Source organism: Pelobates fuscus, chromosome 6 (assembly GCF_036172605.1).
Source record: "Pelobates fuscus isolate aPelFus1 chromosome 6, aPelFus1.pri, whole genome shotgun sequence".
Lineage (NCBI taxonomy): Eukaryota > Metazoa > Chordata > Amphibia > Anura > Pelobatidae > Pelobates > Pelobates fuscus.
In genome coordinates this window covers 35917024-36205381 of record NC_086322.1, presented here as the reverse complement: position 1 = coordinate 36205381, position 288358 = coordinate 35917024, and the positions used below count along the sequence as shown (strand labels likewise).

The 288358-nt window shown below is 41.9% G+C and overlaps 1 protein-coding gene across 2 annotated transcripts; it reads left to right on the top strand.

Annotated features, from left to right (window-relative positions):
• Positions 1–78975: 78975 nt before the first annotated feature.
• Positions 78976–250269, top strand: PTPRA (protein tyrosine phosphatase receptor type A). 2 transcript variants are annotated; one of them, XM_063457602.1, is made up of 25 exons: positions 78976–79032; positions 79225–79289; positions 154786–154868; positions 180851–180891; positions 183892–183976; positions 187600–187980; positions 195358–195375; positions 196578–196662; positions 198856–198929; positions 200947–201083; positions 201930–202020; positions 206991–207067; positions 208149–208185; positions 208350–208447; positions 213069–213188; positions 213365–213531; positions 218156–218291; positions 218739–218888; positions 219375–219468; positions 221907–221983; positions 243739–243873; positions 244618–244743; positions 245379–245530; positions 246245–246380; positions 248838–250269. In XM_063457602.1, the coding sequence occupies exons 4-25, from the start codon at positions 180874–180876 to the stop codon at positions 248910–248912; spliced, it is 2469 nt and encodes an 822-aa protein (XP_063313672.1). In that variant the 5' UTR covers positions 78976–79032; positions 79225–79289; positions 154786–154868; positions 180851–180873; the 3' UTR covers positions 248913–250269. The 2 variants fall into 2 exon arrangements, with proteins under 2 accessions (XP_063313672.1, XP_063313673.1); XM_063457603.1 differs by lacking the exons at positions 78976–79032; positions 180851–180891 and having other exon boundaries at positions 79069–79289.
• The last annotated feature ends 38089 nt before the right edge of the window (positions 250270–288358 follow it).

The following is a 288358-nucleotide window of genomic DNA, read 5'->3' as shown; positions in this document are numbered from 1 at the left end:
TGACTATGGCCCCTGGAAGATTGTGCCCCTGAAAATGTATTAACTTTTATTGGTGTGTATGGCCCTTTAAGAACCGTCTGGGGACATATTGTGACTTTGCTGAACAATGCCCCTTTAAGACTATGTCCCCAGACCTTTAAAATAGCTTGTTCCTGGCTTTCCCCCACTTGGTTCAGTAAATAGGGCTTACTGAACCGAGTACCACACAGGCGGACCACCCAGAAGCTAAAGTGTGCAGGCAATTTACCTCCCAGGCTGTGAGGTTACTGCCGGTTAATTGCACGTGGCGGCGGCCATCTTGGTTTACTCGAATGCGGTCAGCGGTGTATGCTAAAGATTCTGTGGAACTAAAATCGGCTACACATTCTGCCGAACACCGCTGACCCTTACCTTCTCCCATACGGAACTTGCAGCTCCAGAGACTAAGTCCCGTTCGAAATGGGACTTAGTCGTTTTTTCGGCATGAAATTGACCGACCGCACAGCCCAAATCTATGGAACTGTTTTGGGCAGGAAATTGTGCTTGCGGTCGGTCATAAAGGACTTCCAGCTAACTTTTGATCCACTGGAGGGATTTGGCTGATTTTTGGAAGTGTTTATGTTTGATGTATGCTGAGTCTGAATATGCAACTTTTATTGAAATTGAATGTATGGTTTTAAAGTTACAGTGTGTGTGTAAAAACTGTATTTTTGTTGTATGTAATAATTGGTTTAACTGTTTATCTGAGGGGAGGGAATGTGTGGGCTGCACCAGATGTGTGATTGGTGATTTTATGCCTCCCCCTGGGAGTGTCCTATTTGCATGTAACCTCAATAAAAGCCAGGCTGGGTGTTCCAGCACCTCAGACCTCTTCTGACCCTCTAACTTGTAGCCTCGACTCATGTTTGTAGGGGACAGCTATAATCACTACAGGGATTGCTATGCTCTTCATACTCCCTTAGCTGTTGAGCTCTTGTAAGAGCTCTGGTTCCTGATCCTGCTTCGCTCGACAGAAGGAAGAGGTTCGCCTATTGGAACCTGGAGCCTGGTCGTAGGTCCAGGGCGCAGAGCAGACGGCGAGATACCAGCCCAGCAGCGGTGGTTCGTGGAGTCTGCAGTGCTTATGGTGGCTGCGGTGCTGATGGTCCTTTGGTAAGCGCTAGGAGCATCCTTTTCTACGGTCCAACTTCCAGCCAGCCTGGAGGCAACCGTAACAGTTATTTAAAATTTCTGCCTTTTCCTGTTCTTCATTAACTAACACCCCCATTCCAGTTTTTAGTGTACCTACACTTTCATGTTTTGTTTTTTTAGAATTTATGTACTTAAAAACTGCTTTGGGGTTGGTTTTGCTCTCTTTTGGCTATCATTTTTTCATTTTGAAGTCTAGCGAATATAATCGCCTTTATGCACGCATTATTGGCTTCCTTATATCTTTTAAATGCCATTTTCTTATTTTTAATCTCTTGTTTTACTTCTCTACTAAGCCACATTGGTTTAAATTTGTGTCTTTTATCTTTATTACCCAATGGTACCCTAAGCACTTCACCAGACACCATAACCACCGTAAACCCCGCAGCAAGCGTTACAGCTTGGTTGGGGTCTCGCTGTCCTCCACCCACCCTGGACCCAAGACCAGGATCCAGCTTCCAGTGGGTAGACCTCTCCTAGTCCAGAGCAAGTTTTGTAATCCAAGGGATTATAGTGATTATAGCCATCCCCAGAGTGAATATAGCTGTCCCCTCCACACATGAGACGAGGCTCTATGTTGAGGGTGAAGTGGAACTCTTTAATGGCAGCCACAACTCGCCTTATATGCAAGTCCCCATGCAAGAGGTTTTCCATGACATATTACAGGGGCATTCCCCATGGACCTGAGAGGGGACTATGAAAAAGTACACACTGTAATTACATTGGCTCTCAGGTCCAGGACACTCCCACACAAAATAGGGTAATCCCTCCCATGTGCCTGAGAGGTAATTGAGTCAGGCACTGTACTAAACTCAACTATCTCCAGGCACAAAAAACATACATTTTACAATAACCTGAAAGTACCCCCAAAACACATGGAAACCCCACACATTCCCTGACAGCCCTGATCTGGGGGACCAACATATCCAAAAATCACCCACATTGGTTCAGGGGTTCAGGATTTCCATGGAAGTCATAGTTTCGACCGACCGTGTGTAACGAGTATATACCCCTACACGCAGGATCCAGCCAAACAGAAGACAGCACAGAGGAGAGATACGTTTACCGGACCTTAGAGTGGCCGGACTCGACGTAATAGGAGAAGTACAGAGTCAGGAACGATCCGAGGTCAAGGGCATAAAGAGACAGCGTAAACGAGAACTAGCCGGGGTCTGGTACACAGGAATCAGCAAGCCGGCAAACAGTACAGACAAGGATAAAGCGAAAACGAAGTCAGAATACAAAGCCAAGGTCAAATACGGAGAAACACAACTGAACACAACAAGCACTAAAGGGAACTGTAGCAGAAACCACGATAGGGCAAGGAACTAAGGGAAAAAGGTAAGTATAAGTAGCCTTCAAACTAATGTGATTGGCTCCTGTCACTTCCACACCCCCAAAAGGTAAGTGTATGGGTTGATTGGCATGACAGGAGCCAATGGGAGCCTTCTTGCAATTTAGGCTCCCACTGTCTCTTTAAGAGCGCGCCCGAGACTCGCGGCGCGCTCTTAGCTGCAGGCGGGACACGTGACCGCATCTCGCGGTCACTGCCCGTCCTCCTGTTAGGAGAGTCGGATGAGCCGCGCGCGGCTCGTGCAGCCGCAGAACCGCGCGCGGCCTGAAGAGAGGACCGCGGCCGGCCCCCAGATAAGGTAAGTAACGCTACAGTACCCCCCCCCTGAGGACACGCCCTCCGGGCGGGCAGGACCAGGCCTGGCAGGAAAACGCGAATGGAAAGAACGTACAAGGCGGGGAGCATGAACAGCATCCGCAGAAATCCAACTGCGCTCCTCAGGCCCATAACCCTTCCAATGTACCAAGTACTGAAGCCGACCCCTAAGGAAACGAGAGTCAATAACAGCAGACACTTCGAACTCCTCATGACCCTCCACAGAGACAGGAGGGGGAGGGGGAGTATGCCGGGTATAGCGGTTGCGTACGTAAGGCTTCAACAACGAGGTGTGAAATACATTAGGTATACACAGATTCTTAGGCAGACCCAAGGCATAAGAAACGGGATTAACCTTATGTATAATGCGATAAGGACCAATGAAGCGGGGAGCCAATTTCATAGAAGGCACCCGGAGGCGAATATTCCGTGTGGAAAGCAAAACCCTGTCCCCCACAACATAGGAAGGAGCCGCTCTGCGATGCTTGTCAGCCTGAGCCTTCTGGCGGGCAGCAGAGTCCACCAAAGAACGCTGAACCTGCTCCCAAGTATTACGCAAACCAGCCAAATGCTCATCCAGAACTGGCATGCCCTGTGAGGAGAATGCAGCCGGAAGAACCACGGGATGCTGGCCATAGACAACGTAAAAAGGGCTATTGCCGGAAGAATCATGAGTGGCGTTATTCCGAGCAAATTCAGCCCAAGGAAGCAGGTCAGACCAATTGTCCTGATGGTGAGACACAAAACAACGGAGGTACTGCTCCAGAGACTGGTTGGCACGTTCAGCAGCTCCATTAGACTGGGGATGATAAGCGGAAGAAAATGAGAGAGAAATACCCATCTCCGAACAAAAGGCTTTCCAGAACCTGGAAATAAATTGGCTACCCCTATCGGATACAATAGATAAGGGAATACCATGTAATCGAAACACTTCTCTAGCGAAGATAAGAGCCAGTTCCTTGGAAGTGGGCAACTTGCGAAGAGACACAAAGTGAGCCATTTTGGAAAACCGATCTACTATCATTAGGATGACTGTGTTACCATTCGAAGGGGGTAATTCAACAATAAAATCCATTGATAGATTAGACCAAGGTCTCTCGGGAACGGGTAACGGATGCAACAGCCCACAAGGAACTCTACGAGAGGATTTCATACATGCACAAGTAGTACAAGCACTTATATAGTCAGTAACGTCCTTACGTAAGGTATCCCACCAGAAATACCGAGAAACGGCTGACACTGTTTTGGAAATACCAGGATGTCCAGCGGTCTTAGTATCATGATACAGTGACAGAATATCCCGTCTCTCGGGAACATCAACGAACAATTTATCATTAGGCCTCTCGCTAGGTGCCATGCTTTGTTTCGCTTGTATGGCCTGCAAGAGGGACGAGGAAATAGACAATATAGTAGTTGCTATTATCCTGTCTGGGGGAATGACAGGAGTGACATCAATCTCCTGTTTGTCAATAGTCTCGAACTGTCTGGACAGAGCGTCCGCTTTAGTGTTCCGATCACCTGGCCTATAGGTGATTATATAATTAAAATGAGACAAGAACAGTGACCACCTAGCCTGCCTTGAAGACAATCTTTTAGCTTCGCTAAGGTAGGATAGGTTCTTATGATCCGTAAATATGAGGATATGATCCTTAGTGCCCTCTAACAAATGTCTCCATTCTTTGAGTGCTAAAATGATAGCAAGGAGTTCGCGATTACCCACATCATAATTCTTTTCTGCTTTGGACATTTGTTTAGAAAAGAAGCCACAAGGATGCAATGGCTTGTCAGGAGACTCTCTTTGGGATAAGACAGCACCTACCCCTATATCGGAAGCATCAACCTCAAGTATATATGGCAATGAGGGGACAGGATGCTGTAAAATAGGTGCAGAGGCGAACGTAGTCTTAAGAAAGTCAAAAGCCTGAAGTGCCTCGGTAGACCAGGCACGTGTATTGCCATCCTTTTTAGTCATACGAGTAATAGGTGCTATGATAGACGAAAAACCTTTGATAAAACGTCTATAATAATTAGAGAAACCCAGAAAACGTTGGATGGCTTTCAGACCTTGCGGCAGAGGCCATTCTATGACCGCAGCGAGCTTCTGGGGATCCATCCGAAAACCCTTAGCGGAAATCAAATACCCTAAAAACTGGACCTCGGATTGGTCGAATAGCCATTTTTCTAGTTTGCAATAAAGACCATTAGCAAGAAGGGTCTTCAGAACTGTCGTAACATGTCTGTGATGAGTGTGTAAGTCTGTAGAATATATTAAAATGTCATCCAAGTACACAATAACAAAAGAGTGAATAAAGTCCCTTAAGACATCATTAATAAATTCTTGGAATACTGCTGGGGCATTGCAAAGCCCAAATTGCATGACGGTATACTCATAATGACCTGACCTAGTGTTAAAGGCTGTCTTCCATTCGTGGTCCTTTTTTATACGTATCAAATTGTATGCTCCTCTAAGATCTAATTTGGTGAATACCATAGCATGTTTGAGCCTGTCAAACAATTCTGTTATTAATGGTATAGGGTAAGCATTTTTGATGGTGATTTTATTAAGACCTCTATAATCAATGCAAGGTCTTAAATCACCTTCTTTTTTTGATACAAAGAAGAACCCCACTCCAGCCGGAGAAGAGGATCTCCTAATAAATCCCTTGTCTAATGATTCTTTAATGTACTCCTCCATGACACGGTTTTCTTGAACCGATAGAGGGTACACCCTGCCCTTGGGAGGTATAGTGCCAGGTAACAAGTCAATAGCACAATCGTAGGGTCTGTGAGGCGGTAATTTGTCAGCCTCTCTTTTATCAAAGACAGTCTTTAAAGATAAATACTGAGAGGGTATAGCCGTAGACAAAGGAGGAATGGTAGGAACATTAATAGAATTCACAGGCGTGACTTCAATAGTACATGACTCATGGTAGGCTTCACTCCATGATTTTATCTGCCCTGTCTCCCAGTCAAAAATGGGATTGTGGGCACGTAACCATGGATACCCTAACACCAACTGTGAAGAGGGAGAGGTGATAACCTGGAACCGAATAGTTTCATAGTGTAGAACCCCTGTGTACATGTGTAGCGGTGCAGTCTCGTGAGTAACAACTGGAGATATCAATGGTCTACCATCTATGGCCTCAACGGCCAAGGGTATCTCCTTCTCCCTGATGGGAATATTGTTTTTCTTTACAAAACTAGAGTCTATAAAATTCTCAGCTGCCCCAGAGTCAACCAGGGCGTATATATTTTCAACTATACAACTCTCTCCCATATGTAAAGAAACAGGGAGAAGCAGTCTGTTAGGAGGCAATGTAGGAGACTTAGAAATCACACCCAAGGCCAGTCCCCTATAAGGTCTTAGGTGCGAGAGTTTTCCGGGAGCAAAGGACACTCCTTTACCATATGGTCTCTCCTACCACAATATAGGCAGAGTCCCTCCCTTCTCCTATGTAATTTTTCATTATCAGAGAGTTTGGCAACCCCTAATTGCATGGGTTCCTCTTCAGATACTTTTACACTCTCCGGTGTATTAACTCTGGGGTGAATAGGTGTAACAAAACGTCTATTCCTGTTTTTGGTATAGAGCCTGTCACGAATCCTATTATATATATCGATGAGGTTGTCAATAAGGTCCTCTAAGGCAACAGGAAGCTCCTTAGCTGCTACCTCATCCAATATAGAGTCTGATAAGCCTTCCATGAAGGCAGTAGTTAACCCATTGTTGGTCCAATCTACTTGTGAGGCAAGGGTACGAAACTGTATAGCGTAATCAGCCACAGACCTAGAACCCTGTTTAACCCTCATTAATGCTCTCGCGGCATTCTTAGACCTTTTCATAGTGTCAAAAGTTCTGCGAAAAGCTGTAAGGAAACTGTGAAAGTCATGCACCATAGGTCCATTAGCCTCCCAAATAGGGTTTGCCCATTCAAGTGCTTTGTCGGTAAGTTGGTGCATAAAGAACCCAACTTTAGACCTCTCTGTGGGAAATGAACGTGGATACATCTCAAAATGAAACTCTATTTGGTTAATGAACCCTCTGCATGTCTTAGAATCCCCTCCATACCTAGGAGGAGGCGTTAAATGGGCCGTAGCATTAGGCACCGTTGATACTTCAGGAAGCAGGGGTGTAGGAGGGTTAGGTGCGGTTGCTGGAATGGTTCTAGCTAAGAGCGTCTGGAGAGCCTGAGCTATCTGATCCATACGGTGATCCTGCTCTACAAATCTAGCCTCATGGGACGCCATCTGTTGAGCTAAATCTGTGGGGTCCAAGGCCCTATCGTAATGTAACGAGTATATACCCCTACACGCAGGATCCAGCCAAACAGAAGACAGCACAGAGGAGAGATAAGTCTACCGGACCTTAGAGTGGCCGGACTCAACGTAATAGGAGAAGTACAGAGTCAGGAACGATCCGAGGTCAAGGGCATAAAGAGACAGCGTAAACGAGAACTAGCCGGGGTCTGGTACACAGGAATCAGCAAGCCGGCAAACAGTACAGACAAGGATAAAGCGAAAAAAATCTTGCACTAGGGCTCTCTCTACATTAGTTCTGCCACTGGTTCAGGACGTGAATAAATGTAGCCATGGACTCAATCGAGCCATGTTTCACTGCCAAGACATCAATCAAGACATCATGTGATGAAATCCTAATGCAGTCCCTTTGATTTGAGTGTAGGAGATCACAAAGTATTTTGAAACGAAGCATAAAAGATCAATTGCATTAATTCCTTATGAATTGCATTAATACCTTCTGAATTATCAATGTCAAAGTTGAGCATAACATAACATCTGACTCCTCAATATCTGTGTTTTCAACTTTTTGCAGCAGGTCACTAGTGTCTTGCAAAGTTAACATTAGTCATTAGTAATTAAAATTAGTAAAAAAAAAAAAAAAAAAAGAAAGGCGAATTTGTCAAAAAACATGGACAGAAGAGTGAGAACAGAATCAACGCCAGCAATTATTGGTCTGCCTGGGGGTTCTGAGAGACACTTGTATTGCCATGTGTTTTAGGCAATACATATATTGCTAGAATGACTGGATTTTTGTTCAATAGAAAAGAGTCAAGAGTCAAGATTGGAATCAATAATACCATCACTGAGAGCAATAGTAACCAGCTTAGAGATGCAACCCATAAACATTTGTGTGGGGTGAGGAGCAATTGGAGAGTGTGTACAAATATCAGTCAAATGTCTTTCTATTTCAGCTACTTAATCTTTTTTTATTTATTTATAACCGCCCTCAATTTATAATAGCCCTCAATGATTGTGCTCATTGATAAAAATATATATTTTTTTATATCTTTTACAGATTAAAGACTTTTGCAGGAAAAATACAAATTGGCCTAAGCTAAATGGTGATTTGTTATCATAAAATCGTAAAAATGCTTACAGAAATGTGTTATATTATCCTGACCTGCAAAGGTTAGCAACGTCATATTATCTTGTTCTGCAAGGTTTAATTGGGTGTTTTTCTGATAAAGGGTCCTAACCAGCCCCAAATGACAGAGTTCCCAGTTTCCTGTCCTGTGATTCTGTCAATTGCTAATCTCTCTAGTTATACCCTGATCGGTACTCTGCACTGATACAATAAACAGGTACAAAAAACAGATAATTTGTAATTGGCTCAGCTATAATTTTTATTGCCATTTAACTAATGGACAGACTCGCTAATTAAAGGGTTACTTCAAGCGTCATGACCAGGTCAGTGATTTGAAGTGGTCATGGTGACTGGAGTTTGTACTTGCAGCATTCATGGAGGCTTTTTTTTTCGACATTATTCATTTTGTAGTGCTTTCATTACACAACAAACAAGAGAAGACATTATGATAGACATAAGCTGGTCACAGTAAATTATTAGTATATGTAGAGGATTTAGAACCATTTTATAAGTTGTAAAAGAGAACACACATACAAGCTAAAATTCATACAGCCTCAACTAGGATAATACATACCAGAGGGTATAGTAAGCTAATAAAACATGTGATGTTAAATCTGCCTGTTGGAAAAATCTAGAGCAACATGTTTGGTAATGAGGGGGAGATATGCTGAATGATGCACGCTCAGTGTCAGCTTACGCAGCCAGGATGAGAAATAAAACAAAATAAACAAAGAAATCAAACATTAAAACTGTGAAACAATATGCATTGGTGGGGAGTCCACAAGTGATAAACAGGAGTACTGCTCGTGATGGTAGATCGCTTGATGTCGGCAAGGCTGTTGTGGGCACAAATGGTGTAATCCGATCTACAGACCACGAAGGGCAATTCGCCGCTGCTAACCCTAATTTCCAGAGTAGCGAGGGTGTCTCCGAAAGGTTAGTAACAGGGTAGGTCTTGTCACATTTGCCCACTATAAGCCGATGTGAGCCCGACTTATAGGGTATTTTGTATTCCCTAAGGAACTGGGTGACTGTCAGGGTACCTCTAGGCTCTACCCCTGAGACGGGTAGAGACTTAGACGCTTTTCCATCCAGACGGCATGATTCTCCCGTTCCTCGCGGTCCCCTCGCGCATGTAAACGCCGGCCGCGAGAGAACTATGCCTTTTTGTAACGTGACGCTCAATAGTCGACGTCATGACGCTATTCTAGCCCGACCTGTCAGTCAAATCCCGGACACAAATCAGGTCTCGGCGGAGGCGTGATTAGTCTCTAGAACCAGGGTATTTAAGGGAGCTCTCAGCATTTGCTCATTGCCCTGTCGTGGTTCTAGCCAGCCTAGTCACACAGTGCTCTTGTATTCTCTTGTCTTTTGGTTCTGACCCGGCTTTGTTATTACTTACCTGTCTTCTCTGTTATCCTTGACCCGGCTTGTCTCTCGCTTACCTGTCTTCTCGTTCCCTCGACCTCGGCTTGTCCCTGACCATTCTATACATAGTTTTACGTTGAGTCCGGCCATTCTAAGGTCCGGTATACGTATCTGCTACTCTTTGTACTCTGCGTGTTGGATCCCTGTCCCGATCCTGACATTACGACAGGGCCAATGGATCCTGCAGGTACAAACTGTCAGCTTGGTTCTCCTGATCCTAGGTTTGACGCCATGGATCATAGAATGGATCAGATGGCACTGGCACTACAGGCGTTACTATCACGTCCTAATAATCTACCTGAGGAGATGCGTAATACTTCTATTCCTCCTGTGAGTTCAGGGCTAGAGGTAGCCACTGTAGGTGCTTCTTCCCGAGTTACCCCACCTGTACGTTATGCTGGTTCTCCTGAAAGGTGTCGTGGCTTTTTGAACCAGATCAGTATCCATTTCGAGCTACAACCCCGTTCCTACCCTACTGATAGGGCAAAGGTGGGATTTATTATCACCTTACTCATTGAGAAGGCTCTGAGATGGGCTAATCCCTTGTGGGAGAATGATAATCCATTAGTCTATAACTATAATGCCTTTGTAGCTGCTTTTAGAAGAACTTTTGACCCCCCTGGCAGAAAGGTCAATGCAGCTAGATTACTGTTGCGCCTTAGACAAGAGAACCGAACACTTGTGGATTACGCACTAGAGTTCAGGTCTTTGGCGGCAGAGGTTAAGTGGAATGAACAGGCTTATATAGACGTATTTTTAAACGGATTATCCGATGTAATACTTGACGAGGTAGCGACGAGAGAGCTTCCCGAGAATTTGGAGGACTTAATTTCCTTTATCACTCGCATTGACGAACGTCTAAGAGAGAGGCAGAACACTCGAGATAGAACCGGTAGACCTTCCTTTAGACTAGCTCCTTCATTTCAAAGTCCTGAAACCAAAACTCCACAGTTTCCAGAACCTATGCAGATAGGCCTTACTCGCCTCTCAGAAGAGGAGAGACAGTACAGGAGAAGGGAGGGACTGTGTATGTATTGTGGAGTCAGAGGTCACTTACGTTTGAATTGTCCCAATCGCCCGGGAAACGCTCGCACCTAAGTTTCTCTAGAGGACAGGCCTTGGGTGTTTCTATTTTGTCCTCTACTCATAACTACAAAGAACACAGGCTTCTATTACCCGTCTCTTTAACTTGGGAGAAGGGAACTTTAGAGACTGTGGCATTGATAGACTCCGGAGCTGCTGAGAGCTTTATCGACCAAGTTTTTCTTACCAAACACGCTATCCCATCCCAGTTAAGGAAGACACCTTTGGCTGTTGAGGCCATAGATGGTAGACCTTTAGTTGAGCCTGTGATTTTCCGGGAGACCACACCTCTTAACTTAACTACTGGTATTCTACACAAGGAGGAGATATCTCTACTACTCATTTCATCTCCTTCTGTTCCCATAGTCCTGGGATACTCCTGGCTGAAGAGACATAACCCCATTATAGATTGGAAATCAGGGGAAATAGTCTCGTGGGGTCAGGGTTGTCAAGAGAGATGTTTAAAGAGAGTGTCACCCCTTTGTATTGTTAACACACTTAATAACTCTACCGACTCTACTAAAGTACAGATACCGTCCTTGTATCTAGATTTAAAGGCGGTATTTGACAAAGGAAAGGCTGATACCTTACCACCACACAGGCCTTTTGATTGCAAAATTAATTTACTTCCTGGTACTATGCCTCCCAGGGGCCATGTATACCCATTGTCTACGAATGAGAACTTAGTCTTAGAGGAGTATATTCGTGAGAACCTAGACAAAGGGTTCATTAGGAGATCCTCCTCCCCTGCTGGGGCTGGATTTTTTTTGTTAAAAAGAAGGATGGTTCTTTAAGACCTTGCATTGACTACCGAGGTTTGAACAAGATAACCATTAGAAATGCCTATCCGATCCCCTTGATCACCGAGCTTTTTGATCGATTAAAGGGTTCCAAGATTTTCACTAAGTTAGACCTCAGAGGTGCTTATAACTTGGTGAGAATTCAGCAGGGACACGAGTGGAAGACTGCGTTCAATACTCGTTATGGGCACTATGAGTATACTGTAATGCCTTTTGGTCTCTGTAATGCCCCGGCGGTATTTCAGGATCTTATTAATGAAGTTCTTAGGGAGTTTCAGCATGACTGTGTTATTGTATACCTCGATGATATACTTATACATTCCAGGGATATTGAGACTCACCACGGACAGGTCAGAAGGGTTTTGCACAAACTTCTTCAACATGGCTTGTACTGCAAATTAGAGAAATGTAGCTTTGACCAATCCCAGACTACCTTTCTTGGTTACGTGATTTCTGGAGAGGGGTTTGAAATGGATCCGGAGAAACTCCAATCCATTTTAGATTGGCCTTTACCTAAGGGTCTCAAGGCCATTCAGAGATTTATTGGTTTCTCTAATTATTACAGACGTTTCATTAAGGGTTACTCCTCTATTATTGCTCCTATCACCAATATGACCAGACAAGGGGCAAACACTAAGAATTGGTCTACTGAAGCACTTCTGGCTTTTAAGACTCTCAAGGAGCTGTTTGCTTCCGCACCAATTTTAGTTCACCCTGATACTACTCTACCTTTCCTACTCGAGGTTGACGCTTCTGAGACGGGTATAGGTGCCATCCTGTCCCAAAGGTTGGGTGTGGATAAACCATTACATCCATGTGGGTATTTTTCCAAAAAATTATCGGGTACTGAGAGCAGATATGACATTGGTGACAGGGAACTCCTAGCGGTTATCATGGCTTTAACCCCTTAAGGACACATGACATGTCTGACACGTCATGATTCCCTTTTATTCCAGAAGTTTGGTCCTTAAGGGGTTAAAGGAGTGGAGACATCTATTGGAGGGGACTTTGCATCCTGTTACCATTTTGACGGATCATAAAAACTTATCCTATATTGGGGAGGCTAAACGATTATCATCTAGACAGGCCCGTTGGTCTGTATTCCTCACTCACTTCAATTACATACTCACATATAGGCCTGGTTCTAAGAATTCTAAAGCTGATGCCTTGTCTCGCCAACATGAACCTTCTGCCATATCTGAGCCGGTTTTATCCTCTATAGTACCTAAGTGTAATATCATCGCTAACACAACTCTCAAAATCCATTCTCCGCTTCTGGATCAGATCAGGAGCTTGCAGCATCTGGCACCTAGACTGACTCCTGCATCTAGACACTTCGTTCCTCCTGAACTCCAACTGGAGCTCTTACAGTGTCTTCACGAGAGTAAGGTGGCTGGTCATCCGGGCGTTCGCAAAACATATTCCTTGATCTCTAAGGATTTCTGGTGGCCTTCTTTACGGAGGGATATTAAGGATTTTATCGGAGCCTGTGAGGTCTGTACTAAGACTAAACTACCTCATTCGCTTCCTTGTGGTCTCTTACATCCCCTGGAAGTTCCAGAAAAACCTTGGTCCTGTTTGGCGATGGATTTTATTGTGGATTTGCCTGTTTCGAAAAAGCACACTGTTATTCTCACAGTGGTGGATAGGTTTACCAAGATGGCTCATTTCGTGCCTTTACCTAAACTTCCGACTTCACCTGAATTAGCGGAGATTTTTGCTAAAGAGATCTTTCGCTTACATGGGATACCTTCCGAGATTACTTCTGATAGAGGTTCCCAGTTTGTTTCACGTTTCTGGAGATCATTCTGTTCTCAACTAGGCATTAAATTGAATTTTTCTTCTGCTTATCACCCTCAGTCTAACGGAGCCGCTGAACGTACCAATCAAAAGATTGAACAATATCTGCGTTGTTTTGTTTCTGAACACCAGGACGATTGGGTCGGTCTGATTCCTTGGGCAGAGTTCGCACACAATAATCTTGTTTGCGATTCAACTCGCTCTAGCCCCTTTTTCATGAATTATGGTTTTCATCCTTCCATTCTTCCGTCGGTTCCTTCTTCCCAGGGGGTACCGTCGGTTGATACTCATGTTGCCAATCTGAAGAAGTTGTGGGATCAGACTCGACAAATTCTCCTACATAATTCTATACTGTATAAAAAACACGCTGACAAACGCAGAAGGCCGGCTCCTAGTTTTGTCCCTGGTGATAGGGTATGGTTGAGTACTAGAAACATTCGTTTGAAAGTACCGTCTATGAAATTCGCTCCTCGCTACATTGGACCCTATAGGATCCTGAATCGAATTAACCCTTTTGCGTATCGCCTAGCGCTCCCCTCTGCCTTACGTATTCCTAATTCCTTTCATGTTTCCTTGCTAAAACCCCTGGTCTGTAACAGATTCTCCTCCAAGGCCTCCTCTCCTCACTCTGTTCAGGTTGAGGGCCAGGAGGAGTACGAAATCAACTCCATCATCGATTCTCGAATCTCCCGGGGGAAAATTCAATACCTGGTTGACTGGAAGGGATATGGTCCAGAAGAGAGGACCTGGGTACCACAGGAGGATGTCCATGCTCCTCGTCTTCGCAGGGCTTTTCATTCCCGCTTTCCATCTCGTCCCGGTTCCTTCCGCCCGGTGGGCGTTTCTGAGAGGGGGGGTACTGTCAGGGTACCTGTAGGCTCTACCCCTGAGACGGGTAGAGACTTAGACGTTTTTCCATCCAGACGGCATGATTCTCCCGTTCCTCGCGGTCCCCTCGCGCATGTAAACGCCGGCCGCGAGAGAACTATGCCTTTTTGTAATGTGACGCTCAATAGTCGACGTCATGATGCTATTCTAGCCTGACCTGTCAGTCAAATCCCGGACACGAATCAGGTCTCGGCGGAGGCGTGATTAGTCTCTAGAACCAGGGTATTTAAGGGAGCTCTCAGCATTTGCTCATTGCCCTGTCGTGGTTCTAGCCAGCCTAGTAACACAGTGCTCTTGTATTCTCTTGTCTTTTGGTTCTGACCCGGCTTTGTTATTACTTACCTGTCTTCTCTGTTATCCTTGACCCGGCTTGTCTCTCGCTTACCTGTCTTCTCGTTCCCTCGACCTCGGCTTGTCCCTGACCATTCTATACGTAGTTTTACGTTGAGTCCGGCCATTCTAAGATCCGGTATACGTATCTGCTACTCTTTGTACTCTGCGTGTTGGATCCCTGTCCCGATCCTGACAGTGACCTGTTGAAGTGAATGTCTCCATAAAGTGGTATGGCAGGACATGTCCTGGTAGAAGGTGAGTGGAAATCCTTCAAAGGCAGTGGAATTGGTGTCCTAGGTGCCCCCATTATAACCCTCTTATCAGAGTCCCCTACAAACTTAAGTAGGGCATCCCCGAAAGCCTCCGGAGGTGCCCTGGGGGGGCCTTGGCAAGCAAAGACAATAATCCAGGATGACCAATTTTGCATGGTTTTGGTGGCAGCAGGGTATACAGGAGCCGCCTGATAAAGTGGGGTAGTTTGTTGGCAGTAACAGCCTCGGAGACCCCATTTCTTGCCCCTGCCCTATCCTCCAAGGTAGCCATGCGGTTGATCAGGTCAGCATTACTTTTTTGCAAGGAGTTAAGGGCCATGTGTGTGGAATGTGTTAATTAGGCTAATGTTAATTATGTGCAACGAATGTTGTACAGAATGTCAATCATTGGCTGAAAGTGTTCAACTTGTGCTCTCAGTTCATCAATCACCCCTACCACTGGGTAAATACAAAAAAAAAAAAAAACATAACAAGATACCTCTTTAGCGCTGCAAAGGCATTTATACCGATACTATGGATGCAACAGGGGTTTCCCCTCCTTCAGCAGTGGTGAGAAAGGGGAGAGCAGATATATGACAGAGTCACTCACTGTGAGAATTCATGATAGGGCTGGAAAATGAACTGAAATGTGGGAATCAAAGCGGGAATCAAAGTCTCAGGAGAAGAGAGTGTAAGCAAGATACCATCAGCATAAAGTGTAATTTTATATATCTGTCTATTGACTACAAGGCCCTTTATCTCGTCTGCTAACCTTATCATCTCAATCAAAGGTTTAATGGAAAGCACGAAAAGCAGAGGAGCCAAAGGACAACCTTGCCTTGCACCACTATGAATACGGAAAAAATAAGAATTCAAAGTTGGGCCAGTAACTTTGGCACAACGATTACTGTAGAGAGCCAGAGAGCTATCTCTAAATAATCCCTGGATCCCGAATACGTCAAAAGTCTTAAATAAAAAATCCCAGTTAAACCTATTGAATGCCTTCTCGACATCTAATACCAAGAAGACAGTCAATACAGCATTTTGATGTATCTCCAAGATCAGATCTATCAATTTATGTGTGCTGTCTTCCCCTGATATGCCCAGGATAAAACTTGACTGGTCCAGGTGTTTTAGATCTATAAGTGTTGTTTTCTGTCTTTTGGCCAGAATTTTAGAAAATATTTAAAAATGTAAATCTATTTAATCTATCTAACATAAATTGGTCTATAATTTGATAAAAGCCTAGGATCTTTTCCTATTTTAGGAATTAGACATACAGAAGCCTGAAGCATCTTTTCTGGGATAACCCCACTCTCCCTCAAACAATTAAACATTCTAACCAGCAACAGGCATGGGCTCCATGATTTTGTAAAATAATGCTGTAAATCCTTCATTACCCAGCAATTTTTTCATTTTTAAATTTGATATGACATTCCTCACCCAAAGAGAAAGTTTGGTTTAAAAAATCCAACTCCTCTGCTGATATTCTTGGCAAATTCAACCTCCGCAAAAAATCCTTTATTAATGACTTAGTAATCTCTCTCAGTTTAATAATATATAATCAACAGTAATAATCCTAAACGCCTCGGAAATTTGTGAGGGGTCCAAAAGCACGTAATTATTAACTACAAGTCTGTAGATCCCAGATCTTTCATATCTTTTTTGAAATGTATTAGTAAGAATTGTATTCACTCTTATTATTAGATTAATACCATTTCTGTTTAGAGTTAAACATTATTTTATCAAGCTGATCATCCTTGTTAACCTTAATCTCCCTATAGATATTATTTATTTCTTCTACCAAAACCAATTTAGGATCAAGTTTATTTAGTCTTTCTACATTCACTAATTTTAAATGTAAATCTGAAAGGGATTTCCTTTTCATTTTCCAAACATAGACATCAGTTTTAATCAAATAATCTCTTATAGTGCATTTTAATATGCACCAGGGAGTAGAATCAGAATCCTCTTTATTATCATTAAATTGTAAAAATTGTTGTATTTCATTACAAAGATTTTGTCTAGTTGTTTCTGAGATCAAATTATATTCATTCAATCTCCAATCTGATCCCATACTATAATGAGAATTGTTTTTATAGTTGCCTGTGGCACTGGCACCCCCCTAATGAGCGGTGAACCCCCTAATGAGAGGCACACCATAATGTGTGGCATCCAGGGTGGACCACTTCATTAGTACACCACAGATGTAATTCAAAAGCCAAATAATTATTAGACAATAAGAACTGGATACTTGAAATATATCTGAATTTTTAATTAAAACAAGAGCAATGCTGGAGCTTAGCCACTGACCTGAGCGGACGCAAATCGTGTGAGCTCTGGCCAAACCGGAGAATATCAACGGCAAACAGCGCCGTACAGGCTGAACCTGCCCGAGGAACTTTACAGCTGAGCAAGGGGGGCACGGCACTGACCGACTGATGCCCTTTCTATTCCCACAGACGGGCAGGAAAATACACCGCAAAATCAAAGCCTACCCCGCACACGAGGCCCTCGTAGCAGCATTCCCGGTCACCACACCACCCACGGAGCGCAGTCCAACCGACCCGGCAAACATGGGACGGAAATCCCAGCGAGCAGCCACAGGTGGAGGTACAAATATCCAGGACATAAGCACACTGTTGCAGCGCCCTGCGGCCCCTAAGTGTAGCGTTACTATGTCAGCTGTTTCTCTGTATTTTTGGTGGGATTCCTAACGCAAGGATGTCACTGACTATATAGGTGCTTGTACTACTTGTGCATGTATGAAATCTTCTCGTAGAGTTCCTTGTGGGCTTTTGCATCCGTTACCCGTTCCCGAGAGACCTTGGTCTAACCTAGCCATGGATTTTATTGTTGAATTACCCCCTTCGAATACACAGCATTTGGCTGGTTTGCGTAATACTTGGGAGCAGGTTCAGCGTTCTTTGGTGGATTCCGCTGCTCGCCAGAAGGCTCAGGCTGACAAGCATCGCAGAGCGGCTCCTTCTTATGTTGTCGGGGACAGGGTTTTGCTTTCCACGTGGAATATTCGCCTACGGGTGCCTTCTATGAAATTGGCTCCCCGCTTCATTGGTCCTTATCGTATTCTACATAAGGTTAATCCTGTTTCGTATGCCTTGGGTCTGCCTAAGAATCTGCGTATTCCTAATGTCTTTCACACCTCATTGTTGAAGCCTTTCGTACGCAACCGCTATACCCGGCATACTCCTCCTCCCCCTCCTGTCTCTGTGGAGGGTCATGAGGAATTCAAAGTTTCTGCTGTTCTTGACTCTCGTTTCCTTAGGGGTCGACTTCAGTACTTGGTACATTGGAAGGGTTATGGGCCTGAGGAGCGCAGTTGGATTTCAGCTGATGCTGTTCATGCTTCCCGCCTTGTGCGTTCTTTCCATTCTCGTTTTCCTGCCAGACCTGGCCCTACCCGCCCAGAGGGCGTGTCCTCAGGGGGGGTACCGTAGCATTACTTACCTTGTCCGGGGGCCGGCCGAGGTCCTCTGTTCCCGGCGCGCTCAGAGCGCCGATGACGGCGGGCGCTGACCGCGGGATGCGGTCACGTGTCCCGCCTAGCTTTGAGAGCGCGCTGCGCGTCACGCGCACGCTCTTAAAGGGGAAGTGGGAGCCGAAAACCAAAACGGTCTCCCATTGGCCCCTGTCACCCCACACTCCCCATACTCTCACATATTGGGGGCGTGGATATGACAGAAGCCAATCAAGAATAAGTTGAAGGTATTTAAACTTACCTCTCCGTTTACTCCCTGCCCTATCGTGGTTTCTCTTTCAGTTCCCTTTAGCGCTTGTTGTGTTCAGTTGTGTTCCTTCGTATTGACCTTGGCTTTGTTTCTGACTAATTTTATCTATTTATCCTTATCTGTTCTGTTTGCCGCGTTGCTGTTTACTGTGTACCAGCCCCCGGCTAGTCCTAGTTTACGCTGTCTCTTTGTGCCCTTGACCTCGGATCGTTCCTGACTGTCTCCTCGAGTCCGGCCATTCTAATGTCCGGTAGACGTATCTCTCCTCTGTGTTGTCTTTTGTCGAGTTGAATCCTGCGAGTTGGGGTATATTTTCGTTACACTAAGATGGCCGCCATGCCTGAGCGGGACACCAGCTCTGCAGGCTCGGAACAACCATTGGGGGAAATCACTGACCCACAGTCACCCATGGACGTGCAGCCGGATCCTGATGCACTGACCCCAGCCACCAAACTAGACATTAGGAACCTCCTGGCAGAGCTGAAACAGATGTCCACGGCGGACATGGCCATGATGCGTACCGAGGTCCAGGCAGTGACAGACCGCGTGAAAACCTCGGAGGAAGACATTTTAGATGTGCAACAAGAGGTGAGAGGCCTTAAAGAAACAGTGCTGCAACTTCAATCTTCCCACTCTACACTAATCAATAAACTGGAGGCTGCAGAAGACAGAAGCCGCAGAAACAATGTAAAAATTAGAGGCATTCCTGAGGAGTCAATCTGAACTGCCACACTACCTCAGACGCCTCTTTGCAACCTTACTACCACACTCGCAGGAAAAAAAAGCTAACCTTTGCATCAGCAGACCGAGACAGACACTTCCCCTGTCTAGCAGACAGAAACAACATTTTCGCCGCCACAAAAGGCAAAACACCGCTGGACTTTGAAACTGCCTGTCTCACCTTTTACCAGGACCTGACCAGGTCCACCCTTCAGTGGAGGAGGTCCCTGGGCCCAGTGACCCGCCGCCTACGAGACGCCAATGTGACCGTTGGACATTGCCTAAAGCCCTGTCGGTGGACCGCAATGGCACCACTCTCAAACTCACCTCTATACAGGAGGCGGACTCATTCCTGCAAGCATTGGAGCTCCCACCGGAATCAGAGTCACCTGACACGCCCACCACCTCTCATAACTGGTACCCAACAAGGACTGTCCCCTTCGTACCCCGAAGGCGAGGCGCCCTGATAGCTGCCACATGACTCCAACAGCGCACAGGCGCAAATGTTTATCTACTTGTTTAGTTACTACATCAGAGTTAGTGAATGGCTCATGTTTATGTTGCATCTCCCAGTTTTACAATGTCCCCCCCCCCCCCCCAGGGTGCTATAAACCAATTTTTAACATGACCACTAGAGGTTTGCCTACACCCTATACTGGTCATCACCGCAAACAAGGCCCACGCAGCGGCCTCGACCACTTAACTCCCCCCCCCCCCCCGCAACCCCCTTTGGTTAGGGGTCATAGAACTCACTTGTACCACCAACGCAACCATCTGGCACATAGGGCACGAAAATAAATTAATAAATACGAGCACATCTAAATACAATATGCTTAGGCCCTGCACTCAACACTAGTGTCACACCTGAAGGCTAAGGGGTCCGATTCACATCACCCACACACCCACTAGGTCCCACCTACGCACAGAAAGTACTTAAATGTCAGCAACTAATGAGTAAATCCTAGACACATAAGAAACACGAAAGAAAAGAAAAAGTTACCTGCGCTCTCTCCTTAATCCCTATGTATATTTAGACAAATGGAGGTCATTTAGTTGCTCCAATGGCCATTGGAGGGAATGCCCGCCTGCCAATGTCAAGGCAGACCAACATCAAAGAGGCACAGGACACCTCATCCCAACTGTGAAGTATGGTGGTGGGGGCATCATGGTTTGGGGCTGCTTTGCTGCATCAGGGCCTGGATGGATTGCTATCATCGAAGGAAAAATTAATTCCCAAGTTTATCAAGACATTTTGCAGGAGAACTTAAGGCCATCTGTCTACCAGCTGAAGCTCAACAGAAGATGGGTGTTGCAACAGGACAATGACCCAAAGCATAGAAGTAAATCAACAACAGAATGGCTTAAACAGAAGAAAATACGCCTTCTGAAGTGACCCAGTCAGAGTCCTGACCTCAACCCAATTGAGATGCTGTGGCATGACCTCAAGAAAACGATTCACACCAGACATCCCAAGAATATTGCTGAACTGAAACAGTTCTGTAAAGAGGAATGGTCAAGAATTACTCCTGACCGTTGTGCACGTCTGCTCTGCAACTACAGGAAACGTTTGGTTGAAGTTATTGCTGCCAAAGGAGGTTCAACCAGTTATTAAATCCAAAGGTTCACATACTTTTTCCACCTGCACTGTGAATGTTTACATGGTGTGTTCAATAAAAACATGGCAACATTTCATTCTTTGTGTGTTATTAGTTTAAGCAGACTGTGATTGTCTATTGTTGTGACTTAGATGATGATCAGAGCACATTTTATGACCAATTGTGTGCAGAAATCCATATCATTTCAAAGGGTTCACATACTTTTTATTGCAACTGTATATATATATATATTTACATTTTGATTTTAATTGCATGACAGGCGGTGTTGGGCTTTCTGTGCAAAGTTAAAATGTCCCATAAATCTTTTCAAGTGTCCTTGACCCATACATTCATATCCCGATCACTATCAGAATGAAGTGCTTAGGAAAATTACAGTGCAGAGTGTGCTAAGGTAAGTGTTCTTTATACTTACCTTGGCTGCACATCTCTAGCAGATAATTCTAGAGTTAACTTGATGAGCAAAGAAGGAAATGTCACAATGAAAAAGTAACACTTTTTTTTATTGTATTTTTTATTTATTTTAGAAAGCAAGCGCAGTGCCCTAGCACAATACAATATCACAAGCTTTTGAACGTGCTGACGCATGAGAAGTATATTAAATTTAGCATATTCATACACTGGCATAGAATGAATGAGAATTCATAAATTGTGACCTTAGGAAGGGGAAGCAAACAATAGAAGCGCTGTATGGAAAATATAGCATTTTGAGGAAATATTAATGTGACAGATTGTAATGTCATGTTAATGCATTTGTTAATGTTTGCCTTTGTACATCTCTGACACCAATTTGGCCAGTAGATGGCAGTAATTGTGATCTTATAGCTGTACAGTCTATGTGCAAAATAGATTAGTAAAAAGGTATTTGGGTCAAAAGTGCTTCAATATTATATGAATGTTACACATTAAATTAATATGGTAAATACTTATATCCATACTATGATCTTTAATTTATTGCACAATATGCTAGGTATCATAGTGACTGTTGGTTAAAGGATTACCCCAAGGATTATAAGCCGCTGTAGTGGTTCTGAAACTAGGAGTACCCTGGCCCCCTTTCTCAGTAAAGGCAGAAACCATTTGCCATCTTACTTGGTCCTTCTGGATGCTGTGTCTTCTCTATGGCTAGCTGTTCATGCTGGCCATTCATTGGCTGAGTGTCAGCTGACCATTCTCAGCCAATGTTTGCAATTCTGTGCATAGAAATAGAAATATGGACAGAATTGACCCTAGACAGCACAGATGTCTAGTTTCCGGCGTATTGATGATGCCCCAATAACACTGCTGAAGGTGGAGTTACACTTCCGGCGGCAGAGGGGTTAATCTCTGTATGTGCAGAGTCTCAGAGCAAAATGCTGCACAAACAGATTCCAGGCACCATGACCACGTCAAATAGCAAAAAAACTTCAAAAACTAAAATGCAATGAAATTAAAATAAATAAAAGAAACAACTCAAAAACATGATTAAAATGCATTCGTAAAAATAAATAAAACATTTATTCGCCTTTCACATATTGCAGAAGCTGTCTTTATTTTGGTAGAATGCAATTGGGCATCTTTGTTCTGCTTCATGGTCTGAGACCATACTACATTTAATAAACGAGACTAGAACAAATGTTCTGTCAAGACACATTTGGTTGCCAGATTTTACGGGGCCATTCTGTCTGCCTCAACTTGTCTTCTTCATGACCACACTGGGAGGAACTAATGTCGGATCACTTCCTCTTATCACTTAAAGCATGGGAGAGAAGTAGTGGCCCATGGAGCACACCATACAACCACAACACAAGCAATGACCCTAGACTTCAGAGAAGCCTGCCTCCTATAAAAAAATAAATAAATGGAAACAGAAGGGTGGCTAGAAGCAATTAAAATGTCAATATTTTTGTGATACCTATAAGGGTTTTAGCTGGAACCTAGCATAGCTTGATATATTGAGATGGAAGTGTAGTCATTAAACATTTCTTCTCATTCCACTAGGTTCCTGCAGTTTCTGATTCCATCACTTATTGCATTGGGGCTGTCCCCTTAATTTCTTACACCATTCCTTTTTACTAGGATTCCATTTTCTATGGAGTTCAGGGCCGTCTATAATATGAATAGGACCCTGGGCAAAGAATTTTGTTGGGCCCCCTCGGCCCTGCGACCCTCTCAATCCACCAACCCCCAATCACACTGACATATTGACACATATACACACAGACAGACATATTAAAACATTCACAGATACATACTGACACACACATACACTGACACACAAATATATACTGGCAGACATATTTACACACATTCAGACATACTGACACACACACAGACGCACATACATACACACACAGACACATACACTGACAGATATACTGACACACATAGACACATACACTGACAGACGTATTGACACACACACACAGACATGCTGACACACACAGGCATACTGATATACACACAGACACACTGACACACACACAGGCATACTGTCATACACACAGACATACTGACACACAGACATACACACACACATACACACACACAGACACATACACTGACAGATGTACTGACACACACACAGACACATATACTGACACACACACACTGACAGAAGTATTGACACACACACAGACATGCTGACACAAACAGGCATACTGATATAAACACACAGACACACTGAAACACAGACAGACATACTGACACACACACAGACAGACATACTAACACACACACAGACAGAAATACTGACACACACATACTGACACACAGAGACATACTGACACACACAGAGACAGAAATACTGACACACACACACAGACATACACACACACACATACTGACATACATTTAGCCACCCTCCAACCACCCTTACCTTTTCTGGAGGGTGGTTTCCCTGGAGTCCAGTGGCAGGCTGAGGCAGTTGGGAGTTCTCCTCTGAAACTCCCCTCCTCCCTGCCTTTCTCCTCCTGTGCGGCTCTGATCTCCTGAAGTGGTCAGCATGCAGTTACTTTGGTGTTTTTCTATCGCAAAGTAAAAAGTTTTTGTTTTGGAGATCTGGCAGTGTTTTCATTGCAGGGTTAACACAACTCTAGTGTCAGTCTCCTTTACATCCACTAGATGGTGCTTCTGCAGTGAGAACTGAGTCTGACTTGGCGCTTAAGGAATTTGATTGGTGCATTGATGTGATTGCCATGCATGGGCATATAAACCACAATGCTTTTCTATGAGAAGCGTTAGATTGGACAAATGGGTATTAAAAACACAGGGTGCAGGAGAATACTGAGAACGGACAACAGTTCCAACTAACATACTAACGACATAAAGGAATTGGGGGCACAACCGAAACATGCATTTCGCAAAAATGGTGCTGCCATAGTGACCAAAATTCATGCACAATACAGATTAGCAGCACAGACATTAAAATGCATTTTAAAATTTGATAATGCTACTTAAAATCGCCTATCTAAGAAAACAAATATGGGGATTCAGTTCCACCATATGGCCACATCGTGTTAAGCCCACCACTACTTCCCAGTACACCAATATTGGTGGGTCCTACACTAATTCCAACGTGGGAGAGTAATGGATGTAAGTGCATGTCAAGCACTATATATCATTTAATGCACTTCTGCTGGGAAAACCTTTGTAAATAGGCTGTTGCAATTATTTTTAAAAAATATTATATAGTATATTATACCCAAACTCTTAGTCTTCCTTATTCATTATTATCAGTTTCACATTAGTGTTTTAGTCCCAGTTGCAACTAGCAAGTCGATTTGCTAGGTACTGGGAAAAAAATATATATGTGTATTTAAAAAAAAAAAGAGTAAAGTTTAGAAGAAATAAATTAAATATTTACTGTCCGGGCTCTGAGCTGGTTTGAGTAATTCAGCAATGTGGATGTGCTACCACTGCTATATCTTTTTACAAATTGTTGCAATTTTAAGCCAATCTCAAGAATACCTGCTTGATTTATTTGAGTTGCATGTGTAGCAGGAAACGAAGAGCCCCCTTTCATTATTTGCAAATGCTGTTTATTTTGACAACCTTTATTTAAACGTCAGTGATACATTTGAATTAGACAGTTACAATTAAGAAATGGGTGCGACAGTAGTTGGGACTTCCATCATCAGTTTCAAGGTAACAAGGGATTCAAATTCAATTCCAGTCAACAAATATATCACAAGTTGGTAGAGATTCTGTACAAAATTAGTGAAAGTAAAGAGGGGAATGAGGGAAGAAAGAGTAAAAAACAAAAGAGGGTGTTCGACAGATTTATAAATAGGCACTCACTCCACCACAGAAATCCAGTTGGAGGTCTAGTAGACCATTACTATGAGATCGTTGTACAGTTTGCAGTCTGATATGCTTCAGATATGTTCTCTCTGTAATAGCACAAGATGGGCTAAAACCAGCTTGAGTTCTGAGCGGGGACCCACCGAAGGGCAGGCTATTTTAGTTGCTGTCCGTCCTCAGAATACTCTTGCGACCTGTTTTTTGCTGACCATTACTATGAGATCGTTGTACAGTTTGCAGTAAGCTGTCCCTACAGAGCCTCCAGAGTAGTCAATCCACATCCGTACTGACCATATACAGAATTGTAGGATACTAGGTTAGCTAATGTCAAAATACCTAAAACCCCACAAATAAGTTGTAAATCACCTCTATCTTTGCTAGCCACTGTTATCTTCAGAGCATCCGTATCAGAGACTTAGCCGCATTTAAGAGGTGTTCGGTCAGTGATTTTTAAAAATATTTTGGAAAAAGGAGTCTTCTTGTGGTGTAGTAGCATTAGTAGTGGTAGGAATGGAAGATCAGTTTCAATTGTGTCTTCAATCTTGGTATGAATCAGACTCCAGAAAGGGGAAATTACTGGGCAGGAACACCAGATGTGAAGCCTTCATTATTTCCAAATTTGATTCCTTTATGAGATATTTTAAGATTATACCCTTTTTGGGTATGTGCCTAATGTAAATGACTGAAGGAACTATAAGGTAATCAGAGGGGATATCTGGTCTTCAGGTGAGTGAATGGGATACAACAGAAGTCAGATTTAGAACCAAAATATCACATTGTATATTTGTTTATTGAGGATTCCAAGGATATCGCTAATTCATTATTCTTAATGGCCCCAAAATAATTTCATCACAGTGTGGTATTTTTCATGGTTTGGTTAGAATATCCAACGACAGCTTGTGTGCATGTGGCTGAAGTAAGAAGGCAGCTACAGGATGTGGTTAATGTTCTCTGTGTAGCCGAAACACACATTTAACGAGAAACAGAGAATTTGCAATAGTGATGCAGCAATAAACAACTAGTTTGGATTTCTGCCCGGGGCCGAGACGAAAATGATGAATGTGCTCCACAAACTGCTGTCCCACTGAGATGGCATCACCTGATTCTCGATCCCGATCCAATGACAAAAATACATGAAAAATTGAAGGGTATAATAATGAAAAATATATTCAAATGCTATATGGGTAATTTGAGGTTGTAAGCCAATCCGTCTATATAGTAAGACTTTTGGGATATCCTCCTGTACTCAAGTCTAAAGCATTCTAGTTACATAGTTACATAGCTGAAAAGAGACAAGCATCCTTTAAGTTCAGCCTTTCTAAAAACAATACATAAATAATTAACCACAAAGGAAGCATTACAGTTACAAAGAAAGACTGTAATAGGCATCTTAAAATTAAAGGGTTACTCCAACCACCATGACCATGACCACTTCTGCTTTAAGAAGTGATAATGATGGTATGAGTCTGTATGTTCAGCATTTTTGCTTGAAATGCTTCACATTCAGTGATATTTGTGCTGGGGGCTAGTTGCAGCTTCGGCGCACCTGACTTATGCAGCTCGGAACTCTGCTCGCTGACAACAGGCATAATAAGCTTCTTCCTTGTGGGCGGTGAGCTTGCAAGTGTTCCTTCACTCCCTGTGCTCCCCGTTATTCTTTAAAAACATCCTCACTCCTACCCAGCTCAAAATGTACTCATCAAATGGGGCATGGTAACCAGTGGTGGAGCTTCACCCAGCACCGAATTTCAGGTAAGTTCTTTTTCTTTAATTTTAATTTCATAATGGGGGGAGGGAGGGCTAAGTAGCCATTCCCAACTGGTCATTCTAAAAAACAAAAAAAAAAAGTACAGCCTGAAAAGGGTTGGAGTTTCCCTTTAAGCAATGTACTCATCCCACGGAGACCAAACTTTCTCATATGAGGACATGGAATTATGCACAGAGTCCGAAAGCCTATCCTTAAGGCAAATATCATTGATCTTGGCTGTAACCTCATCTATGGTGGGAACATCGGAGTGTAACCACCTAAAGCAGACCTTAAATCTAACAATGAAACTTCAAATATAGATTTCCATTTCAATGAGAAACAAGCTAATGATCAGTACAGACAGCAGACAATAACATCATAGTATAACGCTGGAGATCAGGTGTGGCAGAGCCTTCATATTTTCATGGATTACTGGTGCAGGACTCCATTAGGCTATTTCACAAAAGACTATATCACTTCCATGGCTCTCTCCTATGCCCCTCCCATGTATTTACACAATGAACTCTCCATCCTAATACAGTAACAGTTCCCTTAGGAGCCAGAACAACCATGATGTCCCCATCGGACCTCTGCCCTTATCACCTGAAACCCTAACTTGGCATAAAGTATCGCGACCACCCAATTAACTTGATCATCCATTTTACCTCACTTCACATACATAAGAGAATGCTATTTGGAGGGGAGGCCAACAAACGCTACCTGAGAGCCAGGGGTAGCACCCCTGTTTAAGAACAAAAGACCGTTCAAAGACCGGCACTAGGCGGCAACCAGTCTGGAACCCTATGCTGGAACAAGACGTGACCAATGCCCGGTCGAAATTTTTACCGAGTGGCGTTTTCACTATACACCATGGATCGTTCCTGGAGATCCCTATACCCTTGCTGGGGTTCTCTGTATATAAACCCGCATTGTTTCCAATAAAGGTTGCAGTTCTCTCCTGCACTATGTACCTTCTGGTGTTTGGGAAATTGGGCTACAAATGATAAAAAACGGCTCTACTTAAACCTTGAGTGAAAATTCAGTGGAGATATCCAGTCCGGATAATGGAGCTCCACTTCATCAGGGTTACTGATAGAATGGTAAACTAGAGACAGAGCGATGGAATGAAGAGTTGACAAAAGAATAACAGGAACAAGCCAAATTAGTTATAATGGTCCCAAATGGCTAGTTTAAAATCTATAATTCATAAAAAGACATGATCCGATGAGCAGTGTCATTAGATTATGAAAGATAAATGCTGTATGTTGTCATAGATAAAATATGAAATAGTCACCAGTCTCCGGCACAGAAGATGGTTTGAATGGAGCTAAATGTCTGGTCCAACAATTCAAGGTGGATGTAAGATGGTGACGCACCGCTCTTTGTTTAGAGACACTCCCTGAAAAAGACATCTAGCCGAAACATTGGAGTTACCAGTCTCCAGTCCACTAATATTTTTGCTAAATTGCTAAGTATCTTGTATTACATGTTTGGTACTACAAGTATTGTATCTACCGTATTTATCGGCGTATAACACGCGCCGGCGTATAACACGCACCTCTTTTTCAGAAGGAAATTCCAGGAAATTTCCACCCCTCCCATAGTATTCCCCCCCCTCATCCCATAGTGTTCCCCCCCCCTTTCCATAGTATTCTTCCCCCCCTCCCATAGTATTCTCCCCCCCTCCCATAGTATTCTCCCCCCCCCTCATCCCATAGGGTTCCCCCCCCTTCCATAGTATTCTTCACCCCCTCCCATAGTATTCTCCCCCCCATAGTATTCTCCCCCCCTTCCATAGTGTTCCCCCCTCATCCCATAGTGTTCCCCCCTCATCCCATAGTGTTCCCCCCCTTCCATAGTATTCTTCCCCCCTCCCATAGTATTCTCCACCCCCCATAGTGCCCCTCCCATAGTGTGTCCCCCCTCCCATAGTGTCCCCTAGTGCACTTTCCCTCTGTCCCATATTTACTTACCTGTCTTGAAGCGTGGGCCGGCTTCACAGCGCGCACCGCGGTACTGGAACTTAAATTTCAGGTTCCGGTTTCCGGCGGGACTGAAAGGAAGTGTGCACACTATTGTGTGCACACTTCCTTTCAGTCCCGCCGGTTGTGGAACTTAAATTTCAGGTTCCGGTTTCCGGCGGGACTGAAAGGAAGTGTGCACACAATAGTGTGCACACTTCCTTTCAGTCCCGCCGGAAACCGGAACCTGAAATTTAAGTTCCAGTACCGCGGTGCGCGCTGTGAAGCCGGCCCACACTTCAAGACAGGTAAGTAAATGTGGGATATCGGCGTATAACACGCACCCATGATTTTCTCCCTATTTTCAGGGAGAAAAAGTGCGTGTTATACGCCGATAAATACGGTATTTTACTGGCAATTTGAATACTCTCAATTCTTTTGTGTACTATTTGTCTTTTTGCAGTTTTGTACTGTTGAGATATTGCTTGTAAATAAAGATTGACCTTTTATAAATAAGATGTGTTTGAATGATTGCGTATATGTTTCTGATTTTGTGCATATTTGATTACATATTCCTAGAAGGATTTAACATTTAATGTCCACTTAAAATATTTCATTCTGACACATGTTAAGTAGTGATGTACCGAACTGTTCGCTGGCGAATAGTTCCTGGCGAACATAGCATTTTCGCGTTTGCCACGGCGGGCGAACACATGCGCGGTTCGATCCACCCCCTATTCGTCATCATTGACTAAACTTTGACCCTGTGCCTCACAGTCAGCAGACACATTCCAGCCAATCAGCAGCAGACCCTCCCTTCCAGACCCTCCCACCTCCTGTACAGCATCCATTTTAGATTCATTCTGAAGCTGCATTCTTAGATAGAGGAGGGAAAGTGTAGCTGCTGCTCATTTGATAGGGAAGTGTATAGCTAGGCTAGTGTATTCAGTGTCAACTACAGTCCTGAAGGACTCATCTGATCTCTGCTGTAAGGACAGCACCCCAAAAAGCCCTTTTTAGGGCTAGAACATCAGTCTGCTTTTTTTTGTGTGTGTGTAATCTAATTGCAGTTGCCTGCCTGCTTGCCTGCCAGCTTCTGTGTCAGGCTCACAGTGGATACTGTGCCCACTTGCCCAGTGCCACCACTCATATCTGGTGTCACAATAGCTTGCATTTAAAAACAAAAAAATGTTTTCACTGTAATAGATTAATTAGCAGTTAGTTGTCTGCAAGCGTCTGTGTGTCAGGCCAACAGCGTGTACTCTGCCAGTGTGCACAGTGCCACTCATATCTGGTGGCACAATAGCGTGCATTTAAAAACCCCAAAACCTTTTTTTCACTGTAATAGATTGAATAGCAGTTGGTTGTCTGCAAGCGTCTATGTGTCAGGCTCACAGTGGATACTGTGCCCACTTGCCCAGTGCCACCACTCATATCTGGTGTCACAATAGCTTGCAATTAAAAACAAAAACATTTTTTTCACTGTAATAGATTAATTAGCAGTTAGTTGTCTGCAAGCGTCTGTGTGTCAGGCCAACAGCGTGTACTCTGCCAGTGTGCACAGTGCCACTCATATCTGGTGGCACAATAGCGTGCATTTAAAAACCCCAAAACTTTTTTTTCACTGTAATAGATTGAATAGCAGTTGGTTGTCTGCAAGCGTCTGTGTGTCAGGCTCACAGTGGATACTGTGCCCACTTGCCAGTGCCACCACTCATATCTGGTGTCACAATAGCTTGCATTTAAAAACAAAAAAGTTTTTTTCACTGTAATAGATTAATTAGCAGTTAGTTGTCTGCAAGCGTCTGTGTGTCAGGCCAAAAGCGTTGTACTCTGCCAGTATGCACAGTGCCACTCATATCTTGTGGCACAATAGCGTGCATTTAAAAACCCACAAACTTTTTTTCACTGTAATAGATTGAATAGCAGTTAGTTGTCTGCAAGCGTCTGTGTGTCAGGCTCACAGTGGATACTGTGCCCACTTGCCCAGTGCCACCACTCATATCTGGTGTCACAATAGCTTGCATTTAAAAACAAAAAAAAATGTTTCACTGTAATAGATTAATTAGCAGTTAGTTGTCTGCAAGCGTCTGTGTGTCAGGCCAACAGCGTGTACTCTGCCAGTGTGCACAGTGCCACTCATATCTGGTGGCACCATAGCATGCATTTAAAAACAAAAAACTTTTTTCACTGTTATAGATTGGATAGCAGTTAGTTGTCTGCAAGCGTCTGTGTGTCAGGCCAACAGCGTGTACTCTGCCAACCTCTGCCAGTGCACATTGCCACTCATATCTGGTGTCACAATAGCGTGCATTTAAAAACCAAAAACTTGTTTCACTGTTATAGATTGAATAGCAGTTAGTTGTCTGCAAGCGTCTGTGTGTCAGGCCAACAGCGTGTACTCTGCCAGTGCACAGTTCCACTCATATCTGGTGGCACAATAGCGTGCATTTAAAAACATTTTTTTTTTCTCTGTTATAGATTGAATAGCAGTTAGTTGTCTGCAAGCGTCTGTGTGTCAGGCCAACAGCGTGTACTCTGCCAACCTCTGCCAGTGCACATTGCCACTCATATCTGGTGTCACAATAGCGTGCATTTAAAACCCAAAAACTTTTTTCACTGTTATTGATTGAATAGCAGTTAGTTGTCTTCAAGCGGGTGTGTCAGGCCTACAGCGTGCACTCTGCCAACCTCTGCCACTGCACAGTGCCACTCATATCTGGTCTCACAGTAGCCTGCATGCATAGTACCACTAATCCAAAAAAAAATGACAAGCAGAGGCAGGCCACCCCGCAGGGGCCATCGTGGTCGTGGTGCTGTGATTCCCTTTTGCCCTAGAATAATGCCCAGTTTTCACAGGCCACGTACCCTGAACTTGAAAAGTCCTGAGGACATAGTTGACTGGCTAACACAGGACACCCAATCTTCTACAGCTTCCGCTCGGAACCTTGACACACCATCCTCCTCCAGCTTAGCTTCGGGCACCTCTCAAGATACCACTCACCCGCCTGCCACCACCACCAACACTAGCACCACAGCCGCTTCACTTGGTATGTCAGAGGAGTTATCAGGGCCGGTGCAAGGATTTTTGCCGCCCCAGGCAAAAGTAAAGTTTTCCGCACCCCCCCATATGACATCACAATGCCCCACCCATATGATCTGCCGTTAACTAACGCAAGTGCTGCAGTACTGCCGCGTTTACATTAAAAGGCCTGCAGGGACAGGCTATAGACACCAGAACCACTACATTAAGCTGAAGTTCTGTTCTGTAGTGTTTCTTTAATGTGAGGTAAATTAGAGATTAGTGCCACGAATAATATACTAGATTGCCTACTTACAACCAGATGAGGATGATGATGGGCTCTAGCTGTAGTCTGGCTCCACTGGTCTGGTGTAGAACAGGCTCTTTGGAGGCTGTTTGTAACTGTGGTCACAAAAATCAATGTTCTGGGAGAACGGGAAGCAGCTCCATTTTTGTAACGCCCTTTACACAGCTCAAGGTCTGGGTCCCAGGGTCCAACTGCATGTTCCACCAATGAGTTTGTTCACAGGAGGTGGAGTAGGGGATGTTCTGATATGTGTGTAAGGAATGCATTGTGTGAATCTGTGTTTGTATGTGTAAGGGCTGCAAGGTGTGTTTCTGTGTATGTACGGGATGCAGTGTGTGCGTCTGTAAGGGGTGCATTGAGTGTGTGTAAGGAATGCATTGTGTGTAAGGGTTGCATTGCTTGTGTATGTGTGTATCTGTGTGTGTAATGCATTGTGTGTTTTTCTGTGTGCAAGGGGTGCATTGTCTTTGTGTGTAAGGGGTGCATTGTGTGTGTATCACTCTCTTCTCCCCCCCCCCTTGTTCCTCTCTTCTCCCCCCCCTTGTCACTCTCGTCTCCCCCGTTGTCACTCTCTTCTCCCCTCTCCACTCTCATTCCCCCTCCCAACCCCGTCAATTCCCCTCCCTGTCAATTTCTTCCCCACCACCTGTCAATTTCTTTCCCCTCCCTTTCAATTTATCCCCCCTTTCAATGTATTCCCCCCCTGTCAATTTATTCCCCCCCTTTCCATTTATTCCCCCCCTACCTGTCAATTTATTACCCCCCCTTTCCATTTATTCCCCCCTACCTTTCAATTTATGTCCCCCCCTTTCCATTTATTCCCCCCCACCCCCAAATTTCAATTTATTTCCACCCACCCTCCCCTACCTCTATTGTAGCGTGGCCGAGCCCTGTATTGAATGCGTACAGGGAGATTTTGTTTCCTGTACCCGGCCAGACTAAAAGGAAGTGCACACTGAGTGTGCAATTCCTGTTAGTCCGGCCTGGTACAGGAGACAGATGCTCCCTGTACCCGGCCGGACCATACAGCGCTCGGCCATGCTACAGTGAGGGAGTGACAGGAGGGAGCGCTGAGCGCTTCCCTCCTGTTAGTCCCTCTCCTCATGCTGCGCCCAGGCGGTGCGCCCTCATGGACGCACGAGCCCGGGCAGAGCTGCAGCCGCCTGAGGCTCTCTGCAGAGCGCACCGGCGGCTGCAGCATGAGGGGGGGCGGCGCTCCTGACGGTGCCTAGTCCACCTAACAGGTAGCGCCAGCCCTGGGAGTTATTTACACATCCGTTTGAAGAAATGAGTGATGCGCAACCATTATTGCCAGAGGATGTAAATAACAGGGATATGACTCAGGCAGGCAGCATTACACACATGGACGTACGGTGTGATGATGATGATGTTGTACCCGCTGCTGCTTCCTTTGCTGAGTTGTCAGATACAAGTGAAGCGGTTGATGATGACGATGCGTCCATGGATGTCACGTGGGTGACCGCTCGCAAGAAGAAGAACAGGGTGAAAGTTCAGATGGGGAGACAGAGAACAAGTGACCCTATGTAGGGGGAACAGTCCCTATTCTGCTCTGTGTCAGTGTGTATCAGGGTCTCTGAGGACAGGTGTCAATCCATATCTGCCAAGTGACCCTATGTAGGGGGAACAGTCCCTATTCTGCTCTGTGTCAGTGTGTATCAGGGTCTCTGAGGACAGGTGTCAATCCATATCTGCCAAGTGACCCTATGTAGGGGGAACAGTCCCTATTTTGCTCTGTGTCAGTGTGTATCAGTGTCCCTGAGGACAGGTGTCAATCCATATCTGCCAAGTGACCCTATGTAGGGGGAACAGTCCCTATTCTGCTCTGTGTCAGTGTGTATCAGGGATCATTAGGATAGGTGTCAATCCATATCTGCCAAGTGACCCTATGTAGGGGGAACAGTCCCTATTCTGCTCTGTGTCAGTGTGTATCAGGGCCTCTGAGGACAGGTGTCAATCCATATCTGCCAAGTGACCCTATGTAGGGGGAACAGTCCCTATTCTGCTCTGTATCAGTGTGTATCAGGGTCTCTGAGGACAGGTGTCAATCCATATCTGCCAAGTGACCCTATGTAGGGGGAACAGTCCCTATTCTGCTCTGTGTCAGTGTGTATCAGGGTCCCTGAGGACAGGTGTCAATCCATATCTGCCAAGTGACCCTATGTAGGGGGAACAGTCCCTATTCTGCTCTGTGTCAGTGTGTATCAGGGATCATTAGGATAGGTGTCAATCCATATCTGTCAAGTGACCCTATGTAGGGGGAACAGTCCCTATTCTGCTCTGTGTCAGTGTGTATCAGGGTCTCTGAGGACAGGTGTCAATCCATATCTGCCAAGCGACCCTATGTAGGGGGAACAGTCCCTATTCTGCTCTGTGTCAGTTTGTATCAGGGTCCCTGAGGACATGTGTTAATCCATCTCTGCCAAGTGACCCTATGTAGGGGGAACAGTCCCTATTCTGCTCTGTGTCAGTGTGTATCAGGGATCATTAGGATAGGTGTCAATCCATATCTGCCAAGTGAACCTATGTAGGGGGAACAGTCCCTATTCTGCTCTGTGTCAGTGTGTATCAGGGTCCCTGAGGACAGGTGTCAATCCATATCTGCCAAGTTACCCTATGTAGGGGGAACAGTCCCTATTCTGCTCTGTGTCAGTGTGTATCAGGGTCTCTGAGGACAGGTGTCAATCCATATGTCAAGGTGTCAATATGTCATATGTCAGGTGTCAATCCATATCCATTGTGATTTAGGAATGTTAGGTGATTTATGCCCTTTATGGATTAAAACCAAACTCTGCATCAACTGTGTAATTTTCCATGGGAGTTTTGCCATGGATCCCCCTCCGGCATGCCACAGTCCAGGTGTTAGTCCCCTTGAAACAACTTTTCCATCACTATTGTGACCAGAAAGAGTCCCTGTGGGTTTTAAAATTTGCCTGCCCATTGAAGTCTATGGCGGTTTGCCGGTTCGCGAACGTTTGCGGAAGTTCGCGTTCGCCATTCGCGAACCGAAAATGTTATGCTCACGACATCACTAATGGTAAGTAACCTAAGATGTATTGATGCAACATTACATACATAGATGTTCTGTAGATATTGGGCTTCCTTTTAGTCCGGGCGGGTACAGGAAACAAAATCTCCCTGTACCCGCGGACAATACAGGGCTCGGCCACGCTACAATAGAGGTAGGGGAGGGTGGGGGGAAATAAATTGAAAGTTGGGGGTGGGGGGGAATAAATGGGAAGGGGGGGCATACATTTAAAGGTAGGGGGGAATAAATGGAAAGGGGGGAATAAATTGACAGGGAGGGGGGGATAAATGGAAAGGGAGGGGGGTAATAAATTGAAAGGTAGGGGGATAAATGGAAAGGGGGGGAATAAATTGACGGGGGGAATAAATTGAAAGGGGGGAATAAATGGAAAGGGAGGGAGGGGGATTATATTGACAGGGAGGGGAATAAATTGACAAGGGGGGTAATAAATTGAAAGGGAGGGGGTAATAAATTGAAAGGGGGGAATAAATGGAAAGGGAGGGAGGGGGAATATATTGACATTGACAGGGAGGGGAATAAATTGACAGGGAGGGGAATAAATTGACAGGGGGGGGTAATAAATTGACAGGGAGGGAGGGGGAAAATATTGACAGGGAGGGGAATAAATTGACAGGGAGGGGAGGGGAATAAATTGAAAGATACACAAGGTTTGCTGGAGAATTTGTGTATTTAGTTTAAGATATGGGTTGACCTTCTCTCTAATGGTACCATTCTTTTGTACGGCCTAAACCAGCTTGTTGTACCTGTCACGGCGGTGTGGAGACTGGGACCTCTGATTGCCTGATGATGATGGGAGTCTCAGCGTGGAAATGGACTATCAGGGCCTGGTGCAGGGTAACCACACGCCCCCTGGTGTTGAGCACTAGCGTTTGTGCAGCCACATACAGCCCTGATGCATCTTCTGCGGATCCCAAGAGCTAGGAGATAATATGCAGACCTCCCAGGATCTAGATAGGGAGGCTCTGAAGCAGATATGTATCCAGTACTAGAAACAAGGCAAGACTACAACAGGCACCAAACAAGATAACATACAAGACTAGAAGAACCCAGAACCAGAGCAGGACAGAAAGCAGAACCCAGAACATGTGCACAATACATGAGGGAAACATTAACAGGACATGGACAGGGCAGGACAGGACTATACATAAACTGCGGGTTTGAGGGCATCCAACACCAACCTTGGTCGCAGAAGCTGGGTCTGAGTCCGGGACAGACAGCCGACGCTGCCGATGCCGTTTTTCCACACGCCCGGCTCCAAAACACGACGCCGAGGCGGCAAGGCCTACCACGCGGGCAGACGGCAGAGAGACTCAGGGGAAGGAGTCTGGCCCTGGGGCTCACCAGACCTAGAAGACTGGTACCACAACCTGCCACACACAGGTGAGATGGGGCGCAAGTCTCAGAAACCACCCACACATACCCAAAAGCCACAGCGCGACATAGGCCAAATGTTGCAGGCCCCAGGCACAGCGCGGACCATGTCTCAGCGAGACACCTCCCCACTGCCCTCAGAGGAAGTGGAACCAACAGATAGCCCACCACTCACTCCCTGTCACCCAGCTCACCCACGGGTAACGGAGGAAAATGCCCCAGCATCTAGGAGGGATATCCAGGCTATGCTGACAGGCCTGCAACAGAACCTCAGGCAAATGTGGGAGGCTGACTTGGCAGCGCTGAAAGGTAATGTGCTTGCAGTGACAGCACGTACGCAAGCCACGGAAACTGAAGTGGGGACCCTAAAACAGGGCCTACAAGAGCTGGAGGAGAAAGTACAAAAAATGCACACCACTCAGACTACCCTATCCAGACAAGTCAACCTGCTGGACGACAGGGGGAGACGCAAAAATGTCAAAATCAGGGGGGTGCAGGAATCCGTACTGCTGGAGGAACTACCACATTTCATCAGACGCCTCATAGCCGCACTACTTCCAGTCAGACAAGCCAAAACCTTCTTATTCAATGGAATCTACAGAATTGCAAAATCCCCGCAGGCACCTACTGCAGCCCCGCAAGACATCATACTACGGTGCCAGTCCATGTCAGACAAACTGGGACTCTTAGCAGCGCTACAGGGAAAGACCCCTCTGGAATTTGAGGATTGCCGACTATCATTTTTCCAGGACTTGAGCAGAGCCACACTACTATGGCGTAAGCAAATGCAACCACTTACTAAACCACTCCACGCAGCAGGCATCACCTACAAGTGGTCCACTCCGGGGACCCTATGGGTTACCAAAGACAATAAGCATTATAAGGTCATGGACCCCTCCGAGGGCCCTGCTTTAATGGCGGCACTGGGACTCCCAACTCTGACGACAACTTCAATGCCACAACCAGGCCACCGACCCAGGAGGGTGGAAGTAACAACAGCAGTTACAGCCAGACCCCGTGGAGACACCAAGACCTGAAATAACGCGCCTGGTCTGGGTCTCTTGGACTCTTATTGAGACTCTCTCACTAAAATAGTTGGCAACGTTTGCAGGCTTCTATATTTCTGGTTTACCCCTTTTTGTTACAATGAGATAACGACCTGTTGGAGACTCCACCAACTGGCCCTGGTGACCCTCCCCCCCCCCCCCCTGCACTAGGGTAACAGGACACTTCCAGCACGGGAGCTCTATATCACACATAATCTAACACCTTCTGCCTCCCCTCACACCGAGGGTCCTTTGCCCTCCGGGCCCAGACAGGCTTCCATACACCTCCCACCCACCTAGACACCTACTAGACTCAAACATTCGTTAACTCGCACTTACACACAGCCACCTTCATCACTATAAATAGTCAAGCCACACAGCGCACCTCCAGTCCAGGCGATAGCCATGCAGCTTCTAAAGGAAGGTATAATGGAGATAGACTAAAACCACATAGGGAGCCACTATGGGGAATGTCACAGCGCCCCACACACCAAACACGGCTCTAGTCCTGGACTCCACATGGAGCATCATCCTTAAACGGATATCAGGGATCGGATGGGGATTTTACCTCCACAGACAACGGCTTACCGGACACTACACGCCCCACACGCTAGATGACTCCACAGTACTCGCGCTGGCACACATAGACGGGTGTATATTCACCTAAAACTTCACCAGTTAAGGCCCTCGATACAACATTCCAGCCCACTATAACTTTTAAAAAAATATGCGAATTGTACCTCAACAGTTTATTCAATGTTGAATGTTTATATGAGCCATATTCATACGGATACGGTATTATCAATATGTTTGTTTTTTCATCGCATGAAAAATAAAGAATAAAAAAAAACAAACAAACAGACATAGAATATAAAACCAGAAAAACCAAGAAAAACTAAACAAGAATTGTAAAAAGAGTACTGGATACCAGAAGCCAAGGCCAGACATCTTCGCAGAACAGAACAGGATGTGACAGTATCTCATGCTATTTGTACCATCATTCTACTTCTCTGTCTAGTCTCTACAGTGTGTAAAATTTGTAATGTAATTAATCTGCAACTTGTATTTGTATTTTGAGCTTGCTCTTGTCTTCTCAAGTGTTGGTTCTGCCAACTGTCCCGTCCAATACAGTTGGCCCAATCATGTGTCCCAGACCCCAGCCAAGACAGAAAAAGCCAGCTAAGTGTTTTTCCATAAACTTGCCCCTTGTTTCTGTTCTTAGACATAATCATGGACCACTCTCTCTTCTTGTATCTCCACTTCTTCCCATTAAACTTTGGCCTGTATTATCTTTCATAAGCATAACTGCTCATAATGCAAAATGGATGGCCAATCTTCTTCCTATATGAGTACGAGGAAAAGTAATACATTCAAATCAAGTCATTTGAGAAGTAAAAATGTTATAAAAATATATATATGTTTTATGTATTGTTATGTACAAAGATTTGAGCTCAGTTGACAAGTTTTGTAAGAAATTATCTATTTTCTTCAATTACTACAAAATCTCCACTAGGGGGAGCATTTTTTTTTTTAGATTTACTTTCACTCAAGTCATTTTACGAAAAAGACGTCTTTCTCTTGTTTCATCCCCTCCAGGTATTGCACCAATTTGTGAAAAATTATATCCTTTCAGTAAATCACTTACGCATAATTTTCCTCATAAACTACATTATGCTCACAGGCATTTTAGGACAGTACTTATATGAAAGACTCCAAAAATATGTATTTTGTTTGCAACTGTTAAACATATAAAAAGATGAAAATAATATCATATAACACTCAAAACTGATAAAATGATGAATTGCAATTGAAATCTATTAAAAGGAAACTCTAAGCATCTTTATGTTGATTGTGGCACTGTACATTCCCCCCTTCTACGGTAAAAAAGGATTTAACTTACCTGGAATCCTGAGTAAAACCCCACTATGCTTCGGTGAGATCATCAATATTGATAATCCCCCAGCCAATGATTCTCGTAGAGAAGCATTGAGAAGCATTGTGCATGCGCAGCTCTGCAGCCGCAATGATTCTCTATGAAGAGCTTCTTATAGAGATAGAACTACATACCAGAAACTTTATATAAGTGTTGATTTCTCAAGAAACCAGTTCATTTGTAAAGTGAGAAAGAGGGGACACAGCTATATCTAAAGTGCTTTAGTGTTTGGGGTGCCCCTTTAAAATAACTGATTTTGAGTTTCAGTGGGTCCAAATATTAAATGTACAAATTCCAGTAAAATGTTTGTAATTTACAGTAGTGATAAGAGAAAATTGGTGAGATGTCTCACAGGGTTATTAAAGGACCACTATAGGGCCAGGAAAACAAACTCATTTTCCTGGCACTATAGGGTCTTTAGGTCCCCCCCACCATCAGGGTCCCACTCCCGCTGGGATGAACGGATTTTAACTTATCTTTATCCAGCGCTGGGCTCCCTCGGTACTGGGGAACTCTCCTCCCTCTGCCGACGTCAGCATTGAATGCACAGGCAGGGCAAGAGCACCGCGTGCGCATTCAAACCGCCCATAGAAAAGCATTTCTCAATACTTTCCTATGGACGTCCAGCGTCTTCTTACTGTGATTTTCACAGTGAGAAGCGCGGAAGCGCCTCTAGCGGCTGTCAGTGAGACAGCCACTAGAGGCTGGATTAACCCTAATGTAAACATAGCAGTTCTCTGAAACTGCTATGTTTACAGCCGCAGGGTTAAAACTAGAGGGACCTGGCACCCAGACCACTTCATTGAGCTGAAGTGGTCTGGGTGCCTATAGTGGTCCTTTAACAAAAGTGGAAATTCAAAGTGAATTCAAAATAAATTTCAAATTTAAATGGACACTATAGTCACCAGAACAACTACAGCTTAATGTAGTTGTTCTGATTTTTATCGCGTGTCCCTGCAGGTTTTTCATTGTAAGTAACACCTCTAGATGCAATCAGACGGCTGCACAGCATCTTCACGCTCTGCATGAATGTTTCCTATAGAGATGCATTGATTCAACGAGATGCTGATTGGTGCCGAGTGTTGTTTTGCCGCACATGCACAATTGCCCCCCAATGCTTTTCTACGGGAAAGCATTGGATTGGCTGAGATCTTTACAATTTATGATATCAGGCAAGTAGGTGGAGTCAGGCAGGGTCAGCCGCAACAAGACCAGCAACAGACAGGGGGGTCGGTCACTTAAACAGCCACACAGGCACTACGTATATTGTCAGGAATATATTGGTTGTATTCCTGACACTATAAAGTTCCTTTAAGGCTAGCGTAGCCAAATTGAAAGCATTGCTGATTTAGAGCATTTTTCCCGTTTGGCTATTTGGATATTACATTTGAAATTCACTTTGAATTGTGAACAACCCTTCAAATACCCTTACAAGGCAAAACTAGTTTAGAAAGTGTGGAGATATGACCAGGGAATTGCACATTTCCACATTCTATCAAGGCATAAGGGAACAAAAAACAAAGTATTTTATTTAACATGATCAGTACTGCAATTTGTACACATTTCCTTTGGAATTCTATGGAATTCTAAGTATTAGCAGCACATGGAAACTCTTATTGACCAAAGTATTGTTCCAATAACAGTGTATCGAAAAGCAAATACTGTATGTCTTACATAACCTTTGTGACAAGTCTTATCATGCTCCCATTCTGCTCTGGAACACTAGAATGCGATTTCTAAAAAGAAAAAATAGGTTTTACTTGCCAAGGGAGCGATAGAGAAAGATGCCAGATCTCTCCCTGCTATTTTAAGCCTTCCAGCTGTTCTAGAATCCGTTCTCCTGATCTAGAAGTAGTTTATCAGGATAGCTATAAGAACACACGGCGCCATTTCATAAAAGCACTGTTCAGCAGAGAAGGTTTTATAAAAACAGCTCCGAATTAGATAGCTTGTCATCATGATATGTAATGAAGAACATATCTATGCTGTTTCTTTCTCTTTCTGCTCACGTGACTTTACCATATTTGCAAATATACCATTACATCATTACAGTCATCAGAATCAGTGCACCATCCATCATCTAACAGAAAACCCACTCCACTGTCTGGAATAGTGCTCCTCACAGTCAGCCTCTCCCCTTCTGGTCTCAAATGGCATTTCATTATATGCAGAGCTGAATTACCCATAATGCGTCTCACAGGCCCCAATGGCCTGGAGCTCCAGCTGTGTCAGGGCCTTACTTGAGCTGACAGGGTAATCTGATTGTGCACCCTCACTATCCTCAGGGAGTGTGTGGACTTTAAAAAGCTCCCTCATGGTCCTTGGCACTGCTAGCTAATTTCCACGACTTTGAAGGTGCTATTAATGTGATATGCACCTGATACTGGTGCAGACCATGATTCTCCCTGAGAGGACCACCTTACATCCTGCCCAGAATGACGCCTGCTGGGCTAGAGGGATTACACCCCCTCCTAAACATGAGGGGGACTAAAAGAAACACTCCCACACACACTCAGACCCTACACACATACACACAGAATTTAGTCACACTCAGATTCCACTACACAAACATGCAAACACAAGACACTTATACTCCTCCACACACAAAATTCATCTATCACACACACACAATACTCAGTCTCCTCTACACACACACACACACACACACACACAACACTCTGTCACCACACACACAACAGGCACAGAACAGAGCCCATGGCTCTACAAGGAGGCCCCAATCTGGCATCCTGCCTAAAGCTCTTGGCAACCTTAATCTGACTCTGATTATATGCTTGAGGTTTAAATTTTCCCATGTCCAGTAACCTTTTTTTTTTCCTGCTTATTATCCTGAATCATTGCATCTTTAGCCTGAGATTATAACAATATCTAATTACAATATCCAGCCTAAGTGGATATTAGTCTGCCCCCATTCGTTGGACAAAGGACCTGTGGATTCAAACATTATTTTGTATGAACATGGATGACTCTACAAAAAAAAAGGAGAAAACCCCAGATATCCCCAATATCTTCTTGAGTACTATACTTTATCATTAGGAAAGTTTTGCCTTCTCCAGCTGAGAAATGAAAGGGTTGGGAGCACAGGTGTAGTGATTTTTAGAGATTGCTGCCCTTTTAAGAAACGATACATTGGGACACAGTTGTACCCTAACATACGCAAAGACCATTGCTTCCACCGACCATCACTCACTCCTGCTCCACTTTAATTCATAGACAATAGTTCCCCATTCTTCATGAAATCACCATTAATTATCTAATTCTCACCTGAAATAACCTTTTAATGATTTCTATCATATTCTTAATTATAAACTGCATATTGCCCCTTTATATTGAATATTCATGTGAATTGAATGAAGACCTTTGTAGCAAGGAGCTATAAAAGTTAAATGAAAGCCCACAGGGTGAGAGCTGATGTCTATATATATATCTTGGTCTGTGACACAATTATGAGCTATATTCTGTAACACATTCTGGATAAGAACACTGTATGAGAACTGCATGATTTGTACACTGTATGATTTCCTCCAGTCATTTCATTACACAGACTCCCAGACATGTTTTTCCAATACATCCTCCTCAGCCATACATCTCCCCCAGCTGCTCTAGTCCCATTGAGACGCATAACCATTAAGAGAAGGGGGCACTAGCCGCCCAAAGCCTATTGAGAAGTATCAGATGGGATCTTTGCTGACACCCTACAAGTGTAAACAACCAAAATGAGGGGGACCAGGGCCGGCCTTAAGACATTAGGCACCCTGTGCAAAAAATCTCCCTGCCCCATCCTTCCCGGTCATACACCTTCATCCAAGTGTGTGTGTATAGGTGTAGTGATTGTATAGGGAATTTATTAAATTAATAGTGATTTAAAAATAAATATTAATTCCCTCTTTCTTGTTAATTTGCAGTGAGGGGGGAATGTAGGTGTTCCAATGTGCTGAGAATCTGGTCTGCCCCTTCACCGGGTACAAACTACAGGCAGACTGTGTGTCTGTAACTGTGTGTCTGTGTGACTATCTGCCTATAACAGTGTGTCTGTGTGACTGTCACACACTCTCAGTTACAGGCAGACAGTCACACAGACACACACGCAGTTACTGGCAGACAGTCACACACACACACACACACACACACGCAGTTACAGGCACACAGTCACACACACGCAGCTACAGACACACTGGAGACACCTTCCTACTTCTCACTTCCAGTGCAGCAGTTACCAGGGGCGTCTGATAGGTCTAATAGGTTTTAGCCCCACCCCCGCTGCCATTTTAGCACCGCCTCTGCCACTCACTAAGCTCTGCCCCCAATGTTTGCTATGCTCCAGCACGCTGCCTTCTTTTTTTTCAAAGTCCTGGGTGAAGAATAATTAATCCTCCACCCAGGTACCTGCTTTAGCTCCCCCTGCACAGCAGTCACCCGGCCATGTGTGAGCTGTGTCGGCCGCATGGCGCCCTCTGCTGCCATGGCACCCTGGCACACAGTTCGCCCACCCCTGAGGCCGGCCCTGAGGGGAACTACACTTAAGGTTTGTTTGTTTTTAGCCAAAAAGACTAGAATCTTGTAAGGTCTAGACTTTTATTTGGAACATTATGCAAAAAAGGAGACAACGTTTTGGCCAGTTATGCCCTTTGACAAGATGTATCTTACTGCTTCTTTTGCTCTGACATGGCTCTGACACTGTTTATGATTTTTAGTAGTTTGTAGTAACCCTCTCTTCTAATAAAATATAGTGTCCTTGTTTCCAAGTTAAAGCCCAACAAAATGACAAGAATGATGCTAATTTGATGCTTTCTAGTACTGGGGGATAAGGACTGCAATTCTGCCGTGCAATATCCATGACATCAGGTCTATTGAGTTACAATATAATCTTATGTTTCAATAAAATGAGGTTACAGTAGCCCATGGGAGAGAGAAGCAAGAAGCCATCTTGGAAGTAACACAGAGAAAGCTCAGCAGTAGCAACTTCTGGCCACTATCAGATGGTAAGTTGTCACTAGTAGGTGTAATAACACCTACTGTACATACCAATCATCTTCTTTAACCCCTTAAGGACGGCGGCGTGCTCTGCCGACCTTAGGGAACCGGCTCTAAACGCTGGGGGGCTGCATAGCATGTCCCCGCCGTCCTTTGTACTTACCCGGTCGCCAGCATGGTAAGCTGGTCGCCAGCGTGGTATGGGGACTTACCTGGGAGCCCAGGGAGTCCCCCTCCTTCCTCTTTGGCCCACCTGGGCCATGTGATCGCGAAGTCCTTGCGAGGACCTCACGTTCACATGGACGGCATAGCTGTCCATGGCAATGCCAGCAGGGGGAGTGCCTGTAATGACAGGTACTCCCCTTGCTGCCTGAAAATAAAATAAATAAAGTTTAAAACATTGTAAAATTAAATGATATATACTTAGATCACATATATATTTATTATATATATGATCTAAGTATATATATATATATATATATATATATGTATATATATATATATATATATATATATATATACATACATACATACACATAAATGTACATACATTGTCTAAGTGTATTTTAATATTAATATATATATATATATATATATATATAATTATATATATATATATATTAATATCAAAATACACATAGAATGATATTAATTAAATATATATATAATTATCATTATATATATATATATATATATATATATATTTATAAATAATATAAAGCAAAATAAATATGTAAATACATAAAAATAAATAAATAAACATTTTTTAAAAAAATATATGTGTAATTTCGTTCTAACTTTATTTTAAAATTAATATATATATATTGATATCAAAATACACATAGAACGAAATAATATATATAATTATATACATAAGTAAATACGTATATACCACTATATATATATATACCTATACATATATATATACACATGTATATATATAATAATTCTACGTATATATTTTTTTAATAATTTAACATAATTAGGTCATTTTATTAATTACAATTTGTGGGACCTGCCTGACAACCCAGGCTGAAAGTCCAGGGAATTTAATTTGCTAGCACTATATTTAACCCTGTAACTTTCCAAGACACCATAAAACCTGTACATGGGGGGATACTGTTTTACTCAGAAGACTTTGCTGAAAACAAATATTAGTGTGTACATTTGGCTCAGTCCTTAAGGGGTTAAGATGATTAGTCACTCTACAGCTGTGGCTTGATAAAAGTTGTGAAGCTTCAAACTGAAGGACTAGGGCTGTGACTCTGAGGACTGATCTGATTCAGATTTCAATCTGTTTATCTATAATGATTGTTGTTTCTGCAAACCATGTCAATTACGTATTGGCTCTATATTACCACTGCATATTCATTATATAGCCAGCTTCAAAGATAATAAGGAGTCTATCAGTATAATTCTGTAGCGGTACTTAACCCTTCCAGGGACCGGCCACGGTCCTCTGTTCAAGCAGCGCGCGGCCCTGCTACTACACGAGCCTCGCGCGGCTCATCCGACGGCTACAACAGGAAGGCGGGCAGTGACCGGGAGAAGCGGTCATGTGTCTCGCCTGACTCTAAGAGCGCGCCGCGGGTCTCGGGCGCGCTCTTAAAGGGACAGTGGGAGCCTAACTTGGCAAAGGCCTCCCATTGGTCTCTGTCATGCCACACTCCCCATACACTTACCTTTTGGGGGCGTGGATGTGACAGGGACCAATATAAATAGATGTTAAAATATATATACTCACCTCTTTCCCTTAGTTCCTTGCCGTATCGTGGTTTCTGTTTCAGTTCCCTTTAGCGCTTGTTGTATTCAGTTGTGTTCCTTCGTACTTGACCATGGCTTTGTTTTCTGACTATGTTATCTCTTTATCCTTATCTGTTCTGTTTGCCGGCTTGCTGTTTACTGTGTACCAGACCCCGGCTAGTCCTAGTTTATGCTGTCTCTTTGTGCCCTTGACCTCGGATCGCTCCTGACTCTGTACTTCTCCTATATACGTCGAGTCCGGCCACTCTAAGGTCCGGTAGATGTATCTCCCCTCTGTGTTGTCTTCTGTTTAGTTGAATCCTGCGTGTTGGGGTATGTTTTCGTTACATTACGATAGGGGCATGGACCCCGCAGATCTAGCTCAGCAGATGGCATCTCATGAGGCTAGATTTGTAGAGCAGGATCACCGTATGGATCAGATAGCCCAGGCTCTCCAGACGCTCTTATCTAGAACTATTCCAGCAACCACACCTAACCCTCCTACAACTCTTCTTCCTGAAGTATCTACTTTGCCTAATACTTTGGCCCATTTAACACCTCCTCCTAGGTATTGAGGGGACTCTAAGACATGCAGAGGTTTCATTAATCAAATAGAATTCCACTTTGAGATGTATCCACGTCTCCACTTTGAGATGTATCCCACAGAAAGGTCTAAGGTGGGGTTCCTTATGCACCAACTTATCGATAAAGCACTTGAGTGGGCAAATCCTATTTGGGAGGCTAATGGACCTATGGTGCATGATTTCAATAGTTTTCTTACTGCTTTTCGTAGAACTTTTGACACAACGAAAAGGTCAAAAAATGCCGCAAGAGCATTAATGAGAATTAAACAGGGTTCTAGGTCTGTGGCTGACTATGCTATTCAGTTTCGTACCCTTGCTTCACAGGTAGATTGGACCAACAATGGGTTAACTACTGCATTCCTGGAAGGTTTATCTGACACTATATTGGATGAGGTAGCAGCTAAGGAGCTTCCTATTGCATTAGAGGACCTTATTGACTACCTCATTGATATAGATAATAGGATTCGTGACAGGCTCTATACGAAGAACAGGAATAGACGTTTGGTTACACCTATTAACCCCAGAGTTGATAAACCTGAGAGTGTTAAAGTATCTGAAGAGGAGCCCATGCAATTAGGGGTTGCCAAAATCCCTGATACTGAAAAATGACATAGGAGAAGGGACGGAATCTGCCTATACTTTGGTAGGAGAGACCATTTGGTAAAGGAATGTCCTTTGCTTCCGGAAAACTCTCGCACCTAAGACCTTATAGGGGACTGGCCTTGGGTGTGATAACTAAGTCTACTAAATTGCCTCCTAACCGTTTGCTTCTCCCTGTTTCTTTACATATGGGAGAGAGTTGCATAGCTGAGCACATATACGCTCTGGTTGACTCCGGGGCAGCTGAAAATTTCATAGACTCTGGTTTTGTTAAGAAAAACAACATTCCCATCAGAGAGAAGGAGATACCCTTGGCCGTTGAGGCCATAGATGGTAGACCATTAAGTTCTCCAGTTGTTACTCATGAAACTGTACCGTTACACATGTATACAGGGGTTTTACACTTTGAAACCATTCGGTTCCAGGTCATCACCTCTCCCTCTTCTCACGTCGTGTTAGGGTACCCATGGTTACGTGCTCACAATCCCATTTTCGACTGGGAGTCAGGGCAAATAAAATCATGGAGCGAAGCCTGCCACGAGTCTTGTACTATTGAAATCACCCCTTTGAATTCTATTAATGTTCCAACTACTCCTCCTTTATCTACTGTAATACCCCCTCAGTACTTATTTCTCGAGACTGTCTTCGATAAAAGGGAGGCTGACAAATTACTGCCTCAAAGGGCAGGGTGTACCCTTTATCTGTTCAAGAAAATCGTGTCATGGAGGAATCACTAGAAAAGGGGTTTATTAGGAGATCCTCTTCTCCGGCTGTAGCGGGGTTCTTCTTTGTATCAAAGAAAGAAGGTGATTTAAGACCGTGTATCGATTATAGAGGTCTAAATAAAATCACCATCAAAAATGCATACCCTATACCTTTAATCACGGAATTATTTGACAGGCTAAAACATGCTACTGTATTAACTAAATTGGATCTTAGAGGTGCATACAATTTAATACGTATTAAGAAAGACCACGAATGGAAGACGGCATTCAACACTAGATCTGGCCATTACGAGTATACTGTGATGCCATTTGGTCTATGTAATGCCCCAGCAGTATTTCAAGAATTTATTAATGACGTCCTAAGAGACTTTATTCACACATTTGTAATTGTGTACTTGGACGACATATTAATATACTCTACAGATTTACACACTCATCACAGACATGTTACAACAGTTCTGAAGACCCTTCTTGCTAATGGTCTTTATTGTAAACTGGAAAAATGTCTATTCGACCAATCCGAAGTCCAGTTTTTGGGATATTTGATTTCCGCTAAAGGTTTTCGTATGGATCCCCGGAAGCTTTCTGCTGTCTTAGAATGGCCTCTACCACAAGGTTTGAAAGCCATTCAGCGTTTTCTTGGTTTCTCTAACTATTATAGACGCTTTATTAAAGGTTTTTCCTCTATTGTAGCGCCTATCACCCGTATGACAAAAAAGTATGGCAATACTCGTGTCTGGTCTCCCGAGGCACTTCAGGCTTTTGAATTTCTTAAAACTACGTTCACATCTGCACCTATTTTACAGCATCCTGTCCCCTCACTGCCCTATATTCTTGAAGTTGATGCTTCCGATATCGGGGTAGGTGCTGTCTTATCCCAAAGAGAGTCGCCTGAAAAGCCATTGCATCCTTGTGGCTTCTTTTCCAAACAAATGTCCAAGGCAGAAAATAATTATGATGCGGGTAATCGCGAACTCCTTGCTATTATTTTAGCACTTAAAGAATGGAGACATTTATTAGAAGGAACTAAGGATCCCATCCTCATATTTACGGATCACAAGAACCTATCCTATCTTAGTGAGGCTAAAAGATTGTATTCTAGGCAGGCTAGGTGGTCACTGTTTTGTCCCATTTCAATTATATTATCACCTATAGGCAATTATATTATCACCTATATACAGATGATCACAACACTAAAGCAGACGCTCTGTCCAGACAGTTCGAAACTGCTGACAAACAGGAGATTGATGTTACTCCTGTCATTCCCCCAGACAGGATAATAGCTACTACTATTTTGTCTATTTCCTCGTCCCTCTTGCAGACCATACAAGCGAAACAAAGCATGGCACCTAGCGAGAGGCCTACTGATAAACTATTCGTTGATGTTCCCAAGAGACGGGATATTCTGTTGTTGTATCATGACACTAAGACTGCTGGACATCCTGGTATTTCCAAAACGGTATCAGCTGTTTCTCTGTATTTTTGGTGGGATTCACCGACTATATAGGTGCTTGTACTACTTGTGCCTGTATGAAATCTTCTCGTAGAGTTCCTTGTGGGCTGTTGCATCTGTTCCCCGTTCCTGAGAGACCTTGGTCTAACCTGTCCATTGATTTTATTGTTGAATTACCCCCTTCGAATGGTAACACTGTTATCCTAATGATAGTAGATCGGTTTTCCAAGATGGCTCACTTTGTGTCTCTTCGCAAGCTGCCCACGTCTAAGGAACTGGCACTTATCTTCGCTACAGAGGTGTTTCAGTTGCATGGCATTCCCGTATCTATTGTGTCCGATAGGGGTAGCCAATTTATTTCCAGGTTCTGGAAAGCCTTTTGTTCGGAAATGGGTATTATTCTCTCATTTTCTTCTGCTTTCCACCCCCAGTCTAATGGAGCTGCTGAACGTGCCAATCAATCTCTGGAGCAGTACCTTCGTTGTTTCATATCCCACCATCAGAACAATTAGGCTGACCTGCTTCCTTGGGCTGAGTTTGCTCGGTATAACGCTACTCATGATTCTTCCGGCAAAAGTCCTTTTTATGTTGTCTATGGCCAGCATCCAGTTGTTCTTCCGGCTGCTTTCTCCTCACAGGGCATGACAGTTCTGGATGAGCATTTGGCTGGTTTGCATAACACTTGGGAGCAGGTTCAGCGTTCTTTGGTGGATTCCGCTGCTCGCCAGAAGGTGCAGGCTGACAAGCATCGCAGGGCGGCTCCTTCTTATGTCGTGGGGGACAGGGTTTTGCTTTCCACGCGTAATATTCGCCTCCGGGTGCCTTCTATGAAATTGGCTCACCGCTTTATTGGTCCTTATCGTGTTTTGCATAAGGTTAATCCTGTTTCGTATGCCTTGGGTCTTCCTATGAATCTGCGTATTCCTATGAATCTGCGTATTCCTAATGTGTTTCACACTTCATTGTTGAAGCCTTACATACGCAACCGCTATACCCGGCATACTCCTCCTCCCCCTCCTGTCTCTGTGGAGGGTCATGAGGAGTTTGAAGTTTCTGCGGTTCTTGACTCTCATTTCCTTAGAGGTCGACTTCAATACCTGGTGCATTGGAAGGGCTATGGGCCTGAGGAGCACAGTTGGATTTCCGCTGACGCTGTTCACGCTCCTCGCCTTGTGCGTTCCTTCCATTCTCGTTTTCCTGCCAGGCCTGGCCCTCCCCGCCCGGGGGGTACTGTAGTGGTACTTACCCTTTCCAGGGGCCGGCCGGGGTCCTCTGTTCAAGCCGCGCGCGGCCCTGCTGCTGCACGAGCCGCGCACGGCTCATCCGACGGCTACAACAGGAAGGCGGGCAGTGACCACGAGAAGCGGTAACGTGTCCCGCCTGACTCTAAGGGCGCGCCGCGGGTCTCAGGCACACTCTTAAAGGGACAGTGGAGCCTAAATTGGCAAAGACCTCCCACTGGTCTCTGTCATGCCACACTCCCCATACACTTACCTTTTGGGGGCGTGGATGTGACAGGGACCAATCAAAATAGATGTTAAGATATATATACTCACCTCTTTCCCTTAGTTCCTTGCCCTATCGTGGTTTCTGTTTCAGTTCCCTTTAGCGCTTGTTGTATTCAGTTGTGTTCCTTCGTACTTGACCTTGGTTTTGTTTTCTGAGTACGTTATCTCTATATCCTTATCTGTTCTGTTTGCCGGCTTGCTGTTTACGGTGTACCAGACCCCGGCTAGTCCTAGTTTACGCTGTCTCTTTGTGCCCTTGACCTCGGATCGCTCCTGACTCTGTACTTCTCCTATATACATCGAGTCCAGCCACTCTAAGGTCCAGTAGACGTATCTCCCCTCTGTGTTGTCTTCTGTTTAGTTGAATCCTGCGTGTTGGGGTATATTTTCGTTACAAATTCTGCTTTAACCCTGAGATAATAGTGGGTCAAGAATAGCTGACATGGTTTTAGTATATCAGTATCATGATTAGCCATGTGCACACTGTGTGCTGAGAGCTAATGGAGTAGCTGACATGTTTCATAACAGCAGCAATATTTAATAGAAAATTAAAGACATGATAGCAGGAACACTACTAAAGAAAGTAGTGTAAGAGAGAGCTAAGAGAGGGCTAGGAAGATAGAGAGAGAGAGAGAGTTAAAGCATTTTACAGAGACATGTACTGTGTAGGGATCTCTGTATTACAGCTATATGTAATTTATCACACTTATCCTGGTTGTGTGGGATAGTTATCTCATTATTGTGCCCAGCTCTGTTTGTTATGTAAGTGTATTTTACTTAGTACTACCTTAGTACTACCAGCTCTGTGTATTACATCTCTATTTATTTGTCATCTCTGTTTGTGGTATGGTATCTTTGTAGTGTACTCAGCTCAATGTATTTTATAGATATCTTTATATTGTGCCAATCTTGTTTTATTATATGAGCATCTCTGAATTATGTTCAGCTCTCTGTATTCTATGAGTATCTCTGTACTGTATAGGGAGGAGTAATATTCTGGGGCAGAAGTCTAGTGCCCCACTATCTTAAAACTTCACCAGCTGCTACTGGATTAAATGTATAGATTTCTCTAAAATCAGAGATTAAAAAACAGCCCTTGCAGTTTGGGACAATTGTTTCTGAGATAAGAAGACTGTGCTGTGCATGTCTGTTGTCAGGGAAACCCTTTTTATGTGTGTCTCTCAAGGTTGCCTTGAGCTTATGGGAAAGCAATTTCTCCAAGAGGAAGGAGTGAGGATGGACAGGTTATTTGTGAGAGCAGCAGCAGCACACAGAGAAAAAGCCAGAATTATACATTGCAACAGTTTTGGACAAGCAATCTGTAAATAGAAAAAAAGAGAGAGAGAGAGAACATATAAGTATTATTTAAATACCATAAAGTGCAACATAAAGTGAAGGGGGTTTAAAACCTTTTATAGGAGGAAAGGGGTATGCAGGAGAGGTGTGTTTTACAGCAGGTGTAACACCCAAATGATTAATACTCTCAGCAGGAGACAGGGATAATGTAAATAAATTTAAATATGATCTTTCATTGATATTAAGGGAAGAAATACTTCATTGTGCAACATGAGTCAAAAAGATGTTTAGAAAACTGCAAAACCTATATCTGTCATGACAGGCTCACTATAATGAGGACAGATGAACTGGACTCGGAGTAACTTTAGTGGGCTGAACTATTATAGGTCTACAAAGGAGTTTGTAAATAGGTGGGTTTTCGGGTGTTTGAGGAAAAACAAGTAGACTGAGAGTGTGATTATATAAACAGAACCACAAAGGTAAAGAAGCATTTGAATGAGGGCAAAGACCTGACCATATATATAGAATATTGTTTTTATATTATATTTTATTGAGGATGGTTAATTCTAGCTTTTTGCCACGTAACACAAGAAATCAGTCGTGATAGGTTGAAAAGCTTCTTAGACATTTCTGTTTTTTTTAATCTATAAGAAAGAATAAGGTATACCTCTTAACATGCTATGTGACAGCACAGGACCTTTAATCTATCCAATTTTTATGACAATATGGAGGTTAAAACATTATATAACGCTATGTGCTAACCTGTTTATTAGCAGGAATACACCCAAACAAGAGGTCACCCATTGAGACTGGAAGAAATGAGATTTCACATACAGGAGTGAAAAGGGTTCATTACAGTAAGAACAATAAAGATATTAAATTATCTATCTAAAGAGGTTATCCTCATCAGATTCTATAGATAATATTTTTTTTTAAGGCTTGGATGCACTTTTGTGTAAACAGAATAGTCCAGGATATAATTAATATGTTTGTAAACAGGTTGTTGATCTAAGGAGAAATCTGATCGACATTATGGCGTCCAGAAGGAATTATTTCCCTTTTTGTGGCATAATTGGAAATGGTACAATTGTTTATTTACTTCTTTTTGATCAACAACATAAAAGAAGTGGCTTCAGGTTTGAACTTAATGGACTTCAGCCATTTTTTTTCCAACCTAGACAACTTTGTAATGTGTTGTGTAGAGCATAAGGCTGAATGTCAAGGGGTTACATAATCACATTCCTACAAATTTTATTTTCACACGATGTGCTGACTTTTATTGTGTGTAAACAAGGGGGTTCACAGGTTTTGAAACTATTATCTGACATTGTGATGCCACAACAACACATTAAACAATCCCAATGTCACTATATGTTGCAACAAATTAAGCTGTATTAAAACTTCCAAGAATGAAAAGGACAAGTAAACAGGAACAGATCAGAAACTGTATCAGAAACTGTTTGTCTCAGCGTGTTACTTGCTGTGGCCAGTTTGGTGATCCATAAGGCATGCTGGTTTAGGTGTCGGTAGTTTTCCTACTAACAGCATTTTTTCACATTATTGAAAGGAGAAGGTCTCATTTTTGTACACTGGACAAATCATTTAGGTGACTAGGGCCCTGTTCCGCGGCAAATTAATTGTTAATTAACCATTTATTTGCTTACCTTAATCCAGCGCAAGGCTTCCTCGACACTGGCAACCTCTCCTCCTCCATTGACGTCAGCTTCCAAGTGGAGCCGAATGCGTATGCATGGCCAGAGGCGCTTGCACATTCAAACCCACCTGTAGGAAAGCATTACTCAATGCTTTCCTATGGGGATCTTTTTTGACACTGGACTTAGTGAGGGCGTCCAGCGTCAATAAGTGTGATTTATTCTGTGTAAAGCGGCCTCTAGTGGCTGTCAGGGAGACAGCCACTAGAGGCTGGATTAACCCTGCAGTGTAAACCTTTCTCTGTTCTGCTATGCTTCCAGCTGCAGTGTAAAAACTATGAGCTCATTGAGCTGAAGTGGTCTGGGTGCCTATAATGGGTGCCTATAATGGTCGTTTAATGCACTCTGTGATTGTTCAATGCTGATCTGCAATATAAATTCAGAAGTGCCAGTAAAATGTCATCTTAGAGATAGAGTCACACTAACAAGTTACAGAATTTATTGAAGGATCACTGTAGCATTTGGAATACAAACTGCATTCTGAATGCTATGGCATTCCTCCATTGAAATGAAGGTTAAATCTGGAAACCTAGTTGGGCTCAGTTCTCACAGATGAAGCACCTTTGGTGGCTTTCATGAAGACAGCCACTAGAGGTGTATTGTAATCCTGCAATGTAAGCATTGCCATATCTACCAAACTGCAATGCTTTATATGGCAGGTTTAAACTAAAGTACCACTGCACCCAGACCACTTCAGATTGGAGGGGCTTGTTTGTATGTATTGTTGGCTTTTGATTGCAGCAATGTGTTTGCATGTAGTTTTGGCGTTTGATGGCATGTAGTGTTGGCATTAGTTTGGAGGGGTGTGTTTGTATGTAGTGTTGATGTTTGATTTTGAATGCTGGGATGTGTGCACACATACACATGTGGCAACACCCTAACACACAGATACACATACAAATACTCATACACATTGACACACACATACCCACACAAACACACACACACAGATACAAATATACACTGACACACACACACAGATATACCTACACTGACACACTCACACGCAGGTACACACACAGGTAAACATACACTGACACAAAGAGATAAAAAGATACAGATACACAAGTGACAATTTACATATTTTTAGCCACCCCCTGCTTTTATGTCTTTTGGATGCAGGAGGGAGACTTCCTGGGCGGGCTGAGGATGATGAGAGTCTGGTGCTGCTCTCCTTCCTCCACTTTCTGTGCCTCCTCCATCCTCTCAGCCTCCGCATGGTCTGTAAGCTGGAAGAAAGTGACAGGAAACCACTTCCTCCCAGCACTGCTTGCCAACATTTAAGTGGACCTATTGCTAAAGAGTTGCAGCACCCAGCACTGCTACTGTACCAGGTGTGCCGGCGGTAGTGCCGTCACTGGCCATACCATGTTGTATTAACCCCACACCTGCTGTATTAACTCAATTCCCCTCTCCTTGCAGTTTTAATCCTGCACCTAGATAATTCAATCCAATCCCAAAGCTTTAAACCTGCACCCCCTGCAATACCCCCACTGTTCTGTATTATTAATGTCACATAATGGGCATTAAAGTGGCACTGCCACAAATAATGTAATTACAGGTTTCATTTCTCTCTCATTGTTACAGGCCTGGCATGAACTGAGGATATGTGCAGATATGAAGAATTGGTTGACATAGTGATAAATGACTATACAAATCACCCCACTGGCAGCTATGCAGGAAGCGTCACCTTCGCCAAATGGCTAGTGTTTCATCCCATAATGCTTTGCAAACAGCCAAGTGTAACAAACTGTGTGATGCCTTGTGCTTCATTTTGTAGATGCAGTTTTAATGACCTATACACTTTTATACTTTTTTCCCAATGTCCCTAAATCTCAAAACTGTATCAGTTCCACGGGGATAAAATCCTCATAAAATGACGATTATTATGTAGCTATCTATTAATACCCCATATCTGTTCCCTGGAACTGGATTATCCTCTCTTTCAGAGATTTTTTTTCAAAACGATTAATAATGGCATTGCAAAAAAATAAATAAAAAAACAAGCAGGAACTATAGCCAAGTTTGAGGAATATTCCAGTACAGCTATTTAAACCTAAATTTGCTGCCCCCATGTCAGTTCTGCACCACTCCCATTTTAGCGAATATTCCGGTTATGTTTTAACAAACAGAATCTGCTTTTTATATTAATTATGTCCCTCTAAATTAAGTGGTGGAGGGGGAGGGGGAGGGGGGCTATACTTTCACCCTGGAGGGCAGTTGCCTAGAAACCGTTTTGCTTCCTTTTTTTGTGTCACATGACTAGAGTCTAGAATTATTCAGACCAAGAGAGAATATGAATGAGGCCAAACTTAAATCAGAGATTCATCATATGCATAACTTGGCATATGCATAACTTGGGTTATCAAAAGTGACGTCATGTTCATTTATACAGTGCCATGTTAAAGGGGCCACTCTACGCACTGTAGGGGTTATTATTATTATTATTCTCGCCATTTATATAGCGCCAACAGATTCCGTAGCAAACAGAACAGGGTAGTACTAGCGCTAATTTGCAAAGTGTAGAAAACGAATGAGCAGCTTTAACACCAAGTTCTTATCTTTAAGAGTAGGTCTAGTGGTAGTGTGCTGGTGAAGTGCTATAGAATATTTAATTATAACAGTTGTGGATTTTAATTATAATATTAACAATTAGTGAATAGACTTTAAAGTGTAAGTATATATATAAACAGTACTTTTTAGGTATACACAAAGGTGTCCTAAGTTGGTAATCAATATCTTAAAAAAAACAGAATATACCAAACATAGTGTAAACTGTGACAAAAAAAAAATAAATTTGAATAAAGAGGGAAAATTCCCACTCACACTTTGGAGAGCTAATAGTGTATAGCTCAATTTGATCGCCCGTGGGGTCCGTGAAGGCGACCCTATCCCTTCTTTTTGCTGGATATTGCTTTCTTGAAACTCTGAAATGTTGAAACATATATATGGTGCAGTACCGTATGGTTCCAAATACGTATGAAAAAGAACAGGTTTGTACTCACAGACACAGAGCCATCCACATCGGCTCTGATCAAGGGTATATGTGGTTAAGGACCACACACCTTCTTTAAAAGAGCAGGAACAATGCCAACAGTGTTATAAAAATATAAGTATATTTATTCACATAAAACTATTTGTAACAGTATAAAAAACTATATATAACAATATAAAAACACTGAATAGGCATATAAAAAGTCCAAATAAATAAAGACCGGTATTCTCCAAGCTCCAGGACGCGTTTCGCTATAACAGCTTCTTCAACTGGATAAAAAAGTCTCTATTTCTTCTTTGGGACCAGTTCCTGCTTTTATACCTCTTTAAAAGTCCAATCCTTGATTATGAGTCCGTGATTCCGCGGGCTTTCTCCATGGAAACGGTGACGCCCTGCGATTCACGTCTCGTTTTCATTTATTTCCAGGTTTTCGCATCACTTCCGGTCACGTGTCACTCGGCCGATACGTCATGCGTTCCACCTTGCGGTTCACTCGGCCGATACCCGGAAGTGTGTGATATCATTATACAGCAATGGGAGATAGATGTGGTATATTAATTAAACGCATAAATTCATAACGGTAGAAGTCATGTCTTTTTGTTCCTCTCAATAAGGGGAATAATAATTGCTTATTTAATCTTGTCGTGAAAAAGGAATAGGTATATTTGATTTCTATCTTTCTAATACATAGAGCCATAAATCTATTACAGAAAAATCAATTATAATACAGAAAAATTCAGAAAAATTCACAGGAGATCTAATGTGGCAACTGGGAAAATTAATCATAAAAATATAAATAACCGGCTTCCGGTCGACAACTCGAGGTGATCAGACGCACTACTCAGGGGCTCCGGGACAAAATCTGAGAAATCTCGCCTAAATATCGCCATAACCGCCACCGCTCACCGCTGCCTGCACGCAAGTACCCCACAAGCCAAATGGGACGCAAGCATAAGAAGAAGGCGGCAGATATAACAACCCCGGGGCTCACAATCGGGGAAATGTGGAGGAGAGCATGCGGCCCGAGTGAAGCCAATATGGCGGCGCTCCATGGCGGCTGCACGGACTTCTCGGACGACTATTCCGAGGAAGCAGAGGAGGAATACCTCCCACCTCCGGACCCGAAACCAAAGAAAACCTCCAGCAATACGAGAAAAGACCCTGATGCCGACCTAGTGACCACGGGGGTGCTTAAGGCACTCCTGGCAGACCTGCAAAGCAATATCCTCACGGATGTCACGGCCCTAAGGGGAGAACTGCGAGGTCTGACAGGCCGCATCACTGAGCTAGAGGCCTCCTCTCAGGAACACAAGAGCACCATTGCTACTCTGCAAAGTGAAATGCGGGAACTGCACCGCAAAAATGCGCTGCTGGAGCGGCGCCTGGATGCCCAGGAGGACGCGAAGAGACGATTTAATATCAAGGTCAGGGGGCTGCCTGCGGAGCTACCGGAGACAGAAGTTCCGCACATGGTCAAACGCCTTCTGACCAGCATACTACCTCCAGGTAACACTGCACCTATCGTGCCCGCAACTATTTTCAGGATCCCAAAATCTGCCAAAGCCCCTACCTCAGCCACGAGGGACACTATCCTCACCTTTCATAACGGAGCGGACAAAGCGACGGTCCTTACCGCACTCAGGGGAAAGACCCCCTTACAATTTGAGAGTACTAAGCTGACCTTCTACGGGGACCTGTCAGGGGGCACCTTGGCGTGGCGTAGGTCACTCCGACCCCTCACCACCACACTCCAGCAACACAACATTCCGTATCGCTGGCGGACCCCCAACTCACTCCACGTAATGCACGGGGAGACAACCCACAAGATCCAAGACCCGCAAGACTCAGCAGAACTACTACAGACCTTGGGTCTCACATGGGACTCAATCCTTCAGGCGAGCCCCGCAGCCTCCACCACACCGGCTCACAGCTGGAACCCAGCGGGCAGTGCCCCATTTGTACCTCGAAACCTCACGCCAGTTACATACGCTGCAGTTACCACCTAAACCGAAATGAGGCGCATTCACCTCCACCCCGACAGAGCCCTCACCTGACAATACCGGGCCCCACCACCCACCTCCAACGAGCAACCAAGAACCTCTGGGACTTTATTGATCACCGTCCAGATTGTTATCCCGCCCTTTGCTGGGCCCAAACGCGGCTATCAAGAGACCACAACTCGTTCCAGCCAACCAGCCACAGACTCTCACAAAGGGAATAGATTTCTGTGGGTGGTCGAGACGCCCGACTTACCATCCACGCCGCAGCCAACGGACTACTCTGGAATTGTGTTCGATCTTGAAACGGACTGCAACCATGTCGGCCCCAATACCGGGACATTAGATGATGTACATAGTTCCTACTGTTTGCAAAACTGTTGCCCACCCATATGCCTATATAATGTGATCCCATTTACTGTCCCAACTACAGGTGCACGGTAGCGCATTGACATGCTACTCGCCCAGGCAATGCATACAGCCAACACAGCCTCACGAACCCAACAGACACTCACCGGATTGCCTGACAGGCTAGGCTTCGCCCTTAGCTCGACACATGCCAAACGCTTAAGAGTATGGGATGCCCACATACATAAGGTTTAGCACCCACACCATATGTCCGCCTTAACAGGAGTATCGACCTCCCATCTGTCCCATAGCAATACAGTACACCACCGCACATAGACCACATCTTGGCGCAACACTTGCTTCTGCTATGCATTGTCCACACATTCCTGATTACGACATACTAAACTCAAACCGGACTATTATCGAGAAAAAAGCCCAGACGGCCTAACTCTTGTCCACCTTTACTTATATCCTTACCCCTATTACCGTACAATTATGCAAGCTTAATACGATGCCCCATATGACCACATGACATTCACTTCGACGATTGCTAACAAGACGCTTCGACACTGTATATTTTTGCCTCAAACACGACCTGCTAACACTGTCATTGGATTAACAGCAGACATATATAGGCCGGTCAACATGTAAGCTTTACTTTTATAATTAATGCCTCACTAAACACAAATTGTTTATATAAAATTGTGATTACTAACCCTCTGCTTGAGCTAATCGAGAACACTGTTGCAACCTAACTATGTATATACCAAAAATGTGCCAGCTTACCGCATGCTACAACTTATACGAATTGTTTACTACTCTAATTTGATGTCGCTGTTGTGGCGCACCAAAGTTTATTGTTATTCTTGTGCACAACAAAAATAAAGAATTTAAAAAAAAATATATATATATAAATAACCAGGACCATAAGGTGCATAAATACTTCCATAAGGGGTCCTAGCTATAAGCAGCAAGAGGGGGCATTTATTAATATATCTATTAAGTAAAATTTACAATATCAAAGCTTAAAAAAAGGCATACAAAGACCCAAGTGAAAATACATCATAAGAACGATAACCCCATAAATTTGAAATAAAACATATATCTATCTACCGTGTTAAGACCATATGGGATGAGCGTGTTTAACTTAAAAATCCATTCCATCTCATTCTTACTCATTCTTGTATCGAAATTTCCTCCTCTCCAATCTCTTTCTAGTTTTTTAATCGCAAAAAATTGGGTACCAGCTGTTTCACAATTATGGTGGATTTTGTAGTGGGCCGAGACGCTATGGTTCTCAAACCCTTTAGATATGTTCCTTCCATGTTCTTCAATTCTTATATGTAATGCCCTTGTGGTTTTACCTATATATTGTAAACCACAAGGGCATACCACGCAATAAATGAGGTTGTTAGAATGGCAAGTAAGGAGTTCTTTAATTTTATATTTAGTTCCGTCTTTGCTAAAAAAATTATTTATATGTCTCTTTTTGCTGGTAGTTCTTTTACATGCTAAACAGCTTCCACATCCAAAAAAACCCTTATCTAAATTTAAAAATGTGTCATTAGTTTTTCTTTCTTTTAGGAAGCTGGATGTAAGTGCCGTGCGTAAATTATTCACTCCTCTGTGTATGAATCTGGGTCTTTCAGGAAGGAAGGTTTTTGCTGCAGGGTCTTGAAGGAGAATGGGCCAGAATTTGGAAATAATATTTCTGACTTTATGATTTTGCGTGCTATAGTTGCATATAAAGGAAATTTCTTTGAGTTCATTATCCTTTTTCTCTTTGTATTTTAAAAGCTTCTCCCTCTCCATTGTTTTTACTTCTTTTCTAGCATCCTCCAATTTCGTTTCCTCATAGCCTTTCTCTATAAATTCTTGTTTAATCTTATTTGATTGGGTCTCAAAGGTGGTAAGATCAGTGCAATTCCTGCGGATACGCAGGAATTGTCCTCTAGGGGCATTCTCGAGCCAGGGGGCAAAATGACAACTTTCCCTACCTATGAAACTATTAGCTTCTACAGTTTTAAAGTGATTTCTAGTCTTAATGCTTCTATGTATATCTGTAAATCCAGAAATATAATTTCCGATTTGCTCCAGTTGTTGGTGAGTGCTATCCCCCATGTGTTATTATTAAGAAAGTTTAAAAATGTCATTAAATCTCCTTCCTCTCCTTCCCAAATCAAAAAAAAAAAAAAGAGAGATACAAGAATGAGTAAGAATGAGATGGAATGGATTTTTAAGTTAAACACGCTCATCCCATATGGTCTTAACACGGACTTTGAGATGTGCCCTTTTTTAAGATAGATATGTTTTATTTCAAATTTATGGGGTTATCGTTCTTATGATGTATTTTCACTTGGGTCTTTGTATGCCTTTTTTTAAGCTTTGATATTGTAAATTTTACTTAATAGATATATTAATAAATGCCCCCTCTTGCTGCTTATAGCTAGGACCCCTTATGGAAGTATTTATGCACCTTATGGTCCTGGTTATTTATATTTTTATGATTCATTTTCCCAGTTGCCACATTAGATCTCCTGTGAATTTTTCTGAATTTTTCTGTATTATAATTGATTTTTCTGTAATAGATTTATGGCTCTATGTATTAGAAAGATAGAAATCAAATATACCTATTCCTTTTTCACGACAAGATTAAATAAGCAATTATTATTCCCCTTATTGAGAGGAACAAAAAGACATGACTTCTACCGTTATGAATTTATGCGTTTAATTAATATACCACATCTATCTCCCATTGCTGTATAATGATATCACACACTTCCGGGTATCGGCCGAGTGAACCGCAAGGTGGAACGCATGACGTATCGGCCGAGTGACACGTGACCGGAAGTGATGCGAAAACCCGGAAATAAATGAAAACGAGACGTGAATCGCAGGGCGTCACCGTTTCCATGGAGAAAGCCCGCGGAATCACGGACTCATAATCAAGGACTGGACTTTTAAAGAGATTCCGTAGCACTTTACAATATTATTAGAGGGGGTTTAACTATAAATAGGACAATTACAATAAAACAGGAACGATAGGTTGAGGACCCTGCTCAAACGAGCTTACAGTCTATAGGGTTATGGTGCTAACAAGTCCCTGGCATACATGTAGCATCATTACCAATTTTGGGTTAAACGGCATTCAAGCAGAAACAAACACACCGGGCTTGGCACATCACTAGTCTGTGTATTTGAACAGCATTCATTGACATAGCATGTAAGCTGGTTATCAGCACCAATGAATGCCATCAAACAACACGCAGCCGCCACACACGCACAAACTCACAGCAGCAGAGCACAGGGCTCTAGGAGTGAGCACCAACTTGGCACCCTGCCGTGGGTCCTGGGTGACCTTAAAAGCTCCAGCAGAGCAACAACTACTCAGGAATGACGTAAGGGTTCGCTACACACAGCTGTGATGAATTTGGGGGTGACAGATTACGAGACGTACTATCACATTTCCCAGATTTTATGTGCGTAAAGCAGGCTTCCCCCAAATTCCGGCCCTCCAGATGTTGCTGAACTACAACTCCCATGATTCTATGAATGAAATAGGTAGGCTGAGAATCATGGGAGTTGTAGTTCAGCAACATCTGGTGGGCCGGAGTTTGGGGAGCCTGGCGTAAAGTAATGGTGCTTCTGCATTGACAGCAATAGAAAGGTGCATGAATACTGCATCCAGTGTCACAGAGGCTAGTGGGGAGCAGGAAGCACATCCAATGCTGCATGATGATGTACCATGACAGTATTATCGGAGCTTCCCAGGTCAGGGGTTCGTCAGCTTTACTCAGTTTAATCAGTGAAATGAGGAGAGTAGACAACCGATATAGTCAGTTTGAGGTGAGAAAATTCACTAACTTGTGTTTTACTAATTATTATTAGTTATTTACTAATGTGAGGATAATTTAAGGTAATTCAAAGTGAATTTTACATTTAAGGCCAGTGTAGCTGAACTGAAAGCACAGCTGATTTAGAGAATGCATCCTGTTTGGCTATTATGACCTTAACCCCTTAAGGACCAAACTTCTGGAATAAAAGGGAATCTTGACATGTCAGTCATGTCATGTGTCCTTAAGGGGTTAAAGTAACAAACCAGGCACCATAACAACTTCATTGAAATGACATTGTTATGGTGCCAGGATGTCTCTGGCATTCCCTTACCATTACCATTGCTACCACCCTGGTTGCTAAGATAACAAATTATACTCATTTTCAGACCGCAAATAAAGACCAGGCCCTGCCAAGTCTTCAAAATCCTCATTTAGAGAAATTCCATTTTAGACCTGTGCCTGTTAGTGCCGTTAATAAACATCTTAATAATTAAAAAATGAAAAACCATTGTGGACCAGATCAAATCCCAGCAATGTTGCTGAAGCTCAGTGTGCCAGCAATTGCTAAACCAGTCACTACCCTTATCAATGAATCCCTGGTGTCAGGATACACACCCAAACTTTGGAAGACTGCAAATGTTGTACCTATCCATAAAAGTGGTGACAAATACTTTTGGTATCTAACTATCGCCCGATATCATTGCTCCCAGTATTGTCAAAAATCTTGGAAAAATGCGTACACACCCAACTATGTGAATATTATCAATGATCAATCGACCTGACCCCTGATCAATCAGGCTTTCGTCCAAATTACTCAACTTCGACTGCCCTCTTAAAAGTTTGTAATGACATCAGAATTGGCATGGAACAAGGAGACTGTCACGTCTAAACATTTGTTATGAAGGAACACACTGCAGATTTCTTATAGTTTGAATATTTATTATAAAAAGTAAAAGGTATTGACTTTAATTCCAATTTACAGGTACTGTAGCTTTAAGTAGTAAACGATAACTGAAATCCACAATTATATGCACTGTAGCTTTAAGTAGTAAACGATAACTGAAGTCCACAATTATATACACTGTAGCTTTAAGTAGTAAACGATAACTGAAGTCCACAATTAGATGCACTGTAGCTTTAAGTAATAAACGATAACTGAAGTCCACAATTAGATGCACTGTAGCTTTAAGTAGTAAACTGTGACTGAATCAGAAAGAGTCCTTTAGTAGTATTAGTTAATTAGGTGATAAGAAATTACAATAGCTGTTCCATAGACTTTAACTGAAGTAAGACAGATGCAGCTAACTGAGACAAAGTATGAGTTGAAGTTAGCTGTAACGGGTTGGCTTTAACGAAGGACCTTGGAGACAGGAAATAACAGCTTTGAGATGCAACGCTTATCACAGAGGTTTTACTTAGCTTCCGGCACATAGAACACTGGTTCCCGAGATTTCCTCAGAGGCGGTTTATCCTGCATGGATAGAGTTCAGCTTTAGTCGTGGATGAGGAAAGGTGAAGGGAACTTGAAGTCTTCCAGTCCGGTCCGGTAATAGAGGCTTTCACAACGATGTTGCAGCCGGTTCGTGAGTACGGAACGTAGTTCATTAATCCAGCGTCGATCAGCTGGTGCGGTCAGATTAAATAGGGAGACCGTGTCATAAAGAGGTGTGGCTAAGCTCCGTGGAACCAGGAAGTAAGAGGATATTATAATTAAGGCATGACAGTATCCCCTCCTTAATGAGCAACCTCTGGGTGCTATTGACTTGGCTTGGAAGGGTAACGTTTGTGAAACTTGGAAATTAATTTGTCAGCATGAACGACAGAGGAGTTTTCCCATGTATCTTCATCAACTCCATATCCTTTCCATCTGATGAGGTATTGTAAGGAGCCACGATGGATCCTTGAATCCAGTATACTTTGAATTTCGTATTCTTCTTCACCCTGGACCAATATGGGATCAGGAGAAGTAGTGACATTTCTTTGGAAAGGGTCAGGATGATGAGGCTTCAACAAGGACATATGAAAAACAGGATGTAGCTTTAAAGTTGGTGGAAGTTTTAATTTAACAACATTACGGTTGATAACCGATATTATTGGAAAAGGACCAAGAAAAAGAGAACTTAACTTCTTTGATGGACGATTTGTAGAGATGTTCTTTGAGGAAAGCCAGACAAGGTCACCGATTTGATAAGAAGGTGAAGGTTGTCTTTTTGTATCAAAAAACTTCTCTTGATTGGAGGAGGCCAATTCTAGATTCTCATGCAATTTCTTGAAATAAGAGGACATATGAGAGATTTGATTCGAATCGGAGAGATTAGATGATGAAACTGTCTGAGCAGGAAATGAGGAAGGATGAAATCCATAATTGGATAGAGATTGAGTCATTTTGCTGCTGGTATGATGATGAGAAGGAGGTACGTAAATCCGGTCTTTGAAATAGTAGAGACCGTCTTTCTTGGATAATTTAATTGATTTAGGAAGTTCGAGAGCATCTTCACTGAGATCTTTAATGTCGTCAATAAGAGAAGATAAGATTCCAATGACTTTAGGCGAAGGAGGTTCAATTTTAGTGTCTTTATGGATCCTGGAAAGGGCATCAGCCTTTTTGTTTCCAGACCCAGGTCTAAAGACTATTTGGAAGTTGAACCGGGAGAAAAAGAGATTCCATCTTACTTGTCGCGCAGACAGTGTTTTATTGGAGTGAAGATATTCGAGATTTTTATGGTCAGTATAAATGATTAAAGAGTTCTGAGTACCTTCAAGAAGGTGTCTCCAGGTTTCTAAAGCCACTTTGATACTTAATAATTCTTTTTCTCCTGTAGGATAATTCTTTTCGGCAGGAGATAATGATCGTGAGAAGAAGGCGACAGGATGAAGAGGTTCTTGAGGAGTTTTGTGTTGAGAAAGGACAGCTCCAATTGCAATTTCCGAAGCATCCGTTTCAAGGACATAAAGATATGAAGGATTTGGAAGTTGAAGAATAGGAGCTGTTGTAAACTTTCTCTTTAATTCAGTGAAGGCAGTTTGAGCCTTCTCGTTCCAATTGAAGGGATGTTTTTTACTGTTAAGTTGATTGAGTGGGTGAGCTATCTCAGAGTAGTTTTTAATAAATTTTCTGTAGAAGTTGGCGAACCCTAGAAATCGCTGTAATTCTTTTACTGTAGAGGGAACAGGCCAATTGATGATACAATCGACTTTTGCATTATCCATAGGGGCACCAGGTATGAGGTCTATAGGACAATCGTAGGAACGATGTGGTGGGAGCGTTTCAGCTTCTTTTTTACTGAATACGTTTGAAACGTCTGAATAACAAGAAGGTATAGTTGGTTCTTTGGTGATCTGAAGAATAGGAATTTGCTGTAAACATGTTTCTTTACAATAATGTGAGTTAAAGGTGATAGAGAAAGGAGACCATGAAATTTGAGGGTTGTGGTTCCTTAACCAGTTGATCCCTATTATAACGGGATAGAGAGGTGATGGAATAACATCAAATACTAGAAATTCAGTATGAATATGATTAGTGGTTACCTTTAGAGGGATGGTTTCATGAAGAATCGGTCCCGAGGAGATAAAGGAGCCGTCAATCACTTTAATAGGAACAGAAATGGATTTTCGAACACAAGGAATTTTATTCTTTGTTACAAAAGTTGAATCGATGAAAACCCCATTTGCACCTGAATCGATGAGAGCTTCAGTAACAATTCTCACCTTATCCCACTGTATTACAAGGGATACAGGTGTGAACGGAGTGGTCGGTGTTGAGTGGAGTGCACTGAAGATAGCAGAGGTATAGGCTTGTCTACCGGCCTTTGTCCGTTTTAATAAGGGACAATCAGAAACCAGATGATCTTGAGAGGCACAATACATGCATAGGTTTAATTGACGTCTTCGGTTCTTCTCTGCAGGAGTAAGAGGACTTCTTATTACCCCTATTTCCATAGGTTCACTGGTTAAGGAAGTCTTTTCTGGAGCTTTTGAGGGAATAAAAGGTTTTCGGTCTTTAGAATGAAAAAGGGCTTTTTCTGCCTTTCTTTCTCTTAATCTTCTGTCAATGCTGATTGATAAGTGAATTAGAGCGTTCAAAGTAGTAGGGAGTTCTGTAGCTTGTTTGTTAGGATCTTCATAGAGAAGAGACATGGCTTCAAAAAATTCATCCAGTGAGTCTAAGATGGGGTCATCGTTTTCCAGAAAGGAATGGGCCCATGACATAGGTTCACCTCTTAGAAAGGAAATAACCGAACAAACTTTAGTTCTTTCTGTAGGATAGGATCGAGGTTTCAAAGCAATTAATAATTTGCAGGCGTTGAGGAACTCCCTGTATTTTGAACGATCTCCAGAGAACTTTTCTGGATTACATACAGCAGGATCACTAGCCGAGTGCAGAATGGTATGAGGAGTATGAGTTTGTAGATCTCTGACATAAGTGAGAATTCTTTCGTTAGTAACTTGCAGGTCTTGCACACCTTGGGCTAGTGTATCAACTCTTTGATTCAGCGTAGTTATAGTAGAATCGAAATCTGCTGGATCCATTACAAGGGCTGGATTAATCTGTCACGTCTAAACATTTGTTATGAAGGAACACAACTGCAGATTTCTTATAGTTTGAATATTTATTATAAAAAGTAAAAGGTATTGACTTTAATTCCAATTTACAGGTACTGTAGCTTTAAGTAGTAAACGATAACTGAAGTCCACAATTATATGCACTGTAGCTTTAAGTAGTAAACGATAACTGAAGTCCACAATTATATACACTGTAGCTTTAAGTAGTAAACGATAACTGAAGTCCACAATTAGATGCACTGTAGCTTTAAGTAATAAACGATAACTGAAGTCCACAATTAGATGCACTGTAGCTTTAAGTAGTAAACTGTGACTGAATCAGAAAGAGTCCTTTAGTAGTATTAGTTAATTAGGTGATAAGAAATTACAATAGCTGTTCCATAGACTTTAACTGAAGTAAGACAGATGCAGCTAACTGAGACAAAGTATGAGTTGAAGTTAGCTGTAACGGGTTGGCTTTAACGAAGGACCTTGGAGACAGGAAATAACAGCTTTGAGATGCAACGCTTATCACAGAGGTTTTACTTAGCTTCCGGCACATAGAACACTGGTTCCCGAGATTTCCTCAGAGGCGGTTTATCCTGCATGGATAGAGTTCAGCTTTAGTCGTGGATGAGGAGAGGTGAAGGGAACTTGAAGTCTTCCAGTCCGGTCCGGTAATAGAGGCTTTCACAACGATGTTGCAGCCGGCTCGTGAGTACGGAACGTAGTTCATTAATCCAGCGTCGATCAGCTGGTGCGGTCAGATTAAATAGGGAGACCGTGTCATAAAGAGGTGTGGCTAAGCTCCGTGGAACCAGGAAGTAAGAGGATATTATAATTAAGGCATGACAGAGACTTAACTGGAGCTATTTTCCTTGACTTTGCCAAGGCCTTTAAAGGACCACTATAGTGCCAGGAAAACATACTCGTATTCCTGGCACTATAGTGCCCTGAGGGTGCCCCCACTTTCAGGGACCCCCTCCCGCCGGGCTGGATGGAGAGGAAGGGGTTAAACTTACCTCTTTTTCCAGCACTGGACGGGGAGCTCTCCTCTTCCTCTCCTCCTCTTCGGCTGAATGTGCATGCGCGGCAAGAGCCGCGCGCGCATTCAGCCAGTCTCATAGGAAAGCATTTACAATGCTTTCCTATGGACGCTGGCGTCTTCTCAATGTGATTTTCACAGTGAGAAACACGCAAGCCCTCTAGCGGCTGTCAATGAGACAGCCACTAGAGGCTGGATTAACCCATTTATAAACATAGCAGTTTCTCTGAAACTGCTATGTTTATAGAAAAAAGGGTTAACCCTAGCTGGACCAGGCACCCATACCACTTCATTAAGCTGAAGTGGTCTGGGTGCCTATAGTGGTCCTTTAACACAGTAGACCATGGCCTTATTTTGCAAAAACTTAAAACTCAGGCATTGGTAATCGTCCGCTAACCTGGTTTTGATCGTATGTTTCAGACCGATTGCAATATGTGACCATTTCTGACAGCGACTCCCTCCCTCTCCCAGTCACTTGTGGTGTTCCCCAAGGCTCCATACTCGGCCCCCTGCTATTCACATTAATTATAAATGATCTTCCAAACATCTGCAAATCCTCAAATGTACATATGTACGCAGACGACACTGTAATCTACGCTAGTAAACCCAATCTACCGCAGCTTGAGGCTGTGCTCCAAAACCAATTCATAGAGGTAGAAAAGTGGATAGCGGATAACAAACTCTTCCTAAACACTGACAAAACCGTTACAATGATCTTTGGAACTGTACCTATATTATGTAAACTACAAAATCAACAACTGTGTATCAGAAAAATTTCAAATAGCACACTAACAGCAGTCTGTTTCTTTAAATATCTAGGTATGTTGCTAGACCCCAATCTATCCTTTGACCTTCACATCGAAAAAAAAATCTCATCAAAACTTTACCCAAAACTAGGTGCCCTGTACAGAAACAAATCCTGCCTAAGCCCTACAGAAAAGGAAACGGATAGTGCAACAAATGCCGGTCATTAATTATGGGGATGTAGTCTATGTACCCGCACCGCAAACCCACCTTAATAAACTTAATACGCTATATAATTCGCTCTGCCGCTTTGTACTAGAATGTAATTACTTTACCCACCACTGTGACATGCTAAAAGAACTAAACTGGCTGTCGCTGGAATCCAGACACACCCTTCATCTTTCCAGCCTTGTGTTTAAGAGCATTTCTGGGAAGCTCCCACCCTACCTGAGTAGAATGCTCTCCCCGGCTGTTCCCGCCTCCTATAACCTCTGATCCAGTACTAGCACGATATTTAGCATACCGCAATAGAAAATTAAAGTGGCTCGATCCTCCTTTTCTTACAGAGCACCACAACTATGGAATAACCTCAGGGACCCAGTCAAATCTTTATTCATCCTAAAATATTTTAAGAGATCTACCTCTCAATATACCTCAATACAGAATGCACCTGTCATGGTTGAATATATTACCTGTTATGTATTACATTTATATATATATATGTTTTGTGAACCCAGCACATACTTGAAAACGAGAGAAATCTCAATGTATCCTTCCTGGTAGAATATATTTTATAAATAAATTAAAACATTAAAAAATGAGGTGTTAAAGAGATTCTATAGTGCAAGGAATACAAAGCTGTATTCCTCCGCTCCCCCTGCCTCCCCTCTCCCTCTGGCGCCCCACTCCCCAGTGAATAAAGCATTAAAAACTCTTCATTTACTCACCTTATCCCAGTGCCGATGTCCCTCATTGCTGGGTCGCGGCTCCTCCTCCGTCCCACGCCAAGCGGGACAAGCTAATGCACATGTGTGGCAACTTCCGTGCGCGCATTAGACCTCCCCATAGGAAAGCATTGAATCAATGCTTTCCTATGAGGAAAACTCTACCGCTGGATGTTCTCATGCAGAGGGTGAGGACGTCCATCGTCAGATACTGGACCAAAGATCAGTTTCAATTCAGGAAGCCCTCTAGTGGCTGAGGGCAGACTTAGTGCTGCAATGTAAACATTGCAGTTTCCCTGGAACGGCAATGTTTTACATTACAGCACTAATGGCAATAGGTACACTGCACCCAGACCACCTCAGTGAGCTGAACTGATCTGGGTGCCTAGAATGTCCCTTTAAATTCACAAATGGTTTAACCCCAAAGTCTGTGCTCCAGTGCCAGATTCCTCTGCCCCCCTGTCATTACATTTTCTGATACACTTCCGAATGTAAGGTTGTACAGCATAGGATAAGGGCTCCGCTCATTGACTTAGATCATCAGCTGACCGCACTAAGCCAATCAGTGGCGCCCCTGCCTGGTGGCACTCCCAGGCTTCCGTTCTAAAAAATTCAGAAGACAAAAGTACAGAGAGCAGAGTGATTCAGCTCTGGGGCACAGATTTTATGGTTAAACCGTTACAGTGAACAGTTTAACCCGCCAATGGTAAGGGAGCGCCAGGGACATCATGGTACCAAAACAACTGCATTTAGATAAAGTTGTTGTGGTGACTGGAGTGATTTTTAAAAGGATAACTCCAATAACCATAACCACTTCAGTGAAATCAAGCATTATTCGTGGTAGGAGCCTGTGTGTGCAGCGCACCAGCATAGATGACATAACAGAATTCCGAGTTGCCAAATATCGATTCAGTGTGACAGATGTAATGATCTACTACCTGGCAGGCAGTGCGCTCAATTGATAGTTAGTTTTTTCCATCCCTCTCTTCCTGCCTCTCAAATTCTGTCCCTCGCCGACTTAGAGTGCTTGCATTCGCTCTGAGCCAGTGAAACTGTCCAATCAAATGCTTATCTATGAGAAGCATTTGTTTGGACCACAAGGACAGGGATGATGTGGCGTGGAGAGCAATGCCAAGAGCTTTTGGTAAGTTTAATGTCTATTTTGTTTTAGATTTTAGATTTAAAGCTTGTAATGTCCAATAAAGCATTGTAAGGTAAAGTAACTACTTAAAGGGACACTATAGTCACCTGAACAACTTTAGCTTAATGAAGCAGTTTTGGTGTATAGAACATGCCCCTGCAGCCTCACTGCTCAATCCTCTGCCATTTAGGAGTTAAATCCCTTTGTTTATAAACCCTAGTCACACCTCCCTGCATGTGACTTGCACAGCCTTCCATAAACACTTCCTGTAAAGAGAGCCCTATTTAGGCTTTCTTTATTGCAAGTTCTGTTTAATTAAGATTTTCTTATCCCCTGTTATGTTAATAGCTTGCTAGACCCTGCAAGAGGCTCCTGTATGTGATTAAAGTTCAATTTAGAGATTGATATACAATTATTTAAGGTAAATGACATCTGTTTGAAAGTGAAACCAGTTTTTTTTTCCATGCAGGCTCTGTCAATCATAGCCAGGGGAGGTGTGGCTAGGGCTGCATAAACAGAAACAAAGTAATTTAACTCCTAAATGACAGTGAATTGAGCAGTGAAATTGCAGGGGAATGATCTATACACTAAAACTGCTTTATTTAGCTAAAGTAATTTAGGTGACTATAGTGTTCCTTTAAATTAGAAATTTACTTTGAATTCTCCCTGTAGTAAATAACCTGTAATTTCAACCAAATTCTGGTTCCCAATTCATTGCATTGCACCAATTATTAATGAAACCCCCCATTGTACGTCAGGTCATACTGACCGTAATATGCTTATTTGGAAATAGGAAAGCTCACGTTCCCTTCTACATAACACTGCTAACATTAATAGTGATATAATACTATAACGCTTTATCATGTCTGTCCCTCTCGAGAGAAGTTTCATAAATCATTTACTGTCCTTCATATAATAAGATACATGTATTAACATTACATAAAACTCCATCCTTTTCCTTAAGTTCATTTATTTTTTGGGGGTGGAAGTGGGGGTAATATAGATGAGCGATGGATGTGGGGGGATTAATATAGAGCAGTGATGGCTGGGGAAGGATCAATATAGACCAGTGATGGCTGGGGAAGGATCAATATAGACCAGTGATGACTGTGGGGATGATTAATATAGACTAGTGATGTCTGGGGGACCGAGGGGAATAAAATAGACTAGTGATGTCTGGGGGACTGAGGGGATTAAAATTAATTAATTAATACAGATGAACTAGTTATGTCTGGGGGGGGGGGAATCAATATAGACCAGTGATGGCTGTGGGAATGATTAATATAGACCAGTGATGTCTGGGGGCTAGGGGGATTAAAATAGACTAGTGATGTCTGGGTGGGGGGGGGATGTCTGGCTGTGGGTGGATTAATATAGACTACTGATGTCTGGGTAGGGGGGGGGGGATTATATAGACCAGTGATGGCGGGGGGATTAATATAGACCAGTGATGGCTGTGGGAATATTAATATAGACTAATGATGTCGAGGGGGTGGAGGGGGGGGGGTTAATATACACCAGTGAGGGCTGTGGGGTGATTAATATAGACTAGTGATGTCGGGGGGATGCGGGGGGGGGGGGGGGGTAGGGAATTAATATAGATCAGTGATGGCTGGGGGGATTAATATAGACTAGTGATGTCAGGGGGAGGGGGATTAATATAGACCAATGATAGATGTGTGGGGGAGTAATATAGACTAGTGATAGCTGTGGGGGGAATAATATAGACTAGTGATGGCTGTGGGGGGGGGGGAGGATTAATATAGGCTAGTGATGGTTGGGGGATTAATATACACCAGTGATGGCTGTGGGGCGATTAATATAGACTTGTGAAGTCGGCAGGGGGGGTGGGGGGTGATTAATATAGACCAGTGATGACTGTGACAGGGGATTAATATAGACCAGTGATGGCTGTGGGGGGATTAATATAGACTAGTGATGTTGGTGGGGCGGAGGGAGCAGGGATTAATATAGACCCATGATGGTTGGGGGATTAAAATAAGATGAGTGATGGCTGTGGGGGGATTAATATAGACCAGTGATGACTGTGGGAGGGGATTAATATAGACTAGTGATTGCTGGGGGGGGGGGTTAATATAGACCAGTGATGTCTGTGGGAGGGGATTAATATAGACCAATGATGGCTGTGGGGGGAGGGGGGGTGGGAGGTTTAATATAGACTAGTGATGGCTGGGGGATTAATATAGACTAGTGATGGCTGTGGGAGGGGATTTATATAGACCAACAATGGCTGGGGGGAATTAATATAGACCAATGATTGCTGTGCGGGGGATTCATATAGACCAGTGATGGCTGGGGGGGAGGATTAATATAGACCTGTGATGGCTGGGGGGGAGGATTAATATAGACCTGTGATGGCTGGGGGGGAGGATTAATATAGACTAGTGATGGCTGGGAGAATTAATATAGACCAGTGATGGCTAGGTGGGGGGGAGGGGGTAATACAGACCAGTGATGCAAAAAACAAGTATAAATATACGCGTTGTGCCCTGTATTTTTATACTACTTTTTTATAATACTTTGTTAAATTGTAATTTTATCAAATAAATCCCTTTATTCGTATCCACTTGGCTATTGGAGCTTTTGGTGTGATCGGGGAAAATCCGAAAAGCTGAATCCACTGGACAACATAGTCTGCAAGACTTTTGAGGAGCTGTTACAGTCTAAGCCTGCTATAATAGGCTTTGGAGATCGTGAGTGACCCAATACCAGACCATATCTATTTACCATTTTGCCAAACAGTATTATGCTATGTACATTACAGACCAGTGATGGCTGTGGGGGGGATTAATATAGACCATTGATTGCTGGGGGGGAGGGGGGATTAATACAGACCAGTGATGGCTGTGGGTGGAGATTAATATAGACCTGTAATGGCTGGGGGGTGTTAATAGAGACCAGTAATGGCTGGAGGGGGGCTTCATATAGACCAGTGATGTGGTGGGGGGGAGGGGGTAGATTAATACAGACCAGTGATGGGGGGTAACTACAGTCCAGTAATGGCTCGGGGGAGGGGGGTTAGTTCAGACCAGTGATGTGTGTGTGGGGGGTGGGGGGGGGGGAGATCAATATAGACCAGTGATGGCTGGGGTATTAGTATAGACCAGGGGTGGTTAGGGGGATTAATACAGACCAGTGATGGCTGTGGGTGGAGATTAATATAGACCTGTAATGGCTGGGGGGTGTTAATACAGACCAGTAAATGCTGGAGGGGGGCTTCATACAGACCAGTGATGTGGGGAGGAGCAATATAGACCAGTGATGGCTGGGGCATTAATACAGACCAGTGATGGCTGTGGGGGAATTAATATAGACCATTGATTGCTGGGGGGGAGGGGGGATTAATACAGACCAGTGATGGCTGTGGGTGGAGATTAATATAGACCTGTAATGGCTGGGGGGTGTTAATAGAGACCAGTAATGGCTGGAGGGGGGCTTCATATAGACCAGTGATGTGGTGGGGGGGAGGGGGTAGATTAATACAGACCAGTGATGGGGGGTAACTACAGTCCAGTAATGGCTCGGGGGAGGGGGGTTAGTTCAGACCAGTGATGTGTGTGTGGGGGGTGGGGGGGGGGGGGAGATCAATATAGACCAGTGATGGCTGGGGTATTAGTATAGACCAGGGGTGGTTAGGGGGATTAATACAGACCAGTGATGGCTGTGGGTGGAGATTAATATAGACCTGTAATGGCTGGGGGGTGTTAATACAGACCAGTAAATGCTGGAGGGGGGCTTCATACAGACCAGTGATGTGGGGGGGAGCAATATAGACCAGTGATGGCTGGGGCATTAATACAGACCAGTGATGGCTGTGGGGGAATTAATATAGACCATTGATTGCTGGGGGGAGGGGAGATTATTACAGACCAGTGATGGCTGTGGGTGGAGATTAATATAGACCTGTAATGGCTGGGGGGGGTTAATACAGACCAGTAAATGCTGGAGGGGGGCTTCATACAGATCAGTGATGTGGGGGGGAGGGGGGAGATTAATACAGACCAGTGATGTGGGGGGAGGGGGGAGAGGGGGGAGATTAATATAGACCAATAATGGCAGGGGTTATTACAGTCCAGTAAAGGCTGTGGGGAGGTGGGTTAGTTCAGACCAGTGATGTGTGTGTGTGGGGTGGGGGAGATCAATATAGACCAGTGATGGCTGGGGCATTAATATAGACCAGGGATGGCTGGGGCATTAATATAGACCAGTGATGGCTGGGGCATTAATATAGACCAGGGATGGCTGGGGGGGGGGGGGGTTAATACAGACCAGTGATGTCTGTGGGGGAATTAATATATATTGATTGCTCGGGGGAGGGGAGATTAATACAGAGCAGTGATGGCTGTGGGTGGAGATTAATATAGACCTGTAATGGCTGGGGGGGTGATAATACAGACCAGTAAATGCTGGAGGGGGGCTTCATACAGACCAGTGATGTGGGGAGGGGGGGGAGATCAATACAGACCAGTGAAGGGGGGGGGGGGAATAGGGGGAGATTAATATAGACCAATAATGGCAGGGGTTATTACAGTCCAGTAAAGGCTGTCGGGAGGTGGGTTAGTTCAGACCAGTGATGTGTGTGTGTGGGGTGGGGGAGATCAATATAGACCAGTGATGGCTGGGGGATTAGTATAGACCAGGGGTGGTTAGGGGGGTTAATATAGACCAGGGATGTGGGGGGGGGGGAGGGGGGAGATTAATATAGACCAATAATGGCAGGGGTTACTACAGTCCAGTAATGGCTGGGGGGAGGTGGGTTAGTTCAGACTAGTGATGAGTGTGTGTGTGTGTGGGGGGGGGGGGGATCAATATAGACCAGTGATGGCTGTGGGGGAATTAATACAGACCAGTGATGGCTGTGGGGAATTAATATAGACCATTGATTGCTGGGGGGGAGGGGGGATTAATACAGACCAGTGATGGCTGTGGGTGGAGATTAATATAGACCAGTAATGGCTGGAGGGGGGCTTCATATAGACCAGTGATGTGGTGGGGGGGAGGGGGTAGATTAATACAGACCAGTGATGGGGGGGGGGGGGGTAACTACAGTCCAGTAATGGCTGGGGGGAGGGGGGTTAGTTCAGACCAGTGATGTGTGTGTGTGGGGGGGGGGGGGGGGGGAGATCAATATAGACCAGTGATGGCTGGGGGATTAGTATAGACCAGGGGTGGTTAGGGGGATTAATACAGACCAGTGATGGCTGTGGGTGGAGATTAATATAGACCTGTAATGGCTGGGGGGTGTTAATACAGACCAGTAAATGCTGGAGGGGGGCTTCATACAGACCAGTGATGTGGGGGGGAGCAATATAGACCAGTGATGGCTGGGGCATTAATACAGACCAGTGATGGCTGTGGGGGAATTAATATAGACCATTGATTGCTGGGGGGAGGGGAGATTAATACAGACCAGTGATGGCTGTGGGTGGAGATTAATATAGACCTGTAATGGCTGGGGGGTGTTAATACAGACCAGTAAATGCTGGAGGGGGGCTTCATACAGACCAGTGATGTGGGGGGGGGGTGGAGGGGGGAGATTAATACAGACCAGTGATGTGGGGGGGGGGAAGCAATATAAACCAGTGATGGCTGGGGAATTAATATAGACCAGTGATGGCTGGGGGGGGGGGGGGGGTGTTAATACAGACCAGTGATGGCTGTGGGGGAATTAATATAGACCATTGATTGCTGGGGGGAGGGGAGATTATTACAGACCAGTGATGGCTGTGGGTGGAGATTAATATAGACCTGTAATGGCTGGGGGGTGTTAATACAGACCAGTAAATGCTGGAGGGGGGCTTCATACAGATCAGTGATATGGGGGGGGGGGAAGGAGATTAATACAGACCAGTGATGTGGGGGGGAGGGGAGAAGCAATATAGACCAGTGATGGCTGGGGCATTAATACAGACCAGTGATGGCTGTGGGGGGGGGGGGGGGGGTTAATACAGACCAGTGATGGCTGTGGGGGAATTAATATAGACCATTGATTGCTGGGGGGAGGGGAGATTATTACAGACCAGTGATGGCTGTGGGTGGAGATTAATATAGACCTGTAATGGCTGGGGGGTGTTAATACAGACCAGTAAATGCAGGAGGGGGGCTTCATACAGACCAGTGATGTGGGGGGGAGGGGGGAGGGGGGAGATCAATACAGACCAGTGAAGTGGGGGGGGGAGAGGGGGGAGATTAATATAGACCAATAATGGCAGGGGTTATTACAGTCCAGTAAAGGCTGTGGGGAGGTGGGTTAGTTCAGACCAGTGATGTGTGTGTGTGGGGTGGGGGAGATCAATATAGACCAGTGATGGCTGGGGCATTAATATAGACCAGGGATGGCTGGGGCATTAATATAGACCAGGGATGGCTAGGGGGATTAATATAGACTAGGGGTGGCTAGGCTTTTATTTCCCATGATTCATAGTCATGGCTGTGCATCATGGGACATGAAGTTCTGAAACACCTTTAGTGCCAAGCCTAGGCATAGCTGGTATAAATAATAGGAATAACACTGTTAATAATAACTGACATTGTATCATTCCATGTGAAGAACTATTTGTCATTTAATGATGGAATTTTGATACAATGTTGCAAGGCAGGCTGGCGCAGCTGTGCGGTGGGCGGGGCCATCATGTGAGTGATTGTCCGGAGCCCCGCCCCTCGCAGCACAAGGCCACTCATGCAGGGTGAGCTCTGTGTGGAGCTCTGTGACTGCCTCTTGCATCCCTCCCTCTGCAAGCACAGGCAACATGGCGGATCACACAGGGCTCTAGCAACACTAAGAGCTAAATACCCCTTCCCTAACTAATACCCCTACCTGGGCAAATGGCAGGAGCAGCCATGAAGCTGCAGTAGTTCTAGAACACTGAGGATCTCTCTGTTTGTCCCCCCACCCTGTGCCTGGATTCAAACTTCTCTGGGAATAAAGCCTTGGATTTTTTTTTATATATTTTCTCTCTATATTTTTATACACCAGCCTGGAGGAAGCGATCCATTATTTGTCAGTATTCTCCCTGGACCCTAGCATTGGGAGGTACAGATCCCTGGATCCCAGCACTGGGAGGTACAGATCCCTGGATCCCACTGCACTGGGAGGTACAGATCCCTGGATCCCACTGCACTGGGAGGTACAGATCCCTGGATCCCAGCACTGGGAGGTACAGATCCCTGGATCCCAGCACTGGGAGGTACAGATCCCTGGATCCCACTGCACTGGGAGGTACAGATCCCTGGATCCCACTGCACTGGGAGGTACAGATCCCTGGATCCCACTGCACTGGAAGCTACAGATCCCTGGATCCCAGCGCACTGGAAGCTACAGATCCCTGGATCCCAGCGCACTGGAAGCTACAGATCCCTGGATCCCACTGCATTGGGAGGTACAGATCACTGGATCCCACTGCACAGAGCTGCAAAACACTGGATCCCGCCCCAGGGGCTGTGGGTAAGGCTCTGTTTACAGTATCATTCCTTTTCTCTGCTCTCCATCCATTCTGTGTTTATTACATACCGCCGGGGTACCCTGTGATATGTGGGGTGCTAACTCCGCTATAGCCTCGGGGCAGCTCCATGTTACTGCTTACCTGCGGGTAACTTCCGATTTGGGTGGGGGAGGATTTGCATCAGGGCAGATTCCCTCCAGTACACACAATGATTACATTGATACATATGTGGGAATGTGTACAATAGCCATGCACTCTGTGTTCCATCTGTGTGTGGGTGTATAGATGTGTCTGTGTGAGTATACAGGAAAAAAATAACTTTGACTCAGTATGTCTATGTGCCAGTATGTGAATGTTGAAATGTGTATAATACTTAATCTTGTCCATCTTGCTGTGAATGCAGGCTTTGCTCTCTGTATAAAACATTGTAGCCTGTATAGTCCAAGGGTTATTGTGTGCTCACAGACCCCCAGAGCAGGAGAAGCTGCCCTGTGTGTGTGTGTGTGTGTGTCTGCACATTTGTGTGTGTGTGTGTGAGAGAGAGAGCTCTGACACAACGTATATTACTGTGGTCTTCAGTGCACTTGTAGATATTGCAAAAAAAAAAAAAAAATGTTTTCCAGTTTTCAGGATGTGCCTCCCCCCCACCCCCCTTCTTTATTTTATTAACCTTTTTGGTGCTGCAAGGGTCTGTAACTTTCCCCATGGCAGAGCAAGCCTTCTGGGGATGGGTCTATTAGCCTGTGTTTGTGATTAAAACCAAGCCTCCTTCTATTATGTGTTATCCTGTGATGCAGTTTGGGGGATGCCTCACTTTGATCACATTGTTTATCTACTCAAGTATAGTTGGTTGTATTGTCTCTTGTAGCTGTTTTGTTTAACCCAAGCTTAGTGATCATGAGGACAGATCTGTGCCTTTAGTTTTCATTTGTTGAAAAATTCCCCTCATTTATTGTTGCAATAAGTTTGTACTTGGGGATGACTTTGTTGCGAGCTAGGACCTTGTTGTCCCTGCTGTGGATTTTTGTCGCTGTAAATAGGAATGTTTGTTGTGACATGTACATGGTACATTAATATAAATATTGTGGTTGGGGTCTGTGGAAATGGAAATCTGTATTTGCACGCATTATTTCCCAGCAATATGCGAGATATAGTTTGGAGCAATTGGAGTGCAAACTTTTAACTTTACATTCCAGTTCTATTAAAGTTTCTTTTTGTTTTGACCTATTCCCCCAGTCCTCCTTTTACCTACTGATTTCTTCAGGCCTTGGTTTTCCTAAATCAGTATCATGCATTCACAGAATGTGTGTCTGGATATTCGGACAATTCATAATGTTTCGAAAGGTACCTACAAACATTATGCTACAGCACAGCCGTCAGGTTTCCCAATAAATGTTGAAGCCATCAGTAGGTAATTTAGATAGATGGTACTCATGGCACAGACTATGCTAAATCACATGGACCGTAGGCTGTCAGGAAGGTGGATGACAACAATGCCGTGTTACTTAGAAACCGCTTTTGGAACCCATAATATAAAAACACTAACCATGGAATTGGTCCATTGGGTTTCCCGTATGTCATTAAAACTAAACCCAATATAAAGTCAACTTTGAGCTTCGGGACGGTTTCCTTGGAAGCCATTGGAGTGTATTTTGGGGATTTTGTTTCTTTAATCCAAACTTGGACATATTTTAGGTTTATAAGCATTTCTGTAAATTGTACCATATACATCATAGTAACCTGATAATTGTGATTTTATTTAATACGCCTATTTTTCATGCCGTGTATTTTCACTTGAGAAACTCCTGAAATCTTTGTTTAAAATAGTTTTGAGACGCCTGATAAAGAATTTTTTTATATATACTTTTTTGTTAAACCAGAACCTTTCCTGTTTTATACTTCCTATTCATCCTGAAGAATGGTAAACTTTATTTTTTTTGTCCCTTTAAAATCATACATTTTAATAATTGAAGGTATATATCTTAAGATACTTTGATATATTCATGAGATTCTCTCTGATTTTTAGATTTCTAGAATACGTTCCTCATTTTCTCAGAATGGACCCTCGGGACATGGCCACATCAGTTTGAAGGACAATAATGTATTGTGTTTATGTTCTCCAACCAAATATTGACACAAAAACATCCTGATTCAGATAAACACTTGTTGGCTAATTTGCTGCTGCCCTGCCCCTCTCCAGAAGAGAGATAAAATAACCGTTTATCTTCCATCACACAATATAGAATGCAGCCTGAAACTGTTACATCTTTTAGTAGGTGTTAAGGGACTTTCCATGCAGAGCTATCATACATCTTAACTGAACTCACAGTCTGACCCGAGACAACTGCAGCACAATGATGATCCTAATTTTTATATTTATATCTTATATTATTTTGTGTGTTGAGTAACTGGTATAGGGTACTATAAGCATTGAGTTTAAAGGGACACTATAGTCCCTATAACCGCTGCAGCTTAATGTAGTGGTTTTGGTACCTACACACCGACCATGCCAACGCTGCCTTTTCTGAGAAATGGCAGTGTTTACATTCCTGCCTAGTAACACCTCTAGTGGCTGTCACTTAGACTGGCTGAGATCATTAAGATTGATGGGGCAGCCATGGGAAGACCAGCGTAGCGAGGGAAGAAAGTTAAATAAAACTTATCTTCTTACTTCACACTGGGAGATATCAGGGTGGACACCTAAACAGCAGGTCTCTATAGCATTAAAAAATAAATGTTTGTATTCGTAACGCTATAGTATACTTTTTGAATCAATACATCTCTATGAGAATAGTTCAGTGTCTCCATGCAGAGGGTTGGAACACTGAATGGGTGCAGCACTGCCCCAGGAATCACCACTAGCACATACATCTGGGGAGTGGCCAGTGAAGTTATCACTAGGTTGTAATGTAAACACTGTATTTTCTCTGAAAAGACCGTTTTTAAAGCAAAAAACCTGAAGGGAATGATTATACTCACCAGAACAAATACATTAAGCTGTATTTTTTCTGGTCACTATAGTGTCCCTTTAATGTTACAGGAATGCCCCGGAGCTGACCCAGTGTAACTTGTCAAGCCATCTTTAGTATGTTTAGACAACTTACCTGGGTCCTGCCAGGCACCTGCAGTCACATAGCCTCCAGGAGATTCTGGTCTGCTTTCGTAGCCAGGCCGGGCCGCTTTCATTGGCTGTGCTCCGCTGCAGAGAGACCACTGGCTTCTCCCGCTGGGGAAGATTGGATGTGGCATAGGTTTGACAAATTACTCTAGGATGGCGCCAAGAAACTAATGGCACTATAACTACTGCAAATGACATCCAAATCCAGTCTATGTACAGTTATTGAACACATTACAATAAAGTGTAAATGTAAACATTGTTTCATCTCTCCTTCTCTGTATACTGACTGCAAGGTGCAAAAGAGAGAATGTATAACCGTGATTGATGGGGAGTTAAGACGGAGGCGCCCGTTTGCAGGATAAAGACGTGGATTTCTACATTTACATTTTTACACCTCACACACACATTTGTTAAATCTAGGGGTAAGAAAACATAGTATTTAAAGTCTTGGGTGTAGTGACTCTCTTGTACATTAAATACCATTTGGTGCTAATCTGAGATTCAAATCCTTCATCCTGGACTTTAGGTCGAGCTACACCAGCCGAGTCTGTTTGTTTCTAACAGAGGGAAGGACTCCCCCCTTCATGCCCCCAAACTTGATTGTTATGCATTACACGTGCCCTAAGGGAGAGTGTTACAAATAGTTTGCCTTGCATAGCACAATAGTGTGAAAATAGACATTATTTGCAGCATTAGATGCTTGGATGTCAGTAAGAAATATACCTTGGACTTTACTAAGGAACATTCTAATCAGAACAGTAGGTTAGACAAAAGTATGGAAACAGCGAGAGTGCATGCAGATGGGATCTCTGTAGACCCCCAAAATGAAGCCGCAGGAGTAGATTTTTACTACTTAAGGCCATACGTGCTGTTACACTGTATGTTGTGAAGGTATGAACAAAAATAGCTGAGACTTTTTTATCTTTATATCTATATATATCTTCATTCCTTTCTTTAACCGCCATGCTCTAGTGAAGTAGTGTAAGAAAATTAGGTTTTTGTTTGCAACTTTTCATACTTTTATCTTAATGTCCCACTTGTGTTTATATGGATCTGGGCTGACTGTAAATGAATAGGTATAGGATAAATGAAGGGGCATAGGATCTTTAACCCCTTAAGGACACATGACACGTGTGACATGTCATGATTCCCTTTTATTCCAGAAGTTTGGTCCTCAAGGGGTTAAAGGAGCATTTAAGGACTGGAAGTTAACTCTTTTCACCTTTTTAATGCTTTCTGTAGAAGATTTAGCATTTCATTTTTTATTTTTTTTTAAATGTTAACAGAGAAACCAAAGCCTCTTTAAAGTTCATACAACACTTGGTCAGACAGACCCTCACACAGCAGGAAGATGATCTTCTAAGCAGGGACCTCATTTGAGTCTTTGAGATTGTCTTTTCCAATTCCATAAACCCTTGGAGGTGTTTATGGGATGTGCAGTTTAGACTCCTGCAACTCTGCTCATCAAGTAGGATATTCACAGATTTGTGTGAGGCTGAATGCATCTATCTCCAGAGCTGGAGGGACAGCAGGAGAGATCTATACATACACAAAGCCTTACCTGAATGGCACCGGAGGAAGGGAAAGGCTTTGGGTATGAGAGAGAGGGGGGGAGGGGGGATTTCTACAATAAGTGAATTATGTAATAACTTGTGTTGTGGTGCTTATGGTGATATTTTAACAACTAGATTGTCGTTGGGGTGCTGGATACTAAATAATTGTTTTTACATCTTGACATTTTGTATTCTCTCTGTAATTCTCATAAAGGAAGAGAATTCCTTAAATCAGTTCTGACACTTTGCGGGTTTAGCTGCTGAGTGCAATGGGGAAAACATGATAAATATAGATCAAGGCACGCGGTAAGGAGGGTAGTATAAGAAAATTGAAAAAACCAAAACCAAAACAAGACAGACACTTTAAATGCCCACGTTCTTCCTGTAACTCCAGGCCAACACCAGAATATCCAAATGGCAAAGTTACTCCTCACTCCGGTAGATCTATGAAGCTTTATAGCATTTTGTCCCTTTACCTGAATATTTTGAAAAATATGGAAAATTGGTTGAGTAACTTTATGGTACAAAGTTAAGCTGGCGATAAGGCAGAGTTAAAGATTGATTTCATTATTTTGCCAACTTTGCTAATATGCAGCTGGTGAATTCTCACAGATGGGCGAGTAACCCTCAGTGTTTCTATAAGAAGAAAGTTAACGTGCCAGCAAACTGTTATAAGCTGTGATAAAGGGAAACGTAGATTAAAATGTAGTTTGTCTCACGTTTTCCATTCATGTGTATTTACGTGATAGTTACATATAGAAATCAACCAAACCTCTACTTGTGTACAAGCAATTAGTCTCCTTTCAGGCAGCTTTGTGGGACACCCAAGTGGAATATTGCGTAAAAACTCCCCATAATTTAGGATGATGTCAGATGCATATTTTGTTTAAGAATTAAAGCACCTATTGCCCTGTCTCTTTCTGAAATGTGCATGACAATACTTCTTTAACTTTTCAGTAAGAGCACTTGAGCAAGTGTTTCTACCCCCCTTGCAAATAAGAATCCCCAAATTTGGGGGCTAGTTACTACACAGTGCATTGAAAACTGAATTGCAAACTTTAGGTACTGTAGTCACAGACTGGATATTTTAGCTTAATGTTTGCTCTTTGGGATTCTTTTTTCATCCTTAACCCCTTAAGGACACATGACATGTGTGACATGTCATGATTCCCTTTTATTCCAGAAGTTTGGTCCTTAAGGGGTTAAAGGAACACTATAGTCACCTAAATTACTTTAGCTAAATAAAGCAGTTTTAGTGTATAGATCATTCCCCTGCAATTTCACTGCTCAATTCACTGTCATTTAGGAGTTAAATCACGTTGTTTCTGTTTATGCAGCCTTAGCCACACCTCCCCTGGCTATGATTGACAGAGCCTGCATGAAAAAAAACTGGTTTCACTTTCAAACAGATGTAATTTACCTTAAATAATTGTATCTCAATCTCCAAATTGAACTTTAATCACATACAGGAGGCTCGTGCAGGGTCTAGCAAGCTATTAACATAGCAGGGGATAAGAAAATCTTAATTAACCCCTTAATGACACATGACATGTGTGACATGTCATGATTCCCTTTTATTCCAGAAGTTTGGTCCTTAAGGGGTTAAACAGAGCTTACAATAAAGAAAGCCTAAATAGGGCTCTCTTTACAGGAAGTGTTTATGGAAGGCTGTGCAAGTCACATGCAGGGAGGTGTGACTAGGGTTTATAAACAAAGGGATTTAACTCCTAAATGGCAGAGGATTGAGCAGTGAGGCTGCAGGGGCATGTTCTATACACCAAAACTGCTTCATTAAGCTAAAGTTGTTCAGGTGACTATAGTGTCCCTTTAATGTTCAGTGAATAAAACACTTAGTATGCATGTTGCTTTAAAAACCTGTTTTCTGTTGTTACTTAGATGCAAATGTATTGTATAACCCCATTCTGCTTTGCGGGTTCCTTAATCAACCTGTATGCAAATATACCGGCGAGTGTGTATATGTTTAAAATTTCAACTTTATTTTATCACTTGTTGACATTGTATAATTGGTAATAATGTACACATTACCTCCATTACATTGTGTGAGTATTGTACGCAGTACTGGAGACCGGATCTCCAGAAGGATACTGATACTGTAGAGAGAGTTCAGAGAAGGGCTACTAAACTGGTTCATGGATTGCAGGATAAAACTTACCAGGAAAGGTTAAAGGAACTTAACATGTATAGCTTGGAGGAAAGACGAGACAGGGGGGATATGATAGAAACATTTAAATACATAAAGGGAATCAACACAGAAAAGGAGGAGACTATATTTAAAAGAAGAAAAACTACCACAACAAGAGGACACAGTCTTAAATTAGAGGAGCAAAGGTTTAAAAATAATATCAGGAAGTATTAACTTACTGAGAGGGTAGTGGATGCATGGAATAGTCTTCCAGCTGAAGTGGTAGAGGTTAACACAGTAACAGAGTTTAAGCATGCGTGGGATAGGCATAAGGCTATCCTAACTATAAGATAAGGCCAGAGACTAATGAAAGTATTTAGAAAATTGGGCAGACTAGATGGTCCGAATGGTTCCTATCTGCCGACACATTCTATGTTTCTATAATATCTGGAAAACAAAATTGTAATGCCACAGGTCCAAACATTACAGTCAAACCCATGTGACACCTTTTTTCTTAGAATGGTTTGAAAGCTTTAGATTCTTTTATCTTCTCACACAGGTTGTCACTGTAACATCTGGCTGTCATCCTGTCCTTTCCTTGCACTTGTGATATTTGCCAGATGTCATGTGAATCTGAAGCATGTGTTTCTCTAACCACAGTCATGTCTGAAAACTGACTGGAGGAGAGCATCGTGGGTCATGTGGTATTTGGTCACGTGACAGTTGCTCAAGACTTGTGTTGGTATTGACGGATTTATCCTAGGCAATGAGACCATTGTTTTAGCTAAACATTTTTTGAATGTGTGTGATCCTCTCTATCAATAATAATAATGAATGCAAATAAAAAAAACAAAAAACACTTAGCATTGTGTTGAATTTTATAAATCAGTAGCTTTTTTTTCCCTCCAAGCTTTAGGAGTGCCTTGAATAAACAAGTCCCTTGTGGCTGTAATTGTACGACATGGCAGGTTGCGGTGTTACTTTTCTGCTAATTATCACTGTGCAAGTTACTGTTTGTTACAAAAAAAGTGCAGATGTCACGTTTTACTGTTTGTGTTCTTGACTGTCAAACCATAACTGTAAACCCGGGGTAGGCCAAGGTTCATTGACAATGCATTTAGGATATTTCATTCTCTCGCTCTATCAAAGACCGATGCATAGGAGAAAAATCGTGGCCATCGTGACAGCTGTTGCTACTATTAACGCTCCACCTGATGCCTCACCTGATCACATGCAGATGCTGGTTCTATTAAAGTCCAGCACAATGAAGCGGTTTATGCAATGATTTCTGGAAAACGAGGTTTGACAGGTCAGCAGTCCTGTCTGCTAAGGCCCGGGGGAAAACATTGTAACTACAGAAGAGCATTGTGAGTGTGAATCTGCTTTCCCTGTCTCTTTCATTATATTGTTACGGTTGCACACACATCTCATCTGCTTACACATCCATTCCACGCTGATTGAGTTGATAAAGGCTTCTAAGAGCAGTTGGTTTAACCGTCCTGGAGAAAGTTCTAATAGAGACTGAAACGTTGACCTTTTTATTTATTGATGGAATAAAAGACCTTGAGTGCTCTATCTATCTAATCTCTTTATTTTTTATTCTGTATTCAATTGAAAAAAACAACTTTAATGTTTTCTGAGAGTTGGAAGCTATCCCAATATATCATTCCTAATTTCCTAGTGATCTGTTAGCGCTGATTTATTTTCCATTTTCTAACACCGTAGGGATCACGTATAAAAACAAATGATGGTCCAAAGTTCTGAAAGTGGAACAATCACCATGGAAACCAATATGATATTTGTTTTTCTGAGTACCTCTTGCCCTATTGCTCTAATGACTGTACACAGAGGGGACCTGTATTAAACTGCTGAAGTGAGAAACGTAGTGCGGTCTGGCACAGTTGGTGTCTGCGCATTGTGATGCCCTACGCAGATAAATGCATACCTCGCTATGGGGGACTGGCCTTCAGATGGGACATCACCAATGACATGCATTTCACAAATTGTGATACCTCTGGGTATAGGTGGCCCTGCCTGGAAAGTAGGAAGGTCCAGCCACTGAGGGGACATGTGAGCCTGAAGCATGCCAAACTCACAGACCACATCCTGGCCAGCACTCTGCGGCCTGTGAGGACCATGGAGAGAGCATGGCTGAAGGGCTCTCTGCATGGTTAGATTACCCCTTGCACAGCTCACGCTTATCTAATCATGTGTTTGTGTTGTGCTGCCCGGTGGACAGATTATTAATGTTATTATTTATATAGCGTCAACAAATTCCACAGTGCTATACAATGATGCCTGGTGTTACTGAATGCAGGCACCAAGGAACTAAAGGGACATAGCGGGACAGTGCCCTAAAATTAGGACTGTCCCACTGAAAGAGAGGCATGTAATTGCTCCCTGGTTCTGTGGCCCTGCCTAATGTCCCAGGAATTATTGAGCTTCGATACATGTGAAGACCATATCTCCTGGAAGTAGAAGGGGTGGAAGTGAAGTTGGTGTATGTTAGTGACCCAATACACTGCTAGACAGGGGGCCAGTTGGCATCACTCTCATGCACACAGGGTTGAGAGTACCATGTACAGAGCACGTCTTAAGGACTCTAATATGGGTGAAAGTGCTGTGCAGGTGTGATTCCTGATCTGCTGCTCTTTTTAGGAGCTTGTTTTCTGCTAATCCCAGAAGCAGAACTCCAATAATCTAAACGAACAATCCAGCCATTTTATTTATGAAATGTTTATTTTCAGTGGTTGTTTTGGTGCTTTTTACCATCTGATGACAGGCACCCGATAAGCCCTTCTTTTCATCCGAGATGGGCAGTTACATGTAGCATTGCTAGTTCTGTAGCTTGTTTTGTATCATTGTGCATGGCCTTTTTTGTTTATTTCAATTACACCTGTCCAGTTAAGTGTTACCTTCCTTATCTATAATTACCAAGACCCAGTTAATTGACAAATTGTTCATTCATGTACCATTGCCCATATCAAGTGTCTGAGGACTTCCTTCCTCATTAAATTAGCAATTCTCTTAGCATCACCAATTTTGCTGTCATACAGCCAGCCTCATCCCCTGTTGGAATCAGCCTCTCCACCACAATGCAATGCTAACTCTTTCTCCACCCACACAGCTGCGTTTGTATTTTTTTTTTTTTTTTTTACTAACCTGTTTGTTCTTTTCTTTGCCATTACCAACAAGGTTAAAAAAAATAAAATAAAAAAACAGACAAAGCAAAATAACAAACCCCACAGAATTCTGCCTTTTTAGTTCTTCATAAACCTGATTTTTAAATAATTCTAGTTTAGCACCACACCCCGCCACCTCCACATGCTTCTGTTTTAATCAGAAGGGGGGTTATCATAATTTTCTACAATTTGATCTGATTTAGAGACTTCGTGCCTCCTGGTCTTTGTGGAGGGAGCACACAGTGTTTGCCTCTTCTCCATAGATGGGATGCTTCCTCCACTGGTACAGTTAGGGGATATCTTCTGATTGCCTCAGTGTGCCATAGTTTTAAGCAGCTCCAGCATGGACTGCTACCCAAGGCTGGGTGTGCGAGGTAGGCTTCTCTCTCTTACTGATGCCTAAGCTCATGATAACTCACTCTTCTATTTCTTTTATATGCTCTCCCTAATAAATAGTTACTCTTCATATTCTATATTCTCGTAACAGGAAGCGAGAGAATATTGCCTTTTCCAAACAAATAACTGTATCAATTAATTATGTCGGTGAGCAAGAAATAGTTGTGATGTAATCGGCAGTGTTTATTAGCTTCATTGTTTGATGTTTCCCTTTTCCTCTTACTGTGTTGGCTGTTCTGCTTTAGCTCCTGGATTGAGATTGTTAAAGTATACCTTGCAGCGACGCACTCCTCTTTCTTTTACAATTGGTCTGTAATGATGGTTCGTATAGATGTATCTTGCAAGATTGGCCATTGTGACTGAGATGCGAGGTGGGCAGGTATGAGGTGCTGGTGTGCAAGTGAAACTTGTCTGTAGAAGCTACCCAACTGCGCATGCACGACTGATTGACAGTTAGTCTTCATGACTGTGTAGGAGAGAGCATTGTAACTGGCACATAATCTTCCAAGGTAATGCATGAGATGGTCAACCAAGGCTGGCCATGTTCAAAAAATTGCGGAATTACCTTAGAATATTATCAAAAAGTCACAAGATTGTTTGAAGTGCTACTGTCATATCTATGGAAACTACACCGCTAAATAAAACTTTAAATCAGGGATGACCACCCCTCACGAGCAAGCCCCCAATAGACCCTAACTTCCACGCCTTCTAACAAAGGCGAGAAGCATACAACCCAATCACCACAAGCATACAACTCCATCACATCTTGTAATGCACTACCTACAAGTTAGCAATCTTGCATATAATGCCTCTACGTCCTGCCTCTAACCACACATATGCCACTAAGATCTCCCTAGGAAGACACCTCACAATCTCCTTTACATTAAAGTAATTAATGTCTATCTCATCAGGGTCACCTAGGGTCATAATCTTGCTATGTATTTAAAAAATGTGCAACCTAACCATGACACCTATTGCTTATTGTTACGTGTTTCATTGATGCACATGTGTCACATCATGCTATTACTGTATCATATGCACAACGAAAATAAAGAATTAAAAAAATAAATAAAAACAATGTAAAAATCCCCTATAACATGTGATAACCTACAGTTGGGCTTTTAACTTCATGTGATAAATGGGCAAGGGGCTCGTAGATATAAAATTTTTGACTTCTCTCTGTAGATTCAAGTCTTGGCATCTCCATAGCCCCCTGTTGTTTCCACTTGGGGGACAGGGCTCATAGTTCCTGAAACAAAAGGTGGTGAGGCAACAAAGGGCTGTCTGGAATACCTCAATGGCGACAGCTCATTTGCCCGGCATCGTTCATTGGCATCCTGGATGTGCAAATCATAATTGGATGAAATAAACAAATGACAGCTGTGGGGTCATCGCCATTGTGCCACTCTGACCCAAAAGGGTATGGTTTATGTATTAAAAAAAATAAGGATTCTATTGAAAGGTTCCAGAGTCCAGTCACTTGCTCTTGTCCAAGGTACATCTTGAAATTCTGGAATCTTTTCATATGACCTCCTTGTTAATCAAAAGGTACTTGCCGAACACAAAAGTTTGGATAAATAATCAAGGGGCACTCTGCCCCTCTTGCAAGTGAATTGCAGAACAGTTTAACCCCTTCAGGTAAGAAAGTGCCAGAGATCATTTTAGTTAAGTGGTTATGGTACCAGGATATTAGTTTCAGGTCATTTTAATATGGTTCCTTAACATTTAGGCCACAATAGCTGAATTTAAATAAAATAAATAAAACTCCTCTACGTCTTTGTTTTCAGTTTGGTATGTTGGCCTAAAATTTTAAATTCAGTAAGACTCCTGACCAGTCACTCTTTTTGTCTCTTAGGGAGTTACAATGACTGTCTGAAACATGCGTAAATATAAACCCTCACGGTCCACACCTGGAGCCAAGGGCTAGTATTAGGCGTAGTGATGTACCGAACGGTTCGCTGGCGAATAGTTCCTGGCGAACATAGTGTGTTCGCGTTCGCCACGGCGGGCGAACACATGCGCGGTTCGATCCGCCCCCTATTCATCATCATTGAGTAAACTTTGACCCTGTACCTCACAGTCAGCAGACACATTACAGCCAATCAGCAGCAGACCCTCCCACCTCCTGGACAGCATCCATTTTAGATTAATTTGGAAGCTGCATACAATTTTTTTTTTTTTTTTTTTATTCTTTATTTTTGTAGTGCATGGAGGTATAACAAATGAGAATGTGGTACCCCAACGGCATTCCTCATGCTTTTCAAGTAATAATTGTAACAATAGGGTATATGCGCGGAGCCCTCCATGGGTGAAGATGGATTATTATTTTTTTTTGCGCTCGGGTTTTTAATTTTATTTTTAAGTTCGACGAGTATGATGGCTTTTTATTTGGCCTTTTTTGGGGCTGAAAAATGAAGATTTTTGAAAAAAGAAGACGTTTAATTTTACTTTACAGGGTAGTAATTTTATTCCCCCCTCACTATTTTCTTTTTTTTTAGGGTGAGTGTTGTAGGTAGGGGCTTGGGGACCCCTAATCACCTTTGATGGGGGAGGGGGGGGATTTTCATTTAGGGCCCCCACCCGCCACTCAGTGGTGGGGGCCGGGGGGAGGACAGTAGGTCCCCCCCTCTTATTGTAACTTAGGACCCCCACCCGCCGCTCAGGGGTGGGGGTGGGGGGGGGAGGAGGACAGTAGGCCCCCCCCCATTATTCTTTTATAGAGCCCCCACCCGCAGCTCAGGAGCCATGTTACTCTGTATATAGAGGGAGCCATGTTACTCTGTATATAGAGGGAGCCATGTTACTCTGTATATAGAGGGAGCCATGTTACTCTGTATATAGAGGGAGCCATGTTACTCTGTATATAGAGGGAGCCATGTTACTCTGTATATAGAGGGAGCCATGTTACTCTGTATATAGAGGGAGCCATGTTACTCTGTATATAGAGGGAGCCATGTTACTCTGTATATAGAGGGAGCCATGTTACTCTGTATATAGAGGGAGCCATGTTACTCTGTATATAGAGGGAGCCATGTTACTCTGTATATAGAGGGAGCCATGTTACTCTGTATATAGAGGGAGCCATGTTACTCTGTATATAGAGGGAGCCATGTTACTCTGTATATAGAGGGAGCCATGTTACTCTGTATATAGAGGGAGCCATGTTACTCTGTATATAGAGGGAGCCATGTTACATTGTATATAGAGGGAGCCATGTTACTCTGTATATAGAGGGAGCCATGTTTACACTGTATATAGAGAGGAGCCATGTTACACTGTATATAGAGGGAGCCATGTTACACTGTATATAGAGGGAGCCATGTTACACTGTATATAGAGGGAGCCATGTTACACTGTATATAGAGGGAGCCATGTTACACTGTATATAGAGGGAGCCATGTTACACTGTATATAGAGGGAGCCATGTTACACTGTATATAGAGGGAGCCATGTTACACTGTATATAGAGGGAGCCATGTTACACTGTATATAGAGGGAGCCATGTTACACTGTATATAGAGGGAGCCATGTTACACTGTATATAGAGGGAGCCATGTTACACTGTATATAGAGGGAGCCATGTTACACTGTATATAGAGGGAGCCATGTTACTCTGTATATAGAGGGAAGCCATGTTTACACAGTATATAGAGGGAGCCATGTTTACACTGTATATAGAGGGAGCCATGTTTACACTGTATATAGAGGGAGCCATGTTTACACTGTATATAGAGGGAGCCATGTTTACACTGTATATAGAGGGAGCCATGTTTACACTGTATATAGAGGGGGCCATGTTTACACTGTATATAGAGGGGGCCATGTTTACACTGTATATAGAGGGGGCCATGTTTACACTGTATATAGAGGGGGCCATGTTTACACTGTATATAGAGGGGGCCATGTTTACACTGTATATAGAGGGGGCCATGTTTACACTGTATATAGAGGGGGCCATGTTTACACTGTATATAGAGGGGGCCATGTTTACACTGTATATAGAGGGGGCCATGTTTACACTGTATATAGAGGGGGCCATGTTTACACTGTATATAGAGGGAGCCATGTTTACACTGTATATAGAGGGAGCCATGTTTACACTGTATATAGAGGGAGCCATGTTACTCTGTATATAGAGGGAGCCATGTATACACTGTATATAGAGGGAGCCATGTATACACTGTATATAGAGGAAGCCATGTTACACTGTATATAGAGGGAGCCATGTTACACTGTATATAGAGGGAGCCATGTTTACACTGTATATAGAGGGAGCCATGTTTACACTGTATATAGAGGGAGCCATGTTTACACTGTATATAGAGGGGGCCATGTTTACACTGTATATAGAGGGGGCCATGTTTACACTGTATATAGAGGGGGCCATGTTTACACTGTATATAGAGGGGGCCATGTTTACACTGTATATAGAGGGGGCCATGTTTACACTGTATATAGAGGGGGCCATGTTTACACTGTATATAGAGGGGGCCATGTTACTCTGTATATAGAGGGAGCCATGTTTACTCTGTATATAGAGGGAGCCATGTTTACTCTGTATATAGAGGGAGCCATGTTTACTCTGTATATAGAGGGAGCCATGTTACTATCTGAGGTGGTTAACTATGATTGGCCCTGGCATGTTTGTTAGTCTGGCCTGCATGGTTGTCTGGCATGAATAAAAGTAGCATGTTTCAACTATATTAGTAGTTAGACTAGTTTGCACTAAAACATGTGCAAATGGACTGTTTGCGGTTGTTTGCGGTGCGTTAAACGGGGAGTTTGGTCTGTCACTGTGAAGCGGGCGTAACCCTTGCACTACCTGATCGATACAACATCATACCTGATGTTTTAAAGCACGTTATTCCAAACAATTTAGGAATGTTAGGTGATTTATGCCCTTTATGGATTAAAACCAGACAGAGTGTTAGTCCCCTTGAAACAACTTTTCCATCACTATTGTGGCCAGAAAGAGTCCCTGTGGGTTTTAAAAATCGCCTTCCTATTGAAGTCTATGGCGGTTCGCCCGTTCACGAACATTTGCGGAAGTTCGCGTTCGCCATTCGCGAACCGAAAATTTTATGTTCGTGACATCACTAATTAGGCGCAGTGATCTTGCAAGCTTGGGGAGTTAGCAGTGTGGCTGCATGCAAACTCTGGCGATTTTGTTTGGGCTGCTGTGAAGAATGGAAACTGCAGCAGGAAGGAAGGGAGGGTTTCTTGTCTTGTGTACAATTCTCTATTCTGTGAAGCCAGGGATTAGCCATTATCTGCAAACAATTTTAGCCCATTCCGGATGACCCTATTTCTGGGAGGTTACCAACTATAATTAGTGATGCTTTGTATTGGGGAGAGGTAGCCCTCATTATACTGTCTCTTCAGGCATTTGGATGGCCACTTAGATAGTTGTCCAATTCAAGGCCTGGGGGTCATTTACCACTTTGTATTTTTTTTTTTCTCTTTTCTTTAAACAGTGGCAAAGTTCGAAATAATGTCTCTAAGGCTGGCTCTGCATCAAACTGCTTCTCGCAGGATTTGTGACAATAAGTATTATATGTCTGTACAGAAAATTCCACAAGGCATGTGAATGGGAATATAAATATATATTCTCCCCAGGTATCCGCAGATGTCAGGATGACCATATGGAACTCAGAGAGATTACTTCCTGTCTCATTACTGCACCTAGGGGGCTCTTTCTTTCTATATATGTCAGCTTGGAATCTTCGTAGATAATGAGGTTAAATGTCTATGAAGCCGCTGGCCGAGTTGTGTCACTCTGTGATAGCAGCTCGTTGGCCGGGTCCGTAAGTTGGATGTTCTAGTCCTGTGCAGTCATAGTATTATATTGCAGGAATCCCGTTGGAACCCAGCAGCCCTGTAATTTTATGGTTGTTCTTGTGGTCAGCTCAGGAAAATCCAGTGACCACAATAACATCTTGTGTTGCCATCCTTCCACCATGGTGTTTCCTAATTTCATGTAGTTATTTTAATATAGTTTTTTTTTTTTCATTTGCGTTTTTAGAAATGTAATGGTTTTGTTTATCTATTGGAGAATTGGTTTAAAGTGGTAGCTAATGCCTCTTTTATTGAAGGTCTGCAGGAAGTGAATCCTAGTTGATTCACATTTATCAAATTGTTGTGAAATAAAAAGTGGGCCAGAGTTCTAAAACTGGAGCAGTCACCATGGAAACCAACAATCTGCAGGCACATTCCATTGGTGATTAGTAATCTTTTACATGTCAGGATCACTGTGTAATCGCAACACCTTGATAACTAATCTAACTAGAATTCTGTAAGTATCATACAAACATCTCCTGGCTTCATTGAGTGTGTGTGTAAAAGAATTGTAATAATTTAAAGTCAACCCACTCGTTTGCGAAAAACTCTTGTGAACTTAATTTAGATAAAAGAAGGAAAAACTGTATTCTACTTCCCTAAATAATAAATATAGGGAGGTGTGTGTGTGTGTATACATGTTATAATCTTTCAAAGACAAGCTTTTGAGAGTTTTCCTCTCCTTCAGGTTACAAATAAATACAAGGTGGCGTTTCTTACATTCAAATAAGAGTAAATCTTTAGGTAGATGTGTCCTACAATAAAACGTAAAGAGGAACAAACCCTAGCGCAATATTGTCTAAACCTTAGTTAGTACTGTAGTAATTTGGCTTTTTTTCGTTTACTGGACTAATACGGGTAATCAAATCTATATATATATTAAAATGTTAAACTTGCCTTGTACCTGGTGAATAGAAATTCACACCTAGAATGATATTTGGTAAATTACATTTATTTATTTATAAAATTTATATAAATTAAAAAACATTGGATTTGCTGTAGAATAATCTTTACGGCTTTATTTCATAAAACAAATATATATACACTAGACTGTAAGCTCGTTTAAGAAGGTTTCTTAGCAACCTATTGTTCCTGTAATATTTTTTAATAGCTTCCCCCTTTTATAATATTGTAAAGCGCTCTGCTATATGAATTCCTAGTTGTGACTGGCCTGTGTGCTGTCTGCTGCCCGGCGTATCATAGAGCAGGTGACATTGAATGGCCGTGTGTGCATGTCTCAGCTGCTACAGTCCTTACCATGTAGTGATGGAATGATCACATCCTATGACTGGAGCTTTGTGAATCCCTCCACGGGCTCTGTGTACTTCCCATGAATGGGCTGCCAGAATCCTCACTCTGTGCATGATGTCAGCCTGCCTGTCTTTGATGTGTGTTTACATTCCTCTGCATATTCAATGGGGATGCCATGAGCAAGCCTAGTGCTGGCATTTAACCCTTACAGGGAAAGCAGGGTCTTGGCTGCAAATTGTTATTATTTACATTTATATAGCCCAAGCATTTTCTGCTATACAGTTTATATTTTACAATAAATTGGATTTATTTACTAAAGTATTTCACAAGCAAAAAAATGGTGACCTGCACAAAAAGGTGAAGATACCCTATTTTAATGAACCAAAAGAAACACTTCAAGCACCATAACCACTATAATACGCTGTAGTGGTTATGGTGTCAGGAATGCAACGGTGCCCCCAAATATTTGTAATCAGTGTTGTTGTTATTATTTATTATTATTATTTGTAAAGTGCCAACAAATTCCGCTGCGCTGTACAATGAGTGGACTAAAAGACACACATTTGTAACCAGACAAGTTGGACACACAGGAACAGAGGGTTGAGGTCCCTGCTCAATGAGCTTACATGCTAGAGGGAGTGGGTTATAGTGACACAAAAGGTGAGGGTAGGGTAGGAAAATCCTACCATTCTAGAACCCATTTATTTAGGACCTCCTGGAACTCTCTACAGTGAAGGTTATGTAATATATATATGTGTGTGTGTGTATAAACTTTATTTCCCCACACAAATCTAATTTTTTTTAATTTTATTTAGAAAGTTTTTTTGTTTTTAGACATGGTGGCTAGATAGCGTTTTAAAGAAGTGATTGCAACCAAAATAATGCAGGTATTGCTCTAAAAACCCCACCTGATCTGTTCTTTTTTAAAAAAAAAATTTATCTTTGATCAGCTGAGATTGAAGAGATACTGGTGTTTGTTTATTAAACCAGGAAATGTGAAGAATTGACAAATAAATGCAAATTTAGGTCAATATAGGCAAAATAGAAGAATGTTTTGGGTTTTTTTGGGGCTCACATTTGGGTTTCCTTGCCGTTTCACTATAATTCCTTACTTGGTAAATTAAATCCAACTGTATTTTTATTTATTTTACTTAAACCCAGTGAATAAAAAACTAATCTAAATGGTCCCCAATAATGGACCTCCCTGGTTGTAAAGATGTTTCTCCCCCTTGTACCTTCTCCTTCCTTTACTGCATGGTATTCAGGATTTTGGTTATGTAATTGTATCCCTTTAGGAAATCTTTCATTTATTCTTCACATTGCTACCTTGTGCGACTGAACTCAGAACATCTGGAAATCGGGCAAAACACGTGTTAGTAGTTAAAGGTAAACTCTGTGCCCTCCATTGTATCTATGTTGCCAGAGGGGAAGCCGCGGAAGGAGGAAGGGTTCCCGGCTAATAATGGATTGCTGGGGGGGTCACCAGGTTCCGTTTAGTAGATTTTGCTGAAAACTAATTTTGCAACAAAGATGAGCAACCAGGATCTGCTGTCCTAGATTTAACGAGGTCTGTCCTAGAGATTCACATTTAGGTGGTTGATGTATATTTATGGAATATTTTCAGTAATCTGAGGAGTGGGTATACGTTACAATAATATGATTCTGTAATATTTACAGGCATCTCTGATCCAAAACTACATCTCACATGGGTTATTCAATAAACCAGTTATTATAGAAAGATTGTCAATGGCGCATGTTTTAGGCCACAATAGCTGAATTGGTGAAGATTCTATAACTTTGTTATTGCTTAACTTGACTGTTCTGGTGTAAAATTAATTGACAATTCTCCCAACTTCCCCTTTAAAGCAGACAATAATACTGTAATTTACACTGGACTAGAGCTCAGCGTACCATAACCACTTATCTCTGCGGTAGTTTTGGTTTATGGGATATGCTTAGCAATTCTTGAACATATTGAGACCATCAGGATTGGCTCAGACACTTTGTGGTTTGGTCAGAGCTTACTGCACAATCCTCAAATTGTAATATTCATTTTTATTTTATCATATATTATACAGGGTTTAAAATTACTACTCCACGAAGGTTTAAAAAAAATTACTTGCCACTGCAAGTCTGGACTACACATTGCCTTACCAGGAGTATAATTCTGCTCATTTTCACTCTATCTATTATTATTATTTCTTTTTTTTTTCTTCAAACAATATCTTGTTTGGGGTTTATTTTATTATTTATTTAAAATCTATTTTATAATGCATGTCACCTGTCTTTACATATCATCATGTATATCAAATCTCCCATTCTGACACCGTGCTGATCTTTGCCGAGATGCATTTGGCCTTACCTTCTCCCCAATACCAAATTATCAACTACTTGGATCTAAACATAATGGTTTTGTCCTGGAAACATCATAGAGAGGTAAAACATAACGGGGAGTGGATTTTAACACCTTGGCACAAAACCAACATGTGTAATATATATGTGTTAAACCATTAGGGAACAATTGCAGTGTACAGTGTTTAAGTTTTTTTTTTTTTTCCATACATCCACATATTGTGTATTCTTCACATGTTCACATGAGAATAAAAAAGGCCATATTAAAACACTGACATTAGCTGTTATGTAACTTCTAAACGTTCTACTCTTTCAGTATGTTACACATGGGCTGAGGACACTGTACGCACCTTCTGCAACTTCATGATGGGAGTGCGGCACAATGCCATACTTAGGGTATGGCACGTGCCCTAGCCGTCACTTGAATGGGGTGCCACTGAGCATTGGCGGTCAGGCAGTTTTTGTTCCTTGGTGGGCTGCCTTGGTGGTGGGATCATAGCAGGCAGCATGAGGTTTGCACCTGACATACAGCCAGCACACATCACAGACACACAGCCTTTCTCAGCCCCTCTAACTCTCCCGGATACTGTATTGTAAACCTGTTTTTATAGTTATGTGGCCTTTCCAATCCCAAATTAATTCAAGCCGTATTACTCTCTGCATTAAAAGTAAAACAATTCTGGACTGTTGGTCGTTGATACTCAGTGGGTGTAAGTAAAGGAGATGGAGGGCAACTGTTGCATTTTAGCACATTGCGAGTGACTTCGGCTTGAAGATATGTGTGTTGCAATATAGTATATCATTTTAGTTCTGTTTCATAGTGTGACTACCAGCTGAGGACCTGCGCCCGCTGCCTGAGTCACGGCCACATGCTCCATCTGAGTCACCACAATTGGCCGTCGATCGGAACTGCACTAGGAAAATAATTGTGTGTTTAATGCTGGGGCTTCCTTGCGCAAAGTCAGGTGTTTTGTGTGTGTAGGATATATAATTTGTTTATTCAGCAAAGCATATACTCCGCTTGCATATTGATTTGTAGACTTGTACGTTCATTTTTAGGCCAAATTGCAATTCGTCCGAATTCTGGAACTCCGAAGTCACTTATGGTCCTATAACCAAACGATTCATGCAGTGGAAGAGTTCTGTCCATGGTGCCAAAAAAAAAAGCTGCTTGATGGGGAGGAAAACATGATTGATAGTTAGGTGACGACAGTCACTAAATGTTGATTTTATTAACAGATCAAGTGAGGATTGGCCAATCGAGCGGAAAAAAGGAGCAGCAGTACAAGAAGAAAATCTAACATATTCTATAAAATCTATAAATATTGATATTATGTTTGTGCTCCTCTTTATTTCCCCTCTATTGGTTTGTTTTTCTGCCACATCAGTAGTTCATCACAACCCAGCAGATTAATGAAAAGCTGGTTTTGTGTTGTGTCTATTAATGAATTAATGAATTTATTTTTATATGTCTATATTCCTAGCATTAATAAAAACCAAAAGAAACCACTATGAACTTTTTGTGAAAAATGGACTTGACTTCTAGTGAAACCGGGCACCAGATAACCAGAGATCAAGGCAGCAGGCCAGCTCCATGCTATAAAAGGAAAATGCGTAATAGTCTCCGTGACCTCCGGTGAACAATAGGAAGGATGTATATTTCAAAGGAATGGCAAATGCCGGATCAGAGGTTGCGCTCTAAATCTGCAGAGCATTAGGCCGATGTGTAGAGTAAGAGGAAGCAATGTTCTTTTTCTAGGGACGTGTGGTGGATCCGTGGATTGGTATGCCAGTAGAGGTGGTCGTAACAAAAGCAGTCGAATAAACCTAGACAACAAGATTAAGACAACAATGCAGTCACTCTGATAAAGGTTAATCCTGTAATACTTTAATAAAGTCTCTGCCAACAACTTCCATATCAATTAATACATTTTCATTGTTTTGCTTGCTGGACAAGCACAATTTTATTTAGAGACACAGAGTCTGTGCAAATCTCACATGTGTTTTTCTATATAATTTTTATTTTATTCATTCAGGATTTGTAGAGAGTTAATGAAAGAATTGCACGTTGTAGGCCAAAGTAGCTCAATATATTTACAATGTTCAATTGCTTGTTTATTGAATAACAATATGTCTACAGCACTCTTTCGTGGCAAAAAGTGGGTTGAAATCTGTTTTGTTTAGACATGGCTGCCTCGGCAGAGACCAAGCCCTTAGATCAACATTCTTTTTGAAGGTTTTGACACTTTATGGTGAGTATTCCAAAAAGCGAGTTTGAGAATCTCGAGTAACCAGAGAGACAAGGGAGATCAATTAAAGGGATCCTATAGTGCCAGGAAAACAAACCCGTTTTCCTGGCACTATAGGCTCCTGGATTGCAACCCTCCCGCGGATCTGAAGTGGTAAAACCCCTGTCAGTCACTTACCTGAATCCAGCGCCGATGTCCCTCGTGCAGTAGGAGTTCTGGAGGAAACACTTCCTGCATCTTCTAGAACAGGCTAGCAATGCATCATGGGAGTTGTAGTTCCACCGTAGCAGGAGGTCTACCTTTTTGGCCACCCCTGTTGCGTTTCAGCCAGCTGGAAACAAGTGTGTGTTTTTATGGAGCATTCGGCATGTGCAACACCAGCCTGGACAAATGTTTTTGAAATTAAATCTTTCCTATCCTGTCTTAACATATTTTCCGCTGTTCGCATCAGAAAACGACGAAAATGGGGCCCTCTAAAAAACTTTAAATACAGTTGGCCAAAATTTTGCTTTATTTTGTTCTAAAGAGAACATTTCTCCTAAGTGAACAGGCACACCCTAATTCTGTTGGGTTGTCCAGAGGGTGTTTTATTTAAAGCAGAATGGTCATGTCTCCTCTTTCTGTTTTAGCTGCTCAATAAGGCAATGTAATAATCTGACTAGGCAGGCTGAAACATTCATTTTTCTGATATCTATATAAGGCTCAAGTCCTTTTCGTAACAACTGCCTACTTGTAACCTGCTGGCAGCGGTCACTCTGAGGTCAGCCGTCAATCAGAATACACTACAGGGGAAGGAATTTCACATTGAGATGATGATGATGATGATGATGATGATGCCAGGAGCAAATGTTTAATGATTTAGAATAGTATTATAAATATTAAAGTTTTGCCAACAATAACTTGTGAACAGAAAAAGAAAAAAGGACTGCAAATAGAATTTGGATACATTTTATTTTTTTCTCAATCATGAAAAGAAGAAAAAAAGCAACTCTTAATGTGCGATATATATATATATATATATATATATATATATATATATATATATATATATATATATATATATATATATATATATAATTTTGCAGGCACAAGATGCACAGACAAACAGTAAGCTACATTGACTGACCTGTCATTTTAAACCTCGTTTAAATGTTGTCCTCATTCTACTGTAAAACGGTAGATCTGACTTTTGCCAGGACAAAAGCCCAAAGCAAATTTGTTCATGCTGTAAAAAAAAAAAAAAATTACAGAAAAAAAAAAAACTTTGCGTCTGTTAAGTGATCCAAATGATGCCAACTTGTTGAAATGTCCTAGTACTGGCAAAATCTATTATGAGGATTGGCAATGATTTGAATATCCACTGCGGTAGTTTTTATTTCCCACTAGTTCAAATATAGAACATGATTATTATGTTCTTTTTATTAGCACAGTTAGTGGAAGTTCAGTGGCGTTTGAGAGACCAGCACCACGAACCACTTCCTAAATAGTGCCAAGTACATATCATCAGCACGTCTTACCCACAACACATGGTGTGTGTGTTTGCTTGGCTCGATGGTCAGCTGCTGGCATTCAGCCTGAAAACAACTGGAAAGGGGTTCGGGAAGTGAAGAGAAGGCTTCCGATAGGACACATGGGGACATTCTGTAAATACTGGGTAAAAGGAGACGACATAAAAATAGGAAGTTGGCAATGAGGCTTTGGATATTTAACCCCAGCCTGGCTATTTTACTTGATATATTGGTCAAATCATTTACCAGCAGGACAATATTCTGGAATTAAGTCTTATTTTTGGCATAAAAAAAGTCACTGAATGTACGAAGATTTCCAGTTCTTTTTCCCGTACACAGCGCGCTCTCTCTCTCTCGCGCTCGCTCTCGCGCTCTCGCTCTCTCACTCTCTCGCTCTGTCCCTGTTGCAGCAGGGGCTGAGGCTGATTCCTTCTGCTGGAAGAGCACAAGGAGATTAGCAGTGATAGTGGGGTAATTCTTTAAAAAATATCTTTTTTTTTTTTTTTACAGATCTATCTATAAAATATATATATTTTTTTATGAATTAAATTAAATAAAATGCAGGGAAAAAAATACCGAAAAAATGTGTTACTCAATATTTCCTTTTGTGCAATGTTTAGTGGGTCTTCCTCCTCTTGCAGGCAGAACTCTATCTACTTAGAGGTGCTTCCCAAATGATTCCAGCCATGGAACAACTATTATCAGTTAACCCAAAGATAAGTTCACTACTTAGGTTAGGTTTATGGTGACCCACCACGGCCTTTTTGGTTTGGAATTCAAGTGCGGGTCTACCCTGGAGGTGGAGACAGGGTCCTGATGGCTCAGTGGTGCACCAAGGCTTTATTAGCACCAACAGTCCCGAAGCTGGGTATTGGTGTAAAGCAAAGTCAGGGAGTCCGAAGGTCATGGCAGGTGGAAAATAGCAGAGTCAGGGGTCAAGCCAAGGTCAATACCAAAGAAAACAAACTTCAGTTGGGGTTGGATAGGGACAGGGAAGCAGATATGACAATGCAGGAGTGCTAGGAGCCTGGTAGAATTACAGAACAACAAAGCAATCGCTATAGAGGTGCACACTAGCTTTAAAGGGCTTCTCAGTCATGTGACTTGCTCGCTCTTGTAGCCAGGGTCAATGCGGAGTCATACATCTGACCCTGGGACCCAGCGTCATTATGGCAGCATCAACGTCCCTGCTCTGCCCCACTTGTCACTCCTGATGGTAGTCTGTGTGGCAGTCTTGGCAGGAAGGTATGGCTGCTACAGGCTCCATGCCAATGGACAGGAAAGCCAAAGCAGTGAGCAACAAGTATAATGACCGATGCAAGTGCCCTGGGACAAGTGAATGGCACCATGCTTTTTGACGTCTCAGGAGAGCTACAGTCTGCACATCCATGGTCTGCTCTGCTTTCCGATGGGGAGGAGAGAGCTCGTGTTGTCAAAGCTTGGACAAAATTGACATTGGGCAGCCAGAACTTAAAGACCTCAGTTTAATTCTTTTGGATAAGGTTTCCAAATGATCACAATCTGTTAGAAAAACATTTCAATTGGTTTATCTACAGAAGTTACCATTTATATCCATGGATATTTTTTTTGTAGAGAAATCATTTATAAAGTGTTCCTAATTGATTGTGATCATTCGAAAAGCCTATTCAACAATATTAAATTGAGACCTAATTGTTCTGGATGGCTGGTAGACCGTACTAAGGGGTGGCTTAAAGGAGCAGTGATTTTTACAAATTAATCACGGTGCTCTGTGCACAATCGACCTACAATAATTGAAAGATCTGGTGGGTCTTGGAGTGACTCTTTAAGTTTGGTCAACCTGGTAGTAGTCTATCGGAGCACTTAATTGAAACGTCAGCTAGTCATTCACTGACTGAACTAAACCAAAACTGGTCACACATCAGCAGAGCTCCGCAGGTGGACTAATGCAGGAAAAGACCAAAAGGGGAACCATTATCAATCCATTAAATTGATTATTATGTATAATGGCAGAAGCAAGTGTGTGTGCGCTATATTTATTTATTTTAATAAGAGGTGATGGAGGGTAAAATATGGTTATTTGGCTATGAACTTTGCCCAGTGGAACCCTTATACAGTCTGTATGTTTAGGTGCATACATGTGTTTTTATTACTTATATTTACAAAAATTGAGATGCTGTCAAATTCAGTGTCTCCTTTTATTTATTTATTTTATTTATTTTAAATGAGTGGCAGTACGACGTCACGTGGCTATACATTCATAGACATAAGTATAGGCTTAATACATATCAAAGGAGCGGTATATCCATACAGCATAGTACATGAATGCAGAGGGTAAGGCAAAGCGTTGAATGTCTCCTTGGTTTGATTAGACTAATTAATTAACTTCTTGGTATGCAAGTCATCCACTGGGCTCAACTGTCGATTTTATTACAATATGAAGAACATTGGGGAGGGGAGTGAGGATAGGAGAGGGTATCCACCTAGTGTATATAATGTGTTTGGTACATTTTTTGGGGACCTGATAATTTTTATAAGCTTGCCATGGTTCCCAAACTTTATGAATGAATGAATGGATGGGATGGAGTTACGGACCATTGCTGTTAATTGATCCATGGGTGATTTTCCTCGATATAAAAAAATGTATTTTGACTTTTTTTTTATTACTTCCTTAAATTAAGGTTCTGGCTTTATCTAATTTGCTGCTAGAATTCAATGTGTCTTTAATTGCAAAGCTTTTGATCTCTTCCAGTAAGGCCTTCCATTGGTTTGGAACGCGTGAATAGCCATGGGTCTCTAGTCTAAACGGTCTGTGAAAGACTTATCCTAATAGGTCTTTAAGTCTGTCCCAGAACGTAGATAGGTTGGACATGACCACCACATGTGTCAATATGTTCCTCTCCTACCACATAATCTCCAGCAGTTGTCTGGATGTAATTTTCCTATTCTGTATAGGTGCACTGGAGTTGTGTGCCATCTAAACAGGATTTTGAATATTTGTTCTTGTGAGGTCACACATACCGAAATACTAGCTGCTGCTTACCAAATTTCCCCCCCAACCGTCACCCGGTATTTCCTCTCCCAGATCACTTTCCCATTGGTCAATGTACCTTTAATGGACACCGTACTAAAGACTGCGACCATGTTATTGTACATTTCTGACCGGCCTTTCTTGTATGTGCTTTGCTGGCAGGTGGGAGCTTGGCTTTTTGATTTAGTCACATTCTCTTGTTGGGCGAAGTCTCTGATTTTGTATTTTGTGGAAAAGTCATGGCACATCATGTGAGTCGTTTCTTTGAAGATGTCATACAGCACTATATACCTGTTTTGGCTTTCTTACGATCTAAGAAAACATGGTGAGAATATAAAATCATGCTTGTACTTATGTATATTTTTTTGTAAAATCCTTCCTGCAGACTTAAATTTGAAAGACCGTGAGGAAGCAATGTTTCCCAGTTATCTAGTTTGTGATAAAAGGCATGGACATTGGAAAGTCCTGATTGATTTGGGATCGGGGAGATGACTCATACACGAAACCAGATGTGGAGAGGAGTGAATGTAACAGGCTGTGCTTGAACTTCTACTCTCAGGAATTATTTAATAAACTAAAAATTCTGAGTGAATTTCCATTTTAAGGCCAATGTAGCCAGAGAATAGCTGACTTGGACAATTTTTCCACTTCAGCTAATTTGACCAGAATTTTGAAATTCACCTTTCTCCAAAGTACTTTGTTCTCCAAAGTCGGTGACACTCTACATAACTATGTCAACATGTGTTCTATACTGCAACATGCATGACCTGTGTGTTGTGTGCTGTGGTTTTTTTTGTGTGTATGTGTTTTGTGTTTTTCTTTGTTTTGAAAAGAAAAGCGAATAAATTGCATCACATTCAATTATTGGTTTGTTTTACAATATGTACTAGAAGCTGGAAGTTGTTCATGGGATACCTGCCTTCATAAATAGAACGCGACTACTAGAAAAAAGGACTTGAGTGCGTGCCTGCCGGTACATTCTGCATATTCCTTCTTCACACAGTCCTCTCTGTGTGTAAAATAGTCTTCAATACCAATACAGCGAATGGAGCTTTGGATGAGACATAGGATTGTCCTACCAGAATATTAGTTGTGTTTGGAGTCAGGACTCTACTCTCAGTATTTACATACTAAAAAAAACCACACAACACACATTTATTAGAGTGATATAATTAACATTGCACAAACGTAGTCCAATCATTCTTAGTGCAGCTATTGTTGAATGTTTTATTTTGTCTCTCTTTACTTTGTAAATGGGGTGTATAACACAAGGCAGGGCTCTGAATTTCCACTGGTAATGTACCAGTCTTCACCCCAATTTTGGCACTCAACAAGGATTACTCCAAAAATATTCTGCATACCGTCCAGGCAAATTTATAGGGAGAGAGCAAGTTCCTTTCTTCTCCTCATGCATGCAGATGTGCAGGGACACTCCTAAAGAGAAGTGTTAATAATAGTGTAGTCCTCTAACTTCGCTGTGATAAACCTTTAAGTTGGGGGGTCTGCTTCCCATTCTTCCCAAGTTGTGTAGCAATAGGCTTGGCTTTCCTGGCAAGTGCTAGGATATAGCATTTGAGTCCTATTAGGTATAATACTAGCTTTATTATTATTATTATTATTATTATTATTATTATTATTATTATTATGTGTTTTTTTTATTATTCATCATAAATCCACTTATATCCTCTTGCATGATATGTCCTACAGAAATGAACATTCCTCCATTGAGGTTTTGTCGAGCCCTTTTTTTTCTTTTTCTTTTTCTTTTAGTTTTTATTGCATTTTGGAAAAATGAACAGTTTTCTTTTAACATCTATATATCTATAAAACTATGGGGGTAAAAAGTCAGCCGTTTGTTTAAAGTAAGAAGAAAATTGTTACAAAAAGACTGGTGACTGGATTGTCTATAATTTGTCTTGACATTCATTCTTCGTCCTTGTGCACTATTCCAAATCCCTATGCACATTTTAAATAACTGAAGATCTTGAAGTACCACTCCAATGGCCATTAAGTGTAAGCTCTTCTGTCACATCAAAGCCTCCTGGGTGAGTCCTACACTAACAATTCACGCAAAGTATCTAATCTTTGGGATAGTGTGCAAGTAACGTTTTATTGTATGTAGTGGGGCTGATGTGTACTATTGTCGTTGCTGCAGCCCAGCAGTAGTGGGACTTTGAGTGCAGGGCTTAATTTTGTATGTTTGTATCTCCAGAGTTCCTGAGAAGCAAAAGCCCATGTTCCCCGTTCTGTTTCTAATTAAAGTCTTGTGCTTTCCTGGTTATGCTTGGTGTACTCCCTAGGCTATAGAATGAGCATATTGTGTACATTCCAAACATTGGTGGATCAGTGTTAAAGGGAAACTAAAGTGCCAGGAAAACAATTGTGGCTATGGCTCCCTATAGTGCCCCCCTCTGTTAAAAACCCCTTCTATCACTTACCTGATTTTAGCACCCATGTCCCTCGGTGCTGGTTCAGGCTACGCCACTGCTAATCCCCGCCGACATCCGCTTTACTATAGGGTTTTACATGACACTCTATGTCCTCAAGTTTATTAGAAACTGCAATAATTACCTTTTGGTACTTGGATGACGTGGTCTGGGTGCCTATAGTGTCCCTTTTAATCCTTCCTGTCCAGCAACCTCAGGTAGTTTTGAAGCCTTTATGGTTGAAAAATACACTAATTACCCTTCTAGCAGATGGTACCCCAAATAGTCTTCTTTGGGTTATGTAGGGCTTTGTTAGCCCTAAAATGCTGCAATATTTTATTTATATGTCTGCTGTTTGTATTATGTCCAGTGATATTAAATCTTTGTAAGCAGTCACTAATGAGGATATTATCCTGGTTAGCTTACATCTGCCTCCCTTGTTGCCAGCTGCTAACACGAACACTGTATTAGGAGTGCAGACATATATTGCTGACACTATGCAGTGACCTGATCACTGGTTAGGGCATTGCCCCCTCCATGTGACCAAAAACAGGTGTTTACCTACATTTTGTTCCTCACCAGGATGCTCTACCCGTGGTTGGCTCTGCCTCCTTGGCTGAAATCATCAATTATGCTTTCCCTTAGGCTAGTGCGCATGCGCGACAAATCACAGTGCTGGGCAAATGGAATGATCTCTGAGACCATGTGAATAAATAGCTGAGTTTATCTTGTTGTGACAGCCAAAGGGGCTTGTTAACCCCGCAATGTAAACATTGCCCATGATGCAAATTGCAATACTTTTTTTTTTTTTTTCTTCTCCATTTGCAGGGTTAAAACTACAGGAGCATGCCACCCAGACCACGTAATTGATAATAAAGTGGTCTGGGTGCCTATAGCAGTGATGGCTAACCTTGACACCATACATTTTTTTTATGGACTACATTTCCCATGATGATCAGCTAGCTTTTAGACTGTGGCACAATTTTCACGCCCCTTTTCAAAAACAATGACTCCCATCATTCTCAGACATGCCAACCACGTCCCAAACAGAAACTGAAATGAGATCAGCTGCAGGAGATGCATTGTAAAACCTGTGTCTGTAATAGCACAGATGCTGTAAAATATGAGCGATAGTTTGAAGGGTCATGTTTATGATCTCCGCAGGCTGTACTTTGCTTTATTTTGAAAATAAATGGAAATCCTAGCTTCTCCCTTCCCGGCACGTCTCCGCTGGAGAGGTCCTGAGGATAAAAATGTAAAACTCCCAATGATGTCATGTGTTTTTCCTGCCTTCATTGAGCGAGCCAACAGTATCAGTTTGTCATTCCTACATATAGGGCTATACCAAACAAAGGTCATTGGCTTCTCCCTACAGATGTCTAGCCCCTTCTGAACCAAACACTGACAGGACTGTCATCAGAAAATGAGGATTTAACCAATTGTGGTCCTGAACCCAATATAGTTAGTTCTAGATATACAGCCTTAGCACCCGTTTCATTGTTTTAACAGTTTCTAAGTAAATATTGTATATACCTAATGTAAGCATTTATTTTATTATTCATATGGCGCCAGCGAATTCCTTGGCGCTGTACAATGGGATTTATGAGCTGCTCACCAGTGCACTGCTTTTAAAAAATTTGGGGATTCCTGGGGCATGGGTAAAATGTGTACTTTTGATCATTTTTTTTTTAAATTAAAATGTATAAGACTGAGTTACCATATCCAATCCATACCGTATTGCAGGGGTCCCCAACCCCCGGGCCGGATCCTGATGAAAGTCCTGAAACGTTGATCCTAGACCTTATGTTTTAATTCTTGTTGAATAAAGAAGGTTTTTTTACTGAAGACCGTGAGTGCTACCATCACTACTTTTTGTTATATAAATTTACATACACCACACCCCCCCACCCAGGGTTTTATTTCTGGCTGACGCTGATCCGCTAAATATTTCTCCTCTTTTCGATGGTCCCTGGTTGTTAAAAGGTTGCAGAACACTGTCATATTGGATACAAATGATCTCATTCAGTATTCCTTGTAATGTGTGTGTTATGATTTATAAAGGGCGTGTGGGGGGGGGGGGGGGGGTTACAAAGAATTGCAATGTCCAGGACACAGGTAAAGAAAACCCAGATATATCTGTGTGAGCATTATTACATTCTGAGAGGAACTGCCATTATTGATTACAGAACATCCTGCTAATAGCTTTATTGCATTAATTAATCATTTCCCCACGGAGTGTGATTCAGCAGAGCAGCTCTCCAGACAAAGGCATCTCCTGGCTCATCTGTCCACTCATTCATTCTAGGATATTGCTCATTTCCGAATTCTCTTCTCCTCCCCCCCTCCGGACACATACTTTGTATTGGTACTGGGTATCTGGTCCTCTAGTTTGTTAACAAGGAGCAGTATTGCATGCTGGGTAATATATTGCATCTCTAACATGTGTTAACAATATATCTTCCAAGCAAATCTCTATCTGGGTTTCATTGATAAATAAACCAACCAAAGTTTCTCTTACCTGTTGCACTGGAACTAATATACCACATTCAAACCGGGAAGGGAGGTGGGGGTTAATCATAGATCAACAGAATTATGCTCCTGGGCTTCAGTCCAAATATGACTGAGTGAAAAGGGCTGCCCTGCAAGGGGGATAGAGGCTGGTTAGGTGCGTGCCGTAATGGGGGCTGTTGTCGGTATGGAGGGGAAGGGGTGGCAAGCTGTAGTCAGTGCCGAGGGTAATAGGAACTGTAGGGCGGGGGCGGGGGCGGGGGTGGGGGGGGAGGAGGGGAGGAGCTGTGATATGTAATAGGGGATGGATATATATAATTATGTTGCAGGAGCATAAGCCAGAGTATATAGAACATGCACTCTTTTTTTTTTTTCTTTTTTTTTTTTTCTTTTTTTTTTTTTCTTTCTGCTTCTAGGGTTAAACGTGTATTCTTGACACTATGTTGCTGGTGTGGCTGTGTAGGTTGCCTGCTCTCCTATACTGCTGAGGATTGCTACCAACTAGGTGGATTTGGCTATGGGGCCTGTGTAGCGCCCTCTGTTGGTAGCTACAACAATATTCACTACCTGAATAGCAAGGCTGTTTCTGCAGGCAGGAGAGATAGATTGTGTTTTATTAATAAAGTTTTGTATGTCCGTTCCTTTGGATTTTTAGGGATCCTAGTGACAGTCTTCGGAACCTGTTTGCTGGTTGCAGGATCCCTCTAGCCCTGGAATAATTCAAGAGATCTAGGCCTGAGAACCGCAATTGCCTAGATCTCTTGAATTATTCCAGGGCATGTTGTGCTTTCTGAATCTGAAATTTCAGAAGCCAGATGCCGCCATGGGGGAGTGAAGATCATCGCCGAATGCAATTTATGGGTTGAACCATTCGCATACTGTTTAACACCTAAATGTAGAAATGGAGCCTCATGCCACCATAACCACTACATTTGGTTTTGGTGCCTGGAGTGTTCCTTTAAGCTGTAGTGTTTCTGTTTACTATTTCCCACAGAATTTCAATCAGCTTGAGGTTTGGACTTTGACTGTGCCATCGCAACACCTTGATTCTTTTCTTTTTCAGCCATTCTGTTGTAGATTTGCTGGTGTGCTTTGGATCATTGTCCTGTTGCATGACCCAATTTTGGCCAAGCTTTAGCCGTCAGACGGATGGCCTCACATTTGACTCTAGAATATTTTGGTATACAGAGCAATTGATGTGCGCCTCAATGACTGCAAGGTTACCAGGTCCTGTGGCTGCAAAACAAGCCTAAATCATCACTCCTCTACCACTGTGTTTGACAGTTGTATGAGGTGTTTGTGCTGACATGCTGTGTTTGGTTTTCACCAAGCGTGGCGTTGTGCATTATTTCCAAACATCTCCACTTTCGTCTTGTTAGTCCAAAGGACATTGTTCCAGAAGTCTTCTGGTTTGTTCCGAATCAACTTTGCAAACCTACGCTGTGCTGCCATGTTCTTTTTAGAGCCAAGAGGCTATTTCCTGGCATCCTTTGAAAAACAAACTATACTTGTTCAGTCTCTATTTGTACTGTTATGAGCTTTACCTTTTAACTTGCTAACTGAGACCTGTATGGTCTGAGATGTAACTCTTTTTTTTTATTTTATTTTATTTTTTTTGTTGTTGCTATTTCTCTGAGAATTGCACGGTCTGACCTTGGGATGAATTTGTTGGGACGTCCACTCCTGGGAAGATTGGCAACCGACTTGAATGTTTTCCATTCTTTTCCAATCTTTTTCACTGTAGAATGGTGGACTTTAAATTGTTTGGAAATGGCCTTGTAACCCTTCCCAGTTTGATCAGCAGTAACAATTCCTTCTCTAAGATCATTGCTGAGGTCTTACCTCCTTGGCATTGTGTTAACACACGCCTGAATGCAACAGACCAGAAAACTGCTAAAACCTTGGCTTTGATGCTCACACTTGCTGATCGATTCATTAAGGGCATTTGATTAGCAGCACCTGTCTGCCACGTAGCCTCTTAATTCCTAGAAAATAAGTAAGGATATACTTAGTTTTTCACACATGGCTTCTCCATTTTGGCTTTATAGTTGTTAAATAAATCCTGACACTGTGTAATATGTCATGTGCTGTTTTTCATCTGAGGTAGAATTTACCTAATTTTAAGACCTGCTAAGGTACAGATGATTGTTATTATGTCATGATATGTAAAACTATAGAATTCAAAGAGGATGTATCTTTTATTTACCTTGAGATAGAGATATATAGATAGATATATATACATTTTTGTAAAAAAAAATTGTGACGGGGTGTAAGGAGCAAGGGAAAATTAATGTGCTCTGTGTGGGGAGAAGGAGGGAGGGATTTAAAAAAAAAAAAAAACTCACATTTTTAAATTTTTTTTTTTTTTTTTTAATGGAGGGAGCCTGGAAAGCGCATGGTGGGATGGCAGAAGGGAGAAGCGATCTTCCTTTTTGCAGGCACTCATAGAAACATAGAATGTGACGGCAGATAAGAACCATTCGGCCCATCTAGTCTGCCCAGTTTTCTAAATACTTTCATTAGTCCCTGGCCTTATCTTATAATTAGGATAGCCTAATGCCTATCCCATATGCATGCTTAAACTCCTTCACTGTGTTAACCTCTACCACTTCAGCTGGGAGGCTATTCCATGCATCCACTACCCTCTCAGTAAAGTAATACTTCCTGATATTATTTTTAAACCTTTGTCCCTCTAATTTAACACTACGTCCTCTTGTTGTGGTAGATTTTCTTCTTTTAAATATAGTCTCCTCCTTTACTGTGTTGATTCCCTTTATGTATTTAAATGTTTCTATCATATCCCCCCCGTCTCATCTTTCCTCCAAGCTATACATGTTAAGATCCTTTAACCTTTCCTGGTAAGTTTTATCCTGCAATCCATGAACCAGTTTAGTAGCCCTTCTTTGAACTCTCTCTAAGGTATCAATATCCTTCTGGAGATACGGTCTCCAGTACTACGTACAATACTCCAAGTGAGGTCTCACCAGTGTTCTGTACAATGGCATGAACACTTCACTCTGCCTGGAAGGATGAGATATTTACGTCTGTTGGCTGAATTGACATTATGAAACCCAGAACAGAGTTCACACAAATGACACCAACGTACGTGCAATGTTTCAAGCAGACTCCACTACAGTGGTCATGGTGGTTGTGATACCGGAGAAACTGACGGAAGCCAAGCACAGAGAGATGGACACAGGTTTCTTCAGGAAGGAAGAGATTCTTTATTGGATCACCGATCGGGACTCAGAGGGACTAGCGTCACCAAAATACAGCAAAGTCTGAGTACTGAATACATAGAGTACATTCCTTATATAGCACTGTAGCTCCTCCCACAATTAACTACACCCACACATACCCTTAACCTATTTAATGAATAGAGTCTAAACTCATCCATCCGGTCTAACCACGTGGCTCATCTGATACAAAGGAGAGGGACGCGTAATTCCAGTTCTTACATTCCTGCACCTGGTCAGTACAGTGATGACAGTATCTTAGCTACGTGTTATTAACTAACTGATACTACAAACACATATACATACATATGCCTTGTGGCAATCTTAGCCTGCTAAACTTGTATTTTACTGGAATTACATCACATTCCCCCCTTTGATGCCTCTGATATTTCACAATTACTTGAGGCATCACTTAACCTTGGTTTGCATATACCTCAGGTTACCATGAACCAGACCAGACTTATCTTATGATGTGAATCTTCAACATTCATCTTCTTGCATTGGTTCTCCCTGATCTAGAGCCTTATACTTATATATCGCCATTATCTGTGCAGCAGCCTTCCTCTCTGCTATACTTCCTATCAGGCTTTGCACAGACCTAACTACTAAGGGTATAAGACACGGTAGGAGTAGACACAACAGTAAAATCAGTAGGACTCCACCTACCACTGCCTTAAGCCCTCCAAACCACTCATACCAGCTACCAAACCAACTACTTGGATTGTACCCTTTCCATACCTGAGTAGGCACATGCGCTAGTTTAACCATATGGCTAGTAAGCTCAGCTATTGCTTGCCCTTCGTCATCTATTTGAAGACAGCAATTACTTAGGTTAAACTTCCCACATACACCTCCCTCTACTGCCAAAAGGTAATCCAAGGCTAATCTATTTTGGTAGACTGCTGTCCTCATCCTGGTGTTATGCTTCGCTAGAAGATTGAGCGCTTGTGATGTCTCATTTGTGATAATCTCAACCACCGCCTGTAATCTTATAATACGGTTGAGCATATAAATAGGGGTTCTATAACCAAAGGTACCATCCTCAGCCCACGTGGCTGGCCCATAGTAATCTATAATACGCTGGGGAGGCCATTCATCATCTTCCCAGGCGCCTATCTCTATGGGTCCCCTTTTCTTCCTATGATTCACATCATACACTTTAACACCTAAAGTCTCACCTGTTTCAATCGGTAACAAGAAGAAGGATGGTTTGAGCATACCCAACACACATGCCCCTTCCCAGTCCTGTGGCAGCTCCGAATAGGCTTTCTTACCACAGATCCAGTACAAATTTGCTGGGGCTCTCCAAGTAGATGTGATGGATAGATCAAACCACACATCCTTTAAATTGGCATATCTAGCAAACGGGTTAGATGGTTCTGAGACATTTGAAGCCGACCACCAAGTTGTATTCTTTGTATCATCATCATAAGCTTTTTGCCCTAGACAAGTTAATTCTCCTACAGAAGTATTATACATTATTCCTTTCCTTGCTATGCAAACATAACCTATGATGGAGGTCTTTAATCTCCACTCAGATTTACCTCTAACACTCATATGATAATCGGCTTGTGTAGATATTAATTGGTCAACTGCCTCAGAACCGGACATTACCTCCTTTGCTTCCCAAGGCCATTGGTCTCCCATGTTAGTACCTCCACACACATAGCAGTTGGTAACATTAAGACTACCGGCAATACTTTCAGCTAAATCGATGAACAGGTTTTTAGCATTATGGGGGATCTTATTATCTATACTCATCTCTTCGTAAAAGGAATGGTATACTTGATGAGTCTGGGAGGATACCGTATCAGTCTCTATTCCTATAAACAATAATGTCCCAGGATCTAAACCCGTCCCGTATATTTGAAACCCAAATAAATTTCCATACTTATCTAAGAACTTGTCGGGGTTATTAATGAGTATATGGACTGGGTTGCATTCCATAGACTTACAATAAGGGCTAGTCGGCAACTTAGTCACTATCATGTCTTTGTCTACTGTCTGTCCCCAAGTTGCCCACCCCACACAAGACCAATATGGGCAAAAGTTATAATCTCTATTTGGGCATCTAGGACTTACATATTTATTTTTGCTACTGGGACAAATATATTTATCGTTAGACCCATACGTCCTCTCCCATCTAAGATCCCCACATACATTCCACGGCTTTCTACCACTCGATATCGCTTTACACGCATCAAATAGCAGAACACCCGAAGAATGTACGGATTCTAACACCGTTTTATTAATTAGGGTCCCCTGAGGATCTCCATTCCTGAGAGTCAACCAGATTGTACGAGGCTGATACTCCGGACTGAAGCACTTGGGTTCTCCTACTCTTAAATGGCACACACTATAATCTATATTTAAGTATCTACATCTCGATACATCTCCTTTACATTCGTATTGTGAATGCCAAATTAGGGTTTGGGAAATATGGTTACCTGTTCTCGTAGTCTTAATGCATACCTCACAGCTAGGAGTGTCGGTACCTCTACCTTCCTGAATATAAAAACACATATAAATAAACACTATCAAAAGCACATCTTTCGCCGTCATCCTCAGTCTTCGTCCGTGCGATGGCGCCTCAGCTTCCAGGATGTGAGGGGCTGCAGGGAATGGAGTTCTGCTCATCTTCACAGGTGTCCCTTCGAGACTTTCCTGGCTTATACACTATGTGATGGTAAGCGGACAGGCTTTATTATGGCCTTCTCACTCACACCTGTAACAATAAAATTTGTAATCCACAATAATTCCTCGTTACTCCGACTGAGTAGTGCGTTTTAACCGGATCTTGCAGGGATTCTCTGGATCTGCTGTAACTTGCCAAGAATCGACTGCTGCTGGTTTAACCCTGGAGTGATGTATCCACGGAGTCACTTCTGCTACTTTTATCGCTGTAGGGGTAGACAAAAGAACAACATAAGGACCTCTCCACTTGGGCCCTAACGGTACATTATTCCACTCTTTAATCCACACTTGATCTCCTGGATGATAACTATGAACAGGGGGATAAATATTCACCGGTAATCTATCTTGTACCCATTTCTGTACCTCCTCCATAGTCTTACCCAACTCTACAACCTGCTGCCGAGTAATTCCTTCTCCCAACTGACTCAAGTCCCCCCTTAAGTTACCAAGTACGGGAGGTGGTCGCCCATACATGATTTCAAAAGGAGAGAGGCCCATCCTTCTGGTAGGGGTACTGCGGATTCGCAATAAGGCTATAGGTAAGAGAACGTTCCACTTAAGTTGGGTTTCCTGACACATTTTAGCCAACTGGTTCTTTATAGTTCTATTCATTCTCTCTACCTTACCAGAACTCTGGGGTCTATATGCAGTATGAAGCCTCCACTTTATACCAAGCATATGAGTCAGTTGTTGTAGGCACTGATGAACAAAAGCTGGACCATTGTCCGATCCTATAGAACAGGGTAGTCCATATCGGGGTATTATTTCTCGTAGCAGGAATCTCACAACTTCTCCTGCTTTCTCTGTACGAGTAGGACATGCTTCTACCCAGCCTGAATAGGTGCACACAATTACCAGCAGGTAACGATGTCCACCCGACTTAGGCATCACTGTAAAGTCTATTTGTAGATCGGACATGGGGAGTCCCCCCATAAACTGAACTCCTGGTGGCTTTACTGGTCCTTCTCTTGCATTATTCTTAGCACACGTTACACATCTGCGTACAATGGCCTGAGTCAAGTTGGACAATCTTGGTATGTAGAAATGTTTTCTAAGAGATTCTTCAGTACTGTCTCTCCCAGAATGTGTCCCGTTGTGATAGTTTTGGACAATTTCTACTGCTAGTGATGCTGGTATAACTATTCTTCCATCTTCTAGCTGATACCACTTGTTCTCCAGATACTTTCCCGGTTCAGTCTTTAACCACTCCTCTTCTTGAGCTGTATAAACTGGAGTCCATTGGGACAGTGGAGTTGGTATAAGAGCAGCTATATGCCCTACATACTCCTGTCTTCCTGATTCAGCAGCACGCTTAGCTGCACTATCTGCCATCCGATTTCCTTTGGTTACATCACCATCTCCTCTCAGATGCGCTCGACAATGTATGATACCGACTTCTTTCGGCTCCCACACTGCTTCCAATAGTTGTAGGATTTCGGCTGCGTACTTGATTTCTTTGCCTTCTGAATTCAGTAGTCCTCTTTCTTTATACAAAGCTCCGTGGGCATGAGTGGTTAAAAACGCATACTTAGAGTCCGTATAGATATTTACTCTTAAACCTTCAGCCAATTGTAACGCTCGTGTTAGTGCTATTAATTCTGCCTTTTGTGCTGATGTTCCTTTCGCCAGTGGCCGAGCTTCTATCACCTTGTCTATTGTTGTCACTGCATATCCTGCATAGCGGATCCCTTCTTTCACATAACTACTGCCGTCGGTGTAATATTGAACATCGGGGTTCTGGATGGGAAAATCACGAAGATCTGGTCTACTTGAGAATACTTCATCCATTACTTCCAAACAATCATGTTGACTTTCAGTAGGTTGTGGCAAAAGGGTAGCTGGATTTAAGGTGTTTACAGTCTCTAAATGCACTCTTGGGTTTTCACACAACATTGCTTGATACTTGGTCATACGGCTGTTACTAAACCAATGATTTCCTTTGTAATCCAACAACGTCTGTACTGCATGTGGGACTCGTACATAAAGTTCTTGACCCAGAGTGAGTTTATCGGCTTCAGCTACTAGCAGGGCGGCTGCAGCTACGGCTCTTAGACAAGGTGGAAGTCCGCTGGCCACTGCATCCAGTTGCTTAGACATGTAGGCAACAGGTCTTTGCCATGATCCCAAGTACTGTGTCAATACTCCCACAGCCATTCTTCTTTGCTCGTGTACATACAGGTAGAATGGTCGTGTGTGATCAGGTAGACCTAATGCTGGGGCACTCATCAAAGCCTTCTTCACATCTTCAAATGCCGTTTGCTGTTCTTGGGTCCATAAGAAGGGGTCGTGCTCTGTACCTTTGATAGCTGCGTACAGAGGTTTTGCTAGTATCGCATAACTGGGAATCCATATCCTACAGAAGCCTGCTGCCCCCAAGAATTCTCGCACTTGTCTTCTATTCTTGGGTATTGGTATTTGGCAGACAGCTTCTTTTCTCTCTGGCCCCATAATTCTTTGACCTTCAGAGATATGGAATCCTAGATACTTGACAGTTGGCAAACACAACTGAGCCTTCTTTCTAGACACCTTGTATCCTGCCTTCCAGAGAATGTGTAGTAGATCGTGCGTTGCTTGCTGACAGATTTCTTTTGTAACTGCTGCTATCAACAAGTCATCTACATACTGTAACAATACACACTCTCCTGGGATGGACTCGAAATATAATAGATCTTGACTTAGGGCTGAACCAAATAGGGTAGGTGAATTTTTAAACCCTTGGGGCAGTCTTGTCCAAGTCATTTGGCGTTTTGAGCCCGTTACAGCGTTCTCCCACTGGAAAGCGAAAATACATTGACTTTCTGCGGCAATTCGGAGGCAAAAGAAGGCATCTTTGAGATCTAAGACTGTGAAGTAAGTAGCCCCGCCCGGAATTAAAGCAAGCAGGTTATATGGATTGGGTACAACTGGATGTATACTAACAACCGCATCATTGACTGCTCTTAAGTCCTGCACAGGTCGATACTCATCTGTACCGGGCTTTTGAACAGGCAGCAATGGGGTGTTCCAGGGGGAAGTACAGAATTTTAGGATACCATACCGTATGAACTTATCCAGATAGGATTGGATGTTCTTCTTAGCCTTCTGCGGAATGTGATATTGTCTTAGGCTCACTGGATAAACCCCATGTTTCAGTTCAATTTTTATTGGTGGAATATTGCGGGCCAGTCCTGGTGGGTTGTTCTCTGCCCAAACTCCTGGTATGTTAAACAATGTCTCATCACTCCTAGGGTTTTGGCTAGTCAACACTGTATAAAGTCGCCACTCTTCTTCCTTTGGTACGGATAAAGTCATAATACCTGAAGGTCCATTAAACTTTAAAGATGTTGTTCCATCTGGTAGGAACGTAATCTGCGCTTGTAATTTGGATAGCATATCACGTCCCAGCAATTGGACTGGACATTCAGGCATATAAAGGAATTGGTGTTTTACTACGTGGCCTCCCAATGTACAGAGTCGACTTTTAAGAACCGGTCTTTCAGCACTTCTTCCAGTTGCTCCTATCACAGTAATAGTCCTTCCAGATGGAGGAGCAACCAGATTAGTCACGACTGAATGTTCAGCACCAGTGTCGATCATGAACGCACTCCTTTTCCCCCCTATTGATACATCGACCATAGGCTCCGCTCGACCAAGGGGGATGGAGCCCGGTCGGTATCAATAGTCCTCCATGACCGTGTCAGCCAATCCTACGAAGTCCCTACCTTCTCTATCGCGGGACCTTTGCGCTGCTGGAATATACCTATCTTCCCTCACACTTCCTCTGTTCCCATTACTCCCTCTATAACCATTACTCCCTCCGGGACCTCCTCTACCTCTCGCTCTGCCTCTAAAGTTTCCGTAGCCTGCCCTGGGTTGGTCTCTCTCGTACTGCTCTCTTTGCGGACATTCGTTCCTCCAATGCCCTTCTTCCTTGCAATACGCACACTGATCCCTACTCAAAGGCTCCCTACTCCATCTATTATTGCCTCTATCTGGGCCCCGTTTATCTACGCCTGCGATCGCTACCGCTAGCATATCAGCCTTTTTACGCATCTTGCGCTCCTCCTCTTTCTTGCTTTCTGTTTCCCTATTCATATAGACCTTATTAGCTACCTCCATTAGTTGGGAGATTGACATACCTGCAAACCCTTCTAACTTTTGTAGCTTGCGCTTAATATCTCCGTAAGCTTGGCTGACAAAGGCGGAGTTAACCATTCGGGAATTGTCTGCGTCTTCCGGATTAAAGGGGGTGTACAAGCGGTACGCCTCCAATAATCGGTCATAAAAGACACTGGGCGCTTCATCGCTTTTCTGGATCACCTCAACTGTCTTCGACATGTTAATGGCTTTCTTTCCTCCGGCTTTCATGCCAGCAATTATAGCGTCTCTATAGGCTCTGAGTTGAACCATATCAGCACCATTTACGTTCCAATCGGGATCAGTGTTGGGATAATGTGTTGCGGCCCATGCTGCTGGATTAGCTTGATTCAAAGCACGGGCTCTATCTTCTAATGCTTTAATGGCTGCTTGATTTATTCTTGTCCTTTCCTCATTGTTAAATAAAGTCATTAGTAACTGCTGGCAATCAGCCCATGTCGGATTATGCGTCTGTACTATTGAGGTGAACAGATCAGTCATGGCTTGTGGTTTCTCAGTATACGAGGAATTGTGGGTCTTCCAGTTTAAAAGATCGGTTGTAGTGAAGGGAACATATACGAAGACAGGGTCAGCTTGTGCCATTTGACCTGCGGCATTAATATAGGCTGACCCGGGATTCAGACGAAGAGGCATCTGATAGTGTCTCAATTGTTGGGCACCGGTCAACTGTCGGGTCTGTATGGGGCTACGTGGAGGGGCGTCAGTCATGGGTTCCGGTCGGGGAGAGATAGGGTATGGGGATGTGGGAGGTTGGTTTTGGGAAAAGGTGGTAAATAGAACACTTCGGGCCGAGCTAGATGAAGCTTGACCGGAAGTCTGAAGTGGCGCCAAATCAGGATATTCGTTTCTAATGGGGGTGGGTTCTGGTTCCGGAAGGGGAGATTTAGTACGAGGGGGGGTGGATCCTGTACTGGAGGAGGAAGCGGAAGTGGATGAGGGTAGTGAGGGAAGGGTTACAGGACTTCCTGTATTTGCGTCACTTCCTCTTACCGGAAAGTAAGGGGGCGGCAAAGGGATCTCGGACTCAGGGGGCGTGTCCAAAATGGGCCTAACACCAGCCCTAGTGGACGAACAAGTCCTAGCTACCATGAGGCGACACTGTTCCTCGTGGCATGTCCGGAGCCATTTTGGCGAGTCATTTACGGCCTGTCTCCAACAATCAATATAAGGAAACTGGCCGTAAAGTTCAGGCCTACCTGATACAGCCACGTGTAAGCGCTGTACCAGAGTTGGATCCAAACTGCCACGTGGCGGCCATGCCGCAACCAAAGTAGGCCACTCCCTAGTGCACAAAGTGACCAAACGTACAGGAGACATCTTTACCCCAAAATCACAAACTTTGAATCCCTTTTTAAAATTCTTAACCATACATCCTAAGGGATCCGGAATCGTTGACTGCGACGCACCCATATTTAACAGTGGAACGTCGTCGACAACGATTACTATACACGCGTACTATTCAACAGTCACACCCGTTTCCTCTGGCAACAGCACCACGTGGTACGGTTACCAAGTGAAACGTACACAATAACAATAAACACTCAGGGAATTCCCGTACACACACAGCTGCTACACCAGTCACTATATAATCAATATTATGCCCTTTGGCGTAACTACACAGTCACCCACGCTATAATTCTCTATATACGAATTACCCGTCTATAACACACCCAGTAACATCGTCTTTTACAAATAGCGGTTACAGTACGGTTAGCATAGGTCAAAGCACAAGTTAAGGTCACAATACAATTATTAGTGGTTATGGTGTTAAACATGCAATGGACGACAATGATTAGTACTTATTATACAATGTCAGTAAATATACAGGGTTATGGTACCGTGCACTATAATACAGCAACACACTATCAACACTCTCGCTAGACGGCTGAGCTCGCGCTATCTAACAAGATATACACTTTACTAAAACAATCGTTTAACACATTTACAATTCCCAACTAAACTATTGGCCAGTACCTTGAATGGACTACCTAAAACTATATACACCCGTTTTGGTTAGCCACACTGCCCAATCACCACATATATAGCGAGCTAGAGAACCGAATTTACACAGGCGCCTCTTAGTCGCACTATACAACGAGCTAGAGAACCGAATTTACACAGGCGCCTCTTAGTCGTACTATCAAAAGTCTAGTGGGTTCCAAATTTACACGCCTTCCCACTTAGCCCAGATAGGATGAGAACTAGCGAACCGAATTTACACAGGCGCCGCTTAGTCTCCCGGTCCCTCCGACCTAGCGAACGTAATATACACCCTAGAACGCTAGTCTAGACAAGACACCGGTGTCCGGCTAGGGCTATCTTACACCTGGACCCCGCCTGACTAACCAAATCAAACGGTCTGACTAAAGAGCGTTCGATCGAGCGGTGCGCCTTCGCTCCTTCCCTCCGACAGAGGGGGCAGATACAGATTCAAAAACCCCTTTGGGCCTACCGCACAATCGGTATACCCCTAGCGGGTCCTGCCGTCTAAAACAGCAGTTGTCTTACCTCCTCGTTCCTGAACCTGAGTTCACACTCATCGACGGGGACACCCCAGCACTTCTCACGTAGAGGCCGATGATCTCCTGGACAACAGACCAGTGGCGCCGAGACGAAGGGAGGTCCACGCAGAAGTTCAGGGGTGCAGCCGTAGAGAACGTGGGCAAAGATAGACCGTCTCACGCCTCTGCCTCTCAGCTACCGTTGAACGATGAGCTTCCCGGCCAATGCACCAAATGATACCGGAGAAACTGACGGAAGCCAAGCACAGAGAGATGGACACAGGTTTCTTCAGGAAGGAAGAGATTCTTTATTGGATCACCGATCGGGACTCAGAGGGACTAGCGTCACCAAAATACAGCAAAGTCTGAGTACTGAATACATAGAGTACATTCCTTATATAGCACTGTAGCTCCTCCCACAATTAACTACACCCACACATACCCTTAACCTATTTAATGAATAGAGTCTAAACTCATCCATCCGGTCTAACCACGTGGCTCATCTGATACAAAGGAGAGGGACGCGTAATTCCAGTTCTTACATTCCTGCACCTGGTCAGTACAGTGATGACAGTATCTTAGCTACGTGTTATTAACTAACTGATACTACAAACACATATACATACATATGCCTTGTGGCAATCTTAGCCTGCTAAACTTGTATTTTACTGGAATTACATCACAGTTGGAGTAACAATTTAATGACCTGGCAGCCATGTGAAGACTGCAGATTGGTGAGAAAAGGAAGGAGATGGTGAATAAGCTCTGTAAGGGGCGTCCTATGTGACTGCCCCATCCACTCTCTCCCTGCTCATGTTACTTTCTCCTGCCAGGCATTTTAGAAAAGGGTCTTTCTGGTCCCATGTTGACATCTCGATATGATGTGTGATATTACTGCCTGCTATAATTTCCTGTTCGTCCTGACTCTGTCAGAGCTTCATTGTCAATGCTGACTTATCTGGAGGAAGCTGCTCCCTGACTCATCATTGGTATTGCTTGGAAACTCATGGATTGCAAATTCAGAATATTCCCATAATATAACTGTAATAGAAAACTTTTTCGCTATCAATTTGGGATTTCAACTGCCTACCTATGGGAAAAGATTGTGATGTATGCCATGTACTCTTATTGTGCAATGCTGCATTTTAATTTTAGAACCGCAAAATAGCTCTTTAAAAAGTGATTTCATCTACGGTAACGTTTATAGTGTGCATATTGTAGTATAATACATACATAAACTTAATACAGTACAGTTTTATGAGCTGGTTGATGTATGTTTATGTATAGGTTATTGCTAGAATGGCACCAAATGTGTTTTAACTTTTCAGATTATTACTGGTGTGTTACCTGGCTAGTTTGTGTACAAATGTGGAATATTTGAGGGTAGAGCTCTACGTGTTTGCAGGTGCAGATTATTTTAGGGTAGAGTTTGGCATGTTTGCAGGTGCAGATTTTTTGAGGGCTAGAGCTATGCGTGTTTTTTAGGTGCAGATTATTTGAGGGTAGAGCTATACTTGTTTTTTAGGTGCAGATTATTTAAAGGTAGAGCTATGCGTGTTTTTTAGGTGCAGATTATTTGAGGCTAGAGCTATGCGTGTTTTTTAGGTGCAGATTATTTGAGGGTAGAGCTATGCGTGTTTTTTAGGTGCAGATTATTTGAAGGTAGAGCTATGCGTGTTTTTTAGGTGCAGATTATTTGAGGGTAGAGCTATACTTGTTTTTTAGGTGCAGATTATTTGAGGGTAGAGCTATGCGTGTTTTTTAGGTGCAGATTATTTGAAGGTAGAGCTATGCGTGTTTTTTAGGTGCAGATTATTTGAAGGTAGAGCTATGCGTGTTTTTTAGGTGCAGATAATTTGAGGGTAGAGCTATGCGTGTTTTTTAGGTGCAGATAATTTGAGGGTAGAGTTTATACGTGTTTTTAGGTGCAGATTATTTTACACAGATGCACAAGTGTTACACGTTCTTGCAATGGTACCATTTTTTTTTATACAGCCAAAGTAGAGTTAGCCATCAAATAACTGTCCAGCTGATGCTAAAATCCATATCCTTAGATTCTCTGATAAAATTGAAACCAGCACAGACTGGAATTCTGCAGCTGGAGGGCTGTTGGCTATTACTAATCTCAAATCTGTGTCTAGTCCTATTTGAGGACCCAATTATCCTCTGTGCTGTGTCATTGTTCCATTACACTATTTTCTGTGGACTCTGCTCCTGGGTAGTCCATGCTAGAAGCAGCGAGCGCATTCCATCATCCATGTCCCTGTGAAGCCATACCCCCTGCATTTTATCTCTCGATACGGAGAGGCAAGCTATTCGCCAACAGGGCGTTTAACCCCTTAAGGACACATGACATGTGTGACACGTCATGATTCCATTTTATTCCAGAAGTTTGGTCCTTAAGGGGTTAATGAATATTGAATTGCTGATATTCACTACATGAATCCAGTTTGAAGTGGGGTTCTTTCAAAGATGACCTGGGAAGTTTTAGAATTTAATATAATGATCTAATGGCCATGTGAAGTAAAACATCCCTTCAAGGTCACTTCAGATGGCGATTAGGAGATAACCATAAACTCCTTTGATGAATAAAACTCCCACATCATTGCCTGCCTCTCCCCACATCACATGCTTGGTGGTCTTATGTACAGGTGGTCTGTAGGAGGACAGCAGCTGTGCGGTCTCATCATTCTATTTCTCCTTTCCCTGCACAGACTGCCAACGTTTCTGGAATGAGCTGCTTTTCACGTAATACACGAGGATGTGTGAATATATGGATTTATAATTAACCTTTTCGACAACAGAAGTGAAAATTGTATTTTACACTGTGTAGGAGAAATTTACCAAAGGAATATCATAACCATATTCAATGGATTTAAAATGAATACATTGTAAAGTTGGCCATGTACCAGATCTAGCATTGCTGGGTAATATTTTACATTTCTATTTATTTATTCATAATAAACTCTGCAATGCTTTGCATTGCATTGATTTTAATACTCTTTTTGTAGCATTCCATGTTTGGGATTTCTTTGCAATCCTTAAAAAGACATTATAGTCACCAAAACAATTTTTAGTTTAATAAAGCCGTTTTGGTGTATAGATCATTCCCCTACAGACCCACTGCTCAATTTTCTGCCATTTAGAAGTTAAATCACTTTTGTTTCTGTTTATGCAGCCCTAGCCACACTTGTGATTTACACAGCCTGCAAGAGAAAAATGGTTTCATTTTCATTCATATGTTAACTTGCTTTAGAAGTTTTTATCTCCTGCTTTGTAAATTGAACTTTTATCACACACAGGAGACTCCTGCAGGGTCTAGAAGGTTATTATCAGAGGTGGAAATCATAAATTCTAAATTAAACAGATTGTGCAATAAAGGAAGTTTAAATATTGGGTCTCTATTTTCAGGAAGTGTTTAGGAAGGCTGTGTAAGTTACATGCAAGTAGGTGTGACTAAGGCTTCATAAACAAACGTGATTTAACTCCTAATTGGCAGAGAATTGAGCCATTAGACTGCGGAGACATGATCTATGCACCAAAGCGCCTTCATTAAGCTAAAGTTGTTTTGGTGACAATAGTGTCTCTTTAAGAGTTATGTTTCTATTTTTAATCTTTTATAGTGAAATGATATATTTATTTATTTGAATAACGAAGATCCGAACTATCTGTCCTTGTAGCTGCCAGGCTTGCTGATGTCGCCTATGCTGAGCCTAAAGGCACCGTTCTCTATGAACTCATCTCTAACATCTCTACTTTCATCAGCTTTCTGAGGTTGTGTTGAACAAGTTTAGAGTTGGTTCAGACGAGTAAGCGGTGAGCAGGTCTTATCAACAGGCCTAGCTACAAGCTTTCTATTACTCCGTAGATGACTATAAACTGATGATCATTTCAAATGAGTTGTCTTGTTCCCCAATACATTTCTTTTGTGCGGGAGATGATAACCCAAATCTTTCTAGAATTTTGGTTTCTCTCATTTCCCTATAGAAAGTATCACTCCCCTGTATATAAAAATGGCAACACTAATGTAAAGTGCTCCTGAATGCAACTGGCCTGTACAGTGCAAGGTACATTAGTGGCATAACCCATGCACAATCCCTTACAAAACCTTCCTTGTTTGATTCTTTGGAGAAGAATAAATGTTAATATTTTCTTTTATTTGGTCTCCTTTGTCCTTAAGCAGGGGTGTATTTTTCTTAAACACGGAAAACAGGCTTATTGAAATAAATCTATTGTTCTCCCTTCAACCAGAAAACAAGTTTAGCTCACTATGAATAATTTGGGTTCAGCCAGGACCCTACTGATGTTTGGCTTGCCTGACTTAAAATCGTTTCTACAAAACCTTTCTTTGTTGAATTAGTTTTGCAGAGCCAGATAAGTGTAACCACTTCAAAGTCTGCTATCTCTAGATGGTTAATACTGCACTCACACACTGCTATAAATCCCTTCTCCGCACTCTTACTCCTTCTTCTAAAGGAGTGCTATAGCATTGGGGATACAACCCAGTTTCCCTAAAGTTTATAATGCACTATTTGCAGGTTTGATGTAGGTCCCCCTTTCTTGTTTTCAGTAAAAACCTAAAAAAAAAAAAAATCAATACAAGGAACGTGTTCTCAGATAACCAATATGGAAACCACGATAGTTCACAGAGAAATGGACTTTAATAGCTTAAGGTGTTCCCTGATTGGCTGCAGGGAAACATGTGATCATGGGCGTGTGTATAATATGCCCACATGATTAGTGATCTGGACCTTTAAGGGTTAAACAGGAAACCCTTAAGTTATTCAAAGTTGCAGCAGCCGGCGTCTCTAATGATTACAGACCTGGCTGCTGAGAGAGGAGGAGCCACCACCATGGGTGAGTGACTGGCGGCATTCCCATTACTGCTTCCAGGTATGAGGCGACCAGGCAGGTAAGAGAACGGCGGCATTCTCCTTAGTGTGCGGGGATGCTGCCGCAATGATGCGCGCCCGCCAGGAACCATGCCGCTCTCTGAATTCAATGGGAAGTTACTGATAGGCTTTTAACTTTAAATGGTTTTACCCCTTTGGGTAAGACTGCGCCCATGGCATCCTCTTACCATAGCACCTTCATTGCGAACAGGTCCTTTATCCAGTTTGGCTCTTTTGTAAATAACCCTGTCTGTGTCAAACTGCCGACACTGTAGTCGACATACAAGAATTTGGCCGGCAAGTGAGAGATGATGTCATTGCAAGAGAATGGGGTTGACTTTGGCTGCTGGTGCTTCTCATAAAGTCCTCCGTTTTTTAATTCAGGCTTTAATTCAGTAAAATTAGTTCAGTGAAAACCCTCTGTCATTATCCCTTTAAAGGTTTACCCTAAGCTGCAAAACCAGTACATTTGACTTTAGTGGATTTGGTGCATAGACACTGCCCCTTCAGTCCTAGACTTGGGCAGCAAACTGATTGCCAAGAGGTGCACTTCCTCCTTAAGATCTTTGAAATTGAAGAATGCACCTCATAATGATGCAGAATGTCGATAAAGCACATCTTTGAGAGGCACTGGATGTGGTTCTTCTTAATAGATTGGTGGAGCCTGACGTTTATTGTGCTCACTATATGAGAAGCATTGAGTTGGACAAAAGTAGAGGTAGGGCCAGAGCCGGACAGGGAACAAAAAGAATCTTTGGAAATGTATTTATTTTGTTTTTAGATCTGCCCTGTAATGCAATAGCGGTTATGGTGTCAGGAGTGCCCAGGTGCTACCCAGCAATAGTATCTAGTCAAATTGTTTGAACAGCTTCTCTCCTAGGTTCTGCCGTGCACCCCTCCCACCTCAAGTGCTAATTTTATATATATATAATCTATTTAAGGGATGGACATATTTGACACATTTCTCAATGTCACATATACACATGCACACTGTCACACACATACACCTACTCTGCCACTGACGTACTCTTAGACATATAAACAGTGTTACTTACATACACTCTCACTGATACACACAATGACTCGTAAACACTCAAACCAGTTTACCAGGCGAAGGGGACCAGTCTATACATGTGTCCCCGCTGTCTAGGGGGAGCAGGAGAGCCACGCACTAATATATATTCTAATTTTTAATTGCTGTTCCTTTAAACATATTGGAAAGTGCCAATCTTTTCCCGCTTAATAGGTAACCCTGTTGGCCAATAAATAGGAGCCATAAATGGTGTGTTTCAAAGAACACCTTTATTGCTCTAATCCCTTTATGACAGAGGATTAGGAAATATGTATCTTATCACAGCTGTTCTGGCAGGTGCCCTTTCATGAAGGGGTTAAGGATATTTCTGTTTGAATTTGGGGAAGTTAAGTTACTATTGCTAAGCCTCGCCAGTGACTCTGTTAAAAGACAGTTGGCTGCCACAGAATAAACTGGAAGTCTTACTTTCTGTTGAACTTGTGAAAAAAAAACAACTCTAGGGATCCGGCGTCGCTTGAGGTTTATCAGCTTTGACTGTCTTGGGTTTCCTCCATCATTTATCTTTCTTCGTTTTATATCAACCTCTGGCTTTTCACCCCGAGCAGCCAAGGTTTTCTTTAGACAATAAGGGAGACTGTTTGCAATGCAGGTCTCTTCTTGAATGGGATCCAAGGACAATTAAAGATGTCTTTTTAACTCAATTTAACATTTTCACCTGGCATAAACTAATTTAGGGCAAATCACAAAGCTGTTCTATGTAGGGCATGGTTCTAAGTAAGATCTTCGTGGTTTCCGTCACCCTGCTCAGCCCATGTCACTCTCCACATTGTATTTATATTAAAATTGTATTTTTACTCTAGCTCTGTTAAGACTATCTGTATGCAATTTGATGATCATTTTAAACTCATTATGCCAATTCTATATTTCAAAGCTTGGCTGCTGACATCATACACACTGTGGAGGTTTTTATCAATACATTTTTAACAGGAAAGGGTCCTTTAGCTTGTCATAGTTTTTTTTAAAAAGTTCTTTTTTTTTTAGTTTTGATATAATGCACTGTAGCTGAAGGGAGTATAACGTCGGTTATACTTGCCGTAGGTAATGGGTTATATAAAAACAATATACGGTACATTTTTCAGAAGGTGGGTATGAAGATGATGATCCCTACGATCAAGTGACCAGGCGGTGGCAAAGTGACCTCCCCTGCCCCCTTACCGGTTTGCTGCTCTATTAGTCGTTGTACACATTATTGCAGCAAAGTAATTACTTTACATTTTACACAATTAATCTGTTTATTAAATATTGTCCCCAACCTTTACTGAATTGAGACTGAAGAGTTCAATAATCACCGCCCTTCTAGATTTTATATTTATCACCTTTTCCGGTCTCTCCCAATTCTGATCACATGACGATTATTGCCTGTTGACAAGTGTTCTCATTTGATTCAAAATGGTGACAACACATATTATCTCCTTGCCTTGTCTTGTTTCCTCTCTGCCCCCCAATTAAATCCCCCCCCCCCCAAAAAAAAATAGCAACATTAAGCAAACCCATATGAAACACTGCAGTATTTAAAAATCATTCGACAACCTGGGAGTTTGTGTTTTATGGCAACGTCACCATGCTAACCTGTAGAATGCTAAGCCACACAGTCTGCTTGGTTTGGGGTAGAAATGTAAGTGATGCTTTCCAGCACTAAGCATCAAATCCATACTTCTTCTCAAAAATATTAAAGGAACACTATAGGGTCAGGAACACAAACATGTATTCCTGACCGTATCATGTTAAAACCACCATCTAGCCCCCCTGCATCACCCTCTTGCCTCCCTATATAGAGTAAAATCTTACTTGTATTCATGTCTGCTGCCTCTGCCCCTGATCTACCCCTGATTTGCCTGCTTGGCTGACATAATCAGACATCGTGGTCTCAGCCAATCATAATGCTTTCACATAGGATTATAGAAAAAATGCTTTCACCACAAAATTGAATGTGTGAATAGTGTGAAAAATCTATCCAATACTTATCTAATGTGATGGGGGGCTATCAACTTACACCTCGGTCCATATGTATTGCTTGAAAGCAGGACTCCAGGTGAAAGGTAAAAAATATGCGGCTTTATTATAAATAAAAGGTGAATAATCACCAATGTAAAAAAAATGCAAGGTACGGTCCTACGCGTTTTTTCCAACAACTTAGGACTTCCTCAGGGACCTTAAAATCAATATATGTAACAATAGCACACAAAATAAAATAAAGCAGCCTAACCATTCGCACCCGCAAGTCATCTTAAGTAGGGCTAGCCTGTAAGTCCATTGGTTGTTCCATGGGTGTGTTTATTCCATCGTTATCCGATCACTGAAATCACCTGTAGATCTCTCATCCTATTTCCTTCCAGCTGGTGCACGGACAACTGTAAGGAACCGGAACCGGAAGTGCGTTCAATTCAACACTTCTGTGCATTCCATTCATGAGTATAAGCACAAATATGGCCGTGCATTCCACGGAAGGGTCAGCTGACAGAAAGCATGTCCTCTGGTGGTAATCGAGAGGCATGCGAGCTATGGAAACTTGAATTGGATTCTTAGTGTGGATCTGCTAAAGAGAATTGTAATTACTCCCAAGTAATAACATTAGATGGTAATATATACTTATGCTAGTAATATAATTAATATCTTTTATAGGATAATAATCAAAAAAAGCAACCAGTTACCCGTGCTTGGTATATTTTAAAATGTATTTATATTGTGTTGTTGTCATGCTGTGCAGATCATTAATAGAACATTTTTCATATTCCTTTGTGCATTGTCATTCATATCATAAAGTGACCCATATATTTAAAGTGATCCGTGCTAAATCGACAAAATATGTTGATACAAATGTAATCATAATAAAATATTCTTATGTTCTCAAAATCCAATGAATTAACAAAAAATAATAAGTTAATATATTTAACCTGACATACCTATCTGTATGATAAATGTCTGTCTCCAATAATTAACTCAAGACTAAACCTTAAGTGGGATCAATTAATTTATGTTTAAGTATATGGGGAGTCAGATGAATACAAAATGTTGTTGAAAGAAGAGGACTCCAATATAGAATGTATATATCGCCTTTTTTTTTTTTATATATATATATATATATTTATATATATATATATATATAAGAGAAATGTTGATAATAGTAAATGAATCTAGAAGATCATAAAAGACCAAAAAAGTCTAGGGAAAAAAATCATCAAACTATAGACATCAAAAAACATCTAAAAAAAAACAAAAAAAAAACCATAATGAACAAGTTATTAAAAAAAAAAAAAACTAAATCTATGTCCACATTCAGTCCCATAGGTTCCAAAGTTTGGAGTTTGTGAATCGAAAAGATTTCACGTTGGGCAAGTTTTTTAACCTGGTGCCCACCCCTCCAATGCGGCAATATCCTTTCAATGCCAACACATTTTAAATTCTTAAAGGAAAAAAGGGGGCAGGAGTTGTAATGAACTGGGACTGAATGTGTGATGAGTTTTATTTTTTTCATTTTTTTTTTTTTTTTTTTTTAAAGTTACCTAAATGCTCTAGAATCCTGATCTTAAGGACTCTTTTTTTCGACCCACATATTGTTTGCCACACGGACATTGCAGCAAATAAACCACAAAGTCTGTGTGGCATCCCATGTCAGATTTGATTCCACATTGGTTGCCTGTTACAAAACTAGGAAATTGTTTTTTTCTATCCACAAGAATAGTGGAACAGGCCTTACATGAGTTACACCCTCTAAACATTCCAATGTTGTCCCTAGTATCATTTGTATTGGTTTTGATAGCATAACTAGGGGCTAACATATTTTTTAAATTGCAGTTATTTTTGTAGATGATTGTGGGATGTTTGTCTACCCAAACTCCCAAAATTGGATCCTGTAATAATATGGCGTTACCTGTGGTTTGTCTTTTCTCATTCATAGTTTTTATTGAATTTTTAGAAAACAAAAAGAGGGGGATGCGGGATACAGAAACAAAAAAAGGGGGGGGCAAAGGGTAACATCATAATACCGTTTAACATTTCATACAGTAGCTTGACATCTTCAAAATTTCTTATACATAGTGTGTAACAGTACATATCGACAGCGGGGTCTTATGAGGGAGTAACTGGATGGTCCCTCACTCCCCAATTAGGGAGTCCGGCATTAGAGGTTATACGTGTACCCAGGGGGGGGAGGGGGATAGGGAGGGGTAACTAGGGGGGTAGCAATATATCCCGTTAAACTATAACGTCATAAATGTAACCGTGTATGTGTGTCATCCTACATGGTGTCTCCTAGTCTTCATGTATGTGCTGTATGGCCTGTATGTGGTATCTTATTTATCCTCCTTCCTGAATATGCAAATACGCGTGCATGTGATTTGAAGTGATGGGCACTACTAGGGTTTCCCATGTGTTCTTGTTCGCCCTTCTCTAAGAGGCGTATATATCGGCCCACGTCTTCCATGCCTCTTGAAATTTGCGAGACTGTATAATGGAAATGGTGGACAGTCATTTATAGATATGATATTGGTGGATTTTGTCCATCAATTGTTGTTTGGTGGGGCAGGTGGTGAGTTTCCATCCGCTCGCTATAAGGTTTCTAGCCGCCAGGATGATTAACATCGCCACTTGTTTAAGGGGTTTGGAAGAAATAGACCGGTTGAGGGATCTATAGTGACATTATCAATGTTCATTAACTTGAGGACGTCCCTAACATGTCCCCAGAGAGGTGTTAAGATGGGGCAGTCCCACCAGATGTGAAACATTGTGCCTTTTGCTTCCCTACATCTCCAGCACTCTGCGGGGACTGTTGGATATATCTTGTGTAATTTACTTGGTGTTAGGTACCATCTGTAGACCAGTTTCTTATGAGCTTCTATGTGAGAGTAGCAGTTGGTGATGCCTTTGAGCGCATTGAGAGATTGTAACCAGGTGTTGCCAGATGGCGAGGATGTGTATTCTGTCTGCCATTGTTGTTCATAAGTAGGTGCTTTTGTGTCAGTGTTATTCATCAACATGTTATAGCATAGAGACAGTGACTTGGGTTTTGCGGGTGCGAGCCAGCAGCGGTCATATAAGAAGTCCAGGGGTTGTGGGCTGGAGGGTGACATATCATATTTAGTGAGTATTTTATAGGTGGCAATGCTTTTAGTTTGGAGATATTGAAAGACGGAGGAGTTAGGTAGGTCGTATTTTCGCTGGAGGTCTGGGAAAGACAAGAGCTGTTGGTTTTGGTACGTATCGGCTATGTGTTGAATGCCATGTTTTACCCAGGAGTTCAACGATAAACCCGAGGCTAGGGAGTTCAAGGCTGTTATTGGGGCTCGCGGGTGAAACTTGTTGAGTTTGTTTTGTGCACGGTGTAATGAGTCCCATTACTTAATAGTTAGAATCGAAGTGTGAAACAGGTGAGGTGTGTTTGGTCTAATTTGTGTAGGTGTCCACAATATCGTCACCAGGGAGCCCCCTGGTGCCTTAGCTTGTTCCATGTCTACCCATTGGAAGGTCCCCCTGGGGGTGTGAAGTTTAATCGCCGCCTCCAGGAGGGACGCTTTATGATATCTAGATACATTGGGGAAACCCAATCCACCTTGCTCTGAGCGCTTCTGGAGGAGAGACATAGATAGTCGTGGCTTGCGTGATTCCCAGATGAATGAGGAGAGAATGGCCTGAAGATGCTTGAAAAACGTTGGTTTGACGTAAATCGGCAGCATCCTAAATTTATATAGAAGTTTTGGGAGGAGCATCATCTTTACAGAGTTTATTCTTCCCAGCCAGGGAAGTAGGATAGTTGCCCATATTGGTGGAGTTTTTTCAGTGCGCGTTGTGCCATGGTTGTCAGGCACCAGGGTAGGGTAGTTATCGCTGTGTTATACGCTGGATTAGTCGCTGTGTGGGAATCCCTAGCGCAGGAGCTCGTGGCTTACGCGTCCATCTTGGATCGTTGCGTGGCCACCATGGGCCAGTGTCTCAATAAACCTTTCCTTATTTTCACATGATCCAGACTATACTGGGTCATGGAGGCGGTCCTAAATGTAACGTTTTGAGATTGTGGTCCAAGTTTGTCCATCAATAGATTATTCCTATCCATTTGTCTAGCTATCCGGATCTCTTTATCCAAGGCATTCTTCCCAAACCCCCTCTCCAGGAGTTTCTTCTTGATATGTTGGGATCTGGGTAGTAAAGTCTTGTAGATGTGAGCAGTTGCATCTGAGACGTGTAAATAGTCCCTTGGCTATACCTCTTAGCCAAGGGCAGTGATGGCAGCTTTCACGATGGACATACCCATTGCCATCTGTTGGTTTGAAATAACATCTAGTTTTGATCTGCCCATTCTCACAGAATAGGATGAGATCGAGAAAATATATTTCATGTTGGTCTCAAACAGGGGTAAAGATTAAATTATATTGATTATGATTAAGAAAATTAACAAAGTCCTGAAAAATAAGATAAGACTCTTTACAAATAATATCATCAATGTATCTCTGCCAGAGCACCAGGTTCTCCCTTCAGTTATGGCAAGACCACACGAACAAGTCCTCCCATCACCTCATGTAGATATTGGCGTAACTGGGGGTGAACCTGGTACCCATGGCGTTACCTGTGGTTTGTAAATAAAAATTACCATAAAAGAAAAATAATTGTTCTAAAATAAATTAAAATCACGTGGCAGATCAAGAACCTTAGTCATTAAGTAGTCGATGGATTCCAAGCCCAAATCATGACTGACAGTGTAGCGAGAGAGATCACATAGAGTGTGGCCCAACCTTTCTCTCTGTAAGATGCTTAAGGCACAGTTCCTCTTTTTTTTTAATAAGGTTATGAGTTTATTTCCTTTTATTCTTTATTGTAAGAGCTTCAAATTCCTGGTCCACCAATGCTTTCAAAGGTTTCTAAAAAAAAAAAAAAGGTCCCTTACTATGCAAGGGGTAAAAATTAGATTTGGGTTTGAAATTATACTGTTGATTGTTTGTTGCCATCTACAAAGTCAACCCCTGGAGAAGAAGGATAGCGGAGCTAATGCCTTTGGACGGGTATAGACCTGATATATTTTTTAAGGTCTATGTAGAGATCAAAATCATTAGTTACCTTATTGGGGGCAAACTTCATCCCTTTAGATAAGAAATCAATTTCCTCATCTGACAGAGGTATCCCTGTTAAATGAAATATACCTTTTTCTGTCTCTTTTTGTTCTAAGATAAGTATCAGAGCATGATCATTTAATCTTCCACTCTGATCCTTTTCTGGGGGAAGTCTAGATGTAGACGGGAGAATCTGTTGTGGTGTTCCCATATTTCACCCCTTGGATGAAAATAATTGGTGATAGTTTTTTTCTTTTGGCCCTTTGGGTCTCCCATGAACATTTGTTTCCCTATTGTTATACTGGGTGTTGGATCCATTAATATCAGGTTTATTACCCACCACTTGGGCATAAGATTTATTATCCCTTTCTCCCCAGGGGGATCTCCTTCGGAGTTTGACTAGTATTCCTAGAGTTACTATGTTGATGAAAATATACATTGTCAGATTTTTTCGGGCATACTTTTAAAAGGGAAAAGTGCAGTTTGTATTTCTATGTGAAGTAGTTCTAGAAGTGTTCCTCTTCCGTGTGTGGGTTTGTGTATAGGTTTTCTTACAATGAAGTCCATTAATGGTTAAGAAGGTTTTATTGATTTTATCCTCCTTATCACTTTTATATTAGTTGCTTTTGGTTTCAGCAATCCTTTCATCTAGTGTTTTAAAGTTTTTCTGTATAATTTCCTCCCTCTCTTTGAATTCAGTACTATCTTGATCTATAGAGGGATTGGACTCTCACTTAATTCATCCTCAATTTTTGTTTAACTTCTTTAGAATATTTGATAATAAGTTGAATTAATTGGAAGGAGCAATTGGATGGAATTTCGTCCCATTCCTGTAAAAATAACTCCTTGTCAGAGCGAAATGCAGATGTTTTCTCTATACGCAAACCCTCTGGTATGAGTCCTTCTTTAACGGAGCCCCCAGTACCCCTGGCTAGGTATCTCCACCAAGGACCGCTTTCTAGCTGGAACAGGGGACAAATCGCAGCACTTCAGGGGACCGAGGCGTGGGTTGATAGCCCCCCATCACCATCGGGGGAGGAACCCTTTGAGCAATTTTAACACCTCTGTGAGTGCATTGATTAACACAGCATCTCTATGAGGTAAGTTCAGTGTCTCCATGCAGAGGGTGGAGACACTGAATGGTAGTCACACTGTGCAGCCCTGACCCAGGAAGCACCTCTTGTAGCCATCTGAGGAGTGGCCAGTGGAGTTATCCCTAGGCTGTAATGTAAATACTTCATTTTCTCTGAAAGACAATGTTTACTTCAAAAAGCATGAAGAGAATGATTCTACTCACCAGAACAAATACAATAAGCTGTAGTTGTTCTGGTGAAATTCAGTCCTAAATTTTGTATTCTATATCTAAATATAAAAAAAATAAAAATAAAAAATATATTTTTTTATTCTTTTTGTACAATATTCCACAGGGATTTTACCTTTTGAAATATGAGAGATTACCTTTTTGGATTTAAACAGAGACTCCACACACCGTAGAAAGCAACCCTCCTAAATAGCTTGTGCCATACAAGGAGGCTCAGTGTGTCCCTGCAGTAGGATGTATAATCTCTACACCTGCTTTCTATCAAACATTGTGACAATTTCTGCTCAGCTTGGAATATTTAACATGAACCTGTTACTTTAAGACATGTACGATCCAGGTGCATTGAACCTAGTGGTATTTTATGAACAAAATGTTGCTAGGTCATTCTGTTTTCCACGTTGGAAATTGGTGATTTGCAAATTCATTGCACTAAAAGCTCTGGCTCCACAAGTATTTACAGGTGCCATCATTAAAAACACTCATCCACTTAAGTCCACAATTACATGCAGGGCTTTATTGTAAAAAAATAAATAAAAATTAAATACACAATATTTTAAAATGTCTGTGATATGTCTAGATGTAGTTTAACCCTCCACCTAATACACGAAAATGGGAGAATTCTCTTGAAAATAGATGAGGAAATTGCAAATTTCCTTTTTTGTCACCTCCGTTCAGCTTTATTGACCGGACTTTCACACACAACCCCTGGCTTAATGAAAACACAATGGTTTAGCTAAATCTGGTTCCACTGTTTTACAACCGGACTAAATAGTTACACGTCACAAGTGAATTTGCCTTTGGGTTTTTTTTTGTTTTTTTTATATATATTTTTTTAAAATACACATTTTTTGTTATTTTTATATATTGTTTCTTTAGCCAGGTTTATGGGGCTTTGTCGTGTCTGTTATCTGGCAAGGATACTTAGTGCTTTTTTTCACTGCACCAAATAGTCCTCATGCTTCATCGTGGCAGTACAGTATTTAGACTGTTTTATCACAGACTGTGCGCTACATTATCCTGCTTGTATATTTAAAGACACAGCATAGGAATTATAACGGTGGTTATAGTGTCTGGAGTACCCTGGTGCTATCCTTTTATTCAGTTTCAAACCATTTTCAGTGGTTTAACATTAGAGAGATTCTCCAGCAGCCTCTCTACTCTGTACTGCTCTGGTTAGAGAGGAAGCATTACCTCCGCAAAAACAGCATTTAGCTTGTCGGCGATTTACTTTCTGACTGGGGAGGGGGTCTTTTTTGAGGTGCACACTCTTTGAAGCTAAAACAAGACAAGAAACAAACCTTCACATTGTTGCTAGTTTAAGACCTGAAATGTTAAGGCCTGCTTTAGGTGCATATAAATAAACTGTGTGTATAAATACAATGTGTTACATGTGCTTTGTGTAAGCACCAATTACTACAAGAAACATTTTTTTTGTTAATGTTTTAGTGAAATGGGCAGCATAAAGTGTTTCCTGCTTTCTAACCGGTAGTAGCACATTTCCTGCTGGCTAATGTTTTTTTTTTTTGGTTCTGTAATGGCTCCTCTAGATATATTATTAACATCTTCTTAAAATAGATTTATTTCTCCATCACGTTAGGGCTATAGTGTATTTATTTGTTGCCGTGTACAATGCCTCTAGAATTGCTATTGGAAGACTTTGTCATTGTGTTAAAGAGAAAGGGACATTACTGACCCCAAAAGTGGTGTGGGTTGAGATTTTATATTTATTATGGTATATTACATATACCACAAATCTCTTACAGCTTAATAATACATTTGAAAAATAATTGGGTAGTATGCATCTCGCATTGGTTAGCAGGAAGCCCCATGTTAAAGGAGAAGGCTAAACACCATAACAAATGTAGCTTCTTGTGGTTAAGGTACTACGAGGCACTGGGTTCCAGCCTTCTCCTTTTTCCTGTCCACTTGTTTTGGAGCGGCCACGATAATTGACACGTTACACTTCCAGTCTTGCTGGTCAGTGATGGGTTCAGAGCGAGGGGATATATGTGCCGGTAACCCATCTGTCATCTTGAGCTTTGAATTGGTGACAAACCACATAATGATTAAAAAAAAGTGGTGTTGTTTGGCACTGAACCATAAATAATAGTTTATTGAAATTGGAATTTAAAAAAATTTAGAAAAAAAGATTTGAGAAAATGCTCCAACACTGCAGGAGTCACAGCTAGTTTAACCTCCATTTTAACATTTCCATTTAAAAAAGGGAAACCTTTAACTTGTGTTAAACCTCCCACCCATTTTACTCTATATATGGAGACAAGGGAAAGGGTAGGGGGGGGGGGGGGGGGGCAAGATGGTGGTTTTAACACTATAGGTCTACTACATGTTTGTGCTCCTGACCCTATAGTCAGGGGCGTATTAGCCGCGAGGCAAACAAGGCATTTGCCTTGGGCGGCATTTTCCAGGGGGCGGCAAAAAAAGGCGCCCCCCAAATGCCCAAGGCAAATGTCTTGTTAGCCTTGCGGCTAACAGACATGCTGGGCTGCTTCTGGGCGGTCGGGCGGCGCTGCTGGGCGGGCAGCGAGGGAGCACTCCCCCTGAGCTGTCTGCTCAGCTCCCTCGCGCGCCGCAGAGTGAGGCTGGGAGCCGGAATATGACGTCATATTCCGGCTCCGCCTCCCAGCCTCACTGTGCGGCGCGCGAGGGAGCTGAGCAGACAGCTCAGGGGGAGTGCTCCCTCGCCGCCCGCCCAGCAGCGCCGCCCGACCACCCAGCAGCCACTGGACCACCAGGGAGAAAGATGACCCCCCCCCCCAGCATTCCCAAAGGTAAGGAGGCTGGGGGGGTTAAAGTAAAAAAAAAAAAAAAGGTGTTAATGTGAGTGAGTGTGTGTGTCTGTTAGTGTGTGTGTGTGTGTGTCTGTTAGTGAGTGTGTGTGTGTCTGTTAGTGAGTGTGTGTGTGTGTCTGTTAGTGAGTGTGTGTGTGTGTCTGTTAGTGAGTGTGTGTGTGTGTCTGTTAGTGAGTGTGTGTGTGTGTCTGTTAGTGAGTGTGTGTGTGTGTCTGTTAGTGAGTGTGTGTGTGTGTCTGTTAGTGAGTGTGTCTGTTAGTGAGTGTGTCTGTTAGTGAGTGTGTCTGTTAGTGAGTGTGTCTGTTAGTGAGTGTGTCTGTTAGTGAGTGTGTCTGTTAGTGAGTGTGTCTGTTAGTGAGTGTGTCTGTTAGTGAGTGTGTCTGTTAGTGAGTGTGTCTGTTAGTGAGTGTGTCTGTTAGTGAGTGTGTCTGTTAGTGAGTGTGTCTGTTAGTGAGTGTGTCTGTTAGTGAGTGTGTCTGTTAGTGAGTGTGTCTGTTAGTGAGTGTGTCTGTTAGTGAGTGTGTCTGTTAGTGCGTGTGTCTGTTAGTGCGTGTGTCTGTTAGTGCGTGTGTCTGTTAGTGCGTGTGTGTGTCTGTTAGTGTGTGTGTGTGTGTGTCTGTTAGTGTGTGTGTGTGTGTCTGTTAGTGTGTGTGTGTCTGTTAGTGTGTGTGTGTCTGTTAGTGTGTGTGTGTGTGTCTGTTAGTGTGTGTGTGTGTCTGTTAGTGTGTGTGTGTCTGTTAGTGTGTGTGTGTGTCTGTTAGTGTGTGTGTGTGTGTCTGTTAGTGTGTGTGTGTCTGTTAGTGTGTGTGTGAGTGTGTGTGTGTTTTGCCTGTGAGTGTGTGTGTGTTTTGCCTGTGAGTGTGTGTGTGTGTATTTAGAATGCGGGGCGGGGTAAAGGTTGGGGTGGGGGGGGCGCCTGAGTTTTGTGCCTAGGGCAGCACAAAACCAGGATACACCACTGCCTATAGTGCTCCATTAATTGTTTCCTATGTGAAGCATTTGGATGTGTATGATAAACTGGTAATTCATCCGCATCAGCCCCCAATGCACCTCCAGAGGGCACGAAGCCAAACGCATCTCCTTGTAGAGATGCATTGAATCATGAGTGTGGAGACGCTGAATATCTGTGCAGCACTGACCCCGGAAGAACATCTAGTGGCTGTCTAAGGCATGGTTACTAGAGGTGTTCCTTGGCTACAATGTAAACACTGCCTTTTCTCTGAAAAGGCAGCGTTTACAGCAAAAAGCCTGCAGGGACATGATATAGACACCAAAACAACAGCATTAAGCTATTGTCTAAGTGTTAGTTGCACTAATGTAATGAAGAAAACCAGGTGTGAGATTTGTTGGTTATTCTGAAAGCCATATGTGTTATGTTTTGCACAGAAAGCATATACAAGCAAACCGAATTTTACCCAGTGGTGTTTAACTGACAATATGGTTCAGTTTTCTACATTTATTTACGTATTCGTGTTTGATGGTTTCTAAGCTGCTGCGCCAACGAATGGATGGTACTGTATTCCGTAAAAGAGAAACCTGTAATTTCATATTTGTTTTACTAGCAGTGAGTTTATGAAACACACCTCGAACAGAACAAAGAACGATTGTCTTGTTTTAATTGTGGCAATATGGCTTGCGGCTTTGTGCGACAACCTGGGCGTACATCGAATCCTGACACTGCTACGCTTTAATACAGCTGGCGTTTACGTGTTTTGGTGGTTGTCACCTCAATCCTTCTTGTCCTTCATAGAATTATACCACAATTCTAACACCACTTTATTACACATTATTACTTTTCTTTTTGTGTATTGCACCCCGTCATTTACACTCAAAGCAACACGTTACATCCTTTAAATCAAGAATGAAAGTCCGCACCTATTGGTGGATTACATGGGGTCATTTTCGTTCTGGCCTTTGTTTTGAGTCCACAGGTACTGGGAGCAAATGTCCCACAGAGTACATAACTGTCGAAAACTGTCTGCGACATTTAAGGTTTGTTCTAAATAGCATAACAAGGAATGGGAAAAATTGGCTGAAGATCCACTATTTGAAGGACTATGACCACATATTTAGGATAACCACATAGAACGGACTTGTTACATTTATTTATTTATCACGCTCACTAGTTTGCAGAAATTGAGACAATCCTCCTTACATGTGGTTTCCCTGATTTTGAGTGTTAAACAATGAACATTTGTTATGTTATATATATATATATATTTTTAAACTACTGTTGATTTAAACTTTCAGTAATAAAAACATTTATGGGGTTAAAATAAATCCTCTTTTCGTTTCCAGCAGTAAGACGGAGGTTGCTAAGAAGCAGTAACTGTGCACGATCTAAAATGGCAGGTTTAATTTATTTATTTAAACCTATGAAAATTTATCCTTTTTAATGTGTAACCTTGCTTCTAAAATGTCCGTAACCACGCTCTGCATATGTGAAAGAGATTTTTATTATTTACATTAATGTAGTTAAGACAACAAGGCAAAACAGAAATTTATAAGCACACCACATTTTTTTTCTTTTCTTTAAATACGTGGAAACGTTTCAAAGTATATTTACACATTTTAACCCTTTCTGATTCCATGGGTGAGGAATAACACACTTGTTTAACGGGGTTAACTATGCAAGGCCAGCAGTTTCAAGAATAGCATTTGTTTCCTTGCAGTGGGCTACATTGTGAATTACATTATTACATTATGTGCTTCTATTTCCTGCCTTGTATCATTTTTGATGTTGTGATGAATGAATTTCTTCTAAGGTGATTGTTCTTTGTGTTAACTTCTTCAGTGCTGTCCTGTCTTGCCAGGACTGGTTTATGACTCTGTTGTCATTGAGATCAGAGAGGTGCCGTTAAATATAGGCAAAACATGCCTCTACCTCTCCTTAGTGCTTTACGTTCTCGCCAATCACATTGCTGGGGTAATTATTATTATTTTTTCCCCCTTGTTTAAAGGAACACGGCATTTTGGATGTGACCGCATTTTTGTTGTATATGAAATGCAGTAATAGTGCTGAAGGAAATTAAATAAATCTCCCTCAAGTTACTGTGATTTACTGCAAATGACAAAGCTTTGCAGCCTCTGCAGTAAGCTCTCGCCAGCCTAGGAAGTGGCTCAGAGAATCCTCGTAACTTTCTGTGCGATTGCTGAGCATTTTGCAAAGTATGTTTCTAGGGGAGCTGCATCTAGTAGTTTATTATAATAAATAGCCAGCCATAAAAGCTTCATAATACTCATGAATGAAATGACAAATGGACATTATGTCTGTCTGCCTCTCTCAATAGATGCAACTACATATGCATGGCTTTGTATGAAGTATTATGATATTAATTGCTAAACATTTGCACGAAAAGCAAATTAGATGCCGCACACAATACCTTCTCACCATGAATAAGCACATTCAGAGGGATTGGCGTTGTGCACAGATTTATTTTTAAGGAAATCATTTTCTATTTCTGGGATGTAATAATTGAATTTTCAGAAAATAAACACTGAACATCTCGAACATCTTCCTGCCACATGTAGCCATGGGTTCTTCTTTCAGATGGAATCAAAATGATGAATGAGTCTGGTCAACCACTGGGGCCCAGCCCATTGATGGAAACTTGTTTTGTTTACTTGAGTTGAGACAGACTGTTTGCTATTACATGGTTCTAAAAGTCCTTTATCTTTTTGTATAAAATACAGATAAATAAGATTAGAAAATCAGTTTATCTTGGCTATTCTATGTGTATGTGGAACTTTTTGTCACACTACTGTGTGTGTGTGTGTGTGTGTGTGTGTGTGTGTGTGTGTGTGTGTGTGTATATATATATATATATATATATATATATATATATTGTGTTTGTGTGTTGAGCAACTGCAACTTAAAGCGGCACTATCATGACGAAATTACGTTCCCCAATTGCTTCCTTTTCTCTCCCTCTCTCAGGATCTGTTCTTATTTTCTTCCTCTCTAATCTAGTTTTCTTTAAAATAGTCCCTACTTTGTCTTATGTATTTTTCCTGTGCATGACCAGCTTTGACCCAGAGGAGGAGCTAAGTTCTCTCCATTTCCTGTGGTCAAAGCAATTTTCCGACAATTCTCACCTTTCTCCTGCTGTTTCATTCGGCGTTCGAACGCCAGATAAACTACCGAATTTCATCCCAACAGAATTGGTGGCTGAAAGACCAATACTTTAGTAGATAGCTCCCTAATACCATGGGAATTAGGGAGCTATCTACTTGCGGCACGACTAGGATAGAAATTTAATTCATTCTAATGAAATTTCGAACCAAACAAAAAGTCCTGAATTGCATCCTAACACGAATGGACAAACTGTTTTCGTTCTGTTAGGACGAAATTTGTTAGTTTCACCGGCGTTCGAACACTGAATGATGCAGCTGGAGGAAGGCTGGATAGGAAAAAAGAACAGATCCTGAAAGAGGGAGAAAAGAGGTAGCAACTGGGGAAACGTAAGTTCATCATGTAAATTCTGTACATATTCCTATGCAAAAAGTTGCATTAATTGACGGGGAGCCATCAGCTGAAATTCTCAGCCAATCAATGACCGGCAGGTTTGGCATCCAGCTCCAACAGCTCTGGAGAAGACACTGCCAGCATGAGAGGACCTTCCGCGCCTGGCAGCACTAGATAACAAGGCAACATTTTGCAAAATGGTTTGTCCCATTACTAGGAAACATGGTCAGGGTACTCATGGCGTTCTAACCACTACAGTGAGCTTGGAGAAATCTGTTAATTCAGCCTTTCATTGTAGGAGAGGAACTGAGGAGACAGCAAAGTTGTCTCTTTAGTCTGTCACTATTTTTTTTTATTTGATTTTTTTTAACCCACACAGAGATTCTCTAGGTAGCACAATGGAAAATCTTAAAAAATACCACCCCAATGTGTAGAGCTGTAGAAATAATATTTTATTTGGTTTTCAGTAGAATTTCAAATTTAGGATTTTTTTATTATTTTTTTTGGCCATTACATTTTGTGTAACCATTTTTACTTTACTGCCATTTGATATTGATGCACACAGAAAATATCTCCCACCCATTCCTTCAGGCCTATGGTAAGACCCATAGTTACATATTAAGCCTATATGAATTGGTAGAGGTAATCCTGTTTCCTTCCCAAAGTTCTCTGCTACAGTAACTTCAATTTGAACCAAAAATAATTCATCCTTTGTTATAAAATGCAGACGCGGTATGAGAATATTAATTAACAGGCCATGAAATCTATACCACCTCTTGTCTTTTCGCCGTGGCATTCTTCCAGTACTGAAGAAGAAAGTGGCAGTGCCAGGGATCCAGCCCAGCTCCATACAAAAGGTGCTTTATTTGGAATTTTAGCAATAATACAGCTTAATCAGCATTGAGAAGGCTTATTATATGCTTTCTTTTAACCTGTCTTTTGCTGAATGCTTCATTTCTGTGCCTCCAGTTCAATCTGTCTCGCGCAAGTGCTTTCTTTAGTTATTTTGCGCAGTCCTTTTATTTGCGGTTTATCAGTTGTTAATGTAAACTGAATTTAAAATAGTTTCCTTCTTTAGAGCCTGTTTTAAGGCCTTAAATCCCTCTGTTTTGCCTTGTTTCTAAGAACTAGGAATGTTTGTGTAGATCTATACTGCAAGAATTTATAGATCTTAAAGGGTCAATCTAGGCACCGAGACCACTTCTCCCCAATGGAGTGGTCTGGGTGCCAACTCTCATCACCCTTAACCATGCAAGTGCAATTATTGCAGTTTTTTATAAACTGCAATAATTACCTTGCTGGGTTAATTACTCCTGACAGACAGCCACTAGAGGGACTAACGTGTTTTAACCCCTTAAGCAACATGGGATGGAGGGTGGGAGGGAGGGAGGGGGGCACTGCAGGAACCTGCAGTGCCAGGAAAACGGATATGTTTTCCTGGCACTGGAGAGTCCCTTTAAATAATGAAGCCTATGCAAAGATGCAATTAATGTTGGGGAAAATAAGAACTTCTGACACAGTAGCTGCCAATGCCACAAGTTAAGAATTTTTTTTTTTTTTTTTTTTAATTTACACCAATTTTTTTTTATACTAGTTAGTCAAGGAAGTAGGATTTATTTATTAATGTATTTGTCATCTCTAACTCTTAATTAAATTTTGTGTGTTTTGCTATGAGCATAGAGCTGTATTCTGAAAGGCAACGCCCATCACCCATCTTTTATTACCAATGACTGACCACGGACTTAACCATTTTTCTTCATTGATGATCCTCTTGCATGTCTTCATGGCAGCCATCTTGAATTGCTGTATGCTGTATTTTAGGAGATTTAATCACTCTCTTGAGTCAACAGTTTGTTTAACTTAATGATGAAAGAAGTAAATTCATCTTGTATGAACTGCTTTGGCAGTATGTTTTGGTGATCTTGGTCTGCTGCTGGTTGAAGTTCAAATGCATTTTGGGGCATTTTGGTGAGTTTTGACCAGTTATACCTTTCTGTAAAATTAGAATTTAATCTTACAGCTGCTGTCAGTATCCACATCATCCATGAAGACAAGTAAGCCTCATACATGCCAAGCTATAACGCTCCCAATTTTTAACAAATCAAGGATGAAAAAAATGTGCTTTGAATCACATGTGCTTCCTTTCTATGTCCGGATGGTCCTCTTTATAATTACACAGGTATCTCATGCACCAGCTGGATCTTCTCAAGGCTTTGATCTTCTGCTGGAAACTTGGATGGGTGTTCAGGATAAGTGATGGTCACCATGAAGGCTTTGATCTTCTGCTGGAAACTTGGATGGGTGTTCAGGATAGGTGATGGTCATCATGAAGACTTTTGATCTTCTGCTGGTATCTTGGATGGGTGTTCAGGATAGGTGATGGTCATCATGAAGGCTTTGATCTTCTGCTGGTAACTTGGATGGGTGTTCAGGATAGGCGATGGTCATCATAAAGGCTTGCATCTTCTTTTGGTAATGAGGAGAAAAAGTAAGGGTAAGCTAGATCCAGCAATACCGAAGGAATATCCTAACTGAAAGAGTCAGTGGGGTTTAAACTTACAACTGACCTAAACATATCTGGAGGTTGTATGTCCATTAGAAATTTACTTTGCATGGTTGCATAACTTTTCCTTTCTTGAGGCTCTACTCTGGTTTTAATCTTTTTTTGGAGTTTTATTAATAGTTTTTCAAACTCTTGATGTTTCCTTTCCTTTATTTTAGACACTCTTCTTGGTCTGTTCGACTGATCAATTTCAGCTAGCAATACCTTTTTAATAGCATTCACTTTGTACTAAATGTGTTCAGGGTCACTGCAAGGATTTTTACCACCCTAGGCCAAAAGCTTTGCCCGTGATGTGACATCACAAGGCCCCAACCATACGATCTGCCCATGTCATTACAGTTCCACCCCTTTTCAACATTTACATTAATCAAAATTATTATATGTTGCAGTTAAGCATATTTAGAATAGTAGATAACTTGCCATTGCTAAACAAACAAGCTACAGTGGTTTTGGTGCCTATAGTCTCTGTTTAAGGACAAAATAGCCAAACATGCAACTGGCTGAATTGGGGTGTTTTCCTCCGTTTAGGTTTTTGAATAAACCTGTTAAAACATAGCTCAAATTGTAAATTTTACTAAAGAGACATTTCATGCACCATTACCACTACAGTACACAGCAGTGCAGTACATAGGACTAGATGCACCGCGCCGGTGGCGCATAGAGTAAAGAAGAGGCGGTTGCCTTGCGCCACCTTTTCCAATGCGCTCTGGGCGACTGCCTAGAGGAAGCGCTGGCCCTGAATGTTGTTTAATTCAGGATGCTTTTTTTGTATCTTTTTGTATATGATATTCCCTTTTTTTTATTTTTTATCTTTGTATGTAACATTTAACCTGTGGTTGATAAGAAATGAGCGTGACTCATCTGATTACATGATGCAAGTGTAATTCATCCATTCTATGTATACAGCAACTGCATCATTCTTCTTGTGTCCTTGTTTGAGGAACGCGCATTTGAAATGAAGAATATTCTCACTTAATGGGTCTCTGTCTTCAGTGCACGGAACACTCAGATTGTGTAACAAGGGCTCTATGTAAATGTCTGAACTGAATAAAAATAGCCTAAATTGAATATATCGCTTGTCTGTGGATGAACAAGAGGATCCTGTGGCCTGTTCCTATTTTTACTCCATTAAGATTACAATAAAATCTTTAGGTTATGGAAATACCAGCTATTTACTGGTACGTATTGTCTATAATTCTCCAGATTGATGGGCAACTGTCCATAGATTCTACATTTCCATTTTTAAAAATATTTTAAACACATAAATTCTCACTGTGATGCCAAGACTGCGCCGAATGATCCTAAGCATCTGCTCATTCACCCTGATTTTCAGTTGTATGTAGATTGCTCTGAATTTTAGTTGTATGTAGATTGCTCTGAATTTCAGTTGTATGTAGATTGCTCTGAATTTTAGTTGTATGTAGATTGCTCTGAATTTTAGTTGTATGTAGATTGCTCTGAATTTTAGTTGTATGTAGATTGCTCTGAATTTTAGTTGTATGTAGATTGCTCTGAATTTGTTGTATGTAGATTGCTCTGAATTTTAGTTGTATGTAGATTGCTCTGAATTTTAGTTGTATGTAGATTGCTCTGAATTTGTTGTATGTAGATTGCTCTGAATTTTAGTTGTATGTAGATTGCTCTGAATTTCAGTTGTATGTAGATTGCTCTGAATTTCAGTTGTATGTAGATTGCTCTGAATTTCAGTTGTATGTAGATTGCTCTGAATTTCAGTTGTATGTAGATTGCTCTGAATTTCAGTTGTATGTAGATTGCTCTGAATTTCAGTTGTATGTAGATTGCTCTGAATTTTAGTTGTATGTAGATGGCTTTCATCACTCTCCATACTTTAATAATAACAAAATCCCTTTCCAGACTTACTGTTTATTGAAATCTGATATTGCTACCAGCCCAGATTAGCCATGCCTTCTATCTCACTCTGTGTAATCTTTCAATAATGAGTGTACTGATACTAAGCAAAGAGCCAGTTCCATTCCATAGTAACTATGCCCAGCTATTGCTTAACTTTAGCTCCCATGTGCTTTGCTATCCATTTTTATCCATTTAACATCTAAGGACCCCCAAACCATAACGGATCTTCCTCCATGTTTTAGAATCTGTATCCACAACAGACGTGAGATAAAGGTGTCCCGTTTGCTTTCTACAATAATAAACTCATTTGGATAAAGAAAAGGGGGTCAAACAACACTTAGCAGACCATTTTTGTTTTCTTTTAAAGATCCAGGACATCTTACTGCAGTAGCAGCTTTGTGTGGGAAAAAATGGTTTCCTAATGGCAACCCCACGCCCTTGTAGCAATTCCTAAATGTGCTTCAACAAGGAAACAATTACTTGCTGAGTTCAAAATGGCCAATTTCTCCCAGGATTAACAAGCTATTATTATTAATCACCGTCCGCAGAGACTTGAACACTCTCATGCTGTATTAGGCTGTATTGCTATCAGATCTTTAAATGTAAGATGAAAGAGCTCTTAAACTTAAAAGAAGAAATTCAGATAACTATAGATTCCTTTTATGAAGTTAAGTTTGTATTCCTTTTACTTCTTCTATAACACAGTTTTTCTCATACTTCGATACACGGTATCTTTTAGAACCCCTTAATTTTCAAGTTATTATGCTATAATATGCATTTAATATCCTATGCACATTGTGATGAACTTGAAATCCCTTTAAATTTGGGGGTAAAAAAAGCTGACGCTCTTTTTAAGGGGGTTGAGTGTTAATTTGAAGTGAACCTGTTGTGAAAAACATAATTTACCTGAAATCGCTCCCATATACATTGAATACACAATTTATCACAAAGATACATTATACCTCTCCGTGTAATGCTCACCTCTGGACTGTCCTGTGATCTTACTTTGCTCTCCACCTACAGTTTTTTTGATTTGCTGTGCTTGGGAACGCATCGCCAAGCAGGGCAAACCTCCTCAGTGACGTCTTAGTTCCACTAGTGGCACTTAGTTCCACACTTAGTTAACACTTAGTTCCACTAGTGGCAGCAAGGGAGTTTCCATAGCAACCTGAGCATATGCTCTGTGGTTTCTAGCGGGAGGAGAGCAGAGGGACCTCTTGTGGGAAGACTTTTCTGCTCTCCCTTATCAGTCAATTCCTCGGCATGCCGAGGCGTTGACTGACAGCTGGGAGAAAAACCCATTTTAAAATAGGATTTTTCTCCTGATCTATACATTTGCTAGCAAAACTGCTAGCACAGTGTATAAGTAGAGTCTGTAATGAGCAAGTAGTTTGGGGCATGGCATATGATCATTTTGGCTTACGCTGTTCTCAAATAATCGGCAAAACAATGATCTGGAGGATTGTTTTACTTGTAACACAGCCAGATGTAGACTGGTACTATCCAGGTGTCGAATAGCAAGGATTTATGGCCATTTTCCAGGTGAAGTATGGTGTTTGTCTGTTACTAAAGCACCTTGTATCATAAATGTACCACGTATATCCTCTGACACGACATTCCAGAAATGTCATAAAATTAAACCATATATGGATACTATTAGCAATCTTTAATTGCTTTATTCTTAACCACTTTTTTTTTTTACAATCTGATTATAATCTTATTCAATTTCACTGTTACCATTTTTGTAATTTTCCTTTTTTTTTTTATGTTTCCATAGATTTCCCCCCCAACAAATTAATAGCATGTTTTAATTAAAGGATCTTTTGATTGATTTATTTTAATTTTAAATCTACAATACTAAGTTGTTTTTTTTGTTTTTTTAAACAGCTTTATATTTGTCTCTTGGTTTGTTTGTGTTTTTTTTTTTTTTTCTGTTTAAATATGTGTAATTTGTGATTGGAACACTGTTTAGAGCTCTGCGTGGTCTCTGTAATGTTTTCCGTCATTTGTTTTTAATAAAACCCGCTGCCTTCTTTTGTACTGTGGCAGCGTGGTTAATCTGCTACACATGTACGACGTGCTGGCTGTGTTTAAATATTCAGCAAACATTAGCATGTAGTCACTAAGGCTTTTTGAAGTTCTTCAAAATGGAATAATTTCTATTCTATGTGTCTAGTAGTGATTACACCACTAGGAACAGACTGCAAAGCCGCGTATTGCTCCCACCTCTGACGTAAAACAGGCTTTCTCGAAAAATGTTTTGCTATTGTGATTTTTCAATAGATGCTGGTTATAACATTGCTGATTAATGACAAAAAAAAAATACAATTAAAAAAATTAAAAGACCAAAGATAAAAATTAAAACGATACATATAATATTCTTATCCACAGACTGCAAAAGGGGTGAAAATGTAATGTTTACTCTGTAGTTATCTTTCTGCTGTGAGATAGTGTTTGTTCATTGTCTGTGTACATGTGAAGCAATGACGGAATGGGATCATGTCATCTCACAAAACTGTATTGGAAGCCGAGCGTGTTTTCCAGATCAGATGTGAGCTGTTCATACTTTGTCTTTGCCTCTGGCTCGCGAGCTGTTCGAAGTCCTTAAAGTTCTTGCTATGTCTGAAGAAACCCAGATTAGTTTAGACCTGGGAAGTGTGTATTAATTATGGATGCATAAGGACAGTTTTTCTGTACTGCTCCTGTGAATTAATGCCAGTATTTTTTTGCTATTTGGTTTTTCTCTCCCCCCCCACCCCGTCTTCCATATTCAAATGGACGAAGAGGGACGCTTTAATTTTAGTTTTGGCAGTTGGGGTGTGGCCTGGGGCAGGGCTGCTCTGAAACATTTTAGGTGACTTACTAACATTTCATGCAACTAAAATGTAATTTAGAACAAGAACAATGTATCTTATTTATACAGACTGATTTCTTCACTCTTTTATTATATTGTTAAGACCTATTACTGTATTATTGCTGTGGAACTCTGTTATACACTCACATACACCAACAATATGGAGCTCGTAAAAAAGAGGGATATTAGGATCGAATGGAGGGACAGAGACATTTGGGACTGTCCCTCCTAAATAGGAACACTTGGGAGGTATGCATTTCTGTTTTACAAGTTTTGAAGGTCTGTATGTGCGTTCAACCCCCCCTGTGTATGTTGGTATGGTTGTGTGCATGGTCATAGCATTGTGTCTTACTCGTGAATCAAAGATTGCTACTTCGTTTACGACTGCCTTCTCCAGCTCTCAGACCTTTTCTATAATTGTAAAGCACTGCATAATATGTTGGTGGTATATAACAAAAACAAAGGATATGAGAACTCTGACGGACAAAAGCTTAGAGAAACTCCGTAGTTAGTTCTTCGGTAAATCCCCGCTGAGGTCTCAAAATTGTTTTGCTTACAGAGGGAACATATCTGAAGCACATCAGACTGATCTCACCTGAACCAAAATGCCGGCAAGTTCTCTCTGCACGAATGATACAGCAACCCCAGACAATTGTTTTGGCCTTCTTTGGGCCTCATCAGGGAGGTGCAACTTATACCACTCTAGGCACAGTGAGGATGTTGGTACTATATAAATGATAAAATTAAATTAATTCAAAATTTCCGCTAGCCATTGGTGAGTGATTTATCCCGCTAGCCCTGTGGAGTAGAAATTTGCTCCTAGTTAGGGTTTGCAGTGGCCAGTAACGTTTAAGGCATGGCTAAGTAGCATAGGACTTCAAATGTTTAGCCCTGATAATGATGTGTGTGTGAAGGGAGCGAAGGACAGGAGAATTTCCAAGGAAAAATGTTGACTTAGTTTTTAAATCCCTGGGTCTCCTTTTGGCTCCAGTCCAGCCCTGGTTGGTGCGCGAATGATTACAGATTTTTTAATATCTATTGGAAAGATAACAGAAGATTGCATATTGTGAGTTCAAGAATAGCCTCGTGTTCAAAAGGGACACCGAATCACAATCATTTTGGGAGGTTATAAACTATTTTTATACAATTTCTCACATTTCCTAGGGAGTGATATTTTGTTTTGCTCTGTGAATTGAACATCTATCGCTCTTACACCTTGATAAGACTTCCTCTGAATGATTACACATTCAGAATCTATGGGTAGATATAAATAAACAGACGTCTGCAGGTTTTATTAGCTTTTTAAACTAAAAGAAATGTAAATAAAATATCACATAGGGTATCCTCCGATGAATTATCTAATGTGGACACTTCCAGGAAACCTGCATGGGCAGAGATCCCAGAACAGGGTCTGGGGTGAGTGAGATTACTGTGAGACAGGATTATTCCCTCGTACAGAAAGCTGAGAGATAGTGTGAGTCATCAGTATCCTCTGGCGGCCCAGGAAAAACTTAAATGTCATTTTCTTAATATTCAATTTTCTTGTGGCCAACTCTCCATCTTTGCAAGGGGCTTTCTATTATTATTGTTACAATGAAGCAACAATGGAAATTTATATTAAGATCCATTCCGCCCTTCTTTTCAGACCAATTTTCTAAATACTTTAATTAGTCCCTGGCCTTATCTTAGTCTAGGATAGCCTTATGCCTATCCCACGCATGCTTAAACTCCCTCATTGTGTTAACCTCTACCACTTCAGCTGGAAGGCTATTCCATGCACCCACTACCCTCTCAGTAAAGTAATACTTCCTGATATTATGTTTAAACCTTTGTCCCTCTAATTTAATACTATATCCTCTTGTTGTGGTAGTTTTTCTTCTTTTAAATATAATCTCCTCCTTTACTGTCTTGATTCCCTTTATGTTTTTAAATGTTTCTATTATATCCCCCCTGTCTCGTCTTTCCTCCAAGCTATACATTCTACATTATGTCATGACATACATGGTAATTAAAAGGGATAATAAATTGTGCCTAAATATATATCCACAAAGTAACGACAATACAAAACAAACCTACATAAAGGAATACCACATGTGAGCTGTCACATACCTGCTAATATAAATACTGTTTAAAATTGTATTTATTGCAATGCTTTCTTTTCTTTGAAATACGTTTTTATTCAGACAGAAGATTGAGATTGAGTAGGATTTAAAATCATGAGTAAGTACTAAAATGTGTTACAGAGATGAAAACAATACATATTGCAATATAAGAAAGAGGATTGTCTGAGTAGACCTCCCTCTCTCCTTCCGACGAATAGCTATTTTATGTATAGAGGAAAAGGAAACCTATAACTACAAACAAAGGGAAAACTAGCGGGAATAAATAACGAACACTAAACTAAAATACTAAATAGTTAACAAGAAAAGGGGGTTAATGCCTACTTTTTATTATATGATGTATAACACTTCCTCTCCTATTCCTTACAGGTAACTAGCAAGTGGAGTGACAGGTGGCCCTATATGGAATTCATACAATTTGAGGAGTGACTGCTGACTGTTCTCCCAGTAAGGTAAGAATTTGTTTTCAAGAGAGGAGACCCCTCTTTTAACCTGTGCATCGGATGTGCTGGGAAGTGTGTAGTGGCCAGTTAATACATGCCATAGAACCAACCTAGATTTACTCTGCATGTTGAAGATTGAAGTGTGCTTTAACAAGCAAAGTCAATTATTTATAAAGTGACCGTGGACTCCGCAGTGCACCTGTATCCTAATAAAATAATATGAAAAGCTATGCTATAAACTGCAAATTGATCAGCTATTGTTTTTATCCTACTTTGAGTCCTATGACCGTTTATCATTTTGTTTGTCATAGTTTAATTTCATTCCATTGGTTTCCATAGTGATTGCTTCAGTTTTGAACACATACTCCATTTTTCCGTTGATGAGACATTCCTAATTCATCATAATCGGAAAACATCATGCTGTCTAACAGCTGCCATTTACATAGAGCGGATCTTTCACTTATGAGCATTGCATAAAGATATAGTCTTTATAAAATACTGACCCTGACTGCACTGGGATTTCATTGAAATTCCAACACAATCCAAAGATGATCTAAAACAAAGTAGGGATTACTTTGTATTCTGGACAAGCCCTCTGCAGTGAGATTCAGGCATCGATCTATGCAGTCCCTGGCGTTGTTGAAGGATTCCCCATAGATAGGTTGTAATGTTGCGGCTTCTGGCAAATGAAGTTCTAGAAGACAATGGCACCAGCTACAAGACGCCGCTTCTAATAAGTAAAACCTGCCTTTCCCTGTGTCCCACTGCAACTGGACCCACCAAATATGTCCCTTTCAGTGGTCAATGCAAAATATGCAATGAGCCCAGAAAGTTACAGATCTGCCCCAATATGCACGATTTTTTGTGATACATGGGTCTCATGACTGCAGAAGTGTGTAGCTATCAAGCAATCATATTCTAGTTAACAGAGAAATTAAATTTTCCTATTAAATATAATGCATCAGCCACAGTTGACATGATATATTTGGCCGCCATTATTAGTGCAACATAAGCATTCTTGAATCTATTTTACAGGTTGCAATATATCCCACTGAAATCTCCCCATATAGCTATGTATACACGTTACAGAATAGATTTTGCACCATTATCCCTTTAAGTCAGACTCCGTGGCTGTGTCGTGTTGTGGCTGCGTCTAGGTTTTTAATCAAAAGATGTGCTATCTTACCTAAAACAAAAAACAGAGCACACTTGGCTAATCATGGACATGCATTTTAATTACAAGCTAATTGTACATATGTGTTTTGGGGTCCTGGAAGAGCTCACCCCTTACCCCACTACCTGATTAACTCTTACCAGAGATCATGCGTAGGCAGGCCTTACCAAAGATCAGATTAAAAATCCAATTAAATCACCAGCAGGATTAATTAGTAGAATTGAATTCCTTAATAGTAAACCCATCCAAGTTTATAATATAAATATATCATATACACACATCTGTCTGTCTGTCTGTCTCTTGGACTGGAGACTTTACAACTTCGTAAAACTTCGTATTTCTTCTTACTAGATGTTCAGTTAAATTTTCCCCTTCTATCATTGTATCTCCTTGAACAATATACTATGTGAACCACAGGAAACCAAAACGGTTTATGGAACGATTGGTGCCACGGTGGTAAACTAGGAATGGCTAGGAGAAAAATCTGATACATTATTACAATGGGAATTTTAATTTTTTTTTACATTTCAAAGTTCACTTCTCCCCCGGGACTCAAAGCGCTTTATGCTTACTCTAGGATTTTATACTAATTGGCAGCTGTATAATACAATATTGATTATAACTCAACTTAATGATACTCCTCAATAATAGATTTCTATCTGACTGTTGTGCAACTTGTCTCTTGGCAATTTGGTCAGTCATCTAAACTGCTTCCTGTCTTCAAAACTGTTATAAAACACATTTAAAATGTCTTGGTGTGAATCCATTAACACAAATGTGCGAATGATGAAGTCCTGTTAAGGTAAATTATAAAATGTACATTATTTTTCTGAGATCACCAGAAAAAGTGTGGTTAAAGTCTTACATCCCTATACTGAGAGGTATAAATGCAGGATAGGAATAGGACAAGGGTTTAGGAGGCATATAACCAATGCTGTTTGCATCAGGGGAGAATCAGAAGGGACACCCTCTTGAAAAAGGGCACTAAATGACATTCTCGGATGATGGGATAGGCATATAGAATCTTAACTGGTATAGAAATGTTAAAAGGTCGATTTAAGCACCAAAACAAACTTTAGCTTAATGAAGCCGTTTGGTGTATAGATCATATTCCTGCAGTCTCAATTCTCTGCCCTTTAGGAGTTAAATCACTTTGTTTATGCAGCCTTAGCCACACCTATCGGGTTAAGGCTCACACAGCCTTCCTAAACACTTATTGGGAAACAGAAAATGTTTGTTTTCAACCTATATTTGTGTATTTACTTTACACATTCTTAAAGGGACACTATAGTCACCTGAACAACTTAAGCTTAATGAAGCAGTTTTGGTGTATAGAACATGCCCCTGCAGCCTCACTGCTCAATCCTCTGCCATTTAGGAGTTAAATCCCTTTGTTTATGAACCCTAGTCACACCTCCCTGCATGTGACTTGCACAGCCTTCCATTAACACTTCCTGTAAAGAGAGCCCTATTTAGGCTTTCTTTATTGCAAGTTCTGTTTAATTAAGATTTTCTTATCCCCTGCTATGTTAATAGCTTGCTAGACCCTGCAAGAGCCTCCTGTATGTGATTAAAGTTCAATTTAGAGATTGAGATACAATTATTTAAGGTAAATTACATCTGTTTGAAAGTGAAACCAGTTTTTTTTTTCATGCAGGCTCTGTCAATCATAGCCAGGGGAGGTGTGGCTAGGGCTGCATAAACAGAAACAAAGTGATTTAACTCCTAAATGACAGTGAATTGAGCAGTGAAATTGCAGGGGAATGATCTATACACTAAAACTGCTTTATTTAGCTAAAGTAATTTAGGGGACTATAGTGTTCCTTTAACTCCAGCATTGTTAATTGCAAAGCAGCCTTCTGTGTGAGTTAAACAAAGTGTGTAGAAATCAAAATTTCACAGAAAGAAACAGGAATTCTCCCAAACCTGCATACTCAATATATTTTATCAAATAAGCTTATCTATCTTTTATTTTATGCTCCCCCCCCAATGTATTTATTAACTCTTTTGCCCTCTATCCATCATGTCGCACTATAAAAAGAGTACCAGCTGACAGTCAGGAGGAAGAAGTGGAATAGAGAGACCATTTAAAAAAACGTTGCGTTGATGCAAACTTGTAACGTGTTACAGTCTAGGAAGTTATGAAAGTGTTGGCTATGTCCAAATATATCAGTTTTACTTAAAGGAGCACTATAGGGTCAGGAACACAAACATGTATTCCTGACTCTATAGGGTTAAAACCACCATCTAGCCCCCCTGGGCCCCTCATGCCTCCCTAAAAATAGCAAAATCTTACTTGTATTCAAGTCTGCAGCTGCATGCTTTGTCCCGGTTTCCTTTAGACCTGCCTGCTGACATCATTAGAAGTGGAAGCCTGATCCAATCACAGTGCTTCTCCATAGGATTGGCTGAGACTGACAAGGAGGCAGATCAGGGGCAGAGCCAGCACGATTCAAACACAGCCCTGGCCAATCAGCATTTCCTCATAGAGATGAATTGAATCAATGAATCTCTATGAGGAAAGTTCAGTGTTTGCTGTCATGATCGGGACAGGGATCCAACACGCAGAGTACAAACAGTAGCCAGATACGTATACCGGACCTTAGAATGGCCGGACTAACGTAAGTAGTACAGTATAGAATGGTCAAAGACAAGCCGAGGTCGAGGGTAACAGAAGACAGGTAAGCGAGAGACAAGCCGAATCAAGAGTAACAGAGATAAGCAGAGTAAGGTAAACAAGCCGGGTCAAAACCAAAAGGGATAATAGAATACACAAGCACTGAGTGACTAGAACAAGCTAGAACCACGACAGGGCAATGAGCTAATGAAAGAAGCTCTGTTAAATACCCTGTTCAGAGCAGTAACCACGCCTCCGAGGCGTCCTGATTGGTCCTGCAGCAACTGACTGACAGGTCGTTCCGGGGGAGTGTCCTGATGACTACTTCCTGCCTAGATGCTGTAAAAGGCAGTCACTCCCTCGCGGCCGGCCTAGCATGACCGGATAGACCGCGGGGAAGGGAGCCATCAGACCGTCTGCATGGCGGAACAGCTAAGTCTCTACCTCTTTCGGAGGTAGAGACCACAGGTACCCTGACATTTGCATGCAGAGGGTGGAGATACTGAATGTTTGGATGCATTTTAGGCAGCCATGACCCAGGAAGGATCTCTGGCAGCCATGTGAGGAGTGGCCAGTGAAGTTATCACTAGGCTGTAATGTAAACACTGCATTTTCTCTGAAAAGACAGTGTTCACAGCAAAAAGCCTGAAGGTAATGATTCTACTCACCATTAGAAATTCAATAAGCTGTAGTTGTTCTGGTGACTATAGTGTCCCTTCACTAGAGTGAAGACCCGGCATGTTTAAAGTGCCTGTGCATCTCGTGCTGTGCCTTTAATCGCATCTGCTGCTCTTTTTTTTTTTTTTTTTTTTTTTTACTTTTACTCTTTTTGTGGTGACACTTTTAGCAGTTTATCAGTAGAAAGAAAAGTGTTAAAATGACTCTGGAAATAACATCCTCAGAATTATTAAATGGTTTCATATCTCAATGTGGCGTACCAGACTATTCTACATGTGCCTGGGTCATGGATCGCAGGAGAACTTAGGCCAGTCTTGTATGAACGTATAGCCAGGGTTCAGAAATTCAACTCCCTATTGTCAAGTGACAATTTTAGCCCTGTCTAGTAGAAATTCACCAATGGTCCATGTGCCATGCACCCTCCAGTAACTTTCAGGGTCTGGCTAGTAGAATAGGACTTACAATTGTAAGCCCTGGTGAAACTATAAGGGATAATGTTGACCATCTTTTAACCATGTGCTAAAATATAAGGGTGTAGCTTCCTAGAAAATATTTAATTTATATTTTATATTAGATTGCGAGCCTATGTACTATTTTCTTTCTTTAAGGAGATTTATGGACTTGCTGTGCTGCTGGGTTTTGCCTCTGCAGTAGAATGCCAGTGTGCCGAGAGTTTTTCCCTTCCTATGGGGACAATCCTGCTTTAATGGAGGGATCTTCCATTTAAATCAAGCATGTCAAACTCAAAGGCTAACACGGGCCAAATAAACAAGGTCTACGTTTATGTGGGCCGCAAAAGAAGAAGAAAAAAAACCCTTCAGTTTTCATAGAAACATAGGCTTATCTCGAAAAGTACAGTACAAAGCAGGACCCTCAACCCCTCTGTTTCTGTGCGTCAGGCTTGTCTGGTTACAATTACATGTTTGTTAGTCCACTCATTGCAAAGTGCCATGAAATGTGATGGCGCTATATACATATAATAATAATAATAGTACACTGCCCCCTCCCTCCACCAATTTAATACACTGGGCCCCTCCCTCCCCAAATTTAATACACTGGTCCCCTCCCCCAAATTAATACTGTCCACCTCCCCAATTTAACAAACTACATCGGAAGGTCCCCCAAGCCCCTCTTCCCCAACCTTAAGATCAGCCATCTGTCTTCCAGTTCCAGCTCTGCCCTTCTCTGTTCAAGCAGGCCAGACGCTCCTCTGGCACTGCGAGCAGGAGGGATGGGGGAGTGTCAGACAGACAGCCACTCAGCCCTCTTGCGGCCATGGGAGCACGCAATAGACTGTGGAGGGTTTGAGTGCAACCTGTCTTGCGGCTAGTTGCAGCCACAACACAAAGCGGCCCCAGGGCAGGCGGGCCGCAAATATATTCATTGTGGGCGGCAAGTTTGACATGCTTGATTTAAATGATCTCAGGGAGGTTCTTGACTTGCACAGTGTGTTTCACAGTTTGTTTATGTCAGTGATGTGCTGCAAAGTAATCTGTGCCAGGGGAAACAATTTATCACTGGGATGGTTACAATGCAATATATGTTTTGTCATTGTTGCAATAGATTGTAAGCTAGTTTGGGCATGGGCCTCTTCCCCCCCACATTCCCTGCATTTCAAACATGTTTTGTTAGAATTAAGTGTTTGAACCAATTGTACAATCCTGTGGAATATGTTGGTGATATATAGAGAATTGTAATTGTAGATAATTTCAGGATGAAATCTGTAGAGGGACTGGACACGTTAAGATTTGGAAGCCAGATTTTTGGCTTATTTTGTTTGTGTTGTGAAGCACACTCTTGCATGTCTTATTAATGTTTCTTAAACACATACTGGGTTATCCTGTCTGAGGTTTCTCTCCCGATACCACCTGACCAGCTACCCATAACTCTTGTTTTAAACGGTCAAAGGTGGACCATACCCATATCTCCCAAGTGTTTCTATTTTGGGCTTAGATCCTTCTGTCACTCTTTTCTTGAAGCTCCATCTTGTTGGTGTGTGACAGTTATTGTCTTAAAATTACAATAGATGTGTTTAGAACCTATTATTATTCTAAACTACCGTATATACTAGAGTATAAGCCGATCCGAATATAAGCCGAGGCCCCTAATTTTACCCCAAAAAACTGTGAAAATGTATTGACTCGAGTACAAAACTAGGATAGGAAATGCAGCAGCTACTGGTAAATTTCTAAATAAAATTAGATCCTAAAAAAATTATATTAATTGAATATTTATTTACTGTGTGTGTGTATATAATGAGTGCAGTGTGTGTGTGAGTGCAGTGTGTGTGTGAGTGCAGTGTGTGTATGTATGAGTGCAGTGTGTGTGTGTTTGTGATGCAGGGTGTGTTTGTGTATGTGTTGCAGAGCCTTGGTGGGGGGGGTGGGCATTTTTATTATTGTTATTTTTTTAATTATTATTTTATTTATTTTTTTGTTATTTTTTATTTTATTATTATTATTTAAATAGTATTATTTTATTTTATTATTATTTATATTTTTTTTTCGTCCCCCTTCCTGCTTGTTAGCTGGCCAGGGAGGGGGGCTCTCATTCCCTGGTGGTCCAGTGGATGGGCTGTAGGAGGGGGGCTGGCAGGAAGCTGTAACTTACCTTCACAGCAGCTCCTGTCAGCTCCCTCCTCCTCCGCGCTGGTCCGGTCAGCTCCCCTGTCAGCTCACAGTGTATGTCTCATGGCCGCGGGGAGCGTGGCCACGCTCTGACCCCGCGGCTCTTGCGAGAGTTACACTGGGAGCTGACAGGGGAGCTGACCGGACCGGCGCGGAGGAGAAGGGAGCTGACAGGAGCTGCAGGAGAGGTAAGTAACAGCTCTCTGCCAGCCCCCTCCTACACAGCCCCTTGTCTGTATTATGGCAATGTAAATTGCCATAATACAGACATAGACTCGAGTATAAGCCGAGTTGGGGTTTTTCAGCACAAAAAATGTGCTGAAAAACTCAACTTATACTCGAGTATATACGGTACTTTTTATTTGCTTAAATTGCTAAATATTTCTCAGAACAGCCCCGGACTTCCATACACTCACTGGCTATATCAACGTATATTTCCTAAGTATGAGACACATATTGTTAGTTTTTCTTTTTTTTTTTCTTTCTTTGAGCCTCAAGCCTCGCTTCACCTTTCACGCCTGCTTTCCTTGTCTGTGCGATTTAGGAATCTAATGTTGCTTTGCTGTTTAGCTCCTGAAATTCAGACTTGCCTTACCACCCACCTTAAACTTTGTTGTGGTTTAAGTATTATAATTTTTCTGGAGGGGGTGGAACAGGTAGGTTGTAAGGAATTTTGTTTTGGGTAACAAGTTAAGGCTATAAATGCTCTTATACTTGGCGGTAACATTAATCCTGATGGTTGTAGAAACCGCAAAGGGGAGGCCCAGACCTGACAAAACTGCATCGAGGGTTCCAAATTTATTCCGTATTCCAATATGTAGTACAGGTACAAGTCTTCACATGTCCCAGGGAGCCATGACTCCTAAACTTAAAAAAAAAAAAAAAAAAAATTCAGAACTGTATAGATCCATTTTCTATCAGTCAGCATACACCATAGAGAGTATTTTTAGAATCGCAGCATCTGAGTGACACAACACACCTCATTCTGTTTAAATGTTCTCAACTTCTCTACTTTGCTCCTCCTTACTCGTCCTCACTAGTCTTCTACAACTCCACTGCTCCTGTCCTGCTCTCCAGTTCTCTGAATTCCGATTTCATTTGGCTACTACCTCACCGGTCAATCTCAAATTCATTCCCAACTTATTACTTTTACCATTTTCTTTTCTTGTACACTCCTGTTTTCTCATCTCCCTGTTTTTTTATCTGTTCTTTCTTTCGTTTAATGCATCATGTGCTTTTTTTTTTTTTCTTTCTAATTCTTTATATTTGTAGTGCATGTAATTTTGTACAAGCGTTTATGGAAATTATAGCAAGAATACATATGATTTGTTCAGAAGCAAGTATTACATGAAATGTCCGAGATACGGCCCTTTTTTTTTTAAAACAATTTTTGTTACAAGAGCTGATGTCAGTACCAGCGCATACGGCTTTGCTTATTTTCCCGTGATGGTTTGGACTATTCAGCCTGTGAGGTGTCTGTGCATTTAGAGTATTTTAAAATGGAGTGGGGTATAGGTAGAGAAAAAACAAAGAGATAATAACAAGGGGCATACCTATTGAAGTTATTGCTGCGTTTGCTGGACCATCTAAGGGGTTTACATAGTCCAATGGGGCCTGGATTTGCAGAGACCTCGGTCGCGTGGAGGGATTAAGTGGGACATTGTATATTGAAACGTACACCCCTTAGCGATGTGATCGCCTGTAGGCTGGTGCACTATGGAACCTTAAATATAAATGTCGTAACTGGGATTTAGTACATGGGTCATTTTGCATTAAGCACGTCATTTCCCTCTTCTACTGTTCAGCTGTTTTATGGAGTCTTAAAGTGTTAGCGTTGTGCTCAGAATTGGTCTTGGCTGAGTCGAGGATTGTGGGTGCCCCTAACCAAGGGGGTGGCGCAGCTGGGGGGGGGGGGGGAGGAGATGGGAGCACCACTAAATTAGCAGGAAGGGCATGGAAGGGCTGCAACAACTTGTGTGTGTATATAACAAAAAACAGAAGTGAGAACATAATTCATAGCGGCATAAGTTGCTGATAAGGCACTGTCCAGCCCGTCCGGCATGGAAGTTCTAATGTGCGGTGTCAGTCAGGGAGCTGGATCGGTGGATGAATGCTGCTGTGGTGGCTGGGTCTCCGATTATGGATGGGCCTTTTGTGGCTCTGTGCTCCAGTGTACCAGTGAGTCCCAAGATGGTGAGGAGTGTGGGTATGTCTGCCTCCGACGTGGCTCTATGGTTATTCCCATTTTGAGTGATCAATAGGACCTTTGGCGTCCCCCCCAGCAGTAGGCTATGCCCACTGTACTGAGGAGGTTTGTAAGGTGGTGTAGTGACTTCTGCCAGTTTTTCCCCGGAAGGCTGGGAGCGTAGTGTCGTGCTCACCCTCTGACAGCTGTGCCGGAGAGTTTACTTGCGGTGTAGGCCGCATCGGGGCGATTATGGTTATCTTGGGTGGAGCTTGTCGGTGTAGTAGCGCTCCGATGTCCGGCTGGTCGTTTGAGGAGCCTGGCTGTAGCTTTAGTGTACGGTGTCTAATTGCTGTGGAGGTGTCGCTGGGTATCCTCCTGGGTGTCAAGGTTCTCGTATACCTGGGTGCCTCCGAAGAGGGTCTCCAGGCTGAGGATGGCTGGCTGGAGGTAGGCCCTATTTTTGCCTTTAGCCTTTCTGGATCTCGGGGGTTGAAAGAACAGCATCTATCTGCTCCGCCCGATGCCCCCAGTCGGTTTTCGTTCCAAGTCTGTCTGGGTGGTAGTTAGTTTGTGAGATATTTGTGGATTGTGTTTAACGAGGATGGGAGCTGACAGAAATGGCGTCTGTTTAGCTTCGGTCCCATGTACCGCCTTCCCCCCTCATGTGCTTTTTTTAATTTATTTTTTTAAGCCATAATATAGTGTTTTACATTTTAATATGTGTCTGACATCTACCATTTACAAGTATTTTCTAACCTGTAGTCATTATGTTCTGCTTCGGTGACTGATTACACACCCTCGTTAGACCTCTGAAAAGAAATTCTAGATTTAACTCTTTCAGTGAGCGAGAGACATGTTTCACTTGCTTCCCAGGCCCAATTACCCTAATTGAGTTTAAGCTTGAGACCCACACACTGCAATAGGCCCAAGCTGCCTAATGTTTTTTTTGTTTTGTTTTGTATTTTGTCTTTAATTCTGTTTCTGCCATTGAATACTAGGTGGCCTGTGTCCATGTTGGCAACAGTTTTAAAATGTTGAGCATTGTACTTATACAGGGTGAGCCAAAATTCAGATTCACCAATTTAAATGATATTGCATACGATGAATGCTTTTATGGAGATTTATTTGACTAGGTACGGAAGATGTCATCTATTAAATGAGCTATATTTTACGCCTCGCAAAGTAAGGCTCTTTAGATTGCTTTGTTCATAACATTAGTTAATGTTTAAGGCTCTAGCTATCTAGTTTCTGCATGGATATTCACATACACTTGCTCCTTCAGATATCCCCACAGGAAGTAATCGGGAGCTGAAAGGTCAGACGAACATGGCTGAACAGTTCTCAGGAGACCTATTTCAAAAATAAAATTCCACTATTTTTACTTGTTTTTCCTTTGTGAAATTACCCATGATGAATCTCCCAGGGTTCCGTTACAATATATACCTGCAACAACAACAAAATGTAACAAATAAGTTATTCGTTAAATCCGACTGAATTTTGGCCCACCCTGTGCAAGCATCTTGACATCCGCATCTTGGATGCGGTTTGCTAACATGGGGTGCATGTATATGACATGGTCTTTTAATAAAGTAGACGCATCAGCGGCTACAGACCTGAGCATTGAAGGCATCATATAGGGGGGCCCAAAATGTGTGCTCTCCCCCCCCCCCCCCCCCCCACTGATTATTATTTTCATTTTGCGCCGCCTGCTTCATTGGTAGTTAAAGGTTAAATTGTGGTGTACTGGCTTGGAACATGCATGTGCAGTTACAGTGTAACACAGCAGATTGCATATCTCTTTCTGCAGCTTGCCAAAAGCATTGACAAGGCATGTATTTTGAGCGTGTAAGAACATGTGCTTTGGGAAAATGTAATGACTTAGGGCTGGGAGCTTCTGTGGAATTCGGCTTTTTAATTCATGATTAAGGTACCTGCGGCGTACCAGCTGTTAATCTAAAATACCTGTGGCTGGCTGGGGATAATGAAAGGTGTTCTTCAATAACTGCATTAGCATGATCTCTTTTACTAGGTAGCCTGTGACATTCACAGGATTACTCTACAAAGTCTGAATGGCATGCCTCCCAAGTGTCCCTTAAATTAAAATTGTTCGTGTTATAAAGCTTGGTAACAGAAGATGGGATGTAAAATACTTCATCTAAACTTGTTCATTAGGCCATTTCCTAAAGGGACGCTCTAGGCAGTGTAAACCGTAATGTATGCTTTAGAAAACTAATTTCTGCTTTTTTTCAGACCAATTTTTTGTCAAAAGGTTCATGGGCATCGACGCGGCAAGCTAATTGTCAATGTGAATGGTCTGAAAGATTACTAGTGGATGAAACCTGGAAACCCCTGACAAACTAACCGTTATGTTGCCTTGCGTAATGTTGCCCTTTTATATGGTAACATTTGTGCCGATTGCCAATAAGTCCTTTAAAAGTGTAAGGTGGTACCAGCAAAGTGTGGGCCTCCTTTGGCTTTATTTTATTTGAGACTGTGCCGTTACTCCTGTTCCAAAGGAAGAGAAAAGAAACCATTCTCTAAACCTTGGTTCCACTATTTTCACGGGTATGTGTAATTGTTTTTTCATCGACCTGTAGGTGGTTTAGGTCTAGTTCACATTGCAAATCATTTTCCTGCCCAGTAGATAAAGGCAACGTAATAGGAAATGGAGAACACTCTCCAGCAGTTTTGGAAGTTGCAGTCCTGTCCAAAGCATTTTATAACTCTTCTTCTGTGGTCATAGAGGTTGGTTTTCATCAGGTTTTGTGGTATGAGGTTTTCTTTACATCCATCTGTCACATTCTTAAACATGCACACCCATTTTATAAGAGTTTTCAGCATTTTTCATTTAGGAGGCATCTGTTTTTGGCAGATGTTTGGATATGGATATATATATTTTTTTTCTACAACATATTTTTGATTTTTTTTTTTCTAGATCGATCTATCTATCCTTAAGAGACCATTTAATACAATTATATCATTACATTCACAATGGGCTTCTTCCATTTACATAGGCCTTTTTGACCGGAAGCTCGGGGAAATTAATTATCCGATTAGAATCCCCACTCTACCATTGGAAACCATATATCCTGGATCACAGGGGTAAAGTGGTATTCAGATGTGTGTCAATGGATCAGTAATTGTAGGGATAACTGGGAATATTTCTCTCCTCTTAATAGACCATGTATGCAAAAATAAATAAATTGATGTATATTGAAGCAAATAATAGAAGGAAGAATTATGACGTACAGTACTCAGCCGTTTACTATTGAATGGTCTCTGGTCCAAAGAGGTCTTGATGATGGCTGCTCCCAGGGCGCAAGAATAAGCTGGGAGATGCACTAAATAAAATGGAAGCTATGCCATATTATCTTTTCATGTTTAAAACATTTTCCTTTACCTGTATATTCTAATTGAAAGAGTGACTGTAAATTGTTAGTCCCTGTTGTCAGGTGATAAGTGACCTTATCCAGACATTTTCGTACCCGCTGGTTCTTGTTGAGCATCAATGAGTACTGGAATATTAAATGTGTAATTTAAAAATGCTCTTTTTTTTTTTTTTAATTTCTGCATGGACGTATTTTTGATCTTTGTATTCTGTATTAAGCCAATTCTCCATGGCTTTGATCTAATTACCGTACTTCTGCTTTCTAATTAGAAATGTAACAACATTCTTTGTTACTTTTTAACAATCAGGTCACTTTGGCTGAAGATTCTCTATTGTGATCTGTGAATGTGTGCTGGTTTAGCGTGGTTGTCTCTTTTTTTATAGGAGAGAAATAATCGAGCCTTCACATGCCTTCCGAATGTACGTCTTTAGGAGTGAGTGAGTGAATGACTAAGTGGTATTTTTTTATTTTTTTAAATGATATGTGTCTGTGATGGGTTAGTATTCGGTTCTTAGGTTTGTGATTTTAGGTAACCTCTAGTGAACAGGTTAGTGTTTAGATTAAGCGATGTTATTTCAAATGTGCTATGACTGGATGTTAGAAATCGAATATTTGGGTGGTTAGGTATAGGTAATGATGTTTGGGTTCTTCTATAGGCAGTTTTTGAATCCTCTATCACAGATATTACAATAGCAAACATGTCTCGTGGTTTCATAGGGAAGGTGTTGCAGATGTCATTTCATTTTGATGCCAATGTCGGTGAAGCCAGTGTTTTGGCAGGAAGTGTTGGCACGTTAATGGAAGAATGCCTTGCTTGACAAAGTGTTTTCAGGCAGGGTCCGTCATATGAGAGGGAGGGTGTGAAGAAAGCCATTGAATATATAATTTAACTTTATGATAAGATCTATTTATTTCTATAGGAATGAAGGTAAACTTATCACGATAGGTTCACTTTAAGGATATAAGTAGACTTAAGACACATAGGAAGTTGAGATCAAGGGTCATGATCTCTCTAAAAATAGCTTAGGTTCCCAACCCAGTCCTCAATGCACAGCAGTGGTCCAGATTTTGTAGGTATTCCTAACAAAGTAGTATTATCACATGCCTACATCCTAGACTGTTGGTGTTTTTCTAAAAAAAAAAAATGTTTTACATTTGTGTTTTATTGGAGTTTGTACCTACAACATACATCTTTTTCATTATATGAGAAAAGTAATATAGGTTTGGAGAAAATCAACAATCTGGAGCATGGAGTGTCATTATAAAAGACATATAGAACACATTATGCGGAGAATAGCACGAGAACACAATAACACTGCCCATCTTGGGTTGTAGATTGGGGAAGTGGAGGTGTGAAAACCACACAGCACAGAGTGCCAGGCCTACGCCTAGTGATTTGCTTCTAGGCAGTGATCGCTGCCACTAGGTATGGTTCAGCGGTTGACTGTGGGTTATTCTCCCCAGGGCTTCCCCTCTTCTTTTTAGATTTCCCCTTGACTGGGTGGCATTCCCATCAAGCCCCCTGGGGGACTATTAGAAAGCCCTTCACTCCCCATCTGTATTTGACCGACTGGTCCCTCAGCATCCTGGTGATCGGGCCAGCATTCTCCTCTCAGTCAAGACCAAAAAAGGTACGTCACTGTATATGGACACCAAGCAGTCCCTATAGGGCACCTTTCCTAGTATTCTGGATTGTTTCAGGATAGCGGTCCTCACCTCTACGTCTTTTCTGACTACAATGGTGTCTCTTTGGGCTGCAAGTGGTGCTGTAGCGGATTTGCACACTTGGAATGCTGACACTATCAGTAGAGAGTCATTGCTCCCCTTGCTTTCCATCGAGGAAATCAGCCCCTGGATGAACGGCAGTATGGTTTCACCACCCACCATTTCTGGAATACCACGTAGGCATATATTTTGGCGTCAATGTCTGGCCTTCAGTGTGGCTACCACTGAATTAAGGTGTTATGCCTGTTGGGCAAGTCCCTCAAGCTGGCATTTTGTCTCCTGCAGCTGACCATCTCTGGCAGTCTCTCTCTCTCCTCCACTTCTTTGATCTTCTGGTGGATGACTCCAATCTCTGCATGGGCCTCCATGAGGTCTGCTTTCTATATTTTCCTCATGTCAATCAGGAGCCTCCTGATATCCCCCCTGGTGGATGGAGCCGAGTCTTCCTCCGATTCAGAGGTCTGATATGCTCCGCCGGCTTGGGGTGAGGTAAGCTGTCTCTCCTCCTCTTGCAAATCTTCCAAGGATTCTGAGCCTCGGGCGCCATCTTGGGAGCCACTGGTGGTGTAGGCCTCTCGAAGGAGTGATGAATGTCAGGTAGGCGACGGCTTTCTAAGTGTTGCTGTTTTTTATTCTTGTGCCCCATCGTGCACTCTGTGGGGGGTTGAGAAGAGTCTCAGGCTGGATATTTTCGCAGCCTTATTCACTTTATTGTGGGGTCGCATTGGAGCCTCACAGATAGACGTCTTTTCGAGTGTTTGGCTGGCCACGCCCCCAGCTGTTGGTGTTTTTAAGGATTGTGAAGCACTGCTATACTGACAGAGGTCCAAAGATCCATAGATTTCAATTCTTACAAAGGACCACATCTCTTAAAAGAGATTTCATTAAAAAATAAATTGTTTTATTAGTGATTGGAAAATTTTATTTTTTTTTACAACCGTTTTTTACAACTGAAGAATGGGTTGCAGTGTTGGTGCCATGGGCATAATTTCGGTCCCTGCTAAAAAGTCTTGAGAACCATTGGTGCAGACGGCATCAAATAAAACTAAAACCAATTTGATTAACTACCTTAAATAGTAATTTTCACATCAGTACATGTCTGTTTTTTGTTTCGTTTTTGAAGGTTGGGGGTGGGTGTAGATGTTGTTTTTTTTTGTTTGTTTTTTTTTTAAACCACCTGCCCATATAAAGTAAGGTATATAAAAAAATAATATATCTATGATGAAAGCCACGGACGTTGGCTGAAACGTCGATCATATTTTAAAGGAATGAAATAAAAAGGAAATTGTTTTAAAGAAACAAAGACCGTGAGTGCAAGCCTCTTTTTCAATATTTGTATATCAATCTATGACATTGGCTAAAGTGCACCAGGCAATTATTGCACTAAAGTATGTGTGCAAGGATATAAAGGGACAATATATATATATATATATATACACAATTGCTTATATAGTGCCTGCATATTCCTCAGTGCTGTACAAAGATAAACAAGTAAACACGACAAACTATTCTAACAAAGCATGCTTGACTTGACATGCGATAACAGTAGGTGAAGAGGGCCGTGATCAAGCACGCATACAATTTAATAATATAGGATTATTTACATACGACTTTAACAGCATTTCAGGGGCTACAGGCAGATTTATTGCATTGGCATCATTAAATTCAGGTTAATTTCTGTTGTGTTTTTTTTTTTTTGTGTTGTTTTTCTTGTCCAGTTTTGTAAGTTGCCATGGTAACCTGCTGTACGTAGCAATTTGGCTCCGTTCACGAACCTGCAAAGCTTAGGCAAGTCAAAGCCTCGTGTTAGTAGAGTCTTTATAAAAGAAAGCAAATGAATCCGCATCAACAAAAAGGCAAAAAAAAAATAAAAAATCTTAAAACCTGAATAAGTAGCAAAAAAGTGCTTAAATTCTCTTGCTGTTGCTAGTCTGCAGTTCTAATAGGTTTGATACCGAGCAAAAAAAAAGAAAAAAAAAAAAAAAAAAAAGGTTTATATAGGAATGATCTCATGCTGGGAGAAATAGTTTAAAAAGAAAAAAAAAAATCAGATCAGCTTGAATAAGGTCAGCCCCTTCGCTAATCCGGTTGTGGAAATTGAGTTTTTAATTTTGTTTTCAGATTGTGACGTTAAGCTGATTTTTCAAAGCCAGTCTCTATTATAATAGGTTTGTTTATTGTGCAGAGAGAGGTCCTGTGTCATCTTGAGACGAGCATCCGTCTTGTGTTACATCCAGAAGGCAGTCTGAGGTTATTGTAGGAATAGAGCTGACTCGAACAGGGCTTTGTTTTTACATTACTCCTAGTTAAAGCACATCCTCAGTCTTTTATGTTTTTACATTGTACTGCTGAAGGTGGCCCAGTATCTTAGTGTGGGGTTGCTTGTAACAGTTGATGGGGCGTCTTCTAGTGATACCAAAATTATGCTTTTTGAATATCATTGTGCATGAGCAAAGCAAAGCTGTTTAGGAACCATAGTTTCCTCTATAGTTGTTATTATTTAGAAAACGCCAACAAATTCCGGAGCATTGTACAATAGATGGACAAACAGACATGTATTTGCAACAAGACCAGCTGGACGCGCAGGATCAGAGGGTGTTGAGGGCCCTGCTCATACGCGCTTACATTCTAGAGGAACGTAAGCATAGGTTCCCATTTCATATTCTAATTCGCTAAAATTCTGTTTAAACTAAAAGAAACTGTGGATTCTGTGTTAATAAATACTTTTAAAGGAACACTCTAACATTGTGTATTCATATTTTAGTCATAACTTCAGAATATTCAGTTTTACTATTAAACTTAGCAGCCCTCCTTGGTGAATCTAAAACTCTCTGTTTAATACAATGCTGCCTCGATCATATCATATATGGCAGCTGGTCCGTTCGCTGTGAGATATTCAGTGATGGTTATCTTGGGCTAATCAATATGTTGGGGCACTCAGGTCCATGCGTTACAGTTGCTGCTTTGCCCCATTCAGGTGTTGGTGAGCTTTCACCAGTCCGAGAAGTGGCTGAAACGTCAACCTGTCAATCTTGGACCCTTATTATCATTTTTTCAATGTTTTCTGCAACTAGCATAGTATAGCAGCAAGTAGTGAGAAGTAAAAGAAAAAGGAAACACGCTTCTTCTACATATTCTAATGTTTTTCCTTGCACACTGCATAAAGAAAACTATTATTCTAGGCCATGTAAGAGATACAGGCCCTCTCTTTCTTGTTTCTAAGTGACTATTGTTCGGTTCGTATACTTTTTCAAATTGATAAAATATATTAATTTATTGAATTATATTGTTTTGTATTGTATCTAAAAATAATTTTCAATAAAATATTTAAAAAGAAAATTATTATTATTTCCTATATAGTGTCACCAAGTCTTGTCCATTGCAAAAACGTAACAAAATACTGTTTGCAAAACCATGAATACTTAGAAATTGTTATAAGGACTACATAGGCAATTCTAGAGACCTGTTTGCATACACATGGCATGATATAATCATTAAACATTACATGGGTTTATTGTATCTGGGTCACTGTAATTCACATGATCTATTTATTTATTTTTTAACCAGATGTCTGCTTTTCAAGGTATACCATAAATCTGTGCATTGTCCTAATCATATTTTGTTCAACCAGTGATGATCTGATTATATCCGCGGTGACATGGCGGGTATAATGGAACTCGGCACTTGTCAGGACAAATTACAAGACACCAATCTTGGCATTGTCGTGGTCTTAAGAGCTTTTGGAGTCTTTGTGTTCAAACAAAGGGGTCGAGGTACTTGTTAAACCTCTTTTGGCTGAGTTAAGAAGGCTCATCTTATAGGAAAGACTAATAACATATAATTCCTATATTAAAGCAGTTTAAGAGAAAATCTATTAACTAAACCCATGCAGGCTCTATAAATGAGAAGGACTCTTAGGGGTACAATAAACCATTGCTTAGAAAACCCCAACAAATTCCGTAGCATTGTTCAATAGGTGGACTAACCAACATGTATTTGCAACAAGACGAGCTGGACGTGCAGGAACAGAGGGTATTGAGGGCCCTGCTCAAACAAGCTCACATTCTAGAGAATCCCCTTCTCCCTAGGAGTCATGCCTGTCTGCCATGCCACATTAGGTACTTTTTGGCTATGACTTTCTCATGTCCAGTAAAGACCTGGTACATCCCTTACAGAGATCCCATCTGAACTTGGTGGAACTATACTTTAACCTTACTGACTGCCTGCAAAGCTGGGTCTTGCTAGCATTTCTTTTGATATGAGTGCCTTGCTTAACCCTGTTTTGGTGATTAATATTTGTTTTTGATTAGCAGGAGTCTTAAAGCACTGAGAAACGGCTAATCACATAGCCTCTCCATTAATAACCCCTCATCATTTAGCTGTTACTTGTGTACATTGATAGTGCTCACCATTTATTTATACCTCCTCGGTCTGACATACTACCAATCGATCTGGTACCTATGGTAATCTACCCACACTGACATGTCTGCCACCACCAAGCTGATACCTACCAACAGTGGTATTGCTGCACGCCTACTAGCTGGGACATATTCACATAATTATTACTGATTACTGTCTACCTGGTAACCATGGGTTAGTTCCACTCCGACGTTGGTTGTTGTTATTATTGCCATTTATATAGTGCCAACAGATTCTGTTGCGCTTTACAATATTATGAGAGGGGGGGGGTGTTAACTATAAATAGGACAATTACAAGAAAACTGCAAGCACTCCAACCGAGCTTACACTCTAGAGGAGGTGGGGTATAAAACACTTTAAGACAGGAAATGGCAAATTAGGTGGGAGTGAAGCAGCGCTGGAGGAGATAGCAAAGTGCTGCCCTTTAGGAGAGAGCAAGAGACAGGTATGTGAGGTATAGGTAACTCTGGGAGGCCATAAGCATTATTAAAGAGTTTTTTTAAGGCACTTCTTAAATGATTGAAGACTAGGGGAGAGTCTGATGGCCGTAGGCAGGCTATTCCATAGGAAGGGAGCCGCCCGCGAATAGTCCTTCAAGCGTGAGTTGGCCATACGGGTGCGAGCATTGGACAGGAGGAGGTCACGGCACAGCGGAGGGACCAAGAAGGGTTATATCTATGGATTTGTGAAGAGAGATAAGAGGGACTAGAATTGTTCAGTGCTTTATAGGTATGGGTTATCACTTTGTATTGACTCCTGTAGGATACAGGAAGCCAATGTAAGGACTGACAGAGGGCTGAGGTGTAAGAGGACCGACTAGAGAAGAAAATCAGTCTGGCAGCAGCATTCATTACAAACTGTAACGGGGCAATACGGCTTTAGGGAAGACCAATCGGGAGAGGGTTACAATAATCCATGCAGGAAATTACTAGAGCATGGACAAGCTCCTTGGTAGCATCTTCTGTAAGAAAGTGGTGGATGCGGGCCATGTTTTTAAGTTGGAATCTACAGGATTTGGCAACATACTTTATTCTGGCCTCACATCCAGTATGTTGCCAAGACAGGATAGACTTATGTGGATACCACTAACTTGAAGGGAGAACGAAAGAGTAGGAGGAGGAAAGACAAGGAGCTCAGTTTTAGAGAGATTGAGTTTCAGAAAGCGGGATTGCTTCCAATCAGAGATGAAAGAAAAGCAAGCAGTGACACGTTGCAGGACGGCAGGGGAGAGGTCCAGGAAGGAGAGATATATCTGGGTGTCATCAGCGTACAGGGGGTAGTGGAATCCGAATCAGGTAATAAGTTTGCCAAGAGAGGCAGTATAAAGAGAAAATAGAAGAGGACCAAGGACAGAGCCTTGGGGGACTCCAACCAAGACAGGGCGAGGGGAGGAGGTATCATTGGAAAAGGCAACACCAACTGAGCTTTTGGAGAGATGAGAGGAAAACCACGAGAGGACAGAGTCACAGAGACAGAGTGATTGAAGAGTTTGAAGAAGAGCATGATCAACAGTGTTAAAGGCAGCAGAGAGGTCATGAAGAATTAGTATGTAGTAGTGGCCTTTGGATTTAGCTGTGATTAGGTCGTTGGTAACTTTGATAAGAGCAGTCTCAGTAGAGTGATCACCACCCCAAACAGAAGCATGAACTAATGAGAGAGGATAAGTATGAATGTTTGGCGAGGGCAAGGGCTGCGCTGTATGAACACAATATGATCTATATTGTAAACTATAGGCAACACCTATAGATTTCTGAGGTGGGCGGCACCTAAAGACCCTAAACATAGCAGTTTCGCTGCAGGGTTAACCCTAGATGGACCTGGCACCCAGACCACTTCAGCTCAATGAAGTGGTCTGGGTGCCTATAGGGGTCCTTACCCCCGCAGTGGTAATTACCAATAATTACCTTGCAGGATTAAGTCCTCCTCTAGTAGCTTTCTACCAGACAGCCACTAGAGGGACATCCGGGTTCTTAGATGACTGTTGGTTGTCTAAACAACGCTGGATGTCCTTGTGATATGCATGAGGACCTCCAGCGTCGCCGGAATCGCCATAGGAAAGCATTTAATTGCAAGCGCATTACGTCTCCTCCAGTGGTGGAGGGGGGCGTGGGCAGAGCTGAGCCAGCACCGAGGGGCTGAAGTGACTGAAGCGTTTATTAACCCCTTCAGCGCCGCGGGAGGCGGGCCTTGACAGAGAGGGAACTACAGTGTTTTCCTGGCACTATTGTCTCCCTTTAAAACAATCGGTTGTCTTAAAAGGCCATGTAGCATATCGGATTATATTTATTGAAATAGCAAGCCTTGTGAATAAAAAAAAAAATACGTAAAATAAAAAGATCTGGTGATTAGCGTTTTACAAGCCACAGAAACAATGATTTCTAGATGCCTTGGGTTTAGCCCACGGTGACTGCTTTATTTTTATTTTTTTTTTAAATTTTTTAAATGTAACCTTGTAGCATGCTTTGCATGCAGTGTGCGCATCTCTCTGATCATTTGTGGGTTATTTACATTCAAGAGAGAATGTTCCTTAGAATGCCAATATGGATAATGTAAAGTCTGCTAGTAAAAAAAAAATATCCATTGAGGGAGGGACGCTTCTCAGGGATGAACAAAATGAATATGGAGATTCATCACAAAAGTCAGCAAAGAGCCAAATGATTAATTAAGAAAAAAACCTAATCTAGTGTACCATATCCTGGGTTGCCATGCCAACCGAAAGTTAAGTTCTGACTCAATTGCCCTTAGATGCTGGGAAGCGTAGCTTCCTGAACCATAAACGGCACTGCTTAGTGCTTATGTCAGATTTCCTCCCACTTCTCTGCACATTGATGTGGAATTGGCTCATTCATAAGGAAATTAGCAGAAAACTGGTATTCATTCAATGTGTCAGAGGCTGCTGGAGTTGTAGAGAGAGAGTGTGAGGAAAACTTGTATTTTAGAGATTAGACTCTCGCTATTTTTTCATTAACCCTGTGGTGACTTCCAAAGGAGATTTGAAAGCCATTGCAGATTGAAATAATCTGTGTTGTATGAAGCTTTGGTGTTGAAAGGGTCACACGAGTGCCCCGTGGTTAGACGCACTAACATTTTCAATTTCACTTGATCAGCCTTTGTTAGTCTGCAGGTTCACAAAAGGTCTCCGTCACATCAGCTGAAAATCAAGCGAGTGATGAATAGGAGGAGCCATTAAACTCTAAATACAATAGTCTTGACAAAGACTTTCTCATGGCCACTGGATAAAGGTACCATCTCCATACAAGAGGATGGTGGTGATAGAGGGACCCCAATTTTATAGGTTGTTTGCTGCCTTGTTACACCTCACCCTCCTTATCCGTTTAGAGCTTCCCTCCCTTTTTGAGTTATTTTTACTACCTCCATACATTAGTGCTGCAAAGAGTTTGTCGCAAGAGATTGACGCAAATCTGTCTTCAAGCTACGTTGTTACAAATTGGGAGAAATACAGTTTTCTGCCTTTGGAAGGCCCAATTTCCTATCACATGGACAAGTGTGCACCTTAAGATAAATGTGAGTTTGGAAACCGTAATACTAACGTGTTTTATTTGTTGTTTTTTTTTTTTTGTGGTGGGGGGCTAAATTGTTTTGTACGCAAATGTTTTGGCCCTTAGCTGTCTTGGCACCCCTGGCTGTGACTCAGACAGACGGTCCCTGTTACTTCCTGGTTTGTTTAGCTCAGTAGAGGCAGCAATAGCTCAAAGCACCTGCTTTGCAAAGACTTCTCATTGAGCTGCATTGGGAGTTTGTGATTGGACAGTCACATAAAGTCTGGGCAGAGTGAGAATGGGAAGTCTTGCAAAGGCTGCAGATGAGATCTGCAGCTTTTAGATATACCTTAAATGAAAAGAATGCATAATTAAATGTTTGCATGTTTTCCATGCAAACATGTCTAGTAAATGGTCTCATAAAAAAAAAAGTGTTTGAGCAGCCCCTTTAAGAACAACCCTGAAGATTAAAATTCAGGGTGCCTAGTACTTTTCTCCAACGAGGCCTCCCCTGGGACCTGTGATCTACAGAACCGATTTTACAAGGAGAAGATGCTTGATGTTAAATTAGTACAGTGTAAGGGTGTCATTGAACATTCTCATGTTGCACTTTCTGCGTGCTTAGTTTTTGATGTCCAGAGAGGTGGGATAACCAGAGCACCTAAACGTGACAGCAGCATAGGGCCCTAATATCAGCACTCCAGTAGTGTTTGAGTTTATTCCATTTATGTGCGCCAACATATCACACTGATGGACACGGCAGTTGCATTGGAAAACACAGCGACCTAGCAAATCATACAGACTTGAGCTTAGTGTCTTTGTGATGCACATACTACATCTGCGTTATTTGATTGGGTATAGCTTTAAAATTAATGTTAAACGAGAAGCGAGCCACGTGATCTCGTTGCATCATTTCTGGAATATCATTCTCATTTGCCCTTTGTTTAAAATGCTCTAACAATCGTATTAATTGCAAAGAGCACGTAGAAAATCCAAAATCCACAGAGCTGAATCTAATTCTTGGGCAATATTTTTGATGAGATTGGATTGCATTTCAGATTTTGATCGCAAATTAAAATGGGACAAGAAGCACAGGCCGAGAACTATACACGCAGACTGTTGCACATTACTGTAATATAAGGCGCCGGTAGGGGGGTGGGTTGAAAGATTGGGTTATTTAACAAAACAATGTTTATTCAAGCAGAATTATAGGTAGAAGTTTCACTTGAATGATACATATTTTTAAAGTTAAGTGCAGTTTAATTATATCTGATGGGAAAGACATTAACTCGTGTAACAGTCTGGCTGACGGCAATTTGTAAGACAATTGCTTCAAAGTACACATATATGTCTTACACATTCTGCTTGAAGATCAGTTTTCATAACCTTACTGTTAGTTTCAATAACTGCACTTGGGACTATTCACACTGCGGTTGTGTATGCAAATCAAGCAAGTGGAAACAAAAAGTATTTGCAAGAGTAAATTGGTGGTGGAGTAATACTTACACTGCCTCAATCCACAGGATAAATGTTTTTATATATATATATATATATATATATATATAGTGGTGCCTCGGTTTACAAAAAAAATTTGCAATACAAAGCAAGTTTCCCCAGGATGCATTGCGCCTGGGAGGTTTATAGCGCTACACTTGTGCAGACTGGAGTCTGTGGGTAGCACGTGGCATCGTAGTGGTTTTCATCGAGTTTTGGAGCTATTCTGGAAATTGTTTGCAGTGGTTTTTGGAACTTTTTGGGTGCATTTCTCAAGCGGTAGAAAGGTAAGGAGCTGAGCTTCATCGTTTGTATGCATTTTACTGTGTGTTCTGCGTTGTGGGTTGATTTCCATGCCAGCTCATTTTGAATTTTTATCCTGACCTCCAGAACGGATTAATTGGTTTTCAATGCATTCCTATGGAAAACCGTGTTTCGGTTTACACATTTTTCACAATAAGAAACGTCCCGGAGAACACATTAGAGTCGTAATATATAAATAAATAAATACAATTATTTATATATATATATATATATATATATATATATATAATTGTATTTATTTATTTTTGTTGATTGAGTGTGTATTGGTTCATGATGTGTCCACATCTTGCAAGCTACAACTAGCCCATGTGGACTAATTGGCAAAACTAATACTATTCAGATTTATTCTTAAAGAATGCATTGGGCGTCATATGTTAAGCAAAATATATCATACACTTAACTAACTTCTCACTCACAGACATTAATACATGGCTATTCAATCTCCCACCACATATATATATATATATACACTGTTAAAAACTATTCACTCTCATATATACACGTAGCTACTACTGACTCCCTTACATTTACACACGCAGTTACTACCCACTCCCTCACATATTCACACAGCTCCTACAAACTCCCTCACATATACACACGCAGCTACTACCAACTCCCTCACATTTATACATGCAGCTACTAATAACTCCCTCACATACACATGCAGCTACTACCCACTTCCTCACATATATATGCAACTACTACTAATTACCTCACAAATACACACAGCTACTACCCACTTAATGACATATATATGCAACTACTACTAATCCCCTCACATATACACACGTAGCTACTACCCACTCCCTGACATATACACACGCAGCTACTACTAATTCTCTCACATATATACACACAGTTAATACTACCTCCCTCACATATACACATGCAACTTCAAACACATTCAATCTCCTATTTGCACGCAGCAGAAACCCACTCCCTCACATATATACATACTCTGCCAGATCAGCTTTATTAATTGCAGCAGTTTAATACAAGTACAATATTTTAGGTTTCATTTAGTAAATAGGTCTTAGAGTGATTGAGTTTTGATTAGGTGACCCAAAAAGAATGAATGGATTAAAGAACCCTGATTGGTCATAGAATGACACAGTGGGACCCTACTGGTCTGCAATAGTTAATGCATGCCCAGTTATTTAAACCATATCCTAACAGTTTTAACCCGCGAGCTGAGAATTATGGAAAAAATCCATTTGTCAGTCACCGAGCATTTCTGTTTTCATGGTATCTTTAATATAATTTAGAGACTCAAACTGTTAGCCGCCAGTAACAGGAGGACCACATTATACGTTACTATTTTTATTTATTTATTTAAATTACTAACCTGTATTTTGGGTAGCAGTGACATGGTGGCATCTTAAATATAATTTTTTTTTTCTCACTTTTTTTTCTCCTTTTAATACAAAATGTTAACTAACCTGTTATGTAACTTGAATATATCTGTTGGTTGTGTTGGTCGAACAGATTGTTTGAGTTCACAACCTGAAATCTTGCATCTGGCTGTCTAACTGCATTAGAGACATGGCTTGCTGCCGCTCTTGGTTACAAGCGCATATTAAATCACAAAACTGTTTTGGAGAAGCTATATTCAGTTTGCTTCCAAACCCAGTACAACATTACAGGCTTGTGAATAAATTGAGTCAGGAACAAAATTGGAAACCTGTGTCCTCTCAGTGGGCTGCCAGAGACCCCTTCCAACAATATATTTTATTTTTATCACAATTAAGTAATGGTTCACTGAATTAATTTAATTGAAGAATGAGTTTTCAACGTTAATGCCATGTAAAAAAAAAAAACAGTTTCCCTGTATAATTCTTTTTTTTTTTTTTTAAAAGGTGAAGAACCTCTGCTACAGATTATGGGATCACAAGAGCAGGTTAGCTAATCAATCTCATCCACTTTTGCTCATCTTACTTTCCATTGTGCTGTGTCTTTAAATGACGACTTCACGCACCATAGACACTACGGTTATAGTATGAGTGCTTTGGGGCACCCCAGATGGAAGTAGTCCAGTAGGAATGGTTTTATGAGGTGTACTCCATTGCCACTCCTCCCTGTCTCTCTCCTTCAAGTGCGAAGAGCACTCCCTGGGAGTGTGCGCAGATTTCTGCCTTGCTAAGCTCAGACCGAGAGCTTCCGGCTACAATTCAGGTAGAGAGCAGTTGCTGGCGAAGTCCAATTGAGTAGTTGAACCGTTCTAAAATGGTCGGGGACTACTTAAATGGGGGTGGTACCAGAGCAGTCTTGTCACCATAACAAACAGACATAATTTCCTCTGACCGAAAACAATCGATAAATATTGACTGTTTTCAGGTGGTTCTTTTTTCCTTTCTCTAATTCTGGCTAGATTTAATGCTGTAATAGTTTTTTTATGTAGCCAAACCCAATAAACATTTGATGCAAGACTGCCAATCAATATGCTTTATAAGCACATTTATCGACCTTATTCAGAAGGAGAGGGATTTCAGGAAGGACAAAGGAGGCACAGAGGGCACATTGCCACTGCCTCCAGACTGACCATAGAAGCACCTCCAGTGGTAGTCTGAGCACTGGCCTCTAGAGGTGTACCTAGGCCGTAATGTAAACACTGAAAAGGCTGTTTTAACAGCAAAAAGCCTGCAGGGACGGGATAAAGATACCAGAACGACTACATTAAGCTGTAGTTGTTTTGGTGACTATAGTGTCCCTATTAAAAAAATAAATAAAAAAGTTCCAGTTGTGGATAGTTTTATGCATTAGATTACGTTTTATTAATGGATTTATTCACATTGTGCTGTTCTGATCCGACAACCTAGATGCTACTCAGTTTTAGCCTAAATGTTTCAATGGATGTCAACTAACAATTTAATTCCACTAAATGACATGATGGTGAAGTAATACAATATTAACTTGTTACAGTTGTGGTTCTGTGTAAATGATGGTAGACATGTATAGCATACATTCATTTTAACACCGAAATAGATGACTACAAAATCAGTCCTAAATGTGGGTGTGAATAACTTATTGCTGGATGTTATTTCTCTGAAATTGTATACAGTAAAAGATTTTTGTAGTTTTGCACTCTACTCCCCTTTTTGTTGATTTCTACACTTTTATTTTTCTTTAACTTTTCTCGTTGTGTGTGGTTTGGTGGTTTTAAACTTTCCCTTCTATTCTCAAAAAAACATGTTTTTTTTTTTTTTTTACTTATTGTTTTGGTGTTTTGAAGACAAGTTAACCGTCACCACTAAATCAGTGTCTGTGGATGACCGTTGACAGCACAGTTGTGTTTTTGTGTGTTATCAATGCTTACAGCAAGAAACACATTTTTATTCTGTGTGTTTGCTGACCGCACAAGGCGATTTCCAAATATTCAGTTGACACTTTTTGGGTGTTTACTTTAATCTTGACATATGAACACATATTAAGATATCTCTCTTATATCAATAAATTAAATGTAAGATGCTGCTTTTTATCCCCTTTATTTTATTACTCCGTATTAAAAGATCGTATAGTATACCACACAATTTCCGCATTTTGTTACTTTGTCTCTGTAAAGTGAGTATTACACAGGCACAATGTACAGGTGATCCACAATTTTTAATACATTAAACAGACCATGCATAAGTAACAACAGGTACCCCATAAGGTGGCTGCCCATGGGCCAGGTTCAGACAGGCCTGGTCCTACGGCTCTGGCTGTGAGGGGGCCATCCTTGAGTCAGCAAGGAGAGTAAACTTACTTGACAAGCCCCCTTGTTTCTTTGAGAGCATTGTGGTCCACACCAAAATTGAGCTTCCTAGAGGCCCCTCAATGCTTCTTAATGACAGAGCTCTGGCACTGCGAGGGAGCTCTTAAAGTGGTCTGCAATTGGAAAGGGTGCAGACCACAAAACATCCCCACCGGAGCACCAGGCTTCCAGCACACCTTTCACTGGACCACAAAGGATAACACCCCACCACCCCTCCTGCCAAAAGGTAGTCGTGTTTGTGTGTACACACACTACAGTTCACCCTCAACACAGACCACGCTCTCAACACTCAACCAGCATACACATCCCACACTTTGCTCCTCACACACAGCTCTTAGACTTCTTGACACACCAACACTGAGACACCACACTCTCTCATACACACACAAGCACAACAATCTATTTCCCTCACACACATGCAACACAGCCAGCACATGTGCACAACACTCACAAGGACACAGTCCAGGGCTCTAGAAGAGGGGCTCTAATCTGGCATGCTGCAATCTTAATCCAGTTGAAAATATTGCAATTACCCCAAAAAATAAATAAAACGTAACGTTTCAAAAGCTGCACTGGGAAGTCTGTGATTGGACAGCCACAGAAAGTCTGGGCGAGGAGGGTTGCACAGGCTGCAGACAAGAAAACTGCAGCTTTTTTGCAAGTTGTTTATAGAAATCCCCAATGAATTAATGCATAATTAAATGTATGCATGTTTTCATTGTTGGCATATCTACTAAACTGATTTATTTAGTTATTTTCTAAACCCAGGAATATTAATGAAAAATACATTTAGGTACAAAATGAGAGCAGTATTTTATGGTTTCATGATGCTATTTGTGACTGTTCTGCCTCTGTGTTTTTGAGGTGCACTCATCATACAGGGTATCTGTTAGTGTATGTTAGTACACAAGATAACACATCCAAACTGGAATGATCAGCAAGGCTGGGCAAAACCCAAATATGGCTTACAGATCTCTAAATTCCATGTATAACTATTTCATGTCATCAGTAAACGTAGTGTTGTATTTTTGTGTTGTGTTTTTTTTTTCTCACTTTTTATTGTGTTCACAATATAAGATTGTTTTTAAGTATTTGTCCATGCTGTATACTAGGCTGATTTTCCTGTACATCTTCTGTGTATTCCAGAACACTATGGATTTCTGGTTTCTGCTCATATTTCTAGTAAGCAGTGCGATATGCCAGGATGTGGACAATGCAACCACCACCACAGGTAAGACAGCTGACAGAAGCATCTAGAATTAGTTCTAAATTATCTCATCTAAATTAGCCTGAATATTGAAATTCGGTTTTCAGTTTTCCACAATTCACTGTTTGGGGAAAATACTAAATCGAAAGTGCTAGAATGCAGAGCCTCATACACACAATCCCGATTTTATTTCAAGGACCACCCTCCAGTATAAATCGTCAAACCACTTCAGACTATTTTAACTTCTTACCTGGGTTCCTCCAGGGCTGCCTCCTCACCTCCTCTTGTCTGCTTTGGAGAGCTGAGAGCTTCTATTAGATCTCCTGAGCTAAGTCCTGCAGTGCCGGGCTAGCTCAATGGCTCAATGATCAGCTGACACTGACCCGGTAATGCAGTACTTGGGCCAGCGAAGAGCGCTTCCGACTGAGAGGTGTCAGGGAGTAGTGTTCTAAAACAGTTTGACTATTTACATTATGAGATGTCACTGCCAGGGCATTCCTGAGACCATGACCACTACAGCAAACTATAGTGCTTAAGGTGTGTGGAATGTTCCTTTAAGACATTTATATTGGCTCATGCCTGTTTTTTTCCAGTAACGTCTTGCACCATAGCTCCACCTGCTGGTCTCTCCCATTAAACGTCTTCGCACAGATTATATTATTATACACACATACACTGCTCCCCCAGTTAAATAATTAGAGCCTCCTTCACATGCGACAATATCTGCTTGAAGAAAATTAATGTGAAATATTGGAACCAGTGCTTGGATGCCAGAAATCACTCCCATTCATTTGCAAAATGTTAAAGGGACACTCAAAGTACCACAACCAGTACAGTTTTCTGTAGTGGTTATGGTGTCAAGAATACCCAGGCACTATCCCGCAGTAAGATTGCAAGCTCTTCTAGCGCAATTTTACACTTTCTGGGTCCTGGGAATGCCATTTCCGATCCATGGAACTGCTACTGAGCCCTGAACTACACATCCCATAAATCACTGGGATATTTTGCTTTCATTGTGACAATAGGAAGACAGGCTGACACTACTGTCCACTACTCCCTAGTCTGGAAAAGCTCACTGCAGGAAACTGCTAATCCTGGGAGATAGTTTACAGATACAGTAACTCTAAATGTGAGCATTTTATTATTTAACGTGTGTTGTAAAACACAAAGCCCAACCTCTCAGATACGTCTCTAATGATGATGTACTATTTTGCATTGTACATCCAACTGCAATGAAATGCTACTAGTGTAGGGTAAACCCTCCCCCTCCGAGAGCCTCCTTTTAACCCCTTAAGGGCCAAACTTCTGGAATAAAAGGGAATCATGACATGTCACACATGTCATGTGTCCTTAAGGGGTTAAAGCAATGCTAGTCTGAATGCGGACGTCACAGGTGGTTTAGAAGTGCTGGACTGTGCCCACCTACACTCCTGACGTCATAATCGGAAATCACCCACCTACACAAACCTATTGTAAACCAAAAGTACTGTATATTCAATCATACATTGGGCTGCTTGTCATTGCTCTTAGACTATGCAAAGAATAGTTACACAGCTATTGTATTTATTGGATATCTAGTACATTCATTAAAAGAGCCATTTAAGCATCGTAACCACTTACAGCATAGTGTAATGACTAATAAGGGTTCAAGCAACAATTATTTCCATAATTAATCCATCCGCCAAATTATTTTTATTTAGTTCTTTTTTCAGCAAATAGAATAAATAAATATATTTAAATATCTGTATGCAGTGACACATAATCAGCTAAACCAACAAGAAGGTGGGGTGCCACCTATATGAGCACCACCGCGCCTGTATAGAGCCTTCATTCTCAGGCTCTGAAAATTGTGAGTTTTCTCTCCTATTTATTTTGCATTTTATTCGTATATCCGTACCATCTGCACTAGCATTTTTTTCTGTGTTTTTATCCCCTTTTTATGGATTCAAGTACACCAGAATCTCCACACTTGATTCAATAAAGTGGAAGCAATTATTGCATGTAAATACTATCTAGCGCACCACCTATTTATTGTTAAGATTCTATCTTGATAATTGTTGGTTTGGTTTTATGTTCAGGTGAGGGGGAAAGGTATAAGTTTATAGGCTCCAGAGTACTTTCACAAAACCTAAAGGTTCATCCTAGCACCCAATGGCCAGGCCCTTGTTCAGCCACAGTGATAATCGGGGTTATTTGCTAGTGATTTGAATGAATTTAAAATGGTGAAACTGAAGATAGAGCTGCAAAGTTTTCCAAATCGACTATTTCGACTTAAAAGGACACTATAGTCACCAAAACAACTTTAGCTTAAAGAAGCAGTTTTGGTGTATAGAACATACCCCTGCAGCCTCACTGCTCAATTATCTGCCATTTAGGAGTTAAATCACTTTGTTTATGAACCCTCGTCACACCTCCCTGCATGTGACTTGCACAGCCTTCCATAAACACTTCCTGTAAAGAGAGCCCTATTTAGGCTTTCTTTATTGCAAGTTCTGTTTAATTAAGATTTTCTTATCCCCTGCTATGTTAATAGCTTGCTAGACCCTGCAAGAGCCTCCTGTATGTGATTAAAGTTCAATTTAGAGATTGAGATACAATTATTTAAGGTAAATTACATCTGATTGAAAGTTAAACCAGTTGTTTTTTTTTTCATGCAGGCTCTGTCAATCATAGCCAGGGGAGGTGTGGCTAGGGCTTCATAAACAGAAACAAAGTGATTTAACTCCTAAATGACAGTGAATTGAGCAGTGAAACCTGAGAGGCATGATCTATACAGTAACACTGCTTCATTAAGCTAAAGTTGTTTAGGTGACTATAGTGTGCCTTTAAAATGTGAATTCATTTCCCAGCAATTTGCAATTTAGTAAATAACCCGTCAGAGTAATCTAACCCAATCTCAGTTCAGCAAGGGAAATTGCCTTTTTACAAATTATTTTTCAAATGACCTTAGGGAAATATCAATGACTGTCTGAACGTGTGAGCATAAAGGAAAAATTTTTAAAATCAATTATGAATAATATCTCTGGGTGCAGTATATTGGCCTAGAAATCTAATTTTCAAAATAAAGCAGACCGTTCTTCTGTGCTATAAATATATATTTTTTCTTTTTCTTTCTTTTCCAAGAATCCAGCTCAAATGTAAAGAGAGAATAAAAAAAAGTGTAATTTTATTACACTTTTACATTTAGCCGCTGAATAAAAAGGGCAATGAGGTGGTGCAAGAAGCGTTGACAAGCAATTGCTCTTGCCGGTATGCACAGTGCTGACGGCCAGGGTATGACGGTGTGATGTTCCATAGTTTCCAAGGTTCTGTCCCTGAAGGGTTTTACAGTTGTAATAAATGAAAGTCCACGTGGCTTGCCCATTTAAGACTACCGTTTGCCATTCAGATTTCAATTTCAAAGACATGTGGTGGGTTTGTTAGGGGAGTTAAATATAACTTGAGGTTAGGGGTTGTCCCTCTTAAATACACTCTTGTACCTGTAGTAGGATGTAATATACATATATCAACAATTAGTTGAAGGTCTATATAAATTCTACTTCATGCTTATCATTTATGATAAACTTATTCAGTGTATTCACATTGTTGCCATTTGTGCATTTTTTTTCTTGACATATTTTTTATGTTTTTGTTTCCTTTTCTTTCAGTTGCTCCGACATTCGCATCCAATTTTACAACTAGCCCATCACAATTAGCTCCACTTGTGAACGTGGAAAATGAGCCTGCTGCCGGCTCAGCCACCGTGGATCTGAAATCAGAAGTTCCTTTCACAACCACAGCAGCTGTGATGCTCGCCCCAACATCAAATGTTACACTCAGTATCTCTACTCTCATTCCCACAAAAAATGATTCTGATCAAAGTAACCAGACTGACTTCACGAACATCACGGCAATTCCTACCACAGCAGAGGCCTTCGGAGGACCAACCACTGTACTCATACCGGTGACGGATGAAAAGACAACCACTGTAGATGTGATGGTTACTACAGCATCAGAAATATCCACAATAGATGGTGTGACGTCTACAGGTAAGGCTTTCTGAACATCTAATGCAAGAATCAAAAGGCAGAATGACATAAAACATCAACAAAAGGTATTTTTAATATTTTCAGCCACTCTCAAGAGTCTTAATTTCTGACAAAAATGTGACAGGAGTTCAGAGATCCTTTTGCACCATTGTACTGTCAATTATAATTTTTTTTGGTAGGGTGTGGTATTTACTGGTATGTGTACCTGAGAGAATTCCAATTTGGTTTCATGTTTTAGTTTTGTTGCCTGTCCTGGGGGAAGTGTCCCATGATGACATTGCATGTCATTTCTTGGTGGTGTTCCTCTGATGACTGACAGGACCTGGAGGAATGCTTGTTGGTTGGTAGACGTGGAGGAGGAAACTGATGGGTATGGGACTGGAAGTGCCTTTTTTTGTAAGGGATATGGATAATTCGTTTTTCGATGTAGATGGTTTTTTTTATTTATTTATTTTTTTAAGATAATTGATTTTAATATTGGAGTGTCTCTTCTCTGGAAATTACACCACTAAATATAAATTTAAAAATGGCATGGTCACATTTATAGCAGTTATTGACAGGTAGCTTGAATGGAGGCCCTCCAGGATAGAACCGTGTGGATTTCTAGGTTTTATTTTATTTTTCTTCACAAAAACATGCTGAGGATAAGCAACAGAATAATACATTTTCTTGCAAGTGATATTCTCCTGAAGAGTGTTAATGTAGTTTGAAGTCACTGCCTATTTTTGAATTAGTTTAATAGAAAATATTGTTCCATTGAGACCCAGATTTTTTTTTCCATTCACTGGTTATTTTACGTTTCTTCTCCTTTATTAGAGACTTATTAATGACATGAGGACCTACAGCCTATTTCAAGAAGTTTGATAATAGAACTGTATGATTCTTAAAGGACCACTATAGGCACCCAGACCACTTAAGCTTAATGAAGTGGTCTGAGTACCAGGTCCAGCTAGGATTAACCCTTTCTTCTATAAACATAGCAGTTTCAGAGAAACTGCTATGTTTATAATAGGGTTAATCCAGCCTCTAGTGTTGTCTCATTGACAGCCTCTAGAGGCACTTCTGCGCTTCTCACTGTGATTTTCACAGTGAGAAGACGCCTGTCCTATGGACTGGCTGAATGCGCGGCATGTGCCGCGCATGTGCATTCAGACCATGACGATGACGAGGAGGAGGAGAGTCCCCCGCCCGGTGCTGGAAAAAGAGGTAAATTTAACCCCTTCCACAATCTAATTGTTACTTTCCTTTAAATTTTTACTAAATGCATTTTAATTTGAAAGGACACTGCTCAGGAGAGTCTTTATTTGTCCAAGTTTTATATCTGCCTAGTTTCGTTACTAGACTTGGTGCAAATTGCTCCAGATATGAGTCTTCATTGCGTGTCTTGGGATAGTTAACCACCTGTTGTAGCCTTCATTAATTGTATCTATTTTAGCTTTTAAATAACAGTGTTATGGCATGAGTCAAGTTGCATGTCATGTGTTCTAAGAACAAGAACAAGCAGTTTTTAAAAATTGTTCTCCATCATTTTGGTTACTTGTTGCACCTAATTGGACATAAAACAATTCTCCCTTTATATAAATTGAAGAAAACATGCTACTCACATTACTGATTTTATCCCACATCCTAAACCTTCTCATTTTATATTCAAGAACAAATTTGGACTCTACTCACATTGACTGTGCTATAATTTCTTTGAAATTCCAACGCAGCCTTAAGATATCATAAGATAAAGTAGGGACTATGTAGTCTTATGTTTATTCACAATGCCTGACAAAAAAAACTACCGCTGTCAAGTTTATCATTTATCCCAGCTGTCAGGAGTGATTGTTGTAGGAAAAACATGCATTGCTTATGGAGGCATCTAACTCAGCGTTGTATGTTCATGCATCTGCAAGAGTACAACACTGGTGTGGGCTCTTGGCTGTCAAAGCACCTGGAGCTAAAGCGGACCCAACAGATAAAAAGGGCACGGCCATGAGGAACAGCTTTAGTTAAGTAATATTCAACCTCCCCTTGCACCCATGGGCCAACACACTGCAAATAGAGCTGCAAACCATCAGGGGTCTTTGCCTATCACCATCTGGGGTCTTTGCATATTTGCAATCTAAAAATATCACTTAAAAGGACATTGTAAGCTCCAAAATAACTTTAGCTTCATTAGTTTTTTTTTGTCTATAGATCATGCCCTGTTGTGTCACTGCTAAATTATCTGCCATTTATTAGTTAATGCAGCCCAAACCACACTATCCCTGCCTGTGACTTACACAGCCTCCCTAAACACTATTTTTTTAAACTTCCTTCATTGCAACTTCTGCTTACTTTAGAATCTCCTGCTAAAGCCCGCATCAGCCTTCTGTGTGTGATTAAAGTTCAATTAAAAAGTGAAGGAGTTAAGAACTTGAAAACGAAACACTCAGTGCTGTAAGATCAGATTGAAAATAAGACACATTTTCTTTTCATGGAGGCTGTGCCAGTCAAAGCCAGGGGTGTTGTGCAGGGCCGTCTTTAATAGTGATTGGACCCTGGGCAAGCATTTGCTTGGCCCCCCTGGACCCTGCTGCCCTCCCACTCCCTGGCATGCAATCATGCCTTACACTCCAACCCAGTGGCGGAACTAATGCAGAGAAGCCCTGGTACAAGAAAGTTGTTTGGGCCTCCTCCTCTAGCACAAGAGTGGCGAAAAGATACATCCCCATCTGTCACACAACTCCCACAATGCTATGCCAGCTGGGGATCTATACTTTTCCCATCCTTGTAGGGTTGTATTTGTGTGCAGTGTTTGTGCATTTGAATGTAAGCCTGTTTTTGTATACAGTATATGTGTGCATGTAGAGGTGTATTTGTATGTACTATTACAATTGGAATGCAGAGGTGTACTTGTGTGTAGTGTTTGCGTTTGAATGCAGTGGTGTGTGTTTGTATGTATGGTTGACTTTTAAATGCAGGTGTGCAACTGTGAGTTGGTGTATGCATATCATTTTGGCATTTTAATACTGGGTTTTGTTTGTATGTAATATTTGCCATCAGGGTTGTTATAGGATGTAGTGTTGTCTTCTAAACCTTTGTGTATAGTATTGGTGTTTGAGTAAAGGGTGTGTTTTATATATAATTTTGGAGTTTGAAATCAGGGGTGTGTTTGTCTGTAATGTTTGTGTTATCAGTGATGTGTTTGCATGTTGTTTTTGGTTTCCTGGGATGTATACACATACACAATTACATACACATCAACACACATATAAACATACTGACACATGCACATACCTTGACACACAGATACACACACTGGCACATGCACACAAATTCTGATATGCACACTGGCACATAAACACTCAGATACGGGGGGCGGGGCCTGACCGCCATGCTGACCGGTCGCAGGCCAGAGAGGCTCCTGACGACTTTGGTCCCCAATGGCTCAAAACTTCAACAATAACACAATCTGGGTGAACAGAGACTGTCTCGGGCACCCAGGCAGGAGCAGGAGCCACCGCAGTCCCTGAGATCGGGAGTTCCAGAGCCCGAGGGAGCAAAATGGGACTTTGGGGCCTATGGCCCACGAGGGTGGAGAGCGGGACGGACGGCCGCCGTCCTGCTTGTGAACCTGGCCACCCTGCGACAGCCTTGGGATATGCTTCGCTTCCCCCCCATGGACCGGGGGGGTTATCCCAGTCCCCATCAGAGGGAAACACTGTCCTCCAAAGCTATGCGCTATGAGCCAGGGCACTAAAATGGCGGCGCTATGATCCGCAATGGCTGACGCAACCTCGCCGGTTTGCAGGCGGAACCACCGTGCTGAGCATCATTCCTACCCAAACAATCCTGCCTTCCGACTACATGGCGAGCGGGCTAGAGGGTAGCGTCAGCACGGGGGGCCCACGGAAGCTCCACTCACTCTATGTCCGGTAACCCTGCTAAACCACTTACTCAAGCCGATACCACAGCAACATCGATGCACACCACTAGGCACCGCTTGCCTACAGCACGAGACTTTTATACACAATCCCCCATACCTCATCACCCATTCAGGATGGCTCATACCAGACTCAGACCTCACCTGGAGAGACAACGCTAGAACCTCAGCCTAAAAGGACACTAACACCGGGTCACGCCGACAGGCTGGAGCAGGCATTGGCCGACCATGTGCCCACTACCACCCACGAAGCATCGGACCCGCCATGCCGACGGATCCTGAAGTGTGTGCAGATTAACGAACATTTGAGCAGCATGGTTGATGTTACACTTGTAGATCATTGCCTGGCCTTAGCATGTTTAATTAGCATGTTTAATAAGATTTATTATTTATTTTCTGTTTTTTTTGTTTGTTTACCCACATAAAATTGCTAGCATTAATGACACCCTAAACAAGACCGTCAACCAACCTTCACTCACGCATAACCTGCATTAGAAATGTTCGGATCCAGCGCAGATTCACACTTATGATGAGCCTTAAAGCTATACCTAACCTGTGATGTTAGAGATTAGGCCTGTCGTTTGTATATACAAGACAGATTGTATGTTGTGATGATTTAGACCAAACGTAATTGTATAAAATGCATGTCCCTCTCTTAAGCGTAGATAAGCATAACCAAACCAATATCGAGAAACTGAAACGATGACACTCAACATGAACACTAATCTTAAGCTACTGAACTAAATGTGTTTATAATCTACAATTGCATTGAATACTCAAATGTTTATGCTACTCGAGCACCTAAACTATTGCAATTCTGTTATTTCTAACTAAAAAAGTGCCTGACAATTGATTACCACAACCTGTAATGCAAATGTTCAATAATGTACCCTGATGTCGCTGTTGTGGCGCACCAAGGCGTATTGTTACTCTTGTGCACGCCAAAAATAAAGAATTAAAAAAAAAAAAAAAAATTCCTCTGCCATAAAAATTAATAAAGATCTTATGTTACCTGAAAAAAATAAAAATAAAATAAAATAAAAATAAACACTCAGATACACACCAACACAGTTACACACTGGCACAGTTACACACTGGCACACACATACACACAGATACACACACTCTGACATACATGTGATAATTTTTATGTTTGCAGCAGGGCAGAAGCAGAGAGTTGGAGGAGGCACAAAGCTTGTAAATGCTGATGCTGATGCTGCTGTGGCAAGGCAAGCTTGATGCACAACAAAAAAAAGAATTAAAACATTAAATAAACACTGTTCTTAAATGCAACTGCAGCAATAATTAAACTCATCTAAACAGGAAAAAAGCCGTGAGTGGGGGCACATAGTAGAAAGGCAGTGAGTGGGGGGCACAGGGTAAAAAAGCAGTGAGGGGGGAAGGCAGGAGCAGTGAGTGGGGGCACCGAGAAGCAGTAAGTGGGGGAAAGCAGGGCAGGGGCAGAGAGTGGGGGGCATAGAGAAGGGAAGAAGTGAGTGGAGGAAGGCAGGGCAGGGGCAGAGAGTGGGGGCACGGAGAAGAGAAGAAGTAAGTGGGGAAGGCAGGGCAGGGCCAGAGAGTGGGGGGCATAGAGGAGAGAAGAAGTGAGTGGGGGAAGGCAGGGCAGGGCCAGAGAGTGGGGGGCTTAGAGGAGAGAAGAAGTGAGTGGGGGAAGGCAAGGCAGGGGCAGAGAGAAGAGAAAAAGTGAGTGGGGAAGGCAGGGCAGGGCCAGAGAGTGGGGGCACAGAGAAGATAAGCAGTAAGTGGGGGCACAGTAAGTGGGGGAAAGCAGGGCAGGGACATTGAGTGGGGTGGTTTTTCTAAAAACTATTCTAGCTGCAGCCATTCAGCCAGAAGGAGAGGATCAGGGACTGGATACACTTACCTTCAACTCAGCTTAGAGCTGGCTGAGGCTGATGGGAGTGGGAATGAGCAGCAGCTCATTCCTGCCTCTCCTCCCCATGCTGCTACCTCCTTCCTCCTGCGGTACTCTCTTCTGAAGCTGGGAGGACGTGATTGGCTGTCACTTCCTCCCAGCCAGCTAATACTACAGGGGCCGGTCGGCTCTTAAAGGGCCATTGCACCCCACCGGGTCCCTGTTCAGAGATACCCACCGGGTGGCCCTAAATGCATGGGCCACCTGATAGGCCCCTCCAAATTGTTGTGGGCCCACAGGGCAGCTGCTTTGGGCCCCCCAGGAGTAACTGGGCCCGGGGCAGCTGCCCCCTTTGCCCTGTGATAAAGAAGGCCCTGGTGTTGTGGTCAGGGCTGCATAAACAGAAACACGATGTGATTTAACTCCTAAATGGCAGATAATTAAGCAGTGAGACTGCAGGGGCATGACCTATACACCAACACTGCTTCGATAAACTAAAGTTGTAAAATACTTTTTGACATTTATCTTGTTGAGCAACCTATTGCTTAGACGGCCCATTTCTTCCTTCCACTTGTTTGATTAAAAGACAATTAATAGATTAGTAGTCTAAATAAAGTGGCTTTTGAGGCTTGGTTGTAGATCAGGTGCTGCTGTCCATATCGCATAAAACAGAATGAAGGACATATTCACATTACAAATCCATATTCACAATAAAAAAAGTGCTGTCACTGTCCTACACGGACTGTTTGCTCTGAGTAGTGATCTTTTCTGTTTATATTATGCTATGTTGATTATTTCTTATGGATAAAATCTTTATGAACTGCTCGTTTACTGTGCTGGAATTCCACTGAAATTCCAGAGCAATCATACGATCTCATAAAACCAAGTAAGGATGATTTAGTCTTATGGGCAAAGTCCAGGTTGACAAAAGGTGGAGCTTCTACTTCAACTTTGATCATTTTTAAGAGGCATCTTTGTGAGCATTGTGCAATTTGGTCTGTGGTGCATCCCACAGTCTTGAAAAGTTGTTCATAGACATCAGGGTTGTACAACAATGACGCTAGTCCTGACGGGTGAAGCGTCAGAGGGCGCCTGCGAGGTAGAGCTTCAAGTAAGGATACCTTGCTAAGTGCTCTATTTGCTTCTAGTTCCCCGTGACATTGCAAGTCCATTAATGTATGGTTCTGCGGTGTAATTCATAATGAAGTGGGAGTGCCTCTTTAAACATTCAAAAAGGTATCACATTCTTACATGGTCCGTCATCTGATCTCCTTACTCTTACACTATGCTTTTATTTTACCTCACATTTGTTAACTTTTGATATTATTTTGTTATTATAAATATTATATCATCATGTGCGGAGGCTGACATTTTCAATCAGTCTTTTTGCGAAAAGTGTTTCTCATAAAAAACTAAACAAAAAAAACCCACCAAACTAGCCATTAAGCACATTGGCATGTTAAAAAGATAGAGGAGCTTGATTTATTATACTATGAACGGATGTAAAAAGTTTGATTCTCCATATGAAAGGAGTATGGTTGATGATTAACTCTTGCGTACACTAATTTTCTTCTGTAATGTTTCTTTGCAGGTGAGACAGAAGGTCAAGGTGAGCACGTTTACATCGAAACTCTTTTCCTATTTAACGTAAAAAAGTGTTTCTTGCATTTTAATGGCCTTTTTGCGGCGGGAGAATAAAATCAGATTTATTTGTATTCTGATAAAAATGTGGCTGTGGTAAAGTCGTAATAAAACATTTGGGTTAAAAAAAATATCTGCCAGTTCATTGGCAAACCGTTATGGTGTGTCTTCTTCGTATCACTGAAAATCGTTTCCTCTTAATAAAGTTTTATAGCCACATGTTTGAACCAAATAGGCTTGGGGGAAAAAAAATATCATCTTTAACTGACGTTCCTCCCCCTCCACTAACCCACCTAAATAAAAATTGTAGCACAGTATTAACCTCTAAAACCTGGAGGCTCAAATACTGACCTGTAAAGTTCTGAAAGTCAGAAGTACTGAGGTGGAGTTTGTAGAACCTGCTCAGTAAAATATATATTGAACTACATTGAGTTGAACTCAAGCAGTGGGTGTTGAGATAATTCAGCTTGGTCCAAACCCTCAGGTGCTGCCATTTTTAGATTTGAAGAAAATATACCACCAGTTCCATCTAGTGAGAAAATGTACCAGTGTATTTATTATAGGGGTTCTTTAGGTTTTGCAGAAACTAAGGAACCCCCAATATTCATGACCATTTATTCAGTATAATATCACTATGTGCTTAATAGTGCAAAAAAAAAAAAGCACAATCTTAGTACAGACTACGTAACTAATTTTGGAATTCTGAAAGAATTGACTCCAGAATGTCCAGGCGGTATAGTCTCTGACCACTGCAAACTGGCCATGAATATTTTCACACCCTGGATTGGTAGATGTCTTGAAGTGTGAGACTTTCTCCACAAGTTACGGTGGGATAACGAGAGTGTTACTTTTTTAGAAATGGAAAATAAAACATTAAAAATCAAATTTTCTCACCATGATATCCGTTTTTGGTTTATTTTTCTCTCTAAATGTATTTCTTGGTACTGTGTATTTCTTTTTACGTGTTAGTTGACCTGTAGCAGCAGTTCAACAAGATCTATTCTTCTTCTGATCAATTTCCAAGTACAGAAGCCTGAGATTCTATTAGATTTTCCGATATACTTGACAACAAGCTGACGATTTCCATTTATTGTATGAAAATCTGCCTTTTGGGTAATAGGTAGAGATTGTTTGCGGTATATGAATGCCTATTGTTTTGTATTGTTTCAGATGAGACACCCATTATTGCAGTAATGGTGGCCCTTTCATCACTTCTTGTAATTGTCTTCATCATCATTGTTCTCTACATGTTGAGGTAAGTAATCATTATCTATTATTATACCTGAACTGTTCCACCTTTTCTCTTAATCTTTGAAATATAACTCTTCAGCAGAGGCATACTTAAGTTACATGGCAAACATGTATTATACCCCCTCCTGAATTGTAAAATAAAAAAACACTACACCCAACTAGTGATGTCGCGAACATAAAATTTTCCGTTCGCGAATGGCGAACGCGAACTTCCGCAAATGTTCGCGAACCGCCATAGACTTCAATAGGCAGGCGAATTTTAAAACCCACATGGACTCTTTCTGGCCACAATAGTGATGGAAAAGTTGTTTCAAGGGGACTAAACAACCGCAAACAGTCCATTTGCACAACCGCAAACTCCCCATTTGCACAAGGTTGGATACCAAGCTAGCCATGTCCCGTTCCTTGTCCTCACTGATGTCATTGAAGGTCTCTTCCTCCACCCAGCCATGTACAACACCAAGGGTCCCCGAAAGGTGACAACAAGCCCCCTGTATCTTTTTTTTTTGGAAATGTACACTACTGTTACACCAGATATGAGTTGCACTGGTGTGACACTGTGCCCTGGCAGGCCCTGAAATGCACACATGTGAAGGAAATTGACTGCTATTATATCACAGTCAAATTTTTTTTATTTTTTTAAATGCAAGCTATTGTGACACCAGATATGAGTGGTGGCACTGGGCAAGTGGGCACAGTATACGCTGTGAGCCTGACACACACGCTGGCAGGCAGGCAACTGCAATTAGATTACACAGGGGAAAAAAAAAAGCAGACTGATGTTCTAGCCCTAAAAAGGGCTTTTTGGGGTGCTGTCCTTACAGAAGAGATCAGATGAGTACTTCAGGACTGTAGTGGACACTGAATACACTAGCCTAGCTATCGATTTCCCTATTAAATCAGCAGCAGCTACACTGTCCCTCCTCTCACTAAGAATGCAGCTTCCGGGGGGCGGGGCCTAGCTGTCATGGAGGAAAGACGCACTTCATGTGAGCTCCCTCAATATCTCACTTTAAGCTATCAACAAGCGAATTTCACCCCAGAAGGGGATGACCCAGCAATGTTGCTCCTACCTGACCGACCCGACATGCTTAATAGCGGTCAGCAACTCGACAGAGTCTTACTTACCTCCGTGTGGCAAGTGTGGCCTGGTGCTCACCGGGCGGGAGAGGTGGCCGATCTCCCGATCCTGGGATGCCCAGGAGCAGCTACTTCCCGGCAGGAGCTCTGTTTCACCTCCTAAAGAGTTTATTGTCGTAGTTCCTGACATGCCTTTACCTTAACCGTTGATGTATTATGTTATTCACTAGTCTCATCTCATGGGGCGACTCACACTTGATTTATAACTAGTGGTGGAGCTGCTGATATAAATACACAGTTGATAACGTGCAAGCTACACCCTAAACATGACAGCCATCTTTCACAACAATGTACTGCTATATACTCATACCCTCAGTGCCACTAGCCATGATATACGCACGTTCAGCCTAGCATGCTCAAATATAACACACTAAGCCCATCTGATCCAATCATACAGAGCTACTGTAGATCAATTTGCTGAAAAACTTAATGCTGCCCATGATAGAAAGATGTCAGAACACAAAGTGCATCACAGTCTGCTGTGTAAGGGACTGCGTATGGACCCCTGTCCATTTTTTTTTTAAAACGCCTTCAATGGGATGTGAGCATAAGAACTGGACCATGGAAAAATGGAAGAGGGTTGCCTGGTGTGATGAATCACTTTTAACTTCTGTTAGAGTAGGCGGATGTCTGGGTGCGTGTGCATCATTTACATGGGGAAGAGATGGCTGCATGATGCATATGGGAAAAAGGCAGGCCAGCGGAGGCAGTGTTATGCTCTGGGCAATGTTTTGCAGGGAAAAGTTGGGTCCTGGTATTAATGTGGATGTTACTTTGACAAGTACTACCATCTTAGAGATTGTTGAAGACCACGTACACCCCTTCGTGGTGCTCCATGATGACATGTTTTCAACTTGTATCTGTCTCATCTTCCAGGATTTGTGACACTGTGTTTGCAACCATTCAAAGCCATCATTTTGTTACCAAAAACATCTCACTTTGTCTAAGGCACTGTAGTTAACATGCAAATACTGACAAGCCGATGTAATAGAAATAAATGTGACGATGCAGCTTGAATTGTGCTTTGAAATATTGATACATGTTCTTGTTCTTTTAGGTTTAAGAAATACAAACAGGCGGGCAGTCACTCCAACTCCTTCCGTTTGTCCAATGGCAGAGCCGATGATACAGGTAACAACTAATTAAAGGGACTCTGAGAGGGAACCAGCCTTATGCACAGTTCTACTGGTGGAATCCAGATATCAGTGATTTGAAAAACGATATTTTTATATATATTTTGAGCAGGGTATTTAATCGCATCCTCATAGGTGTGAGTCTGTAGGAATCGATTCTTCCATTCAAAAAAATGTTTAGTTCCACTTCCAATCTGAGAGGTAACAGAGATCGGTGCCTGTTATACTGTGGGTGTGTAAGCTCTTGGCTGTACTAAATGAGCTACGAATCTTGTTAGATTATAGAATTTAGGCAAATGGACAGTGTTTCCCATTCATCAATGCTACAAGTGTGCTGGTGAATGAAGATTCTAACTATAGAATCGTATTGCTTTGTGAATATGTTATATATTTAACCCCTTAAGGACCAAACTTCTGGAATAAAAGGGAATCATGACATGTCACACATGTCATGTGTCCTTAATGGGTTAAAGGGACTCCATAGGCATCTATACCACTTCTTCTCATTGAAATGATCTGTGTGCAGTGTCCCTGCCCCCCTAACCCTGCAATGTAAAACATTGCAGATTTAGAGGAACCGCAATGATTACCAGACCGTCACTAGAGGTGCTTCCTGCTGTTTCACGGAGTTTAACTTTGTGAAACGATGCTGGACATCCTCACATTTGAATGAGGATATTCAGCATCTTCAAATCTATAATAGGAAATAATTGATTCAGTGCTTTCCTATGGGGAAGACCTAATGTGTGCGACGCACTCGCCATGCAAGTGCATAAGGTTCACCGTCGGCGCTGACATCTGAGGTGGTTGAGAAGGAGTCAGCATAGAGAGACTTCAATGCTGGAAGAAGGTGAGTGGTTTTAAACGGTTTTTATTCCTTTAATTGCCGTAGCCTTGTATTCCCAACACTATAGTCTTCCTTTAAAATCAAGGTCTACATTTTACAATTTCAGTTGGTGATTATTATCTTTGCTTTTACCGAGCAACAATTTTGAAGCAATACACATCATAAACAAACAAAAAAAAATAAACAAAACAAAAAAAACGCATATACATTGGATGTAATAAATAATTCTTAACGCAAAACATGAACAATCTGTTTGAAATGGTTTCTGGTGTAAGTATCGAGGCATGGTTTTCTGTCCAGTATTGTGTGTTCAAATATCTCCTACGTCTTTTATGTAAAAGTGTGGAAATCGAGTGGTACTTCCTTTGGTGGGATTTTATTGTGATTTACATTAATAGACTTCATACAGAGATGCACAATGTAAATTGTGTACACTGTTATCGTCACGCCAAGAGTGCATCAAATGCCATGGCAACAGCTATTTTGCATTTATGTGTCTACAGGGCAGAATACATTTATGTACTGGCAGAACAACAAAGACTCTTGTCTTACACACACAAACACACAAAAAAAAAATCTATATATTTTTGAGTAGCCTTGTAAAGAATTGATTACAAGTTTGCAGATGGATTTTCCTATTTTAAAAATAAAGGCAAATAAGACGGCTTCCATTTTCTTTTACAGCTATTTCCATCCACGAGAGACCAATTTAATATAATGTAGATAACTGGTTCAATGATTTAAAAGCCATCAAAGACACCCACTAATAGAGGGACAATTAGCTAAGCTGGGTGATAGATCTATAATATAGCACTGCATTAGTGTAGTAAGCATAGAACGATCGCTTGCTGATTTGGTGGAAGCTCATGTTCAATCAGGCAAAGCCCTTGAACTTTTCGGTAAATACAGAATCTTCAAAGTCAATTTCACGTTTTAGGTCCGAATAAGTGATCAGAAATCATAACTGACAGCATAATGCACAAAAATAAAATGATCAAGGCTGGAGGCACGCTTATATGTCATGGTCTATTTTCCCACCAAATCTTTATGAAATCTTCTTTGATCTATTCACCTTCTTAAAAATAAAAAAATAAAAAAATTGAGATTTCTTTTTTTTTGTATACTTTGTTTTTTATGATTTTTTTTTTTCTGAAACCTGATCTTCCAGAGCCTCAGAGCATGCCTCTTTTGGCACGATCCCCCAGCACTAATAGAAAGTATCCTCCTTTGCCTGTTGACAAGCTGGAAGAAGAAATTAACCGACGAATGGCTGATGACAACAAACTGTTTAGAGAAGAATTCAATGTAAGTGCTGGATCTTTGTGTATTCTCTCCCAAGGTTTAGTTCCTTTTTAATGAAGGTGTGGTAGAAAGGATAATGGAATGGGTTTGCTTGTTTGTGAGATCAGGATATGATTTTTTATTTCCCTCATACTTTTTAAGCATTAATTTTTAGGACAGGTAAATGGGCGTCTAGTCACATGGAGCATGGAATATTCCATTATCCAATAATAGTCTGATCATGTCTGTGAGTTCATGTGTTATCAGCCAGTGATGTCAATGTGCAATGTAATTCAGCTACTCTCAATGGGTTCCTTTGGCATTGGATACAGAAGTATCCATGTAACTCGACAATGCACTGGGTACTTATTGACCTTGTAAGGTGTTCCCCCGGTACCTGACACCTCTACCTCCTTTCATACTCCATCCAGACACCGCAGTGATCAGGAAGGTTTGGTGGGTGGCTGGTAATAGACTTCATTATCTGAAATTCTAACTGGCTGCACATTGAGAGTAACAGTACTGAGATAAATACTTCTAAATTAAACACACTGTGCAATATGGGAAGAGGACAAACCATTGCAAAACTGTTGTCACATTACCAAGAGTTTCAGGCCAGGGTACTCCATAACCACGACAGTGGGTGATTGGAGTAACCCTTTATGCTTAAATTGTCTGTTTACAAGGTATCTTTAAATGTTATGGTCTTTGTTCAGAAACTACAAGCACTTTATCAACACTACTCTATTGCCACCTAGTGGTTGCATTGTACATTGTCATCTTTGCAACCTGAAGACAATATGCAATGAATGAAAAATTCCATAGCATCTCTGATCAATAGCACTGATTAATGTACGTTTATTATTTTAGGCTCTTCCTGCCTGCCCTATCCAAGCTACCTGTGAAGCTGCATCCAAAGAAGAAAACAAAGAGAAAAATCGATACGTGAATATTTTACCTTGTATGTATATTTCTTAATGCGTTCTTATTCTTTTATTGTTGTTATTATTATTTATATAGCGCCAACATATTCCGCAGCGCTTTACAATATAAAAAAAATAGGGAAATTTTATTACAAAATGTTACAGGATCGATAGGTTGATGAGGTCCTTGCTCAAACGAACCTACAATCTTCATTGCATATTTAAGGTTAGCTCTATTTGTTTAGAGGTGTGGATGCAAAGCAGATTCAGATTGCTATGTTTACATTGGTCTGACATTCGCTATTAATTACTCTTAATTGGCTGCTGGGTAACTTGATCGATAGCGGATGCCAGCCATCAGTCAAGTTGGATATAGTGGTTTATAGGGGGGGGAAGAGGAAAGGCTTGACAATTTAAATTTAATCCGAAAGCTAATTTATATTCTCACTGTGTCTTAGATGGCATTTAAAAAGAATGGATCTAGGTGAAATAGTCCTTGGAGTCGAAGCTAATTAATATTCAGAAAAAGCTCTTAGAGGTAGAAGAGCCATGAGGTTCAATAGTAATTTTTTTTTTAAACAAAATGTAAAATATAGTTCAAACAAAAGCTGAATACATGGTAATAATTAGGAAAATGTATTTTAAAATAACTAAAACATGGCAAATTTATGTCATGAATACAAAGTGAGAATGCTCGGCAAAGTGCTCTACTGGGCTAAACGCACTTGTGTGTGTGTGTGTATATATATATATATATTACATAAATACACAAGATCCACTCACAGTTACAGTATATGATCATATATTGCATAAGCCTGCCACAACGATCCGTTTTTCTGGCACTGGAGGGTCCCTCTCCCACCCACCAATCCCCGGTTACTGAAGGGGTGAAAACCCCTTCAGTGACTTACCTGAGGCAGCGGCGATGTCCCTCGCCGCTGTCTCCTCCTCCGCGACGCTCCTCCTTGTGATTGCGTCGGCCGGTGGACGAGACTGATCTCGCCCACCGGCCGAGGAGACCTAATGCGCATGCGCGGAAATGCTGCGCATGCGCATTACGTCTCCCCATAGGAAAGCATTGAAAAGTCATTTCAATGCTTTCCTATGGGGTTTTGAGCGACGCTGGAGGTCCTCACACAGCGTGAGGACGTCCAGCGACGCTCTAGCACAGGTTTCCTGTGCTAGAACCCAGGAAGTGACCTCTAGTGGCTGTCTAATAGACAGCCACTAGAGGTGGAGTCAACCCTGCAATGTAATTATTGCAGTTTATGAAAAACTGCAATAATTACACTTGCAGGGTCAAGGGTAGTGGGAGTTGGCACCCAGACCACTCCAATGAGTAGAAGTGGTCTGGGTACCTGGAGTGTCCCTTTAATGTACCCCATCTTTTGCAGGTCCTACTCTAACAGCCTAACGTCTTCTCTTATTAGATTAACCCACTTACTTGGGGAACATTTTTTCCATCTGGGGCTCTCTGCAGTACAAGGCTTAATAGGGCCATGGGATGAGGGAGGGGTGCAAAACCAAGGAATGAATGAAAAACAAAAACAAATCAAGAATCAAGAATGCACTCTCTGTCAACCAACTAGTGGAAACCACAACAGGGCACTGACCAAATGCTATTTTGGATTTAAATAACCTTCCTAAGGTTGTAATTGGCTGTGCTTTGCCTCTGACCGTGTCGATGATGTTGACGTTGCACGCATATCGGCACCATCTTTGTTGTGGACGGAGGTAAGTATTCTATTGGAACCGCATCAGCCAATGTCCCTAAGAGCGCTGCACCTGCTGGGGACCTAGACAAGAATGGTTGTGTAAGTACAAATTCTCTGTCGGCGTGGCCATTCTGGGTGTGTGCGGCCACGCTGACAAGAGCCAGGAGCGGTGACAATAGGGAATATATGTGTAAATGTTTCTATACACCAAAAAAGAACAAGTAACAGAAGGCGCTCAATACACGTCTACAATTTGTAAATGCTAGTACATAAAAAACTTTAAGAGCAGCTCCCTTATAAAGTGGAAATATAGAACAACAGGGATATTCGGGATACGGCTGAGAAATCTATAATTGAAACATAAAAGTGTACATAGTGTAAATCTACATAGAGTAATTAGTAAGTGATCATGAAATGCACTCACGAGATATAGATGAAAAGATCGCGTTTCAAAGGTGCCTCCCCCGGTAGTAATGGGGGGCTGATGCCTTTCTCCACTTGCTTCCGATGGTAGATAAAAAAACAGGACTTCCAGGTGGTGGAAAAGATAAGACAATTTATTTGGGGTAGAAAGAAATCCCCCAGCAATAAAAATAAGAATACAGGCTTTTAAAAAAGAGGTCCGCCTTTGAAATATTGAGATAAGTATATATTTTGTCACTTATATATCACTTATTGTAGCGGAATTTTTTTTTTTATATACCGTACTTGTCTATAGAATCTATTTCCCTTATAAAGTGGAATAGCTCATAAAACACTCAAAATACGACAATATAGAAAAAAAGGGTGCGCTGTTGTTTCTATACCACAAGAATTGTTTCTATACCACAAGAAAGCTGAGCAGAATTTCCAGTCTCTCATGGTATTAATAAGAAGGGTTATATTTGGGGCTGTGTTAGGCACACAGTGTTCTGACATTTGAAAGTCTTCCTTCCTCGCATGTATGTGTGAACTTTTATCTTTACGAGATGAGCGGGTTACCTGTGAAATTGCACAGAACAAACCAAATCACTTGAAGAAAAATAACATCCGCGATCACTGGTAAAAATAAATGCTCAAACCAATTTCCATGGAAACGCACATTCCATAAGAAAGCAGTGTTGGCATACAGCACCACTGCTAGCGAATCCGAGTTTGTATATGCTATATTCCATCACACCTCGGGTACTGCTCAGACACATTCAAATATTTAACCCTTGAAATCCCAGAATACAGTACAGTTCACAATTCAGTTCTCATTCTCATGACAGTAAGTAGGTTTTACCTTTTACGTAGGGGGCATTGCTATGGGATACACTATATTCAGGTTGGTGTGACCCTATAGCTTACATAGTTTCATACCTTAAAGGATAGTGAAACATTGTCATTTCTTTTAATACTTTTTTTTTTACTGGATGAACAGAAATTAAAAGTGGCCAGCTTTCTGGAGTTCCTTTCTGCATCAAGTCCAAAGCATTGATAAAGGGAGGAAATAGAGAAAAAAAAAGTAGTAAAATAACCTGCAATATATTATTATTTTGCATGTACCATACTGGACTAATACAGCATCTCAAATATCAGGTCCTTTAGAGCAGTGGGCCCCAACCTAGTCCTCATGAACGACCAACAGTCCACGATTTATGCATTTCCTTTTTTTTATTCAAATTAAGATACTGACCAAACCTGGACTGTTGGTGGTCCATGAGGACTGGGTTGGTCCTTATGCTTTAACCCCTTAAGGACCAAACTTCTGGAATAAAAGGGAATCATGACATGTCACACATGTCATGTGTCCTTAAGGGGTTAAAGGACACATACGTTACTGCTTAAAGGGACACACCCCTGCCTAAATAAAAATAAATATCGCTGTTTAGTAGATATACCTCTAACAAAAACCTGCATTCATTGGGGGTATATCTAAAATCAGTTTGCAAAAGCTGCAGATCTCTTGTCTGTAGTCTTAGCAAACCCCTCCCCTTTTAATCCATCCCAGAGTTTCTGTGGCTGTCCAATCACAGACTTCCCAATGCAGCTCAATGAGAAGTAATTGCAAGGCAGGTGCTAATTTATATATATATATAAAAAAGCCAATTTCTGTTTATATCTATACTTTTTTAGAAAATACATTCTCCACACATAATGCACTTCAGCAAGTTGAAATGCGTTAGGGGTCTGAAATGTCTATTGAAGTGTCTGTTCTGTAAAGCGGTTATATTATCGTTATTACTAGGTATATGGCACCTTCCTGCAGCTGTCAGTCCTACACACACTGCAAGGGGATAGAAGGCCCCCTTAGAGTAACTGCAGTTGCTGTCCAGTTAAAGTCCAGTTTCCTGTGTGTTCTAATTCTAATTACAGTTATTGTCTGAACAATCTGTTTGTGCTTTAATGGCTGCTGTACGCAGGCCTGATTTGTGCACGTGTAGGTATACAGGGCACGGTAGGAGTATAGTCTGCCCTTTTCAGCAAAGCTGCTGCAGAACCTCTTTGAAAACAATCCTATTAGTGGTTTGTTCAGTTCAAACTCAGTGTTCCTACCTGCTAGCCTGCATCTTCACCTACTGTGAATTAAGCAAAAACATTTATTGTTTTAAAAAATGAACTTAAACCATGAATAACAGACTTGAGATTAGAGGCTAAAAAAAATGAAAGCGACGCAATCCTGGTATAGAATCCAACTGGTGTCATCTGGTCCCATAAAAGAACTCATGGGTCTATGTCATGCTAATATTGGTAAGGAACCAGCACTGAACACATATCCTGGGCTCCATATCTCGGGGGATAGAGCACTGGTCTTAAACCAGGAGTTCATATCTCACTGGGGCCCGCTAGACACACATTCCAAGTTAATAACATTTTAGAGGGGCAAAGGTTTAAAAATAATATCAGGACGTATTACTTTACTGAGAGGGTAGTGGATGCATGGAATAGCCTTTCAGCTGAAGTAGTAGAGGTTAACACAGTAAAGGAGTTTAAGCATGGGTGGGATAGGCATAAGGCTATCCTAACTATAAGATAAGGCCAGGGACTAATGAAAGTATTTAGAAAATTGGCAGACTAGATGGGCTGAATGGTTCTTATCTGCCGTCACATTCAATGTTTCTAAGTTTCACACTGACCGTTATTTACTTAAATGAGAATTCAAAGTTTAGTAGCTGGACTAAAAGCATCCTGACTGAGAGAATGTTTCTGTTTAGGTTACGTTGACCTTAAATTGGAAATGTACTTTGAATTCTCCTTGAATTCTTCCTTTATTAAATAGCCCTGTCAAATTTGCCAGTCAGTCCCAATAACAATGTTTTTTTTTATCCCAGATGATCATTCCAGGCTCCATCTGACACCCATTGAAGGGGTTCCCGATTCTGACTACATCAATGCTTCTTTTATCAATGTACGTATTTCTTCACTTAATGTTAATTCACCCAAAAAGCCGGCTCAGTCTCGTAGGACAGACTCACAGAAACTTAGTCTCTGGCTAAACTCTGACCCAAAGGCCTGCTGAGACCAATATCTATGCATTAATTAAAGTGTGTGTAAAATCATTGTGAATTCATGAGCTCATTTTTGGATGTCATTTTTGTGTGAACACAAGTGTTATACTTGCTTGCTTGTGAATGTATGTGTGACTAAATGAATGTGTTTGTGTATAAATTCAGTGTGTTTATAATGGAGGATATATTTGAGAGTAATGCAATTATTTGTGTGTAGTCAATAAATGTGTGTGTGTGTAGAGGTGTGTGTGTGTGTGTGTGTGTATATATATATATATATATATATATATATATATATATATATTGTTTTATGGTTTGTTAATTCAAGGTGAGGTGTATGCTATATGTGTATTGGGTCTGCTTATTTTTCTAGACCATTATCTCAAACTTTGTCCCACCCACATGTTAACTGCCTACAACTCCTCCCCGAATCCTCTGAATGCAATAGATGACCAGAGAATCATGAGGGTTTTAACTGAGCAATATTCGGGAGGAAGGCTTGGGGGGTTAGGGGGGGGAGGGGGGGTTGGGGGGGGGAGTACTTGATATGCCTGGTGTAGACTAAGTTCTTACTATAGGAAATTAGATGTTATCCATTGCTTACAATTAAAGGGACACTCCAGGCACACAGACCACTTCTGCCCATTGGAGTGGTCTGGGTGCCAACTCCCACTACTCTTAACCCCGCCGACATTAGGTCCCCCGGCCGGCGGTTGGGATCAGTCTCGCCCACCGGCTGACATAAGGAAGGAGAGGAGCGGCGGTGACCCGAAACCACCGCTAAGGGACATCGGCGGGGGTCTCAGGTAAGTGACTGAAGGGGTTTTCACCCCTTCAGCAACCGGGGATGAGAGGTGAGAGGTGGAAGGGAGAGGGGACCTGCAGTGCCAGGAAAACTGAGTGTCCCTTTAAACTCATCAAATCATTTTTCAGGGAGATGAACTATACATGTTCTGAATTAATTGCGGTTATATTTCACAGGGATACCAGGAAAAGAACAAGTTCATTGCTGCACAAGGTAAGCTTCTGACGCACACTCTCACAATCCCCTAGCTCTTATTGTGACTGTATTGAATCATTCAGTGGTCTTCATAGCACTTGGCCTATCTAAAAACTGCCATTACCTTGGTATACTTTCTCAGTTTTATTGTATGACAAATATTCCACTTCTCTCCCAATAAGGACCAAAAGAGGAGACGGTGAATGACTTCTGGCGAATGATCTGGGAGCAAAACACAGCTACCATAGTTATGGTCACCAACCTAAAGGAAAGGAAAGAGGTAAGTAGGAGCAGAGATTAAATTCCCAAAGAGTGTTGTCAGGACCTTGATAAATTAGTCAAATGTCTAATACCCCTCCCCCCACCCCCCACTATTGGTAATTGTTTAGCAACTATGGTCTCACATTTTCATTTTTTGTCAATCAGTATATATGCTAAATGTAAACGTCAGGGAAATAGTATTTGAAAGAAAAGGGGATGCCGGGTGCCTCGGAGAGACTCTGCTTTTGTTAAACCACTTCTGATCAGTTTAACAGAAATCAGAGGGTTGACACCCAAAGATTCGTAGCACCTTAACAGCTGCAATGGCCCGCTGTGGGTATGTTGCTAATCTATAGAATCCCTTAAAACCCCCATGTTTCCCCCAGAAATCCTAATATATAACTTCACTAATGTCAAGCTAACTTCAGTCATGTTACAGAGCAGTGAAACATAGCAAGATTCAGACCATGATTTAAGGAAGATATACCAATAAAATATGAAAGTCGAATAGTCCTTACATTTGTGCAGGAGTGACATAGTTTGAAAAGGACAAGATTAAAACAAAACAAATAAAACATATAAACCATATTTGCTAATTGTATTGTGCTTAAAAACAAAAACCTTGCTGATGATTTAATAACAACAATAAATGTAACAATACATTTACCAACGATAATGGCCTGTAACTTATTTGCCATTTCTTAATTTCACTCTCCCTTTCACCCAATAAGTCTCTGGCATCTTCTATCCTTCCCAGTAGTGACACCTAGTGGCTAATTGATAAATTGCTACTGATGGTTTGTGTTTAAAGCTTTTATTTATTTATTTTTATTATCCAATTGTTGTGTTATGTGAAGGTGAATGAAATTGAACCTCTTAAATAAAGGGGAAAAAAATCATATAAAAGGCTCTTGACAAATTCACAGCATCCATCCATGTGTATATGTATGCTAACAGCTAGTTGTGTGTTATTGTGTGTTTCTGATGATGATAGTTTTTTAAGTGTCTGTAAAAGAGGCTGATGTGTTTGATTGTGAGTGTGATTTAATTATGTATGTGAAGTTGAGTAGGTTATGTGGGAGATTATGCATAACGCAGGGCCGCCATCAGGGGGTGACAACCATGACGGTTGTCACGGGCCCGGCGGCCCTGGGGGGCCCGGACTGCTCTGGCAGTCCTGGGCCCCACTTTCCCTCTCTGCACACATAGATAGCGAATATCGCTATCTATGTGTGCAGCCGCGGGCCCCCTGGCTTCCCTGTTACCGCAGAGAGGGCCCAGGCAGCACACAGCCTCTTCTCTTCTCCTCTCTGCTAATAACTCTCGCGAGACCCGGTTGCCATGGCAACGCTCCGTGGGTCTCGTGAGAGTTATTGGAAGAGAGAAGAGGAGAAGCTGTGTGCTGCCTGGGCCCTCTCTGCGGTAACAGGGAGCCGGGGGGCCCCACCATGCCACCGGACCACCAGGGATGGAATCTCCCCCCTCCCTAGACGCAGGGAGGGGGGAGAAACAATTTAAATATTTTTTTTTAATTATGTTAAAATGCCCCCCCCTCACCCCAGCACATTTACACACACACACTGCATACACTGACACAACACACACACACACACTGCATACACTGACACAACACACACACACACACACACACACACACACACTGCATACACTGACACAACACACACACACACACTGCATACACTGACACAACACACACACACACACTGCATACACTGACACAACACACACACACACACTGCATACACTGACACAACACACACACACTGCATACACTGACACAACACACACACACACTACATACACTGACACAGCACACACACACCCACTACATACACTGACACAGCACACACACTGCATACACTGACACAACACACACACACTACATACACTGGCACAACACACACACACACGCACACTACATACACTAACACAACACACACTACATACACTGACACAACACACACACACTACATACACTGACACAACACACACACACTACATACACTGACACAACACACACACACTACATACACTGACACAACACACACACACTACATACACTGACACAACACACACACTACATACACAGACACAACACACACACTGCATACACTGACACAACACACACTGCATACACTGACACAACACACACTCTGCATACACTGACACAACACACACTCTGCATACACTGACACAACACACACTCTGCATACACTGACACAACACACACTCTGCATACACTAACACAACACACACTGCATACACTAATACAACACACACTGCATACACTAACACAACATACATACTGCATACACTAACACAACACACATACTGCATACACTAATACAATACACACACTGCATTCACTAATACAACATGCACTCTGCATACACTACACACTAACACACTCACTGCATCCACTACACTAACACACACTCTGCATTCGCTACACATTAACACACTCTGCATTCACTACACTAACACACACTCTGCTTCCGCTACACATTAACACACTCTGCATTCACTACACTAACACACTCTGCATCCGCTGCACACTAACACACCCTCTGCATTCACTACACATTAACACAGTGCATTTACTACACTAACACACACTCTGCATCCGCTACACACTAACACATTCTCTGCATTCACTACACATTAACACACACTCTGCATTCACTACACATTAACACACACTCTGCATTCACTACACATTTACACACACTCTGCATTCACTGCGCTAACACACACACTACATTCATTACACTGACACACTGCATTCACTACACACTAACACACACTCTGCATTCATTACACACTAACACACACTCTGCATTCACTAAACTATGCACACACTCTAGATTCACTATACTGACACACACTCTGCATTAACTGTACACACAGCATCCACTACACAAACATCCTGTATTCACAGTACACACACTACATCCACCACAAATTCACTATACACAGACACTGCGTCTAATACACACACTACATCCACTACAGACACTGCATCCACTAAACACATTTAATCTAGTACATACAAACACTACATCCACTACACAAACACACACTACATCACTGTACACACACTACATCCACTACTCAAACACACTCTGCGTTCACTATACACACTGCATCCGCTACACAAACACACACTCTGCATTCACTGCACAAACAGTATCTAATACACACAAACACTACATCCATTACACACATTCTAATTCACTTCCACTATACACACCACATTCAGTCCCGCATCATTGTCAGCGGACTAGGTAGGGCGTGGGCGGGCCCTGGAGGGAGGGGGCGGGGGAGGGGGGGCCCAGACCTTGTGCTTTGTCAGGGGCTCCAAAATTTCTGATGGCAGCCCTGTGCATAAGGGGACCTTGTAGGCAACTCTGATATATTGATTACACTGAATTGCTTATAATGCCATTCTTCTATTCAGCATTTAACCATTTAAATTGCACTTTAAGTTTATAATTTTATAATTCATTCACCCCCCCCCCCCCCATACAGGTGATAGAAAATCAAAATTCAAATGCATTGTTCTCTTTTTGTCATCTGAACTGAATGATTTCAACCTATCACAGCAGCCATTGCTGGTATATGATATGATATGACTAAAAGAAGTGTGTCATCTCTGCTTTAGGCATACCTCCACCAGGAGCCAGACGATGGGTGGCCAGGTACACTTATTCAGTAAACGGCTCGAAAATGGCTTAATGCTGAATGGAAGGATAGAGCAAGGGGGCTAGAGAGGATCCAATCAAATGCTTCTAAAAGGAAAGCATTAAAGGATCACTATAGGGTCAGGAACACAAACATGTATTCCTGACCCTATAGTGTTAAATCCACCATCTAGCCCCCCTTGGCCCCTCATGCCTCCATAAATATAGCAAAATCTTACTGTATTCAAGCTGGAAGCTGTAACTCTGCATGCTGTTAGACTCAGAAAAACAAGCAGTGTGCTGACATCATCAGAAGTGGTAGCCTGATCCAATCACAATGCTTCCCCATAGGATTGGCTGAGACTGACAAGGAGGCAGATCAGGGGCAGAGCCAGCACAATTCAAACACAGCCCTGGCCAATCAGCATCTCCTCATAGAGATTAATTGAATCAATGAATCTTTATGAGGAAAGTTCAGTTTCTGCATGCAGAGGGAGGAATGACCCAGGAAGGATCTCTAACAGCCATCTGAGGAGTGGCCAGTGAAGTTATCACTAGGCTGTAATGTAAACACTGCATTTTCTCTGAAAAGACCATGTTAACAGCAAAAAGACAGAAGGTAATGATTCTACTCACCAGAACAAATTCAATAAGCTGTAGTTGTTCTGCTGACTATAGTGTCCCTTTAAGGATCTACATTTGATGACGTTTGATGATTACTAAATGATGTAGAAATTATAATGGATTTTTTTTAATAAATGTGTCTTATTTTAATCTATAAACATTGTTGCATAGGTTGATGAAATTGTAAGCTATACAAGTAGAGTCAGCTGTATTAGCAGAACTACTGCACACTTTATAACTGGTCTGATATTATTACACGCTGCTATTTCAGTACTGATTAAGCCGATAATAACAATAATGATTTACTGCCTACAGTGCAAGTGTGCTCAATACTGGCCGGATCAAGGTTGTTGGACATATGGAAATATCCGAGTATCCGTGGAAGACATGACTGTGTTGGTGGACTACACAGTGCGGAAATTCTGCATCCAACAGGTGAAAGTGGTTTGCTTAACGATATTATAATTTATGTAGTCTATAAACTGGTCTGTTTAAGAACCCTCCACTTTCCCTTCCCTTTGATTATTGTATTAAAGTACCAATAGTAGAGCGTTTCGAAATTAAAAACCAAAAGTTCTATATGAAGTAACGTATTATATCTAAATTCTCAGGTTGGGGATGTCACCAACAAGAAACCTCAGAGACTTGTCACTCAATTTCACTTCACAAGCTGGCCTGATTTCGGGGTGCCTTTTACTCCCATTGGGATGCTAAAATTTTTGAAGAAGGTCAAGACATGCAACCCCCAGTACGCAGGAGCCATTGTAGTGCATTGCAGGTCAGTAAGCCCGAAGGGCTTTGGAGATCACACAAGAGTGTTAACCTTTTCTAATCTTTTGTTCACAGTGGCACAAATTGTCCTTAACTGATGATTACGATTATTATCATTAGCATTTATATTGTCTTTCAAATATCAATACCCAGTAAGGTTTGATTAATGTACAGTCCCAGCAAATATGAATGGTAGTCCCCAACCCAATAGAGCCCCTCCAACGTTGGTTAGCCTGGTCTTTATACAGATGAGAGGATAAGATGTGAAATATGAGTGCATGATAATTCTAGAATTCCACTCTATATGATTTACACATTGACATGAGTGAGACTTTGAAATCATCACTTTCAGTCATTGCTCATAATACATGAGAAACTCTTTATAAATTTACGTTTGCAAGAAGTTCACAATTTGGTTTAGATTGGATAAGATTAGCAAATTAAAGGGATACTATATAGTCACCAGAACAACTACAGCTTATTGCATTTGTTCTGGTGAGTAGAATCATTCCCTTCAGTTGTTTTGCTGTAAACAGTTTTTTCAGAGAAAATGCAGTGTTTACATTACAGCCTAGGGATAACTTCACTGGCCACTCTTCAGATGACTGCTAGACAGTGCACAGTGTGCAGCACTGACATTCAGTGTCTTTAACCTCTGCATGGAGACCTTAACCTCTGCATGGAGACCTTTCCTCATAGAGATGCATTGATTCAATACATCTCTGTGAGGAGATGCTGATTGGCCAGGGCTAGCTTGTGCTGGCTCTGCCCCTGATCTGCCTCCTCAACAGTATCAGCCAATCTTATGGGGAAGCATTGTGATTGGCTCACATCACCACTTCTGATGATGTCAGCCAAGCAGGCAGACCAGGGGCAGAGCCAGTAGCAACAGACTGGAATAAAAGTAAAATGTTGCTATAATTATTAAATCATTTAAAAATCTTATCCGACAATATGAAACTGATCCGTAAATTTGTTGACAAGTTTTTTTTAATTTTTAAAATGTTTTTATTCATTTATAACTGGCATTTATAAAACACCAACATATTCCGCAACGCAGTACAATTAGGGGAAATGGTACAGTATACACAGACAAATACAAAAGGTTAAGATGACACATTCTACAAATTCCGTTTTGCTGAAAAAACAAAAACACCACCACAAAGTATTATGAATGTAGTGAATATAGTAGGTAAGTATACTTATATGAAATGTGTGAACCAGAGACAGCATCTCAAGATCATGACCCAGTCTCTGACCTTTTAAAACAAATGTGGATATACAAAGAAACTTTGAGATACGGCTGTATAGAATCTAAATCAGGAACAAAAGAATATACATAGTGTGATACAGTAAACAAATTAATAATGCACTGTGATTAAAATACAAGATCGAGATGAATAATGCGCTCAAAGGTGCCTGCCCCGATATTGATAGGCGGCTAAATTCCTACACTCTCCACTGATGTTCCAAGCGGACCAAATATGTAATGAGACTCCAATGGGTATAAGTTATGTAAACTTATAAACGGATTTATTATAAAAAAGGAGCAATAAACATTAGCTCTCAATAAGAAAATAAAGGAACAAAAAAGGCCTACGCGTTTCGTTCCTGCTATTTAGAACTTCCTAAGGGACCAGCTTCCAATAATATAGCAATAAAATAAATTGTCACAGAGAAAATCATACAATATCTACCTACCCACCCCCCTATGATTCTCTATAAATAGGGCTGAGCCCTCAGTTCATTGTTGGATCTGTGGGTGTTACCGTTGATCCTGTGGTCCTATTCAGGTGTGAATGAAGCTTTCTATCTCCTCTTCATCCGAAATTGGCGCGATGAGTTGGTACTTCCGCGTTCCAACGCCGTGTGCGTTCCAGCTTGGTTAAAGTAGACCAATTAATATGCTGCCGTCTGGAGGTCGCCCACTGCGTGGCATGTTCTAATAAAGATATAAACGTGCACAATATACATTGCAAGAGATCTCCTGATGGAGAGAAAGAGTTCGTATCATATTCAAATATATCTATGTAAATCTTACTAACATTCCATAGAGGAGTGTTAGTATAATCATTAAGAACAATCTTGTGTGCATTTTGTGCTAAATTAGAAAATGAAATGAGTATATATAGTAACTTTCTTATTAAAAGATGTTTTACTAATTCTTCAATTGGCTGGTGTACTGATATGTGTAAGGCTTGTGAAGAGTTTATGACCAGTATACAATTTCATTAGGTGACATCTATGATGAAAACCATATGTGCATCAATGTGAAATATAACTGTAAAGTTTGTTCCCAAAAGAAAAATTATTATATGAACCTTCATGGTTCTAGAATAGATACAGATATCCTGTTTAAGTTATATGGCAAACGGCATAGCCATCATATACATTTAGAGATCTAAATAGATCCGAAGAAATACATAACCACCATATTCCTGGTATAAGAATAAATATTTAAAGAGAGAGATTCTAATACAAAAGTATTAAATAAAGATAAAATGAAAATTAAGTAAAAAAACGGTAAACAAAAAAATATATACCGGACGGTGGATCTGATAAAACTAAAAAAGCTAAAAAAAAAATTGTAAAAATTAAAAAGATCCTGTATAAGAAGCACCGATGATGAGCAAAAGAAAAAAAGAAGAAAAAAGGACTAATCCAGAAAACAGACAAGGTCTATGTCTATGTTAAGTCCTTGTTAAGTCCTCTGGCGGCGTTACATAGATGACGTTATTATTATTATTTGGAAGGGTTCTTCATCTTTGTTTCAGGATTTTGTTAGTTTTCTTGACTCCAATGCGTATAACCTAGTTTGTACCCTGGTCTGGAATAAGAATTTCCAAGAAGGTTCCAAATAGCAGGAACGAAACGCGTAGGACCTTTTTGTTCCTTTATTTTATTATTTAGAGCTAATGTTTATTGCTCCTTTTTTTATAATAATTCCGTTTTATAAGTTTACATAACTTATACCCATTGGAGTCTCATTACATATTTGGTCCCCTTGGAACATCAGTGGGGAGTGGAGGAATTTAGCCGCTCATCAATATCGGCGCAGGCACCTTTGAGAGCATTATTCATTCCGATCTTGTGAGTGTATTTTAATCATGGCGCATTGTTAATTTTTTTACTGTATATTATGTATATTCTTTTGTTCCTGATTTAGATTCTATACAGCTGTATCTCAAAGTTTCTTTGTATATCCACTGCCCATTGCTGCCCTGGCTAATACTTCCTCATTAGCCCAAGCAGCACAGAGGGGATTGTCTGCTGGGGACTCTAATTTTGTATTAAAACATTTAAAAACATTTAACACTAAATGGAAGGATGGCAGCTGGGGACTCCAGACACTATAAGCACTTCAATGACAACCCAAATGCTCCTCATAGAGAATATTTCCTATCGAGTTAATCCATTTCAATGAGGAGATTCTGGTTTGCGCAGCATGACGTTTGCCTAGCATGCTCAGAAGCATTTGATTAACTGAGATCATCTGTTTTGTTGATCTCAGCCAGGAAAGTGACAACCATCTCAAGAATGGGGCACTAGAGAAAATAAGGTCCGGTAAATGCTTTATTTTAATCCTGCAATCTACCCTGACCATTTTAACGTTGGGAATACTTGTTTGTATTCCTACCATTTGAGTGGTTCCTTTAATATAATATTCTACTGTTTTTCCAAAATTAAATTAATGAGAGAAGAAGTCTAATGGGAGCAGCCATCTTTTATTTGGTAGCAGAACTCAAATGAGGTAATTTCTAAATTTGTTCACTAAGCAGAGACTACCAAATATGTGTATATTTCACTTTCTACTCGGGTGTTTAAGCAACTGTATTGCAATTTTTCATGTGCCGTGTTAGCTTTGCATATTGTTATATTAAGCAATTCTGGCAATGCTTTTTTGGAAAAGACATTTAGGATTTTCTAGATCTACACTAGATGACTGTATCATTACTTATGTCTATCTTCTGTCCGTACTCCCACCTCTGATGCTCGCCTTCAAGACTTCTCCAAGGCGGCACCGTTCCTGTGGAACTCGCTTCCCTCCTCCGTTAGATGCTCACCCAGTCTCCACTCCTTCAAAAAATCATTAAAAACCCACTTCTTCATAAAATCGTATCAATTAAACTGTTAATAGCTCCCGACTGATTCCTCTCTTGCAACTGTCATTAGTCTAATATTATCCTTACATTTTTGTGTCATTTTACCCCACCCCCTCTAGCATGTAAGCTCATTGAGCAGGGCCCTGAACCCCTCTGTTCCTGTGTGTCCAACTTGTCTGGTTACAACTACATGTCTGTTCGTCCACCCATTGTAAAGCGCTGCGGAATTTGTTGGCGCTATATAAATAATTATCATTATCGGACTTACATTGCGCTTTTTTTTATTTATTTATTAAAAAATTTTTATATTCTGTTAATGTTTCTCATTACAGGTTAGCTTTGGAGACTGAGCCTTTAAAATACAACTCTAACCAAAACCAATTTACTTTGTCATTGTCTTCAAAAATGTTAAAGGAATTAAAGTTAAATTAAATTATAGTGATATTGTTTGTTTTCTGGGTTGGAGAGATACAGTGTATCGGGGAAGCTGTCATTGGGTGCTCATGAACTTGACGTTTGTTTTGACAGCGCTGGTGTCGGGCGGACAGGAACCTTTATAGTAATAGATGCCATGCTGGACATGATGAATGCGGAAAAGAAAGTTGACGTCTATGGGTTTGTCAGTCGGATTCGAGCTCAGCGCTGTCAGATGGTACAAACAGATGTAAGTAGAAAGCTGGATCCCAGTGACTTTCTGGTCCAGAAATATAAGATTTTGAGATCTGTTATTGTTATTTCTAACTACGGCCTTGATTTAATATTTTTAGATGAGGTTTTTACACTATTAAAATATCAAAGATCAATTATAACAAAAAAATAAAAAAAATTAACATATTTTTAAAAATATTAAATCGTTTGAAAAGCTTATTCAAAAATATTATATCGGGGCCTAAATCATCCTTCCGTCATTTAAAGGCATTCCTTTTGTTTGGTGCAAGCATCCAATGTTTTTGACCAAATACATAAATATATCCATCAAATGGAATTGTCCTGCTTATAACTTCACTTTAAAAGACTTTTCCAGTGTCTTGCCCTTTATACAAAATATAATCTATTCTGTGCGTACCGTTGTCATCCATTTATTCTTTGTTTGCTCTTTGTTTAATTTTAGATGCAGTACGTATTCATATACCAGGCACTCCTGGAACACTATCTTTATGGGGACACAGAGCTGGAAGTCACATCTTTAGATACACATTTACAGAAGCTTTACAATAAAATTCCTGGAAACAACAGTAATGGTCTGGAGGAGGAATTTAAGGTAAGTCCTTAAGTTGGCCATTTAGGCCTGGATTTTATATATTTGGTTTAAACTGTTGAAATGATTGAATATTTAGAAACATATTTTAATTTTGTATTATTTTAATATATAAATTTAATTTGTTATTTTTATTATTTTTTTTTTATTTTAATAGTAAAAAAAAAAAAAGAAACATTTTAAAAGTTTAACTAGGAATAATAGGTCATATACAAAAATATAAAATCAAAGCATTAATCGGTGTGTCTATTTACCATTACTCTGAGGAAGACCCAACACAGAAGTGCAATATAAGGGAAAATGTTCAAATGTTGTATTAAATATAGGTAGGTGTTCCAATATTAATAAAAATATATTTTTTGAACAGGCATGAACATTATCATCATGTCTTTTTTTTGTAAAAATCAGATATCAACACTTTTTTCTTGTTAATGTTCTCAACGGTATTTTTCAAGCTGAGATTTTATTTTTGTTTGTACCTTATTTCAGAAGTTGACTTCTATCAAAATCCAGAATGACAAAATGAGAACGGGCAACCTACCAGCCAACATGAAGAAGAACAGAGTCCTGCAGATCATTCCCTGTGAGTCTCTTGTAACAAGGAGTAATGGGGATTGCATTGTGAGAACTCTCATATAGAGATTGTACTCCTGTATTTAACTTATTTATTCTCAAGTAGCAAGGCTAGAGAACCCTTCTGGTTTTGTAGTACCTTCTTAATAAAGATTATAGGGACACTATAGGCATCAAAACAACTTTAGCTTAATGAAGCGGTTTTGGCTGTTCCACTGCTCAATTATCTGCCATTTAGGAGTTCAACTACTTCTATTTCTGTTTATGCAGCCCTAGACACAGCCTGCATGGAAAAATCATGATTTCATTTTCAATCAGATGTTACCTTGCTTTATAATTTTTTATTTCCTGCTCTGTAAAATTAACTTTAATCATACCTAAAAGGCTCTAGAAGGCTATTAACAGAGCAGGAGATAAGAAATTCCTTTCCAGGAAGTGTTTAGGAAAACTGTGCAAGTCACATGCAGAGAGGTGTGACTAGGGCTGTATAGACACAATTATTTAAAACCTAAATGGTAGAGAATTGAGCAGGGAGATCTGTACACCAAAATTTCTTAATTGAACTTCCTTAACTTGATGTGGTGCCTGTAATATCACTTTAAAACAAAAATAAATGCAGAGACTTCATCCTTAGCATCATAACCACTACAATAAGCTTGTAGTTTACTTGGTGCTTAAATGCATCCTTGGCCAATTTGTTTCCTATCGTTGCTATATACAAACCTTGCCATGCCGTTAATGGATTGTAAGGGCTACTGCAGGTGTCCTGGTTGGAAAGAACCTGTGCACCAGCTTAACACTCATTATCCTTCAGAAAGAAAAAATAAGTCCATATTAAATTGAAGCAATCATCCCTTAAATCCTGGTCACATTGAATTCTGAACTAACTACCACATAGCAAGGCTGCTTACTGCGTGAGCTAAACATAAAACATTTATTTTGAATTTTGTCTTTTTACCTTTTCGCTCTCTCGAATGAAATTGTAGATTGGTAGAAAGAAACTCTCTTTATCTATTTATGTATGTATCTATCTATCTATCTATCTATCTATCTATGTATGTATGTATCTATGTATGTATCTATGTATGTATCTATGTATGTATCTATCTATCTATGTATCTATCTATCTATGTATCTATCTATCTATGTATCTATCTATCTATGTATGTATGTATCTATGTATGTATGTATCTATGTATGTATGTATGTATCTATGTATGTATGTATCTATGTATGTATGTATCTATGTATGTATGTATCTATGTATGTATCTATGTATGTATCTATCTATCTATGTATCTATCTATGTATCTATCTATGTATCTATCTGTCTATCTATGTATATATCTGTCTATCTATGTATATATCTGTCTATCTATGTATATATCTGTCTATCTATGTATATATCTGTCTATCTATGTATCTATCTGTCTATCTATGTATCTATCTGTCTATCTATGTATCTATCTATCTATGTATGTATCTATCTATGTATGTATCTATCTATCTATGTATCTATCTATCTATGTATCTATCTTCCGTTTCATTGGGAAGCAAAAACCAAATAGGTTATGGTGGGGAAAAAAAATTGTGATTGAAAACCCCTTCCAACTGAAGTCTGTGGATAGTTAAAACAATGTTAAACAAAAATCTGCACACCAATCAAGCCATAAGACTTGCTTTTCCCACAGAAATCACAAATTTGCAGTCAGAGGCGTAACTAGAAACCACGGGACCTCTGTGCGAAAGTTGCCCTGGGGCTCATCCCATTCGTCAACCCCCCGCCATTCCCTTTGCGTCTATACTCCCACTCCATACGTCCCCCTCCACCCCCATACCTCTATCCTCCTGCTACCATACCTCTATCCTCCCTGCCCCCCCAGATACCTCTATCCTCTCCCTCCTATACGTTCCCTCCCCACACATGCAGACATGCACGTACACACACACACACACACACAGGCAGACAGAGTCAGGCACAGACATATGCAAAATATTTTGACTTCCCTAGGGTCCAGTGGTGGCTCAGCCTGAAGGGTGTCAGACTCCCTCTCCTTCCTCCCGCGCTGCTCTCTCTGATAGCTGGGAGGAGTGGCCGAGGCTGTTACTTCCTCCAAGCGGCTGTACAGCAAACACAGACTAAAAGGAATCCATGTTTAAAATGAAATGAGGCCAAAATGTGATTCTTTGTTAAACTAATTTGCATATGCTCACCCGGAATCCTTGGCTGTAGAACATCACTGCAAATTTTGTGATTTCTGTGGGAAAAGCAAGTCTTATGGCTTTACTGGTGTGCAGATTTTTGTTCAGTTTCATTACCTGCCGCCAATCTTCCTGTTGGGAATAATACACTTTGCCTATTTTGTTTCTTTTTTTTTTTCTCTCACTATCACTTCCTATGTTTTCCAAACTAGTGAACTCTATTACTTCCCTTTGTCCTTTCTGCAGATGAGTTTAACAGAGTAATCATTCCAGTGAAACGAGGCGAAGAGAACACAGACTATGTGAACGCTTCCTTCATTGATGTAAGTTCTTTGTATTGTACAGGTTTCTGTTTTCCGATCTGCTGTTCTATCCTTACTGATCTGTAACTGTGGATGTTACCAGCTTGTTCTACTTCAGCCTATACTAAAGGATAATATAATAATGTTATAAAATGATCAGCACTCCATATTTATTTAATCAAAAACAACACGCACTGCAGATCTGATACCCGAAAATGATTCAATGTTTTAAAACTGTGAGTCTAATAGTGGTTGACCTATGTCTGAGTGTATTCTATTGCCATGGTATATGTACTGTACATGCTGTGTGCTCTGTCATCTGTAGAGTAGTGATGTCGCGAACACAAAATTTTCGGTTCGCGAACGGCAGACGCAAACTTCCCCAAACGTGCGCAACCAGCGAACCGGGCGAACCGCCATTGACTTCAATGGGCAGGCGAATTTTAAAACCCACAGGGGCTCTTTCTGGCCACAATAGTGATGGAAAAGTTGTTTCAAGGGGACTAACACCTGGACTGTGGCATGCCGGAGGGGGATCCATGGCAAAACTCCCATGGAAAATTACACAGTTGATGCAGAGTCTGGTTTTAATCCATAAAGGGCAGAAATCACCTAACATTCCTAAATCACAATGGATATGGATTGACACCTGACATATGACATATTGACACCTTGACATATGGATTGACACCGTTCCTCAGAGCCCCTGATACACACTGACACAGAGCAGAATAGGGACTGTTCCCCCTACATAGGGTCACTTGGCAGATATGGATTTACACCTATCCTAAGGATCCCTGATACACACTGACACAGAGCAGAATAGGGACTCTTCCCCCTACATAGAGTCACTTGGCAGATATGGATTGACACCTATCCTAAGGATCCCTGATACACACTGACACAGAGCAGAATAGGGACTGTTCCCCCTACATATGGTCACTTGGCAGATATGGATTGACACCTGTCCTCAGAGACCATGATACACACTGACACAGAGCAGAATAGGGAATATTCACTAAATGCCAAACATTGTTATACAGGGGAATATTCAGTAAATAAGGATAAGGAGGGCTACTGTCCTCTCCTCCGGCCCCCACCCCTGCGCGGTGGGTGGGGGCCATATATCACAATGGGGGGGGACCTACTATCCTCCCGCCCGCCCCCACCCGTGAGTGGTGGGTGGGGGCCATAAAAATAATGAGGGGGGGGGACCTACTGTATGATGTTGTATCGTTCAGGTAGTGTAAGGGTTACGCCCGCTTCACAATGACAGACCAAACTCCCCGTTTAACGCACCGCAAACAGTCCATTTGCACAACCGCAATCTCCCCATTTGCACAAGGTTGGATACCAAGCTAGCCATGTCCGTTCCTTGTCCTCACTGATGTCATTGAAGGTCTCTTCCTCCACCCAGCCACGTACAACACCAAGGGTCCCCGAAAGTATGCTAATAAACTGAAAAAGAAAAAATCTCCCAAGAAGGAGATCTAAAACTGGCATAGGAAAAGGTTAGACAACTATAATAAAGTGATACCTACAAATCCTATTTTATTTATTATTGCCATTTATATAGCGCCAACAGATTCCGTAGCGCTTTACAATATTATGAGAGGGGGATTTAACTATAAATAGGACAATTACAAATAAACTTACAGGAACAATAGGTTGAAGAGGACCCTGCTCAAACGAGCTTACATTCTATAGGAGGTGGGGTGTAAAACACATTAGGACAGGAATTTACAATCAAATAAGGTGGGCTGCCCTTTAGGAGAGGGCAAGAGACAGGTATGTGAGGTAAGGGTTAGTCTTGGAGGCCATAAGCTTTCCTAAAGAGATGGGTTTTAAGGCACTTCTTAAAAGATGCAAGACTAGGGGAGAGTCTGATGGCGGTAGGCAGGCTATTCCACAGGAAGGGAGCCGCCCGTGAGAAGTCCTGCAAGCGCGAGTTGGCCGTACGAGTGCGGACAACGGACAGCAGATGGTCATGGGCAGAACGGAGAGACCGAGAAGGGACATACCTATGGATCTGTGAGGAGATATAAGAGGGGCTAGAGTTGTTCAGTGCTTTATAGGTGTGAGTTAGTACCTTGAATTGACTCCTATAGCATACAGGAAGCCAATGTAAGGACTGGCAGAGGGGTGAGGTGTGAGCATAGGTGTATAATAGAGGGAGAAAGGGAAAGCAGAGTAATGCTTCCTAATATCGTGGTTAGTACCCTTTGTTAAAGTAAATTGAGTAATGGACAAAAGTCTTTATTGTATCATTTATAAAAAACAGAGGGATACTATACTCATTCCTCTATAGTGGCTAATTGTGTAATAATGGTAATACTATTACCTATTATATAATATTGGCAGGGGCAAGGAAATTCCCTCTAAATAGATGGGTATAGGCAGAGAGTATGGAGACCGGAGTGATAAAGTGTCAATAAGGTGATATAAAGTTAAATGTATCACAGACACACAGCCACCCTTTCTCTTAGCTACTTTCCAGAAATGCTGGATAGGTAGAAGGGCTATAAAGACTCAGAGAGGTCTAAGAAGAATCCTCTAAACTAGCCCTAATCTCCTTAAACACCTTCAAGGGTGTTCTAAGCTAAAGCTCAATCTAAACGTTTAGATGACTGCCTGATTTCCCATCACAGATGCTGGCTAGGAATAACACTGTGCAAGACAAAGAGTGGGTCTAAGTGCCCATAGTGCAGTAAAGTGTCCCTAGTGAAGTGAAAAAGAGAATAACGAGCTGGCTCCTTATCAGGGGACGTGTATATGGCATCGATTTTAGGAAGCGGGAGATGGAAAAAGATGCTTTGTCGGTCCTCCTACTTCAAATTTGGGGCACTGCGCGTGCAATCTAATGTGCCACCAGATAGGAGTGGTGTGTTAAGTAGTACTATTCCTATCAGTTTAATCCCTGTTATGTGCCTTTTTTGGGGGGGGGGTTTGAAGCCACAGTGCAGCACCAGAGGGCCGAAAAATTAGGCATGTACACATGCCTGAAAAATTAGGTATTGTTGCAGCCGCTGCTGTAGCAGCGGCCATAACAATTTGTTTGTTTCCCAGGCAGAAAGTGCCCTAAAACATTGCGGCTTGAACGGCGGATAAGTCACGCAAGTCAACCGGCATTCAGAGCTAAAATACAGCAGCGTGTGGACCATTTTTAGCCCAAGGCAGCTCATCTCATCAGGCCTTTTTTAGTCGAAAGTATCGCCCACTCTCAGTCCCTTCGGGATCCATCCCTCATTCATCTTAATAAAGGTGAGGTAATCTAGACTTTTTTGACCTAGGCGACCTCTCTTCTCAGTGACAATACCTCCTGCTGCACTGAAGGTCCTTTCTGACAGGACACTTGAAGCGGGGCAGGCCAGAAGTTCAATCGCAAATTGGGATAGCTCAGGCCACAGGTCAAGCCTGCACACCCAGTAGTCAAGGGGTTCATCGCTCCTCAGCGTGTCGATATCTGCAGTTAAGGCGAGGTAGTCTGCTACCTGTCGGTCGAGTTGTTCTCTGAGGGTGGATCCCGAAGGGCTGTGGCGATGCGTATGACTTAAAAAGCTCCGCATGTCCTCCATCAACAACACGTCTTTAAAGCGTCCTGTCCTTGCCGGCGTGGTCGTGGGAGGAGGAGGATGACTTTCACCTCTTCCCCTGTTAGATTCCCGTTGTGCTGTGACATCACCCTTATACGCTGTGTAAAGCACACTTTTTAATTTATTTTGCAAATGCTGCATCCTTTCCGACTTGTTGTAATTTGGTAAAATTTCCGCCACTTTCTGCTTATACCGGGGGTCTAGTAGCGTGGACACCCAGTACAGGTCCTTCTCCTTCAGCCTTTTTATACGAGGGTCCCTCAACAGGCACGACAGCATGAAAGACCCCATTTGCACAAGGTTGGATGCCGAGCTACTCATTTCCCGTTCCTCCTCCTCAGTGATCTCAATGAAGGGATGTTCTTCCCCCCCAGCCACGTACAACACCACGGGTACCAGATAGGTGACAACGAGCACCCTGGGATGCTTGTTGTGGTTGGTCTTCCTCCTCCTCCTCAAAGCCACATTCCTCCTCTGACTCCTCTTCCTCACAATCCTCTTCCAGCGTTGCCACAGGTCCAGCAAGCGATGCTGATAAGGCTGTTTCTGGTGGTGATGGTGACCACAACTCTTCCTCTTCACGCTCATCTATGGCCTGATCCAGCACTCTTCGCAGGGCACGCTCCAGGAAGAAAACAAATGGTATGATGTCGCTGATGGTGCCTTCGGTGCAACTAGGTTTGTCACCTCCTCAAAAGGATGTATGAACCTACAGGCATTGCGCATGAGCGTTCAGTAACGTGGCAAAAAAATTCCTAGCTCCCCAGAGGCTGTCCTAGCACCCCGGTCATACAAATATTCATTAATGGTTTTTTCTTGTTGGAGCAGGCAGTCGAACATTAGGAGTGTTGAATTCCAACGTGTTGGGCTGTCGCAAATCAAGCGCCTCACTGGCATGTTGTTTCGCCGCTGGATATCTGCAAAGTGCGCCATGGCCGTGTAGGAACGCCTGAAATGGCCACACACCTTCCTGGCCTGCTTCAGGATGTCCTGTAAACCTGTGTACTTATGCACAAAGCGTTGTACGATCAGATTACACACATGTGCCATGCACGGCACATGTGTCAACTTGCCCAACTTCAATGCCGCCAACAAATTTGTTCCGTTGTCACAAACCACTTTGCCTATATCCAGTTGCTGCGGAGTCAGCCACTTTTCCACCTGTGCGTTCAGGGCGGACAGGAGTGCTTGTCTGGTGTGACTCTCTGCTTTCAAGCAAGTCAAACCCAAGACGGCGTGACACTGCCGTATCCGGGATGTGGAATAGTACCTGGGGAGCTGGGGGGGTGCCGTTGATGTGGAGCAAGACGCAGCAGCAGAAGAGGACTCAGCCAAGGAGGTTATGGAAGAGGATGGAGTAGGAGGAGTAGAGGAGGTGGCCGCAGGCCTGCCTGCAAGTCGTGGCGGTGTCACCAACTCCTCTGCAGAGCCACGCATTCCATGCTTGGCAGCCGTCAGCAGGTTTTCCCAATGCGCAGTGTAGGTGATATACCTGCCCTGACCATGCTTTGCAGACCAGGTATCAGTGGTCAGAAGGACCCTTGCCCCAACACTGTGTGCCAGACATGCCATTACTTCCTTTTGCACAATCGAGTACAGGTTGGGGATTGCCTTTTGTGCAAAGATATTTCGTCCGGGTACCTTCCACTGCGGTATCCCAATAGCCACAATTTTTTTGAACGCCTCAGACTCCACCAGCTTGTATGGTAAAAGCTGGCGGGCTAATAGTTCAGACAAGCCAGCTGTCAGACGATGGGCAAGGGGGTGACTTTCTGACATTGGCTTCTTACGCTCAAACATGTCCTTGACAGACACCTGACTGTGGGCAGATGAGCGGGAACTGCTCAAGGCGAGAGATGGAGTGGCGGATGGTTGAGAGGGGGCAAGGAGGACAGCAGTGGTTGACGTGGCTGAAGATGCTGGACCAGGAGGAGGATGGCGGCTTTGAGTTTGTGTGCTGCTTGTACTCATGTGTTGATCCCATAGGCGTTTTGTGATGTGCGATCATGTGCCTACGCAAAGCAGTTGTACCTAGGTGGGTGTTGGACTTCCCACAACTCAGTTTCTTTTGGCACAGGTTGCAAATGGCATCGCTGTTGTCAGAGGCAGACACAGAAATAAAATGCCACACTGCTGAGCTCTGCAATGACGGCATTCTGGTGGTGGACACAGCATGCGTTGATTGGCGTGCTGTCGGGCTGACCCCGGGTGCCGATGCATGCTGTCTGACTTTGCCACTAGCTCCTTGCGACAACCTCCCCCTGCTTCCAACTCGTCTCCTCCTCCTCCTCTTTGTCTCCCCATCTGAACTTTCGCCCTGTTCTTCTTCTTGCCGAGCGGGACATCCATGGACGCATCATCATCATCAACCACTTCACTTGTGTCTGACAACTCAGCAAAGGAAGCAGCAGCGGGTACAACATCATCATCATCACACCGTACGTCCATGTGTGTAATGCTGCCTGCCTGAGACATATCCCTGTTATCTACATCCTCTGGCAATAATGGTTGCGCATCACTCATTTCTTCAAACGGATGTGTAAATAACTCCTTTGACATACCAAGTGAAACGGCTGTGGTGCTAGTGTTGGTGGTGGCGGCAGGCGGGTGAGTGGTATCTTGTGAGGTGCCCGAAGCTAAGCTGGAGGAGGATTGTGCGTCAAGGTTCCGAGCGGAAGCTGTAGAAGATTGGGTGTCCTGTGTTAGCCAGTCAACTATGTCCTCAGAACTTTTCAAGTTCAGGGTACGTGGCCTCTGAAAACTGGGCATTATTCTAGGGCAAAAGGGAATCACAGCACCACGACCACGATGGCCCCTGCGGGGTGGCCTGCCTCTGCCTGTCATTTTTTTGGGATTAGTGGTACTATGCGTGCAAACTACTGTGAGACCAGATATGAGTGTCAATGTGCACTGGCAGAGGTTGGCAGAGTACACGCTGTAGGCCTGACACCCACTTGAAGACAAGTAACTGCTATTCAATCTATAACAGTGGAAAATGTTTTTTGGTTTTAAATACACGCTATAGTGACACAAGATATGAGAGGCAATGTGCACTTGCAGAGGTTGGCAGAGTACACGCTGAAGGCCTGACACCTGCTTGAAGGACAAGGCCTGCTATTAGCTTACAGTGAAAAACTTTTTTTCTTTTTAAAGGCACGCTCTAGTGACACCAGATATGAGTGTCAAAGTGCACTTGCAGAGGTTGGCAGAGTACATGCTGAAGGCCTGACACCTGCTTTAAGGACACTTACTGCTATTAGCTTACAGTTAAAAACTTTTTTTCTTTTTAAAGGCACGCTATTGTGACACCAGATATGAGTGGCAAAGTACAATGGCAGAGATTGGCAGAGTACACGCTGAAGGCCTTACACCCAGACGCTTGCAGACAACTAACTGCTATTCAATCTATTACAGTGAAAACATTTTTTTGTTTTTAAATGCAAGCTTAAGCTATTGTGACACCAGATATGAGTGGTGGCACTGGGCAAGTGGGCACAGTATCCACTGTGAGCCTGACACAGAAGCTGGCAGGCAGGCAACTGTTTGAAGCTGGCAGGCAGGCATTACACAGAAAAAAGCAAAAAAAAGCAGACTGATGTTCTAGCCCTAAAAAGGGCTTTTGGGGTGATGTCCTTACAGCAGAGATCAGATGATTCCTTCAGGACTGTAGTGGACACTGAATACCCTAGCCTAGCTATCAATGTCCCTGTCAAATGAGCAGCAGCTACACTTTCCCTCCTCTATCTAAGAATGCAGCTTCAGAATGAATCTAAAATGGATGCTGTACAGGAGGTGGGAGGGTCTGGAAAGGAGGGTCTGCTGCTGATTGGCTGGAATGTGTCTGCTGACTGTGAGGCACAGGGTCAAAGTTTACTCAATGATGACGAATAGGGGGCGGATCGAACCGTGCATGTGTTCGCCCGCCGTGGCGAACGCAAACACGCTATGTTCGCCAGGAACTATTCGCCGGCGAACAGTTCGGTACATCACTACTGTAGAGCGTTACGTGCACACACACACACACCAGAGTGGTCCTGTTTTATGTTCTCTCTGACTGACCGGTTTGATCGAATGCCTGTCTTTTCTGTAAAGTTGAATGGCCTGCATTCTTTTGAAACCTGCTAAAGGTGTTTAAGCAAATCTAGTGAATGCATACTTCTAATGGAAGTATTGTATTTCATAGCACCATGGTCAGCTTAGATTGGTTATTGTCACCATCCAAATAGCACCAACCTATTCTGCAGTGCAGTGCAATGGGCAGACAAGACAAAAATATTGCAGAAGAATTGTGCTGGATGGTTAGAAGGAAATACAATGCTTCATTGGAGAGTCTATAGTTGCAGTTTTAAACCACTGCGTGCAGTAACAGGAGAACACAATGCACCATAATCTTTTTAATTATAATACATTTCTATGGTGCTTAGAATGAACGTTTAATTAAAAATAACTATTACCATGTAGATTCACTTTTATTCCCTATAAAAGGAACTGGTCATTTATTTGTGTAAACGGTTCCTTAATTTCAAATTTAGTTTATTGAGATAACGTTTATACATTTTTACAAAACAGAAACTAGGTTATTCAATGATACAAAGTAACACAATACATGTCAATGTACATAGCAATATATCAAACAGACACACACACCATTTATGTAAAGCAACAGGCCAATCACACACTAGTATCTCCAGTCTAAGAGTGGAAATGGAATGTCTTAAATGAGGACCATACGTAATCAATAGTTGTCTGCATTTCTTGTTCTAGTGCATTACTGTGTTAATTATTATTATTATTATTATTATTTTATTATTTATATAGCGCCATCACATTCTGTAGCGCTGTACAATGAACACTGTAATATGAAAATTGTAGAAAAAAAAAAAAGAATAGGGATAATACATTTGGAAAATAGCTCTTAACCCCTTAACGACGAGTGACGGACGAGGTCCGTCACTCAGGGGAATGCGTTAACGACGAGTGACGGACCTCGTCCGTCACCCGTTAAAATTAACCCCAGATCGCCGCGATCGCGGGGTTAATGGTGCTCCGGTCTGCCTCTGCATTAGAGGCAGACCGGGAGCACCGGATCGGGCTGTCAGAGTACATGTGCCCGCTCTGACAGCATGCCAGAGCGGGCACATGTGCTGTGTATACTCACCTCCGCCTCCCTGCACTTCCTGGTTCTGTGTGAAGTGCAGGGAGACGGATCTTCAGTGATCCTGCCCCCTGGTGGAAAGAAAATATAGTAAAATTAAAATCCCCCCCCCCTTTACCCCCCCTTTACCCATTTTAATAAAAAATTAACCCATTCCCTGACAATTGATCACTGACTACAGTGATCAATTGGCAGGGATTACATTTTACCAAGATCTGATTTTTTTTTTTAACCCCTGAGGGTTAATTCTTTTTTTTTTTTAACCCTCAGGGGTTCAATTTATTTTATTAATTAATTTAAATATTTTAAAATTATAAATTTAGCTAGCTGGGGAGGGTGGAAGTTAGTGGGGAATTGGGGGATTTAGTATTACGCTAACTAGGGGTTAACGTTAAAAAAAGTTTAAAAATACGCTTTAAAAAGTTAAAAAATTAAGTTAAAAAAAAGTTTTAATAACATTTAAGTAAAAAATTTAAAAAAATAAACCCTTTACCCAGTCCAAATAAAAATTAACCCCTTCCCTGCCAGTCGATCACTGCCTACAGTGATCAAAATACAGATCACAGTATTATACTGTTCTAATTTTTTTTTTAACCCCTGACGATTAACTTTTATTTATTTTTTAACCCTCAGGGGTTAAATTTATTTAATTAACTAATTTAAATATTGTATAATTAAATATTTTGCTAGCTGGGGTGGGTGGGAGTTATGGGAAAATGGGGAATTTACTGTTAGTGCTGCTTACTGCTAGTTAGGGGTTAACGTAAAAAAAAAGCTTAGAAAAATGTTAAATCTGTAAAAAAAAGTTTTACGAAAGTTTAGGAAACTTTAAAAAAATGAATAATCAAAACAAAAGTTTAAAAAATAGTTTTAAAAAGTAAAAAAAGTTTTAAAAAGTAAAAAAATACATTTAATAACGCTCATTACCACTACACCTGGTACAAGCTAGCGGAAAAATGATCCCACGCTAAGGTTCAAAATATGCCTTTTGAAATACCCTGGGATGTCTTCTTTAAGAAATGGTATGGCTTTATGGGGTATTTGGTTTATATAGCCTGGTAAAATACTCTAAAATGGGACATGGGCACAGCGTAAAAATTTAAAGTTTGAAAAAAAATGGAATGGCTGTGTCCCAAATGTGCCCCTCCGATGTCCACATATACCTGGCAAAGGTACATACGGGGGTATTTTTGTACTCAGCAGACATAGCTGAGCAACATATGAAGTATTATACAGTGGTAGTATACATAAGGTTTGCAAAATATACGGTGCAAACTCACTTTGTGTGTCAAAAAGGCAGAAAAAACGCTTATTACCACTACACCTGGTACAAGCTAGCGGAAAAATGATCCCACGCTAAGGTTCAAAATATGCCTTTTGAAATACCCTGGGGTGTCTACTTTAAGAAATGGTAGGCCTTTGTGGGGTAGTTTGAACTTAAAACCTGCAAAGATGCTTGGAAATTGCACATAGGCCCGGCGTCAAAATTCAAAGTTCGGTCAAAACTGATATGGCTTGGTCTCCTATATGGCACTGTAGCTTCACGAAATAGTGCCATAGACATACAATGGGGGTGTCCTTTTACTCAGAAGACTTAGCTGAGCATAATTTGGGGGGTTTGAACTTAGTGGCACACATGAAATATACAAAATGCCCAGCAAAAATGCAATCCGTATGTAAAATATGCACAAAATTATTTTTTACCACATACTTTGGCATGTAATGGTAAAAAAATGGGGGCATGTTAAGGCACAATATGCACCTTACGAGATACCCTGGAGTGTCTACTTTTACAAATGGTAGGCCTTTGTGGGTTTTTTTTGAACAGTCAAACTACTATAATACCCCAAATGGAAGCATAGGCTCATTAAATCCGTCTCTCAAAATTCTACTGTGAATACTGAAAAGGACAGGTCTCCTATATGGCACTGTAGCTTCACGAAATAGGGCCAAAGACATACAATGGGGGTACCGTTGTACTCAGCAGAAGTAACTGAACACATAATAAAACTTTGTACAGGAATAGCACACACCAAATTTACAAAATACACATGAGAAGTTCTTTGTTATAAGTTTGTGTGCGAAAACCCCCAAAAAACACAATTTTACTCCAATATTTAGCAGAGGTTGGCGGTAAAATGGCTACGTAGAAAGTGTCAAAACAACCTTAGGTAAATAGCCTGTGGTGTCTACTTTATATAAATATATACTTTTGTGTGGCAATTTTGTTTTCTTTTATGGCTATTAGGCTTACAAGACAAACATACCAAATTCTAAAATCGCTCCACATAAAAAGTTTATTTTACTCCTTGTGCTTTGTGACCTGTAACTACCAAAAAAAACTGAAAATCCCAGACACATTATATATTCTGTAATTCAGAACAACTAAATGAATTTATTTTTAATTACTTTCCTTAACCTGCACTAATTATGTACACATTATTATTGCAAAAACTGTAAAAAAAAACACACGAAAATTCATTTTTTTGCATATTTCTGTATTTTTTTTATAATAAATAAGCATTTATATATACATGTGTTACATCAAATTAAAGCCCTTTCTGTCCTTTAAAAAACGGTATATAATATGTGTCGGTGCAATAAATTAGTAAAATGCAAATTGCAGTTGAACGCAAATAGCAAAAAATGCCGTTGTCATTAAGTGAAAGACAAGCTTCTGAAGCTCTGTCCTTAAGGGGTTAAATAGAGCCAAGAAAAAAGAAACAAAATATTTACAAAAATAACATAAGCCATGGAAGGCAGAGGCATTAGAAACCTCTCCAATCCCATGAAAGCAAAAGGGGCCTAAATGTGGGGTAGAGTTAGCGAGAGCTTATATAGCCAGCCCATCTTCTAGCCAAAAATACGTACAATCTAAAATACTCATTAACATTTGCATCAAAAAACCATTAAGTATAAATAAAACGGTTACAATTAACAGTATCGCTAGTCTTTCGTTTTTCTATCTTCTCGACCAGTTTGTTATGATTTGTAATAGTCAAGCATCACAGGATTAGAAATTCACATTTCCAAATAAGTTAATGGGCAAAACATAAAAAAAAAAAAAAGTTAATTATATGTCACTGTTCTAGCATACCCTTGCTGTGTGCAAGTATCCACACATAGGAACCAGAAAAAGCTTGTTCCGTATAAATCTAAGGAATAATGGTAAGTTGTATTCAAAAGTAGAATGAAAAATGCATCCAGTACAGGAACAGTACTAAAAAATCTAAAACTAAGAAAACAAGCAAATAATACTGTAACATCATCTTTGTAAAATCCTCAGAGATCCAAATGATGATATTCCATATATCACAATCCAATCAACGTACAAAAACATCTCTTCTCCGTGACTCTTAGTGGTTTCGGAGTTCGAGGATTTTAGGGGTCATCAGTTGTTAGGAACGCAATGCAGTAGTCTCCTCCCTCTGGTGTAGTAATTACCACATTTAGGCCTTCATGACGAAATAAGACTGGAAAATCCCAGCAGTACTTGATCCCTTTACTCTGTAATTGCCTGGTGAAATACTAGAGTTGATGCCTCTTCGCTATAGTGGCTGTAGAAAAGTCCTATAAAATCCTCAGATGAATTCTTCTGGGAAGTCTGGGTGGGTTTATTAGCCTTAAGGTCTAACTCTTTTGAGCCTTGGTGCGCTGAGTGTTTTCGCCCTTTAATGGGTGAAACAAAAATTGCAGGGTTAATGGGTGATAGTAGTGGACGCATGGTGAACTATGTACAGTCCTGAACTTTTTAAGTGGTTGATGTAGGGCAGGTTGCGCGAGTCATCATGTAGTTGCTGCTGCATAGGCATCTGCTTCAGCCTGATGTGGTACGAACGGGGTGATGTTCCTTGGATCCCATCTGTGGGTTGCGGGCGGGGGTTTCTTTTGTCGCACATATTCTTCCGGGGTGCCGAGGGTTCCCAGAAGGGCACATGCTCTGGTCATATCCTGAACTGTGTAGGTTTGCTGCCATGTGTGATTAAGAGAGAACGGGGTGACGGAGTTGTATTGCATCGTGCGTTCTCTGAATACGGAGGTGAACGGTTGCAGCGATATCCTCCAAGATAATGTGCTGCCGGAGATGTCATTATAAAATGAGAGGTTCATGCCTTCAAATGCAAACTGGAAAGTCCCTTTAAAGAGCAGCCATCGTGGATGACGTACCCCTCATTGTTTGGAAGTGTATGACTAGGTTTCTTGGAGCTGTGTCAGGGGCTTTCTTAGGCTTGAGGATGTGGAAGTGCCTTCTAGGGTGACAGACTTTGCATGTGTAGGAGTCAGGAGTGCTGCCAGTAAGCGCCTTACCAGGTGCACAAGCAGTGCGACCGTCCACTTCAAGTGCTAGGCTCCGCTCCCCTATCCCTCTGTGTACTTTTCAGTTGTACCCACAGCTGTGGTGGACAAAAACCAAGCTGATTCAAATAAGGACTTTCCTACCCTGTCCAGGGAACACTTGATGTTCTACTGCTGGGATAGTTTTATCATTTTTCTCACTGGGTCCTGGCTCTGTGACTGCAACTCTCATCATCATTGAATTGGTGAGGATGATAGAAGATGTAGTCTACCAGATGCGGTCAGCAGAAGAGAGAGGAGGTTATAAAGTATCCTTTCAGCTGCCACTTCACTACCGGGAATCCACATTCTATAACTAATACAGCTCTCTATATGAAGCCCAAGGTTACATCTTTGCAAGGAGTCAAGGAGATTTGACTATGAGCTGTATAAAATCAAGATATTTTGAGCAATATGAAAGATTTTAGTTTTAAAATAAAAAAATAACAAAATTGGCGATAGTGAAATATTTCTGAGTTGCTTTCATTGATTGCTTTTGCAACATAATTATTTCTACTTCTTGGTGACGTCGCTGCCGTAGACTTCAGCTTGTTTGTACCAAATATTCTCTTAGTTTGGCCACTTGTGATTGCAATTTCCTGGTGAGTGAGCAACTATCTTGGAGAAAATAAAGCATTTACTGCTGCTGGAAGTAAAATGTATTTCATAAAAGAATAAAAAACATCTCGGTTGTTTAATTTCCTAACTGTAATATTGGTTCAAACATCATGGTTGTATATTCCATCCCCACCAAGGTGAATGCATCTTTTCCTCCTAATAAAACTGGTGGGAGTGCCTGTAAATGACTTATCTTTCAAAAATTCTGTTCGTCCTATAATAAAGCTGTTACACAATGCTTATTTCATATATACTGGCCATTGGTGAGTGTTCCATGGACCCTAGAGGTTGTAATGTTGAGTAACGTTTAAGGCCTAACTCGCAGAACTCGAAATAAAAGTGTCTCTTATTGCATTGTGAGAGCCCTAAAGTTTCTATCAAACCTTGCGTGTGCACCTACCATGCTACCATGGTCACAGTGATAATGCAGATTTAAATGGACATACCCGTCTCATTTAATTATGGACATTTAAAAATGGACATACCCGTCTCAATTTTAAGAGCTAACTGCAAGTCCCATTTGCTTTGTTTTGATAAAGCATTGAATTAAGGAGGAATTGTCACTTTTATAAATACATTCCTAACTCACTGTGATTTGAAAAGCAAGTGATTCCCATAGAAAAACCTTTTATAACTCCCAAGTGTACCTATGTAGGAGAGACAGTCCCAATATTGACTTATTTCCCTCTCTTTCTCTTTGTTTCATAACGTTCCTCTTTTAAAGAAACTTTAATATTCTTTGTGTGTGAATTTATATCAAAGCTCTGCTCTTTATTTGAAATGCTGCGAGGTATGTTATATGGTGCTATATGTGGTCCCTTGTTATGGTACAGGGATAAACTCCTTTCCTGTGGATTGTTACAAAGGTTTTTGTGTGTTTTTTTTCTAAAAATTCTGTTTAAAATGAATTTAGTTGCAAATGCCACCACATTTTTCCCGATAGACCATGCCATACCCTGCTGTAAGTTCCCTCATTTTCTTATCTCTTTTTTTGCATTTTGTTAACACTTTGAGGCTGTGTTGTCTGAGTTGTCAAGCATTTCTTTCTATAAAAAAACAAATAGAAACGCTAAAACTTCTGTTCCATCATGGAGTCCAAGTTCTCTCCTCCACCCAATCCTCCTTGGCTGATGTCACTCTTCCTTGATACAGGGGGAGGGAGGTTAGGAAGGATGGATTAAAGGGATGACAGGGGCGGTATGGATGTCTGGTGTCATTTTGTACACAATTCACCTTTCTTCTGGGCTGGCTAATGACGCTGCTGGACGTGGAGTCACATCTCTGGAAACAAAAGAAAAAAAAAAACAATATCTGTATGTACAGCATTCAAAGTGAAACGCTGCAGATACAGACTACAGGCACAAGGATCACTTTCACTGAATCACTGAAGTGGTCATGGTGCTTAGAGTAACCCTTTAAGCAGAGATTAGAAGAACACTATAGGGTCAGGAAGAAAAACTTGTATTCCTGACCCTATAGTGTTAAAACCACAATTTAGATGGCTTGCCCCCCTTAAAATGTAAGAAACTGTACTTTATTTCCAGCGTTGCGTAGGTCTGCCAGTGCTGGCATCTCCTCCGATCCACCTGCTTGATGATGAACTCCGCCAATACAATGCTTTTTCCATAGGAAAAATAATTTGTTTGACTGAGATTGTCAAGGAGGTGGTAGAGCCAAACATTGACTTGGTCAATCAGCAACTCCTCACAGAGATGCATTGAATCAAAGCAGCTCTATGAGAAAAGTTCAGTGTCTCTATGCAGAGCATAGCATGGAGACGTTGACTGTCAGTGCTGCACACTGTGAAGCACTAACTCAGGAAGCACCTCTAGTGACCGTCTGAGGAATGACCACTGGAGGTGTTCCTTGGGAGCAATGTAAACACTGCCTTTTCTCTAGTTTGTTTCACTAACAAAAAAGTTGAAGTGTACACTTTTTTTATCCCCCTTAAACATACCTTCAGAATGGTATTAAAGGGAAACTAGTGCTAACAATGCAAAGTTATATTCCTTGCACTGTATTACACTCTGCCAATCCTCATTGCTGAAAGGGTTAAAAACCCTTTTTTTCACTTACCTTATTCCAGCTCAGCCAGTTGACAGGGGGACGTAATGTGCATGCGCAGCGAACGCCGTGATCACATTGGGACTTTCTCATGGGAAAGCATTGAGTCAATGCTTTCCTATGGGGTTTTAGATGATGCTGAAGGTCCTCATGCACACCACGTCAGTTAGGCAATCAAAAGTCCACCAAGGACCCAGAAGCTCATCAGCCACTAGATGTGGAGTTAACTGTGCAAGGTAATTATTCCAGTTTCTCAATAACTGCAATAATTACTATTGTAGGGCTAAGGGGACAGGGACACTGCATCCAGACCACTTCAATGAGCTGAAGTTTTCTGTGTGCCTATAGAGTCCCTTTAATTTGTAAATGTTTTGTGAATTAGGAAATTTGAGGAAAAAGTCCTACCATTGGGGGCATAGTTGGGAAGTTAGATCTTGTAGAATTCAAAATGCAGTCTGTGAACATAGACAAGAATTCTAAGTACGATGAAATCTATATTGAATGCTCTCAGATCACATTTTAAATGTTATCCATGTTTTAACTGTAAATTAAACAAATCCATCCAATAACCTCCGACCCTGTTTTTAATTGGTGTCCAACCAGCATCTTCAGCATTTAATGGCATGTGCACACATCATTCCTTTTCTTATTTTGGTTCAATGATGCACAGAAAGGTATAAATATTTATTACTCATTGTGTTTCACCAAGTTAATTAAATATCACCAAGACCAATCTCAGAGATGTTTTATTTGCCGTGTTATTTCCTTCCTGTGCTTTATTTTTTTTGATTTCGTATTTGTTTGCAGTTTTCATGTCTTTTGCATATTCTCACGACAATGAATATTTCAGATTAGCTAAATATATATGTATATTTTTAAAAAAAATTTTTTAAATGCTACCGCTTAACTTTCTTGAAGTTTGTGGAACATATTTAGCAATTCCGAGTGAACGTTTTCTCTGTTCAATTTCTCTACATTCATAAGGTTTAATATCACTGCCCTAAGGGCATTCTGTATGCGTTCCTGTACTACGCATTTCTGCTTTGATTGGCGTGTTTTGCTTGAGAGATTCACGAGTATTGTGATAATCCATAGATTTGTCACCGACCCTGTGTTTGCTCAGTTACTTTTCTATGGAAGCTAGTAAGGGCTCAAAGGTTCAATGTTGAAATATCTGCATCATGCGCTTCCCAGGGGAAATAAATTCCAAATGGTTGTTGGGACATATTATTAAATGATCTTTGTGCTTTCGATAGATTAGTAATGCATCGTGAAAGTTCTTTGTATAATTCTTTATTTTTTTGTATCTACCTTCAAGTGTATGATTATATGAACATTAAGTAACATGAGCAAGTAACTGGGGGGGGGGGAAAAACATTGACTTTAAATTGTTGGCTCTAAAATAATGAGCACCATTATGACAATGCTATAATGGCTCCGCTTTCAAAAATATAGAATGACGTGTGCCATCATTATAGGACATAAATCGGTGAACCTCGTGTATTAAGGGGGCATGAGCTACTTAGTACAAGGGGAATGGGCATCGTTCTGTGTCTTTATTTAGAGTTTGCTTGGTCTGAATGCTTATCTGGAGTGCTTGCTATTTGTTATAGGGAAAGCAGGTGAGCGTACACTTAACTAAAGAAAAGACCCCCATGTGTGTATTGCATTGTTGTGTACCATACTCTGTTAATTAGGGAATATTGCTGTATGCTGAAGGACGCTTGGTAGAAAATTGGAAGAGATTGAGAAAACAAATTGCCTTAATTTCTATGCTGTATCATATATTTTTCAAGAAGTCTGAGCTGCCATAGATTGAATTTGCAAGTTCAGTCTGCATTTGTATGGTTGCCTTTAAAGTGGAACTGTCAACATTTCCATAATTTGCAAAGACCCTCAAGGTTGACATCGCCACTGGGAGTCAAGTGGTCGGGGGAGGTAGGTACCTGAACCTGTCCCTCGAGGGCACCGCCATGCGTGAAAGTACAACATTGAGGTCTATGGAGGATCCCGCGAGACCGTGGCATTCGCTGTAGATAGAGCCAATTCTCTGCAGCTGTGACTGGAAACAGCTGGGGGATTGACACTTCTTGATGGTGGTAGCTCCACCCAGTATTAAGCATTGGAAAAATACTGAGACAAAGTAGTTCCTACTTTTTCTGTATATCTTTCGCCTGAGTTGGGATTTCACTGAAATTCCAGCACAGTTAATGAGTATTACATAAAGATTCTATCTTTATGAAATACACATTTTTCACGGTGGAGGGCATGCCCATGCTGCTTAAAATATTTCACAGTTCAGGTATGAAAGCATATCTTGGTAAATAGACTCATAATGTTGACTACTTGGGTTCCTTTTCATGTCACAAATATGTAAAATAAGAGACGGAAACTCCAAGACGATAAAAATTACATCTTTACTCTTTTTTTTTGTCAATCTTTCTTTTATTGAGGCATAAAGTTATATGGGAACAGAAAAAGAAGGGGAGACAGTGATACATTTCAAAAGGGGTAAAACAATACAGTTGAAACCGTCTCTGTGAAGTGACTGCCTCTTTTTTTAAAATAACAAGTAAATCACTAACATATCTATAACTGTGTGGCATAAATTATCAAGGCAATACTGAAGCTGCTCTAGTAACAGTATAGATAGTGTGGGTATAACAAGCTAGATATTGAAGCAGGCTAATGCGGTTAGATTAGTAAGTAGTAGTGGACGCATAATGTACATAGGCTGCTTATCCAAAATGTGTTATATTCTCATGTTGGTAAAGGGATGATGGTCAACAGGCTTGATAGGTCAGAAGGTATGAAATATATAGCAGTGATATGTGGGTTAACCGGAGGTGGGGCAATGGCCCTGGACAATTTAAATGCTATCATCCCCAGGGCAGACCATGTGTATATTGTGACATTATAGGAATCAAGTAGGCTATGTGACCGTGTGTACCATGCGTGAGTGATGATTGCTAAGCTGTGATCTGCGGGTCTAAGTGGATCTATATATAAACGTCAGGCCTGCTGTAAACCACTAGTACCGCTGTACAGTGGGTTGTAATAGGCCCTTAATTGTGTCATGACAGTTCTAGTCCAACATAGTGCCGTTGCTGACATGTAGGGTTCGTCTGCAACGTGAGTGGTGCGGTCGGTGGTCCGGGTATGTTATGTCTCGCGGTCAGGAGTGTCCATGAGCGGGTCCTGCAGGTCGATGAGTCCCCTGTCAGCCGATGCCCTTGCGGGGTGCGAGGGAACCTCGTAGTTGGGGCCACTCCCTGCGGGCATTATGGTACCTCTGTTGAGAAGCCGCTCTCCGGTCCCCGGGTGCTGGAGAGGCCTGCACCAGCTTTCCACAGACTCGGGTGCCTCTTGGGGCCGGGTCTCCCCTTTGTCGGGCGCCTCTGGAAGCCCGGGTGTTCTGCCGCCGCCAGCGGCGGTCGGGCTTCGGGCGTTGTGGTTGGTGCTTTGGAGATATTCTCCGGTTGGCCGTCTTCCCAGGTCGGCCCCGAGGGCGGACAGCAGTGGCAGCTCTACACGTGGTGTCTTGGTGCGGCCCGTTCTCATGTCGTCTCCTCCGCTTGTTATGCTCGCGGGGGTGTTTCTTAGGGGTAGGCTTCCTTACAGTGTTTAGGCAGGTTGTAGCTGCTGCTCGTTGGGCAATACGGAGCCAGAAGTTATGGCAGATGGCATTAAACCTGGCCTCGAATAAATCCACCCAGGGAGTGTCCTGTTCGTCGGGCTTGGTAGTCCACGTGGCGGCCATCTTGGACGCGCCATGGGTTCCCTGTCGGGCGGTGCCCTCATCCTCTGGTTCCCCTGAGGTGCTCATCCTTCCACCTTGAGTGGACCGGGATATCCCCCACCGGTCCGGGGGGGGGGTCAGAGTGCTGCGGGTTCGCCGGTCGAGCCGGAGCGTCGGGAGGTCGGCCGCCTCTCCCCCGTCCAGGTGCCAGTAGGCCGCAGCAGGGCTCTTGGGTTATTGTCGGTAGCGGTGCTTGTAATGCGTTTGATGTCGCTTGCCCGGAGTCCCCTGGGTGCCAGTGCTTCCATGTATCGGTAAATGAGCCCTGTATTTAGGCTTTTTTATGGCTTTTTCGTCAAGTTATAGCAGGAGCTCATGAAGTGTGCTTCTGCTCTGCTTGGCAGTCAGGCTCCGCCCCCCCACATCTTTACTCTTTTATCTTGTTCTTGTCCATGTAGATAGCGGTAGCCTGTTTACTGATCTGTGTTCCATGTATCTGAACATCTAATTTACTCAAATACTCGAATGATAATATTAAGTTATATGGAAACCTGAGCCATGTACTTAAAATTTACCATTATATATCGAAGAGGGAAAGAAGACAAAATGTATGGGGAGAGGGGTTACTTGGGTTGTGTTCACTCTTGAATGGACAGTAAGAGGGACTGTGCTCAGACCACCTCACTAGTAAGTGGCCGAGGACAACCCCTAATTATTATTTATTTTTGGCATTTATATAGCGCCAACTTATTCTGCAGTGCTTTACAATATTATAAAGTGGAACATGTAATAATAAATGAGACCATTACAAAATGCTACAGGAACAATAGGTAGATGATGATTCTGCTCAAATGAGCTTAAAGTCTAGAGGAGGTGGGATATAGAAATACAATAGGAGGGTCATCAAAGGGCATAGCAACCAAAGAACAAGATGGGAAAGTCGCAGAACTGGAAACTGAGAGTAGAGTGTGGCCTTTTAGGAGAGAGCAAGAGACCGGTTTGTGAAATAGAAGTTACACTGGGAGGCCATAAGCTTTTCTGAAGAAATTTTTAGAGGTTTTGAGCATATCCTTAAATTATTGAAGACTAGGCTAGAGTCTCATGGGGGGGTAAGCAGGCTGTTCCTGCAAGTGTGAGTTTGCAGTAAGGGAGTGAGAGGAGGACAGGAGTAGGTAATCGGCAAAGTGGAGAGACCGAGAAGGGGCATACCTGTGAGTTAGTGAGGAAATGTAACAGGGGCTAAAGTTGTTTAGAGCTGTATAGGTTTATAACTCCTACAGGGTATAGGAAGCTAATGTAAGGATTGACAGAGGGGGAGGTGTGAGAGCAGCGACAGGTGAGAAAAATCAGCCTGGAAGCAGCATTCCTGTAAGAACTGTAACGAGGTAGTACGGTTTCGGGAGAGACCAATTAGGAGGGATTTACAGTAATCAATGTGAGAGATTACAAGAGAGTGAACAAGCTCCTTATCACCATTTGTGTAAGAAAGGGGTGGATGCGGGCAGTGTATTAAGGTGTAATCAACAGGATATGGCAACAGACTGGACGCAAGACTCAAATGTGAGGCAAGAATCAAAGATAGCACCAAGACAGCGAGCTTGCAAGAACGGGTACCATCAACTTGCAGTGAGAGTTGAGGAGGATCAGTATTATGATATATATCCACCTACCTCAAATTCTCATAGATTGCAAGATTTGACCAGGGCTTTCCTCTCTAAATATCCCATTTCTATAATTATAAACACTGCATCATATGTTGGTATTTTATATATAACTGCTAATAATAATATATAGAAGTGTCTGAAATGATAAGGGTACACCACTATTGCCCAGATATATGTGGAGTCAGGGTATTGTTATTCCCCAAAAATGGGGATTGTGATTGTGGAGAACACACAGACTAAATTATACTTCTAAATTATACTGTAGTTCATCAGTCACATATCCTCAACTTAATTTTAGAAGATAAAAAAAACAATACTGCCATCACCTACGGCAATTCCAACATGTTAGGTTTCTGCCACTTTCCCAGCATTCCAAGTGAAATATGCATATTTAAATTATTTTTTTTTTTTTTACTGAAAAAGGCCTTCGGGAAAATTCCTTATGTAATCTAATTTTTCTCCTCTCGCAGTTCCTTCCTATACTGTACTCTTAAATTAATTGTTTCATCTCTGCTATGTGATTTCCCTTCTAGTATATTCATTATTGACCTCCTCGAATATCTTCTCCTTGTCGCCTATTTTTAAGTTCCTTTTTTCTTTCATTGCAGGGTTATCGGCAAAAGGACTCCTACATAGCTAGCCAGGGCCCGTTGCGTCATACCAATGAGGATTTCTGGAGAATGATCTGGGAGTGGAAATCATGTTCAATTGTCATGTTAACTGAGCTCGAAGAGCGGGGACAGGTAAAGTCAATAAAATATACAACCTAGTTGTAAGAAGTACATGTAGCTTACAAAATATGGTAAAATCCTTCACTAATTCTCCCACACACTGGATTTTCTGATTAATATAGTAGAGTGGACGTGAAATGCTTCCCACAGCTGACTCATACGATAATTGATAAACTGGATTCCTTGCGCAGTCGTCACATCATATACCCTAACGAAGTCATAGAGCAGCATTTTACATTATTGCAAGCACTTAGTCATTTAGCTGAACAACTTGACTTATGCTAACTATTTTAAGATTAATACATTCTTTGTGACTTGATGGAGGAACTTATTTGATGAAGCAAAGTAAACTTTTGTTGTGTTTATTGTACTTGTCCGTATCATTAAAACAGGTAGGATAGATCCTGGCATGTGTTTTGTCTCCTTATTTTCCTCTAATAAACACGGTTTCTCAAAAATTAATTCTACTTGATGCAGTTATTTTTGCTATGCTAGGCAAGTTTGTTTTTTGTAGAAACATTTCTCAGAATTTGTAGTAGTTGTAGTAGTAGAAGATAATGATGATCAAACATAGAAGCTCTGGATATAAAGACAACCCCAGATGTTCAATACAGTTTGTCTCAAATCTTGAATGAGAAGCTACTATATCGCAAATTAAACTTTTTTTATATGAACCATGCTTAATAAAAAAAAAAAAAAATTCTCCTTGTTCTAAAAACATTTTTTTTTTCTATATTTCTTTTAATTCTATTTCAGGAAAAATGTTCTCAATACTGGCCTTCTGAAGGCACAATGTCTTTTGGTGACATTACGATAGAACTCAAAAAAGAGGAGGAGTGTGAGAGCTACACTGTGCGGGATTTACTGGTGACGAACACAAGGGTGAGGACTGTAGTTCGGTGTTTGAAATCGCTATTGTACTTGTTTGCACTATCCAACAGGATGCCATTTACTTATTGAGGAAAAGAAAAAGAAACTTAATTGATTAACCAACAGGAATATTTAAAGCACCATGACCACTTAAATGATTTGAAGTGGTCATGGTGTCTGGAGACTGTATGTGCAGCGTTTTGCACTGAAATACTGCAAATACAGAGTTTAACCCCTCTGCTGCTGGATGTATAAAAGGATGGAAGGATAATCGTGCCTTTCTATTCCGTAAAAAGGCCAAGTCCTCCTCTGGTAATGTTACTCCCCGTCATTGCAGGGAAAGGGATGTCCCGAAGGAAGAACTGAAGGTAGGACATGGGCGGCATGGGGGGGTGAATGCTGTCATTGGTTGTCTGTCACTAGTATGCCATGCATGCTGATGACAGATGCTCAATATGCACAGTATGCACATTCGCTATCCTGGAATGCTCGTTTTGGGTTGGCTACTAAAACCGCCAGGTGGTGAAGTTACACCTTTTGCAGATATGTGTGTTTGCTGTTTATGTGCGATGTGGTCATGGCTCTTGGATTACCACTTTAAAGTGCTTTTTGTAGAATTTCTGTTTGAAACTCTTCCTCTCTTGCAGGAAAACAAGGCTCGTCAGATCAGGCAGTTCCATTTCCACGGCTGGCCAGAAGTTGGAATTCCCACAGACGGGAAAGGAATGATTAATATTATTGCTGCTGTACAGAAGCAACAACAGCAGTCTGGAAATCACCCCATCACTGTTCATTGCAGGTAATAGACCCTGACTGAATGAAGAGCATGGCTTTATAGTGCTTACATATCTCCAAACTGTTCCGAGTTCAGCAAAGACAGTCATAGTTTGGAATCCACGTCCTCCTGTCCACCCTAGAAAAGTCCCTGAAAGATTGCAGTGTATTTGCATTTCTGAACACACCCATCCATTGCATGGCATTTCTGCCCATCAGAGAAATCACTAATGAAGTGTGGGCAGCCCTTTAATATGGGCTTGACCCTCTGCCAACCTGGAGTACATACAGTATCAGCTTAGCCCCTTTTCAGCTGTCAGACATCAATACTGATGCCCATTAAATCCACCTCTACCTTAATCCCACCACATCCTGTTCTGGTTTTCTACCTGCCAATGTTATGTACTTCTGTTTATGAACTGGGGATCAAAGGATCCCTTCCAATTTTGAGACTTCTTTCTGGTCTAAAAATCGTCATACTCGTCTTTGGAGTGATGCGTTTTCCATTTATTCAGTATTTGCATATATAGATTTAAATAGCAAATAAAAAAATCAATTGCTTTCAATACGTGTTCAACCTGCGTCATTATCCATGTCGGATATGGAAACGTAATGGTTTATTGTGTTTTTCTTCTTAATTCTCCATTTTCTGTAGTCCACACTCTTAGTATGAGCACCTTACATGGTGTAAAATGAGTAGCGAATTTAAACAGTGCTTTGCTATTTGTTCTCTCTGCAGTGCGGGAGCTGGCAGGACGGGGACATTCTGTGCCCTGAGTACTGTGCTGGAGAGAGTGAAAGCAGAAGGAATCTTAGACGTCTTTCAAACCGTCAAGAGTTTGAGGTTACAAAGGCCACATATGGTCCAAACACTGGTATGTATGTCCTAGTCTGCTCTTCCGATACCAAGGCCACATGTGTGAATGCAAAACTGTGAATGTTCTTTACCAGAAAAAAACCCCCAAAAAACCCAATTATGTAATATACATTTTTTTAATTCTATAAAGCGTGTCCTTTGATCATCTACATCACCATCATACATTGAAGGGATACTCCGCTGACCAAAAATAAATTAAATAAAAATCACTGTTTAGTAGATACACCACAATGAGAACATGCATGCATTTAATAATGTGTTGTTTTTTTCATTGGGGGTTTACCTAAAAACTGATTGCAAAAGCTGCAGATTTCTTCTCTGAAGCTTTTACAAGCCCTCCCTTCTAAAACAACCCTGACTTTCTGTGTGTGTCCAATCACAGACTAACCTGAGCAACTCGGTGAGAAACCTTGCAAGAGCAATTGCTGGGCAATTGCTGCGTTTTGATTTTTAGCTCCAAAGAGCCTCTGCAAAAATGCTCTTCAGAATGTGTCCCTATTACAGGACTAACTAGCCAAACGTAGAAGTTACTTGCCACCTCAAATGCGAGTAAACATATTTTTTAATTACTACCATTTGTATTTGTTGATAGCCCTCTGCCCCCATGTCACTAACCATCTCTCTGACCAAAATAATTTCCTTCCTTCTCATTTATTATTTATTATTTATATGCATTAAGTGCTAATCACAGAGATGTTGCAAAGCAGTAGACCGTCGCATTTCTCTGTGTATTAATCACAGTTAAGCGAGTGGGATTACCAAGCTTCACTCACCTGTTTGTTAGCAAAGTGGCTGCTGTTTCTCTAAGTCGAAGACATGTTGTTTTTTTTTGTTTGTTTTTTTACCTGGGGGGGGGTTTGCCCTTGAAGTTCTCTGGTTCAGGGGTGGGGGCTGGTAAGATTTCTCTAGCCCACCCTGATACCCTTCTTCTTCTTAACCCAAGCTCGTCTAGAGAATCAGTAGCCCCTATGCACCTCTTAGAGGAGAAGAGAAATAAATCTTCTTACGATTAGTGAGTCTGTGTTTGGGAACAGAGAGCCGTGTATGGTTCTGAACCTTACAAACTATGCAAATACTATTGCCGCAAGGACATACTCAACCCAGGGTCCTTACAGGCAATGATTGTCAATTTCACACTCACCTGCATTAAGCTTCCACTCACCAATGGCTATAGATGAGTTTTGATCTCTGCTTGTTAGTGAATCGTAATTACACCTGTCTGAGCTGCCTTAGTGTCACTGGTTTTTAACCTATACATGCCAACACTAGGATGTAAGGATCCATAATTTAAAGGTGATATCAGGGCAGGGATAAGATTGTGGGCTTGTTGAAAAATTAGGGATGTCCGACTGGTTGAAGGACATCTTTTTTTTAGCGGCCACACAGACAGGATTCCCATGTGCAGAGTGCTCCTGTACTGCTCTGAGCATGAGCTTAAAGGAACACTATAGTAACCTAAACAACTTTAGCTTAATGAAGTAGTTTTAGTGTATAGATCATGCTTCTCTGGTCTCACTGCTCAATTCACTGCCATTTAGGAGTTAAATCACTTTGTTTCTGTTTATGCAGCTCTTGTCACACCTCCTCTGGCTCTGATTGACACAGCCTGCTTGAAAAAAAACTGGTTTCACTTTCAATCAGATGTAATTTACCTTAAACAATTGTATCTCTTTCTTTGTAAATTGAACTTTACTCACATACAGGAGGCTCCTGCAGGGTCTAGCAAGCTATTAACATAGCAGGGGATAAGACAATCTTAATTAAACAGAACTTGCAATAAAGGAAGTATAAACTTTTGATGACTCTTTACAGGAAGTGTTTAGGAAGGCTGTGCAAGTCACATGCAGGGAGGTGTGACTAGGGTTCATAAACAAAGTGTTTTAACTCCTAAATGGCAGAGAGTTGAGCAGTGAGACTGCAGGGGCATGTTCTATACACCAAAACTGCCTCATTAAGCTAAAGTTGTTTTGGTGACTATAGTTTACTTTGCATAGTGCAAGTATATGTAATTATTTTCTAGCTTGCACTTTCCTGATTGGAAACATTTTCCTTGTGTCCTCTAATGCAGTACACCAGGAAACAAACCCTGGATGGTGGCACAGCAGCCCAAATTTGAGATGGCCTCGTAAAGTCCAGCACAGCTGGAGAGATATGTTCTGTTCCTTTTGTTGAGGACCAAAATGTATGTCCCCACATTATTGTAGTCCCCATTTTTACAACAAGCCGAAGACCCCAAGTAACTGCTCATAATAAATTTACTGTGGAAGCACTGCCTAGCGCGGTTAAATAAAATATTGAGATACTTTTGCAATGCAGGATTGGTGCTTTGTGTGTTTAAAAATGTTGGGTTTTTTTTTGTTTTTTTTAAAGTTGATGTTGATTCTAATGTGAATCCTTTTTTCAGTTTTGTATTAATAAGTATTTTCTTCCATCCCTTTTGATCTCCAATGTGCAGGAGCAGTACGAGTTCTGCTACAGAGTGGTGCAAGAATATATTGATGCATTCTCGGATTACGCCAACTTCAAATAGATCCTGGGGGAAAATGCAACAATGGCCTTCAATATTTTGTAATATTCTATTTGTTAATATATCTAGATCAGTGTATATATCTTAACTGTTTTAGAAGATTGGTACAATGTGCTTTATATTAGCTGGAGATTTTATATGTAGCAAAGTGATTTTAGTGCAGGTAGATCTTTTCTTTATTTTTTTTTATTTTTTATTTGAATTTGTTTTCATTTGGATAAAATAGCTTGATGTTTGGATTAATTGTTTCAAAATCATTTCCCTCTCCCCCAACTTGCAATTTTCTGTGTATCCATTTGTAACTGGGAGAAAAGCCTTTCGGAATCTGTTCTAGATATCTTGAAGAACGAACAGCAGAATGGCTCCACTGTGATGAATTTCTGCAGTTTCCATCACTTAAAGTTGTTTTATTCTGTAAATAAATATATAAATAGAAAATATATCATAGATTTTTGTATGAAATTACAAATATTAGTCTGGCAGTTATTCCTACACACCACTCTGTTTTAACCTCTGAGCTGCTGGTGAATCTTGAGTATTTTGCAGTGGTGAAGTGGTTTTGGCCTTTAATACTTTCGGTGGGACTTATACTCCTGCCCCTATAGGTACCGAAGGTTAACCTGCTGGTCTCTCACACTATGGACTATCTCTGAACATTCCAAATCCCTCCAGAGAGTCAGGAGCAGTCTGAAATGTGTTAATAATCACCATTACATCAGTGTTATATAGCTCTGTTTAACATAGAGTTCGATGACCATGATTTGGTAAGGCTGTCCAATTCAAGTCTTCAAGTGCCCGGGACACTACATGACTTTAGACTAATGCTTAGTGATGGTCAAAGCCAATTCATGTTGACTAGAGAAGTCCTAAACCTCTGTTTGGATTATGGATTATGGACCATTTGGAAAAGCAAATTGGATCATCTGCGCTCTAGACTTTCGCAGCTCCATGGTGGTGGTTGATTGGACCTTGATATTTCAAGACAGGTTTTTTTTTTGTAAAATAAATATTTACATCAGATTAGAAAAGTCTACTTTGCTTCCAGGGCAGCTAAGACAAACATTAGATTGTTTAGCAGCTGCCATAATTATCTCCACCAAAAGAGTCTAGAATTTGATGTCTAAGGTGTGTTTTGTCTGATCCTCCTGAACCTGTCATTATTCGGGTTGACTAACAAGACGTTTGTACAGTATTACAGAAAGAAAAGGCCTCGCTTTAACAAAATGATGCTCCTTGCAGAGTAATTTGTAATGTTACTTTCTGCATTGGACTCCTTAAGAACTACAAAACAATGTTTAATTTAGTTATTGTGGTACCTAATTTCACTCTGAATAGAATAAAACATTTTATTTCCTCCGGATTCTGTTTGTATCAATGTTCACTAAAAGACGGACATTTTCTAGGTCTAAATTTCATGTCCTTGGAGTGTGTATTCAGGAAAGCTTTTAATGATGGGTCACGGCTTGTACTTCCATTCTTATGGGTACTGGTGCTCTTAATCTCAACCAACTTGAGTCAAATCTTCTGGAAGACAACACTAATCATACTCTCCCAGAGACAAGTGAAACATCAGTTTGCTGGTCCCTGCAGCTAAATATTGTGCAAACGTGATGGGATTTGTGGTCTCTCTCTTTGCTCTGCATTAAACTGGATGCAATAATGACTTGACTGGTTAAGCTGATGGTCTAACAAAAGTCATACCCCAAGCAGTGCCTACCTGAAATTTCTTTAGCTCTAGATATGTGTAGAACCTAGTTGTTACCCACCATCTGGAAAGTGAGCACAACCTCCTTATAACGATGTAAATGTTCGATTTACATATTTTTTTGGTGGAGCTACTTTTTATATGATTTTGTTTTGGTTTTGTGATTCATTACAGGCTAAAGCCACTGCTTGGCAACATTTGACTGTTAAGTTCTTATTTCAGAAAGACTATGGAATAATCCAAATTGTATGTATAAATGTTAGTTTAAGGAAAATACGGTAGCCCAGAGAAGCAATTTATGGTAAATATTTTTTCTGATTATATTTAAATTTTATCTCAAGAAAACAACTTATTGTTTTCTCAAGAGAAGTCATAAAAAGTAATACACAAATACATGGAATCTCTGGCCTTCTGTAGGAAAATCATAACATGGGCTATAATTTCCTTACATGATTTGTCTGGTGAACTGTAACATTGTATTTAGGCCCCTTTAAAAATATGAACCATCTGTTGTTTGCAGGATTGTGCTGTGCAGGGAGCAAAATGTGATCTAGATATATACATTGCGTACAGTTGTATGGGTCCAAAGATATTTTTTTTTTCTAGATTTGTTTTCATGGTGGCATTATGTCTGAACAGCAACTGATGATCCAAATGGTGGGTTCTCTTGGTCTAAGAATGGCACGATCTGGGAACTAGAAGCGAAAGCTTTAAGTCCCTAACGTTGTAATGGTTGAAGTTGGTCTATCTTTGCCAATTTGTGATCAGCAATTGTTACACAACAAGGAACAATGAAGAAAGAGAAGTAGGGAATGCATTCTGACCGTTCCATTGTCAACAAGATCAGAAACTTCTTTCGAGCATTTCCTATTTTCTTGTTTCTGATGTTCCCTTGGCACTAGAAGAACACAGTGTTACACATTCCATGTTAACTTATTTCCCAGAGTTCAAGAGATGTTGCCAAAGCTAGATATCCTGATTATTACTTGACTGAATGCAATGTAGGGCCAGTAGCTGATCATCATGACGATAATGAGTTACTAGTTGAAGGTGCATTTTTTTACAGACATGCCATTAATACTGTAACAGAATAACTGTTTGCAGTAGACTTTTCAATTTTATTCAAGTCCTACAGACATGTTCACTCTACAGCCTGAATTGCTCATAGTTAAACTTCCAGTACTAGAATACTTTCTACACAACCTAAGCTATATTTAGCCCTTCCACTGTGTTACTCATGTTCCTTTCATCCCTCCCTGTGTCAGCAGCTGTCAAATTGATATTGATGTTTTAAATCCTGGGTTCTACGCTAGTCGATATGACCTCCTGTTTGTTGCATCATCTTCCAAATGTTCTGAAAGGTTACAATTTATGTGAACATCGATTGACCAGAGAGGAGACTGCAGCATTAAACATGGGCTGGCATTGACAAGACCTCACTAGCAATCCATTGTCTTGGACCTGAGATTAGTAGGTAATCCTGTGCAAACAGAGAGATATAAATATGTGTGGACAAGCATTGATGCGCAATCATCTTATGAAAGGTTCAAAAAAAATCTCAATTTGCCAAAGGAGATCACGAGTCTCCATGGAGCTTCTAAGATTAACAGTTTAGGTGTTAGATTTGTGTAGCTGTTACTGCAGATAACTTCTTTAGTATCTGGTGATCGTCGGATACTGATTGAAGCAAATTAAAAGATTAGTAACGCTTTGTGTGGATTTGATTTGAACTTAAAAAGTACGGAGTTTACCTGGATTGCATTTTATGGTTTTGAGAAGCTTTGCATTTTAGAGAATGCATTGGAAGACTTTTTGTAATCATAACTATATTTTGATTGTCTGCCTTATACTTTTAGCCATTTGAAACATAGAAACATAGAATGTGACGGCAGATAAGAACCATTCGGCCCATCTAGTCTGCCCAGTTTTCTAAATACTTTCATTAGTCCCTGGCATTATCTTATAGTTAGGATAGCCTTATGCCTATCCCACGCATGCTTACACTCCTTTACTGTGTTAACCTCTACCACTTCAGCTGGAAGGCTATTCCATGCATCCACCATTTGGATACGACTAGCATTCCAGTCACTCATCTAAAGATGTTTTTTTTAGCTAATGACAACCTTCTGCCTCGTCTAAAATTCAGATTTACTGCGACAAATAAAATAGGCACGTCGCAGAACTTTTATTTAATTTTCCCTAGTCAAAATAAACATCTCTCTAATATAAATTTAACTTAAATTGAGGCATTTCTGTTTCTTTTTAAGGAATGTACGGCCAATCTTCCTAGTAATAAGTGGCTCTTCATTAGCTTGGTTTAACAGTTTGTAATTAATATTTGTAGATCATTATCTGCTAGATAACTTGCTAGTTTATTCATGTGCTTGGCATTGGCGGACCCAAAGAACTTTGCCATTGGAAGACCACAGACGATATCCGTTTCCTAAAAATGTTAGTTGTCAGGCAGCAAACCTGCACTAATCCTTTACATTTCTCCAACACATGCTCTTGCTTTTACAACTTCTTTTTTTTTTCTTTGCTGTGTGAGCTTTGGCAGCCAAATAATATAAATCTGATATGAACACATTGTCTGTATTGAGTGCCAAAATTACAATGGTTGAGATTATTCACTACGCCACTAATTATGGCTTAGCAGATTATATTGTGATATGTTATTCCCTTTAACACAACTCAACTGGACTCCACTTGGTTCCTACATCGACTGGTAACTAATGAGTTTGGTGTTGGGTCAAGAGCAAGCTGCGGAATCTAGTTGTGCAGGTCGGCAAGAATTGTCACTGCTCGATGATGTAAACTCAAATACTGTCATCCTGCCAAGTTTTCTTAGGAGGCCTTCATGCACCTTCTCCTCTAAAAGAAAAGTTTTAAATCTACGAGGACTGCCAAACCCATTAATATGCCATTTCAATGGGTGGGATCCTCATGCCTTGTGATTAAGGGATTGAGAAGTTCTAGGCCAGTGCTTGAGTCTACACAATCCTTGGTCTGTCTTTGTATGCTGTCCTTCCGTCTGGCTTTGTGTACATGATAAGATATGTGATATCACAGCACGTTTTACAAATATTGAAAATGCTAAACACCAGACTCTGATGATGCCTACAATGAGGTCTATGTCAGTGTGAACACAGATTCTGGCTTATTTTTGCTTACATGGGAGAATAATTAAATGAGGAACTGAAGCTTTACATGCATTTTGACTTTGTCTATAACCAATTTCTTTCATGCTGTTTTGTGATTGTGTAGAATGAACTGATATGACTGCTGACACCTGGGCATTGTGGGCTCTTTTTAAAATGTCAGACCTTCCTAGGTGTATTGAAAGGCTTGAGGCCCCAAAATAGCAGACTGGTTTTCAGTAAACGACTGTCCTGTGATACTATGATCTAAATGGTCTTTTTTGCCATTACCAACCATTATAACATTTTACCAGTATGCCAACCAAAACTACAGTATTACAAATAAAAAAATGGAAAAAAATATTTTTTTCTTATGTGATGATTTTATTTTGAATGTACATTCATGTTTTAATTTTCTATTATTTTAAATCATGCATTTAATTTTTTATTTGTTTATGATGAATTTTTTGTAACTTTTTTTTTTGTAAAAACTTGATAATAAATTGTATTAAAACCTTAGAGTAAATATGATGAAACACTGACGTTTGCTGGCGTATTTTGTTTAGATAGTTTTGCTGGGAAATTTTGCAATCTGATATACTACAAATGGAATGTTCGTTTAAAACTTTAAAGTGTCTATTGGTTTTCTTAAAAGGTGAGGGCAAAGAAAAAAAAAAATTGTACCTATAAATTAAATAAAACAAATCCGATATTAGATATTTTTTTCTTAAAACTTTAATCACCTCACCCAGAAATCTCCAGCCAGTGGTATGTATTTATATTATAGATGCCAGTCATATCCCCATCCCCCCCCGCATCTTACAAATAGTTGTTGTAGCAGTTCAAAAAGCCCTTCCCAAGTCCTCTCTCTCTCTCAACTCCTTGACATCCTATTACATCTAACAGGAAGTTCATGAACAGTGTTAAAAAAACAAACAGAGACTACAATAACTCAGAGAATAGACAAAAGCTCAGAGAAACCTCAGAAGCTTGCCTTTGGTTAGTCCCCTCTCAAGTATTTTTGCTTACATTTGTCATTACAGAAAGAACTTCATTTATATCCAGTTTTCCTGAAAATACTCGTAACATAAGCCCTACCTCGGAAATAAGCCCTGTTTGCTAATCTATGTTAAGGGAATTTTCCCCAAATATTGATTTGCGGGATTCCATTCGCGAGTAAGCTAATCTATGTTAAGAAAATGTTTCCCTGAACACAGATTCACGGGATTCCATGCCCTAGAGAACTGGTCTATGTTCGGGGTAATGACTCCAAACGTAGACCTTCTTTCTAGCGCATGCTTGCTACAGTTTTTTACAGTTTTTACATATACACACACCATGGCTTATTTTCAGGGGATGTCTTATATATATATATATATATATATATATATATATATATATATATATATAAAAAAGTAATGCAGATTTGGACCCTAATGCTTGCTGTGTCTAGAGGTGTCTTATTTTCAGGGGATGTCTTATACACACACCATGGCTTATTTTCAGGGGATGTCTTATTTCTGGAATAAACTGTAGCAAGCATGCGCTAGAAAGAAGGTCTACGTTTGGGGTCATTCCCCCGAACATATATATATAAAACCAGGTCTTATTTTTAGGGAAAGACGGTATATCAGACTGATCATACCAATAGGGACAGTACAGATCCGAAACACTGGTAAGTAACCTCTGCATGAGTGATATATTGACCCCAGACAATTGTTTTGGATGTCTTTGGGCCACTTAACTGATTACACCTCTAGACACAGCAAGCATTAGGGTCCAAATCTGTATTACTTTTTTAACTTAGGAAGAGCCTACGTTAAAGGGACACTATAGGCACTCAGATCACTTCAGCTCATTGGAGTGGTGTAGGTCCATATTCCCAGGTCCCTTAACCTTGTAAAAAAAGAAAAAAAGTTTTAAAGTTTTTTTTAATTAACTGCACTAATTATCTTTGTGGATAATTAGTCAGCCACTAGAGGGACTTCTCAGTCGTTGGGTGACTTTTGGTCGCCTAACTGATGCTGGACATCCTCAAGCTATGTATGAGGATATCAGTCACCCGAAACTCCATAGGAAAGCTTTGTATAATGCTTTCTTATGTGGCTGTTCTAATGCAAGTGTGGCCGTTTCTTGCATGTGCATTGGATCTTCCCCACCGGCTGATGTTGGCAGAGGAGAAGCGAATGTGGACCCCGAGACATAGTGTTGTACTGAACTGTTCGCCAGCGAATAGTTCCTGGCGAACATAGCGTGTTCGCGTTCGCCACGGCGGGCGAACACATGCGCGGTTCGATCCGCCCCCTATTCGTCATCATTGAGTAAACTTTGACCCTGTGCCTCACGGTCAGCAGACACATTCCAGCAAATTAGCAGCAGACCCTCCCTTCCAGACCCTCCCACCTCCTGTACAGCGTCCATTTTAGATTCATTCTGAAGCTGCATTCTTAGATAGAGGAGGGAAAGTGTAGCTGCTGCTCATTTGATAGGGAAATTGATAGCTAGGCTAGGGTATTCAGTGTCCACTACAGTCCTGAAGGACTCATCTGATCTCTGCTGTAAGGACCGCACCCCAAAAAGCCCTTTTTAGGGCTAGAACATCAGTCTGCTTTTTTTTTTTTTGTGTAATGTAATTGCAGTTTCCTGCCTGCCTGCCAGCTTCTGTGTCAGGCTCACAGTGGATACTGTGCCCACTTGCCCAGTGCCACCACTCATATCTGGTGTCACAATAGCTTAAGCTTGCATTTAAAAACAAAATTTTTTTTTCACTGTAATAGATTGAATAGCAGTTAGTTGTCTGCAAGCGTCTGGGTGTCAGGCCTTCAGTGTGTACTCTGCCAACCTCTGCCAGTGTACTTTGCCACTCATATATGGTGTCACTATAGCGTGCCTTTAAAAAGAAAAAAATGTTTTTCACTGTAAGCTAATAGCAGTCAGTGTCCTTAAAGCGGGTGTCAGGCCTTGAGAGTGTACTCTGCCAACTCTGCAAGTGCACTTTGCCACTCATATCTGGTGTCACTATAGCGTGCTTTTAAAAAGAAGAAAAGTTTCACTGTGAGCGAATAGCAGTCAGTGTCATTAAAGTGGGTGTCAGGCCTTCAGCGTGTACTCTGCCAACTCTGCAAGTGCACATTGCCACTCATATCTGGTGTCACTATAGCGTGCCTTTAACCCCTTAAGGACACACGACGTGTGTGACACGTCATGATTCCCTTTTATTCCAGAAGTTTGGTCCTTAAGGGGTTAAAAACAAAAAACATGTTTCCACTGTTATAGATTGAATAGCAGTTAGTTGTCTTCAAGCGGGTGTGTCAGGCCTACAGCGTGTACTCTGCCAACCTCTGCCACTCATATCTGGTCGCACAGTAGCTTGCACACATAGTACCACTAATCCCCCAAAAAATGACAGGCAGAGGCAGTCCACCCCGCAGGGGCCGTCGTGGTGCTGTGATTCCCTTTTGCCCTAGAATAATGCCCAGTTTTCAGAGGCCACGTACCCTGAACTTGAAAAGTTCTGTGGACATAGTTGACTGGCTAACACAGGACACCCAACCTTCTAAAGCTTCCGCTCGGAACCTTGACGCACAATCCTCCTCCAGCTTAGCTTCGGGCACCTCTCAAGATACCACTCACCCACCTGCCGCCACCACCAACACTAGCACCACAGCTTCACTTGGTATGTCAGAGGAGTTATTTACACATCCGTTTGAAGAAATGAGTGATCCGCAACCATTATTGCCAGAGGATGTAGATAACAGGGATATGTCTCAGGCAGGCTGCATTACACACATGGACATACGGTGTGATGATAATGATGTTGTACCCGCTGCTGCTTCCTTTGCGGAGTTGTCAGATACAAGTGAAGCGGTTGATGATGACGATGCGTCCATGGATGTTACGTGGGTGCCTGCTCGGCAAGAAGAAGAACAGGGCAAAAGTTCAGATGGGGAGACAGAGAGGAGGAGGAGGAGACGAGTTGGAAGCAGGGGGAGGTCGTCTCAAGGAGCTAGTGGCACAGTCAGACAGCATGCATCGGCACCCGGGGTCAGCCCGACAGCACGCCAATCAACGCATGCTGTGTCCACCACCAGAATGCCGTCATTGCAGAGCTCAGCAGTGTGGCATTTTTTTTGTGTGTCTGCCTCTGACAACAGCGATGCCATTTGCAACCTGTGCAAAAAGAAACTGAGTTGTGGGAAGTCCAACACCCACCTAGGTACAACTGCTTTACGTAGGCACATGATCGCACATCACAAACGCCTATGGGATCAACACATGAGTACAAGCAGCACACAAACTCAAAGCCGCCATCCTCCTCCTGGTCCAGCATCTTCAGCCACGTCAACCACTGCTGTCCTCCTTGCCCCCTCTCAACCATCCGCCACTCCGTCTCTCACCTTGAGCAGTTCTCGCTCATCTGCCCACAGTCAGGTGTCTGTCAAGGACATGCTTGAGCATAAGAAGCCAATGTCAGAAAGTCGACTCCTTGCCCAGCGTCTGACAGCTGGCTTGTCTGAACTATTAGCCCACCAGCTTTTACCATACAAGCTGGTGGAGTCTGAGGCATTCAAAAAATTTGTAGCTATTAGGACACCTCAGTGGTACCCGGACAAAATTTATTTTCACAAAAGGCAATCCCCAACCTGTGCAAAAGGAAGTAATGGCATGTCTGGCACATAGTGTTGGGGCAAAGGTCCATGTGACCACTGATACCTGGTCTGCAAAGCATGGTCAGGGCAGGTATATCAACTACACTGCTCATTGGGTAAACCTACTGACGGCTGCCAAGCATGGAATGCGTGGCTCTGCAGAGGAGTTGGTGACACCGCCACGACTTGCAGGCAGGCCTGCTGCCACCTCCTCTACTCCTCCTACTCCATCCTCTTCCATAACCTCCTCGGCTGAGTCCTCTTCTGCTGCTGCATCTTGCTCCACATCAACAGCACCCCCCAGCTCCCCAGGTACTATTCCACATCTCGGATACGGCAGTGTCACACCGTCTTGGGTTTGACTTGCTTGAAAGCAGAGAGTCACACCGGACAAGCACTCCTGTCCGCCCTGAACGCACAGGTGGAAAAGTGGCTGACTCCGCAGCAACTGGATATCGGCAAAGTGGTTTGTGACAACGGAACAAATTTGTTAGCGGCATTGAAGTTGGGCAAGTTGACACATGTGCTGTGCATGGCACAAGTGTGTAATCTGATCGTACAACGCTTTGTGCATAAGTTCACAGGCTTACAGGACGTCATGAAGCAGGCCAGGAAGGTGTGTGGCCATTTCAGGCGTTCCTACACGGCCATGGCGCACTTTGCAGATATCCAGCGGCGAAACAACATGCCAGTGAAGCGCTTGATTTGCGACAGCCCGACACGTTGGAATTCAACACTCCTAATGTTCGACCGCCTGCTCCAACAAGAAAAAGACGTTAATGAATATTTGTATGACCGGGGTGCTAGGACAGCCTCTGGGGAGCTGGGCATTTTTTTTGCCACGTTACTGGACGCTCATGCGCAATGCCTGTAGGCTCATGCGTCCTTTTGAGGAGGTGACAGACCTAGTCAGTCGCACCGAAGGCACCATCAGCGACATCATACCATTTGTTTTCTTCCTGGAGCGTGCCCTGCGAAGAGTGCTGGATCAGGCCGTAGATGAGCGTGAAGAGGAAGAGGAAGAGTTGTGGTCACCATCACCACCAGAAACAGCCTTATCAGCATCGCTTGCTGGACCTGCGGCAACGCTGGAGGAGGAGTCAGAGGAGGATTGTAGCTTTGAGGAGGAGGAGGAAGACCAACCACGACAGGCATCCCAGGGTGCTCGTTGTCACCTATCTGGTACCCGTGGTGTTGTACGTGGCTGGGGGGAAGAACATACCTTCATTGAGATCACTGAGGAGGAGGAACGGGAAATGAGTAGCTCGGCATCCAACCTTGTGCAAATGGGGTCTTTCATGCTGTCGTGCCTGTTGAGGGACCCTCGTATAAAAAGGCTGAAGGAGAACGACATGTACTGGGTGTCCACGCTACTAGACCCCTGGTATAAGCAGAAAGTGGCGGAAATGTTACCAAATTACAATACGTCGGAAAGGATGCAGCATTTGCTAAATAAATTAAAAAGTATGCTTTACACAGCGTATAAGGGTGATGTCACAGCACAACGGGAATCTAACGGGGGAAGAGGTGAAAGTCATCCTCCTCCTCCCACAACCACGCCGGCAAGGACAGGACGCTTTAAAGACGTGTTGTTGATGGAGGACATGCAGAGCTTTTTAAGTCCTACGCATCGCGACAGCCCTTCGGGATCCACCCTCAGAGAACGACTCGACCGACAGGTAGCAGACTACCTTGCCTTAACTGCAGATATCGACACTCTAAGGAGCGATGAACCCCTTGACTACTAGGTGTGCAGGCTTGACCTGTGGCCTGAGCTATCCCAATTTGCGATAGAACTTCTGGCCTGCCCCGCTTCAAGTGTCCTGTCAGAAAGGACCTTCAGTGCAGCAGGAGGTATTGTCACTGAGAAGAGAAGTCGCCTAGGTCAAAAAAAGTCTAGATTACCTCACCTTTATTAAGATGAATGAGGGATGGATCCCGAAGGGACTGACAGTGTGCCATACATTCAACTAAAAAAGGCCTGATGGGATGAGCTGCCTTGGGCTAAAAATGGTCCACACGCTGCTGTATTTTAGCTCTGAATACCGGTTGACTTGCGTGCCTTATCCGCCACCAACTAGGGTTCAAGCTGCAATGTTTTAGGGCACTTTCTGCCCTGGAAACAAACATCAATTTTTATGGCCGCTGCTACAGCAGCGGCTGCAACAATACCTAATTTTTCAGGCATGTGTACATGCCTAATTTTTCGGCCCTCTGGTGCTGCACTGTGGCTTCAAAAACCAAACCAAAAAAAAAGGCACATAACAGGGATTAAACTGATAGGAGTGGTGTGTTAAGTAGTACTATTCCTATCTGGTGGCACATTAGATTGCATGCGCAGTGCCCCAAATTTGAAGTAGGAGGACCGACCAAGCATCTTTTTCCATCTCCCGGTTCCAAAAATCGATGCCATATACACGTCCCCTGATAGGGCGCCAGCTCGTTATTCTCTTGGGCGCCAGCTCGTTATTCTCTTTTTCACTTTACTAGGGACACTTTACTGCACTATGGGCAAGACCCACTCTTTGTTTTGCACACTGTTATTCCTAGCCAGCATCTGTGATGGGAAATCAGGCAGTCATCTAAAGGTTTAGATTGAGCTTTAGCTTAGAACACCCTTGAAGGTGTTTAAGGAGATTAGGGCTAGTTTGGAGGATTCTTCTTAGACCTCTCTGAGTCTTTATAGCCCTTCTACCTATCCAGCATTTCTAGAAACTAGAGAAAGGGTGGCTGTGTATCTGTGATACATTTAACTTTATATCACCTTATTGACACTTTATCACTCCGGTCTCCATACTCTCTGCCTATACCCATCTATTTAGAGGGAATTTCCTTGCCCCTGCCAATATTATATAATAGGTAATTGTATTACCATTATTACACAATTAGGTCTCTGAGGACAGGTGTCAATCCATATCTGCCAAGTGATCCTATGTAGGGGGAACAGTCTCTATTCTGCTCTGTGTCAGTGTGTATCAGGGATCCTTAGGATAGGTGTCAATCCATATCTGCCAAGTGACCCTATGTAGGGTGAACAGTCCCTATTCTGCTCTGTGTCAGTGTGTATCAGGGTCCCAGAGGACAGGTGTCAATCCATATCTGCCAAGTGACCCTATGTAGGGGGAACAGTCCCTATTCTGCTCTGTGTCAGTGTGTATCAGGGATCCTTAGGATAGGTGTCAATCCATACCTGCCAAGTGACATATGTAGGGGGAACAGTCCCTATTCTGCTCTGTGTCAGTGTGTATCATGATCTCTGAGGAGAGGTGTCAATCCATATCTGCCAAGTGACCCTATGTAGGGGGAACAGTCTCTATTCTGCTCTGTGTCAGTGTGTATCATGGTCTCTGAGGACAGGTGTCAATCCATATCTGCCAAGTGACCCTATGTAGGGGGAACAGTCTCTATTCTGCTCTGTGTCAGTGTGTATCATGATCTCTGAGTACAGGTGTCAATCCATATCTGCCAAGTGACCCTATGTAGGGGGAACAGTCCATATTCTGCTCTGTGTCAGTGTGTATCAGGGATCCTTAGGATAGTTGTCAATCCATACCTGCCAAGTGACCCTATATAGGGTGAACAGTCCCTATTCTTCTCTGTGTCAGTGTGTATCATGGTCTCTGAGGACAGGTGTCAATCCATATGTCAAGGTGTCAATATGTCATATGTCAGGTGTCAATCCATATCCATTGTGATTTAGGAATGTTAGGCGATTTCTGCCCTTTATGGATTAAAACCAGACTCTGCATCAACTGTGTAATTTTTCATGGGAGTTTTGCCATGGATCCCCCTCCGGCATGCCACAGTCCAGGTGTTAGTCCCCTTGAAACAACTTTTCCATCACTTTTGTGGCCAGAAAGAGTCCCTGTGGGTTTTAAAATTCGCCTGCCCATTGAAGTCTATGGCGGTTCGCCCGGTTTGCCGGTTCGCGAACGTTTGCGGCAGTTCGCGTTCGCCATTCGCGAACCGAAAATTTAGTGTTTGCGACATCACTACCGAGACAGCTCTGAGGGACTTCGGCACTGGCTTCGGGTAAGTGACAGAATGGTTTTTAACCCCTTCTGCACCATGGGGTGTGGCGCTATAGGGAGCTATATATTTTTTGTTAAGCATTAAAGGAACAAGTGCCAGGAAAACAAAGTTGGTTTCCTGGCACTATAGTGTTCATTTAATGTTTTACAAAAAATAAATAAAACTATGTTTAAAAAAAAAAATTGTTGAAAATTGTAGAATCTCAGTGGAACTATGTTAATTTTTCTTACAATAGCCAGGCAATAGTACATGCAGCAGGACATCTGGCTTCATGCATTGTCCAATACCAAAGTGCAGTGATGACTGCAGGAACACATGGTGGATCTGGCCACCAAATTAAACAAACTGGTAGAAAACCAGACCTTTGTACAGAAATAAAAATAAGTAATCTAATGGGAATGTGAAACTTTCAAACTGATTCAATCGCAGCAATTTTACAGACAATGTCTAAAAGTGGTACTTAAAATAATTTTAGAAATATGGACTTTACCTTAATTTAATAATTACCAGTTTTTGTTTTCAAATCATTAAAATGGATTATTATAAACTGGAATTTGTCTAATCTTCCCAATGCCACAGCAAACATTTCTGCTCCGGTATTATAGAAAGAACTTATATGTAAAAGGAAACGATGGGCACCAAAACAATATTAGCTTATTCAAGCAGTATTAATGTATAGATCCACCCCCCTGCTCAATTCTCGGCCATTTAGAAGTGAAATCACTTTGTTTATACAGCCCTGGTCAACAGCATATCTGCATATCTTTTGGCAAGCCTGTTCCTTTTCCAGGTGGGTTAATATACTGCCAAATTAAACAGAATAATGTAACTTTCTCCATTTGTGTTTATTGGGGTTTTGTGTTCCTGCTGTAAACTGTTTTAGCACACCTTCCAAATGTCTAGTTATTTAGAATAGACAGTCCCTCTACAGATATAAAATCCACGTGTTCCTATTTTCTATCCTGGTGGTACTCATTGTAGAGTAACGCTTACGTTGCTTACTTAAAAGTTTACTTTAAACACTATAACAACTTTATATCAATGATGAGCTGCTAACCCTTTGCGCATCATCCTGCTTTAATTTGCCGTTTAAAAAAAATAAAAAAATTTAATTGACCTAAGAAAGAAGATATTTTAAAAAGAGCCCTTAAAAAAAAATCTGTATGGTAAGACACATATATGCTAGATTGCTGTGAGCGTGGATAGTGCCCTGCCCAAGGCAACCTTTGGGTTAAGGTACTGATATTTTTTTCCCATTATAACTGTGCTGGCTTATTTACCTTTCCATGGCTGGTTTGGCCATTATAGGTATATTTGTATCAATGCATCCTGCCCAAGTCTTACTTCCCAGAGTGGTTTATTAATGTTGCAGTATGAAAACTTTGCTGCAGTTCTAAGTCTGCCCAAAGGCTCTAGGAGAGAAAAGGATTTTCACGTCTTGCTTTGTTGTCCAAGACCTGCCCATTTGTGCGTCTTTATGTGTGCAGACAACTCTGCCCAGCTTGGACAGATCTTTCTATTTTTCCCATAGAGCACTATTAAGAGCCTGAGAAACACTGGCGGCTGAGGATATCGCACCACGCGGACTGGTTTACAGAATGTGAACTGGACTTCGAATAAATTAAAATTAATGATGGCCACTGTCTGCTTATTGACCCATTTCCCTCCTCCTATGTAATGGCTGGAACTGCAACTGAAGGTTAAATCTATATCTCATAAAAAAAAAAAACAATAATTTTACTCCACAGACTGTAATGACAAGCTCCTGATTGATAGAGCCTCATAATTAGAGGGGGTAGCCTATGAGCAGCAGGAACATCTGAAGGTAAGTCTGTTTTATTATTTTAATTTAAAGGGATACATTAACCACCAAATATAAATATGGTATTGTTGTGTCCGTTATTCAAATATGAATATCAATCTTTTAATTAATATATAATAATCAATAAGTAACATTACTATTTTTTATAATTTGTGGTATTATGGTCGAATATGTGGATAGAAAATACACAAAACGTAATATTAAATGTATATTTAAAGGACCACTCTAGGCACCCAGACCACTTCAGCTTAATGAGGTGGTCTGGGTGCCAGGTCCTTCTAGGGTTAACCCATTTTTTCATAAACATAGCAGTTTCAGAGAAACTGCTATGTTTATGAATGGGTTAAGCCTTCCCCCTATGTCCTCTAGTGGCTGTCTCATTGACAGCCGCTAGAGGCGCTTGCGTGCTTCTCACTGTGATTTTCACAGTGAGAGCACGCCAGCGTCCATAGGAAAGCATTATGAATGCTTTCCTATGTGACCGGCTGAATGCGCGCGCAGCTCTTGCCGCGCGTGCGCATTCAGCCGACGGGGAGGAGAAGAGGAGGATCGGAGGAGGAGAGCAGGAGGAGATCTCTCCGCCCAGCGCTGGAAAAAGGTAAGATTTAACCCCTTTCCCCTTTCCAGAGCCGGGCGGGAGGGGGTCCCTGAGGGTGGGGGCACCCTCAGGGCACTCTAGTGCCAGGAAAACGAGTATGCTTTCCTGGCACTAGAGTGGTCCTTTAATATACTTATAATAACAAGTAAACAGATGCTAGCAGTATGGCAATTTACTACAATAATAATACAATATAAAACTACAACATATTCATTCCAAAAGGCTATACCAGTTGCCAGGGCTGCCATCAGAAATGTTGGGGCCCCTGACAAAGCACAAGGTCTGGGATCCCCCTCCCCCGCCCCCTCCCTCCCGGGCCCGCCCACGCCCTACCTAGTCCGCTGACAATGATGCGGGACTGAATGTGGTGTGTATAGTGGAAGTGAATTAGAATGTGTGTAATGGATGTAGTGTTTGTGTGTATTAGATACTGTTTGTGCAGTGAATGCAGAGTGTGTGTTTGTGTAGCGGATGCAGTGTGTATAGTGAACGCAGAGTGTGTTTGAGTAGTGGATGTAGTGTGTGTACAGTGATGTAGTGTGTGTTTGTGTAGTGGATGTAGTGTTTGTATGTACTAGATTAAATGTGTTTAGTGGATGCAGTGTCTGTAGTGGATGTAGTGTGTGTATTAGACGCAGTGTCTGTGTATAGTGAATTTGTGGTGGATGTAGTGTGTGTACTGTGAATACAGGATGTTTGTGTAGTGGATGCTGTGTGTACAGTTAATGCAGAGTGTGTGTCAGTATAGTGAATCTAGAGTGTGTGCATAGTTTAGTGAATGCAGAGTGTGTGTTAGTGTGTAATGAATGCAGAGTGTGTGTTAGTGTGTAGTGAATGCAGTGTGTCAGTGTAATGAATGTAGTGTGTGTGTTAGCGCAGTGAATGCAGAGTGTGTGTAAATGTGTAGTGAATGCAGAGTGTGTGTTAATGTGTAGTGAATGCAGAGTGTGTGTTAATGTGTAGTGAATGCAGAGAATGTGTTAGTGTGTAGCGGATGCAGAGTGTGTGTTAGTGTAGTAAATGCACTGTGTTAATGTGTAGTGAATGCAGAGGGTGTGTTAGTGTGCAGCGGATGCAGAGTGTGTTAGTGTAGTGAATGCAGAGTGTGTTAATGTGTAGCGGAAGTAGAGTGTGTGTTAGTGTAGTGAATGCAGAGTGTGTTAATGTGTAGCGAATGCAGAGTGTGTGTTAGTGTAGTGGATGCAGTGAGTGTGTTAGTGTGTAGTGTATGCAGAGTGCATGTTGTATTAGTGAATGCAGTGTGTGTATTGTATTAGTGTATGCAGTATGTGTGTTGTGTTAGTGTATGCAGTATGTATGTTGTGTTAGTGTATGCAGTGTGTGTTGTGTTGGTGTATGCAGTGTGTGTTGTCAGTGTATGCAGAGTGTGTGTTGTGTCAGTGTATGCAGAGTGTGTGTTGTGTCAGTGTATGTAGTGTGTGTGTTGTGTCAGTGTATGTAGTGTGTGTGTTGTGTCAGTGTATGTAGTGTGTGTGTGTTGTGTCAGTGTATGTAGTGTGTGTGTGTTGTGTCAGTGTATGCAGTGTGTGTGTGTTGTGTCAGTGTATGTAGTGTGTGTGTGTTGTGTCAGTGTATGCAGTGTGTGTGTGTTGTGTCAGTGTATGTAGTGTGTGTTGTGTTAGTGTATGTAGTGTGTGTGTGTTGTGTCAGTGTATGCAGTGTGTGTGCTGTGTCAGTGTATGTAGTGTGTGTGCTGTGTCAGTGTATGCAGTGTGTGTGTGTGTTGTGTCAGTGTATGCAGTGTGTGTGTGTGTTGTGTCAGTGTATGCAGTGTGTGTGTGTGTGTTGTGTCAGTGTATGCAGTGTGTGTGTGTAAATGTGCTGGGGTGAGGGGGGGGCATTTTAAAGGGAAACTCCAGTGCCAGAAAAACGATCCGTTTTTCTGGCACTGGAGGGTCCCTCTCCCTCCCACCCACCAATCCCCGGTTACTGAAGGGGTAAAAACCCCTTCAGTCACTTACCTGGGACAGCGGCGATGTCCCTCGCCGCTGTCTCCGCCTCCGCGACGCTCCTCCTAGTGCTTACGTCGGCCGGTGGGCGAGACTAATCTCGCTCACCGGCCGAGGAGACCTAATGCGCATGCGCGGAAATGCCGCGCATGCGCATTACGTCTCCCCATAGGAAAGCATTGAAAAATCATTTCAATGCTTTCCTATGGGGTTTTGAGCGACGCTGGAGGTCCTCACACAGCGTGAGGACGTCCAGCGACGCTCTAGCACAGGAAACCTGTGCTAGAAACAAGGAAGTGACCTCTAGTGGCTGTCTAATAGACAGCCACTAGAGGTGGAGTTAACCCTGCAATGTAAATATTGCAGTTTATGAAAAACTGCAATAATTACAGTTGCAGGGTTAAGGGTAGTGGGAGTTGGCACCCAGACCACTCCAATGAGCAGAAGTGGAGAGGGCCCAGGCAGCACACAGCTTCTCCTCTTCTCTCCTCCAATAACTCTCACGAGACCCACGGAGCGTTGCCATGGCAACCGGGTCTCGCGAGAGTTATTAGCAGAGAGGAGAAGAGGCTGTGTGCTGCCTGGGCCCTCTCTGCGGTAACAGGGAAGCCAGGGGGCCCGCGGCTGCACACATAGATAGCGATATTCGCTATCTATGTGTGCAGAGAGGGAAAGTGGGGCCCAGGACTGCCAGAGCAGTCCGGGCCCCCCAGGGCAGCCGGGCCCGTGACAACCGTCATGGTTGTCACCCCCTGATGGCGGCCCTGCCAGTTGCTAGGTTACAATGGAATCCCGTGGTACAATACAAAACATCCCCTGGCCCCAGCCAAAACAGTTAGGTGCTATATTCTTAGGCAGTCAAGGGCAGAGCAAAAGAGCACCTGAATCCTTCCTACATCTGGTTTTTATTCAGTGTATTACTAAGTAGGCTGCCTTTGATGTCACTGCCAGACGCACATGGCTTAAAGGACCAATATAGTGCCAGGAAAACAAAATCGTCGCCCCCCTCCCACTGTGCTGAAGGGGTTAAACACTTACCTTTCTCCAGCGCCGGGCTCCCTCGGTGCTGGGGAACTCTCCTCCCTCTGCCAACGTCCGTGCCGAATGTGCATGCGCGGCAAGAGTGGCGTGTGCATATGGACGTCGAGCGTCTTCTCACTGTGATTTTCACAGTGATAAGTGCGGAAGCGCATCTAGCGGCTGTCAGTGAGACAGCCACTAGAGGCTGGATTAACACTCAGTGTAAACATAGCAGTTTCTCTGAAACTGCTATGTTTACAGCTGCAGGGTTAAAACTAGAGAGACCTGGCACCCAGACCACTTCATTGAGCTATAGTGGTCCTTTAAGGAATCCTACACACTGCCCCTAGTTGTGCTTCTAAATCATTAATCTCATTATTCTTTATTTTATGATAAAACTCATTACAGTTGCAAGAAAAAGTATGTGAATCCTTTGGAATGATATGGATTTCTGCACAAATTGGTCATAAAATGTGATCTGATCATCATCTAAGTCACAACAATAGACAATCACAGTCTGCTTAAACTAATAACACACAAAGAATGAGATGTTGCCATGTTTTTATTGAACACACCATGTAAACATTCACAGTGCAGGTGGAAAAAGTATGTGACCCTCTAGACCAGGGGTTCTCAACCCAGTCCTCAGGACCCCCTACCAGTCCAGGATTTGGGGATTACCTGGGTGTGTCTAAGGTTTTTAGAAAAAGGGAAAAAAACACCTTAGACTCTAAGGCGTTTTTCTTTTCTTTTTCTAAACACCTTAGACACACCCAGGTAATTCCTAAACCCTGGACTGGTAGGGGGTCCTTGAGGACAAGGTTGAGAACCCCTGCTCTAGACTAATGACATCTCCAAGAGCTAATTGGAGTAAGATGTCAGCCAACCCCTGCTCTAGACTAATGACATCTCCAAGAGCTAATTGGAGTAAGATGTCAGCCACCAGTTCTGGGTTTGCTTGTCACAAGAAGCATTGCCTGATGTGATTGATGCCTCGCACAAAAGAGCTCTCAGAAGACCTACGATAAAGAATTGTTGACTTGCATAAAGCTGGAAAGGGTTATAACACCTATACAAGTGCTTGCTGTTCATCAGTCCACGGTAAGACAAATTGTCTATAAATGGAGAAAGCTCAGCACTGCTGCTACTCTCCCTAGGAGTGGCCGTCCTATAAAGATGACTGCAAGAGCACAGCGCAGACTGCTCAATGAGGTGAAGAAGAATCCTAGAGTGTCAGCTAAAGACTTACAAAAGTCACTGGCAAATGCTAACATCCCTGTTAGCGAATCTACAGTACGTAAAACACTAAACAAGAATGGATTTCATGGGAGGATACCACAGAGGAAGCCACTGCTGTCCAAACAAAACATTGCTGCACGTTTACAGTTTGCACAAGAGCACCTGGATGTTCCACAGCAGTACTGGCAAAATATTCTGTGGACAGATGAAACCAAAGTTGAGTTGTTTGGAAGAAACACACAACACTATGTGTGGCGAAAAAGAGGCACAGCACACCAACATCAAAACCTCATCCCAACTGTGAAGTATGGTGGTGGGGGCATTATGGTTTGGGGCTGCTTTGCTGCGTCAGGGCCTGGATAGATTGCTATCATCGAAGGAAAAATTAATTCCCAAGTTTATCAAGACATTTTGCAGGAGAACTTAAGGCCATTTGTCTACCAGCTGAAGCTCAACAGAAGATGGGTGTTGCAACAGGACAATGACCCAAAGCATAGAAGTAAATCAACAACAGAATGGCTTAAACAGAAGAAAATACTCCTTCTGAAGTGGCCCAGTCAGAGTCCTGACCTCAACCCGATTGAGATGCTGTGGCATGATCTCAAGAAAGCGATTCACACCAGACATCCCAAGAATATATACTGAAACAGTTCTGTAAACAGGAATGGTCAAGAATTACTCCTGACCGTTGTGCACGTCTGATCTGCAACTACAGGAAACGTTTGGTTGAAGTTATTGCTGCCAAAGGAGGTTCAACCAGTTTTTAAATCCAAGGGTTCACATACTTTTTCCACCTGCACTGTGAATGTTTACATGGTGTGTTCAATAAAAACATGGCAACATTTCATTCTTTGTGTTTTATTAGTTTAAGCAGACTGTGATTGCCTATTGTTGTGACTTAGATGATGATCAGATCACATTTTATGACCAATTTGTGCAGAAATCCATATCATTCCAAAGGGTTCACATGCTTTTTCTTGCAACTGTATATTAATACCATTACAGGCACATATACATTTTGGTATATAGACTGTCTCTTTACTTGGACCATGTAAAATATTGCCATTTCTTAGAAACTGCAATGAATGGTTGATAATACACCTCTAGTGACATTCAGACAGCCGTTAGAACCACTTTCACCGTTAGACCTTATACATTTCATGGCGTTCATGCCAGTGGTGTATTTTGGTTTTGTGCTGCCCTAGGCATTACTAAACGTATGCACCCCCCTCAATCTTCATGTGCCCCACCCCTTCTGGCCAAGGCCACACCTCTTCCTTTTGAGACCCAACCATTCTGTAAGCCCCACCTCTTTCTCTTCATCTCTGTCCTCAAACAGTTTACAAAGCATACTTTGCCATCAAACTGCTTTCCAATACCATCTTTGTCCCAAAACAACTTTACAGTGCCAGCTTTGTCCCCAACCAACCATATTTACACCCAAACAACATGCCAGTGCCATCTTTGTCCACAAACAGTTTGCCAGTGCCATCTGGTATATCAGGCCTCTACGCTTTAAATGCATAAACTTGGTATATCACAGCAATCAGCGTTAATTGCATAAAACTGGTATATCATAGTAATCGGTTATAAAAGCATAAACTGGTATATCATAGTAATCGGTTATAAATGCATAAACTAGGTATATCATTGCAATCAGCTGTAAATGCATAAACTTATATTTTGCCAATGACCTGGAGAGTGCCTTACTCTGAAACCACTGCCTCTGAGCGAGCACCAGGATGTTTTGTTACACCCGATGCTCAGGTCCGAGGGGAGGGTGGCAGACAGCTCAGTAGTAAGTTGAAGTTGTGAAGGCAGGTGGGGGTCACTATATGCAGTAACTCATGGTGTCACCCTACTAGATATCCTCCAGTATCAGACCATTCAGAATCCTTAGTGCAATAATGCAATTATTCAGTTTATTTACAATACCAGTATAGGATACGGTTATCACAGACCAACATTTAGAAGAAATTAAAACAGAAAACACTTGACTCCTACACATTTTAATGATTTTACAAACAAAGGTGTATTAAAGGACCACTATAGTGCCAGGAAAACATACTTGTTTTCCTGGCACTATAGTGCCCTGAGGGTGCCCCCACCCTCAGGGACCCACTCCCGCCGGGCTCTAGGGAGAGTAAAGGGTTAAAACTTACCTTTATTCCAGCGCTGGGCGGGGAGCTCTCGTCCTCCTCTCCGCCTCCGATCCTCCCTTTAGGCCGGTCTCATAGGAAAGCATTTACAATCTAGCTCTCAGAACACATCAATTTCCAGGAGCAATGTTACCGACACAAAATGACAAAACTCTAAAAGGACCACTATAGTGCAAGGAAAACAAACTTGTTTTCCTGGCACTATAGGGTCATTCGGTTCCCCCCTCCCCTCCCCCCACCCTCACGGCACCCCTTCCGCTTGGTTGAAGGGTTTAAAACCCATTCAGCCACTTACCTTTCTCCAGAGCCGGGCTCCCTCGGCGCTGGTGACCTCTCCTCCCCCGCAAACGTCTGCTCCGAATGCGCATGTGCAGCAAGAGCAGCGCGCGCATTCAAACCGCCCATTGGAAAGCATTACTCAATGCTTTCCAAGGACATCCAGCGTCTTCTCACTGTGATTTTCACAGTCAGAATTGCGGATGTGCCTCTAACAGCTGTCAGGGAGACAGCCAGTAAGGCTGGATTAACCCTCAGTGAAACATAGCAGTTTCTCTGAAACTGCTATGTTTTCAGCTGCAGGGTTAAAATTAGAGGGACCTGGCACCCAGACCATTACATTGAGCTGAAGTGGTCTCGGTGCCTATAGTGGTCCTTTAAGTATCCCTCTTTAGGAGAGGCAGCATCTATTTTGGACAATAAAACTCACACTCTTATGTAATTCAGATAGATAATAAAGCTTGCACTCTAATGTAAATAGGATAATTAATAAAGATTGCACTATAACTGAAATACATTAAAGTGCAAGCTTTATTACCTAAGTGAATTACATAATTCAGCCATAGACAATAAAAGCCATGTATAGAGAACAGCCATATAGTCTGTGAGTATATAGATAGGAGTGTGACATTATACACAGCCATATAGACTGTATGTATATAGATTGAGGCAATGTACTTATTGAGAACGCCATATAGACTGCATATATAGATATATAAATAGGAGAATTTTACTTATTGAGAGAGCCATAAATTCTGTGTATAGGTAGGAGTGTGACATTATACACAGGTAGGAGTGTGACATTATACACGCTGTATAGTCTATGTATATATATATAGATGGGAGCCTTTTATTTATAGAAAACGGCCACATAGTCTTTGTGTATATAGATATGAGCATATAAATAAAAGTCTCCCACCTTTTTGTTGGACCTGGCTTCTCTATTGCAGTGTAAACTTTTACTCCATACTTCTCATTTTAACAAAACAACTCCCATGTAATTAAATTACAAAAAGAATTGGAACAAAAAAAAATGAAACATCCTAGAAACATACAGTGAAAGACAAATCAAACCACTTAAATAAAAAAATTGAGAAATAAATGACATTTAAAAAGAGCAAATAAACAGAATAATAGAATGGAAGAGGATGGAGAACTAACAAATATATAGATGTTAAAACTGACATTTTGTGCAGTTTAAGGCTCCCTACAGTCAGGGCAGCACTGGGACAACATGTTACATGCAGCACCAGCCATTTTAATTCTGCTCACCTAATAATGAAAGGTGTGTCAGATGAAACTGAAGACCTGAATATAGAGGGATGATCCTGCCTTCCCAGACTCCTTCCAACACATTACTGAGGAAGCATAGGGAGGAGAAGGAGCAGAGGCTGCAATGGAGAGCTACCGCATGGTCTGTCAGGGGGCGTGGTCTGTCAGGGGGAGTGTCAGCTGTCAAGTTGATGTCGGGAGAGGGGCTGGAAGGTTCCACTAGCTGCTAATCTGGAGGGGTGTGCAGCAGTTACTGGAGTGCTTATAATGCTGACTGACTTCTGCCTTCTAGGAGAGAGACAGCTTATCCTGCTGCAATTTCTCCGAGTCTCACTCCCTTTCCCTTTTTCAAAATTTGCTTGGGAACAAAAATAAAAATTACCATAGTGATTATGGCTGCTTGTCACCCCCGTTATTTGCGCCCCCTTGGAATGTGCCGCCCAAGGCAAGTGCCTTGTTTGCCTTGCTGAAGATACACCAGTGGTTCATGCTCTAGAGACTGCAATGAAAGATTCTCATACAAGTATGTATCGGATTGGATGAGCATGGTGATTGGTATGTCTGATGTCATTGTGAAAGGGTCTGCCTGCCGCAAGGAAACTGTCCTGGCGTTAAAATAAAGGTGAGTTTTAGGGCGTTTTGCAACTTTTTTTTTATTTGAACGGGGGAGAGGGTGCAGTATTTTTTTTTTTTTTTTAAATTTGCATTTTATTTGCTTTTGCACATAAATCTTACAACGTGACCAATATATAGGTAGTGTAAAGTAAAGTATAGTAAAATATAAACATTTGCAATGCTGGGTATGGGTCCTTATCACATATAGTCAAACAACAATTATACGTTAAGGCTATATGATACTAGGTTAAATTATGCTAGTTTAGCTTGTAATGTCTAGGGTTGGAGTAAAGTGTCTCTAGATTTTAGTTGCGTCTTCGGTCTCTCAGCTTTGATATTAGGCTTGTTTTGCCGTCCTCGCGGTAAGGTCCGCGTTGGGACTCTTCAGGTAGTGTTCCTCGAGCCCCGTGATTTTTGTAGTGGAAGGGTCTTTACTACTGCAGTTTCCAGTCTCCACCGTGGTACAGTGTTGCCCTGAGCCATTGGGGTCAGTTTGTCGTGCCCCTTGGGGTCAGCTCGTTTCTTTGGTGTAGGCTCCGGTAGCGTTTGTTGTTGTCTGTCTGCTAGTGCATTAAGGCTGCGGAGGAATGGTTCTGGTTCCTCGGAGGAAGTGAGGGTGACCTGTCCTGTTCCCGACATTGCCAAGAGTGACCCGTCCGCTCCCCATCTGTATTTCACGGAATTGTCTCTGAGTCTCTTTGCTATGGGTGCCAGTTTCCTCTTCTCTACCAATACTGCGAACGGGAGATCACTGTATATCGCCAGTGTAGTGTTTTCGTAGTGTATGGTTTGTAATTCCCTGGATTTGGCCATGATCGCGGTTCGTACCGCTATGTCTCTTGTGAGAGCGATTGTATCTCTCGGGGCGTCGCTGGGTGCTGCAGCGGACTTTTTCACCCTGAATGCTGCTTTTATAGCGGGAGAGGTTGCTTCGCTTTTGATTCCCAAAGCTGCGATCGAGTTCCTGGCGAACTCCAATAATTGCTCCCCCTCGACAGACTCTGGGATACCCCTGATACGGATGTTCCTTTGTCTGTGTCTTGTTTGGAGCAGTGTCATTGCCCTTTGCATCTGGCGTACCTGAGCGGTGAATTCCGCTATCTGGCTGCTGTTACTTTGTATGTGGCTGTCTCTGGCGGTTTCTCTCTCCTCCACCTCTTTCACTTTTTGGTGTATAATCCCCATTTCATTTTGTGCCTCTGCCAGATCTGCCTTCCAGATCTTTCTCAGGTCCGTGAGCAGGTTCTTAATGTCCCCTTTAGTGGATGGGGATGAGTCTTCTTCCGACTCCGAGGTGTGGGGGGTCTCCCCTTGTGCGGATGAGGGGATTGATTCCTCCCCCTCCTGAGAGTCTTCCGAGGCTTCTGGGTCTGTGTGGGCCTCGGGCGCCATCTTGGGCTGCAGCCGCGGTTCAGGCCTGCTGAAGGAGAGCCTGATATCAGGCATACGTGGGGGCTCGGGTCGTGTTCTTTGTCGATTCTTGCGCCCCATTTCGTTCTCTGGGGGTTCGTGGGTCTCGTGCTGTGAGTTAAATTTGTTTTTTTACGGCTTTTTCTTCTTTTTCTGTGGATTCCTGTCGGAGCTCCACAGATAGACGTCTGGTTCAGTGCTCTGCCGGCCACGCCCCTAGGGTGCAGTATTTTAATGTGTAAATAAAACTAATGTTAAAATCTAATTTTGATATTGGAGTATTATTTTTTTTATTTTTTTATTAATTCTTTATTTTTGTTCGTGCATAGGATAACATTCAGGTCTGCTACGCCACAACAGCTGTAGGAGACTATTTGACAACAGAGTGTAACATGGCATAGATCATACTGTGCACAATTTTTAAATAACTTTTTGTAAAGCAAACTGTGTCTGTGGGTAAATATGTAGAGGGATAAGTGCAGGTATGCTTTGTAGGCAGTCACCGGGTTAGTAAATACAGTAAGGTAACACGTTATGAGGTTAAGAAAGATAGGATTAACTCAGTGCACATTGGTTAATATTATCGACTTGGCGGTCATATTGATAGGTACGTGCTTATGGTGGGTTGGTGGAGGCAAAAATAAACTGGTGCTTGGTAAATAGCATTAATATCTAAACATTTTTTTTTTATTTTTTTTTTCATTTTTCTTTCTCTTTCATTTAAATAAACGGTGTCTGTGGGTGAATAAGTATAAGGATCAGTGCAGGCATGTCTTGCGGGCTGTCACCGCTTTAGCAAATATAGCAAGGTAACACGTTATAAGGTTAATAAAGGCAAGACTAACACAGTGTACATTGGATAATATAGTCAGCTTGGCGGTCATATTGATAGGTATGTGCCCATGGTGGGTTGGCGGGAGGCAAAGATAACCTGGTGCTTGGTAAATAGGAGCAAGATCTAAACAGTAGAATGTGGGTTATATGCGCTGTGCATATTGCTGGTGGGCCAATAGAGATCCCAGCGACCTGGTGCCTGTCCTGTAGTGTTGACAGCTCTGCGGTTCAGGTGGGGCTGGCATGCAATGTGTGAGCCCATATCGAGTTGGCACATGCAAAAATAAGGATTTACGAATATGGCACAAGTGTGTGTACTGTGCGTGTCTAGTACGATGAGAAAGAGACTGATAATAATAAAAAGAAAAAAAATATATACATATATATGTAAAAAACTTTAACGCTATCCTCTGTCGGTGTGTGGCTATGTCTGAGTAGCTTCCAGTTCAGGGGTTAGCCCGCGTACGGGTGCCATTAATTTAAGCAAATGTAACTCCGACAGTAAACATATACATGTGTGATGTCTAGTAAATTAAGTGAGGCTACGACTAGGCGATAAGGGGTGGTGTGTGTCCATGGGGGCTCTGCCCGAGTGTGATGGCCCTGAGAGGTATGTGTGTCACCTACTCTGTGACGTGATTAGGTATGTTACTGTTGCGTTAAGGGACAAGAAAAGTGGTAAGTAAACTATGGTAGTATAAGCCACCATCGTTGGGGTTAAAGTGTAGAAAACGTCTGGGGCTATGACAATACCCGCAGGTGCACAGCCAGTTTGACGATCTGGCACCCGGCCCAGTTCAAGTGGTAACAGCAACGTATGGGTCGGGTGTGAGTCCTTGTGGTACGAATGGGACAGTTCTTGTCGGGTCCCAGCTGTGCTGCGGGCAGGGGCGGACTGACAGTGTCCTGGGCCCCCGGGCAAAATTAGGACCTGGGCCCCCTGCAGATATAGATATAGAGAAAGAGATATATTTAATACAATATTAAACAAAAATCTGCACACGAGTACGGGGGCTGTTGTGGGTAGGGGGATATAGGGGCTGTACTGGGTGGAAGGTATAGGGGGTCCTGCTGGGGGTAGAGGGGCTGTAGTGGGTAGGGGGATATAGGGGCTACTGGGGTATAGGAATATAGAGGCTGTAGTATAGAGGCTGTAGTGGGTAGAGGGGCTGCTGTGGGTAGGGGTATATAGGGGCTGTAGTGGGTAGGGAATATATGGACTGCTGGGGGTAAAGGGATATAGGGGCTGTAGTGGGTAGAGGGGCTGCTGTGGGTAGGGGTATATAGGGGCTACTGGGGTATAGGAACAGAGGGGCTGTAGTGGGTAGGGAATATATGGACTGCTGGGGGTAAAGGGATATAGGGGCTGTAGTGGGTAGAGGGGCTGTAGTGGGTAAAGGGATATAGGGGCTGTAGTGGGTAGAAGGTATAGGGGCTTGCTGTTGGTAGAGGGGCTGTAGTGGTTAGGGGGATATAGGGGCTGCTGGGTGTAGAGGGGCTGTAGTTGGTAGGGGGTATAGGGGCTGCTGGGGTAAAGGGATAAATGGGCTGTACTGGGTAGGAGGTATAGGGGCTGCTGGGGGGTAAAGGGATATAGGGGCTGTACTTAGGAGGTATAGGGGATGCTGGGGGTGGAGGGGCTGAAGTGGGTAGGGGGATATAGGGGCTTCAGGGGGAAGAGGAATATAGGGGCTGTAGTGGGTAGGGGAATATAGGGGCTGCTGGGGGTAGAGGGGCTGTAGTGGGTAGGGGAATATAGGGGCTGCTGGGGTAGAGGGGCTGTAGTTGGTAGGGGGATATAGGGGCTGATGGGGGTAAAGGGATATAAGGCTGTACTGGGTAGGGGGATCTAGGGGCTGCTGGGGGTAAAGGGATATAGGGGCTGTACTTAGTAGGAGGTATAGGGGCTGCAGGGGGTAGAGGGGCTGTAGTGGGTAGGAGGATATAGGGGCTGCTGGGGGTAGAGGGGCTGTAGTGGGTAGGGGAATATAGGGGCTGCTGGGGGTAGAGGGGCTGTAATGGGTAGGGGAATATAGGGGCTGCTGGGGGTAGAGGGGCTGTAGTAGGTAGGGGGTTATAGGGGCTGCTGGGGGTAGAGGGGCTGCTGGGGGTAGAGGGGCTGTAGTGGGTAGGGGAATATAGGGGCTGCTGGGGGTAGAGGGGCTGTAATGGGTAGGGGAATATAGGGGCTGCTGGGGGTAGAAGGGCTGTAGTAGGTAGGGGGTTATAGGGGCTGCTGGGGATATAGGGGCTGCTGGGGGTAGAGGGGCTGTAGTGGGTAGGGGAATATAGGGGCTGCTGGGGGTAGAGGAGCTGTAGTGGGTAGGGGGGTATAGGGGCTGCTGGGGGTAGAGGGACTGTAGTGGGTGGGGGGATATAGGGGCTGAAGGGGGTAGAGGGGCTGTAGTAGGTAGGGGGATATAGGGGCTGCTGGGGGTAGAGGGGCTGCTGGGGGTAGAGGGGCTGTAGTAGGTAGGGGGATATAGGGGCTGCTGGGGATATAGGGGGTGCTGGGGGTAGAGGGGCTGTAGTAGGTAGGGGGATATAGGGGCTGCTAGGGATAAAGGGGCTGCTGGGGGTAGAGGGGCTGTAGTGGGTGGGGGGATATAGGGGCTACTGGGGGTAGAGGGGCTGTAGTAGGTAGGGGGATATAGGGGCTGCTGGGGATAGAGGGGCTGTAGTAGGTAGGGGGATATAGGGGCTGCTGGGGGTAGAGGGGCTGTAGTGGGTAGGGGGATATAGGGGCTGCTGGGGGTAGAGGGGCTGTAGTGAGTAGGGGAATATAGGGGCTGCTGGGGGTAGAGGGGCTATAGTGGGTAGGGGGATATAGGGGCTGCTGGGGGTAGAGGGGCTGCTGGGGGTAGAGGGGCTGTAGTGGGTAGGGGGATATAGGGGCTGCCGGGGGTAGAGAGGCTGCTGGGGGTAGAGGGGCTATAGTGGGTAGGGGGATATAGGGGCTGCTGGGGGTAGAGGGGCTGCTGGGGGTAGAGGGGCTGTAGTGGGTAGGGGGATATAGGGGCTGCTGGGGGTAGAGGGGCTGCTGGGGGTAGAGGGGCTGTAGTGGGTAGGGGGATATAGGGGCTGCTGGGGGTAGAGAGGCTGCTGGGGGTAGAGGGGCTGTAGTGGGTAGGGGGATATAGGGGCTGCTGGGGGTAGAGAGGCTGCTGGGGGTAGAGGGGCTATAGTGGGTAGGGGGATATAGGGGCTGCTGGGGGTAGAGGGGCTGCTGGGGGTAGAGGGGCTGCTGGGGGTAGAGGGGCTGCTGGGGGTAGAGAGGCTGCTGGGGGTAGAGGGGCTATAGTGGGTAGGGGGATATAGGGGCTGCTGGGGGTAGAGGGGCTGTAGTGGGTAGGGGGATATAGGGGCTGCTGGGGGTAGAGAGGCTGCTGGGGGTAGAGGGGCTATAGTGGGTAGGGGGATATAGGGGCTGCTGGGGGTAGAGGGGCTGCTGGGGGTAGAGGGGGTGCTGGGGGTAGAGAGGCTGCTGGGGGTAGAGGGGCTATAGTGGGTAGGGGGATATAGGGGCTGCTGGGGGTAGAGGGGCTGCTGGGGGTAGATGGGGCTGTAGTGGGTAGGGGGATATAGGGGCTGCTGGGGGTAGAGGGGCTGTAGTGGGTAGGGGGATATAGGGGCTACTGGGGGTAGAGGGGCTGTAGTGGGTAGGGGAATGTAGGGGCTGCTGGGGGTAGAAGGATATAGGGTCTGTAGAAGGTAGAGGGGCTGAGCCTTACCTTTAACCATAGAAGCCCTGGTGGTCCTGAAGTGCTGCCTCTAACACCGATCAGGCAGCTCCGCATGGCTCCCTGAACTTTTGACACATGATGTCATTTCCTTTCTAACGAGCTGCACGGAGCTGCCTGATCAGCACTACAGACAGCTCTCCTGCTCCGCTCACCAGTCAGGCACAGTGAGAGACAGCATAGCGGGTCTTTAGGAGGGCCCTTTAGCTGTCTCTCACTGTGCCTGCCCGAACATGGGGGAAATGTATTTGGTAACAGGGGCCCGCGGAGTTCTGTGCGGGCCCCTGACTGACTGCATGCTGGCTGGGGAGATTGTTTAACTCCCCAGTCAGCTGTTCCTTTCCTGCTCAGCGGGCGGGCCCCCAAGAGCCTCGGGCCCTCGGTCCATGACCGATTTGCCAGAGTGCTCAGTCCGCCCCTGGCTGCGGGGATGCCGGGCTCATCTGGCCTGTTTGATTGAGGGAGTCCATAGGTAGGCCCAGTGAGTGCAGGAGCGGTGCTGCATCGCATATGTCCCGAAACTGGTGTGAGACTGATCCCTGCTGGATGGTGAGAGTGTGGGACCGTTTCCAGCGGTATCTAAGGCCTTGTTGGCGGAGAAGTGTGGTTAGTGGTTGAAGGGAACGTCTCCACGCCAGGGTGCCGCTGGAGAGGTCGGCATAGAAGCTCAGTGCCCAGTTTTCGAATTGTAGGGGTGTCCTGCCCTGCAGGGCATCCAGTACTGCTGTTTTGTCCATTCTGTTTCGGAATGCAAATATGACGTCCCGGGTGGCCCCGGTAGGTGCCTTCGGTGATTTGGGGACCCTGAAGAGGTAGTCGGGGTGTATGTGGTCTGCTTGTGCTGGTGGCAGGATCATTGGGAGCAGACGTTTAACGACCTTCGGTAGCTCTGCTTCAGAGATTTCCTCCGGGAGTCCCCTGACTTTCAGGTTGTCACGCCGTTTGGCGTCTTCATGCTCGGCCATGCGGTGTTCGTGTGAGCGTTGTTGTAGCTGTAGCTCTTGCACGGTACGTTTAAGTTCCCCTATGTCCCGGGTATTTGTTTCCATTCGGCCCTCCATTGTATTTAGGCGGGTTGTCACCCATTTTAGATCACCTCTCAGTGCAGTGATGTCTTTATGGTTGTCGTTATGGTGGTCCGCGAGTATTTGCTTGAGGACCGACACTGTCACTGGTGTGGAGTCTGTATCGACGTTGGTTGGTTGTGAGGGCCTTCCTACCCTGGGAGCTGGTAAGTAATCCTCTCCTGAGAGTTCGTCGGAGAAATCAGAGCATCCTCCGTGGAGCGCCGCCATGTTGTGTCCGCTTGCTCCTCGGGCCTGTCTCCACATATCTCCTATGGTGAGTCCCAGGTTGTTTTTTTCCAGGTTTGGCTTTTTTGTTTTGCGTCCCATAGTGTTAGGGGGGAGCTGGGGGTCTCTGCCGTGGTTTAGGTGTAGTTTGTGAGGGTATTTTTTCAGTTTTTCACGCTTGTGCCTCGGAGCTCTGGAGTTTCGCGGCCGCTTGGTTTGGCTGTGATATTGGAGTATTCTTTCAAGCTAAGTTAATATATTTTAATGCATTTCTTAAAATTTCCCCTAGCCTAATTATCCTATAAATCTCTGTGAACAAATTCTAATATGTACAAAACAGCTGCTACTGGGAGTCGTTCTATAGACGAACAGCTGAACTAACACACCCAGAAAGCTCATTGATGATTCCTGTATTCCTATAATATTGAAGCAAAAATGTTCATTCAATAAATGTCAAATTGTAGTAAATTGAAAACCAAGCTGCAAAACATATGCTAAGTGGCCAAGCTTTGACTAAAGTTGAGTTTGACTATTTTTCAAAATTTGAGTTTAAAAAGCTGAACTATCTATTTTTTAAATTAAAAAAAGTCAAACCAAGCAAGAAATGTAATTTAACATACATATTGCAACATGGAACCCGGTGTGTGTTCATTCCACAAATACAGCGTTTGTGTGTAGCAGACACCCTTTTCCAGTCGCGTTGAGTTTTAGAAACGGGATGATTTATTGTGTCTCTTGAGGCTCGTCTGTACAGTATTAGATAATAAAACTTAAATCTCTGTGTCATCCTAGGGGAGATGTTTGCTTTATGAAATTTATAGTGTGGCTTGACACCTGGTCAATCTCGTTGCATACATTTTTACTACGCAAAATCAATAGGACTCCTTGTTTTGTTTTGTAAACAAATCCTTAACCAAACTTCTTCAAGTGAACCTTGGTTGTTTGCAGTGTATTTAAGGGCCTGGACACTTATCTGCTTCTTTCCAATTCCTGTTGACGATATATTTGTTTTCATATATTATTTTAAAAAAAACCAGAAAGCTAGGCACCTTATGGTTCCTAGTATAGTCTTCTCCAAAGTGTCAATATGTTCAAATTCCAAAATTGTCTAAAGATCAAAGTGATCCCTTACTTACAAGAGCTTCTGATGAATCCAATGGAAGGAGAGCTGTGAGGAGCCAATGTTGACTTTCCCGCATAGAAAACGACTTTTTTACACAATATAGTGTAACTGCCAATGGTGCGAACAGAGTAGAGAGGTATGGAAAACTGGAGAGAGACAAACATGAAGGGAAAGTAAAGAATCAAGAGAAGGGTAAAGAAAGGGGATTCAGGAGACAATGACAAAAACCCACCACTAGAGAACTCACGGATGGATAATGAGACTCGGTCCAAAGAGGATACATCATAGACCATGGTGGGCAAATCCTAGATTTGCAGATTTTGCAGAACTACAACTTTCACTATGCTTAATTTTAAAAAGCTAATTCAACTTGTTTCTGTAACATTTTGAAATTCTCTGATTTATTGTTGAATTTCCCCTTTTATAGCATTGTAATGTGCGGTTGAGTATGTTGGCGCTATATAAATAATAATATAAATAATAATAAAGGCTGTCAAAGCATCATTGCAGTCATAATTCTGTAACATTTGGGGATGTAGCTTTTTCCAAGCCTTGTTCTAGGCCAAGCATGTCAAACTCAAAGTCTAGCATGGGCCACATAAACAAGGTTTAAGTTTATGTAGGCCGCAAAAAAAGAAAAACCCTTAAATTTTCATAGAAATGTAGGTTTCTTGTGAAAAGTACAGTATAAAAAAAAAAAACACAGCACCCCCCTCTACTAAATCCCAGACCCCCCATATACTAAATTCCCATACCCCCCTCAGGCCAACAAGCAGACTCCACTCACAATGCCGCTGCCAGTATGCGACTCCGGAGTCCGGCCTCTGGTATACCTCAAATGGCGCCATCCGCACCCTGTACCAAATCTGATCCTCCCGCTACTTCTTTAAACCCTGTGAAGGTGGAGCATGTCGATGTCATGTCGGAATGTGATGTGGCGTTGCGTGCCTCCATGCACTTACAGGTACTCCACTATCCAGTCGCAGCCAATGCAACACTGATCAACACACACTCACTTACTCACACACACACACTCACTCACTCACTGAAAGACTCACAAAATGACACACACACAGACCCATTTACACATTCTTGCACTCACATCATTTTATTTGTGGTCCCTACCTTTGGGAGCTGGTGTGGGCCCTTTTCTATCTGGAGCTCAGCCTTCCTGCTCTTCCCGCCATGAACCTCTCCTCCCCGGCCAGGTAACTTTTAGACTACATTTCTCTGATATGAAAAGCATCAGTGACAAGTGACTCTAATCAGTATAGTACCTCAACCTTGACTCTCCATTATCATAACCCCAACTGTCCTGGTTTCATACAGAAAATACAGGATTTTGGGACCCTGTCTCACTTTCCAGGGACATACATTGGCTGATTGGGGAGATCCTTTCACAGAACATGCAAACATATTCAGGGCTAAAGGGGCTGGAGTTTCCCCAGGCTCCGCTTCTAGCAATGGACCTGGCTATTGCCCTATATCTCCCAATCTCCTGATTGTGACTGCACTTGATTCTGCTGTTAAAAAAAGGGAACAAGAAAGAAACTTGTAAAATATAGGCAGCTAAAGAGGACTCTGGTAGAGTAATATGTACATATATTAAAAACAAATGAAAAGAATACTAGAATAAAAAAATGTTTATATCTTTATATATATATATATATATATATTTTTGAATCTCTGAGATTTTCAGCTTCTTTAGGTCAGCCACTATTGACCATCACTTTGTTCATAGTTCAGCATTAGAAGCAGTTTCATTCATGAAAACACAAACATACATTCAAGATAGCATAAGTTGCAGAGCATCTACGTTTTTTTCATGAACGTAACTGACTCTCCAGTGCCTTCAATATGCAAATTAGGAATCAGCAACAAGTAACTAGTTACATCTGTATATCTGTTTTTTCATAGGTTAGGAAGTTGTGACTTGTATTATATATTTGATACACTAATTAAAATTGCTTGTTCTCCAATGATTCTGTATACTTGTATTTTCGAATGGGTTTCACCTCATGCCTAAGAACAAGTCACCAAAGGCTAGTCTTTGTACAAAATAAAGTAATTTATGGTAGTTCTATTGGGAACTGTGTGTTTTGTCTGTATGTGTCTGCATTCAGAGCATACCTATCGAGTAACACTCTTATTAATTAATTATGATCAAGGACCTCCTCTTCATCTAGGCACCCGGAAGCCTAATGCAGCTTTGCCCATCAAAATGCATCAGTTTTATTTTTTGTCCTCATCAAGAGCAGAGATTGATCAATGGGTCACCTTGAGGTTAACTTTAGCTTCTCTTGGTCTAACTCAGGCCTGTGTTGCTGTTATCTGTTCCACTCAAGTTGCTCCTGGTGCAGCTCCACTCTTAGAAAAATGCATTTAGCCAGTGTTCGGTTGGGGCCAAGGCATACCAAAGCTTCTTGCTGCCTGTACTCAAACTCAGACTGTGAGGTATCAGGAGGTGGCTGACTCTCTGCTATGCTCACCACTGCTGTTGCAACTTGGGGCTCCATGCCTCTGTACTGGTCAAGTACTTGTTGCCTTCTGATGGTGTCTCACTCTCAGAATGGAAGCAGATCCCACTCCTGCCACCAGTTGTGATGAATTGCCATTGGGATATGGGTTTGGCACCTCAGAGAGGGATCCTTGCTGAGACCAGGATCATACTATATCTCTCCTTAGCTGGTCTTAGTGTGCATATCTATCTGCTTCTGTCTCCTGCTTCCAGGCATGAATTAATCCCTCTGCCTGTCCTACTTACTGCCTTTACAAAGGCACTTGTGGCAGTCAAGGGTAGCTCTTTATTTCACTGGGACCAAGGACTAGCGCAACCAGCAAGCAGGTCCGAAAATTCTGCTACTAGAATCTTCTGAACCAACAAGACAAGATGCACAGTTCCCAATGGAACTACAACAAATTACTTTATATTGAAGCAGTACTAGTCTTTGGTGACCTGTACTTAAATATGAGGTGAAAACCATTTAAAACGCAAATATACAGAATCATTGGAGAACAAGCAATTATAATTAATTCATAACATATATCATACAATCAAAACTTTCTAATCTATGGAAAACAGAGATAGACAGATGTAAGTGGTTACATTCTAGCAATCCCCTAATTTGCATATTGCAATTATACAAACCAATGCATTTTTCAGATTCACCAACAGAGGACACTGGGGACTCAACACAGTAACTATATGAAGATTATCAGAGGGAACCTATCAAAGCTAACAAGTATATACATGCTATTAAAAAAATAATAATTTGAGAATGGTTTAACCCTTTGAAGTAAGAGTGCCTCCAGGGAGCTCCTGGCACCATAACAACTTTATTTAGATTAAGCTGTTTTGATCACTGAAGTGTCCCTTTAAGAAAGGAGATTGATTGATAAGTTGATATGTTTCTTAAAAGTCTTGTAAAACCTTTGCAAAACGAGAAATGAAATGAGAATAAGTTGATTATATGGCATCGTTTATGGAAAATCCGCATCTATGTCAGAGTAGCTAATATAAGCGATCTAAAAAAAAACTGTTGTCAATTTATGGCCCTTACTCCAACCTCTGAATTACTGGCATCATTCTCTGCACTCCGTACATTGTAAATGATATTGACATTTCATGCTTACTGTCTGATTCATGCAAAGCCACATCTGTTTCTAGCATTCTCCCATTGGCCAGCTTGACGTTTTAGTAAATATCAACAGAATAATCCATCATCTCTTCAAACAAACTTTCAATGTAGCAATAACCCAACGTAGACCTCAGGGACAGGCAGCAGCAGATGTGATTTAAGGGGAAATAGATTGAAGATTGTGCATGCTAAGGTGTCAGTCACAATGGCTAAAGATTCGAAAATGCCACAAATAGACTTACAGGAATTCCTCATTGAAATGTTCAAAGCCATAATTTGCCTGGTAAAACCTTGTAGGAGTCATAGATTAATTGACAGCCTTTCCCCATGTAGTTAAATGAGAGGACATGGGGTGAGACAATTTTGATGATTTTGAAAGTTGTCATACATCAATCCTTTGAAACGGTTCAATGTTCCGGGGCAGAGCAAAATCCTAAAACTGGAGGCATCTTTTCATAGTTGTTAGGAATATAAAAAGGCAACAGTAGCTCTAAAATAATTAACTTAGTTAAGACAATCCGTTGCTCATATTAACTCGAGTGCCACATCTGATTTTTCTTTTTTTCCCTCAAAGGAGGCCAGATACACATACACTTAAAGGACCACTACAGACACCCAGATCACATCAGCTCAACGAAGTGGTCTGGGTGCCAGGTCCCTCTAGTTTTAACCCTGCAGCTGAAAACATCTGGCTCCGGTATCAGTGTGGTGTGCGAGGGAGCTGGGCAGAGAGCGCTCAGGGGAGAGTGCTCACTCACTCGTGCGCCCGCCCGGTGACACCAGAGCCAGCTTCGGGGGGGCCCTGAGGTGGCCAGCTCCTGGGGCTCATAGGAGAAGAGGCTAGCCACACTGGCGTACATATCGGGTCGCAGGGCGGCCTGTATGTACGCCACTGTTTGTATCCCTTTAAAATAGATACAACAGTGTATCCTGATTGGGGAAATACCTTCTATGTGTAAGATTTATTTATATTTTTTTCCATTTACGGTTTATTTAAAGTGAGATTAGTGCACTAATGTTTTAAAACGGGGTATTCTGAGATTTCAAGCTTATTAGCAATCATGGAACCAAGTATGACCACACACAAGTATATTGTTTTGAAATGTAGACACACCAATATGTTTATTAAAATACATTTTTACACTTTTTTTTTTTACATTTTAGCATATGTAAAACGTGTGTTATTTGGGCTATTTTCAGTCATGCGCACTTGGCATGACAATGGGATTGTGATTTCTTTAAACCTGGTGTATTTTCCCGTTTGCAAAATGAATAATTATGTTTAAACTACACCTTCCCTGAAGGGCAATGCACCTTTTGTATAGGTTTGCTGAGTATTTTTAAAGTGATAGGGTCAAGTTTAGAAGGCATTCTAGGTATAGATTTAGGGGGTATTCTGTCTCCTTTAAGTTTGTTTGCCTAAACTTTTCATTTTTTATTGATTCATTTTTTCTTTATTTCATTAATAAATTGCTTTGCGCTCCATAGATTGCTGAGTAAAAAGAAAAAAAGAAACTAAATCGCGAAATGGTGCTCAGCTGCATCTCTTGAGTACAGAAATAGGATACATCATTACACATGTATACCTCTATCACACTGTTATAATGTTACAAGGCCAAGTTATTGATCTGCCAATTTCACATTTTTTAGAAATATAATATTGATGGTGAGTCTATTTCATATTCTGCAGCATCAAAAATTAAAACAACTCCATAAATACATACCACCTGGAAAAGCAAATACTCTGGGGTGTCTCACATGGGGTATTTCTGGGCCATTCACGTAGTATGTGTTGCTATAGTGACACTGGTATAGCCTCATGTAATCGTTAAAGACAGATTATGTTGAAATATCAGGGAGTGTTGATGGTTAGGGGAAGGGGGGGGGGGGGGGGGGGGCTAAAGGAATACTCATCCTGTAGACAACATGCACTGCAACATCTATTTCTCTCAGTCATGCTTTTCCTGGTTGGGAACGGGTGGGAGCTACAGTCAACATCATGTTGGAAGCCAGTATTCCCTAACCTTAAATCCCAATATTCAGATCCACTCCTTATGTTATTCCAAACCCAATCCTAAACCTCCAATAACTCATACTTAATATCCTAAATCCCCAAGCCTTCACTTGACCATTACCCTAACTCCTCTTGCCCACCCTTGACCCTTACCCTAACTCCTCTTGCCCACCCTTGACCCTTACCCTAACTCCCTTAACCTGCCTTTGACCTTTACCTTAGCTACCCTAACCCACTCTTTACCCTTATCCTGAATCACATAACCCACCCTTTCACCATTATCCTAAATTACCTAACCCACTCTTAATCCCTTATTCTAAATCATCTAAACCAGCCTTTACCCTTATCCTAAATCTCCTAACACACCCTTTTTCTAAATCCCCTAAATCAATTCCTTTACCCTTATCCTGAATCACCTAACCCAACCTTTACCCTTATCCTAAATCACCTAACCTGCCCTTTACTCTTTTTCCTAACGTGCCCTTTACCCATATACCTTTATCCCATAACACACTCTTTACACTTACTCTAAATCTTCTAACACACCCTTTACCCTTACCCTAAATCTCCTAATGTGCCCTTAACCTTTACCCTAAATCTCCTAATGTGCCCTTAACCTTTACCCTAAATCCTCCAATTTGCATTTACCCTCACCCTAAATACACTACCCCAAACCCTCCTTTTACTTTACTTTAAATCACCCAATCCATGCTTTACTACTACCCGAAATGACCTACCCAAACCTTTACCTTTGCTCTAAATTTTTATAACATTTTCACATTTAAAGCATGAAGTGCGTTTATTCGCTAAAACAGGAATTGTAGATAACCGTCTCTGTATATTTTGGGCCAAATTAATGGAGCTGGGAAAACCGCACAGCCTTCTCATGAGAATTCTCACCTAC

Coding starts and splice junctions, on each gene's coding strand:
- PTPRA (XM_063457602.1), top strand. Junction 208,186..208,349: donor CAAGTTCATTGCTGCACAAG/GTAAGCTTCTGA, acceptor TCTCCCAATAAG/GACCAAAAGAGGAGACGGTG. Junction 213,532..218,155: donor GCCATTGTAGTGCATTGCAG/GTCAGTAAGCCC, acceptor TTGTTTTGACAG/CGCTGGTGTCGGGCGGACAG.